This window comes from Pleuronectes platessa, chromosome 7 (assembly GCF_947347685.1).
Source record: "Pleuronectes platessa chromosome 7, fPlePla1.1, whole genome shotgun sequence".
Classification (NCBI taxonomy): Eukaryota; Metazoa; Chordata; class Actinopteri; order Pleuronectiformes; family Pleuronectidae; genus Pleuronectes; species Pleuronectes platessa.
Genome location: NC_070632.1, coordinates 8622573 through 8855069, shown reverse-complemented (window position 1 = coordinate 8855069; position 232497 = coordinate 8622573). Strand labels below are relative to the sequence as shown.

Genomic DNA, 232497 nt, shown 5'->3' with positions numbered 1-232497 from the left:
GGCTTTCTGAGCACACAACTGGTGCCAGGAGTAAAGTGCCATGACGAGGTGCAGTTTAGTAACTTAATAGTGCTGGGCGGCGTCACGCTGTACAGACCGCTCTCATTTATATACTGCACTTAAAAGAGAACAGTCCACTTAGAAAGACAACTGGTTTAAATGAAATCTTTAAGGTTAACTACTTACCTCTTCCACAGCCACTGTGTTTATGCGTAATTATCTGCCCCTATAGGAGCAGCTCCTTTTATCTCACCAGTTACTTCTCTTCATCACGCACATAAAGAACCACGAGAAGGAAAAAGGTTGGGCAAACTATTACAGTGACTTAATATTTAAGGGGGAATAATGTCAAATTTGTGTGTTCCCCAATAACTGTATTTCACAGTAATGTCACTGCCCATCAGAGTCCGTATAGTCGCACAAATGCACATTAGATAAGTTGTAAAAGATCTAAGTAGATTATATAAGGGATCTAGGCTTGGTTCTAGCTCAAATGAACCTGCTCTTTGCTTTTATGTTATATTCTGAATTGTCCCTGTCTGGCTTTGATCTAAATAAACCTAAAGTCAGGTCAAATGCATGTTGCCTCCATGAAACTCTAAATCTGTCCCACTGAGTCTCCACCCAGAGAAGCTATGCACTGCGAACCCTGGCGTGGAAATGACAAAGGGCTTGGATTTCACATCCTATTAATCCCGCGGCAGAACGGTGTCCATCTGCAGGAGACTGCAACAGCAGGGGACGACATTAAAGAGAAGAGATTATTATAGCACCCTATAGATAGGATGCTGGAGGAACGGTGCACACACACATCTGAGCATATGCACTTGCATGTGTGACCTTGTGAGGGACACACAGCATGACCTCTTTCATGAGAACCTCCGAACAAGGAACATCCTGTACAGTCCAGGCAGTTTGCAGTTTGACTGTAATATTGGGAATTGGGAGCTTTGAAGTGTAATGGGAATCAGACCATAACTTGATCCTCACCAGAACCCGCTTCAACATGAAACGACTTTAATATCAAACAAACACATGTGTGAAATATTATCAGACATCAGCTTCCCACGTACGCCTGTGATGGAAGAGAACAATATTACTCATCAAAAATCCAGTGGTTCGGACCAATGTACCAAAATGTAGTCCAACCAAAAGAGGTCTTGATCCGATTGATCTGATTCAAATAATTTTTGTGCAGTTTGGACTTTTGAACAAATAACAGGAAGTTAAGACCAGAGCAGAGACTGAATTGACAAAGTGGACCAGTTAATTTATTTTCTCAATCCAAACAAAAACTTTTTTTCTATTCACTTTATTCAACAAGGTCAGAAGTGACAGCATGTCAATGTCAGTGGCACACCCGTCTACAACAATCAATCCTAAGAGCAGGTGAATGCAGCCCATGTAGGTGATGACAACAGGATGTTCATGTCACACAAAAGTCTTAAATCCACTCCGTGATTTGCAATGTGAACCCTAAACAAACTGCAACAAAGACATGATCCTCGACCATGGTTCAGACTTTCTGGTGGGAAAATGCCCTATATCAAGTACTTGTCCAAATTAACAAGTGTTCTCCCTTGAGAATACATTGGAGAGTTCACCTTCTCTTTCAATACAGAGAGTGAGATTTGCCTCATGTCGTCATCCAGACATGATTATAACTCATGTCCAGCCCATGCTAGTTTATGGGGAACACTGTAGACTCCAGCTGAGAGGGGTCACTAATGTCGAATGAGCCTCGCCACGACACTGTTAAAGGGCTAAGTACAACTTGACCTGGCTTTAGAAGCACTGGACGCTCCTCGAGGAACTGCTGACTCAGCTCCAAGACAGAACCGCGCCGCGATGAAAACAAATGTCGCTCTTATAATGGAAACCTCAGAAGGACATGGAAGGAAACACCAGGGGGAGAGTGTGGTATGCAGAGGGAAGGAGGAAACTTTCCATCTGCTCTCGGCTCCAGCAGGGACTCAGGAGGTTTCTGACACGAGACGCACGGACCTGCCTCCGCTTTCTGTTGTGGGACAGTTGCATTTCCTTCCCTTATAATTAAGTGACCCTTGTCGTGTCAGTGCCCCTGAGGAAACAGCCACTTGGTCAATGAACCAGACAGCTGTCTCACGCAGAGACTCTGTTTTGGTGAACCATGGCAACAAGGTTTCTGTTTTGGACATCCTCTTTTTGTTATTATTATTATTCCCTTCCTGTCACCAAGAGAGGAGCACCACAGCTGCACCAGTGTGGTGGAAATAATTTGCTCAGATAGAGAAAAAAAGGAGGTGGGAGAAGTGAAGGGAAGTCAGTGAGGTCACCTTGAGAGACCAAAATTGGAACCAGCGCTTTGAAGCAAAAAAACAGCCACATTAACAGAAACCCAACGTTTTACAGCACATTACCTCCACAATCTACACCAACTCAGCGTCTGGAGAGCAGCTTCTCCTCCTCTCTGATCTCCCCACGTTTTATTTTTCCTTTCTGTCGGGCACGGCTCCTGAGGAGTCTCCAGACAGCAGCCGGTGCTTTCAACGAGATCTCGGGGACATTAGTGGCGTTTTTGAGCGAGGAATGGAACAGCTGACGGGAGGAATTCACAGATTTATACAACAGAGCCACTTAATGAGGCTTAAAGTGGAAAACCAAACAGGAGAGAAATCACGCTCATTGTGCTGGATGTCAGGACGTGCAGGGCGTAGACATGGAGTTCCACCTCGCCATTGGATCTGTCCTGTGTATTTATAGTATTATTAATTCTGAATTTAGCTTTATGAGAGGGTTTGTTGCTCCGCACCCATGATAATAACACTGGGTGTAGGGTGGTATCCTTTTCTGCCACTCCAAAGGTTAAAGCCTGACCGAGAAGCATGCCTCAGCGCAGTCACATGAGAAACGGTCCAGGAAAAAATACATAGAATATAAAGATGATGTGTAATAAATGAATAATAGCCCACACTGTTTATTGGCTTTGAAATAACATGATATGAGGATAAGGAGCTAGACTTCAAGTGCTGCTATTTCTGACAATTTGTGTTTTTTGTAACTGAGGTGTCACACATAATATTTTCCATGATAATCATGGTTATGAGAAACTCAGATATACATATCCAACCATTTTGTGATTTTACTTTCGCTACAACCTGGGTCCATGTGATCATGTTCCCATTGTCAAACTAGTTTACAGACAAAAAGATGATGAGTTTGGTGTAAGACCATGTGATGATATACACTCCTGATCAAAATCTTAAGACCAGTTAAAAAATTGCATGAATTTGCATTTTGCACTGTTGAATCTTAGGAAGGTTCTAAGTAGAGTTTCAAAATGCAAAAAGAAGAAATGGGAACAAGAGCCCAAAAGTTGTGAGCAGGCAATTTATTGAAAACAACAATTTAACTGAAGTAGGCTGTTCATCAGCTGATCAAAAGTTTAAGACCACAGCTCAAAAAAAAAAAAAAACTCCTAAAACAGAAATTAAAGTGTCAAAAACTGACTGAGTAATGAGTAACTCTACCATTATTGTTGATCACTTCAAAAATTCGTTTTGGCATGCTTGTTGCAAGTGTTTCCAAAAGGCTAGTGCGAATGTTGCGCCAAGTGGTGAAGATGGCTTGACGAAGGGCATCCACTGTCTGGAACTGAAGTCCATTTTTGTAAACTTCCCTTGCCATCCATCCCCAAATGTTCAGAATTGGATTAAGATCAGGGGAACACGCAGGATGGTCCAAAAGAGTGATGTTATTCTCCTGGAAAAAAGTCTTGGTCAGACGGGCATTGTGAATTGGAGCGTTGTCCTGCTGAAAAACCCAGTCGTTACCACACAGACGAGGCCCCTCAGTCATGAGGGATGCCCGCTGCAACATCTCCACATAGCCAGCTGCTGTTTGACGTCCCTGCACAACCTGGAGCCCCATTGTTCCATTGAAGGAAAAAGCACCCCAGATCATGATGGCGCTCCCTCCACTGTGCCGCGTAGAAAACATCTCAGGTGGCATCTCCTTGTCATGCCAGTAACGTTGGAAGCCATCAATTTTTTCTCGTCAGAGAATAAACTTTCTTCCACCTTTAAATGTCCCATGTTTGGTGCTCCCTTGCAAAGTCTAAACGGGCAATTTTGTGGCGTTGAAGGAGACGTGGCCTTTGAAGAAGTTTCTTGTTTTTGAAGCCCTTCTTTCGCAGATGCCATCTGATGGTTATTGGGCTGCAGTCAGCCCAATCCTCGTCCCAAATTAAGGCCACCAGTAATGGCCTTAATTTGGGACGAGGATCGTCCCGTGTCTTGATGGACAGCCATTCGGATCCTCCGGCTCAGCACCGGTGAGATTTTTTTGGGTCTACCACTTGATTTTTTTGTTCCATAACCCTGAGGATCTTTTAAGAAATGCAAAATGACTGTCTTACTGCGTCCAACCTCAGCAGCGATGACACGCTGTGAGAGGCCTTGTTTATGCAGTTCAACAATCCTACCACGTTCAAAGACGGTGAGCTTTTTTGCCTTTGCCATCAAGAGATCTTCACAGTGTGATTACTGGACAGGAAATGACATGGAATCCAAATTTTTGCACAGATTTTGGCTTTTAAAGGCTGTGGTCTTAAACTTTTGATCAGCTGATGAATAGCCTATTTGAGTTAAATTGTTGTTTTCAATAAATTGCCTGCTCACAACTTTTGGGCTCTTGTTCCCATTTCTTCTTTTTGCATTTTGAAGCTCTACTTAGAACCTTCCTAAGATCCAACAGTGCAAAATGCAAATTCATGCAATTTTTTAACTGGTCTAAGTGTATGTTCACCTCCCTACTTGTTATACCTATCCATTGATAAGTCAGTTTATAGACGACTCTGGGATTTGTATATCTCCGTTCTGTGGTCACTGCCCTTTTCTGTCTCTCTTTTCTTTTAGCACCTCCAGTGCACGAAACAACTTTAAATGTCCTTGAAGGCAAAGTTCTTCTAAGAAGAAATATGTGCACAGCGGCCTCTTGTGGTGAAGAGACATCGGTGATTGTTGAAGTTGGCCAACGTTTGGGCTGCACAGCAAAACAACATAACATATGTCAGAGGCGGTTTTAAGGAACCCAACAACCTCTTGGAAGTTTAGGAACAACTAGTTTGTGGTGCAGAAGGAAAGGATGTGTGCGTTCTATGTAATGTGATATACCATTTTCCTTTTTAGATATTAGAGAATAAATTTGGAATACATTTTAATAACAAAGGTTTTATGATCTTCCTGGTTTTCAAATGAAAAATTGTGTGTAAAGACTTGTTGCAGAGTATTGAGAGAAAATAACCGTTCAGAAATTATTCATGAAAGACTTTGGCCGTGTCACTTCGATTTGATAACACAACTTGCCGTAGATGCATCACAGAGTAGTCTTTGTGATGTATTGTATGGTCCCTTTTAACAAACAGCGTCATGAAGTGACTGGATCTGTTATAGAATTCACATAATGGAGGGGGAAAGACTGTGTGTCCATCAGAATAGAAGAAGATTCAAGGAACATGGTGTCTAGATTTGGGTATTGACCGAGGAGCATGTCCTCCTCAAAACCAAGGTGTCCTATACTCATATTCAATGATGTTGACATTTTAACTCCCTTCTTTGTTGTAAGATGAAGATTTTGCAGAAACTGTGAGAAACTGACACCGCAGGGATTCTATTGATTTAGAAAATGTGAAATATCCATTTAAATCAGGGAAACAAATCCTCCAGCCAAGTTTCAGGAAAGTTACATCACCGAACCAATGCTCATTCAAGTAAACCTCCTGCAGAGTCTGGTGTGTGTGTGTGTGTGTGTGTGTGTGTGTGTGTGTGTGTTTGTGTTTGTGTGTGCGTGTGTGCACGTGTGCCTATGAATGAGGACAGAGATAAAGAACAAGCGCACATGCATATTATTTTCACCATTTGACAAAACAATTTTTAAAGTAAAAGCACTAACCCCTTGCAAAACCAAAACTTTAAAACAAAAAATATCATATCTTAGATGAAAACCTGATCCTACGGCTGCTTTAACACATTTGCCAGAAATAGCTCCATGATCTCAAGTAACTGATAAATCCTCCTGATAGCTGAGCGCGTGTTTCTCTACCCTCACAGATCTGTTTCATCAGGCATTGCTCATCCTGATGCCTGAGCAGCTGGAGATAGAGCACACGTCACGGCATATGGAATCAATTTCAGTGTGACTATGGAGACATTAACCTTCAGACGGAGGATAAATGCATATTGTCACCCTTTTATCGTGTATTGCTTTGTGCCAAATGTTCTTTTGAGAGTAAATGGGCTATAACAGGAAGAATTCAGACGAGACGACAAGTCAGAGGTGGATGCGGGTGAACTTATTGGTAGAATATTCATAAGTAAGATCAGGGGACAGTTCTTTAAAATTCATTCAGAAATGAATATTCACACAGGAGAAGTCGCAGCTTGGTTCAGAAGCGAGAACAAAATGCCCAGAACCCAATTAGGAACAAGAAGCCAAGGCGGGATATCAACACCAGAAAACTGCCGACTAATGGTGATTAAAGAACAGAGGAAACACTTTATGTCCTTCATATTAAAAAAAATCTTCATATTAAATGAGTGAGAGGAAGGAGCATGTCATTGCCTATCGCCCGTTGTTGAACCCTGCTCCCTCTAGAGGGAGTCAGAGCCTACAAAGCCCTGAAATGCCTTTCAAACGGAGCCGTGAGATGACTGCAAAACAGCCTTTGAGGATTTATTAAAAAAAAGGCCTGATGTGGAAGAGAAGATGTGTCTTTTTTATCTTTAGCAGCAACCGAGTCCCCAAAAAAACGTGAAAAGATCAAGGTGAAAAAAATTCATATATATATATACGGTCACACAGCACATCTCTTTCTAGGATTTCACATGAAGCGCTTTTGCATCGTTTCCACCTCCATCTGTTATGGAGCATATCGATTAACCATTTCAGCAGTAAAGTGTAATCAAGATGTCCACAGCGAGGATCTCAGTGGGAAGGGAATATAAGGCACCGGACCGTAACATGGCACTGGGAGTATAATCGCTCTGATGTCATTTTATTATTTATATTCCCACGGTTGGGTGAGGGCTGCCCGTTTGATCAATTCTCCTCTCCCTTCTTTTTATCAGCGACAAGCCACTGCCTCAGCCCACCACTTAAATTATTCAATTGGGCCTGCTTTGTTGTTAATAGCAGTGATCATTCTTGCTTAAAGAGCATAATGTATGTACTGACAGCCAACAGTGATACAAACCTGTCCCGAGGGACACAAATCTATCAGTGGCGAGCGTCTCTCTGCCGCATTAGAGATTCCAGGCACCAGTGGAGCAGAGGAAAGTAAAATACACTCAACATCAAGGCCTATGGAAAAGAGTTCCTTCCACAAGGCTGCGGCCGTAAATGATCAGCTTTTGCTCTGTAGCCGACTGTCGGTGAAAGAAAGCCCGATATCAAATGTCCATATAGCCCTGAGCCTCCTCTCTGGGGTTTTAAATGAGGCAATGTTAGCAAAGCTGATTTTCGGCTCTTGCGGACGAGCAGGATGTTGTTATTTATGCGGCACAGTTCAGAGAAATGAGCAAAGATTAAAAAGATAAGAGTAAAGGGATTATTCCTGATTTATTCACGCTGCGCCGGGAACATGAAAAGTTTAGTTTTTTAATCAAGACCAGGCAATTTCTGTGAATCGAGCTGCACTTTCCTCACATCCAGTGAACGCCCTGCGCTGCATGCTCATTTGGAACGAGAGCCGGAGCTGAGTTCTGAGGTTTGGTTGTTATTTGCAGTGGTTGCCTCGAAGTCGTTCCCATGTGGTGCGTTTGTTTAGCCTTCCCCCACCAGGGCCCTGTCAACACAACCGGCCTCATGGGTAGAGAAAGGTCAACATGCCAAAGGGTCACCTCATTGTCCGGGATCATGGCCTTCTCTCTCCCTTAACACCACTATTACTGCAGCTGAGGAGTCGTAACACGGAAACATCACTGGATGAAGAACTCTTAGGGGAACGAGAGAAGTGTTTTCAGATGCTTCCAGGTACAAGATGTGAGGTTTTTTTCTGTTAAGTTGCTCTCTAAGGGGCAAATCACGGTTTTCTTCCAATTTAATAAAAGTGCTTTGTATAAGCCCCCATTTCAGGAACAAATGGATCTGTAATACGTGTAAATAACCATTGCCTGAGCCATCACACTGAGAGTTGCTCTGAGCTGCTGACATTTAGTATTTTCTTTTGTTAAGTAAAATCGAGATCGTATTATTTATAACATTGGAGGCTTTGAAGCATCCCAGCCAAAGAAATGTACAAGGAACACTGGTGCTTCAGCTTCTAGTCAACCAGCATGTGTTTACAATATGTCGCATATGGCAATATTGTGCAGCACAGGCCTATTGAACGGAAGTAAGCCCCTATATTTAGCCATATGAAACCGTAGCTCCCCTATCTTTATTCTTACAATGCTCTTTTGGACCTACACAGTAAACCTTCACACCACTGTACCCAACACGAGCAAGGTGCCGAAAGAGCAAAGATCTGCACATTCTGTTCAAATAAATCACTCCGACACACACACACACATCTTTCTCTGTCTTAAAGTCGACGACTGAATTCCCTCGGCTCCCAGGGAAAAGCCGGGGCCATGTGCTGAGGAGGCGAAATGTTTGTCATTAGTGGTTGCTTGATTTGGTTTGAAATCTGAGGAGGGGGGGGAGGAGCCGAGAGGGAAGATGCATGTAAACCTCAGCGCTCCTGCCGCGCACGCACACACATCATTCCAGTGTGATATGATAAGAGCAAGCACTTCACGCTGGTTGCCCATTGAACTTGAAGCTGCTAAATGTTTTGGCTTAAACGTTAGCGGAGGATGCTAAACATCCACCTCTAATCTTAACCGACCGTGTGACCCCCCACCCTTTCCACACACACACACACACACAGACACAAAGAGAAGCGCTTGGGCAGAGCCATATCACACCGAGCATTTCATCTGCAAAACACACACTAATGCTTTGAATGTCATGACTTTGCTAATATTGATCAGGTGTTCTTAAACTCTCCCTGTTGGCACTTTAAGGGCGAACCTCACCACAAAGCACTGAGCACACTTGAGTCAATAAGCCTGTTAACAGAAGGGAAAGTAAAAAGAATTCAATTCTTGACTTATTTAAAGGGGGATTTGGTGTGGCAGGTCAGCGGGTGTAATCCAGGAGATTGGACACTGATTCTTTAATCGAGTGCCGCAACGGTACATCTCTTTCCTTCCCTCCCGGTTTGGCTCTTGTAAGAGGGTCTCCCCAGTGTAGCACAGAATTCCAATGGCCCGCCCCTTGGCTGGTTCAAAACCCCCCCTATTTAATTGATGCTTCACTGAAACCAGATGGAGATGAGGGATACAGTGCAACAATAAACCAAGCTTACTGATGTAGCCGCTCCTTCTCCATGGCTGAGAGAATAATGCTGCACTCATTCACAATTACCAATTCATTAAAAAAAAAAGCAAAAAAAGGGTTGAGTCTGCGCATCAGGAAATTGGCAAAGGCAGGCTAATGAAACCGAAGTGAACGTTGGACAGAAGCAGCAGTTTGGTGGCTCTGTGCCATGTTTAGGTCCCGGCAGTGCAGCAGATCCCTCGTAGTTGCAACAGCTTCGTGTGGATTCAGCATGGGCTGCTTGTTTCTTCTCGCTGCCTCCAAGACCTCGGTTTCTATTTAGATAAAGCCGGCAAGGAGGCCGCTTCACTGCTCCTTTAAAAACTTTCAAAAAGCGTCATCATGGAAATAGTGGGGTTGGGGATTAAATCTAGAAACCCCACATTCACCACAAGCAACATCTGCCTGCTACTAAAAGCCAAGAAAGCATAGCGTGCCTGCACTCAAGTCAATTTGAGGATATTTAGACACTATTCCAAATCTTGAGATGATGCTGAGATAAGTGCTCACGAGATCTAGTCTCCACCGACAGTAGTTAAAAGAAATGCCTTATCTGTGCCTGGAGTACTGAAGCCAAGTTCTTGCATTCTGTGTGGAGAGAAGCTAGAACACTGAATGAAACCATCACGCCTTCTCGTGATCTGCTCCACTCACTTCTTTCTTTCGAAATAAACACATCCAGGCACACACATGTGCAAAGAGCACACATTCAGATAGCTTTATCACTCTCATAAAGCAGGAGACGATGAATTTGTCCCAATAGATCTCCCCCCCACCCTGTGCCTGAGTCTCTGAGCATGAGTAATTGTCGGGCCCTGTGAAATAATCGTAGCTTTCAACACTAATGGAAGCCCTGCACATTAATTATTCAGTCCAGGAAACAGAGTGCTGCAAAGTGTCAAGGGACCCATGAGTTATTGCTCAGCGTGAGTTCAGAACCTCAGAATACAGGGGGATGTGACACAAAGCCCACCGCACTTTGTCCTCCTCCTCTGTCCCCGTCACTCCATGTCTCCTCTGTCCATCTGCACGGGGGCAGACAGGCACCACGCGGACAAGCCGAGATCGTATCACAGCTGCGGTGATGGGGAGGATACTGTGTCGCTGCGGACAGCATGACAGACGGTCTGGGCTCCCTCGTGTCGCTGCAGCGTTTGACCACGGACAGCGGCGAGTGCTGGAGGAAAAGCTTCCCCCTGCGTTACAGCCCCCCTGGGACGACTGGGGAGGAATTTACGAGGGAAAGCAGGGGGGAGGAATGCGCCAGGAGGGGGGTGGAGGTGGCGTGCAGGGACTGGCTGACCTGCAGATAGCACATGGCGAGAAAACGGATAGGTTTGATATGTGAACATGCCCACACTTGTGCTCGGAGAAGGGGACACCGCTGGCCGTGCCGCTGCAGACTGAGCCCTGGTCAGCACAGTGACTCCAGCAAAAGCAACAGACATCAGGGGGAATTCCAGCAATGCACTTAAGCCTTCTTCATTTCCCATGTCTAGACCCTGCAAGTATTAAGTGCTGCTGTTCGGGGCCTTTAAAGTGAAAGTGAAGCCACCACCCCCCAAGGTGAGGACAGATATTTAAACCAGTGTGGAGATAACTCGCCATGCTGATGTAGGCTACTGTAAAGGTTGAGCTTAAGGTGCCCCCAAATTTCCAAATCATTGGCGGTGTATTAAGTGACTGCATTTCTGGGGGTTGAAATCTGCAAAGTGTTTAAAAGAGCAGATAGAAAAACCTCCACATCCACAAAGACCCACTCTAAAAAAACATGCTCAACCATGCAGCGCTACACAAAACCATTTCTTGAGATTCTTTGGGAGGACTTCCTGTCCCTGCTGTACCATCAGACACAGGCTTTGAATCGAACTAATTATTCTGCTGATGGCAAAACTAACTCAAAGATTCACCTAATGTCTATATCTGCACGTCATCTGATAAGCTAGCAGGGTTATGTGCAGTTCTCTCTTCGAGCCATAAAATAATGTGAATATCAGCAATGAGATAACAGTGTCAGAGCTGCGGGCGCTAAAAGCCTGCATTAGCCAACCTCAAGTTGAGTGGATGTAATTGAGTATTCCTGTCTTTTCAACTCAGGGAATTAAGCATGCCAGCATGTTGCTATAAAAATGACCCAATTAATTCGATTAGGAAAGTAAGGTTCAGGATACAGTGCGTTGAATGCTAAAGAGTGCGGGGGGATGCTAATGAGGAATAGTTTAATGAGGCAGATTTGTATAAAGGAGTTTTGTGTGCATGCATGTTCCGTTTGGTTGAACAAAAACCTTGGACGAGGATTAAACCAGTGGGAGTTGACTTTATTGCGCCCCAGGTAGGGAACGTGAACAGCGGAAACAATAACTGTGGTCTTCATGAATACAGAACAAGAGCGTGACGTACTAAATACTGAGAAAAGGCATTAGTGACAATGACTTTATGATATCTGCTCTTTACGATGAAATATAGTTTCAAAAATAATAAAACACAATAACTGTTATTTCTGCATACAAATGCACTCAATGTAGTTTATTTCAAATATCTCTGAAACCAATATGCAGTGCACTCTTATGGAGGGTCACATATTTATTTGGGCTCTTTTCTCTATAAAACTGTAAAGATAAGAAAAACAGCAATTATTATTTTGAAGGGTCTTAACACCCACACCAGGGTGTAAACATAATTTAAGATATTCCTAATTTGTTGGAGCAAAATGTGTTGAACAAATAAAACAAAATAATGTAGCTGCAGTGGTTTCTATCCTGTGACTGGCTGAGCCTATAACTCCTCTGCCATTAGGCCTTAATGCAGCTATTTCGCCCCTGGAGCCTTTTGCCGTCAGTCTGGTTGAACACATGACCAGTTGGATTGATGTCAGTTGACTGACTCAGCCAGGAACATCCTGAACTATTTGGGATAAATGGCTGCCTTGTGTGTATAATTTGGATCACGCAGTGTCCCAAAACCGGAGGTGTAAAAAGGGGTAATGAGTCCCATGTCCACCCTGCTGGATGTGAACTGTCCCCTAAGCTGAAAATCACGTCCCGAGGTCCAGTGTGCTGAAGTGCAGAGCCGAAACGATAAAGAGCACACACGTGCTGCTTCCTCCTATCCGGGACCCCTGGTGATCTCATGTGGGTGTTACAGTGGAGATAGAGGAGAATTGACACAAATGTTGGCAAACTGAGTTCATGCAGGTTTTTCCACCCACTCCATCCCTGCCTGGCTCCTCAAACATATTCCCCATGGTGCACGGCCACGGAAAATAATTTGTTTTAAAATGTCGGCATTATCTCCAAAGTATTTCAGCCCTGGGTATCAATTATAATAATGGCCTTCTTTGCCAATACCACCCACCCACACACACACACACACACACACACACACACACACACACACACACACACACACACACACACACACACACACACACACACACACACACACACACACACAAACACAGATGCACGTCTCTCTATATTTATGAGGGACGCTCGTTGACATAATGCATTCCCTAGCCCCTTACCCTGACATTAACCATCACAACTAAATGCCAAACCCTTAACCTAACTCTAACCCATAAACCAATAACTCTTAACTCTCAAACAGCCAATTGAATTTGTGAGGACCAGCCAAAATGTCCTCACAATGATGGTATTGAACCAAAATTGGCCATCATAACTACAGATACACACACACACACACACACACACGGTGCGGTGCACTTGCTCCACTCTTCTCTGCACCCTCCTTCCTATGATCCGCCCACCATCTCGGGACCGGAGTCACGTGTCTCACCGCCTAGTCTCTCTCTCTCTCTCTCTCTCTCTCTCTCTCTCTCTCTCTCTCTCTCTCTCTCTCTCTCTCTCTCCCTCTCTCTCTCTCTGCAAAGCGTCGCTCCACCACAACTCAAACTCACCCAGCAAGCGAGCGGTGGACAGAGGAAGGGATGCGGAGAGTTGGAGGGGTGCGCACGGTACAGACAGACCCCGCCACGCCACCCGAGCCGCAATGGATCAGTAGAGGTTGTCCGCGGCGAGAGGAGAATGCTCCCCCTGTTTCCCGCAGAGGAAGAAGCCGACGAGACGTGAACGGGACGGGGGATGAGAGTCACACTGTGCCGCAGCTCCTCTTCGTCTCGTGGTCTCAAACAGTCCGCCTGTGAACCGCAGGGCGTCGGGGGTTTACGGGACGCCCAGGTCCACTGTGGATTGAGGGGAAACTGTGTTTTACTCAGAACCTGCCGGAGTCCTGTGGGTGAAAGTGGTCCTCGCCATGAGGGTCGTTTCGGCAAACTTGTTCGCCCTGCTCCTCCTGTGCGCCCTGGCAAGTGTGTTCTACGTGTGGAGCCCACTGGAGACGCGCTTGGAGCGGCACAAGCGGAGGCTATCAGCCCCGGGTGGAGGGGCTTTCCACCAGGGTCTCGCGGAGGACCTCTCCGCTAAAACTTTCCGGGCATTGCTCGCTGTCCCGGCGGCACAAAGACCGCACTTGGGGGACAGACTCGAGTCTCACAACCTCACCCATCAAATCGTCTCCGCAGGAAGTCGAGATTACCATATGAATGGGGATAACAAGAGGTCAACGCAGAGGGAGGGCCCGGTCAAGTTAGGCTCCCCGGTGGAGGATGGGGTATTTTGGGGCGAATGGCTGGAGGATCTCCGCCATGAGGGCTTCACGGAGGAATATGCTCGGGGCTGGCGAGAGAGAGCCAGGACGCACCGGGTAGTGAAGCTGGAGCCGGGCTGCGGCAGGAGATCCAACCAGCTCGCTACTTTCGCGGACGGGACCAAAGCGTGTGTGCGCTACGGGATAAACGCGGATCAGGTGCAAGGGGAAACTTTGACTTATTATCTTGCCAGTTTGCTGGGCATCACCAACCTGCCTCCCCTGGTACTGTCCCAGCTGAGCGGGGACAGCGAGCAGTGGGCGGCGGTGAGGACGCGGGTGGACGCCCTGCAGTGGAGTGACCGGGCCGTGGTGTCTCTCACCGAGTGGGTCTCCAACCTCACCGGGGTGGTCACACCTGCGCCGCTCCGGCAGGAGAGCAGCGGGCTGCACCCCGTGCTGGAGCAGCTGGGGAACAAGACGACGCCGGAGCTGCTGGAGCTTATGCAGTGGAGCGACCTGATCCTGTTCGACTACCTGACGGCCAACTTCGACCGACTGGTGAGCAATCTGTTCAGCCTGCAGTGGGACTCGCGCGTCATGGAGCGGGACACCAACAACCTGCTGAAGACGCCGCGCGGTGACCTTGTGTTCATCGACAACGAGGCCGGACTCGTGCACGGCTTTCGGGTGTTGAACATGTGGGAGAAGTACCACAGCACGGTGCTGAGCTCCGTGTGCGTGTTCAGGAGAAGGACCACGGAGCGCGTGGAGGAGCTGCACAGGCGCAGAGACTCCAGGAAAAGGCTGCTGGAGCTCTACAGAGACAGTGAGCCTTTGTCTGTGGAATTAGGATTTCTCTCGGACGAGCACGCCGGTGTTCTCCAGGACAGGATAGACAGATTACACAAACACATTTTGCATTGCAGAGGCAAGTACAGCCAGCTGTGAGCATCCAGCGCGCACAGGCGAGGGATCCTGTTTTTTCTTTTGTTGCCTGCACAGGATAATGAGTTTTTGCAAACGCCACTGGCACACCTGTGCTAAACCGATGCGCATCACACAAACTGTCTCGAACATCCAGCTGAACTACCTCCTGTGAATAGAATGTTTTGCCTACTTTCTGAATAATTAACGTAAACACATGTTTATAAGCTCCCTGCACAGGTTTTCACTGTATGCCTCACAGAGAGGAATGATTTAGGCCATTCTCGCTCACCTAACGTCACCCCACCGAGGCTCACCTGGATAGGAAATCGATGTAAAGATATATTCGTGACTATAGGGTGTCATAACACAGCCCTTCATGTGTGTGTGTGTGTGTGTTTGGACTCTTGCCTTGTGTTTAGAAATCCTAATGGAAAAACTCCTAAGCCTTAACATAAGTTGACTCTTGAATACTGTATTGCTGTTGACGTCTGGCTCGCTTTTTTATAGGAAATCTTTTGCACAGTTCCTTGTACCTGCACTCTGGTAGTTTGGATATTGCATTTTCAGCCTTAAAGTCACATATGTCCATTGTACATGTTGTAAGTAAGTTGTAAATATCGTCTGCCAACTCTGTTTTGGATATTTGAAGCTCCACTAATTTAATCGTGCATTGTAACATTCCAAAATCTCTTGTCCTTTTTTGATAAATACACTGTAATTTAATTTAACTATTGTCTGTGTCATATGTAGTCTGTGCCGAGCGGCTTTGTGAGAGTGTATCACATATATCTAATAACTAGTGTGTGTGGAGAGGTGGGATTTTGATTCCAGCCTCCATAGTGGCCCATCACAGTGCTCTCATTGTGCTGTAGACGTGACTTGTACTGGCACGCTGTTCCCAAGGAGCCGTTCTGTCAGCCACAGGCGCACTACCACAGGAATCTCTAATCCCCTTTTATAATCTCACCCAGAATGATGAACTGAAGGAGACAAGTGACATCATTTGACATCCTCTGAAAAGGGCTTTTACTGTTCCATCGCTAAACCAAAAGACACTTTTGCAGGATATGTGTCATGCCAGAACTGTAAACAGTCAATCTACAGCCAAGGCGTGGATGGATGGCTTATTGGCTCAATCTGTTCACATGAAAAGTAAGAAAAACTCCCACAGTGCATTGGAGCCTGTGCTGCTGAGAGGCCAAACCCGCAATTAATGAGCGCTGGGCTCCCAGGGGACAGTCCTGTTTACATTTATTTCTGAGAGGTTGCATTTGTTATCAGGAAAGATTTAAAGGAATAGTACAGGTACAGTGCATAAAGGTCACATGTATGATTTTGCCTTTTAGTGTTGAACTTTAAATCCGTCTTCAATTTGACCCTTTTGGAAGCAGCTCTTCCTTATTAGTTCCACCACAGGACCAAGTCTGTGTCTCATTTCTGGTTCTTGCACATCAGAGGGAAAGTCAATGATCAAACTGAGGTTTAATTCTTTCCAGCCTTTCACTATACTGCACCTCATCTGGTTTCTTTTACAACCTTTATATATATATAGAGCGAGAGAGAGAGAGAGAGAGAGAGAGAGAGTGAACTCCAGGGCACGCCACTTCTGTTTGTACAGCTCCAGGGAGAAGGATGAGGGGATGGATCCATCTTGTCCAAATAGTGACTTGATTTGTGCTCTTGCTTCATTCAATGGATTACGACATGCAAGTCAGAGATTTGTGGTTCTCCCGCTCGGTCACTATAGTTGCAGAGGAGCAGCAGATCAGGCTTAAGCAGGTGTAACTGGAGGCTTTTACCAGACTGCTGCAGCTGTAACAGGGACTTGGGGATCAATATGTGCACTGACAGTTGTATGGGGAAAAGCAGGTCATGTTAATGCGCTGGTCGTTGGGTGTCGGGTTAACATGTGGACATGTGTGTGTGTCGTGACGGCTGCAAAGACTGCACTTGCACAGCTGGACCCGGTGCACGTCTGCTAATGCCAAACACTCTGAAGAGATTTATGACAGGCTGCAGACACCAGGGATTAAACACAACGCTAAACTGAGGAATGCATGTCTAAACCAGACCCACAACCTTTACTCCTTTCCTGCCACGCACAATCTCCCTTCCCCTGCATTCACCCGCATCGTGCTCTTCCTGTCTCACATCTGTCTTCACTGTTTACAAGACTCTGTCAACTTCATTTGTTCACTAAACGAAAAATGGAACTTTCATTTTCCTAATGAGTTATTTTTGTGGGTTTCTTAGCGCAAGAAAGCCATTTTTTAACCAGTGCAATCACACTAATGGTGAATTTCAAAGAGGTTGTTGAATCACCCTTTTTAACTGTTTGCATATGTTCCCCCCCTTACTCTTCGGGGAGGCCTGGCTTCTTTCAGATCTCCACACAAATTCCCAAGTCTGAGGCAGCCAATACACATATTATACCTTTGTGACACAGTCTAATGAAGTGGACTCGTGGCACTTTTGCAGTGGGTAATTATGCATTAAGGGATATGCTGGTTAGCTTTGCCCGCATGCATGTCAGTGCTCTGTGGTTCCTCCCAGATGTGCTTGTTATATGCGTCAATTGACAGAATCACAGGCTCAGACAGTCATACAGCCAGGGGCCCCGCAGCAGGTCCCGGCACAGACCCCAGGTTCTCGAGCCGATCTTCTTCTTCTTTGTGCACATTGCAAACATTCCAGAGGAGCTGAGGGAGGATCATCTCCATGGACACGCAAACGCACACAGACACGTCTCAGGCAGGCGGGTGTAAGGAGTCCCAGCTGTGCACATAAACTTCTGAATAAGTTGGCGAAGCTCCTACTTCGAGATATTTCAAAATTCCAATAAAGTTGGGATTAGCAGTAGGTTGTATTAAAAGAAAGCTGCTCATGCTGAGGAAAATTGAAGAACTTGAGGCTTATTATTGTAGCTTTCCTGCTGAGACTTTGATGATAAATCACAATACAGGCGAGAGTTAGTTACCCTTGCTTACAGCTTAGCTATCTGGCTCCAAAGATAATGAAATCTGCCTCCCAACAAAACTAAAGGTCACTAATCACCACAATCGCCTTGTTTTTTGCTGCAAAAGAAGCAACAGAAAGACAAACTGGTTTTTAAGGTATTTCTTGGCCACAGTAACTTTTTTAAGTCTCTGCTGGTTGCCTGGCAACCTCAAGGCGATGACAGCTACTGACCAAGAAACAGTCCAGCACACCAACCTCGTAAAACTGTCTCCTGTTAATTAGTGAGCTGCAGAGTGAGTGCTCCGAGGTGGATTTTGTGGCGTTCAAAAAAGAGCCCAGCTATCTTTACGCAAGGCTAAGCTCCAGGCTGCTGACATCCCTCTGCGGACAGGCGTGAGAGAGGAATCAATCTTCTCATATAATGAACGACAAAAGCAAATGGGCTTTTCCCCCATCTTTTTCCTCTTAATATGGAAATCCTAAATCAAACAAAATGTCTAAAATATCATCAATTAAAACTGCTTAAAATGCAGTAATGAACCTGAAAGTTGCTTAAATACACCAGGTATAAAAGACTCTTTGACCAAACATCAGGAAACTGGCTGAAACTGTTCCCTTCTCCCAGACCTGCCACGTGTGAGTGGATGGACATAAGTGCCATTCTTTCAGAGCAGGAACTTCCTGTGCACGACTGAATGATTTCATTACGAACCACAGCACATACGAGGGGGGAGAGTCACTTAGTCACAGCTGAGCGGATACGGGCCATGAAGGGTAAACTGGGGGGCTGGGGCAACGACTGGAGGGTCTCTGGTGGTGGTAAGGGCTGAGCATCCAGACTGTGGTGTGCCTGCAGAGCTGGCACAAAGCCTGGCTTTGTCCAAACTACTGCTCCAAGCATAAGGTCAGGGCCTCTTGGGAATTCTTTCCCAAGACAAAGTAGAAGGTAATGAGTAACTTGAGGGGGTCTGCCCATTCCTTTAATAATAACAAGAGGGAAAAACTGTTAAGTGTAGTGACCTCCCCTGTTTTCAGCCCAGCATGTTGTGTCCAAATGTAATCAGGCCAAATATAAAGACGCCCTGTCCCTTTCTCTGTCTTTACAAATAACGTCGATGTTGTATTTTTAGCTAGAGACCATCCATAGGCGCAAGTTTTTATTTGTGGTATGTAGCTACGTGTCATCACACGCTGCAAGTTTAACATGTCTTTGCACCTGGAAACATCACGAGGGACGTCCAGCTCGGATTATTTCTCCCAAATGGATGTGGTTGTAAAGTCGGCTGTGATTGCACACAACTGTTTGATAAATGTGAGTTAATAAAAATGTAAAGAGGGAGTAAAAAAGGTTAAAAAGAGAAGGTGAAGTGGGGGGGTATGTGTCAGTCTGTCTCTGTGTGTGAGACCATATAAAACTAAAACAGATTTCTGCTTTCTTCAACACCAGGTTGCCATAAATTCTGATGTTAAATGTCCTGAGTCAAAAAAGTTCTAACCTTGGTTGGGAATTGTTGTTTTGCTCCAGTCACATGGGAACCGACTAATACATCTGTCCAGATGTTGTCCTCTCTCTCACGGTCGCCACGCTCGCAGATTACGGAGGAGATTACATCCATCATGTCCCTTTTCATCACAAAAGGCGGTTGCTGCTGTTGTTCTAGATTATTTTTCAATCTCTAATGACATGTCAGATTTCGATGGAGGCTGTGTTGACAGAAACACACAGGATAGCAGTCATCTAATGTTATAGTGTTCCTCATTATAACACTTAATGGTAATATTAGATATGGAGCAATAATAAAGCCGAGAGTATGTATACAGGCAGACGGTGATCTGCACATAATCCATTAAACTGTTTCTGAAACAAGAACTGTGTAACCTCAGTTTGGATTCCCTCTATGTTCCCTTAATACGATTTGCGTCATGCCAGTCAACGCGTACATAAAAATAAATCCTGATTAATTTCACCACTTAATTCCATCCTATTTGTTATGCTTCGTCCCTCAAGCTCTGTCTCCAAAAAAGTCACACCATAGCCTGCAGAAATTCATAAGCCTCATTTGGTTTCATGTAAAACATTTGCATTTTATTGCATAAAGAGAATGGGTATGCATCGCCATTTACGAATGTAAACGGTATATGTGCCGTGACACTAGGAATAAATCTTCTGTGTAATGAAGGCTTTCCACACACTAACGGCACATTTAGATGAAAAAGTTTGGCCTGTACTTTAAAGTCAGACCTGCCGGAGGAAAAGTTTGAGAAAGAGCTAAAGATTCTTTTTTTTCACCGTTGCAGCACATGTCCTCAAAAGATTTTTTTTTGTGTCTTTGATCTAGGACTACCCAGGCGTGACATTACCTGCCTTGTCAGAACCTTGTTGTGTTCAAATGTTTTTTTCCCTAGCGTTGCACCTCGCGTTACATTGACCGAAAGGTTGCACAGCCTTTGATTGAAACGCTTGAAGAATTTTGATTTTGCTCTGGCTGATGCTTATTGAGTCCTCCGTACAGCCTGTGGACGTGTATCTCGTACATACTGTTTCATTACTACGCATCCGAGTTCATCCATTCTGAAATCGTATGCTTATGGAAATGATTCTTCTGCCTCAAAAAACGACTGATTGCCTTCAGAGGGAGATAATCTATTACTTCTCTGTTGAACGCCTTCTTTCTCACGGCCTCCTGCACCGAAACAAAGACTGTGGTCGTAATTAAGATGTTTCTATGCAAATGTTACGAGGGGGAAATCTGAATGTGAATCCCCGATGCCAGACAGACGGACATATGGTTATATGCGCACAGCAACGGCGAGTTTTCAAATACTGAAAAAAAGTGAGGAAATGCTGCACCACTGCAAAGCACTTATAAAACCCTCCGTCTACTCATCAGCACAAAAGTATCTGTTCATTTTCTGCTCTCTCGCTCGTCAGTGGATTTTTTTTTGTTTAGTGTGTGAGTGCGGTGACTGTGTCATACGAGCTGTGTCCTCTCCATGCTTGAAGTGCAGAGAGAATCAATACACAGAAGGGCAAGGGGACGTGTGATACTTGATGACAAAACACCCACTACCTGCTGAAACAGCACATTCCTTCCTGCCAGCTGACCACTTGTTTTTTGAATGTTGGTGCTGGCTGGAGGCTGAGCCCTGTCGGAGTCCTGCGCCGAGTTGCTCGCGGTGTAGTTGTTTTGAATTATGGCCCTCAGTGGTTGCGCCGGTGCTCGGTAATTGTGTCATTTCTATGTAAATTACACTCTTTGCCACCATAGTAAGCTGTTGTACCACACAAATGCCCCGGCTTGCCTCGTTCCGTAATGGTCCACTGCTGCACTGATATGATTAAAGCTAACTGTGAGAAAATGTCACGACAGTCAATCAGTTAAGTAGATGAGTCGACTGGAGTGCACAGAGGAGGATGTTAAGCAGCAATGAAGACAGGCATAAGAGGTAGGAAGTCATTTTGGGTTGCGTCCAGGCGCCGGCCTCTCTTTGTCGAGGGGGAAGTGCTCACTGGAGACAAACATTAGGGGGGGGCTTTACGGCTGACTCAGCAGTATCATTGTGATTTGAACAACATTGGACATGCCTTAGTGAAGGTGAGATGGTAGTGCCTATTAGAATGGGCCAATGTTTATACATTGTGCTGATATTATATACAATAATCTAATACAAGCTTGTGTAATTTCATGCCTACTCTACTTCAGGATTTCATAAACCTAGACCTTGTTGCAAATCTTGGCAGCACTGCATGCTGGGTAATCTCAGCTCCCACCAACATTACTATCTTTTTATGTGCTTGATAACAATATCACTTGATGGCATCTATTCTCGGGGGAAACTCTCGTTTTTAACAAAAGTGAAATCATTTTTTTCACAGGCTTAAGAGCATATTAATAGCGTAACATTAAAAGAGGTGTTTTTAACTACGGATCCCCCATAATGCACCTGCACAACAGCAACACGTCCCATATTCCAGGTGCCGGTTTCACAATATTCAACTGATCGACAGTTTCTCGCCGGTGATAATGAAATAAGAAGAGCAGCAGGTAGCAAAGACAGTGGACTGTATGTGCCTGGAGAGCAACTTTGATTAGAAATGAATGGGGGGGGGGGGGCATCCTGACGATTTGCAGTATTCTTTGATATAAGTCATCATCTTACATCCACACCAGGTCAACTGAATGGCTGTTAGTGGCAGGGTTGGCCTTGAATAAACTGGAAGTAAAAAATGGACAAAACAATATTCAGGGGTACTAAAAATACAAACATATATAGCGTTTCCCTTGTATTCTATAAGGTACTTTTAATTATATATTATTATGCACACTTAAAAGACATTCCTCTCCTTCCACACCTGTAGCCTGCCTCATCTCAAATAACAAGTCTAAGACATCCAGGCCTCCCACGCCAGCAGCCACAGCAATTACACTGTACTCTGACATGACTGCAGGGTGAGGCTCGGTGTCGAGCACTTCATGACACCCTCACGTTACCCGAACCAAAGGGGAAAACAATAGAGGGTGTAGCGGTTCACTTCCCACCAGATTGAGAGGCAATTCAAGAAGCAAAAGCTCTATAAGGTTCAAACCTTACACTTTATACAACACACATCCTGGAGCAATGTGACTGCGATGCTGAAAGTGGAAGGTTTCAGTATCCTCTCACCAAAAAAAAAAGAAGCTCTTGACAGACAGGGCGGGGATGCAGGAAATTCCGAGGAGCCGTATCATCTTGTGAATCAGCAAGGTTTGACTTCAACACAACAAGGCTTTGATTTAGTGATGTGACTCCTGTCCTTGTTTTAGTTTTATCTTTCCTGTGTCTTCTTTTTCTTTGCTCTGAGCCTTTTCCCTTAATTCCTCTCCTTCTTTCTCGTTCTGCTCCTTCTCATCTATTTGGCCTGTGCAAATATTGCCATTGTGAGATCCTGCGAGCACTGATTGATTGCGGGAGTGGGGGGGCCAAATCATCTGGGCCGGTTACAAAGACATCTTCCACAAAATCGATGCCACTGAAAGAGAAACTAAATCTTTTAAGGGGTTCCACTATCCTTTGTAATATAGCACTGTCTACCACAGGCGAATATCTAGTATCCCCCCCCCCCCACACCCCCACCACTCCTTCGATTTTTTTGAACCATCCCATTTGTTCTATATCATTTATCCTTTAAAAGAGAAAAGAGGGGTTTTATTGGAAGCTTGGGGTTCGTAATGTATCACTTTGATCAGCTCGTGTATATGAGTCAATTTTAATAGCAGAATTTATAGCCTCCAATCAGGTAATGGAACAGCTATAGAGATTGGCCCTGAGATGCACCAGGACAGAAAACAGACATCTCCACCAAAGGGCAAAGAGAGTGCAACAGAGTGATATATTCATCTGTGTGTGACGTTTATGTTCCTCCTGCGGTTGCTTGACATGTGGACGACACAGGGAGCGATAGAGTGCTCAGCTTCACTCACATGTAGAAGAAGACGCATTCTGAGATGATTAGTTATTATCAGCTCTGACCGTCGAATACATTTCTTCCCCTTTTGGCGTTTATCCAATCACAGCACGTTCAGGTGCTTTGCATTAGTTTTAAGTAAGGTAGAGTATTTTTTTTTATCCTTCAAAATCGTAAACAAGATGCACATTTTCAAAAACTGGCGTGGTGTGTGGATAACCAGGGGGAGCATTGAGTTGAACTCATTGGAATTCATGTGATTTATTTAGGGGAAATAAACAAACAAGAGTTTACGGCTGGTATCAAGCTGTCCTGACTCATTTCCTTAATCCCCACAAAATTAAACTTGGCTCCTCTTGTAGCTGTGGCTTTCCAAAAATATTGTTGATAAAAATTGTGTTGCGTTAGGGGGGCATGAACTTTTTTTTTTGGCTGCCTTTTAACTGATTAAGCAAAAAGAAAAACTTTGAAGATTAATCAACTTCAACATGGCTGAACGATCCAAGACTGCACCAAAATGCACACGGTCATATATATCAACCCACATGTGCGACTTTTTTAAGTAAGATCCAAGCATTATTCCCTCAAAACAAAATGATCAAAATTGCCCAATGTTGCAATGTTAAAAAAGTGAAGATAAAAAAGAAGGTGATTGATCTGGTCATGAATTGACCCAAAAAGATACGATATTTCGAGGCCCAATCCTTTCCCAATGAAAGTCATCAGTTTCATTAGACTCAAAGATATATAGTAAGTACACAACATATAGCAGGAGACTCAAAGAGAGAACCAAGGACGCACACCTGGTGCACAGCTTCAAACAAACCTCTGCTCTCACTGAGAGACCAAACAAGTGGAGTGCAGTGTAGTGACTGCACCGGGACAGGGACAAGCAGATGGGTGACTTTGAGTGTGCCGGCTCAAAGAATGCAATGCTGTTCCTTGCTGAGCAGGAACAGCGGAGTCAGGCTGGGCCACGACCCCGGCCATGTTCTGTTTTCATAACCTTCTGCCTTTTCAAAAAACACTGCTCTCCTCCCCAGCCCTGAACCCTCTGCCATTTCTCTCCGTCTGAAGCTGCCGCTGGACACGCAAGCCAGTTTAACACACTCATGTTCCTGTCTCGTAAAAAAGAAAAAACTAAAAGGTGTGTGTGGGTACACGCACGCCGTCAGTAGCCTTGTGTTTCATGCTTCTCCCGTGGTTCAAAGGCGTATTACCCACACCTAAGATAGTTGAGCACCAGAACTAATCCATCAGTCTCGTTGGCTGTCGACATATTGCCCTTCATAGGTATAAGTACGCCTGAGCACCCCCCCCCCCCCCTTTCTGCTCTGAGCCATGCCTGTGCCTCATCACCCGTCCCAGGTGTTCCCATAACTCATCGGGGGCCTCAAATCCCATGTGGACATTCCTGAACTTCAGAGGCACATCGGCAGATGAGAGCCTGGATTTATGGCTCGCTGATGGACAGCGAAGGGGGGGGCAGCGGAGAGGGGGGGGGGGCGATAGGGTCCACTTCAAAGTGGAGGAAGCGTTTGTTGTTGTTCCCTCCTGAGCTCGCGGATGCACACGTATGCACGGCTCCCTCTTCCCCTCTGTGCCTCTGACAGCTGGACTGCTCAGTCGCTGGCTTACACACAGTCACGCAAACAGTTCGTTTAGCTTTCATCTCATTTTTTGCCGCTACGTGACCAGACATCGGTGGTGTTTTTAAAAGTTGGTCTCTCACACGCCGGCTCATCGACGACATGTGGGACCATTACGGACACAATTTATTTTTTCCTTTTTCATTATATCAAAGGTGACCCTTCAATGATTGCCTCCAAGCTTTCTATTATTACACCTGCATTAAATATTCTACTTGCTCTTAAATGCCACTTCCTGCCGCACTGTTATAATTTATTTGCATGACTTTTCCTATAACTTTATAGGTCACAGGCAAGTGTGTGCGTGTGGATGTGTGGATGTGTGCATGTGTGCATGTGTGCATCTATGTGTATTTGTATGTGTGATAGTGTTTGTGTTTGGGTGAGGAAGCGCCTCCGACGTTTCCCATCCAGCTCGTGTTACGTTGCCGTGTGTGTCTGTGTGAGGTTGATGGATGTGTGTAGTGGTGGCGTTCCTTTAAGCCGGATGTGTAATGAACCCAGCTTTGGCTCTGTAACTTTGGGGGTGATTGATTACAAACACAGACCATTTAACATGCAAGGGGGCTGCCCCCTAACAATGCAACAAAGTTTTGCAGATGAGATCGCACATGAAACATGAGACACCCTGCTTTTGTCCACAGTGAGCCGCTTATTAAATTAGAGCTAGGATGTTATCAAGCTTTACCTCAGCCCTCGAGGGTAATCATCCAAAACGAGAAAAAAGCTCTGGCTGATTGATACACAATTTTCAAGAAAATGTACAACTTGTGTTACCGTTACAACACCGACTAACATTTTCCTCTTTGAGTTTCACGACTCCTTGTTGGGGCCGGAGAGCTGATGTAACCTGTCGCTCTTATTCTCAGTAACCAGGGCAATCAATGCTCCGCTCCTACGGGAACTTAATCATTCCACTGTTTGTTCACTCTGCTCTATCTTGTGGTCGGGCCCACCAACTCAAACCAGCCAGGAAATACTAAAAAGCACAATCTGCGTCTTTAATGTCAGCTGCAGAAATGCACTGGTCTACAGGGAGGTGATATGATAATGAGTCATCCTTCATCCTAAATTATATGTATACATTTTACAGATGCCCATCAGTTTACATAAAATATCAGATTTTTTTTTTTTGAATCGAAGACAACTATATGAAATCTACAACAAAAGTAGTAATTCTTTGCTCTTGCTCCAAATTGGGCTTGTGCATCCTGTTTGGTTTCATTATCATGTATATATGTCTAGAGCTTGATAGGAACTAAATTGATTTGAAAGCAAGACAGCACACAACCCCAGTAAAACCCCACAACTCACTACGCATGGTGGTGTAAAAGGATCTCATGGAGACTTCACTAAACAAAAGCCTCTTTGAATGGCTAGGTAAATGGAATTAAGAGCTCTCTTCATCCTCTCAGGTCTCCGGGAAAAGAAGGAACAAGATTATCTGGTCTGATGACACAAACATTGAACCCTTTGGGCAAAACTCCAAACAGTGCACGTGGTGAACATGAGGCTCTGCTCATCTCCTGGCTAATATCATACGGTGAAACATGGGGGTTGGCAGCATCTTGCTATTAAGGTTCATGCTCAGCAGCAGGGACAAGGTGACCGGATTGGGGGAAGGAAAGGATGAATGGAGCCGTCCTTGAAAATCTGCTCCATAGTGCACAACAATAACCCCAAAAATAGTTTAGGAGAAGCTTTGGGACATGTAAAACCCCCTGGAACATCTGTGAGCAAATCTGATGATGGCAGCACAGACACATCCCTTTCAGTCTGAGGGAGCTTCAGAGAATCTGCCAAAATCCAGCTGTGCAATGCTTCATCTCTCATTTATTATGAATTTAAGCCCTGGAAAATAATATGTTACTGGTCCTCTGCCACTGACACAGCAGATCAAAACCCAACTATATGGCATATTCATGTTTTGTGTGAGCACGAGAGAGAAAAAGTGGCAGAGAGCACTGGTTGGAATCTGTTGGTTGGTTGCGAGCTAATATACTGAGGTAAGAATTAAAGGCTGTGCCTATAAGAAGCGTTTTCGAAAAGGATGACATCAGCGCGGGCGCAGGCGAGGAGGCCTGAGGAGTCAGAGGAAGAGTTATCTCCTCTTGGTGTAGCGGGGGATGAGTCAGGATCAGAGGTCTTTAACTAGTCAGTCAGTCTTACTCAGCAGTTTTCTAACAAAAAAAGTGATTCCAAAGCACAGGAATTAGACTCATTTAAAGAAAAGACAGGTGAGCGATGGAAGACACATGAACAGTGTTGAACTTGAGAGAGCAACAACAGACCAACAAGCACTGTGCACACTTCAGTGAGTAATAAAGTGCAACAGTGCTGATTGGTGCACATCTGCTTCAGCAATGGATATTGACATGTAGCTGGTCCCTAAAAGTGTTGCTGTGCTGTGTGACTGTATGGAATCATTAGCATTGATGACTCTTTAGTCCCAATGGGATGGAAATGTGCACTAATGGCTTGATTGCATAATCCGATAGTGGTGGGTGTGTCACCTTCTGGTTATGTCTATGTATGAAATAAACACACGATTATGATATAAGACAGAGGAGAGGAAAGAAAACAGGAAGAGAGAGAAGAAGAAATGAGGGGTGTGACAGACAGAGGAGAAGAAAAGAAAACAGGAAGAAGAGGAGATGAGGAGACGAGGGGTCTGACAGACAGATGAGAAGCGAACAGAGTTACTGCAGAGGGGAGTCTCAGAAAGAAAGAGCAGAAACACAGTTAAACCAGTATGACACGGTTCAAATTTGTCACAGTTCGCACAATAGAAGCAGCAGCCATGAGACCATGTTGGTCAGTTTCCAAAATAGAACGCAGCATTAGCAGCATGTGATCTCGTATCTGACTGCTTCATCAATGTCAAGGCTCTTTTTTTGGTTTCCTTAGGGTTTGAGTCATGCTACTGAAAAGAAATGTAATAATAAAGTTGAATGAGGCCACAGTCTCACATCTAACAGCTATTCATTCTCAGCTGAAATATCAAGTGATACGTTTCAACGCCTGGTTAATGAGTGTCAAATGATGGGCTATTTTATTTCAAAATAAATTGACATGCTATAAAGTGTTTAAAAAGTGAAGGGATCTGTGTATATAATAACTTCTGAGGCGACTGTATATATCCTGCCCCCATTTTGTCTCTGCGTCTGCCCTCACATTGTTTTCCATCTCGACTCCTTGCAGGGAGCCTCTCTAACCTGCTTCTTTTCAGTCATTGCTGAGGAGCTTCTGCAAAAGCCTGATGCTCTAGATACGTGTGTGTGCGTCTGTGTGTGTGTGTGTGTGTGTGTGTGTGTGTGTGTGTGTGTGTGTGTGTGTGTGTGTTGTGCTGGCCCTGAAGTGACACACTGAGGGTATAAATAGAGCAGGCCCACAGTTCACTGTGCCAGACAGAATGTGGCATCTGCTGTGCTGGGAGTGCAAAGTGTTAGAGAGCCGCTAAACTCCTCTCCATTTTTCTCTCTCTCTCTCTCTCTCTCTCTCTCTCTCTCTCTCTCTCTCTCTCTCTCTCTCTCTCTCTCTCTCTCTCTCTCTCTCTCTCTCTCCTTCTCCTCACTGCCTCCCTCCTGCTCTTTACCTTTGTCATCATCTTCCCTTCTCCCCTCCTACTAGTCCCCTTCTCCCTCTCTGCTTCTTTCCTTCTATCTTTGTCATCATTTTCTCTTTTCCCCTCCTACTAGTCCCCTTCCCTCTCACTCTGTCTCTTTCCTTCTGTCCCTCCCTTGCTCTGTCTCAGTTTCCCTTTGCCCTGATCCCCTCCTCCTCTCACATTCTGCTACACATCTGCTGCTATGTGTTGAGTGCTGTGGAGCAGTCCCACTTTCAATTTAGGCTATAAGATCCTGTTTCTAAACACACAGAGGGAAACAGAGATGGGGGGGTGATATGAAATGAAAGAAGTGAGGAAGGAAAAGGCAGATAGCTGGCCCCGCAGTAGTTAACATCAAAGTCCCAATTTCCTATTTACAATGCTTTACAAATTCCTCCACTGCAATGCTATGCATGCTCCATGGAAAAAACTATTTAATCCCACGGGATTACATGGTGCACTTCCGAGGCAATTTCGAGCAGGAAGGGCAATTCTGTAAGCGCAGGAGATAAAAGCAAAGTCATTGTGATTCTCAGCAGGTTATTTCCCACCCACAGCCGATTATTAATCCTAGCGATTTAGAGAGTCATTCCCCTGTGGAACCATAACAAAGTGACTCCAACCCCTCTGCGCACCCCCCCCCCCCTACATCACATGCTGCAACGTACTGTAGCATATGATCCAGAAATGTACATCCAAACAATACACCTCATTCATCCTTTACACCCACGGCCCCTCTATACGTGCACGCTCCTCGAAAGCCCAATTAAGAATGAGTTCCTCATAGCGGCAGCGTACTTGCTGTATTCATTCATGTGCATTTTTTTTTGTTTTTTTATTTCCCACATGCACACCACATTAATCTCATAATCTGCTTTTCCTGTGACGAGTGTTGTATTCCCTCAAAGACGGGAGATAAACTGATTGCACAAGCGCACATATGCACGTACGCACACACAGTCCCAGTGTCAACCAATTTAACAAGCAGCTTAATTGTCATTAGATTTCCATCTTTTTTAAATGACTCATCCGCTCTCTCTCTACTCCCCCAACATGTCTTTCTCTCTTTTCATCCTATTTCCTGTTCCTCGGGTGTCTTCACACATTATGACAGGTAGTCTTCCACTTTTTGTTTGCTGACTCGGCCGGCGCTGCGTCCCCCCCCCCCCCCCCCCTCTGGCAGCTCCATAATTGTTTAAGGAGTTGATGTTGGACACAGGCAGGGAAAGACTTGCAGCGATGCATGGAGTAAACAGGAAGGAGGCTGCAATCAGGCAGATGGAGGGGGGGGGACTGTCCAACCGTCAGTCAGCGAATAGCAGCAGGTCAACTTTTCATCGTTTTGTTTGCTCGCAGGCAGCGTTCTCGCCTGAGAGGAGGAAATTCAATCTTCATCCTTTCACTCAGTTCTCCTCTCCCCTCCACGTCTCGCCTTCTGTCTTATAACCTGCTCTTCCCCTCTTTTCCCAATCTTCTTTTCTGTCTCTCTTCCTCCTCCTTTGTCACCACTCGCATCGCTCACACAGACGTGATGCACACCCACCCACACACACACACACCAGTCTTCTGGGTTTTGTCGGGCCTCAGGCGCTGCTGTTTGAGTGAACATTGTGTGATTGTTTCTTCGCCTTTAAATCTGTAATTACCTCAGCAATTGAGCCAAATGCAGTCTCACTCCATTATCTTCCCCATCCCCTAATTTTCCACTCTGACAAGGAAAGAAATGAGGCTCATGCTTCCACCTTTTGACTGGGACATCTCGAGATCAATGCCAGACACAAGTGAAATGACTTTAGAAGGTCAGCTTCCCCGTGATAATAAGAGGTTTGTGATGTAGAAGGCTTTGCTTTAAAGACCAGTTATCCTGTTACTTGGAAACCCTTAAATTCTTATCAGCACAATCCAAATTGTGAAAGCGTGGCAGCTAATTTGAATCACTGGCCGTCTCTCTCATTTCCCCCCCTATTTTCTGGTGTCGCTGTACACACTCACCTCGGAGCAGCCCCTCTCTCAGCGTTTTGTAAGCTGAGTCCGTGTCAGTAGAGCGTGAGCCACATAGGACGCCATCTGGGGATTTGGAAGGTTGGAAGGCTTTTGGCACTAAGAACTTTCCAGGGCCACATCATTGCCAGGATGCCATACGTGAGGGGGCACAGAGGAGCATTGTGACCCGGTGCCCACGTTTTAGGGGCCTGCTGAGAGGGACCACTGAGGAAAACACTGAATGTCATTGTTATATAGTGCCAATGATCTGCTCTGTTTCCTCTGCCATGATGTCATGGAAGTTACTGGTCCAGCTGTGGCCAAGCACGCATGACTGCTGAAAAAGCCTGGTGATCTTATTGCTTGTTACCGTATTCTTGCATGCAAGCTCTATTTGATGTTCATATTAACTTGCCGACATATGTACATTTACATCCAGTATATTTCAAATATTTGGATGTAGCTGCTCTAAACATACGAGTGCTGAGTTGTCTGCTCCGCGGCGTGACTCGGTGGCAAGTACACACTTGTTTGCCACTGATGAAGCACAGATGTGGCCTGTCATGAGTAAAGCCAAGACATAACAACCTCAGACAAGCCTCGCTTTGTGTTTGACTCACTTATTTTCTTCCCCCAAGAGAAAGACTAAAGAATATCTGTCTGTACTTATCAGATCTTAATCAGATTAGGAAATAGACAATCTTCTGTTAACCTGAGACAAAAACATTGAGACATTCTGATTAAGACCTTTTATTCAAGAGCATCCCCATGTGACAGTAGTTAATTTAGCAAATAACCAGAGGAAGATAAAACATGGCAGCAGAAAGGCTTTTAATTTCGAAGCTGCTGGAGGTCAGACCATCTTGCTCACAGGACACCTGGTAAACCATCAGTGCTTTTAATTAAAAACTTAGAGACATAACCCACTCGACAGTGGATTTTTTCCTCCATATCTGGACTACACAAAAGTATTTTCACATCAAATTATTAAAAACCCCTTCACTGCTACAGATGTCAGATTGAAACCAAAATAACAATATATTCAACAAAATAACCCATTTGGGACACTTCTGAAATGGATTGGTCATGTGTCATTGTCTCGGAGCTCCTGAGCATCTGTGTGAGATGCTCTGGTCAGTAAATGGTATCACTCTTGCAGCCCTCTGGCGTATCATACTCTCAGCGGACCTGGATGGTGGCTAGCACCGAGTTGGAATCTTTAGCAGAGCCATGCCGTTGCTGAGTGTAGCCGATAGAATGTGTTTAAATAGGTGTAGCTGCTGTGTTTTGGGTTCAACGACACCACAGTGAGCAGATTACAGGTGTGTCCAGTGGAGAAAATGGTAGAAAATAAGCCCCTGCACCCGGGATGTATGTCATGTTTACATCACTACCAGATATAACTGGAGCCATTCTGCTGTATAAACATGGAGAGGACCAATTGTTTTACATGGCAGAGAATCGTTTGCACTGACAAACACAAATGGAGTGTGACTTCACTCTGCTCAGCAAGACATTACTCCACTACCCACATATCTTTACATAGGAAACAGCTGTTGGGTGTATACAGATGTTTAAAGCTCATCTTGAAATATAACTTTCAGCAAATATTAACAGTGGTCCTAGAGATAACTTCTACTGTCCATGCAGAGATCACTTTCCAAGCTTGCGGATTGAAAACATTTCTTGAAAAATCAAAGGTCCCATCCAGATGTCATTTCCTGGGACATATTGTGATGCAGCCTTGGTGAAAAACAAAATGAATAACCCTGAAAAACTACAAAGACTAAAGAGGGATTGAAGGTGTTTTTCCTATGACGTGATGATGATCTATAACAGTATTCACTTTTAATTTAACAAGCTTAATTAATAAGATACATATTAAATATAAGAGCCTCGAGATTCCTCTGCACTAGGTGACATTTATCAACCTTTCAAGGAGTTGAATTTCGAGGAGCCGCAGTTTGGCATTTATCATCTTCTGCACATATACGTGACGTCAGCCGAAGTCTAATGGTTTAGTGGCTTTGGGGAAAAGGTGGACGCTGACATTACGCCACATGCAATATGCTGTGTGAAACTGAATGTGAATTAAAAAAAACACTAGAATACATGATAGAAGTGTTTGTTGGTACTGTTTTCAAGAACCAGTTTTGCAAATTACTTTATGTGTCTAAATTGAAATAAAAAGTATGATCTGAGTAACTTTAACACTTTCTTTTGTCTGGAAACATGTAGTATGTGGTTACGATTTACTTATTCATTCACAGTATTGGTTTTGAATATGACACCGTATACTATTTGAAAAATATAAAATCGAGGTAAATAAATCAGAATGAGTGAAAGAGAGTATAATAAAGTGCAGGAGTGCCTCGCTGCCTGGTTCTCTCTACCTCCCAACTGTTTTTCAAGCTGAGCTATATGTTCAACTCAAATTAAAGAAAGTAATCCCCCCCACAGGGTCTCAAATTCTGCCCCCACGTGTAACCAATAAATTAACTTGAATGGACCACTGATGTATGATACATTTCAAACTGCTACAGGAAAACAAGCCTAGTCGCTAAATTGCTTCTGCGTAGTCTGAAGTGGGCAGAGGGAATTTAAAGTTGTCATATTAGCTGAGCTGGGTGTTTGATTCTGGAAGTCATTACCGTTGGTCCCCTGACGCCCCATTTCTGCAACTCCGAGCTCAAGTGGAACATGAGGCCTGCAGGAAACCGCCGGTCGCACATCGCTGCCCTAAGAGCGGTGGTGTGAGACAGTGGCCATGCTCAGAGGGCGTCTGTAAGAGGCTAATAAGAGCAGGGCCTGGATCAAATAGGGAACGGAGCCAAGATGGTGATGGGGCTTTCCTCTGGGTTGCGTGTTCGTTACCTCTTCACGTCTATTTGTTCATTGTTCCAAATGGGTCTTTCTATATGATCGAAGTTGTTTCAAAGAAATCCAAAGAGTCATAAATCATTAGATTGGTTTAGATAACCTGCAGATTTACTCAGACTACTCATGTAGTCTGAGGTAGAACCTGCATACATTTGTAGAAATAGAGGCAGCACCCTGATAATGTCTGATTTTTACTCCTGTATGTGCAAACACACACAAAAAACATATTTCAACTGTACGCGAAACAAGAACCGGCAATTTATCTGAATCTGTTCTAGACCCAAAGGTGAACCCAACCTAGCATTTTCCAAACCTTTACTGAAATTCATACACCAATATTATATATATATATATATATATATATATATATATATATATATATATATAAAATAACATTCTTATCATCCACCACCCTCTCTCAATAACCTGAGTAATTTTCTTTTCATGAGGGAGCAAACAAAATGTGTGTTTTTCTCCCACTCGAGGAGAGAGTGCAGTTTTCCCTTTAAAAAGTAATGCGTTGGTGCTTTGTGTGATACATATGACAATGTATTCTGGGCATGTCTATAACAGAGTGATGCGGAAAAGACAAGATGAAGTAGATGCTGCCGTGTGGGAATTTAGAAATGGATGACTTTAGAAGTATGACTGACATTGTGGGTTCAAGTTAAGTTGGAAAACACTTTACTCATTAATACATTTTACTCGTCATCTGAATTGTTTTATTAGAATGTAAGAAAAAAAACTAAACATATAAGTAAACAAAGTTATAGTATGATTATTGCTAAAGTGGACGTCCTGGATGAGTCCTGCTAAAAAATAAACACAGGTGAGAAAACTTCATGGCCCTTATTCTCAGACTAATTGTGCATCGGAGATATATTGCTATTTTTGGGGACATTTTTTTATTTTATAATGCTTCTCCATAGAGAAGATTAAGAGCAGCATATTTGTTCTACTTCCATCACCTACATCTCCGTCTTTACTGCTGCTTCACTTCCTCTGATCAATCTGAAATTGCACGACAAATACACAGGGCCAATCTCACACGTTGACATACTTGATTGACAACTGCAAACCTGAGCGCGTCTCTCAATTTCGGTCCAAATTCAATGTCAGGTTTGAAGGGGTTGAGGTTTAATTCCGCAAAGGCTTCGCTGTCCTGCTTCACAAGATGGGTTCCAGGAATCCACAATCAGCCTTGTATAACAGCATATTGATTCTGTATTTTGTTGCACAGCCATGACAAGTTAGTGTGAGAGAGAGAGAGAGAGAGAGAGAGAGAGAGAGAGAGAGAGAGAGAGAGAGAGAGAGAGAGAGAGAGAGAGTGGACGAAAAGTTAGAGAATGAGCAGGAGGGCAAATAAAGAGCTGGAAGGCAGAAAAGCATTTAAACAGAAAGATATATAAACTCACTCCAGGTTCTCAGGTCAGTGCTGCACTGAAGGACATTTTGTCTCGAGACCAGCGACTGACCTCTTGCCAGTAAAATAATGTTAAAGCTGAGGCATTAGGTAAGTGTTTTCTGTCTGCTGTGCTCGACTGCCAGCGCTTCATTCTTGGCAGATCTTTCCAAGAGCTAGATGGGTTGTTTTCTTGTGTTGCCAGCTTCCATTCCGAGGCTTTTTCTGAGCTGCAGAAACACGATTTGGGTAAACAAATTTAGCTCCTACTGCTTGCAACATTTTGTTTCTCCCCGGGTAGAGAAAGAATAAATCTGAGCTCCTATCAGTAGCCATATATTGTATTCCTATTGAGTGCTTATTCTAACGAATGGCAAATCAATGAGCCTTTTAATTGTTTTCAGTTTGTTTTTGCAGAGTGCAGGATGCTGCTGCCGCCTCTTGCTGTTTAACAAAGCTGAATGCAGGGAAACATTTCAAAACGAAGTCAGTTTACCACATAACTTCACACTGGTCACAAAATGTGGTTCAATAGCACCAAAATATTATTTCTGGATTTGACTTTGCTGTGCATGTGTGTGGTGAAACCGTTCATGCCGTCAATCCCAAGGACAACTCTAATCAGAAGAATATGTCTCTTACCATTAAATACCCTCTGGTAAGTTTCACTTTGAGTCGTCACATTAGTGTGGCACAAGCAGGACTCTTGCCAGTGCAAATTTCATTTTGCAAGTCGAGTCATCATTTCTGTTTATGGTCTAAGATTAAATTATGTGTAAGTGTAATCCACTTCAAAACAACTCAACAAATATTTTTTGGCAAAGACCGCATCATCAAGTGGATGCTGGAGGCAAAACTGGGAACGAGGTTTACGGTTATTTATGGTGTGCCATTCAAATCAGTGTAACAGTCAACAATTCTTTTTGCCAAAAACTGCTTGTGTGAAGCTCGGCTCAATAGCCTCTTTAGATCTCTCGACAGAGAACAGCTTGTTTTTCCTCATCTCTGCCTTTCTCTCTCCAGACCTCTAATCCTGCTCCATTGTCTCTCAGTGCTGGTTTGCGGAGGGTAGGGATGTGAACAGAAGGGGAAAACAGACGTTATAATTATCCCCCCCCCCCCCCCCCCCCATTAACAACGGTGTTAAAAATTCACAAAGCGTGCACTCTTTCAGCTGAACCTTTTCCTGTATTCACATAATAAACACATCTGAGTTTGGTCTCGTCGCTGCCACTCACTGTAGCTGTGTCTTTTTCTTTCAATGTCATGCAGTCATTGTGCGACTGCTGAATCGCTCACCGGGAAAATATGGGCTGCATTTTGTGATACTGGCATATATTGCTTTTCGCTGACATTGTCTTATCCCCCAAGGAAGCCACAGGGGGATTCGTCTCATTCCCCAGCTCCAGAAAGCACCTTTACTGTCGATACAACTTTTTACATTGATCACTTCAATCACAGAAATGAGTCTCTGCGTATATTGCAAGTGGGGCCAATGGCGCCTGAAAGAGCCATTCGCACAAACTCTCCATGCACAGGTTGGAATCGATAAAAACAAAGTTGACAAGAGAATGTGCGCGCCTTTCGGAGACAGGGGAAATTAGCGACGCAGATGGCGAGGTGGTGAATTCGAGCCGGATTGTGGAGATTGAAAGTGAAAGGGAATCGTTATACGCATATTGATGCCTCTCATCAATTTTTTGGTTAATGTGTAGTTTGAATGTGTTGAAGAACAAGTTGAAGGAAGCTTAAGCTAATGCTAGGAGCACATTACATGAGGTGTGTAGCTCCTTTAAGGAAAAAAACAATCCCTCTCTATTGGGTCTAATGTTATTTCAGAGAAAACTTTTCTGGAAGGAGCATCAACTTGCATAACTTGCTCAAACGGTCCCATTTTTTTACTCTCACAAATTTCAAATATATCTGTGTGTCCGGCAAAGTCTTGGAATTGTCACGATGTCTTTATTTCACAGATAGGACTTATAGTTTCTGAATTATAGTTGTTTGAGTGGTGCACTCAGAGTTTAGATTTCTCTCTTCCCTGTGAGGAGAGAACAGGTGCATTCAGTTGAGTTTCCATGGCAACCAGATACACAAGTAGCAGGAGGGGAGTCTCTCTCTCTCTCTCTCTCTCTCTCTCTCTCTCTCTCTCTCTCTCTCTCTCTCTCTCTCGCTTAAACCAGCCAGTCTGTCTCTCTCCCTCTCTCTCCTTCTCTTCTCTATGCGTGTGTCTATCTGTGTCAATTGTTTTATATTGAATGTTTGATAGATCAAATTCACCTAAATCTTACACACTATTTCACCCTGTCACCTGCAGACAAAAGCCTTTTGACTTCAAGTTCCAGACAAGAACGGAAACTTCTTCTGAAAATAGTGCATCCACTGTTCCAACACTTTCATCAAAAGATAGATCTACTCTCTGCTGTAAACCATGGAGAAACCAGATATTCTGAAGATCCTCAATGACGAACTCCTCACAGCCTACAGGAAGATTAATGCTCTTAAGGATGAGGTGTGGCAGCTGGAAAACCAGCTTCAAGACAGAGATGATGTCATAAAGATGGCGGTGGAGAAGGAGAAGGAGAAAGAGAAGGAGAAGGAGAAGGAGAAGGAGACGGAGACGGAGACGGAGAAGGAGAAGGAGAAGGAGAAGGAGATCCAGGCTCTGAAGGAGAAGGTGGAGCAGCTGGAAAACCAGCTGAAAGAGAAAGATGATGTCATAACAAAGGAGGTCAAGAAACGGCGCGCTCGCCTCAGGGCCTATCTTGACTGCTTGGCTGAGCTCACTGACTGTCAGGCCAAGGTTAAGCTTATGGAAGCAAGGCTGCACCAGGAGCCACCTCAGCCTGATACAGGATGTAGCAGTGAGATGGAGGTGGAGAAGGAGAAGGAGAAGGAGAAGGAGAAGGAGAAAGAGAAAGAGAAGGAGAAGCAGAAAGAGAAAGAGAAAGAGAAGGAGAAAGAGATAGAGAAGGAGAAGTAGAAGGAGAAAGAGAAGGAGAAAGAGAAGGAGAAAGAGAAGGAGAAGGAGAAGGAGAAGGAGAAGGAAAAAGAGGAGAAAGAGAAGGAGAAAGAGAAGGAGAGGGAGAAGGAGAAGGAGAAGGATAAAGAGAAGGAGAAACAGAAGGAGATAGAGAATGAGAAAGAGAAGGAGAAAGAGAAGGAAAAAGAGAAGGAGAAGGAGGAGGACAAGAAGAAGGACAAGGAGAAGGAGAAACTTGTGACGATCTACAATGTCGAAATCCTCCGAGCCAACAGGAACATTTTGGCTCTTAAGGAGGAGGTGTGGCAGCTGGAAAACCAGCTTAAAGACAGAGATGATGTCATAAAGATGGCAGTGGAGAAGGAGAAGGAGGAAGAGAAAGAGAAGGAGAAGGAGAAGGAGAAGGAGATTAAGATTGAGATTGAGACTGAGACTGAGACCGAGAAGGAGATGGAGACGGAGAAGGAGAAGGAGAATGAGATCCAGGCTCTGAAGGAGAAGGTGGAGCAGCTGGAAAACCACCTGAAAGACAAAGATGATGTCATAACGAAGGAGGTCAAGAAACGGCGCGCTCGCCTCGGGGCCTATCTTGACTGCTTGGCTGAGCTCACTGACTGTCAGGCCAAGGCTAAAATTCTGGAAGCAAGTCTGCACCAGGAGCCTGCACCAGGAACCTGAGACAAGAAGGAGCAGTGAGGTGGAGGTCAACAAGGAGAAGGACAAGGAGAACGAGAACGAGAAGGTGCTTGCTTCAGGGCCGAAAGGAGACGAAACTGCAGCAGGAGACAACTCCAACTATGGGACTGAGCTACAGAAAGGAGGAGGCCGAGATGAGCTGGAGGAGAGAGAAGAGGTGGAGAAACCCCCGCCCTCACCCTTTTTCTACTCCTCAAAACAAACTCCTCCCCTGTCCCCCTTTGTACATATTTGAAATGATCTAATAATGTGTTGTAAATATGTTATACTTTTTTAATAAAAATAACTAGTACAGTAACATCTACCTCTGTCTTTCTGAATATAGATACAGGATTCATTGATCAATTAACACAGTTTTGGAGTGAAACAAATCAGTGTGATTCATTTAGTTTTCTACTATTCATACGAACACAGCAAAGCATAGACAAACATTGTTTCCTAACTTTTTTACATTTGGTCAAATCTATATATTAATTATGACAACAATACAATAATAATACTATCATCTCATCTGAGGGCCCACCCATCACACTGACCACGCCCATCTGACACGCACACACACTCACGCACACACACACATGCACACACACACACACACACACACACACAAATACACACCACACATACACACACACACACGCACACACACAAGTCATTATCATTTATATATTTACTGTATATATACACATTTATTTCAATTTATTTACGGTTGAGGTCAATATCAGATCAGAAGACATGTTCATGGCACTGAAGTCAATTTAAAATGATTTAATTTATATAATCAATTTGTAAATTAATTATATAAATTATATTACAGTATAGATGTGGTGGTCTAACTATAAATACATTTGATTTTCATTAAATCATATATATTTGATGTATTTAGTGATTTTATTTTCAAATTGTTGATTTAAACGATAAAGTCGTTTTTTCCAATTGCACCTAAAGCCTTTTTCGTTTTTCTGGTAAGGATACACCTGACCAGTACGTGCAAACCCTCAGCTGATTACTCTGGAATGTGCCATTGTACTGTTAGTATTGATCCTAAGCTCTGTGATAAGAATCAGACCCAAAACTGTTTAGTCTAAAATAAAACAAAGGTTGTCTCCGCCCTTCATCACGTCAAGAATTTACTTAAACTGAAACAGCTTTCTTTATGGTTGATCAGTCAAAGTCCTGAACGCACTCCAGTACATCCACAACTCATGACCACAACCCTCCCCCCTTCTCTGCACCTGAATCTGTATATTGTAGTAGTATTTAAATATGAAAGGAGTCATTCGAGGGTAAAGAATACAACAATTTGTAAAACTTAGATGATCAGACACTAGTAAAAAAAAACATCACTAGGATTATTTTATATAACCTATCTGTCAATAGATCCCTTTCACCTAAATCTTTCACACTGGACCTATAAGTCGTAATATCACGACTTCTGGTTTTAGTATTTTGACTTAAATCACGTATTATTATGACCATAATAACAGTCAAACTACGACTTTACACTTGTAAAACATATTATGACTTTATCCTCAACATGTCCTATTTCTTTCCTCCATACCAGAGGCACAGTGAGGACCGTGGACATTTGAATCATATTATTATATAACCTGTGTCTTGCAGCTTCCTCCTGTTTCTCTCTCTCTCTGCTCAAACAGGTTTTTTCTCTCTCCAGCCTCTGAGCGTCTCTGTCGATCTCACGCGCCACCCCACAACCAGGAAGTAGAACCAGAAAACAATAACATATCCCGACAGCCTCTGGTGCGAACAAGGAAGTGAAACGCGGTCGAGTCCCTGGAGTTGCTGGAGTCGTGTTGTTATTTTCTGCCGTGAAGGGAAAGTTCGTCAGTCGACAGCCCCGAGAACAGGTTCGATGCTGCGTAGGTTGTGCTAAGGAAGCTAGCCGTCAAGCTAATAGCTCCGTTAGCTCCCAACAAGCCATAGACAGGAGAGAAATAAACACACACACACACACACACACACACAGAGAGACGAGTGAGTACACACTGCAGAGGAGTTTCAAACTGTGTGTATATACTTGTATGTGTGTTTATGATGGTGTGAGTCAGAGAAGGGGGGGGGGGGGGGTTGTCTGCATTACAGCACTTTTTCTTTTCCTCTCCAGCGTTTGTTTGTGTCAGCAGTGGGAAAAGTACACAAACACAGATCAGGAGAGGAAGACTCAGTGGAGCAAGGGGGAGTGGGAGAAAATAGATTTCTCAGTGGGTGTGTGTGGGTGTGTGTGTGCGCTAGACATCCACCATGGCCTCTTGTTATTCTTCCTGCTTCACTCAGGCAGGCTGGACTGAAAAAGAAGGAGGTGGACATTGGAGAAGACAAGAAAAGGTCAAGGCCCGAGGACATGCTGAGAGAGAGAGAGAGAGAGAGAGAGAGTGCACATGTGTGTGTGTTTTTTTGTGTGTGTGTGTCGTTGGTCATGCCGAGGGTACAGCTGTACACACTCAGCACTTTCTGTATGCGAGTCAGTAAACAAAGTGGGTGTGTTTGCGCCCAAGGACAGTTCACTTCCTTCTTCTTAATGCGTCGTGGTGCAGTTATTTTTTCAGTCACTATTTTGTGTGATAATGTTCCACGGGATCTTGTCCCCTGTGAGTTGCTGGCTCCCTCCATGCATCAGCTGTACGCCTATTAGATCAGATGGGATTAGGCCTCCGGATCTTGGCCTTTCGCCTGTGCAAATATGCAGAGCGGTTCACCAAAAGTCAGGGCTATTAATAACCTGTCCTCGGACTCTGTGTGTCTCCTGTAAAGATTTACTCGTCTGATCCCCAGATTTATCATCGGCAGCCATGGACGACAAAGGGGAACCACAGTATGGAGCCACGGGGGTGAAATATGAGGAGCTGCCACAGATGGACGGGTCGTGTGACGTGTGCGAGCCCGACGAGGCCCAACCGGCCACACAAGTCTGCCATGCCTGCAGCTTTGCCTTCTGCCCAATCCACGCCGAGACACACGCCAGCAGGATGCATCACCCGCTAATGCCTTATAACCACGAGGGGACACAAGTTAACGGACTTGGCACCAAAAGAGAATGCAGAGTTGGGGGTGAAGCTGAGGATGAGGCGCTGGCACCGTCTGGAGGGGCAGTGGCGAATGGGGGTGAGAGGGGCGATGCTGAGGGAAAAGAGGGAGACCAGAATGATTTGCCGCCGGGTGTCGGAGCTGAGGGTGCAGAGGCAGGGGAGGAGGCCGTGGCGGCTGGGGACACCGGGAGGACGAGGAGGAGGAGATCTGTGACGGTAGAGAGACTGCGCTGCAAGGAGCACGGGCAGGAGGGCTCCCTTTACTGTAAAGAAGATGAGAAGATCATCTGTGTGTTGTGTGCGGTGCAGGGTGAGCACAAGGATCATACGATCCTTACCCTGCATGAGGCCTATCTGTGGCAGAAGGTGAGTCACACACTTAGAACATGACAGCTATATGTCCTTATGTGATTTACTCCATACCATCAACTGTAAGCCACCATGGCACACGTTACAACATCTGCAGCTGCGTTCTGTGTGACATAATGTATTCAGAGCATCGTCTGGTTTGCATTTCGAATTCAATATTAAGTAGAATGCCAATAGCTGTAGGCCCTGTATTCTTAAAGTCAACTCACCAGGGCTCTGTTAGAGCGCTTTGTAATATTTCCAACCTAACAATGTATCATGATCGCCCTCATGACATCAGTCATAAGTCCAGTCAATTATACGGCTGCGTAAATCATTTCTGTGAAAATTGTGAAATGGAAATGAAGCATCATGAATATGCCCCAATGTCCGTTTGGCCCGGCACCAACTGTGGCTTCACTCCTCCATTTCCCAGATGTCTCTTTGCCTAAGGCGTACAAAAGGGGTCCAGTGAGTCACCAGTCGTTCGCATTGCAGTTGTTCCAGTAAGCTGGGCTAATGTGCTGGATTTCGAGAATGACTCCGTCCTCATCACATCATCACTCTGGGCTCAGTGCCGCATTGTGTTTTTGATGAGTATAGTAGCATTTGGAGTCAGATGTTATCAGCTCGCTGAACACACTCAGACCGTGTTATTGCACAGAGAACCAATTAACAAGGCTGCGATAGTATCAGAAACCAGGACTTAGTTTTGGATTAATATTTTTGAACCATCAAGGGTTTTGTTTGTTTTCAACAAATAAATCTCAGCGAGAGCCTCGTTTGAGAATCACCACGCGAGGCCGATGCATTTAGTTACATCGATAACAACATCTAGAAAACAAAAGTAGAGCAGCACAATTCACCAGTTTATTCTTGCATCAGCACCACATATGGATTAATGAGAGACAAAAGGGGTCTCTCCCTCACTCTCTCTCTCTCACACACACACATATATACAAAGCCCAAGGGCACATTATTTACTCTAAACCTATTTTAGCTTTTATCCCGCTTCCTGTGTCCATGTGGAAATAGTGAACATCAACGTCAACATTCCCTGAAGGACGAACATCATCCCAAAAATATTATCACTCCATCAAAATTGAGATATTTGATTTAAAGTATTAATGTCTTTTTTTTATCATTAATCCAGACAAACTGGATAAAGCTTTTAGCAAAGCATAAAATAATTTGATGCAGTTAACTACACTCAGTAGAGCGCATACAAGGCCCAACAGTCCCCTGAAATTCAATGGAGCTGCACCAAACCTCACACACTCATGTCAGTCCCCTTAATATGTCAGATTTCATTCATCTGGATCCATGAATTATTCCCTGAGAAAATGTCGAGAAATGACTTTTCTCAGGGTTAAAGATAGTGAAAAAAAAAAAAATCCATATCTGGGACAAAATTGTATGTATTCTTCCTTGACTCACACCTCTTCATTCCAGCAAGTTTTGTTCGGTTGTTTTTGTGTTATCATGCTGACAAACAAACATACAAATCAATCAACACACAAAAGGACAGGGGTGTAAATATACCTTCCTTGATGGAGTTAACATTAAACAGCTAATAGCTAGCTAATTGAATAATTCTACTTTTGTCACACAGAAATAAGCTCTTGTGTTTACTGTTTGTTTCTTCTGCTCCGACTGTAGGGCAGACAGGGATATGATCTGCTGGGCTGCACACAACAGATGGCTGAGAAGATCAACACCAAGTGCATCAACCCTGTGGTCAGTGCAAACTCCCCCCCACACACACACAACTCAGAGCTAAGTCGAATCCTAGCATGACGCATATACTCCACTCCCACAAGATGCATTAGGCTGCTCTCATTTAGTAATGAGCTCCAACCAACTCGAACCGAACGAAATGAGAAGTTCTCTGCAACAATTAGAGCTGGACGGCGTAGCGTGAACACATCGCACTGTGGTTCATGATGTGGTTTTGTGACATGTGGTTTGATTATAATTGCTCATGATTTACTTTCAAAGATATCCTCTAAGTGCTGCGCCCAGATGTTCGACTTCGTCTGAAACGCACAAAGTTAATGTTATAAGTCTAGCCAACATAAAGTGTCTGGCTGTAAATGGTACATCACATGACTTCAGAAGGTTGTTCTCACTGTAGACTCATTTGTTTGCAGGATTTATTCCAAGGTTAATGCTGTCGAAAATGAACAAGCAGACGACAGTAGTAGTCATTCTAACATTGATATATCATTGCAATCTACACATATAAAGTTATAAAGACAATATACAGTTGGGTTCAAAATCTGAGTTCCACAAGGAACAGAGAAGCAATTTCATCACAGGTACAGAATTAGCTAAATAATTAATATAAGGCTCCAAACAGCAAAAGTATGGTGGTATTTTCAGAGGACGAGAAGCTGCTTCTAATCCATGGGAAACAAGTCCAAATGCTTTGGCTAAGAAATACCAGCATTTCACAGTGATGAATCCGAGTCTGATGTTTATGGCAGTAACTGGAGGGATGTATGTAAGGAGACCAACACAAGAGAAGAGGATACTGAGGTGTAACAAACCGACTGTGAAATATGCTGGAGGGAATATCCAAGCTCTGGGTGCTCTGTCCACTCTGGACTTGGACACCTGCTCTGAATCGACTACACCCTGTGCAAAAGCAATGATTCATACATCAGTAGGATACTGACCCCGAACTCCACTCAAACACCACAAGACAGAGGAGTCCTGAATGTCATGGAGTTTGGTTACCTGACCAAAGCCCTATTGGACATTTATGGGGGCATTTAATGAATAAATCCTTTTTCTATCTATAAGCTTTAGGTCGTGTGTGTAGTCCTTTAGGATGCAGACAATTTTCATTTTTCAATTTTGCCTGATGTCATTCTCTAATAAATTTTTGACTTCTTCTCATTTATGATATACAATGATGGGGGGTAATTTTCTGCTCAATTTAAGCTTTGCGATTGTCTGACTAGCCCCATTATTCAAGGAGATATCTTGGACAATTTATTTTTTGGAGCATAATTTTGTTGAACATGACGATATACCCTTCCAAGTACTAAACCGTTCTAATGGATAAGCTGCTAAAAATGTACTACCTTAGAAACTAATGGAGGAGTGATCACAGACTGTTGGGCTCCACTATAAAGAAACAATATAACAACCAGAACTAAAACCATGAATTTGTCTTTTTTATGTTAGCTTGACTCAAATAACCCGGAAAAGGATTTTTTTTTAATCGGTTATGTCTATTGCTTTACCTCATCACCTTTTGTAGGATTCGAGTAGAGTTTTAACAAAAAACTTTGACTCAACCTTGTTTTTAACTTTGAGGAGCCATAGCAGAGTAAGAAAAAAAAGGAAAGAAGACACTACTCATTTCTAATTCAGTGGGTAGAGCAGTAAGCACTGCAGCGGTATAGATGCTGCAGCGGTGGAAACACAGCAGCCTTGAATGGGATAAAGAGGGATTAGAAAGAGATTATGTCATAAAGGCGCCGGGTAGTAAACACGAGTGACAATTATTTCAATCCATATATTTAGCATGTATCGCCATTCACAGATAACACATCTTGCCTGTTGAGTTTGTGCAGATATCATTCTACTCGAAGCGTTGGAGTAATGGCATCATTGTGGGATTACTGACTCGTGTCAGTTTCAGGCTTCAGTTGACGTCACTTGTTTGACTCAGCACTTCTGTTGGAAAGTCAGAACTTGTATTTTGAAAGTGAGTGCGTCTTCAGCTTTGTCATGTATAAAATAAGAACATAGGGAATGTTGAATACTGAAATACCCTCTAGCTGTTTTCCACTTGGTAGGTGGATGAAAATCCTTGTATTCACTCAAGGTGGATCAGTGTATTACACACTATGTTAAATTGTAAAGGCTTTGTAATATTTTTTTTACTCCTCCATATAAATAGATGAGGTGTACAAAATATTAAAAGAACCTTTTAATATAATGTAGCCCAATACGGCAGTAAACCTTAGTATTTATAACAGGTTCAAACGGTTTAATTTGGTTGACTGATGTCTTTCACAGACTTATATATGTGTTTTCTTTTAATTTATAGTTATTTTAGTAAAGTTCATGGTGAAACTATCTTAAAACTATATTAAACTTTAAATATCAAGCCTCAATTATATTCCTCTGGCATAAGGGTTTGATGGTAACTGATGGAATATAGGGAGGTGACGTGGATCTGTTTGTGTCGCACAGCTTGTCTCAGTCAGTCATATGAAACAAAGTCATGAAACAAAGGTCAGAGTCTGAAATAATAAAACGAAATAACATTGTTAACCTTATCTCAACCCTTTAGTGTAAGCTCCACAAGGTCTGCGTCTGAAAACGCAGGGTGCATGGTGCATTTCACACACAGTCGCCACAGTCATCAAAGAAAACAGACGCTTCTCAAACTGAATTTTCACGGCAAGTCAACCTTGAAAGCATTGCCAGTATTTCCATTACAGATGCCTTAACGGGGGCATGTCGTGCCTCTGAAAATAAAACCTGATTACGAGCAGGATCAGGGACATGCAGGTCTCCGCTATTTACAGTCGATGGCTGCTGCACCTGCTCTCTCAGCTACACCTGCAGCACTCGGTTCCACCTTATGCTCTGCTCCTACCGCATAACTAGGTTTTAGCCCATCATCGGAGAGCAGTGGCATTCAGGAGCGTCGCCCCGCTACGTGCAGAGATGTGACCGAAGCACAGCAGGATTATGTGGAAGGTTAATTTGATTGGATATAATGTCTATAGTCATACAGAAATATCAATGCTGCCCCAAGGACTCCCTGGACATTTAGTTTCTGTGCTGCTCCTCGCTAGAGGTGCAGAGTGTTTGGTGAAAACCACTTACCTGCTCAGTCACAGGGCACTGTGTGAAAGAACATTATGGGGATTTGTCGGCGTGTCCTGTCTGCTCTCTGAAATGTCAGCGTTTCTTATTATGCATGACAGGCAACCATCAGAGTGACTGCTCCCGGTGAGGACAGGTGTGTGTGTGTGTGTTTGTGAGACAGAGAAAGAGGCTAAAAGAGAAGGAGGTTGGAGGAGTTTAAACTGCATGGTACCGACGTCCTGCAGGTCTTGTGAGTAGTGGTGTTAGCGTCCGTCTGTATAGGAGGGGAGAGGTAGATGGAGATATTTAACCCTTAGCTGCTTATCAAATCCAGCTTGTTTAATTATGTACTTTGCTGCAGGTGAGGAGGATTTTAATCTCTCAAAGCTCATATCTCCATTCTCAATAGGGAAATGGAATATAATGCAAAAACACACCCAGTGATGAGACTCCATACATATTAATGGTGGACCTGGAGGCGTAGTGTGACACGAGGGGTCTAAATGGCTGTCTGTCAGTCAAACAGCGAGCGAGCACTACTTATCATCAGAGAGGTGGAAGTGATACGTGAAGCAGGGCCGCAGGTAGTCGACATATTTACCCCCCCCCCACCCTCGCTCATGTTTTATTTACTCACTGTCTGCCGTGTGTATCATCCCGGGCACACCCTGCTCAGAGAGAATGGTCTGATATCTGGAAGCAGCATGGCAACATTAACCCAGTCACAACTGTGGGAGCGCGTGTGCGCAGTGGCTACATCCATTCTCCCCACCTCATAAAATCTACAAGAGCAGCAGACACATTTAAAGCTTTCTCATAGCCAGCCAAAGCTGAGGGACAGGCAGCTGAGGTATGAAAGGACTTGGCTACTGCTGTTTGCTTTGTTCATCCTCCCATTTTCCCATTCTACCTCATCCTTCTCTTCCTCCCCCTTCTTCTCTCTACCCCCACTCTCTCATTGCTCTTTACGGCTTTCGTTCCTTTCCTATCTCTGCTCACAGCATTTTAATTGAATTACTCGCTATCATTACCCAGAAAGTTGCTTGGCTGACATTGCTACACTGTCGCACTCAGAACTAATAATAAGGTGCTGGATATCGAAACTCGACTATTATAACACCAAAGGCCTTCTGTCTCATTTTCCTTCTTTTTCAAACCCTCTTTTTATATTACTTCATATGACTTCTGAAGACCTGGTGTTGTTAAGATCTATTTTCTATCTATTCCTGTGTTGTGTGAGAGGCCAAATTGGAGAATCTCATTTATGGGGGAGATAAAAAGAGCGTGAGAGAGAGAGAGAGAGACACAGAGTAGTGATAACTTGGAACGGGGCCACTATTGCCAAGGGCAGAGGCAGTTCAAACCCATTTACTTCTAATTTTCTATTAATGCTTTCTAACCCTTTTTGTAGAGCATCACACAAAACAGACTCTGAATGAGCAGCAGGAGCGACTGTGAGAACCTTCAAAGAAAGTTAGGAACTCTCCCCTCCAGAGTCATCGGCATCGCATAAAACATTTTTTCTTGTCCCCAAAAATTTGATATAAAACTATACATGAAGTGGTGTCATAAATCTGAGCCCACTTATGGAAAAGTGCCGGTAAAATGCTCAAATTGCAGAAAGTCAATTTTCCAGCTAAATGCATCATTGTGTCAATGGCACATTATATTCTCTTGTAATTTCAAATGATACATTTGAGAGTTGAGCAGAATGTTTCGATGCCGTTCTCCACAAAAAGCATTGTGATGATTGGCCTACTGAAGTGTGTGTTTCTCTTTAAAGGTTGAGATTAAAAACTGAGTCTACTACTGACATTATTTTCTAGCTTTATACTTTCTCTCATTTTGGTGTGTGCAGCTGTCTCACCAAAGTAATACATTAATCTTTTCTTATTCCCAAAGGCTTTTGGTTCTGCTGTTTCTTCCATCAGCACCAATGAGAAACGCAACGGCTATTTGTAGCCAGTCACAAAAGCACACAAGTGTGTGAAGTCGATTCTATTTGCGTGTCTTGATATACTCTAATCATATGAAGTGTTGGTGCAGTGCATTAGAGGTTTTCTATTTTAGTAAGCAAAAGATCCTGCAGCTTTCTGGTGAAACATTTTCAGTTTGGTCCTCTTTTCTCTCAGCCCCCCCCCCCCCCCCCCATTTCACAGCTCCAATATAATGTACATAAAGTCATGAAATCAGGTTTGAGTCGCCTGTTACTTGTTAAAACCACTATTTTGCTTGGACATTAATGAATAAATTACATGTATGAGATCTGTATTTTTTTTATACTTTATTTGCTTGTATATTAATGTAATATCCATTGAGACCGGTTGTACAGCGGTCTCTTAATATAAAACATGTTAGAAACGTGACAGAAACAGAATTTTGCTTTTGTAATTTGCTTTCTGAACAGTCCACGTTTGCTTTGAGAATAAATTAGCATTCTTGATATGCCGTCCTACCTCTGCGCGTACTTTCTCATCCCTTGTCTTTACTCGAGCTCTGCCCTGCAGTGTGTTGCTGTCTCTCCCAAGGCCTCATTCTGTGGTCTCAGCTTGCAGCAATGCAAATGAAGATTAGCACGCATGAATGCCCCTTCCTCGCTAGCGGGTCAAATTCTCAGAGAAACTCAGTGAAAGGTCCAAGGGCAGAGGGCTCCTGCTCAGCAAACACAAAGAGCACTGATCCAGGATCATGGCTCCCATCTGCCACTGAGGCCATGGGGACTCGAGATGGCAGGGGGGCTCTGCTGAGCTCCTGGATATCGGGAGATATAGTGATGATATGTGTCGGATTAAAAATGTCAAACAGATTATATATAAGATGCTTAAATTGATAAGTTATACGTTGTGATTCTCTCGTCTCTATTCATGTTTTTTCTCAGTTTGCATTGCTCTCTGGGATTTATGCTAACTGCTTTGATTATGAAGCTCAAAATCTTCTTTAAGTTATGTAAAATGATGTCATAAATACATTGATAGTGGAGACATTCACATACTTCATATATATTTAACTTTACTCAGCCAATACATGAGCACAAGCACTTAGTAGTCACGGACTCTGAGCTGAAATGAGGAGGTCTGGTCTTCGGAGGATTTTTGTTATTTGCGTTTCCAGCCTGTCCCACTTTTACCATAGCATATCTTCAGATACTTTAAGTGGCTACACATATTGCAGCTAAGCCACCTGCATTACAAGCTTGTTAGGTTCACTACCTGGTACACCGGCCCCGCCCTTTGGATCCTTCAATGCACAGAGATCAAATCAAGGACGCGTTTGAAGGAACCTTTCGAAATGGGACAAACTCTTCACACAAATGGGTTTTAGCCTACACAATTTTTTTGTTATTACCAAGCAGACACATATTGTGTTGTATGCTACAAATGATATGTTGTTTGATGTAAATGATTGGCCCCACACAACATGTGCTAACCATTGACCAATCACAATGCTACTTAAACATCTCTTCAAGTTGTGCTGCTGTGACGCATTCAGTTTATCGACGTAGCCTCTGAAGGATGTGTCGATATGTGTATATGTCTATCATTAGTTCTTACAATAAAATAGTGAATTTGGCAAAGTGATAATAGATGTACACCCAAAGTAGATCAAAGCTTTTGGAAATTATAATTTGAGAGGATTATTTAGATTTATTATATTGACTGTTGATTTTTCCTTGCATTCATGACACCTCATGACAACTCGATGCCAGATAAATCAAAACATGAGCAGCAGCTTAAGCATTCATTTCTAGTTACAGCACAAAATGAAGTAGTAAATGTCTTCTCATATTTAAATCTGTTTTGTAAGTACTTCCTGCTGAATTTAAAATTAGTCTTACAGAAGTTCTAATCAGCCTGTGTCATAATTCAGTATGGCTTTATTATATTTGAGCACTTCCTTTTATCATTCTATATGAGGAGAAGAACTTCATTCCAGAGGCTTGGAAATATGGTTTGGAAAGTGCTGCTTCATTCTTTCACTGAGATGGAACTTGATGGTAATTCATCCCAGTTGTGGCCTATTTTTTGTCATGTGTAATACATGGATTCATGATTGATTTTTGCTGAGGCAAAAAGAGAAAATGACTCTTCGCTTCCAAAGTAGATGTTAACTATCTCTGTCTGATTCAGAATTTTTAAATTTGCATGTTTTTCTCGGCTCAAAGTAAATAAAATCTGTTACTTCTTGGACTTGGTGTAACGGGCAATTTGGAGAATCTGATTGCTTGTGCAGAAATGGCAAATACACAATAAAACTTTGGGCCCCTTGGGTCCTTGGCTCTGCCAACCTCAGTGAAGACAGATGATTCCTTGCTTTGCGAGAGAGACAGAGAGGCTGAGGGGAAATTAGATAAAATATAGAAAGGAAAAGAGAGAAGTTCTGCTGAAGGGAAGAGTGCGAGTAGCTGATGTTCATAGATTGAGGTGATCATAACATTCAGGAGCTGAAATCATGGGAGTTTGTGCCGTTTTACCCCATGACAGCATGTGAGTTGGAGGTGGAGACATCTTGGTGGGGAGCATTGCAGGGAGGCATCTGTTTATTGACGTGTGTTAGCCTAATGAGTCATGTCTAAAGAGAACCTCATCGTGTATCCCAGTGAACAGTTCAGTTACCTTGAAAGCCAAACAGATGGCTTGCTGTGGTAGAAGGAGCCTCTGAGGTCTCTATCTACAGATGGGATGCATGGAGTGTACATTCAGGCAGTAGGCCTCAAGCTATCAATTAGCTTTTGCATCACAGAGGCCAGTGAGTTTCTTAAAATAAAGTTCACATGTCAGTAAAAGAGAGACGCTGCTGTCTGCCTCTTTATAAGCATCTGTTTTTCATCACAGCCAATTCTACTTGCTTGTTTTCAAGTTTCATATCTGTCATATCAGCGGACTATCTCTTTCCCTTTCTCTACATAAATTCAGCCCTTTCGTCCTTTGCTCTCCCCTCTCTGTCTCCTCTACATACTTCAGATGTCCATAGACGAGCTTGAGAATTATGTGGACGCCCAGTTCGATGAGCTACGCAAATTGGTGCGTCTTGCGGAGAAGAGGACGCTTCACCTGGTGGACCTCAAAGAGGCGTTCCTGACGGCGTCCGCTGCAGAGAAGATCGCAGAGATCAACGTCGAAACGGAGCAGCTGCAGGAGGAGATGGCCAGCATCAACCACGAGCTCTATCTGCTGGAACAAGCCGAGGCGGAGGGAGCGAGTCCTGCTGTGATAGCCGCGGCCCTCGCACCACCCCGCAGAGTGATGGTGAGAACAAGCTTCCTTTCTTCCCTCCTTATTGTGCTTCTTAAATCAGACCAACTGCACAAAGTTGAAAATGTCACAGAATGCCAGTTTTGTCTAATTCTATAAACTTCACAATGCCAATGTTGTTGAAGGTGTGCCAAGTTTGGCTTTCTGGATTTTCTTTGAGGAAGAAATCATTAGATTTTCATCTTTTTAACAATCTACTGTAAGTGTAAAGATGGCTTTTTGAAATTTCTCACAAATTATACTGGATCCACTGAGATTTGAAGGCACATCTAGCCACAGCTAGGGCCCTATCTAGTCAGGTCAAAGTAGGTGAAAAGAAAATTTCCTGGACCTTCCTGTTTATCTGGATCAGCAGCATAAGTTAATGGGTTCTTTCTTGGGTCATGCCCCACCCCTCCACAAAATGGTGGAAATCGGTTCAGTAGTTTGTAAGTAATCCTGCTGACGGACAAACAAAAGAGGAGGTAATGGATGAAAAACCAATGCCTTTGGTCCAAATGCCCGTTTCTGAGCAAAGATCACACCCTAAATGACCAGGCCTGCAAAGAGCTGACAACACTAGGAAGCAGGGTCAATAATGAATTAACGTGAACTTTGAACACAGCAGTCTGGTGCCAAAGTTGTGAATAAGGGAAGCCTTTTAAAATCAGACACTACTGTCAATAAACAATTAGAAAGAATTGTCCAGCCATCATAAAGCATTTTGTGTTGTATATCATGTGCACCTGACTTTATGGTGCATGCTGAAAACAGTTATTATTGATAATTAATTGCAGGGGATAGTCTGCAGTAGCATCTCAATCTGTCTTCATGCAGTTGTGAGGTGGCCTAGAAAAAACAAGTTCTTGCTCCAAAGGGCTTGGTTCTTTGCTTAAAGATACCTTAGCAGTGTGGATGCTGGCTCAGCCATAGATCACCCCGGGATCAGCCAGGCATGATTCCCAGGCCTTCCACTTACAGAATTATCTTCCTAATGACTGTGGCACCTGCTGCAGAGTCATTATAGCTAAATAAATATGGTAAACAGGTGCCACTGTACACAGCTTTGTTCTACATGAAAGGAGCGAGTGGCTGTATTCATCCAGTCATGAATTATTGTTATTTAGTGAAATATATATATATATATCTTTTTTTCCATTTCATACTGAGTCTTGTGTCTGTCCTCCTACCTTTCCGTTTCTTTTTATAGCCTGTTGTCAAAGTACAGTCATCTCAACAGATTTACATGACTTCAGATTCTGCAGCTTCTGCAGTCCCTCGTCTCTCATTTGAACGATGAAGAGGAAGCTTTTACTGCTCATAGACCCCAAATTAAAATATATCACTGGTCTATGTGTCACTTGCCATATATGCGTCCCCACAGTCTCAAAAGGAGGCTTGAGCGTTCCCTGGCGATGCTTTGCAGCGTGAGCGAGGCGGCAGTAATGATCGAGGCTGACGTGCTGATTGCTTTTTCGAGCTGAGAAATGAATCCATTGTGAGCCGGGTTCATTAGGGGCCCTAATTGAATGCCAATGGTTACCCCGTTTGTTTTTATCTGTTCGTTATCGCTGGATTAAATATGCAAGTGTGTTACTATATCAAGGGATATAGTGATGGGAAGGGTTATTTGGGGATGTGTGGTCGCAGGAGAAGAGTGTGTAGGTGCAGATGAGCTACTGTTATTTTGTTCTTGTCGGTATACACCATCGACTGAATATAAAGATGGACGAAATGATGGCTACCCAAACTCGAAGCCAAAGCGTATCAATCGCCCCCTGGTGGCTGGCTATACCACAGGTTTAAAACCGTGCCTCCCTCATGTTAGCAAATGGGACATGAACCAAACTGAAACGTCAAATACATTTTTGCAAACATGAATTCTGTCGTTTTAGGTATTCCATATCATACTCAATATTTTAGTATTAGTTTTTTCAGGAGTTCATTTTCTGGTACATTTGATGCTATATAAACTGGTGAAGCATCACGATTGGCAGCTGAGACTAACTCACAATTGGTCGAATGTGTGTATTGGCAGGATGTCTATAACACTGCTCCACTCCGCGATCACTGCTACGTCGATCTCAGAGACTATTGGTTAACGTAAGACGATGAATTAGCCTCTAGGGCACCAGTCGATATGTTGGTGGCTTTTCGTGGAGTCAGTGGATATCTGGATCTTCATCTCTTCACTGTTTATAGTCCAACTAGTTTCTTTTATCACACGATAAGAACAGTTTAGCTTCATTTTGTACAAAAGGGGGGAGGGAGACGTGGTCAATTTTTTTTATACATTCTATGGTATATGTAGCTCGTTGTGAATTGGTTGGAAGTGGACTTGTGAAAGGATTTGTGAAATGATGAGATCTGAAGTGATCTACCACAGCAGATGTTTAGAGGAGGAGATGCATCAAGTCGACCTCAACTCACCAACACTTGCTGCAATTTTTGTCGCACAGCGTTTTTGATGTGTGAAACCTCTTGGATCCGGAGAATAACTGACTCAGACATTCATTCTCCTACTTGTTCACTCACTCTGTCACTGTCTGCCTCGTGGTGGTAGAGCCTCAAAGTGGTTAAATTGAACCCCAGTCCTTCACCTGGCTCTTTACTGCAGGTCGTCTGAGATGTGAAGCGTTTGTCTACGTCTGAAACCTTTTACCCTTTTTCATGAATCAGTCAATAATTATTTCGGTGAATTCGTTGCTGAAAAATAAACAAAAATTGCCTCAAGGTGATATTTTGTCTCGTTAATAGTAAGGAAGTGGTTAAATTCAATATTCAGTCTATAAAAAAGAGTAAAGCACTGCTCATATTTGAAAAGATTCATTTTGTGTTCGTCCACTATTCAGTAGTTATGTTGTCTCAGCACTACAGCCCTCTTCCAGCTAAAGCTGCAGGAGTGTGAAGTAGTTATTTTCTCTGTAGAGATTTAAAATCCGTGAATGAAACGATGAGAGGCTGATGTGACATTAGAAACAAAGCCATTACCTTCAGTGCCGTTCAAATGAAAATTCACATTAAGATATATTGACCTTGTTTCCCGTTCTGCTTTTTGTTTAGTTCTCCTTACAATCTAATCCTATTGCCAGAGAGCTACCCTTACAGCCTGCAGCACATTTTGGAAGTAGTGCCTTGATTCCAAATTTCTTTATACCAGAAAAGAAAGAGTAGCAGCTTCAAGCTTCACAGCCAAGTCGGAGAAGTGATTGCAGCTTTGTAAGCACATCAAGAAAGCAATCTGCAGCCATGTAACAGCAGAACTGTGGAAACGACAGTGAGGTAAAATATTTCTCACTTGCATAAAATCCACCCTTTAAACTCCTTCCCAAGGAGTAAACCACATAATTTAGGTGAGTTTTCGTGATTAAGGTCAAACAAACTAAACAGTGCTGGTTCTGTTAATAATCTACTAGTCTTAATTTTAATACAGGCACAGGAACACACATAATGAATAGGGTTAGGAGCAGGGTGAAAAAAACCATTATAAAAATTGACCAATCAGCAGCAGCTAGAGGAAGAATAAACAAATTCTCTGTCTCGGTCCATTTATTATCAAAATGTTGTCTCTACATTTTCATTTGAAAAGCGTCAGTGGGCAGTAATTTGTACAGCTCCTCACTTTTCTATTTACAAATCAATATACGGTAATTAAAAGCCCTGATATGTCACTTGAACACAGTTACTACACACACGTATTTGAAAGAGAGAAAATGGAAATGCTCATAAATGTGCACTGAAAATTCCCTCAGAAATTGTTGAAAAAAAATAACAATCAGTAACACAAATTAATAAGATCTGTTAAAATGTAATCTCACAAGTTATAATTACACAAGTGTTGAATATTTGGGAAAAACCTTATTCAACTATGTCACCAATTGAAGAAACCTTTTTTATTACAGAATTTGTATTTATGAAATTATTAATAGATATAACTGTGCTACTGTAGGTAAATTAGAACTTGACATTTCCCTAATAAAAATTGTATATTAGATCCACTTATACATTGATAATACAATACTTATACAAGTTCAAATCTTGGTTCGAATCCAAGTGTATGTAGAGTTTACCATGTCTGCGTGTGTTTTCAACAGGTACTCTGTTTTTCACCCACAGTTCAAAGACCCTGATTGGGGTTTAGTTAATTGGAGGCTCTGGGTGTAAATGTGAGTGTGAGTGGTTGTTTGTCTCTGTATGTTGGCGCTGTGATACATTGGCATCCTATCCAGGGTGAACCCCGCCCCTCGCCCAGTGTCGGCAGGGATTGGCTCCAGCTCCCTCGCGAGCCTCAAAGGATAAGCAGGATGTATGGATGAATAGATAGATGGAAAGAAAGAAAGAAAATACGCCAGCGTTTGTGCTCATGTGCCTGCCCACGCGCCAGCCTACTTTTGTTTATATCACCTACTTTACTGTGCAATTGTGTTGGACTGCATTTTCACGTGTGCGGCTAAAGAAGTTGTCAACGGTTCTTTCATTCTCTGAATCTGTTTTAGAAACGTGGAGGCGGAGGCTGAACAATGTTGAAGCTACAAAGGCCTCCTGGCAAGAAAACAAAGCTAAGATGGCTCATTAGCCAGGCATCGGGAATCTGTGTCCCGACCCTGACTCATGACCCAGGTCACAGGGAAGAGCTCCGAGGCTGATTTGAAAACAACGCAGAACCTTTTCCATGCAGTTCATGTTGTTCACATTTAAAATAGATGCATTTGGGGGGAATGGTTTAATTTTAGATGATTGGAAAGTGATATTATTTATCAATAATTCATCATGAGCCGACTGCAAACCCCCATGTATTTAAAAAGTACACCATGTACCAATGAAGCTCACTGACTTTTGACTATTTTCACTTCTGTTTTGAGCTAAGGTAATTTCAAATCAAATATTTTCCATGGCAGAGGTATTTTCCATAGAGCAATGCAATGTATTCTGAAAACAGATGAGGTTTGACTTATCACTATTTCTGAGCTGACTTTAATTTCACTGTCAATGGCACTTTTCTTTTGAGCTGTTGAGTTTATGTTTATGTTTTAGTTTTATGAATAGAGCAGCTTCAGGTTTCCACTGTTGATGACTTGCACACAAGTCTTTGTTGTTCAGACCAGTTTTTTTGCTGCAGGTATCGATTGTAGGTCATGTGAACAACATAGGAAATGTTGAATCTCGTACTTTTGCCCCTGGAGGTATGATTTTTCTCCACACTGTGGCAAACTGGTAATTACAATCAGAGCAAACCTCTGGAGCTGCCAACTTCCTGTCAACAGCATAGTTCTTCCAGTTTTATGAGCAGCAGCTCTACAAAAAGCTTTAATTACATCAAATGAATACATAGCACTTTGGGGATTATACCAGCATAGTATTTACTGTGATGTAATATAAGAAATATCATAGAAATACAGAAAGCATATAACTAATTCAACTCATATTCATACAGAATCATTAACAGAATCAGACAGATAGATAGATAGATAGATAGATAGATAGATAGCTAAATTCAGTATTTAGCATGAAATCATTTATCTAACTAACTATGAAACACATGTTAACCACCCAACTAAGCTACAGGGAAATAGAATGTGCTTTGTGTGGAGGCAGCCTTATAGAAACCCTTCGAGAGCTCCTTTGCTGAACGTCAGTGTTGATCCCGGATGTCCACAAATTGACGTCTGACAAAGTAAACCGAGAAAACTGATTCCAGTATTTCCAACCCTAGGGTTTGTTCAGATCGTAAGCAAATCAAATGTAGAGCCTTAGTTAGTGAGTCAGGCAGCCAGTCAGAGCTCCACAGCCTCCACTCATCAGCTCCCCCCCCCCTCATCTGCCGCACTCCCTGCGAACCCCCCTGCCTCCGAGACACTGTTAGTTACACTGCATCAAAGTTCCTTTCTGGCTCAGCCATCGTAGGACTTGTAATTTTGGTCTAGTGCCACTGTACAATTAGGCAGAATTTTAAAAGTAACAAAAGAGGCTGTTTTGTGCTCAAGGTCATGACTGAAAATACACCAACTGAGATCAGGAGTGGTATAATAAGTAGTTAGGCTGTGTAGCACGTAACAGCAGTTTCAAGTGTGATCCATGCAAATGCCAGAGCCATGAAAATAGTATGCAGAGGACTGAGTAGAGCGCTGGAGCAGTCCTGTGTCTAGTGATCAGTGTGTGTTGAAGTGTCCTTGAGCAAGACACTGAACCTCTTAACTGCATTCAGTGTGTGAATATGTGTGTATGACTGTGACAAACATTTTAAAGTGCTTTGAGTGGCCGACAGATTGGAAACGAGATGTATAGAGAAACGCAGACCATTTACCACACGAGTAAATGTTGTGGGTAAGCCTTGTGAAATTATGTAATTGACAGAATTTCAAATATGATAAAATAATTTAGCATTTCACTCATGAATGAATTTAAAGCTTTCAGTGTTTGTGGATGAGTCGCACGCCGGCATTCAGCAAATCACATCCATCATTTTGACATTGAAAAATCTCACGTCATACATAAATAAAGCAATAATAATAAACAAATCCAGCGCATAAACAATGTTTGCAGCTCATTTGCTGCTTTGTTCCACTCTGCTCCTTTAAGAGCTGATGAATATACATGAGCACAACTGGTGAGATGAAACCCAAAATTAATTGGTCAGATTTAGAGCCACCAGCTGTGGAGCAAGTCGCTGTGAATGATGTTGTTTACCTTTAGTTTGTTCTCCACAACACCTGTGCAAATATTTTAAATATGTTGTGTTCTCTCTCTCCCTCCCTCTTTCTCCCTCTGTCTCTCTCTCTCTTGTTGTTTTCAGCCCGACATTGTGGCCAGACCAAGGTAAGCCTGCCCGTGTGATTGACTTTCATTTTACTCGCTCCAGCCGCACAGTTTAGCAGCGAACAAGGACCCTGCAGAGGCTCCTTGCTCAGGTCCTTGTGCCATCACCCATCTTGAGACTGACAAGTATTCATCTTGCAAAATAACACACTCTTCAAGTCTTTTTATCCCCCTTTTATACTTTCACCTTTTACCCTCAGACATTTTTACAAACTCAGATACAGACACTGGGTCATCTACGCACAGCAGCCACTCCCAGGTCTCCAAACCATTCAGGTCACATGCGAGTCACGTCGGCACCCCGGCGAGGCAATTAGCTGCTCTCATCTGTGTGTGTGTGCCCACTGGAATCAGAGGAGGTGACAATCTGCCCGGTCCAAACAGGGGGCTGTGGTAACAGGGCGTGTGCTGTGCTTACTGTATACGCATGCATGTTAAGACAAGCTGTAGCGTCATTAGTGAGGGTCACGTCGCACCCCCTGACACAGCAGAGCATTTACATCTCTGCTTTCCTCAACCCCGCCGGCGTGTGTGAGAGAGCGGCAGAACGCAGACTGGACAGATGCAGCCATGTTAGTTTCAGCTGCTGTAACAGTCTGTTTGTGTCTGTTTTTTTTTTTCGTGCTTAGACTACATCTCTCACCTTTATCTCTGTCTGTGTCAGACAGTCTGCAATGGATAGTTCTCTTCCCATTCTCACACGTTATTGATCTGTTGACACCAAACACCCTTACGCCTCCTTCAACTACAGCAGGAGCGCACCTAGCACCACCTGCTGTCTCTGCTTCTCCCCTTAGCTGTCTCTCTGGGCTTTCATCTCAACGGCACAAACAACACAAACAACACACACACACACACACACTCCTCAGACCCAGCAAATACCCGCACATCTGTCCTCGGAGGGAAAGATTCTTATTTTCCGTGAGACTTTATTTTAAATTCAGGCTCTATAGAAAAATGTTTCCATGTTCTGCAAAATACATCTTCAATGGACAACGTGTTTGTTTTCCTGAATTTTCAATTTCACTTTGTACTATTTATATTTCTGCTCTGCCTGCGTGTGAGAAATATATCCTTATCTCCTCCCTGGAGTGCCTTACTTTTATTAAGCAAAGAAACAAATGACCAGGACTCGCACACAAGATGTTGTTTATTATTGATTGGTCAACCCGCCTAATGATTTTTAAGCTCTGGAACAGATGGCAGTAAGCTTACACCCAATGGTGAGATGGAGCTAATAGTTTGTCCTTGGCTAAGGTTACTCTCTCTCTCTCTCTCTCTCTCTTTCTCTCTCTTTCTCTTTCTCTCTCCCAACCCCCCTCTCTCTTTCCCTCTATCTCTCTCTCACTCCCAAAGTCCCTCATCCTGCCATAAAACGCAGTGGGTGCAGAATCAGTGGGAAATGACACACATTTTGAAGAAAGATACAAGGACAAGTAAAGGTCGAGACAAGTAGGAAAAAATGTTACTCTAACATGAAGCACAACATACCTTTGTTGTTGTTGTTTATTGCATTAGCTTAGCGCTGGAGATTAAGGTGAAGCAGACAAAGGGATGAACAGGACAAAAGAAGGGAAATTAAGTGAAATTGGAGGAGGAAGAAAGATAGTGGAAGGAGAAGGGATTCTTTGCCGGATCAAGCGAAGAAGAGTGGGTGTTTAGGGGTCACATGCAATGGGTTCCAGACAGCAAATTGATTAAGGAGCAGAAACACTAATCTGCTGTCTGAGACCCATATCGCTGCCATAGACGGAGCGTCCCCACAGGACCAGTATCCTGCACCCGTCTGCCTCTTTCCCGGACTTCCTCATCAATACAATTCCCTGCTAATTCTCAAGCCTCTCAACAGATAGTTACTCCAAGCCTGACGAGATTTGTTCTCCTTTGAATATGAATCTTATTTGACTCCCCATAGACAAACACTCGCACCCTCCTGCCTCCAATGTGATGCTTTGTAATTTTCATCTGTATTCCTCCCCCTCAATTGCCAAAACAACCTCCGTCCCTAACTTACACCTTTTATGTTTGTGTGTTTGTGCTTGTGTGTGTGTTTGTTTGTGCTTACAGTACATCTCCATGTTTGTATCTTCATTATTATGTTTTTGTCTGTGTTTGTTTGTTTTTCTGTTAGTTAGCAGGATTTGAAAAAACTATGGATTACCACGAAACTTGCGGTTTGGGTCAGGAGAGGATCTATTAAATGTTCACTCTCTTTGACATTGTGAGATGGGGCTTTACTCAGAGAATAATTCATGGAGCTTGATGAAGAAAAACTGGCATTTTCAGGGGACTGATGAAAGTGTGAATATTGTAGTAGATAAATCCAGATCTGGTGAATTTAAATGCGGTTTCTTAAGGGGACTGTTGGGCCTGGGCAGAGGCAAGTGTATGTGTATATATATGTATTCCTCATTAGCTTATGCATCTTTATTATTCCTTGGTGCATGTGTATACATCCATATAATATTTTTGTTAATCGTTTAGCTAAGGTAGCATCTCATTGTTTATTATTTTAGGTTTCAAAGGTTGAAAGAAATAATAAAAACAACAGTTTAATTAATTATTTTCTGGAAGCTCGACACACAATTACTTCGCTTTCACATTTTGCCGTCTTTGGTGATCTCAGGGCCAAGGTGCATAAATAGTAACCATGGCAACTGATAATAACAGAGGAGCATCTCTGACTGTTTGAGCACATAAACACAAACAAAAGAGGGATGAGGAGAGAGTGATTACGGCTGCAGTCATGTTTTAATTCCAGAAACCCACTTTTATGCTCTCTCTGGAGATATGATGCATGAGAGGGAAATGGTTGCAAAGACAGTGAGAGTCAGTCAGAGGAAAAGAGTCACACTGAGGAATTCCATCCACTAGACTTAACTTTCCTCCTGTGTTGGGACCTTGGAGGATTCATTCTCAGTTGACAAGTATTAATGTTTTAATTATGACAAGTAATTATGTTTTATTAAATTGTTAAATTTTTTCTCTTGAATAATTATTTATATTAGCCTCTATAGGCGTCATTCATTTCTGTGGAATCCACAACAGCAAGCCCGCTGGACATAAGGGTTGATGGATGTTTTAGTTTCTATTTGTTTATTCTGTCATGGTAATAATTGATTGCCTTTGTTTATGGAATGTATGCCCCCTTAAAGTCTGAGGACAAGATGCAGCTCTCAAGCCGACAATGTGTCATATTCAGCTCGCGGTCAATATGTTAATTTTCTCATAAACTTTTTTAGGACGAGAATGATGCTGTGAAAACACGACCCGGCCGCCTCCTCCTGACCTTTTTACTACCCTAATCTAAAAGAGGAGTTTTTTGTAGTTTTATAATTTTCATACCAGACTTTTCCAAGCTGTTGCAGACTTCATCACTTCCAAGAAACAACATGCAGATTTATGACTTGAGATTGACAAAGAGATGGAAAGATTATCTCGCAGTATGGAAAGAAATTTACATGAGAATCATGACAAACCTTTAAGATGCCCTCAGAAGAATTACACATGTATAGAGCCCATTATGTGGTATTTTCAGGGTGTATTAGCATTATTTTTTACCTCAGTGTGTGCACTTTATTTTGCAAGTTAGCCAAAATTTCTTCCAAACGTAAATTAGCCTGTAAACTTTGTTCAGTTCAATAACTTATCTGCTTCGTCATTTCTTCTATCAAGAACAAATTCAATCCCATTACATTTGAATGAAAACAGTTTTTTCATTAAAGAGTATGAATCACCATACCTACTCATGGTCTTACAATCTCATTCACATAGCCTTGCATTCAGGCATCATTTATAAATGACCTTGATGGTCTCTCCTTTTTTGGTAGAATAATTGTTATTTAAAATCAGTATCTGATCCCTTGATGGAAATTTGTATTCCTATTTCACAACTGTTAAACACACAGAAATACAACAGAAGCTGTTTTGAGACATGAACTCTAGAAAATGTTCAGAAAATTTATAGCGGACATTTTTCCTTTCATTTATGAAGAATGCTGCAGGACATTGTCCAAGTCAGATGCATTCACAACAACAGGCAAATGTTTGGAACATTCAGGCGAGGGGAGACAAGTAGGAAGAGCAGCAGGAGGCGAGAAAAACACGTTTTTGTTCACAGCACAACACCATCGTCGGCTCTTTTCACCGAAAGCTCTCGATTCTCGACTTCCAGAGTTGACATTTTTCTCAGATGACGTTTATGTGGATTTATTTTCTTTTTTTTCATTCTGAGATATTTGTTCTTTTCTAATATTTTATCAGCTTCCAGGAGAAGTTCTTGAACCAACTGACTCGGTTATTTGAGTTCTCACCAACAGCCCCTCCGGAGAAGTGTCAGGAAAAGTTTGGGATTCATGACAGCTAGTGTTCAGGTGTGTTGATCTGTCTAAACCAATCTATTTTGAACTCTGTGAGAGCTTTATGCACCCCCTGCCCTCTGTCTTTCATTTTGCATTTAGTCAACTCCATACTTGTAAACTCCTTCCATTGGACGCTCACTGGCAGAACGGAGCAATGGGGCAATTCACTCACCATGTCTCACTGAGTGAAGGCTGTAGAGCACCCTCAATCATGGTGTACACTCCCGTGAACACACAGAGCAAGGAAAAAGGGGGGGGGGGGAGCCGGCAGTAAAGCCAAATGGGTGCTTTGGGGACAGGGCTTATCTGTCTGTCTGAGCCGCTCGCCCTTCACTGGGTCAAATAGATGAGTTGAGCGAAGCAGCGAGGTGTCAGGGGAGCGTGGTCAGGCGACACCAGACAGAGCCAAGAGACGGGGACCTGGAAAGAGGGAGTCACATTTCCTCTAATTAAAAATGTATATCGCCTGCTACAAAAGGAGCCACGACAGAGCCTCTTGCCTGTCTGTCTGTGTGTGTGTACATGCCCCCATTTAATAATTCAAAGTGTTTTACTGTGTGTAAGGCCCAGCTGCTTGTTCTGTACTGTACTAAAAGCTCTTCATTAATACACCACCAGCTTCCTCTGTCCGTCTTAACGTCAAATTCACATTTGATTAAGTTTATTGGCCTGACAGATCACAGACCTGTTCTGCCAACGCAGTACAGAAGATGCTTGTCAGATGGTTATAAATATACATTAATATGCAAGTACTGGCCATGAGAGCAAGTACAATCTTACAAAAATTATCTGTCAGTCTAGCTTTCTTCAAATTACTTCGACAACCACTCATCCGATTTACTTCAAACTTGGTGGGCCTGTTGTGAGGACCCGAAGAAATGCAGTGTCGTCTGTAAAGTTTTTTGGATGAACAGTTCTCAGAAATTAACGGGACTACTCAAATGAAATGTTCTCCTCTTTCTTTCTTTCTCTCTTCTCTCGCTTCCTCTGTCTCCTCGTCTTCTCTGTCTCTCGGCCGTCACTATTCCACAGGACTGGATCTGAGGTCCCACATCAATGCAAAGCACACACAAATCAAACTGACAAATAGAGAGACATGCATTTAGATGATAAGAGACTATAAGCCTACATAATTCATGCCACATGCACAACATTTCTCCCGTTTTTTTCAGATGTCATTCATTGGTATGTGTGTTGTGTCGTTGCGTTGTGCCTGTGTGTGGGCCTGCATGTTTTATGGATACTGTCAGCTATAGCATGACTAACATCAAACAGTTTGTGGAAGAGTAGCGACAGAAGTGTGTGTGCAGAGGTGTTAAAGGGGGGAAATATGAAAGGATAAGACTGTGTACGCTTGAGCTGAGTTTGTCTTTTGTGTTGACGAATGGCAGTTATTTGTTTCCCCAGAAACTTTTCCTGAATAAAATGGGGTAATTTACCTCCAAAAAAGGTCAATGATTTAGAGTCTAGCTTGGTTAAGAACCACCCATATATTTAACTTTTGCACCAGGGAGCCTTTGTTTCCAATATGGTGGGTCATACAGCGAGCTGGGAATTAGAAGCTGTATAATTACCTGCACATAAAGGAAAATATGTCTATTTGTTTGTTTTTGGTTAATTTGGTCGTTGGTTGGTTGGTTGTTTGGTTGTTTGTATTTTCAGCAAGATTACTCAAAAACAACTGTCTGGATTTCCATGAAACTTGGTGGAAGCAGACATCTGTTCAAATCAGTTGTGCGAGGATAATGATTAATGGATCTTGATTGAGAAATATTAGGCACATTTAAGAGACTGATGAGTTTTGAATGATAGTTGTGGCTTGAGAGAATATAAGGGGATTGTTTGGTCTTAGCAGAGGTATTCACTCTACTTTTTGTTTGAATATCCTATTAAAGCGATGAATGAATCGGGACTGTGTCGCCTGACAAAATGTTAAGAAGTAGTACCAAACAGGTAGCAATTTATTTGCGAAATAGAAATGTAGGCATGTGAAGAGGAGTTCAAACAGAAACTACATCTTTTGATATTGGATTTGACTGCAGTACGTTTTGCCAGCTTATAAGTTTAATGTGTTTGAGGTTTTGAATTTTAGCCGAGTTGAATTGGTTATGCTTCAGGAATTTTTAGGGGTTACTTTCCTACAGCACATGCCTGTGCAGGCCAGGTACAGACTGTATAGAGCTTTGAACAGAGCCTTAAGAGTGCTTCCAGTATTGATCTGCTGTGTAGAGGGATTCGAGGGCTGTGCCAAGTGCTGTGTGTGTTGTCTGTGATCCCAGGATGCAGGGAGCCGGCGTTAAGTGCCTTTGATGCATTCATGGCTATAGTGCGGCGGCAGAATCAGGTTAGGACTATGTTTGTGTTGCTGCTCAGAGCCCATAGTGCCCATGCATAATGGATTGTTAATTCATGTGTGTAAAATACAGCTCTCTCCCATATACTGTACCTTCCCTTGGCTTCATGCTGCTGTGCTAAGGTGTATTTGTACACACGCACATTTAATTCATTGTGTTCGTTTGTGTGTGTTTTCATGTATTTGTGCTGAAGGTTTATTTGTTTTGTCATATCAGCATGGGGACGTTATACCCCGAGAAACGACTCGATTGTCGAGTTTGCTCCGCTGACATTGGAAAAGAGAGATTTAACAAGGAGCACCACAGGAGTCTTTAAATATTCATATTTGTTGAACTCTGCCTCGAAGTATAAAGAAAGACTAGACCTTACAGTAATGGGTTGAGAACCTTTGCAATTCATATTCTACATATCAGGCTGCTGCTCTTATCCAGAGGGACTAAGTGCAAGATCAAAATCAATGACTTTTTTTGTGTTATCGTCATTTTAAGCTTCCTAATTATAAAGACATGCCGGGAACAAAATGGAATTGAGTAGTGGATTCTTTATGTATTTTGAAAATGTAACCAGGCTGGCTGGCACAATGTATCTAGGCTGTAGAGATGTTATCCCCCTCCAATATGGACGATGTAGGTTAACTGCTGAAGAGAAAAGAGGAAAAAAAAAAGGAAGGTTGAAAGTGTGGAAACTACAGGAAGCTCTCTGGGCAAATTGGTAATACAGATGGAAAAAGCGTGAAAACATGAAAGACAGCGTGGCAAATAATATTTCAGAAAGCTCCAGAGCACTAGACAGCAACAATAGGTTAGTCTCTGATGGGAAACTTCACTAAGCTTCCTGGAATGAGCATTTTGTCTCTTCCAGTGGTCTGTATTCTTACAGTGCCTTGCATAAGTATTCACCCCCCTTGGACTTTTTCCCATTATGTACTGTTACTAACTGGAATTCAAATAGACTTAAATAAACTTTTTCACGTTTGATCAACAAAACATGCATAGTACTTTGGAGGTGCAAAATAAATTTTATTGTGACACAAACAATAATGAGAACAAAAAAGTTGACATCTGTTAGGTGCATAAGTATTCACCCCCCTGTGTCAATACTTGGTAGAACCCCCTTTCGCTGCAATTACAGCTGCAAGTCTTTTGGGGTATGTCTCTACCAGCTTTGCACATCTAGAGATGGAAAGGTTTGTCCATTCTTCTTGGCAAAAAAGATGAAGCTCAGTCAGATTGGATGGAGACCGTCTGTGAACCGCAATCTTCAAGTCTTGCCATAGATTCTCTATTGGATTGAGGTCTGGGCTTTGACTGGGCTATTTTAAGACATTAACATTCTTTAATCCAAACCATTCCTTTGTAGCTCTAGCTGTATGTTTAGGGTCATTGTCCTGCTGGAAGATGAACCTCCGCCCCAGTCTCAAGTCTTTTGCAGACTGCATCAGATTTTCTTCAAGGATTTCCCTGTATTTGGCTCCATCCATCTTTCCCTCTATTCTGACCAGTTTCCCTGTACCTGCTGAAGAGAAGCATCCCCACAGCATGATGCTACCACAAACATGTTTCACTGTTGGGATGGTGTGCTCAGGGTGATGGGCAGTGTTGGGTTTTCGCCACACATAGCGTTTTGCATTGAGGCCAAAAAGTTCAATTTTGGTCTCATCTGACCAGAGCACCTTCTTCCACATGTTTGCTGTGTCTCCCACATGGCTTCTGGCAAACTCCAAACGGGATTTTTTATGGATCCCTTTCAACAATGGCTTTTTTCTTGCCACTCTTCCATAAAGGCCAGATTTGTGGAGTAGACGACTAATAGTTGTCCTGTGGACAGATTCTCCCACCTCAGCTGTGGATCTCTGCAACTCCTCCAGAGTAACCATGGGCCTCCTGGTTGCTTCTCTGATTAATTTTCTCCTTGTCCGACTCTTCAGTTTGGGTGGACGGCCTCCTCTTGGTAGGTTTGCGGTTGTGCCATGTTCTTTCCATTTTCTTATGATGGATTTTATGGTGCTCAGAGAGATGTTCAAAGCTCTGGATATTTTTTTATAACCTAACCCTGCTTCATATTTCTCCACAACTTTATCCCTGACCTGTTTGGTGAGCTCCTTGGTCTTCATGATGCTGTTTGTTCAGTAATGATCTCCAACAAACTCTGAGTCCGTCACAGAACAGGTGTATTTATACTGAGATTAAATTGCAGACAGGTGAACCCTATTTACTAATTATGTGACTTGCAAATGTGACTTGTGAATGCAATTGGTCGCACCAGATCTTTGTTAGGGGTTTCACAGTAAAGGGTGTGAATACATATGCACTCAACACTTTTCAGATTTTTATTTGTAAATAATTGTGAAATCCATGTAATATTTCCCCCCACTTCCAAATGATGCACTATTTTGTGTTGGTCCATTACATAAACTCACGATGAAATAAATTTTAATCTGTGGTTATACCATGACAAAATGTAGAAAAGTCCAAAGGGGGTGAATACTTATGCAAGGCACTGTATATCTGCTTCCTCCCTGATATTCCCTCCATGATAACCTTATGCTATCTAACATGTAGCTCAGTGTTCAACATCATCCTGAGTCACTGAGACGGAGAAACAATCCTCATCTTTCGTTCCTTCACTGTCTGCGGCAGTAAATTAAATAAACGGTGTTGACGTGTCATTATCTACTTCATTATCTATGAATACTGAACAGCTAGTTCCGCATTCCTTTTTTCCCCGAACGTATCTTTTAATTTTTATTTTCTTCTCTGCACCTGCTCATTAAATTACCCACACATATTTCTCCAGCTGTCCAATCTCATAATCACATTGTCAAAAAACCCTCTGTGGTTTGTGTGTTCTGTTCGGAGAAATACTGCAAGGAATTGGGGGGGGGGGGGGGAGATGAATCCAAATGTGTTGATTACAGTTCACTTCCTCCCCTCTGAGCCCAGATACTTAAAGTGGGAGTGTGTGTAGTGTCGTGCTGGTGTGTATTTCTGCAGCTATGCAATCATTTGCAAAGATCTGAGATCACAAAAAGTCAGAGGAAAGTTTAGGAGAGAAACAAAGCTATCATTCTGATGCTTTTCATGTCCACCATTTTAATTCAGCCTGTTAGCATGTCCACATTGGCTAATTACTAGCTAATTCCAGTTGAGACTGATGGGTAGGACATTTTATTTTCAACCTTTTTTCAACAATTCTTCACCAAAGATTTTTATGTCTCTGAGCAAAACCTAGCGATCCAATTAACTGTCGTCAAAACTCAAAAATGCTATTGTTTGGTAGCGCCTGCTGACAATAAGTCCAGGCATCACAAAAATGACTCAACAAAACTCACAAATACGCATAGCTTTAACTTTCTGTAACGAGCATTGCCTGCAGCAATCACAGGTTCCTGCTCGGGACACACAAAAGAGACGGCTTTCATCCAAAAGAGACATGCTAGCTGTCCATGCTATAATAAACTCAAGAAGCAAGTTCGCCGACCGACTCTTCCTGGCTCAACTTGACGTTTGATGTCAGACGGGACCTGTATTTGAATTAGCGTGGTTTGATTTGTGCTTGAATATTTGCTTACATCTTCTATTGTACACAACACAAGCAAAGCAAAGGAACAACAATGCAGTTTGCCAACGAACATGCCACCTCACTTAAAGTGAATGAGAAGCATAGAAGCTGCCTTTTAGTTTATCCTTTGGAGATCATGAATGTCTGTGCACAATAATTTCTCCAATAGCGGGTGTGATACCAGCTTTTGTGGACTAAAGTGAAGGTAGCAACAGATTAGCATTGCTATCCTTAGAACTACGCCTCTGGTACGTCTAAATTTAGTGTAAAAAAAGTGTTGTTAACTGAACTCAACACCTCAGGAAATTAGCGCCTGTCAATCAGCCAGTTGCTTGGTCTGATGTTCACTATATAGTTCACTATATTGCAAGTTTGCCATTTGTAGCGCTTGCCCAATGTTTTGGGATATTTTTATCCCCCATATAGTGCACTCATCGTTTCCCACAATGCATCATGAAAAGTAGTATACGACAAGTTTATTTCTACATTTAAAGATTATCATTTAACATGTTTTTTTAACCTTAAAGTATAAATACGAAGTTTAAAACAAACATTTAAATGTTAATGTGGGATTTTCCATCGGCCAGCATTGTTGTGGTACTGCAACAAATCTTTTGCCAATGAGCTCAATAATATGGTGAAGTAGGGATTAGTGAACCAGTGGGTGATTTCGGACTTAGCCACTCAGCTTACATGTATCTTGTCCTGGTATGATATCATTTACAGGAAAATAGGTTCTCTGGAAAATCGGCACATATTCTCTCTCACATGTTATTTTTCTCTGTCTCTCTCGCTCGCTCTGTCGCTTTCTCTCTCTCTCTCTCTCTCTCTCTCTCTCTAACACACACACACACACACACACACACACACACACACACACACACACACACACACACACACACTCACACTCACACAGTCACAGTCACACACACATCCACATCCACACATCTCCTCTCCCTGTGATATATCCACAAGGCAGATTGTCAAATTGGATCTGTACAGATTCGCCCCTGCACCCATATCACGCAAGCAATGCCGCAGCACACACAAGTAAAATGCTGAAAAAATGTCACACAGTGTGTAAACATTCATTATTCATTCTAAACCCACTGATAAACATAACAGACAGTCCCACACACACAAACTAACATGCAATTGCACGGTTCGGATAATTAAGATAAACAAACAAGCAGCCGTCTCTACTATGTCCAACATACACATACACACACACACACACACACGCATCACGGTGTGTCACCCTTGGATGGAATCACAGGTCTGATTTTGGCTCAGTGGAGATGTAGGAGGATGATAGTGGCAGGCTGAACCAAGGGGCAATGAATCAGTCTTATCAAACCTGTGGCAGTAGGTATGACCTGTCAACCCAGGAACAGCGCTAGCACGAACACAGCTTTCAGAACATCTCCCTTCCACAGCTGGATATAGCAACAGCGTCACAGCATGTGTATGACGACTCAGTTGGGCAGTTGTCAGGACACTCCCTCTTCCCCCCCGTTCGCAGTCCATCCCCCTGCTCTGTTATTCTAAAAGTGAGGGAAGGGGAGGTGAGCCCGAATGTTGGCATGTTTAATTCAGATGCTCCACGACAAGCCCTGTCACCGTGTAGATTTATAGTATCGGCTAGAGAGGAATGAGGAGATGGTCGGGATTTAACTACCCCAGGATTTTAATGGGAGACTTAGCATGCACTTTGCAAAATCACCTTAATCCAGCGTCGGTGTGTGAAGGGAGGGATGGGATGGAAAATTAATTGCTTTTTCTCAGTTTGTGTCTGAGTCCTGCCTTTGAACCAGAGATTTCCCAGCTAAACTGTTAAATATCTCTATCTTTTTATGATCTTTGTGAATTTTGTTCACATACAGAGACACATTTGCATGTTTTAATTAGACATAATGTATTCACTTGTGGTTACAGATAAAATCCATTTCCAAAGGATAGACATGCCTCTCGATTTTTCGGGCAAAAAAAAAACCCAACAATGAAATGGCTTCTACTTTCCTCATGATGAAATGTCTGATAGAGGCTTGGCAGGCTTTTATGTCTGCTGCTTTACAGGATGCATTAGTACACATAAAACTTTAGAAGTCATAAGCACCGGAGAGCTGTCAAGCCCCATGACTGTGTTTCACTGTGTTGCAATGTTACTTCTTACCATGCTGCCTCTGCAAGAACATAACAAATTTCACTTCAGACTAATACAGCCTAAAGTAGTTTCAGTTTGTCCAGCGCTGTCTGCGGAGTCTTATACTTTGCATTTAAGTGCACAATTTGCATTTGTACTTTCCCCTTGGTATAGAAATCATAAATGTTCATCTATTTTGCTGCAACAGGAAGATCTTTATTGCACCCTGAGGAAAGTCTTTCTTCCCACAGTGAGTTGAACTTTTTGCATAGGAAGAAGAAGAAGAAGAAGAAGAAGCAGCGAGCGATAGATGAGGCATATGAGATTTTTATCAGCCGAGATGAGAGTTGTGACAGTCTGGAGCCATGGTTCTCTGTGCTGCCTGTCCGGGCGTCCTTCACACTGAAGGCTTGGATGACGGGGCTTGGATTCAAAGGAGGGGGAGTTTTCATGTGACAGAAGGCTTTGCCTAATGGCCGGTCTGTTCTCCAACTCTGTCTCAGCAATACACTCTTTCCTCTCTCTTTTTCCTCTGTTCCACCTTCTCCCAACGGCCATATGTGGATCTGACATCCCTCCATCTCTGATGAGGAGAGTACAGACAGAGGGGGAGTCAATATCACTGTGCCAAGTGTGCTGTAAAAAGGCTTTTAATTTTAAAATGTCTCCAGAGCCATTCAGATCCTGAGACAGCCCGTCGGGGCACCTGGGCGGTGCACTTATTCAACATGGCGCCGGCGTTCTGCTGTTAGAGAAGGGAGTTGTTTGAAAGAGGCAACAGGGGGCAGCTCTGCCAGCCTGCCAAGTATGTGGGTTCTGCTGCGACCAGTCAGTCTTCATAATGGCTGTCTGGCCATGGGGCAGAGCCAGCTCACTGGTCACATGACAGACTGTGCAGCGAGGAAGGACTCCCTTCAGCAACCCTGAATCGATGGTGTCTGTGGAGACGACAAAAGGGCAGAGAAGGACAGACAGGAGACGTGGGCGAGCGAAGGGAGAGGGGGAAAGAAACAGTAAGCAAAGAGCAGGTTGAAGAAAGAAGATGCAGGAAAAGGGATAAGAAAAGTAGAATTTAAGAAGAATCTTAAATAAAAGGGAGACTGAGGGTCGGCGTGGCTGCTCACTATTCTTTACCTGTTTGCTGATGCTTTGTGCTTTGTGAAGGACAGATAAAGCTTTATCTCTCCAATGTGTCCTTCCTCACTCTGACCTTTAGATTAAAACTTCAAAGGAGTTTTATTTACGACAGAAATTTCAATTTAAACCAAAGACAGAGTTGGCCTCTTTAAAAGAAAAAAGTCTTTCCAAATCAGATATCCTCAGACCTGGCACCTGTGCAATGCAGCAAACTCAACCTGGCTGGAGATATACGAGTTCACTCTGCCTATTATTAGTGGCCTTAGATAACTACTCTGACAGAGCTAGTTATGGGCTTCGATCAGATAACATCTCTACAGAGGAGAGGAGTACTGTCTGTAAAGTTAATCCCTCAGTAGAAGATTCAATCAGTAGAGTTATTTTGTAAACATGGTTTAAAAAACAAACTTTTTTAAACGAATTTGACATGACATGATAAAATTCCTAAATAAAAGTAACACTCATTACTATCAATGCTATCATGATAAACCATTGAAGTGTTGAAAGGACACTTTGGCATTGTAGACTGTAGTTGCCTGCTAAAAAGCCGCTTGTTTGATGTCCGGGCATCAAACCAGCGAACTTCTGGTTCGGCCCGCTCTCCTTCCTGAATCACAGCTTTATCACTCAGTTTTTAGCTGAGCCGTAAACTAATTCTATTATCATAGCCAGGAGCAGAGATGTTGTCTTTCTCTGTTAATAGTTCCCTTTATTGTTGAGGTCGATTTCAGTTATTGAAACATCGGTATGGCTTTTAGCATATTTGTGGAACCCCGCTGACTCTTACACATTATATTCAGAGCTATTAACAGATGGCCTGTTACCTCTGCTGTGCTCTGTAAACTGATCTCAGGTTGTTAGATTTTGAGCAGCACCACTCCGGGGTTATAGGTTTCTTCCACAGTGAGACACCGTTGAACACAGCAGCATTTACAGGGAGCCGTTTATCCTCTTTCATAAACATCCCCCGGGTTCCTTTATGGATCTGAGTTTTATTCTATTTGTGAGTGTGTCAAATAAATAGCAGCAGACAAGAAGACTCCTGAAGATCAAACCTCTTGTTACTACATCCAACACGTCTATACCCCCTCACCTCTCTTTGTTATACAGTGGGGAACCATTAAGGCAATCTCATTATCTCCTCCTTGCTTTTCTATACGGAATCTTCTTAGCGTCATTCCTTGCCTTTTAATTTGTGACCAAGAGGAGTAGCTGTGGAAAATTGGAAAACACAGTGTGTCCTGTGCCTGCAGGGCAAAGCAAGCATGATGGTGGTCCACATACAGTCATATACATGAATCATGTGACAACAGGGAAGCTTATATCTTCATGTTCAGGTCAGTTTGAATTTCACACTCACATTAATGAGCTGTTATACTTTTGTGGACAGCATGCATCAAATGGGATTGCTGCAGTTCTCCTCAATTAAATCCTCAATTGCCCTCACGGCCGCAGACATTGTAGAATCACTAAATGAGCCAATGTAAGATTGAGTCTTTATACTGGTCTAATGCTCTTATCTGAATTGCTGCGCATTAATTCCTCTGTATGATTAACAGCGGGTACCTGCGTCGGGGAAATTAGTTCATCCAACTCCTCACTGCTGCCGCAGCACGAACAAACCTGTGTGATTATTCTGATTGGAGGAGCATCGGCACACTATTTGTTTCCGCATCACCGACCTTTCCGCCTCACTGTGCACAGTCTGCATGCAGGAAGAGGCATTTCCAGCATAATACTTGCAACACGCACTGAGTTGACTGCAGGGGTAAGCACCCGCACTTCCCCATGTACATTCAAAAAATAATGACATGCATGAACATGAGTTTGAATGGGGGATACTTGAGGCGATACATCTGGTGGAGGATAAGATGGATTTATCGTAGCCGCTCCCTATTTGCTCTGATGAATAAGCCACGCTGCTCACAAAGGGTCATATTAAAGCCCCCAGCTCCATGCCCCCCGTACCATGATGCATCGCCTGTTGTTGTGCCTTGTCTCTCCGCTTCCTCCATGAACTGATAAGTCTTTGGAGCAGCACGGAAAACACCACAGGGTGCGGCATTGTTTTCCACTGGGAAGACAGCGCCAGTGTACAGTATGAATAGACCAGTGAGTCTGAAGCAAACGGTCACTGTTTGTAGTCATTCTTCAGTCGGCTCAGAGTTTGTATCCTGGAGGATGATGGAAAGCTGTCTCTTAACTCAGGCAGTTTGTTTCACTCTCCTCCACTAATTCCAGTCAATAATACATTTAGTACAAATCCTACCTCTGTTAATATCTACAGAGTTTCATCCCAAAAACTAAATATAATTGCAAAAAATCTAATTTGCCTTGATCACGCTGTCATTCAGATATTAATCTGTAACTATTTACTTTCAGTGTGTGCGGTGGTCAGTTTGGATATCACGAGCACAGACGGTTAAATGTCCTTGAGAGAAAAAGCTCCACAACCCAATAAATCACTATCTGTGTAAACAAAGCCACACTCACAGAAATATTTAACCCTAACTTTTAAGATTTATGTAATTTAATTAATAACAAAGTTCCATTTGATTATTTTTTATATTTTGAACATAAACCTACCACATAAACTTTACATGATCCATATGCATCAGTGTAATAAAGCCTATTCATTTGAAATGCATATTCCTCAGGTTTATGTATTCAGTATTAATATAATTTATTGAATTTAAATGCATATTATTCAGGTTATACATTTAGAATACATTAAGTATATTTGTTTGAATTACATAGTAATTAGGTTACCTATTCAAGATGAATAAAGTGTATGTGTTTAAGATACATAACAATTAAGCTTAAATTCAATCAAAATGCATTAGATTTATGTATTTTTATGATTAATATCCATTAATATTTTTCTATTAGGTTACCTATTCAAGATGATTAATGTGTATGTTTTTGAAATACATAACAATTAAGCTTAAATTTAATCATAATGCATTATTTTTATGATTCATATTCAATGGATTTTTTCTATTAGGTTACCTATTCAAGATGATTGTGTATTTGTTTGAAATTCAACAATATCTCAATGATGCATACAATCAGACCACCTTGTTGATTCAACTAATTTATTAACGCTTCTCTTCACACAGACACTGTACTCAGCAGGTAGTGTAGCTCTTCAACCAAGTAATCTACTGCTATAGATGGAACATGAAACATGTTTTGTAATTGCAATAGAACAGAGGCAAGTTAGTATCTGCTCCAACAATGGCAGTAAAGGACCTGCTCTTTTTTCTAGATCTAGAACAAACAAACAAACTACAGGCTCAACAACATTCCTTACATCTGTATCTGCTGGAACGATCGCTGTAATGGGATATGAAAGGACAGAACAAACTCTTCAGGCTCAACAACATTAAACATATAGTAGTAGAACATAGGTCTCTTCCTGTACTTCCTCCTCCCATCACCACCCCACCCCAAAAAAAGAGTCACCTGAACAATTTGAGTTTCAGTGCTCGTACTTTGGCTGAAGGCTTGGACGATTCCAGGTCCATCAGGATCTTCTGGTAAGCTTCGAATGTATACTTCAAGTTTTTTGGATAGCTCAAATTAAGAGCATAGACCAACCCATAAAGCATTATGCATGCATGGTTGATACTTTGGAGGTTGTTGAGAACTTGGACCCCTTCCAGGACCATACCGACATCTGCAAAGAGTCCACCAGGACCATCATGATCATCACCCTCAGCTTGAACGGTGTAGATTGCCATGGTTGTCCCTGCGACATCTGCCTCGGCCTCACTGCATTCGATGTCCTGAAAGATGGAGAGAACAGAGAACAATGAGCTGTGTCACCCTCACCTTTGACCACCAAATTCTAAGCAGCTCATCATTGAGGCCAAGTGCGTGTTAATTTGAAAAAATTCTCTGAAGGCACTGTAGATATAGCGTTCATGAGAATGCGATGGAGTTCAAGGTTACAATGACCTCAAGATCTTTGACTCCCTAAAAGCCTGGAAAACAAAACAAAAAGTCAAGTTATGTATAAATGGAGTTGTACATTCAATGATCATCAACTATTTAAATATGATTAAAAAAAAAGTGGTGTTTGAGCATTGTTGATCACAATGAGGGTTGTGTCAAAGAATCTAGATGCCATTCCTTACCGTGTTTGTGGTAACTGTGCCGTAAAGAATGGCATGTCGTGTCTCATTGCTTAAAATTAATACTCTTACGGTAATCCTTTAATTTAGTGAATATTTAATGGTGCACATGAAACATAAGAGACCAACTTACATGTTCATAGGTTCGTCCTACTCTGAGGCTAAGGTTTTGTGCTTCCTTAAGACGCAAGGATTTCCGGGAAGACAGAAGAGACTGCACTTTATCCAACGAAGCATTTGACCTGCCACAATAAAAATGGAGTCAACAAAACATCCCTTAAAAATATAAAAAATCTGTGAGGTTTATGAAAATATTCAAAGTAACAATACCCAAAAGAGCCAAAGTAGGGTGAAAGGACAGTAGGAAAGAGGCAAACCTACTGCTCCCTCACTCCTACCCTCCACCATCTCTCCTAATCTCCTCTCATAGGGTAAGGTTTACTCCTCCCTCCTATCCAACCCTCTCTCATGCCGTCCTCCCTCTCTCCTAACCTCTTTCTGTTTCCTGTTAGCAAATAGAAGGAACTAATCTCTTCCTATCCTGACCTTCTCTTCCCTAACCCATCAACCCTTGCAAATGCCCCATTCTACTAAATAGAATCAGCCCCAACAGCCAAAACAAAACAAAGTATCCTTACTACTACACTGTTTTATGACTTACCTCTTCACATCCGGCTTTGGCTTTATAGTCTGCCTCAGATCCTCAGCTGCCTTTTGACAGAAAAAACAATAATTATCCCATTATTTCTCTCCACAGATATCAGCCCTAAATACAATACAAGGTATGGTAAAGGATGAAGACAGGAATTGCATTATCTTTGTAAACCTCATTGTTGAAAAAATTGAGAAGTAACAATTTCGCCCTACTTTTACACCTTTTTAAAATCCCATGCTTTATGTATGTGTGAAGTTACACTGTGATAGGAGGTAACACACAATAAAGCTATATGTGTGAAGTGTGTGGGAGACAGAGAGAGAGAGAGAGACAGACCGAGAGGGAGAAGACCTAGGGGAAGAGAGAAAAGGAAGGACGGAGAGACAGAGAGAAGAAGGAGACATAGGGAGATAGTCAGACACAGAAAGGGGGAGGGAGACAGAAAAGAGAGAGTAGGGGGAGACAGACAAAGTGTGGTAGGATAAAGAGAGGGGGGGGGGGGGGGGGGAGAGAGACAAGTCGATCAATCTTGTGTTGGTTAGAGTTCCAGTCAACATGTCCACTTACTTGCAATAACATCAAGGACGAAAAGAAGGCTTCCCTCTCCCCGATGTTCTTCAGGCGTTGGAGCTCATAAGCTGAGAGTCCACAACATGCATCCTGTTGACCCCACACACACACACACACACACACACGAGAGTTAAGATGATCAGAATCAAGAATTAAAACCGAACTAACATAATCTGAAAGGCATTTCTTACTAAATAACATTTCCAAAACGGGTGTCAATTACATAACTGCTGCTTTATGAGAACTATCAAGTTTCTGTGTACTCACCTTCGTGTTTGGGGCAGAATTGTTGCTGGCAGATGGGAGACGCTTAGGTGCCAGGACCCGTCTCTTCACCTCAGGCCCCTCCGGACCATTTGGATTTACTTCCTACAAGTGACAGCACTACCACCATTGCCTTGAGGGAATTTCTTACTCAAAACAAACAACCCATTGGACCCAATGACGAACTACTGGTGGTCAAGGTCAATGTGACCTAATGCCCATCCCATTCTCATGAACACCACATGTTATCAGGCGCACCTAGAGGGAAATTAATTACATCTGGCACAAAGGACAGAAAGATGACATACTTACCACGTATTCTTTGACCAATGTGTCCAGGTCTTCACAGAGGTAGATGCTGAGACATCTCAAAACGCAATCACGCCTCACGTTGATGTCTTGATTCTGAAACAAACATTGCATGATTCCATGCTGGTCAGTGTCAGATACACACTAACACGCATGTCAAGCCACTAACATTTCCCTCCTTGACCATCCTGAACTCAACTGGTTTCACTACACTCCATTAAAGCAAAATGTAATTTCAATAAGTTCTCAATAAACAACCAGTCCGGCCCTTGACTTGTACACATTTTTTAATTTTGGCCCATGGCGTATGAGGTTGACACCCCTGGGTTAGACCAAAAAAATACTTACATTCTCCATCTTTGCCATCATGGCTCCGATTTTTTCCCCTGCAGCTCCCCCTTTAGTGTTGAAAACCCTGATCAGGTCGCCGGTCAGGCGGTCCAGTTCCCTCAAAAATGTTAAGGTCAGTGGTACAGTTGTCAGCCGCATAAACTCCAAGTTGATCTGTAAAAGACAACAGAGACAGGACACAGACTTAAACAGGGGCAGCTGTTGCTCAGTTGGTAAAGGGGTCAATCATAGACCGAAGGTCAGAGGTTCAAATCCCGGCTCTGACTGTCCACATGTCAAAGGGTCCTGGAGCAAAGCTAGAGCACTGCACAGCAGCCTGCTACCGCCATTGAATTGTTAACTGGGTGAATGAGAGAAAGCCATTGTAAAGCACTTAGGTTTGGGTTGGGCTCGACGCTAAGCTTTTTTCCAATTACCAATTACCACATGTGTGACAATGTGTGACATTGAATACACAAGTTACTAAACTTCAGATTCACACTTGCCTCAATGACGTCAAAGAGTGCTGGCCATTTATTGAAAAACTCTGGAATCTTTGGCTCCTGGAGAACCTCCTGTCTCCTGAGGGAGAATGTACGCTGCATCTTTTCCTTGATGAGGGCCTCATCCCTTTTCTTCTTTTTTACCTGAAATGGAATGAAACGTCATTGTCATTATACAGTAAAGATACTTGTATAACGAGATATGATGAGAAACTCTCAGCAATGGTACACAATACAATTGGAAACAGAAGTATTAACAATATGAATAGGGAGTAAGAATATTTTCCAAACTGAGCGTAATAGATAAAGAAAAATGAACTGTGCAAAGTAACCACAAAACAGCTTAAGTGTCCAGTGCTGTGCAAAATGAACTGTTGGGCTGCTTGAGCTGAGCTGGACAGGAAGTATAGTGCAAAAAACATGACGGGTTAAAAGCTCTTATACTGGCCATGCCGTGAACATGGTGTAATCATGGATAGGTAAGATATGTATTGCACATTATACCTCCATCAGTAGAGCCACCCTTTCCATCTCCAAACTGTGTATTGTTTCACCACTAGGGATGTTCGGACAGAAATTTACATCTCCCTTCCTGGGCTTCTTGATGTTGGCTGCTGGAGACTGCTGGCCACTTCGCTTGTTTTTCAGAGAGTTGATGGCAACCTCGGGGTGTCCAGCTCGGCTGAGGAGAAGAACAATGATATTTTTTCAGCACCTTTCACTGACGATCAAAAATTGCTTCACAATTTAAACACAATGGGCTCTATTTTAGTTTTGTCCTTAGCGCCATGTCTTTCATACATTTATGCTGGTGCAAAGTGGCACAAGACCTTAAATGCAAGACTTCTAATCTGTCGGACTGGCATTTACTATCTTGCTCCACCCTCTGCTGGCACAAATATAAAGCATAAGCCTTGGTACTTAGGACAGCAACAAAAAAAGAACCCATTAAATAAAACACAAACCTCAGCTTGGTGCGGAAGTTCATCATTTTTATCTTCAGGTAATGCTTCCAGCCACAGTATCCAGTTCGTGTTGCTTTTTCCAGTAAACATGGATGTGACTGTATCAGAGCCTTTGCCACTTCCTCTAATTGCTCATCCCTTGGGTAAGCTGTGTGCTTTATTATTTCCTCAGCTAGGCCTTCAAGGATATCTGAGCGTACTTTCGGCGTAGGACACAGAACAGTTCCCTGTGCCTTGAACTCATCATTTCCTTTCTGGAGCATAATCTCAGCACAGGATGAGAAGGCGACAAAGGGTCTAGGCCAGGGGCAGGACCGGGTCTCAGGCGATGACAAGATGATGGTATCATTGCTGGAGTGGGAGTCTGAATCATTTGGTTCTTGTGATGAAGAGCTGGCTTTGGAAGGAGTACCTGGGATTGTGCAGCAGGCATCTTCCGTGAGTGGAGCGGACCTGGTTGTCTCACAAAGCATGTACACCACTTTCAAAGTCCCTTTATCTTCAAGTTCTGATGTTGACAAGAGATTCATGAACTGATTATCCATGTCTTTGTCTTTGTACTGAAGTCTGAACTTCTCAGTCACTTCAAAGAAAGTCTTGATTTTAAGAGCCAAGTCCTCCACAGTTCTTGGTATTCCGGATTCAATGGAGAGTTTTCTTGCATCCTCTTCACCTCCAAAGAGGACTCTGAAGGTTACTCGTGCTGCCATCCTGCTTTGCTAATCTAAGGTGGATACAGAAATACAGAGTAGACAGGTATTAGTCTTGTTATTCAAATATTCAATCACTCAGGCAGAATACATGGTCAGGACACAGTCATTGCCTAGATGTGATGAGGCTAGGACAGCGAGGAGGGTAACAAAGGAAGTTAGTAAAGAGGAGACTAGGAGAGAATAGGAGAGTGAGAAGGTCAGTAGAGAGTGGAGACTAGGAGAGTGAGAAGGTCAGTAGAGTGGAGACTAGGAGAGTGAGAAGGTCAGTAGAGAGTGGAGACTAGGAGAGTGAGAAGGTCAGTAGAGAGCAGACATGAGTACAGAGAAGTACCCACAAAGTTTATGTGGTGGACTAAAACCAAATTTGTTACTGAAGATTTTTACACGGCACTGTAAATTAACTAAATCAAACCTGTAATGACGATGTGTCTCTTCAGGGTCACCATACGTCTGGATCCGACTGTGTAGGCCACAAGTGGACAGTAATCCGTAAGCTCCTCAAGCTGAACAAGGGCAACCTCTCTTCCTGGTGACAATGTCAACTGGAACGCCCCAAAATGGTGCTGATACCAAGCAAAGTATAAACGAACTATGAAGCTCAACTCATCTCTCACTATACATATTTGTATGATCTCTGCAAATTCAGGCATTCCAGCCGTTGACCCACATGCCAAAAACATCCCATTTCTGTAATTGATCCCTTTAGTGGTGACATTCTTTGTGAGATTCACTTGACTGATGTCTGGATACTTCAGTCTGAGAGCCAATACAACCTCCTCATTCAAAACATCAACTGGGACTATGGAGACATTTGTAACTTCCACATTTGATGCACTGAGACTGGATGAATGCAAGTGATAACTGATCAATTGCTGGTGTTTGCTTGCCAGAGTAAGTGCAATATTCCTGAAATTATTTGTGTGTCGAGCTACTTGTTTAAAAAAACTGTGTTTGGCCTCAAACCTTATAGTCCATACACCCACAAGAGGCCCAAAGCACCTGATCAAGTGTGGGTAATGCTCGATATAATGGTGTTTAGGTTTCAGCGTCACACCTGGGATAAGCTCAAGCAACCTGTGTCTGTGCTCAGACACTTTGACATCAAGGTACGCAATGGTCTCGTGCGTGTGAACAGGTGCCACAACCAACTCTACGATTTCCTTCAGGTCTAGTATCACTTGCCAAGCCAGCTCACCCTCTGGTATAAGGTCCCCTATGAGAAATGGAAGGAAACGTATGAGGCACCAATTTTCATGGGAGTTGCCACCTATCGTTTTCCTACTGGAATAGGCAAGTGGTATGATGTGAGGCCGATTTTTTTTGTCACTCCACTTATAAGGAAATTTGAGTATACGCGTGTTAAGAGAATCCAAACTGAAGAACTTCTTCGAGATCAGAATGCTCAAACACAGTGCTAGTTCAAATGGGACAATGCCCTCAAACAAATCGTGTACTATATCTGGGGGGTAGCCTGTGCCGACGTGAAAATGTTGAAGATGTTCAGTTAAAGGGCAAGCTCTCTTCACTCCAAAGCAATTCTTTTGAGTATCCTGTGCAATCTTCAGATGTGCTTCATGTATTTCTTTGGTTCGTAGACAAAAAGCACCTGAATGAACATCCTTTGACTGTATTTCTACTTTCTGAGCAGTACAAAATCGGCAAATATATTGCCCAGAAAAGCTCTCTATGAAACCAGCCAAACCGTGGGCGCCCAAATTATCAGCAATTACACTATGCACTGTTCCTTTGACAAAAGATCCAAGCTTTGGAATGAACACACCATGCTCTTCTAGTGTAACAAGATCATGTAAAAGTGGCTCCAAAATTTTTTCATATCCATATGCCTTTACATCGTCACTCTTACACAAAACTGCCAAATAAATTGAGGTGAGTGCTGAGTGAGAGCCTGGTGCCAAGTTATTCAGAATCCAATATACACTACACAACTTGTGCTTCTTTCGTGACGTGCCCAAAGGATTACACAATTCAAAGTCATCAATGTATAAGGTTAAACAAAGTTTTAAATCATCACTTGAGAGGAACAGGTTTTCCTTGAAGTACACACCATCTCTTATGGAGCGATACTGCTGGTTTTCAGGCTGGTCAGTGTTACTGCTCTGTGTTCTGTGGGTATCAATAACTCTATTCAACACTTCAGTAGAATCAAGTATCTGCTGCAACGATCGCAGTAATGGGATATATTGAAAGGACCTGCAATTTTTTTGATCTAGAACAAACTCTACAGGCTCCACAACATTAAACACTTTTTTTAAGTATTCTTTTCTCTTATACGCTGTAGAAAGTGCACCACCTTTCCCCAGTGCATTAACCAAAGGATTCGATTTACATAGTAAATCAGCTAATTCATTAACAACAACACCATCAACCTCAATGTCTTTGTTTTTGAAAAAATCTGAGAGCCTGCTCCTAGTTATCGGCACAGACACTGTACTCAGCAGGTAGTGTAGCTCTTCAACCAAGTCATCTACTGCTATAGATGGAACATGAAAAATGTTCTCTAATTTCAATAGAACAGAGGCAAGTTTTTTTTCTACTACTTCAGGAAGGTCCTCTGAATAATCAATATCAGTATCTGCATCGGACTGACTATCATCTATGTTTGCAGAAGATGTGGGCCTATCATCAGGACTAGCAGACTGAACAGTGACCTTAACTACACCTGCCTTAAAATCTGATAGACTGTGGGGATTATGTTTACGATTTTTATGTGACTTAAAAGTACCATATACATGTGTCTGAAATGCACATCCCTCAAACATACAAGTTACATTTTCATACTGTCTAAGATGTTGATAAGTATGACTAAAGTAATCTTTCTCAGTTGAAAGTTCTTCACAACCACACGTCTGACATTTGAATGTAGTTGACTGAGCAACTGCTGTTTCTAGCTTTCTGTGTTCTCGATATATGTGAGTCAAAAGTTTCTTCCAGGTTGTGAATGTGCAAGGACACTCTACATAAATACAGGGATATTTGCATGTGCGGGCATGGTGGAAATGTCTTAGTCTGAAGTGTTTTATTAACTCATACCTTGAGGATAATATAGTGTCACACAATCTGCATGGCCACATAACACAGCACCTGTGAATGAATACAAAGAACAATAAGTCAGTTACAGCATGTTATTAACAACCAAAAAACAAGTTCCACATGGCTACAAAAACATCCGTTTTCAAAGTGCATGTATAATCTACAGCACTACTGAAAAACCCACAAACCCAACCTTCTACAAGATCAGAAATTTTAGGCCATTTGTATTTTCTGTTATCAATGAATTTATCCTTTTGACTCAATTTTAGCTTTGATATCTTAAACAATTTTGTGTGAAGGGGGGGAGCGAGGGAGGCGGCAGCGGCGGGGGTTTAGAGCATAGACATCTTATAGATAGACGGAGCATTGGCTGCTGGGACGCGAGAAATACGGCCAACATCTTGGAGTGGTAATGATTTAACATTACCGTACAATTGGTATAATTAGTATTGAATAATAAAACACGCCAAACCATGTGGCCTTTATCATAGCTACACGTATGACAAAAAAACACATGAAAATCAGTGGTATTCAGTGAGGTATGATTAATTAAATGCGCTGACAGTTCATTGCTCCAGCCAAACGGATTACACTGAGTGGAGCGGATGACCACTCCAAAATGGCGGCCCCGCGTCTCGTCAGCGCCAGTAGGCGGTAGCATTCGATGCTCCGTCTATCGTATACGATGTATATGGTTTAGAGCAGGGGTATTCAACTAAAATTTAAAGAGGTCCAGTTTGAGAAAATTTCTTGAAGCAAAGGTCCGGAAGATCATAATTTCTAACTATTTAGTGTGATATATATTTAAGTAGCCTAGTAGTTGTATCAGCAACTGCATGTACTCAATACCTGACTTTCAAATCAAATGAATTCAGTACGATTCAAAAACTTTTTGACAATATTTATTATCATGTAACATAGAACTGAACATATATGTATTGCAGGAGTATATCATTAACTAAATAAAAGTAGGACTGCATTTCGAAATAAATAATAAATAAATAATAAATAAAAATGTGCAAATAAAGTGCTTAACTTCAGAAAAATAAAATAAAGGAAGCAAAAGCTTGAAATTCCCTTTTTCTGTTTCACAAATTGACTTAACAGTCTCAACCAATTTCACAGATGATAACAATTGAACAGTTTTAGAATGACTGACTTCCGCTTTTAATAGGGCTACTTTCCTCAGAGCTGAGAAAGCTGTCTCTGAGACCATTTGGAGCCAGAAAGTGGAAGGGTCAGTTCTTGCAAACTGCTCTTGCAGGGCCACATCTGCTTGGAGATCAACCAATTGCATCTGGAGAAGCCCAGCGTTCACCCATTTAAAGTGCTGTGTGACTTCCTTTGAGAACCCCCTGACATCTGTGATGAGAAATGGGTTCTGAATGAACATGGTGAGCGGCTGTCCAAAGCTGAAGCTGTCAAAACGGTTGCTAAAGTTAACAATCAGCTTATCAATAAAGCCAACAAACGCAGACACATCTCTCTGTCCCTGAACCTGTTCCTGAACTGCTGGGAAGTGTGCACAGTCTCCCTGCAGGTCTTCCTTGAACACCTCAAGTTTCCTCTGAAAGGAGCGGACAGCTGTCATCAGTTCACAAATTGAATTGTCCTTGCCCTGTAGCCTCAAATTCAGTTCCTTCAGATGCGAAGTGATATCAACCAAAAATGCCACATTATCCATCTGTTTCTCATTTTCTAAAAAGAGAGAAAACTGTGTTGCCTTCTTCTTCTGCGCTCTAACACCCTGCCTTTACTGAGCCATCTCACATTATTGTGCAGCAAAAGGTCATCAGCATCGGCATCAACTTCTCTAAGGAATTCCCTTAGCATGCGATGCTGGTAGGAAGAGGATGCCCTGAGAAAATTGATCATTTTCATCATTGTGTTCATCACCTCAGCATGTTCATCTGACAGGGAGGCGCAGAGGACAGATTGGTGAATAATACAATGGTAACCTATGAGCTCAGGATTGTCCTCTTTCAGTCTTGCTACAGCTCCTTTCTCTCTCCCTATCATTGCAGGGGCTCCATCTGTGGTAATTGAAACCACTTGTTGTGGATGTATCCCTCTCTTTTTTAACATTTCCTTAACAGCCAGGTAGATGTCTTCACCTCTTGTACTGGTCTGAAGGGGAGTGAAACCTAACAGGTCTTCACAGAACGCTTTCTGGTCGGTGCTGAAAAACCTGACATACCAACAGCTGAGCACTGTCACACACGTCAATGGACTCATCCACGGCTAAGCCTACACACGGTGCCTTCTTCATGGCTTCATCTAGCTTGGTTAGAACATCCTCAGTTAATAGTTCACTTCTCTTTGTGGCAGATGAGGCTGACATGGGTATTTGCTTTATTTTATCACAAACCTGTTGTTGTTGTTTTCCGTCAAAAGTGTTTCGGCAACTGCACTCATGCATTCTTTGATAACCCCTCCATCAGTAAATGGCTTTTTGTGTTGACCCAAAATCCAAGCAACTCTGAGGGAACACTCATGAGCACGTTGTTGGGCAGTGAATGAGTGGCTCAGGATCCTGGTGGACTGGACATATTGGGCTCTGAGACCACTTATTTTCTGTGATCTCACTTCAGATTTAGGTGGGTATGTTTGTTCAAAACCTTTATGTTTTGTCTCATAATGGCGTTTCACATTGGCACTTTTAATAAGTGCCACAGTCTCTGAACATATGAGACACACTGGTTTAGTGCTCCCAGTGGGAAGAATGAACAGAAATGAGTCTGTCCATTCCGGATTGAATGCTCTATTTTCGCTGTCCACTTTTCATTTTTTGGAGAGCGACATGTGTATCTTATGTTTTCTCCGGCTCACTCCTGTTTCTCTCCTTCTTTCCGGCTCACTCCTGTTTTTTTTTCTTTTCTCCGTCTCACTTCTGCTTCTTTCCTTTTCTCCCTCTCACTCCTGCTTCTCTCCTTCTCTCCGTCTCACTCCTGCTTCTTTACTTTTCTCCGTCTCACTCCTGCTTCTTCACTTTTCTCCGTCTCACTCCTGCTTCTTTACATTTCTCCGTCTCACTCCTGTGTCTTTCCTTTTCTCCGTCTCACTCCTGTGTCTCTCCTTCTCTCCGTCTCACTCCTGCTTCTTTACTTTTCTCCGTCTCACTCCTGCTTCTTTCCTTCTCTCCGACTCACTCCTTTGTTTCTCTCTACCTGTACCGCTATCTTTCCTTTTCTTTCTACCGTATTTTGTGTCTTACTTGCCTCTAACTCTGTCATCTGTCTGCAGCGTCGCAATGTTTACCGCCGTGAATGCACAGACTTGATTGGCTGAGTAGTATCACATGGGATGGCTTTACTCGCATGCAATTGGTCAATGCGCTTCCTCATCCGCTAAACCACTACCGTAATAACTACAAAAGCTGCGCCTGTTAGAAAAAACGGAAGCTCCGCTAAACCACTACCGTAATGACTACAAAAGCTGGCTGTAGGTCCGGGTCCGTATGGGACGGCTTCTGGGTCCGGACCCGGACCGCGGTCCGCCAGTTAGTGACCCCTGGTTTAGAGGGTTCTAGACCAGACCGGATTGCTTCTGGTGTGAACGACATAATCGGTTAATATGTGCCCCGAAAGGAAAATGGCGGCGCTTCGCGGCTATTCGCTTCCACGTCCGGTGTGTCCCTGCCATTCAGATACCCGAAAAGTTTTGAATGAAATATATTTCAATTCGCCAATCATTGATCATTTTTCCTACTCCACATCGTGGATGAATAATACATCCATGCTCCGCATACAGCACGAAGTTTAGTGAATTGCTAGCTACGTTAGCTAGCGAGTGCCAGCACATGAGGTAAATTAGTAGGCCTCAAGATAAAACTGCTTACAGTCATCACGAATTCCGCAGATTTGATCATTAGTGAATTGATATTATATGTAATACGGTAAAAACTGCACGAATAATACACAGATTGATGTAAGAATACAAAGGATGACTCGGATTACTCACCATTACACCTGAGCTGGGAAGATGGCGTCCAGTGGAAAACGAGGGTGTCATTTCCTGTTCCGCTTCACTTACCGGTAGCCTTAATTGTATGCGCACCAATCCCATACATTTTAAGTAAAAGAATCGTGTTTGTTTCACAGCTTTGATTATTTAAACCATTTTATTATGTATCAAAGTAATTACATTTAATATATTTTAGAATTGACAGAATTACACAGATTATAATTAATTTCAATACATACATTTAAAAAATATTTAATTTAAATAAAATCTAATAGATGTATATGCATAAATATAAACTCTACCATGATTCATTTCTGTGAGTGCAATAATTCTGCAACTGTGGCTCAACGTGGGCTCAGTTGTGGGCTATGAGGAGCTTTTAAAGATTCATCATTAACATGCCCAGGGACGCTTTGACACCGTGTAGATTTTTCTTCCATCTCATGGAGGAGGAGCAGTGGCGTGGTGGTTTTCTTTGTCCCGAGACGTATCATTAGTATCAGGGTTTTAAATGTGAGTGGTTTGAAGAGTTTGTGTGTATGTGTATGACTGCATTAGAGAACATCAGACATGGATGCATTTTTAGCTTAAGGAGATACATTTCTGGACAGCCATCTGGACTTTTTGGTGCTGTATGTGAACCCCAGGCTATTTCTAATGGTGGATAGATATAAAACTGGGCAAACCAGTGCGTTCTCTATAGCAAACAAATACAATATCAGCTGTGTTGCTCAGATAGTGTCCTGCATATAGCCTCCTACCACGTCACCTATTTACGTCACATTTCATGACGCTGACTGTCACATCATCAAGTCGAACCGCGTCAGTTAATCAGACGTGCATTGCATTTGGATCCTTTGAGTCCGTGTTCCACCGAACAGCCCAGCACCTGCACAGCTGTCAGCACCTGTGCCCACACAGCAGCCTCTCACCACAGAATCCTAATAAAGTAAAGTCCTCGCTCCTCAACAACTGTCACACTCCCTGAGGATGACAGTTTCTGCCAGGGCAGAGCAGAAACTCTGTGGCAGGAACAACACAGTGTTTTATACAGTCGTCTGGAGATACAAATAGATTAAAGGAATAAAAATAAACAAAGACGTCCACAGGTTAAAAGAAACATCTGCTCATGAGATGAATTGTTAAAGAGGACGAATTGAGGAAAAAGGCGTCACGAAACAATTTAATCAAGCATGAAAAGGTGACTAAAGATTTGACTGAACTCTCCAACCTAATCTCCTCAAGTTCTTTATTCTGAAGCGCAGTTCACTGTTACCTTTAGTCTTCAGTTTACTTTGAAAACAACAGACAGGCTTCATCTGATGATCACGATCTGTGCAAGTCATTTGCTGTCAAAAGGTCTGTGATGTAGCATGGGGCGGACGCTTTGAAAGTAATTACTTGTGTTTTTTTTTATAATTCACTTCTATAAATAACAGGGACCCGGTGAAGCATCAGTAGAGTCACGACAGAGTCCCTTTCTCTCTTTTAGGCCGGTAAACTCTGAGCAGCTGCCTGAGCAGAACGGTTTCTTAATAAGACAAGATTACAGTATGGATGCTTAAATGCAGTTGTTAGCAGAGGACATCTCTAATCTGTGTTACATTACAAAGCTGAAATGAAAATCACTGGAAGGGCGATGCATATCCTGTGGGCACACTTTAAATAAACGCTACTTACGAGGTCATGGTGATGGAATTTATCCCATATGATGAAGAATGAATGTTAATGCATTACTACACCATGTGACATCGTTTGGTGACTTGATGATGTAACTTATGCAATATCATATCGTGGGTAATACTTCTCTGATTAATTTTAGATTATCTATTTATTTGAGGAGATATCTTAGAAAATGTGTATTATTGTCCAATCGGCTCCGAAAGTTAATCTTTCTGGAGATACCCTCCCAAGTATTGCTCCCACCATGTTTGGTGGAAATCAGGCTCATGTGTTGTTGAGTTATTCTGTTCATAAACACACAGGTGGACAAAAACAGTATTATATTCATACAGCTCTGCTAGCATGCGAGGTAATACATGATTATCCACAAGATGCAGGTCTGTAGTGTTAGCTGGTATGGTGATTCTACATCATGCAGTTAACACAGGACGTGATGGTCAATGAAGACAATGAAACCAGTACGGTCAAATACAATGGAGACTTTACACGGTGTGTCATCCAATTCAACTGTGAAAGCTGAGATAAATTCTGAACAGGCTTGTCCAGGGTAAACTTATTGCACAAACCCCTGGGCTACCTCAAAACGCTTGTACATCAAAACCCACTGTACGGACTCCAGTATGAACACCTGAAGGCCTGTCTTGAAGATTAGAGTCAACCAAGTTTGAACCTCTTCAAAGGAAAACACTCAGATTTATCAAGGTCGGACAGGACAGAATAAGCAGCGGTTTAAAAGTTTGTGCCTGGAGGAATAAAACTGACTAATTTCTTGTATCAATTGCTAAAGTAATCATCAACCCACTGAGTTTATTTTAACTCCCATTAAATCTTTCTTTTTTTCATTGTCTGTGCAAATGCGTAAAATGACAAACAAAACTGGTAAATTGTGGCATAAAATAATTTTTCAGCTTTTAAACTAGATTTTCTTTGTCTCTGTGGACTGAAACATAAAAGGCAAACCGGGAATTTAGAGGAATGACCTGCAGCAAATGGTCCCTCCTAATATGTTTGGGTTATCGGTACAACCCAAAGAGAGTGTTAACAGCAGTTTACAGACATGACCTGAGAAAAGAAACATCATATCTGATCAAGGTCCAAGCAGCCTGGTCAGGAGTCAAACCAGCAACCTGTTTTAGTAGGAACTCTCACACACCATCTTTTCCATTGTGTCTTAGCCTCCGCAACAATCCCCGATCAAGATGATGTCACTTCCTGCCCACGCTGTGACTCTCCTGCCTTTGCTCTCCTTTTTCGTCACCTTCCTCAAAATCCCATAAATCGTCTTTTCCTTTTTCGTAAGTCGTCCTCCACTTCTTTGACTCACTCGTTTGCCCCCCTTGTTTTTTCCCTTCACGTTCCTCCTCATTAGGACACATCCATATCTCAAATTGTAGCTGGCAGGATCATCACCGTGCAAAGTGCGGGGAAGATCACAGGGGTGCTCTTAATGAAAGGTGTGTGCAGGGGCTATTTCTAAATTACACATCCTTAGACGGGGCTCTCAGATGAAAAGAAAGAACATAAATCCATAGAGAGAAGGAAGGAGGTTGGCAGACGAGAAAGAGAGAGAGCGAGAGAGGGAGAGAGAAAGCGACAGATGTAAACCTTTCCAGGACAATGGCCAATTAGATTCTACAGATCATTAATTATAACCTACACTTTGACTTTTCTCTTTTTTATAATTGGATTGTATTCTACAAATCAATACCAGCTTTTTTTTCGATCACTCTACCTACCTCGCGTCATTAAGACTCTGCACTCATTTCTTTCCTCCTCTCACTCCGGTATTTGATCTATTTTTTCCATATCGCAGTCCTCTCCTGTCGTGGAGCTGTTTGCAGTGTTAAATCATCCTGCAGAGGTGACAAGTTTTACTTCATTAAGTACTGGCAGAGTGCACTGCTTCACCGGGGGAGTTAGGGTAAGAGTAAGGGTCTATCAATAACCATTAAGGATCCTCTCTCATTAGAGCAAACCTCATAGGCCCCCGGGGCTTGAGAAATGGGCTCTGCCATCTTATGTGATGGAGCACACTTACATGGCATCAGCCAAATGCAAACTGAGGAGTAATTGTCTTACCACCAATGTTGTGTACACAGCCTTATTCTCATTCAACCTGTTTGTTTAATCAATAAGAACCTCACTCCCCTATTAGTAACCTCCAGTTTGGTTTAGCTCCTTCCTTTCCCTCCTCATCTTTTGACACACACATCAAAAACCCATCCAGCATATCCGAGCCGCAGCAGTATGATTATTCATACGGGAATGAGGCTGGATCAAGCTTTGCAAGGCTGCCACAGCGTGATGCGAGTGTTTCCAGATGATGACTTAGGAGCCCTACAGCTTCCCTGCCAAGAGCAGGGAATCCAAACTTAATCAGGGCGTGGACGCCTCCCTCCTCCGTCTCCTGTAGAGCTCCGGGGGGTCGAGGCCAAAACAAGAATAGAACCAGAGAGACAAAAGTGAAAGTCGAGGCAGGCGACGTGCACGATCCCTCACTTCCTTTTCCTCGAGGGGAGCCAGAGGTTTTCTCTCATGAGTGATGGGTTCATTTTAGGGTTATTGGAGAAAGTTTTTTGTCTCGCTCAGAGAAGGGAAGTTAATAGGATTAGCTTTGTTCTACTCTGTTATCTCGCCTGCTTTCTGCCTCTCACACACACAATATTCCAAATCTCCACGCTGACTGCTGCCTATCCATCACCAGTGAGCTCTGCCGGTATGTTCTACTGACGCCCAGACAGCGACCTCTTCAGCAGGGAGCCTCCAGCCCTCAGCTCATCCCTGTCCGCAGACCGTGGTCACAGCAAGGGGCGGAGGCAATGATCAGTCCTGATCAATAATACATCGACTGCATTAAAGCTTATGAATAAGTCATGGGCAGTAGGAACCCAGTCGTGTTTCAGAACACACACACGCAGCAAAGTGATCTTTTACTTAGGCCAGGGAAGATGAACAGTCTAGAAAAGGGAACAAAGCAAGGGCTTTAACTGGGAGGGAAATTTATCACCCACCCACTGACATTTGGTTGCATGTTGAAGCTCCACTCTGTCTCTTCGCTCTGCCAGCCACTCCAGTCGCTGCCTCTCTCTCTCTATCTCTCTCTCTCTCGCTCTCGCAAGTAATGGCCTTTTTTCCTGCGGGTGGAATAAATAAGTTAATACATGTGTCCTAAGGCTTAGCAGGGACCATCTGAATATAAATAGTTCATTTGCCATTGTAGAGGCCTCGCTTTGTGCCATATGAATGTATTTGTATTATCTTCTTTTTTTTCTTCTTCTTCTTCGTCTTCTGTTTGACAAACACCAGGGTGACTGTTTTGGTTGACTGGAGATGCAAGGTGAAATTGCCTTACACAAATAAGTATTTTTTTTTACCTCTGAACCCCTCAGTCTCAGAAAGGAGGGAAGCGTGTGAACGTCGGGGCCTTTGGCTCGATGCAGACTTGTGTGTGCGTGTGTGTGTGTGTGTGTGCTGCTGTGCTGACAGCAGAGAGCGAACAGTGTGTGTGTGTGTGTGTGCCGCTCTAGACGGTTTGATTGCTTCGTAAAATGTGTGTGGCGGATGAAAGGGCAGGTGGTAACTTTGGCCAAGAACTTGAATGAGAACAACACTTCTGAATAATTAATGTCTCAGATGTTTACTTAAGGGAAATTGTATTTGTGTGTGTGTGTTAGTGTACACTCCGTCCAACATTGTCATTTCTTTGGGCAGTCAGTGAGTTGCTACTTGATGCCAAGTTGTGTTCATTTGTGTCTTTCTGTTGTCGCTGCTTTAGTAAATCCTGAAAGTGTTGTTTATAGCTTGACCTCTAAGCATTTTGGAGTCGAGAGGCTAAAAAGTCTCGGCTCCTAGGTGTACACATGTTGATGAGATGCCCCCGTTGTGTGTTTGTGTTGTGGTGATGTGCTCCTTGAGGAGGTGCAGGAGGAGGAAGCAGCTCTTTGTTTCTGCCACCAGAAGTATGTCAGACAGAAATTCTCCGGGAGAGAGAAGTATCGCTGTGTTTCAACCAGCAAGTAGAGATTGTGCTGCATGTGGCAGAAAAGCTGAGATGTTTGAGGTGGAACAGTATCAAAGCCAGTGAGCGGGAGAAGCATCAGAGAGGCAGAAATGGATGGAAATGTGTCTTTCACAGAGAGATAGGAGATGGAATCACACACACACACACACACACACACACACACACACACACACACACACACACACACACACACACACACACACACACAAATTCACAAAAATTCACACGCACGCATACAGATAATCACCATCAGATAACACACACACCATCAGCAGGCTAGAGTTAACCTCTATTATAAGCTACAAATTATTTTACCCTGGAATAATTGCCTGCATTTTCTTGCATATGGTGATCCTTATCTTAGTTAACCACATTCAACCACTTAATGTATAATACAACATGGTCTGTGCTGCTGTATGTTCGTACACTCTGTGTTTTAAAAGTCTCCAAGTTTATTCTCTATAACAGAAGTTTCATTTGAAATGGACAACCAACCTGTTAAGACTTATGATACTGGAATTTTCTGTTTATCGTCGATTTTTTAGCGATATCAGATATTTTTGTCTCAACAACTATTTGATAGATGAGATTTTATACTGTAGTGACATTCATTATCCCCATAGGATGTATCCTAATGACCGATGAGGATTTATATGTGGTGCACATGAGGTACCCACCTAAACTAAGATATGTTAGCATTCAGCCTGACGGAGTTTTGTTTTTATGAGAATTTTGTTTGAAGTTTAGAAAACCTTCTGAAGAACAGACTTTTTATTATCATTGCTAACTACTTATTTTCTCCTCTTACTGCTCATGGAAGCTCTCCATTCACATCTGTCTCTGTTTTTCAGAAGCTCTTTGTGCTTCTCCATTAAATTAGACATAAAAAGTGTCTGTTATGATCTTAAATGGTTGACATGAACCACTTTCCTGTCAAATGTATAACCAGTAAACAAAGCCTTGAACAGATGTTGCTGCTGCTCACAGGCTGAACTATTAATAACATCGAACGTAACCCTGAACTAAAAGTTTCTGTGATATCAGTTTTAAACCAGAAACCTCAGGTGATCCATAAAACAGTCAGACACCATCAATACAAATTGAATAATCTCTTATTTGTTGATTTTTGCTTAGATACATGACAATAAATTCTTATTATAAATGCTAACGAGCCGCCCAAGGTCAGAGGAAGGGAAGAGACTTGTGAATGATTAAATGATGGCACTTACTCCGGAGATGCATTGACTCTCATTGAATTAAACATCATTTCGAAACAACAAGTGTGTGTTTACAAAAAAAGTCAAATTGAAAAGGGATGTGGTTGTGTAGATTTCGGGGGGGAATCGTTATGAGAAAGATGGCGGGTAGATAGAGACGAGCCGCAGTAGAGAGTTGCTTCTCCTGGAGGAGCGGTGCTCTATCACCTTTGCGACATTGTCCAATTAGAGCATATGATTAGTGTAGACTGTCTCCAGTGAAAAGGAATCTATCAGCCCCGGCTCAGATTGCTACAGGTCCCTCCAGTTTAGCTCTCGCTTTGTCTCTGTCACCGCAGAACTGCTAATATAAAACCGACAGAATGGATGATTTCTACTTAAGACGTGGCCTGATTGAAACTGATTACATTTCACACAGGTTTATTATATTACCATGTTATGTGCTCATGCTGGAGGGCGTGTGTGTGGGCGTGTGTGTGTGGGTAGAGCGGTTGTGTTCATTTGTGAAACAAGAAGAGATTTGCAGGACGGGATGTGATCAGATACATTTGCCTCCACCAAGGAAGTTATGTTTTTTCCTTGTGTTGGTTTCTAAGATTACACAGAACAACTGTACTGATTTACGCAGTAAGAGTTTGAGAAGGTGTTGGTACAGATCCAGGAAAATGTTTTTCTTTAACATTGCAAGAATAGGCATTTATATAAGATCTTAATGAAAACAATCAGAAACATTTAGGAAACTGGTATGATGTGTGAACTGTGTTGCAGCTTGAATCAATAACCTATTGCTATTGGGCCTTGTTGGAGGTATTTGCTCTACTGTGCCATTCTAGTTACGGTTATGTTTGTTTCTCTTCTTCCAGGTTCCCAGAGCCGAGGGCAGCCCCCCTGGATCCCCGGGACTTTGAAGACGATGATTCCGGACCGTCCATGGGCCACGCCCCCTGAGAGCAGCACTCCAGACTGTTCACTGCATCCACCTGTCCTTCAGCGTCTGCCTCAGCCAGCCGTCAGCCCGGCCGAGCTGTCAGCCTTGGCCCTCGCTCTGTCAGCCGTCTCCCCATCACCGCCCCAGCCCTCCCCGCTGCCTGCTGGCAGTGGCCTGACCTTGAAGGAGGCTGCTGTGACAAATATTGATGACTCTCAAACCTTTTTTAATTCCCCACTAGCTACTAACTTTCTTTAATTGAGGCGCACAACTTATGCGCAATCAGTTACCATCAGGCTCAATTTCCACAGCCAGTCAGATCCCGGGCTTTACTGGTGAGCCTGGCTGAGCCGGAGAGGAAGCCTGGGTTGGCAGCCGAGCAGAGCGTCTGTTGAGCCCAACAGATGTCAGGAAAAAAAAGGAAATTCTGTGACATGGAACACTTCACTCTTCATTTATTCACAGTATCATTTTGATTCAGTTGCTGTGACAAACACTGCGGATGCTCTCACACGTAAAAAATGTAATATTTTATTTTTTAGAAGCCACAATGTCTTAAATCACAAAGATAATATTTTATATAGATCTATTGGGTATTGTTTTTGTTTTCTATTTTACAATGTTGTCCCTGGTGCTTTCCATCATAATGTTGCCTTCAGCTGCCTGCGGATTCTTTATGCCCGTATATTTGGGCCCATTTATTTTTGTTCTTGTCAGATCTATTATCAGAAACATAGGGGGGGGGTGCATTTTGCCACACATTGATTGGTAAATGTTGCTGAGTCTTTGTTAGGTAAAAATCGAATTGTACTCTCACAGTATCAGCTTTCAGTGCACTATAATGTAAAGGCCCATTACTCTGGGGCCAATCTGCAGCTTATGACGGATCGCCGTCCAGACCGACACACACACTTCCTACCTTGACCCGCCGGGCCCGGAGCCTTCACTCCTGATGTACCACCGCGAATCTGTCTGTATCAGCAGTTTGTTTTAATGTGATTGATTCTGTTGCCTGATATTCAAAATCTCACTTAGATTGAGACAGCGCCCACTTCAGCATCGGTTCGAGTCGAGGAGAGAAGGCTGCGGTGTGTCGTTCGAGGCGCTCGTCAAACCACTGGGTGTAGTTTCATCTAATCTGGGTTGGAAAAAAGACAGACGCGAGAGGGATTTGACAACAACATGACTTCACTACTGTAGATCTGCACTTAGTTGCACTGAGAGCTGTATAGACCTACCCAGGGGAAATGCTGGTGAATCAACAGCCTATTGAAATCATTCTTTATTCTAGTGTAACGACAGACAGGAGTCTGACTGTCTGATGTTTCTCTCTCCTGTTTCCATTTGTCTATTTTTGTCTGAGATCTAAATAAACAGCCTGTTTCTTATATTTGGTGTTTTACATGACATTCCTACGTATATATCAATTCATTCCTGCATATTTACCTTCTTGCAAAAGCAAAAGCCATCAGTCATCCTCGACACTATTATCAGAAAACCTTAAATACATTTGACAAATGTATGGAGAGGGAGTGTAAAGGGGGAACGCAGAAAGGGGAGGATTTCTTCTTCTACTTTCATCAAGATTCAAAGCAGCAAACCATCCAGATAGGACTGGGAATAGGAGGTGTGGGAGCAAAGGGGTCCAGAGCAGGAGAACTCCTCAGGGTCTCTGCTTCTTTAAAGACTCATTTAAATGCAGACCAGATTCAAGCCTGTAGCACCTGCCCAGCCAGATTCCACTTTTCATCAACTCACAGCCGCAATCAGAAAATCTTTGTCTCACCTCTGCTCATTTTTCTTTCTCCCTTTCCCTCTCTGTGGCTTCACACCTGAGAGAGATTTCTCAGCATGTCCATTCTGTACACGTTGAGATATTTATTGACTCAGAAACTCATTTAGCCTGCTGCTTATTGCCATCTGGGCGGTAACACATCTGGCTCTGCATGTGTAACTTTACAGAAATAATGGGGCTGCAAGTTCTCCCAGAAATAAAAATGCACTCATTATCTACTCACCACTGTGCTGATGGAGGTGGTGGGTGAAGTGTTTGAGTCCAGAAAAACACGTAAAAAAAAAAAAAACAACATGCCTCCATACTGCTCGTGTGGTGTCATACAAGTGTCCACAAGACATTCATGTTCACCTGTGTTGATGTGGAGAGATGTTTGACTGTGATAAAAGAAAGTCTGTAAACAGTGTACAGGTAATGGAAGGTTGAGTCGGACGATAGCGGCTAGGATCTGAGATTAGCCTACGAGTAAAATCCGGTTCGATTCTCCTCTTCTTTCTTTCCTCCATCAATGTCTTTGTAAGTTTCTTTGCTGGCTCTGCCACGATGTCCGTACTCTGAATACCAAGCTGGCTTTCTCTTTTAGTTAGCAGCTAACTCTTGCTCAGAGCGCTGGCACCGGTTGTTGGTGTGAGACTAACGCTTTGAGCAATCTCGCAAATGTTCCTGCACGGTACACCAGAGCATAATCAAGTTCCAAGCATTTCCCGTTCCTCCTATTATGCTTGTGTACCATCAGAATGATTTCAAAGCCGGTATTTGAAGTGAAGAAATAAAACGACATTGTGTAGTTGTGAAGGGGCACAGCCAGATACAAGCTGTGGCGCGGAGAGAGCGGCTGGTTTCAGCGAATAATCATTATCCTGTCATCTGTCGGCGAGCCCAAACAGATCAGAGAAAAAATAACAAACCCCGAGGTAGGGGACAGTGCGCCGGTTGTCGGGGGAGGAAATGGAGGGGAAAAGATTGTCTGATCTCATTTAGCCCGGTGCACCACGAGGTTCCCCCTGTTTTTTTCCCCCACACCCAATTACACCTGTTCTTCCAGGTTCACTTCACTGAGTCACAAGGATGCGCCAGTAAACACAAGCTCAGCTGTAAGACCTCTTCTCCGGCTGATTGGCAAAAAGAGACTATTTGTGCAGTTGGATTGACGTGAATTAATTGCTCCACGGGTTGTGAGATTGAATTAGCTACGTGACACGCCTGCTAGTGGTGATGGAGCTTTGATTGCTGCCTTTTAATAGAGCCTATTTCTCTCTGCCATCGTTTAAAAGACAGTCGGGGGCTCTGGTTCCACAGTAATGGAACGGCTCCACCACACAGCAGCCCACCATGAGACGCCTTAATGATTCTGTTTGTTTGACTTCAAGAGCTGCAAGAGAAACCAAAATTTGTGGGATGTGTATGTCTATTTGTGTTTGCTTCAAAGAATTTGTGAGGCTGTGCATTAGCCTGTGAAAAATGACATTTTATTTGCAGAGACCCACAGCTCCGTTCCAGATTGCATGTTATTGTACCATTCAAAAGAATGTATGGCTCGTCCCACAGTAAATACACTTTCTTATTCAGCTCTCCCTCTAGCTTCTTCAGACACACACACACACACACACACACACACACACACACACACACACACACACACACACACACACACACACACACTCACTCTTACACACACAGACAAAATAAAGGGATATAGCCCCGGATTTTTCTATTTTCCTCTGTTTGCGTTGGGATCAACATCTCACTGAACTGAAACCAGAGATGACTTTTACACTATCACACATTGCGTTATGAGGACTGCGAGATTGTATCGCGGTTGAATTTAACACTTTTATCCTCTGTGGTGTAGTTATGTGCCTTTGTGATGTGTTTGCAATGCATTATGGATAAAAAATGGGAAATGGCAGTGTGGTTAAAATTAGCATGAGGGCAAAGAAAAAGACTGGGACTTCAAAACACCAACCAAGGATATAAAATAGATGATTAAAAAAGCTGCATGCAACCAAATAGACGACCCAAGGACCCAAGGACCCAAGGACGTCTTCTTGGAATTTGTTGTTTGTGTTTTCAGTCACAAACTTGCAGCTCTTTTTGCCAAGCTGGCTTTTACCTTTAGCTAGATGTTAATTCTTTTTCATAGCGCTGGCTTGATAAAAAAAAAAGACACACACACCAATATTAATTACTTCTTGACTCAAGAAGGTCAGCTCTAAATTTGTTCTTTGCATTTTAACAACTCACAGCTTGTCTCCAAGCTAGATTTTTAATTAAGCTAGCCGCTAACTCATTTAATTTATCTTGTTCAACAAAGGGCTAAAGGTAAAGCATACAAGCTATGTATACACAAGTAAAAGGCACCTACTCACCTGGTATTGTAAAGTGGTTTGTGGGATCTGATCACAAGTGGACAGCTCTGAGTGTGTATATTCACACCGGCTTTTACCATGTTGTCCCACATGCTTCTCGTGATCAGATAGCACTTCCCCGCCGTACATGCAAATAAACACGTACATCATTTCTGTTTACAAAGACCAAGTTGCGTTGTTTTTACAGAGTCTTCGAAGAACACCGCAGAATGTGGTCTGGCGTGATCGGATTGATCAGAGTGTGTTCAAACCTTTATTTTGAGCAGTCAACTTCTGACCGGATCACAAAAACCACATGTTAATACCATGGTGTGTACGGGGCCATATTCTCATCCCGGCTGAGGAGGTGGTGATACAGTTTGTGGACCAGCCCAGACTGACTGACAGGAGGCTTCTGTCAGAGGAGGCAGGTACAGACTTCCTGGCAGCTCAAGCTCATGAACAACGACTCGGTGGAGACACGAGGGGCCAGAGAATCCATCTCTCCCCTCGACAGCCTCCATCACTCCTACATCCCAGAGTCAGCAAAGACATCTCAGTTCCTCTGGCTCTAACCTCTGCACAATCATTTCCTGTCGGATCATCCTACTCCGGCAAGCCAAGGAACTGCAGAGTGGCGAGGGAAGAGACTGAGGGGATGCCGGAATTTAAAGAGCAGCAGATGAGGGCATGCCAGGGTTTACAATGAGGATTAGAGTTCACATTTCAACTCACAAGGACGAGAGATAAAAATTGGTCACATGTAAGGTAATAGAGATCCTGGACCGATCCTGATGCAGCAGAGAGATTCCGTGGCGCTCTGTTTCCCTGCAGCTGACATTGGAACGTGCCTCTGAATAAAAAAAAACATCGGGCCTCGATAACACTCACTGCTGTTGCTTTTAGGAGCTTTAACACATTATACACCCTCTGTCACAACTAAGATGAATCATCCTCACAACAGGGATGAATGTAGAATGCAGAGAAGTGGGCGGCAAAGCGTTTGCTGGCTCACGCTCCCAAATCTCTGCCCAGAGTTACACTGAAGAGAAGACTGTGTCTACAATGTAATAGCAACACATGATATTAGTTTTTAATGATAGAAATATATCGTCATCTGTGTCAAAAAAAGATTGAAACAAGTTTGCTTTCACTAAAGTTTTCCATCCACCCACACTAACCGTTCACCAAAGCCCCGGCAGCCTGATTCGATCCACTCTTGTTTTCCCCTCCATCTCTTCCAGCCTCCCCGTCCCTCCTCATGCCTCTCATCATTCATGCTGTGTACACAGTCTGTCCCTCTCTGCCTGCCCAGGCTCCTCCGGAGCTTGTTAATTGCGTCTGTGACACAGGTCTGTGTGTGAAGCAGCAGTAGTAATTGCTCTGGCCTGGCCTGAGGAGAGGAAGGGTGCGGCCGTCTGGCCTCCGGGTTTGCCCCAAGGCTGTGAGATTAGATACAAGCTTCCATGTTTGATGAGATGGATGGCTTTAGTAGCTTTATCAGGGACAGAGTCTACAGTCAAACTTGTATTGCTGTCTTCATCAGGTTTGACTGTGGCGCTGTCAAATGTTTTGCTTGTGTAGCTCACCGGTGGCTGGAAAACCTTTAAATTAAAACAGCTACACTTTATAAAAATGATAACAATTATAACAATACACATTTAATATTCAATATTCAATTATATCATCCTACTCATAATTGGAAAACTGTAAATGAAAGAAAAGAAAAGATAAAACCCTCTAGGATGAAATAGAAGAGATCATGACATAGACTGTAAAAAGAGAAAAGTGAAGCCAAAGCATTTCGTTCGCCCCCTGCTGGCTTGCTGCAGTATAGGTCATAAACACCTCCTTGATAATAGTGGAAGGGATACAGACTAAACTAAAAAGTCAGTCTACACAACAAGGGTACTTTTTGTCACACTGATGTATGTTTAAGTTGAAATTCTTCTGAAAAGTTTCAGTTCAAATGCTTGTTTGATGCTATAGAAAGGGATGAATCGTCATGATTGACAGCTGAGCCTGATTTGCGATTGGTCGAGTGCATGTTTTGGCGAGACGTCGATACCACAGCTCCCTTCCTAGATCGCTACTCGTCAGACCCTGGCTCCAAATGACATCACCGGGGGGAGATGGCACCGTTCCATATCCGGGGTTCTTTGGCTTCACTTCTGAAAGTGGGCGGTTGTGATGCGTCGTTCATCTTCATGCGCAGACGAGAAGCTGCTATAAAAAATCCATGAACGTAAATTCTAAAATGAGATTTAATGGCAGAAATTGAGTCAGCTAACCTGATGGCCAGTGGAAGGGGGTTTCAGAGACAAGGAACCAGTATCACGGAGGCTCTATCACATTTTTTTGAACTGGGAACATGTAGGAAACGCCGACTCACAGGTCTGAGGATCTGTTCAGAGGAGTCGGGTGTCAGGGGCTCGGTGATATACTCCGGCGACAGCTCACTCGGGGCATAGCATGTGATTAAAAGCAATTTAAAAGAGACAGGGACCCATCCATTCAGTTTATTTGTTTCTCACGATTCTGACGCAGCGAGATCAGACGCCCTCGTTGTGCATAAGTTGTAGATCCTGCCGACCCGTCCACGAGATTTAACCGCCTGCTGTTGTACAAATAGCTTTCCAGCGGTAAGTAGCTTAGTGTCAGCGGCCCCCATTTATCAGGCTGATCCGGGAAAAGACCAGAGCTTCTACCCTGCAAATTATCCTAAATAAATCAAAAGCAGAGTTTGGGGGAAAACCAGTGAGATCCTTTGACCGTCTATATATAAAACATCCAGAATGACACAGTTTGATTTATTTAAAAGGCTGCCTTGGATCTGTTAAATACAGACAGTATATCTTGCAGAATTTTTCTCGACATGTTGAAATTCTGAGATTGGGATTCTGAGATAATATCACCCAGTAATGTAAATGAGATTTAGTCAGATGAGTGGTTAGCAATGTGTCTTCACAGTAAGACAGCCCCTGGTCTGAACCTCACATGGGCCGACTGGGATGTGTCCGTATTAAAGGACTCCTTAAATAACAAGGTATTAGGAAGAAACGTACCTAGCCTTGCCCTTGACTAATGCACTGGCCTCAGGACAGGATTTGGTTCCTTTGAGCTGCAACACAGCTGACCACTGCTGCTAAAGAGTGTTCCGGGGTCAGATCCGGAGGACAGTTTCCTCCCTGTGATTAATGAAGCGTAACAGAAAAGAAATGCTCAACTTCAGGTTTTCAGAAGCCACTGCCAGGATTACTAGGAATGTTGGAAACATTTATTTTATCAGTTAATTCAATCCCAGGATACCTGTCTTTAACATTTAAAGTGTAAAAGTATATCCTCACCATTCTCACCCCACAAAGAAAGTATGTAAAAAAAATCACATACTCTTTTGGACACTATGACAGTTAAGTACACCAAAGTAAACCAGGACAGATTTGGCAAACAACCGTCCACGGAGTAAGAGTTAGTTTGAGAGAGAGGAAGTCAGGAACATATCGGTGATTAGTTTCAGCAGAGTCTGTGTTTGCTTTGTTAGCTTGATATGACTCAGGTTCATGGCCTGTACCAGACAGTGGCTGTTTATACAGGTGGACGTTTTGTGGGAGTGCCCTGATTAGTCAGTGCTTAAAGGCAACAAGGTGAAATCACGACCCATCCTTCCTCCGAGTTTAATAGAAATCTGTGGGAAATCATTCCCTTCATTGCGGACGAAAGAAATATACTTTCATGTGGTTGTGAGAATGAGAAACTGCTCATTCTAAGATTTGTTTTGATTGTAGAGCAAAAATTATCAAGAACTAACAGCAGAGCATTTTTTGTTTCAATCTTATAACACATTTGTTTTTTGAAGACTGATGATAACTGATCATTTACAGATCAATTGTGATACCAGACATTTTTTTACAGAAGCGAGCTTTCTTTATGAGGAGCCCTGCGATTCTGAATGTCCTTAAGTTTGAGACAGAGAAACGACAGATATTTAAAAAGCTATTTCCTTCAGCCAGGACGAAAACCAATATCAGTGAGCCTTTGCACAGTAAACAGGATTTTCTCCAGTAAGTTCTTCACTGACATGTTGTATTACCGTCTGTCCTTGTTCTCCCCGCCTCCACTGAATGTTTCCTCTGCAGACTCCCCGTGGTGACTACTTAGCCGAGATGACAAGCAGCTTAAATATCAGATCCTAATTTGATGCAGTGATGATAAGACTAACTAACATGCTCTTTAATGCCTTTTCAAAAAACAAATTGAATTTCTTTCCCACATTGTTTTATTTCCCTCTCAGATGAATATAAAACCCTAAGCCCTGAAGCCCCTAACCCGAACCATAAAACGGAGACATACTATATTGTTTTATCTGAAACCGTTAAGCCTCTTCTCACCTCTCTGTTTCCTGTTGATGCGTCTCTCACTTCTTTGGTGTTGCTCCACCTCCTCTCCCAGGCACTGTCACGTACAAACAACACTTGCAGGTATTTCGGCTGATGTGCTAATGACCTCTATTCAACACGAGGGGAGACTGAACTTTCTGCCTCCACAGCAACATCAACACTTCCTCTGCCCTGGAATGAGGATAGTGTTGCTGAGAGACCACAATCATAATACGACAATGTTGTGTAGTCTTTCCGGATGGATAATGTGTAGCCCACGGTCTCCTGGTAGACATCTCCTCACTAGAGTAAAATAACAAACAGACGTATAAGCTAAAAGAGGAGAAATTCGACAGAAAGAAAGGGAAATTGTGAATTTTTTATTCCATCAAGGGAAATCACACTTTTATTCAATGGATTTCTCTTAAACTGGAGCAGGGAATTTGCCGAATGCATATTTCAATGTGTTAATGTTTTGAATTTGCTTCTGCTCTGTGAGACAGAACGATATATGTGTGTGGTCTCGAGGGCAGATTTTTTTACTGCAGAAATAAAAGGAAATACATCGGAGGCAGAGGGAAACGTAATAAAAGGCCGGTGAACTGAGGTGCAGTTTGAAAAGCTTGAGAACAGGGGAAATAAAAAGTGCAAACAAAGCATGAAGGCAGATGATTCTGCCGCTGCTTCAGAGAGGAAACGTATTATGATGTGAGGATGAAGCATAAATACAAGTACACTCGACGAGCTTCAGCATCAGGTTTATTCAATACACTGCAGCCATGGGCAGCCACGCTCCTGTAAACCACTGATGCATCTTTTTTTTTCAGTGGAGGAAATGGGATATGGGACATTACAAATGGCAGACAGAGTGGAGATGGAGCAGAATGAAAAGTAATTCTATTCCCTGAATTGATAGCAGTGAACTGATACTTCAGGGCTGCTGCGAAACAACGGTGGGAAGTAGGCTCCGGGTTTCAGGGGCTAAGAAGATGCTGTCGTTGAATTTGAATCACGTACAGCACACGCGGCAGCACAAAGGGATTAGACGTGTTTGTATTTTTCATTCATGTCCACAAACGCCACAGGAAATCCTGTCTTTCTGTCTTTTGGGCTTCATTGTCTCTCTGAAACAGGCGAGCGTCCATTAGGGCTGGCAAGCGGGGGGATTGAGATGAATGTGTTCCAATTTTAACCAACCCTCCGAGTGCCCTGCAGGGTCTCCCAGTGCACAGAAGGACCTCAAAGTGGGTGCCGGGCTATTGCAGAGTGGCCTTTCAAGCTCTACCTGTGGCTGGCATATCAAAAGCCCCTCTGTGAATGCACTTGCACGATTTTCGTATAAACACAAAGTTGCACAGGCAGCTCTCTCCCTGCTTCCGTCTCCGGCCTCCTCACACATCCACTTTGTCGCCTGCAAAGGTCGGTCTCTCTGAAAATGCACATAACCACTTAAGATGTGACCACTCTATCTGAGTTACCACGTCCCCCCGCGTGGCAGATAATGGGGGAAGAGACTCCATGTGAACGCCCTCGCTGAGAAGACCTATCTGTTTATTCACTCTGCACTCGAGTCATAATCTGGACAGACTCTCCTCCTCGTGAAAGCTTTTGTGTACAACCGAGCGGATGAAGTCTCCTCTCGGTCCTCCGCTTTCCCTTTAAGATGACGCTTTGAGCATCTGGCCGCAAATCACGCCCGTTTAACCCTGCGCCCACCTTGTCACGCGGGGGGGGGGGGGGGGGCAAAACTCGGAGAATGGGGATTGTTAACCGTGATGTATGAGTTGCCATTAAGATAATGATAATAAAACGGCGGGGCTGGTTAAACGAGCATCCATTGGTGGTAATTGTTCTTATGATGAAAGGTCAGGCCCAGCATGTGTCTGAGCCCCGGAGCCACGAGCGACGCTTCTTAATGAGACTTTTTTTTGGGGATTAAATTATCCGCAAGGGAAACAAAGACGGAGGCCGTTGCTTTCTGCCCCCCCCCCCCCCCCCCAGTCGACACCCCCGACCACACGCTGCGTCTCAGAGGCGTTTAGGACGGTAGTTTGGCAACTTCATCAAACGTTACAGAGGAGGGATTGTTCTCCGACTTCCTCTGATAGGATCACAGCAAAACTCCTGAAGCTCTACCACTGTTTCAAGTGTGCGGAGGGGAAGCTGTGTTGTACCAGCTCGGCACAACATGCAAACACGCACCGACACACCTCCTTCCCCCTAAACGCCTGGATTTGCGTTTCCCCTGCTGATGTGCAGAAGTGCCCCCCCCCCCCCCCCCCCCTCCTATGAGGATTAGAAAATGATCAAAGCTATGTTCATTCCAAACTCACATTTCCTCCACTCCTTACAACAGCCAGGAAAACTCCCATCGGCCCAAAACACACACACACACACACACCCATGCACACACGCACACCTCTGTATCAGCCAGCAGGATAAGCTCCAGGCATGCTTGGGAGGGCAGGGCGATATGCAACCAAACCCTGCTTGGAAACTTTCTATTACCACTCGTAAATCCTGGGGAGGTTTGGCTGTGCTCTGTCGCCAGGTCCCGTGCTTGTCAGGGGACTCGTTTCCAGGTGAATCATGCTGCTTCACGGCCCCCCCGTCATCCTTTGGAATTGGAATGGCTCCCTCCGTGTCACTCAGCCCGAGACGTATTCAGTCTCCGAACCACATTATCCTCGCTCTTCAAAAGATGTCTTATATTTCAACTGTGTTCCACTTTTTTTTTTACATCCTTCTAGCTATTGTTGAGACGCTCGTGACGACTGCCCTCTTTTCCCCGGCCTCACGCTTAGCCGGCCCTGGCAGATGTATAGATGTGTGCGACTGTGTCACCTGGGAGTCTCATGAGAGGTCTCCAAGGACGTGGGCAAGACAAAACAGCCATTTATTTGTGTGTGTGCGTTTTTCGGTGCGTGAGCTGTGAGTGTGTATTTCTGTCTGCGTGCATGCCACTGAATGAATCACGGATGTGTAGCGAGGAAGGGGTATGTTTTGAATATGAGCACTTCCCTTGGTGCTTTGGGGCTCGGGTCCAGCCGCTGTGGTATTGAGCCGGTAATTCTTCACCCTGTGATCAAAGGCCCGGCTCCCAGTGGGCTCCCCCAACCACCAGCCCTTCTCCACTCCCCCTTATGTCTCCCTCCCTCCCCTGTTCGAGCTCCTCCAATCAGAGCCCGGAGCAGCCAGGCGTGAGTCATAACCCCATGGCACCGTTGCTTATTAACCCTGAGTCTTGCAGATCTCTTACTGGTCCCTAGACTTTTACCCCTTCAAACCCAACTTCCTCCTAAAACCCTCACGCTGCACCCACACTTATACAATCTCTTTCAGTCCTTTCTGAAAACCTTTTCGACAGACAGCGCGGCTGCTACCTCGTGCCTTCCCCTCCTACTTAAGCCCCTTGAACAGTTTTGATCTCACACATGATGCAGTCTGTCATGCCCCAGACAAAAATCCCTCTCAACACCCAGAACTTTGAGTGTAGTTGAGATATGTCATGCTCCGTTTCCCCCTAACCCCCCTTTTCAAACAACTGTCTACATTTATGCACTTGACGATAGAATCTCAAGCATGAAGCACCAACTTTTTTTGCACCAACTTTCTCTCTCTGATTGAAACTGCTGCTTGCTGCTCCTTCTATTCTAATTCACGCTTCAATAGCTCTCATGTGCCACTCACGCAAGGGTGCTGTGCATATTCGCTCACTCTGGCATCTCATAGACACGCTGCTGCGATATTCTCAAGGTCACTCTCAATGTTACCCGCAAATCTGGGTCTTTTTATCTAACACAAATATAGCCTGGAGCACGGAGCAGTCTGATGAAAAATGCAGAATAGAGCCAGAGCATGGCGGGGAGCAGGGAACCAGTGTCCCACTTTGGCCTATAAAAAAAAACACCTGTGACAGTTTGTGGTCCGCTAAATGAAGGCAGCCCCGGGCTGTGAGCACTGGGCCAGACCAAAATGATTGCCATGAAACATGCCGAGCCAACTGGGAGCTCTGGTGCCTCTTTTCATCCTGGCCCAACTCCATCACGCGACCTTCTGGCCCCGATCCTGCTGTCCCGCTGGTTTCCTCCTCTCTCAGTCTCTCAATTACTATATATTTTATTCTGCTTTCCAATATTGTATTATCTTTGTCTCTGCAGTTGTTCATGTGCGCCCAAAATCACAGGAAGTAAATCAAAACTGAGATTTATTTTGTGCCAAACAATGAACCAGAATATTGATTTAATGTGAAGACCTTTTCACACATGGCAGAGGTGAAGAAAGAGAGATGGGACTGTAGAGGTAGAACAACAAAATAATTGAACTGTCATTTCATCGCACATTTATTGTCAAACTACTTTATTTAAAGGAATCTACGCTGACAGGGAACAAGAGGCAAACTTTGAAGACAGTCGCTCACAGTTGTGGACCCCACAGAATGAAGCAAAAAACACTTTGGTTTACTTTTTCTTTTCATTATGAAGTCACCAATTTTAGTTTTGTGTGAAATGGCTCAACAACAGGTGAATAATATGCTTGAATATAGGGCTGGGCAATAAAACAAACTAAATTATTTTATAAATTGTGTTTCCAATAATAAAGAAGATAATGTTTATTTATGATACAATTATCAGATAAAATTTGGGTAAACCCCATATTTGCATAATCCTATTAGCCTTTAACGGTATTAGGTTGCAGCTGAAGGCTTACCTGCCGTCACGTGTTGGGTGAAAACGAGGGAAAACACATTTTATATGTAAATGTAGAGCCACAGAAATTAGGTCACACGTCACCTGTGATTCAGGGATGGTTTAGGATCTTTAAGCTGGAAGAACAGCAGAAGCATATCCGTAGTAAAATGAGCAGGTTACAAACGTCAGTGAAGACAAGAAACACATCACACCACATCCCATCGAGTACAGGAAGTCATTGGTCCTAGCACAGGACAGTCTTTGGTGGTCCCCTGACTTCTCACCTGGCAGCACCAGCAAGCTGACAGCTTTAGTTGGGTGGCATTGACCTTTAGCTCAGACGTTCACTCTGCCCACACGATGATATGTAATAACTCTGGATGGATCCCCTGACTTTTCATCTGGCGTTATCCTCTGGGCAGAATTAACATTTTTGTCCAGTGCTTTGGTTTCGGACCCAATAGCAGCAAAGCTAATGACATTCCCAGCTGCCTCGGTTCACTCAGAGCACCAATGTGCCTGAGTGCAGCCTAACAGACGACAGTGTCACTCCGACATGCTGATGAGCCGCGTCTGCTCTCTGCAATCAGCCGTTGTTTAAACCCCAGTGATGATGACTTCATCACACGAAGTCACACCAAGCAACTGTTTGTATTGTGTCACAATGAGAGGGGTGAAATCCTCACAGTCCACTAACTATGTTTAGGTGAGAGAAAATGACCCGTTGCTCGGTCTGATTTGACCTCGTTTGAGGCTGTTGTTTGAAAATGCCACCAACTGTTGTTTGAAAACCAGATGTGATAACGGACTCTGGCCTTCAGAGCTTCTTCACCACACTGAGTATCATCCACACTTAAACTCCTCTGTCTCCATGTTATGAAGTACAGCATTACATTTATTCAATAAGCTAATTCCACTTCCTGTGTAGGTATTTATATTTATGATATGAGAAGTTATATATGAGCCTTCGTCAAAGCAGATATTTTGAAAAGTCACAATAAGAATAGCACAGGAGCGTCAGCAACAAGCTTTTTACTTTAGTAGCACTGGGATTGAACTTTTTTGAAAGTGATGTCCTTGTTTTGTCCATTACACTATTATTTATGCTAATTCTTATTCAGTTGTATTTACTATCAAGCTTGTAGTTTGCAATTCTGCGTGAAACTGCCTTGAAATAAGTTGTCAAGACTTTTTTGTAATTATTATTAAAAAACACCAAGTGATCGCTGTGCTAGCACATACAAAATATCTGTGACACGCTGCTCAATCATTGGATGTCAAGGAACCAAGGATCCTATTATTTAAGATCAGTGGCTAAAAACAATTCTGAAACAAAAGAGCTCTTAAGTCTGAATTTGACCAACTCTTAGAATCACTTCAACACTGGCTGACCATCGTGTATTTCATCAGGGAATAGTAGCCTACAGTCCTTCACCTGCATCAACCAATGAGAGAACCGTCTCATGTGACAGATGCAACACATCCGGTTCTCAGCAGAGCTGCAGAGAGAATCTGAAGAGCACAGATGATAAAATACGTTGAGATGATTTTTGGTTCTTAAAAAAAAAAAAAAAATCTTCTTATGGATATCAGAACTTAATCACACGACAAGTATAAAATATGCGACCTTTAAGAAAGCCATTGTTGATGCTTCAGGCATTTCTGACTCAAATTGTTATTCACCTCTGCCTCTGAAATCCCAAATCAATATCTCTTCCTCATTTGATGCTCTGCCTGGGCCTTATAGATTGACAGTCACACACTCACACACACACTCACACACACACACACACACACACACACAAGCTACCCTTTCCATCTCCCCCTGATTCAATTGTCGATGCCTATCTAATGTCCCTGCAGTGCCACCACGGCGTCAGCTGTGCTAACTAAAGTCAAAGGAACAAGGCATTGATCACGTAATCGAATGACGTTTCAATTAATGCAGTGTGCAGGAGATCCTGAAGGGACACGAGGCTGGAGAAAGTTCTGCAAGTACAGTTTATAGATGTGTTTCCATATAACTGGTCACATGAGCCTGAACGTAATTGTGCGGCATTGTCAGCGGAGCGTTGTTTGCGTGTCGTTCCGAATATTCACCAGCATGTCAACTCCTTAATGGGGCCGGCAGAGACATTAGCCGAAAACTATTGACGCATTGTCCCCGGATGTGTCCCCGCTCTGGTCTTCCTGACACACACAGGCACACAAACAAAGACGTCCTTCACATCAGAAAGCTGATTATCAAACGTAAGATGAATGTCAAGAGGCTCATGATGAACAGCCCCGGCCGGTCCTGCAGGGGCCTTGGCATTTCACAGGCTACCTCGACTGAGGGTCTGACATGACAAGGGCATGTCATCCTGGAGCTCTTATGAGGGGCACCGGTAGATTAAATGATGTACCAGCGAAGCCTTGTGTGACTCTGCCGCTCGTATTTACTTTCAGTGATACCCTTCAGCTCGCCTGTAATATGAGGGACGCATTAAAGGACTAATGTTTCTAATCTTATTCCCCATGTCTTTCTATTTCGATATCTTCCCCTGATTATTTATTCACAGACGTTTCCTCATCCAACCCTCCTGTCTTCCTTCGGCGACTCATTCTCTTTCCCGCCTCCTCTGGAAGTGTTGGTATCCGTCTCCACACACACACACACACATACACACAAACACACATCCTGTTACACATAGCTCTCGCTGCATCTCTGGCTGGATCTCACTCCCACTTTTTTCTCTCGCTACCACCAGTCGCCCACAGGCAAAGTCATCCCAGTTTGCTACACCCACCCCCTCCCCCCTCACACACACACACACAAACACACACACACCCTCCAGCTTCCTCCTCCTCGCCAATCAGATCATCTGGCTACCTCAGAGTCATTTTACAAATTTGGCCACTAATTGGCTTTCTCCTGCGATTAACTTAATAACAACCTTCATATCAGAGTAGAAATGTACCTTAATGAGCCCATTTGTTGGCCAGCGGCTAATTAGGTCTGAGCTGTTCATAGATAGCTTACATTGAATGATGGGCATCCCTGAAACACTGTGTGTCAATCGGTAATGACGCTAAGGCCTTGTTCTTTGCTGTTAAACACCTGCAGCCCTGTATAGAAAAAAACAGATTATACGGTTGTGGCTTGTGGATCCGTCTGTATAATTTGTGAGACTGCGCAGCATTAACATTAATGACGGCTCCAGGGGAGCAGAGTAAAATCCATTTCACATTGACTGACAAATCTTCTTCCTCCTCGACAAGCATTTGGTTTTGATTAGCGCTGATTGTATTCAGGGTTTGTGTTGAGGACACTCCTTTTGTCAACTCTGCAGATAATTAGAATATTTATATCTGCCAACTGTAGACGCACACGTGCAGCCGTAGACCATCCGGACCCCTCATCACCGACTGACAAACATGGGGCCCCACTGGTAGCGAGCTGGAGAGGGAGGGATTTGAGGACACATGGACCCTGGAGGAGCTATCAAGCCGAAATCATCTACGAAGTTTTAATAGATCCCACTGACATGCCGAGCCCCTCCCCTGGAGTTTGAGCCTGCATGGGGCTTGGGTTTGATAAGGCACCGGGTGGATGATTACACAGGGAGCTGGAGGAGGTTGATATTGGGCCGCGTCCCAATCGCATGCCTCCAGGTTAGCATGCTATCAAAAGAAGGGGTTTGTTTGAAACAAGGTTGTCTGACTGCACACAGCTGCAGCTCCACGATAAAGAGGGGAGGTGTGATAGGTGAGGTATTTATTCCACGACACTCTCTGTCCCCTTCTGACTCAGTTCAACTTAGATTGGCATCCCTCCATCGCTCCCTTATCCCTGTATGTTTGTGTTGTGTATCAATGCTGTATCTGAGTTGTTTAATACTAAATTCCTCACCCTGTGTCCAAGTTACCTGAGCTGTATATAGACACTGGGTGAATACTATCGGTGAATACATCTCTTTCAACCAACGACTAAAGTTATTTGACGCTTTGATTCTCTACAAGTATTTGCATCTTTTAACTCTCATCAAGACAAACCATCTGCTGAAGCATTGCTCCAAACGTTTTTTACCTTCCATCTGTTGGCTCCATACAAAGCTTTTTGTAGTTGTATCCTAACACAGAGTGGGTTTGCAACATAAGAATTTGCATTAAAAACTATACTGGCTTTGTAGTAGACCCAAACTGGCTCTTTTTATACCTGAAGGAATTGTAAATTGTTTACACTTCCCTTCTTAGCTCAGAAACTTCTCATAATAGACCACTCGTCTTTTGATACAAGACACATATATATGAACTAGTGAATAATGGAATTAATATATATTCTTACGAACAAGAATAACAGTGAGATCATATATAGGTTAATAACATTTTTGAAAAGTTTTAAAATATCAATACCGTCTTTTTCTATTTACACCTAGCATGAACTCAAATCTTGTGACAAAGGAAGATTAAAGGCTTTAATATTCATACAGTATGGAATGGTGGTGTGCAAGTGGAAATGCAGAGAGCAAAGTCAAAGTGATGAGATTTAAGGCAAACTTAATAAGATCTAGTACAAATAGAAATGCTGAGCGACATGTGAGTTGCCAGTGTTTCATTTCATTCATGAAATTTAAAGCTTTTTCTCAACGTTTGAACTTTAGACTCAACATCCGTGATGAGGAGGTTATTGGTCCCCCCCCCCTTGTATATTTGTTGGTTGGTTGGTTTCTTTGCCTCTGAGGAAGGAGGAAGGCTGTGATGTGGAACAGGGAAGAAACCATTCAATGTGTGGATCTGAATCAGGGGCAGATCCAGTCACTTTTACTCTCTCACTTTAACATTGTGAGAAAATCGGCGTCTCTCAACATTTTCTCAGATAATAATTCATGGATCCTGATGAATAAACAAGGCCCATTCAGGGATCTGCTATCTGTGAATGTGAGATTTAGTAGCGGACTGTTGGCCTTGGTGCTGTTGGGCCTCTATGCACTTTACGTGACGCCATTTTAGTTTAGTTGGACTTTCTTCTCAACATTTCAACTTTCTTCTCGAAATGCATGGATAACAGGAAAATGAAATGGAAAACAAATCTTCTCTCATTTCCTTCTCACGCCTGATCCTACTACCCTGTAACGCTTATGTCTGTTGCTTCTCTAGATGGTTATTGACGCTATTGTTAGTTCAAAACTGGATCAGTTAGTTCTGAACCTGGACAAATTAAATCATAACTGTTCTCACCCAGGACAACATCATATTTTTCAACCATAAGAAGAAGTTCGGACCCTGATTTCACAGTTTACTAAAGCAAAACAGTTGTTTAAGTCTTCTCCTCTTCTTGCTTTGAATATGAAATAACAGTGAAGACGTTTTGATAACTTTGCTGTAACGGTGGAACTGCTCGAGCCCCGTGGACGGTCCCGTGCCCGCAGTAGGAGACTCTCTGTCCCGGAGCGAGCGACCTCTGGTCTCCGGTTCTCTGCCTCCGACTCCGCCTCTCTCTCTCTCAGCTCCAGCACATGAGCGACCGTCTCCCCCGCCAGGCTGCCGCCACCCCGAAGCCCCTTCCAGCCCCAGCTCGCACAGCTTCCCCCGCAGACCTTTCCCCTGGAACCCGGACTGCACTCGGCTGCCCCGACGCGAACCCGCACCTCCCGCACGCCGAACGGACGCTACAGAGAAAGAAAGAGAAAAAAAAAGTTGTGGAAATTACAATAGGAAGGAGAAGTTTTTCCTCTTTTTCGCCCCCAGTTTTGTGGCCCCGCGGCGGGGCAGGACAGCTCGGACAGGCCGGGGGGAGGCGGACCGGAGACCGTAAGATGTGGATCTGGTACCTGCTGCTTGGTTCCGGCTCGAGAACAGTTGGTAAGTTGGACTTTTATTCGGAAAGTGGTGTTGTTGTGGCGGCGCGGACACGGGAGCACGGTGGGTTAGAGGAAGAGGAGGAAGAGGAGGAGGAAGAGGAAGAGGAAGGGGGGGCAGCGTGAAATCTGTTCCGCGGCGGTGCGAGCTTCAATCCTCGGGTTGATTCAGCCCGAGTTCGCTCAGAGTCTCCGGAACAAGTTCAATGGAGAGAAGTTTTCACCTCGCCTGACGGGGGCCGTGTATTGTCTGGAAACCGGGAGCCGGAGCAGCAGCTTCACACTTTTCCCTGCGTGTCCAGAGCACTGAAGTGGCTGCACGTCCTCTTCTCACCCAGGATATATATTTATATTTATATATATAATGTTTGTTGTTACCCACAAGCCTCCATGCTCTATCCATCCACTGCCTGTTTGACCGGATCGAGGTTGTAGCCTCCTCCAGGCTCGGTTATGACCGGGAGGTTATGTTGTTGACAGGACCGTGTTGACAAGTCAATCTGGTCTCTGGCCCCGCCGCGGCAGCTGTAGTGGCCCCGGAGGTGGAAGCGTATACACGGGTCAACCAGCTGGCTCCTCCGCTACCCTTCAGTTTACTTAGCTTGGATTCAGCATCGGTTTCTGTTACTGTCCACCAGAGTGTGAAAAGGTTCTATTGTGATTATAGTGACCAGCATTATCATGGTGATCGTTATTATCGCTGTATAAACAACAGTAATTTCACCAAGATTTATATTGACATTATATACATTAATACAAATGATGATATTATCTTCATTATTAAGTGAGCCTGTTGAGCAAATATCAGCATTTGTCAAACTCACCCAATTGGTGGATGTTAGCATGTGCCTCTGCATTTTGGAGACTTGCTGAGTTTGCGGTCAATCCTGATGTTTCACCATATATTCATAGCATTAAAGATAACTAAATAAAACCAATGTTGTCGTTAAATAAAACCTTGGACAATCATCAGTGCAATAAGAGCAGCGTAAAATGGCCTAAAATATATTTGAGAAAAAACTTTGATGTGTCTGTGCACTTTGACTATTTAGTTTGGTCCGTGTTCCATCAACTAACATTGGGGAGACAGGGTTTCATGATCTACATTGAAGCCAGCCACCAGGGGGCGATCACGCTGGTTTGGCTTCACTTTTGTGGAGCTGTCATGCCCTTTATTGACAGTCTCTGAGTGTAACAGAGGACAGATGAAGTTTCTAATGACCTGCAGTGACCTAAGCTGTACTCACATTTATTGGTGTGAATCTTGTCCATGCCAGTTACTGCAGGAAGTTAGTGTTTCTTCCACGCGGCCCAGGCTCAAACATAAAAGGCCGTTTTGTCTGTGGGAGTGAAGCATAAATATCATTATATTAGGTGTGGAGCAGAGTTCTATTGTTGGCTGCCAAACCCCCTCTTCATTCTTCTCCATTGAAAGAGCCTGTGCACATGATTGATGTCATAATATCAATGTAGGTTGCGTACTTAAGTACTGTTTATGTGTTGTCAGCCTTGAATAAAGTTGTACTTCAGTCTTGTATTAGCTCATACCCCCTGACCAGGGTAATAATCAACCAGAATGTTTGATGTATTGTGTCCACGTCTGTATATCAGTTAGAATACAGCACAGATATTAGCAGCCTAAAAGTGTCCTCTCACAGGAAGTTGCTGCTACTCTAGCCAACAATAATATTCGGCCTAAATTGAGTGTTCTGTCAGAATGATGAGAATTTAATTTGACATTAGGGTCTAACACGTTTCAAAATCTGTTTTTGGTCCTGGGTGATATGATCCAAATATTGACATATGAAGATATGCCAAGTGACACTGGCAGAATATCCACCTCACACTGAGTCAGTGCTATAAATAATACGACAAACGGAATATGCATGAACGGGGTAGAATTTCCATTGTAGGTGAGATGTTTGCACAAGCCTCTGTGTTTTCTCCAAATATGCACTATAAGAATAAATATTTTGCCAGCTACACCTACATACCTACATAATTGCAACCTTGAATGTGGCAGATGCACAGATGTTATGTCTTCCACACAATTGTCCTCATGATAAGAATTTTACACCAACTATAACAAAGGTGTCATTCAGACTCAAGGAATCATCACACTTAGGCTACATCCACATTACCAGGTATCAGTTTTCCCTTTTAAGTGCTACTTCTACTACTACTATTACTACGACTACTACTACTACTACTACTACTACTACTACTACTATTACTACTACTACTACTATAGCTTTCAAGCGCAGAGAGTAGAAACCTAGGATATGATGCTGTCATGTTGTTTTTTAACTTTAACTCTACGTTGTTAGTGGAAATGATGGATAGTGATGGATGCAAAGCATTTCAAACACTCTCTTTGAGTAAGTTCCATTTCGTCGTCAATGCAAATAGAGAAACCCCTGCTCTTACCTTTCCTCATTGACGATTCTTCTTTGTAGTAATCTCTGCAACAAAGAACCAACTGCAAACTAGATCACCAGCTCCCTGTTTATAGTTATGCCCTGTGTACATAATCAGAAGTACAGACACAGATTTGTTTCGGAGCTCAAAGTCTCTTCGTGATGGAAGTTGTTTTCACTTTAAAACGGTGTATTGAAATTAAAATGTCTTAGTATGGATATAGCCCATATTAGAGTCATAGACACACTCAGCAAAATGTTTCCAGGACTCTTTTATGCAGTTTCCCAGCAATGACTCAATAACTTGCACAGCTTCAAGTTTTCTAAGAAAATGAGCCCTGTACTTTCACATGAATTTACAGCATTTGTATTTGCTTCTGGTTAATATTTGCTTATGGTTAATAAAAACGTTGTTCCGATTCATACACCCTCTGTTCCATACTTAGGAGTGAAGTAAAACAGTGGGAGCGCTGGACCATTGGCGTACCCCTGCATTCTACTCGCCTTCAGAGCTAAATTGGTCCTATGATGTAACATGAGCTTCAGCCACACAATCCACTCACAATAGAATGTTGCACACCAGGGGAATTATTGATATGAATAAACGGAAGGAGCAAGTCAGGAAGATGAATTAGCTTTGCATCGGTTATTTCCCACTACACCCAGGGATGATTATTGCTTGTTAAGGATCAGCATCTTGATATGTGTAAATGCCAACTTTAAAGAATGTCTGATAAGATTGCTCTGTTGCCCTGTGGTGCGGGGGTCAACTGTCTGTATGCAGATCTTCTAAAGATACTGTATGTGTGTGGTGATCAAATATGATATATACATTTTCTTTGCAAGCTTTTAAATTAGGGTTCTGCTTCATTTTCTCCTTGGTCCCTCAACAGATAGATCAGTTCAGAATGGATGTCCTTGTCTGTTGCATTGAGCTTATATGTGTGTCAGTGCTTAGAGACACAGCTCGGACGTTTCCCTTTGATTCATACACACTAACGAGATGCAGGACTTCAGCTTGTCTCCATGTGTTTAAGATTCAAAACTACTCATACGTTTGTATTAATTTTATCTCCCGACTTTTCTCCCCCTTTCATGAATAAGTCAACTCACAGTCTCGCTCTAGTGAGGAATTTTGAATGAAACCTATCAAGGTTAATATCCAAGATACTTTGTTTTCCCTGTGTGGTAAAAGTGTCTCCTCGACATAAATGTGTTCTTCATTACTCTGCCTGTGTTACCAGGACATGCACACACACTAACACACACACACACACACACACACACACAAGAAACACACACACGCTGGGTGGTAAGATATTTGAATTCATAACCAAAAACCTTCCGGCTCATTTCTCCCACTGAACAAAGGGACAGGATTTCATTGTCTCCAACTTATTGTGCTTTGTAATTTCTGTGCTGTGGCTTCTTCCCAGGGTCCGGTCCAGTTGGACCAATAAACGGCTGTGTTTCTCTGCTTATCTTTGCGTGTCTTTGAAACAGGAAAGAAAAAGACAGAAGGAGAAAGAGTTGTTGACATGGTTGAAATGCTTCCAGCCATAGTTGAACAGAGAAGGCCGGGGATTAAGGGCCAGTGTGGCTTTAGTTGCCAGAGTTGTTACACGAACCCACATGACTGGAGTCACGTTTCAGTCCTCGGTTACAGTGCAGCATTAACTACTGTAAGCACGAAATTGTATAGATTCTATGTCAACATTTATCTGTCAAATGTAACTCTACATTAAACATGATCAGTAACGGATATTTAGTAGGATCTTTGACCATTATGTATAAATGATGTAGTGTTTATCTCTGTGTGGTATGTAGGTTAGCATATCTGATCTTTAAGCCACGTTTGAGAGGAAATGTTTCACGAAGTATGTTTATATAGTGACATGTGGATTGAAGGAGACATAAAGAAACAGAGAGGAATACAAAGAGCTTGAGTTGCATATTTTTTTTTAGTTGAGCCAGAAAGGATATGATAATTGTATGGTTTTATCATGATAAGAATAGCTTCATGATCATTTACACTTGCTCGACCCTAATAAACTGGATCCATGCCAATTTCACAAAAATTCTAAATGATCGCTTACTAGAAGTGTGTGCTGATTGGCCAAATTATATCACATGTCTCAATCTTAGAGTCTCTTTCATGTGTAACGTACTTCAAGCATGAACTTGCAATAGGGCAGATGAAGAGCTAGTACTAACAAAGGGCTCGACATCAGTAGTGTGGCACTGGTTCGGAATTGCAAAGTTAAATATTTCTCAAAGCAAAGTTATCTCTAAACTTTGTTTGGAACTTCCCTAGTAAGTGATATGGCAAATCTATTCAACCACCTTGAAAGGAATCATCGTCTAATGCAGGTCAGTACAACCCCATCATCTTTATCTCAAGTGGTCCAGAAACAACTTCCAACATTGACAGTGCATTAGAGCAGTTGAATGAGCAATGTTCTCGTTTCTACTCTCTTCCCCTTCTCACCCCCAGTGTCCAATTTAATGTTTACAAAAAATGTATCACTGTGGGTGTGGGCCACAATGTTATTGGCAGAAGCTTGTTCCCTGTGTCATTGAGTCAAGGTAAATCAATGCCCATCTCCCGATGTGTCTGCCCGAATTATTCATGGTCTTTTAGCTGTGATTTTCATCTTTCTCAAAACAGTGACTTTGATTTAAACCATATTTTGTGGTTACTGAACAATCAAAGTTGAAATTGTCAATTCAGACTGTCTTTGCAGCTAATTGCTCAAAGATCACAAACCTGCTCAAATGCATGAGCTGGTAGGAATAATTATTTAGTAGAAAAACATTCTGCACACGGTGAGTGCAGAAGCATTCAAATTGTCAAAGGGAAAATCACAACGCAACACCCAATTACATCTGATAGTTGTGCATTTAAAATAATTGATGTCTTTTTACCGCTGTGATGAATTCATGGTTCAGATGTAGTTTCAGATGCAGACTCTGCACAGATCTGTTTCATTTGTTGAATTGTTCGAGTTTGGTCCAATGTTTTGAAGCTTGTGAAATGGTTGACCTCGAAGTTGTTCACCTGTCATGATGATACAGTCTAGAAGTGGAGACCTTGAAGGATCCGAACCTTAAAAAGTGACTCAGCTATTAAGTTATAGATCATTTTGTTTAGAGCTTACACAGCACATTTGCTCGTTTTTGCATGGCTCAGTGACCTTGGTCCCTGTAATTTTATCTCCATCCATGGTACCTCCTAAGAGAGAGGAGGACAACCCCCTGTATGTCTCCCTCGTGTTGCTTATCCTGCTGTCAGACAGGGAAGGGACCCTGGCAGGCTGACAGCTGGCTCCCCCGCTGTCCCCTATGATCAGCAGTCATTTGCTGTGCTGCGTCTCTCAGCCGCAGTGTGGACACTGACAGGCTATTTTGGTCTGAAATTCCGACATCCCTCTGTCAAACCAAACAAACGCCACCTTAAAGGTCAACAAACACCCAGAGAGAAACAGAGATAACATCAGGTTAGCTGATCCTCTGTTTGTTGGGGGATCCATTTGAAAATATACAGGGGGATTATATATCGGCTGTTGTTTATATGTATCTTTATTTGACTTTGATTTGTGATTTGATCGACAATCAAATAATTTGTGCAATATGAGGATTTATGTTTTCATAGTTTATTCTGCAAACCACTCTTTATGTCAATATGAAATATGCAATATGTCCTTGCATGAAGGAAACTTAACCAACAAGAAAAGACTCTGACTTGCTTCGGCATAAAAGAGGAGCTACCTCTGTCTCACGGATGTGGTTTGGGAATGAAGAAAAGAGATCAGACAGCAGCAGGGCTTTGCAAATTATACTTCAGACCAGTCTGCACAAAAGACTCAAGCTCACCAAAACACTTACAGTATAACAACCTACACAAGAATCATGCCAAACAGGTTAGTAGAGAGCCACAAGAGTACAGTGGATTTCTCCAAAATCCCTGCACTCAGATGTTGTAGATTATATTTGCAGACATGACTCCAATTTACATGCTCAAGAAAACCTACTGATAAACTCTATGTATCGTTATCTGGATATGAAAACACCGCTTTAAGGAATCCAGGATATTATATTTTGGTTGCATAGCCCCACTGACTGATGGATATATGAACAAATGAGGGCAAAATAAAGTGTTATTGATTAAATATGAATGATTAGATATATGAAAACAAACAAGTAAAGTAATTTGCAGGCATTGAACAAAGCAAGATGGTTACTTTACAAAGCTCAAAAGCTCAGTTGTCCCTAATATTTTGTACATTCACAGATCATTCACTTGGAGCAAGTGTTTCATCATTTATGCATTGGGAGCTGTTTTTGTCAGCTTCCAAAAGTCTGTGGTGACAATAATGCGGCAGCCTCATGTATAATTGTTCTGTCAGAGTGATACAGCCTTGGCAGTTTCAGCATTCCAAAGAGTGGCCCAGCTCCATCTACTAGCTCAGGACCTCGTAATTAGATGCAATCATAGTAAACATTTTATTTTTACCAAACGGTATTTTGATTGCAATCACATTGACGTTTGCTTTCCATTTTCCCCTTGTTTGTGTGCCAAGTGTGATTACGCGAGCACTCAGTGTCATGCAAATTGTCTTAGCAATATAATGGAAACCTGTTTGTGGAAGTGTTGCGGCTGATGTATTTAACTGCTGAATTAGAATAATCTTTAGGATTAGGGAGAGTTTTGGTGGAACTGCTTCTTTACACAAAAACATGATTTAGTATTGTTCAACAGGTCATTGGGAGAGACTTAAGTCCAACCCTCAATGCTGGCTAATGAAACAATCCTGCAGAAGCTGAAGGGAAACTCACATTTATAATTGAGGTTACGGAGAGTGAAATTTCAACAATGTGCCAACTGCTCTGAATCCCTTATCCTGAACATGGTGTAGCCGTATGTCTTATTCTGACCATGGAGACATTTGCATGCCTTTATGTGCCTCATCTCAGTAATATAAGTCTGAGAGCAAGGGTATTTGGCAAGACTTAATAGATCCAGAGTAGAATGCAGATAAAACCTCAGTAACCTAAAGGCCTACCCCTGTCGTCAGGAAAAAGTACATGGGAGAGATGTGACCTGCCCTTCACTTTGCACCAGATTGAGATTTAGTTGACAGTGCCAATGGAATCCTCTTCCCCTATTATTGCGTGTTCACCGACACAGACACTTATTTGATTTAGCAACCTCTCAGGTGGAATTCCAATCAAAGGACGGTAAAGCTATTATGCACTTGAAGCTACTCCTCCAGGCAAGCGCCTAAATGAACAAATAAGATCAATCTCAACTCGGCTGACTTGGAATAATTGCCTATTTGTCACAATTAATTTCGGAGCTTTGACTCAAGACCCCTTGATATTTATATTGAATTTCCCATCATTACATACCTGAAAACCCGCTCATTAACTGGAGCCGAATCCAAAGAATTACTCAGTGTGTTAAATGGAAGATGAAAAGGGTCAAGACGGGCAGAGATAATTCCCCTGTCTGTTTGAGGCAGAAGAGGTGAAGTGATGCAGACGGTGGAGGTTAATGTGCGAACAGGACATGACATCTGCCTCTTGCTTCAAATGTGCACAGTCTTGATTCGCCAGTGCTTCTTCTCTTTCTTCTCCTGCAGAGATTTAGCCTTTGAGTCACAGTGAATGTTCGTGTTTGTGCACTGTATGTGTAAGGTGCAGTGTGTATGCACAATATGCAAAAAGGGTAATCCTCTCTTGGACAGGGACCAGGGGAGGCGAGGCGCTCATCTTCACAGGAACTAATCACCCGGTCCCTCCTGCTGTTTACAGAAGCAGTCTCGCCAGCCAAAATCAAATGCAAAGCCCATGTTAATTGCCTTAATGCCGCCTCCCTGTCAACCATGGCTTGGCAGCAGCCCCCGGCACTAGGCCTTGTTCAATGAATACCAAAGACGCAAAGAAATACACCTTATATTTGCATCAAATTTTTACCCACTCGTATTTGACTCAGGAAGAGCAAAAGTGCGACAACTGGTGAAAGTACGGGAACCAAAACACAGAGAATAGGACCCAAATTAAAAATTTGACAAAGCAGACAGGACCTTCAACCGGGGAACCGACAGGATGTTGGCTGGGATCATGACACTGGGTAGCCGAGGCTCGGGGGTTGCAGGGAGAGTCATGCTTCCTTCTTGGGGATTCAACCAATAGATATCTAAAAAAAAGGAGCCTGGTTTGTTTGGCTTTGCTGGAGGCTAGCAGGCAGGGATGCAGGATTAAGATGACTGATGGCTAGCAAGCTTACGGCTTGACCACTGAAAGTTTACCAACTAGGGTGCAGACAGGAGGCTAGCAGACAGGGATGTCGAGAAAGTCTTGAATCCATTCAGGTGTGGAATTTCTCACCCAAGGTTTCAAGAATGATTCTCTGCCTGCTTGCTTCAGGACAGTCTTATTACAGTACAGTCTCTCTGCGGGACTGAGGCAAAGCAGAAAGTAGGTCAGTGGTTTATTAACAAAAAGAGGAAGAAACCGCTTGGAAGGTGAGGCAGTAAGGCAGCAAAGGCAGTCCGAAAACAAATCCTTAAGGAAAAGGTGAGAATCCTAAAAAATCTACAAACACCATGCAAAAGGCAAGGCTAGGCAATTTTATTTATAAAGCACCTTTCATATACAGAGGTAGATTCAAGGTGCTGATAGGGTCACAATACAAGATAACATGAGGAACAAGGGCAAAAACAAGTACAACAAAGGTAAACAAAACAGGGAACTGAATGGGAGAAATACACGATTTAGTATACATGGGAGCTAAAAAACTAATGAGACAACAGTGAATATCTCAATATCTCTGAGAAATGGAGTAAAATCTCACTTACGTAATTTAAAATGAAATAAAGAAAAAGTAGCTTGTCCAGGCAGGATGACACAAGAAGGTACATGAATGGGTTGGCAAATGAAAGTGGAGGTTGGTTCGTTGAGGGCAAAAGGTTCCGTCTTGGCTTAGGTCATCATGGTCAGGAACTCTCCGTCTTGGTCTAGTGTGTCAGCGACGGTAATTGAGTCTGTCACTGTACAGCCTGCTCTAATGAGGAGCTGCAGGCCTAAGATTTGACTAATTTCTTATATGCCCAGGATGATACGTCAGCCTGGCCATTCTGAGCCTAATGACTCCCAATACTTAATGAAGGATTGGTGGAATGTTCAAAGACATGGACAGGGCTTTTGTGTTATTGTACTTGCAGAGTTAGTGCACTTTGGAGGCTTGTTTAATGACATTACAAGGCTTCTGATGTCCTGACAGTGCACTGCACCACTGATCAAAAATGGTGTGTTATTTCTGTTTGTATTTAGGCCAGAGCTCCTTTAAGTTGAGACTCTGTTATTGATTCGGGACAGATATATAATTGGCCATGCCACTAAGAATTATGCAACAAAATGAGAAGACAGCAGACCAGTGAGTGCTCCCTTTGTACATGTTTGCGTTAATAATGCTGAGTACTGCCAAATGCACTGACTGGTAAACTAATCTTTCAGATACAGCTTAGCATTTCCTAAGTAACAGACCAGATTGATTTCATCAAGATCCATTAATTATTCCCAGGGAAATTGGTTTTGTTTTTGTAGTTTTTGTGTAATCCTGCGGACAAGCAAATAAATCAACCAACAAACTAAGAAACGGAGAGAGGGAAAAACACAAATCATGTGGCATAGGTTGCTGGAAAAAAAATATCCTGTGCTTCCATAATATCAACACTCTATTGAGGATGTTTGTGTCGACCATGCAGCTTCTAATAGAGTTGCAAGTCTCTTGTACACAAACCAGTTGTGCTGGAAAATAATTAATTTCAACCTCATAGGAATCTCGTCTTCACCATGTCCACCATGTGTCTGGAGCTCATCTGTCCTGAAGGAGCAGCATAGCAGCTGATTATAATGGATTATGATAGTTTCCTCCTTGACTGACCTCTGCAGCCACTCACACACTCCTACACACATGCAGACACACACACAACATAAGACCATGCAGTGCAGTTGAGTGCTGCCTTTAACTCACCATCTTTTAGCTGAGCTCAGATCAGCAAACTACCAGGTTTCTCTGTTAGAGCAGCCCGCTCCACTTCTACCTGCACCCACTGCCCCTGTCTCCGTCACTATAGATGGTACTGCTGTAGCAGTGGAGAGGAGAAATAAGGTGAATGGCACCGATGGCACTAACTGCTGCTGCAGACTGATGCATTTTTAATCATCTTCCTCAGCGAGTCACTGTAGCGCTGCTTTTGCATTTTCTCCGGCTTGGAAATTTACCAAATGCCGTCAGAAACAATGAGTAGATGCTGGTATTGACCCAGGGAACGGTACATGGAGGCTTCAAGGCCCTGTAGCCCTGACAGTGATTCCGTGGCATGGACATCACAAGTACTGATCTTATGCAGTGAGATGAAAATGGCTTTCATCACAGGAGCCCGACTAGCATATGAAGCTTTTTCCTTAATGCTGTGTGAGAGTACACTTTAGCCATTACCATGACAACATAAAGGTCTGGGGCTCTGTGTGTGAGTGGGTTTAACAGAATTATGGGTGTGAGTAATGTGGCCGATCTCTCAAAGGGGGAAGTGAAGCCGGATGACGCAGGCTTACCAGCCGAAAAGAATTAAGCGGCAGCCAGGAGAAAAAATGGTGGCCGTCGAGGCTGCGAACACGTCGCGGCAGATTTAGACGAGCAAATACCGTGCACACAAAAGCTAAAACACACAGTCGAACACACAAGGCACTGAATAACACAAATTAACGTCTCCCACGCAAACCACACTCTGTCGCGCAGAGGAAAGTGAAGAGCTAAACGGAGACTAGGAGTGAGATATCCATATTGTATGAACTCATCCCCGTGGCTGTAATTACCAGTTTTAAAAAAAGGTTCGCCCAGTGCTCTCATGACCTTTCTCAGTGGCGCGCGTGTCTTTTCCTGCCACGTCACTTCTGCGTTGGCGTTTTCACAGATAGCACATGGACAAATCCTATTGGAAACGACCTTTCGTCACAACGTCAGCTGCCAACGATTCATACTCCTACATTTGAGCCAAGACACTCCGTTTGACTTATTACCATTTCGACTCAGAAAATATTATATTATACAGAGCAATACAGGGAGAGGAGATGGATGAAGAGAAAGAGACACAGAGATCGGGGCAAGGTGGCCCTCTGTTCCCTCATCTGCATTCTGCCAAAACAAACGTTTCTATTGTAATGGCCCCCGTCAGCTCCCCTTTACCCCCTTCCTCTAAGGTAGTGTCTCTATGTCACATCCCTCAGTCTCTTCTCCAATTCACCTTGTGCTCTCTCTCTTTGTGTCTCTCTATCACTCTCGTTGCCCCGCTGTTATGTTTTTGGCAGATAAAGTTAATTCCCCCTGCTTTTCAACCCCTGCAGGGAATCCATGGCCTGGCTACACAATTAGGAGCTCATTACTTGCTAATACACAGACGAGGAGACAGACAAAAGGAAGTCTGTGCTTTTTTTTTGGTCGTGCTCTCCCTGCTTCTCTCTCTCTCTCTCTCTCTCTCTCTCTCTCTCTCTCTCTCTCTCTCTCTCTCTCTCTCTCTCTCTCTCTCCTATACCCCCCCCGGCACTATTCAAAGTAAAAGGGTGCAATTTCTCTGCTTTCCCTTTCACTTTCCTCTTCCTCACACCCTCTACTGTAGTACATCCTCTGCATAATGAACCTGTGTGTGCTAACAATAATTAATAGTTCAATTTTCACTCGCCAGAGCATCGTTCCTATTAAATTAAATGTACTCTCAACACATGTGGCATTTGAGTTTCGAAATGCCATTTTCTGGCTCATTTAGTAAAAGGTTTGCTTAAGCGTTTCATGAATTCTGTTTACTTTACTATTTCCTTTTTTCCACTTTTTTCTTCGATGGTTTTATTCGCAGTTGTTTTCTTCCCATCATGTTCAGTGCTCAGGCTGTGTGACGAGAAGCAAACTGCACAAAACACGAGTCTCACAGGTGCAACATAAGGTCAGCGCTGGCAGCTTCCTTCCGTGCCACTGTCTGCTTCAATTCTCACTATCTGGCTGGCTCTGGGTCTGCGGAAATGCCAATTTTCTCGGTAAAGTGTCTCATGGCGTTGCAGTCGGATGGAACTGTGTGCGCATGCTGTTCACCGGTGTGTTGTGCAGCGGCCGACCACATGATGAAAGGGTTGCAGGGGAGTGTTGACATTTATTTTTTGTGTTGCTGATGGGAGAAAGTGCGGAATCAAAATGAATGGGATGGATGTGTTTGTTTGACAGGGGAAGCAATTCCCCCTCAGATCTGATGGAGAATTCAAGCCTCTAAGAAGATATGAGTCTCACTGGCGTTGTTTGTACTCGGGCACCCATCTCTGTGGTCACAGTCCGGCCATTCTTTCCCTTTTTGTTCCTGTTTGTGTCAAGCAATTGGGCTTTTCTGTCTGATTTTGACTTGTGAGCAGCTGGCAAACAACAAAATCTTATTTGAGTCATCTTTCTCCTCCTCATCCTTGTCCCCACCTCCTTCCGCTCCTCTTTGTGGAGGTAATCCCAAGGTGATATTAATCGGCTGGGATGCTGTTGAAAAAGCCACTGTCATCTCTTAGAGGATTAGATGGACAATTGCTTCCCTGAAACCCCAGCCAAGAAATGACAACAAAACAACTCTTGTACAGTCACTGTGCAAGTAAGGCGCTTTTTGTGCCCTACGCTGTACTGTGCTGTCTTTTATGTCCTCAATACTGGGCTTCCACTGTAATATATTTACTGTATGTTTTAATCTCCATTTTAATGAAGCACAGATGGACTCATAAACAGCCAAAATAAACTGATGCGATGGGATTATAGGCTCAATGTGATGTGTGATCCCAGATTAATGGAGGAGCAATGTATGATTAATTGGACCTTGTTTTGCCAAGCCAGGCTAATTTGAGCAGCCACCGTTCTAAAGCACCTAAGGTGGTGTAAGGGAGTCATTTCAAGGCTTATTTGATAAAGGAGAGGCTGCTAAATGAATGCATAATAATAAGGCAGAGGCTAATGAAATAACCAGTGTTGTGCTCAAGTTGCCAGAGAGCTGTGTGTGCTTATTTGTTTGCTACGTGTGCATTTTTACGTTTCCAATAACCTCTATGGATGCATACATAAGGACACAGAAATAGCTCCAGGATATAATTACTTAAACAGACAACTGTACATTGTTTTATACAAACAAACGCATATATATATATATATATATATATATATATATTAGAGCCTGAGTGATATGGATTTTAGGCGAGCCAATGTCGATATCAGGGAGTTAATATATTTATATATATATTGATATTTTACAGTGTAATCATAAACTTGATGATAAATTACTATGCATACATCTTGAATGTATATTAGTTCCACCCAGATAAAAGAAATCTCTTCTTCACTGATTCTCCAAAACAGCAGTTTGCTGCACTGCAGCGACTCGTAAAAAATGTTTTTAGAGCAACAAAGAAGTGATTTCCTGGTGTCTAGCATTAGCCAGAGGAAGCTAATACGTGGCCAATTTGACAGTTTTGTTATGGAAAGTCCCACAAATAAATCTGTTGCCAATTACAGCACTTCCATACAGTTTGGCCAACCGATAAATCTGTCAGGCTTGAATATGTGCAAAAAGGTACACAATTAAGTGTACCTTTTTGCACACTTAATTGTTCAAAAGCAAACATTAACAGTACATTACATTACATTTAGCTGACACTTTTATCGAGGCGACTTACAATAAGTGCCTTCAACCATAAAGGTTGAAACCGAGAACAACAACAATCAAGTAAGTAAAAGATTCAAGATTCAAAATAAATGATAAATCTAAACATACAGACGTTGTTTAATATTTTTTAATATAAAGGATACTTCCACTGACCCTGAATAATATATTATATATCGTATAATATATATGTATGTATGTATTATATTAACCAAATGTTTCAATTGAACCTTTGAAATCTGCACATTCAGCAACTGGTCTTTGTTCAAAATCCACAGTGTTTCTCTCATAGCCTCTTTATGGTATTTTCTTTCTCTCTCACTTTGGTGCTATTTCAGACTGCATCTGCTTTATCAATAATGCAGCTGCTTTAACAAGGCTGAGGCTTTTAAGAGGGTTTTTCAGTGCCCCTCCCGTCTAGATTCCTGCTAGACTCTGGGTGGCCACATCCTCGTGGAGAAGTCTTTCGATTTTATGCTGAAACCAGAAATAAACCCCACCGTTAGCCGGCATTTTAGAATGCATTTTTATCAAATCAAGGCGTTTTCTTTTGAACCCCAACAATGCTGGAACGCACTTCGTACTGGTCGGGCAAGAAGTCACTGTCTGGCCAGGGATGCAAAGAGCTGAGCACTGACTGCATAGCTGTAGGCGTAGATGAACTAAAGCAAGAAAGGAAACACCAGGCCGCTCCACCGCTCTATTAACTTCGTATTCTACTTGAACATATTTTGTTTGCATTTCTATGCAGATGACAGAAGACCCCAGAAAGCCTCATGCGACTGCGACACTGTCAGTGAACTATCCTTTCAGGCGAAAAACCCAAGCGGTGCAGCCTGCCTAATTCTGTGTGTGTGTGTGTGTGTGTGTACGTCTGTGTTTGTATTAGTTACGAAGGGGACGTGAGGAATAGAGGGTGTTAGTTTTCTGACTGATGCGAAGATGCCATATGAGGTTAGAAATCCTTTATACTGCCATGTTGACTAAAATGTTTGATGTGAGTCTTGGAGAAAAGATGCAGTGCAGAAACAATAAAATAGCATCTTTATAACAAGCAATGACTGGAAACTGTTCTGATATTCTCCCATATGTGCAGCTGTGGCACAGGAGGTAGTGCGGGTCATCCACTAACCAGAACGTCGGCGTTTCAATCCCAGGCTCTCCCATTCAATGTATCCCTGGGCAAGATACCGATTCCCAAATGGCCCCTCTGTGGCGACAGTGTTTGAGTGATGTGTGATGAAGGGCTGCACACAGAAGCACTGTATGAATGTGTGTGTGAATAGGTGAATGGGAAATCTAGTGCCACGAGTGGTCATCAAGATGTATTCGTTCACATATTGTGCATCACTGTTGACAAACTTAATCTGTTTCAAACCTAGGAAAAAGCATTAAATACAACCTATAGCTCCTCTGTCTTCCATTAAATATAGAACAAGAAACTATACTGAGAGTCTGGAGAAGAGTAAGAATAGTAGAGTAAAAGAGTATTCACTGTTTCTCCCAAAAGGGTAATGCTGTAAAAGTTAAACTTAAGAAAGACAAAAGAGTTGAAACTAAGTCCACAAGCCAAACAATAGCCTCATAATCTGCTGCATGGATGGTGACTAATCCTCCTTTAGCTTAATGGAGAGGACAAGCTCCATTGTTTGTTCGTCCAAATTAAAGCAACGGAACTCGGATGATGCGACAACCTGTGGGAGCCGACCGCTGCTGCGGCTGATGATGTTGAACATGAACCACTCTCTCCTTCTGAGTTTGACATTAAAGACTTTTATAGATTCGGTCTGTCAGTCGGTGGTTCATGGGCTCTAATTCCTTTTCTAGTGGTTGTGGAGCTGGCAGCGATCCGCCTGGTCGTTTTGATCTGGTCCAGACAAGCTGTTTCATTTCAGCCACACAAATTGTTACCCAAAGTTGTGGTTAGGGAATGTTTCATCAATTTTTGGTCCTTTTTAAGCTTTAAAATTTGGATTAAACACGGAGACGGCCTCAGTTATTTAATTTCGTCAAAATCTCCTTCAGGGACGTTTTAATACTCATCACTCAGTAATATTTTGGCTGAAATGTTTTCCCCCGTAAAACGTATTCAATAAAATGCTGCAAAGGATTGAAATGAAATCTACCCCCTTGTCCTGATCTAAAATTCCATTATCCATGAATATGCAAACTTAGATACGTCTCTGGGTGCTGTAGTGTGCTGCGTCACACACCCACTCCTGTAGTGCCACTGGTCTGATTAAACTCTGAGCACTGTAACTAGCTAACAAGGTCACACAGACTTCAAGTTCAATTTAAGATTATAAACGTGTTTTGCATGTAGTGTAGAGATTGCTTACCGATAAATTCAGAGGAGTGAGTGGGTGGAGATATTTTCAATAACATCAGTTTCTCCAGGATGTTGGAATATGTATGTACGGAATTGTTCATGCCATTAGAAGTGGAGACAAATGTGTGCAGCTTAGAATGCATGGTTGTGTTTTGTCGTTTGAACATTTTAAATTCCATGGGGATAGTGGTGACATCACGACTGACTAATGATGGAGGATTCTTACATTTTATTTTACTCTCTTATGCATTTTTCATGCCGTGTTTGTTTAACTTTCTAGCTTATGTACCTCCCCCGCTCTGTTTATACCTCTGTGACTCGCTGCGTATGTGTATAGTACCCTGACTAAAATAAAATGTATGAATGATGCAGAGATTGCCATTTCACAGGAAAGCTCAACTTCTATGTCAAACAGAAAGGAAACTGATATATAACTATACTATACCAATAAGTAACATCTGGTTCACCTACAGTAAAGAGAGTGTGAGTGGTTTTTGTTAGGTTTTGTGTGAGTCAAACATCATGTTGCCTTTCACAGGCTGATCTCAGAGACACACAGAAGAGCCCAACAGACATGTTCCAATACCCATATAAAAAAATAATTGGTAATGATTCCTAATATTTTATAATCAAACACTTGTCAAAATTAGGTTTAACATTTAACATTTAACTATAAACATATAAATAGCCATACATTTTAAAGAAAACACGAATAAATATATATATATGCAAATCAAATAAATATGTGTAAATATGAATGCACAACTTTGTTGTACTTTTCATTCTGTAAAATAAAAATCTCTATATAGGCAAACATAAATTCAGACACTGATGTGTTAGTGAAAGGCTCATGTTGGCCATTTTTTATCGGCCACTTGATAAATCGCTCAGGCTCCAGCATAGATTTCATTAATGTCACACTGGTATTGCATCAAGCAATCACTAATAAGCTTTGAGATGGAACCAGCCCTTCAGATGAACAACAACATTATAGATATTTTCCCTGTCACCAAAATTATCCCACTTGTCCTTTATCAAAAAGTTGTAAAAATCTACTTCAAATCTATCCTCAAGGTGTTTTACAAATTGACTTTAGCTGTCCCCAGTAAATGAACAAAGAAGATATCCAGATGGAAGATCGATGTATGTCTCCATTAGCAATCTAAAAGAGCCTCCAGAGTGAGATGTGATTTACAGTGACAAACCACGCAGCTGTTTCACAATTTAATTTTCTCAATTTTAGGATAGAACTAATTAGGATTACATCACAAACTTTGCTCGCTACAACCACTTCAAATACAACTCTTCCACAGGCAAAGATGATTTAGAGCTTGAGATTTGATGATCAGTGCTTTTATGAAGTAATGTCTTCATAGGTTTTTGCCATTATTCCCAATTTGATTACTCAGATCCTTTTGTGGTGACAGATTTAAACATTACATTACATGTCATTTGACGGACGCTTTTATCCAAAGTGACTTAAAATAAGGGGCCATTTAGGGGTTCAGTATCTTGCCCATGGGCACTGCAGCATGCACATAGTGAGGATTGAGGTTTGAACCACCGATCTTCTGGCTGGGGGACGACCCCTCAGCAACAGCCGCCCAAGTAAACAAGTCAAAGTGCAAGGCACCTAATCTGGAATTTAAAGTTAAGGTGAACATTAAATATAGTATAGTTCAGTTCAGGAGTGGTGAAGGAACTTTGGGGACATACTGAAGAATTATGAAATAATGTGTTTTTCCTTAATAAAAGGATATATGGATACTTCAATCATAAGTATTTTTATAGAATAGGAAATTTAGGCTATGTTTTTCTAAAATAATTTCTGCTTCAAACTGTTTTTATTAGTGATATCTAGATGCAATTGTTTGATTCTTCTGGGAGAACATCACCACAGACAGTGATGTGACCAGACCCACTAGAAAAAATATGTCTCACTGTGCCAAGTTTGTTGTTCACACTCAATTCACTCCTGCGAGTACAAGAGTGTTACGGAGTGGTGGGTCTTATCTCATGGATATCTTTGATATGCTCTGACATCAACATGCATAGAGCACACAAAGCAACAGCAGCCAGGCCTCTATGCCATGCAAATGACAGAAAATACTGCAGTGACACAAGGAAATTAATGATAGGCACAATTAAAAAGTACATATTTCTATTGTCACTCAATATATATCATCACTCGCACAGTCCGAGAATGCAGTTAAGTTTAATGTTCTGTGATGTCGACGTCAGAAGTGTATCAGAGGAATATGGACCAGGGAAGATATTAGCTTTTTCCTGGCCTCTCATATCCACGTTTCTCAGCTCTGGGAACAACAGAGGCTGTTTGCAATAAAGACTGACTCACATCAACACCCTTACTGTTATTCCCTTTTAGGGAGGTCTTATTTTGGGAGTGTGCAGCACAGTAAAATCTACAATGAAAAATATGGCCTACATACACACACACAATGGTATAAACATACACAGCTTTGCATTATAGAAGGGAGTCAGCCTTGTGCATACATTGGAAATTGGAACATGTGGTATTGTGCATACATGACAAATGAAACGATGGTCTTAAATGACTGAAAGAAGTTATCCAGGGAGCGTGAGCATTATTCCACTGTACAAACAATAGCGTGTGTGAGTTTAATAAAGAATAAGGGATCAAACATGTAAATGTGTAATAGGAATTTTTTCAAAAAAGATTGAAAACAGCTTAGTGATTTAAATGAGCTTATGAACACCACATGAAACTGGCCAAACATTGTCTTACACTATATCAGGATTGTTAAGCCGATTTTGTACCAAACTGTGTAAACACAACATCTCATCTCAACTCCATTAACACCAAAGTTACATATTATTAGATCTGCACAAATCTTTAATGAGTTCTTTCCATCCCTTCCACAAAGTTCAGTAAAAATCAATACTTTTTGCATATTCCGACACGGTGATTATATGATGCCCTTGGTGGAGGTTTATGTAACTCACTTTCAAGGTAATTTATAGAATAGCCAATCACATCATCAGATGGTTCTGTGCTATTTTCTACATGGATTAATATTAAGCTTTTTCCTTCAAGGTCTTAAAATCTGCACAATGATTTGAATTTTCACTTTTCTTTAAGGCTGATTGCATTATTCATTCTCATAACAGGCTTTTGTTTTTGTATCTTCCCACTCGGGTCGACTCTGATGTGGGTTATTTAATAAGTGATTGAAATGATCAAAGCATGCATGAGCATTTTAGAAATGATAACAAACCAACTTTACCTGCAGCTTTTTAGCGAATAACCATTATACACAGTGGAAGGAAGAAATAGCTTACTGGCTAACTGACTAGCAGTGTGTTTTCTTTGTCATAAGACGCTAAAGGTGATGGGTTCTTTTGGCCTTACCTGCCTAATGACCCTGATTCCTCCCAGGAAACAGTTTCTCTGTGGCCGTCAGAGGCGGAAAAAGGCGAAACAATAACTGAAAGAGGCAGAGGCCAAATTGTATCCGGTGTCACGTTCTGTTTGTTGACTGTTTCCCTGCATGACTGCTCTTTTCTTCATCTTTGCCCATTAAGGCCCTGCCTGCTCTGTTGATCTGAGCTTATGCTGTCCTGCCTCTTTGTCTGTCTGTCCGTAGGGTGTCTTTAATTAATGCAGACCAGGCTCTTTACACTTGTGCTTATTTATACTGGGCGCTTCAGTGAGCGCATTTCCTCTTTCTGGGAAGCTCTCTCTTTCTCTTTGCACCACACACACACAGACACACAATGAAAGAGACAGCCAACTCTCCCCCACTCTCCTGCTGCTCTCCTCACAGCCAGTATAGCCAGCCTATTAAGGGTACATGTATAATTGAAAAATAAGTTTCTATCCTTGAACCTGAAGAAGTTGATTTTCATTCCCAGCGAGGCTGTATCGATTCTCTCCTCCTTTATCCTCAAACGTGAGCTCACCTGCTTGCACTGACATCTTCTGTACTTTCTCTTCCTCAGCTTCAAACAGAATTTCACATTGTTCACTCGAGCATGGCCGTGTATTATTGAGGAGACAAACCTGACGTGAAGAGATTGGTTGATGAAAATTTGGGAATATCTGTAATGATTTACCTCAGGAGAGCTCTACATCATTGTAATCCTATAAACAATTTATCGCGATGCCTCATCCACAGCCTTGGTATAACTTTGACTTCTCACTTGTAAAAATCAATTTTTGGAGCTGTTTCATTCTTAGCTTCAACTTTTCACCTTGGGTTAATCAATACAGGTCAGAAACGTTACTCTGCTGGAGAAGATGGGGTTTAAGGAGCAGCTGCTCCAGAACTCATCTCAGTTACAGATTCACTGACCTTCAGAGCTCAGGGTATAGAAGTTGCTTTGGACACTTGGGAATCTGAGAGCAAAATATTTTATTATCCATGTCTCTGTTTATTTTTTAATTACCCCTGTAATTTGTTCTCCCTTAATTTCCCCATGTTCAGCTGGACCTTGATCTTCCTTCGTAATTTTTCCTCTTCATCTTCTCATCTTTTTTCCTCCCATTTTCCTTAGTGACCTTTCAGTCTTTTCTTTTTTTTTCTCCTTCCTCTCTTGGCCTTTCTTACCCGACAGCTCACCACCTTTCACCATCGCCCTAATGAGTTCTGCTGCACAACCCGAGGCCTCGATATTCCCCATAGGGCTTTAAAGGGGTTACACGATTTAGGATTTATTAAATTTTCAATACCCCCTGTCGAGAGTCATATAGATTTTATTGCCAAATTAACTGCCCAGTGTTGGCATGGTGTGCTGACATCTGGCTGACATCTGGTATGAAAATATTCATAAGACTTGGGAGACAGTGAGCTGCTGGACCATAGGCTGTTTGCTTGGCCTATCTTTGCATGTGCAGAGAATTGCTTAGGGTGCACTGAAGTCTGCACGCCTTTAAAAATCTTAGAACAAAAGTTGGAAGCTTCCCATTTGTGCACTGACTGAATTCTTGCTGCCAAAAATAGGCACATTTTTAACATTGTTTATTTTGTATGATAAAAGTTTTCATAGCGGCACATGTCGGTAGCTCAGTTCAAAAGCTTTACAAGGTACTTTTATAGTCGACCTCCACTCAAACATAAATGTGTTTTGGCTCATTCCAGCTTCACTTGGGTGTTAGACCCTTAATGTCGTATATCACAAAGGATAATGGATCTGAAGAGTTTGCTGCTGATGGTTGGAAGCTTCTCTGAGCTCGTTTAAAATGTGGGTTGTTGTGGACATGTGAGCATTATGTCCTAACATCACAGTTTGTTTGGAAGCCAGTGTGCAGCTGATGTGGGTACACATATAATCAGAGAATCAAATAAGATAAATAATGTGTGTGTATGTGTGTGTGTGTGTGTGTGTGTGTGTGTGTGTGTGCGTGCGTGAGAAGGGGTGAACGTTCTTTCCAAACCTTAAAGAAGGGAGTTGTTCATTTTTGTGGAAAATATGCGACTCTAATTATTTGTGTTTATGTCTTAAAACATGACCAGAGGGGATATTTGAACTTTGGAAAAATACAACAGATGTTTGCTTTCATTAGTGTCCTCATCTTCTGAATATATTTCACACTCCACAACAGACCAACTCATGATGCATGTCACTTATGATTCAAAGAAAATATTGCAAAGTAAACTTTTTACCTCAGTGTTATTCAGATCCACTAATTAGACCCCTGATTATGCAGGAAGTTTACTTTTTTTTTATATCAAATGATGATTCAGGTAGGAGAGGTGCTCTGGAACAACTGCTGAGCTGAAATACAGTATAGAGAGAGAGGGAATTCAACCCAAAGGACCCTGTGAAATTGTCTTGCAGTCGTGCAAACAGAAAATATAACTGCTAATTAGAAAAAGTATCCAGCCAGAGCCTGGGAAATCCTGTGAGTTCGATTTGAACAATCAAAGCCTATGTCCAAATTCAGTTTTTCCTACTTCAGCAGAGGGAAAAATACCTTTTGATGTGTCAGGCACCTTCTCCAAAAGGATTGTACTTACTGTCTTTATTAATCATGGGTGCAATTTAAGCGCAACATGCTACACACCAGTCAGAGTCGTTTTTATAGATCTGATAGAGATGAAGGGAGCAGCAATGAGAAATTAAGTGAGGTGTTATTGTCAGTAATGGAAAAAGTGCTAGTTTATCATCTGATTGGTTTATGATGCTTTAATAACAGGGTGAAACACATTGACAGCTGAGACTGACTCACTATTGGTGAAACACGCAAATCATTGGGACTTTTGCTACACCACAGGCTCCATCCCCCGGTCACCATTGTAATCAATGACTCTGGGTCCAAAAACATGATAGCATTTGAATCTGAGAAACTTTGGCTTCATTTCTGGATAGTTGCTTGAAGTGATGACTTGTTGTCCATCTTTATATGCAGTCTGTGCTGGCTACTGCCCCAGAGGCTGGGAAAAGGTGGGAAGCAGAGCATGTGTGTTCATAGGCAAGGATAGCATGGTCAACATTTACCCTAAGCAATTGGGCTACACTTCTCCCGGCAAGATACGCAAGCATCCTCCATTATCTCTGCCTTATCTCCTCCGGTTCTCTCCCTCTCCACTGCGTGACCACAGTTTGTACGCAGCAGTGTTGTGCAGCTGTGGATAACGCCCCGAGCTGTCCACAGCATAATGGTTAAAAGCCTGTAGATGAATGAGTTGAGTTACTGCTCACGGACGCTGCCACGTCCATTAAAATTCTCCAGGTCACCTTGGGAGTGCTGCAGAGTCCACCGAGAACTGTGGAGTTACTGTAGAGAGTTATTACACACCGTTAACAAGCTGAAAAAGAGCAGCCTGTAATGAGCTGTGTAGCCACACTTGCTGCGGTAATGAGAGGGGGGGGGGGGCTTGTTCGTTAACTCAATGGTAAACCACTGTAAGTATTGGGGCTTATTACCGTATCGATGGAATGACCAGGCCAGTGGAATGAGTTGTGTGGAGCTTTGCCAAGTGGGGGACTCGCAAACTGGACGTGAGAAGTGCTGCAAAGGTTTTGGCAGCGTTGGAGGCTCGTGGGGATAGATGAGCTGTCTGTCAAACACACACACACCCACCCACACACACCCACCCACACACACACACACACACACGCACTACACACGCACACATGGTCCTCTCCTCCTGTCATTTCCCTCTTTCTGTCAAAGGGTCTCAAAGCAACTCTCCAATTAACCTGATGCCTCTCAGACCGCAAGTGAACCACTGGCGCCTCGATGTCATTCCTACTCTACTCTACTCGGTCGGAATGGACCCACAATTCAGTCTGAAAGATGTAATGTTACTTATACTAGAAGGATAACAATGAATGCACCAAGTGTGAGCTTTGTAATAATATCCTACGTTTTTCCTCTATACATTAATACATACATGAATCAAATTTTCATTGAAATTAGTAGCACAACCGTATCTTTAAGCTTCTCCAGCAGCTCAGCAGTCTCTGTTTGTTTTTTGCATTGCACCTTTGTCGGTGCACTTTTCTTTTTCTCTCCAAACTGCTCGTGTGTGTGTGTGTAGGTGTCTTTGTCAAAAAGAGCTGAACAAACAAGGATGGCAGGGAAAGAGCCAGGGGAGACGATGCTGTTCTCTCAAATGGATCTTAGAAAAAAATTACATTCGGCAGTTCTCAAACACACTGTACCCGCACTGAACCCTAACCCCTCGGGTATGAATAAAGTAATCTATCTATCTATGGCTGTTTGTATTGTGTAAGATTAAGATTAAGATGCATTTATTAGTCCCAAACACATGCACAGTCATGCAAAGGCACACTCATGCAGGTAGGGAAATTTAATCTCTGCTTTTGACCCATCTTGTGCAGTACACACAGAGCAGTGAGCAACCATGTACGGCGCTCGGGGAGCAGATGTTGGGGGAGTAAGGTGCCTTGCTCAGGGGCTCTAGACAGGGTAGGGAGACTCTTGGATTTTTGGACAGATCAATCCAGGTTCGTCTTTTGTTGTCTCTCCGTGGAGTCGAACCAGAGACCTTTTCTGCCCTTAGTCCAAGTTTCTGCCACTAGACCACCGCCTCTCCGCTAGTGCAGAGGCTTACCGTTATAAGGTGCTGTGTTCATGTAAAGGTCTCTTATTATATTGTCGTGCGGATAAGAAGATGAATTAGTATTGTGAAGGTGACATCTGTTCGGATTGCATCTGTTCTTCAACTGTTGCCTCTGACAGGTCCGCAGACATGACATCTAAAGAGCTCCCGTCCTCATAAATTACAAGAGCCTTTTTGTCTTCCCCCTCTTTCTATATTTCTAGAGACAAAAGAAGGCTTTGCATCATCCCTGCAGCGGTTCAGCAGGGTTGTGCTGTGTAATTTACGAGGATCTGTTCCTGCTTCTCCTCCAACCTGCTGAGGTAAAAGGGCAGCAGGAGAAGGATGATGTAAGAACAGATGATCTCCGCATGCCAGTTTTTCGGCTGCGCTCTGGGAAGTGGCTACACTCTGCTAACTGAATATCAACGATCTGCGTCGAAAACCCTCCATCGCTGGTTAGGAATTCACAAGCGTTTTTGAGGGGGGTCAAAACTTTCTATTTGTATGTACAGTGAGATAGATTATTCAGTAATGAATACTGCCTTGTCAAGAGTGGGTCTCTGTAATGATTAAATATAGAAAACAAACCCTGCTTCTTTCCGCAAAAAGTGAATTAATTTGTCTGATTTATTTTTGAAATACTTGAAGAACAGACGCAGCTTCGGATAGGTGGAACATTCAATCCCTTTTTATGACATATTTATTTTGGATCCATCAGTGTGTGTCACTCACAGTCACTGAAGGGGCAGTGTTGGAGGAGATTCCTGTGTAGACACTGGGAAACCCGGGCCAAGACTCTGCCTTTCTTCACACAAACAGTGATACTTTGTGTAGAGGTTTTAGGTCCAGAACTTGGCTTTTCTTTGTGAACAACTATTTTCATATGAAGGCAGATTTTGCTCTCTAAATGGACGGTTTACCTGCAGGCAATCAAACTTTGCTCAAATGTGATTGGTCCAATAAGTAGCAGAAACCAGAAGCCCTCGAAATCTTGTGCTGCAGAAGAATCTGTTTTGAAACTTCACTCTTTGGGTAAACCCCACTCTCACTGAAGACTTAACGGTCCACGCCACTTGGCAGCAGGTGCAGCGCCCGCGTCCCGCTGCCCTATAGGTTTGTTTACGAGCAAAATTTCTCACTGCTTAGTGTCAAACCTCAGCTGACGGGCCCTGTTTCACATTCCAACCCATTATGCCACAGCTGCACTGCGTCAACCCCGACGTGCCCCGAGCTAGTTTCAGACACATCCTCTGTAACTGTGCGTATCCGTGCATCTGTGTCCTTGGCATAAATATCTGCTTTGTTTGTATGTCTTCTGTATTTGTATCCTTATCTACCCCTATTATGATATTGCCCAGCTTTTCAGGAACGTATGTGCCCACAGTGCTGTTAACACTGAATAACCTCCTCTGCGTTTGTATTCATGGGATCGTCCTCTTGTTTATTTGCCCACAGATTGATATGGCTTTTTTTTAATAGAGTACGGGACAGATACAATAAGGGTCTTCCATTTTGACTGTGCTGATGAATATCGCTGGAATGCAATATCCCGCTACCTGTCTGGTTTAGTTATAGAGTAAGAATGTAATAGTTTGTTCTCTTTCTTTTTCTTGTCCCCCCCCCCCCCCTCTCTCTCTCTCTCTCTCTCTCTCTCTCTCTCTCTCTCTCTCTCTCTTTCTCTCTCTCTCTTTCTCTCCCCCTCTCTCTCTCTCCTCTAACTATGTATCCACCAGAGAGCCAGCTGCTTCCAGGGAATAACTTCACCACAGAGTGCAACATCCCTGGAAACTTCATGTGCGGAGATGGGAAGTGCGTCCCCGGTGGCTGGCAGTGTGACGGATTGCCCGACTGCTTTGACAAGAGCGACGAGAGGGGCTGTCGTAAGTCCAGTTTTGATTCCGTTATCAAATCTATATATTTTTTTTTTTTTGCTGTTGGCTGTGCCTTAAAGGATCCGGATAGCCACTTCAGTCACGTCTCCTTAGCCCCTGAAGGTTTTCCTCCCCTCCCATCCATAGAGCCACAAGGGCCATTTAAACCTAATTCTCTGCCAACTTAAATGAACTTCCTTCCTCAATCCTCGTACGCTCTCTCCCACAACCTGCACCCTCCTCCTCCTCCTCCTCCTCCTCCCCTCTGCAAGACCCTCGGCCCCAGTTTAGCACCGAGGCAAAACTTAATACCATCAAAGCAAAGGCCGATTACTTCTGTGTGCAGAAATAGTTGCACATGCATAATTCTACTGTAAGGCTTAAGCAATGGTTCAGATTTGATCCTCACTTTAAGTGGGGTTTGATCTCTCCGCTCCGCTGCTCCTCCCTCTCCTCTGAACGTCTCAGCGAGAGCTCGGTACAGAGATGCGATTACTGATGAAGATTGACTTTGAGGCCCTGCCACACTGAATGGAAACCCCACATGATGTGTTCATCCCTCTAATGTCTCCCACTCCTGGTTTTTCTTTTTTGCCCACCCCTCCACACCTCCCCTCTTTATTTCATCTCATGATTTTGGGCTTTTGGCTCGTGACTTGCTCCACAGAGGCTTGTTTTCAGTCAGAATATCATATTGCCACGAATGCATACTGCAGAGATTTTGTTTGCCTCAGCAAAAAAAAAGAATATATATCTTCAATGGTTTATCCTCTATTGTGTTGCCTCTTCCTCGTGCTCCTCTCTTTATTCAGCCGTCACTTCTCTCATTATTGCCTCTGGTTCGCAGCTCAGGGAACAAGCAGACTACTTTTGACAAAAATGGTGTTTCATGGTATACCATCACACAAACACACACACACACACACACACACACAAACTCTATAGCCAAACTTTGTAGTCATCAATCTCTGTAGTTTGTACAGCCTAGGTCATCTTGGTTACACTGTCTGTACCAAGGGGAAATGTGCTGTCCTCGCCTGTCTTCTTTACTCGGTTACCACTGACGTTCCTGTAAAAGCCTTCTGCACGATCAAACCTCTTAAGTTGATGGGATGTGTGCCGCAGATTTTCATCACTCGGTGACCTTAAACTGTCGACAACTGTCAGACCTGGATAAGAGATAATGATATTCAGATGCATTTCAGACAAATTACATCAGTATTAAACACAGTAAATGTTCCCGTTTTATGTTATCACGCAGTTTAAGTGTCAGTTTGTTACGTTTTCAATCAGAAACCCCTTTGAACCTGCTTTGAACCTACTGACAGTTTTTTTTTTTTTAAATTGGTTGACACTACATGCAATACTGCTATAGATGAAAGGCAAGTTATCATAAAGCATAGACGCTCAGCCTGCCTCCCTGTTGTCAGAAGAATATATATATATTGTAGCCGACGTTATCTGCTCTGGCATAAGTGGGCCTTATTATCCTCAGCTAGACGGCTATTTGTCAGTCGATATCTCCGGCGACTGCTTCACACGGGTCCCCGGACGGACCTCTGGCTCCATTAGGGGCACTGCGGGGACAGACTGACAGATGGAGGTGGGGGGGGGGGCAAGGGATTGAGGAGGAGAAGGGAAGGCGGTAGAGAGGAGAGTCATTACGGTGGCTACCGCAGGAGCTCTGTCTTAATGTCTTAGAAAATGACTTTTATTTCATGACTACCCTGCCTCTCGCCCCCTTGTCAGCTGGGATTGGCTCCATCTCCCCCCCCCGCGACCCTAAAAAGATAAGCAGTATAGATACTGGAAGGATGGACGGACTATCAGACTGACTTTAATATAACCTAGTATGAAATCGTACTGGGTATCTGATGACGTCTGCCCACTTTCTTTTGTGATCACAGTCATTACCATGGAGGCCGACCATTGTTGACCACCACAGGATATAAAATTTCCTCCCATCTGTAATATGAGCGCTTGGCTGCTGTCTGGAGGTTTCCCAGAACATTTGTTTTAATTCACCATCACTGTGGATTTTCTTTTACAGTTTGCCTCCACCTCTTTCAATAATTAGCCAAGTTGTAATTTGCCACTAATGAGACTGTCCTGTTGATAATTAAAGTGTTATATCTCCCCTCTCTATACTTTTTTTCTGTTGCTGTTAGGAGCTGCTGGACAGTTTGTGCTTTGTAGCCAATAATATTCGTATTTATTTATGATATGTTTGTGGGAACATGAAATTCCCTGGTACAGCTTTTGCTGTGGCACCCGTGCCTATTTTTACCACACAGGTCTGCACCAGAGGACAGCTGTAGTTAGCGAGTGGAGATCCCCTGTTAAGCAGACAGTGCTGATGTATGTGTCTCTGATATGAGGAATACATCTCCTGAGCTCGAAGTAAAGGTCAAACTTTACTAACCTCTGTCTCATTAACGACAATCTTGTTTTTTGAACCCATGTAGGAAAATTTGCCAATACAAAGGAGAACAAATCAGTTTGGATGTGCAAATTACTTGGTGGGATATGTAAAAAATGTCATTTGAAACTGAATTAAATTTGAAAAAGCCTCAACACACTCACCTGCACATATGGGGGTGCAAATGTCAAAACCAGTATAAAATTGAATTGGTAGATAGATCCACCCACACAGGAACTTGTGCTGCACTCCCTGGCAGATTCTCATTTCTCACAGTTTTGTTTATTCCTGTAATTCCAGTGGTTTCATAAATGATTCATGCAAACCTGGTCTACTTTTCTTAGCCTCTGCCCCTCGTTTAGTTATTGTTGATGTGTCCTCGTCTGCTTCACATCAACATTTTTCCTCATCTAGAAAAGACAGGGTGTGTTTGAATAGTCCATTTTGCTCAGGAACCTTCCAAACCATGTGAAATGACCCTGAGGTATTTCAGCGTCCGCCATAGTAACAGCTGTTGGAATTCTATAAAGGATAAGGAAAGGAGCGTCAATGCTTCATAACGGAGACACCGGACCATCCTTTATGAAAGGAAAGAAGAAATGCTGCCTCACAATTCTTTGCCGCAGCAACATTTAAAGTGATGCAACCTTGTAGTTGCACCTGGAAACACCTACGGAGATAAACCAGAGCAGCAGCTTTGTTCTCCTGACATGATCCAGAACTGAAGTAAAGCAGAGTATTCCATAAAAGATAGACTTGATAAAAAAGATCTGAAGGGAGTCCAGGCCGCTGACTTTCCCTTCCTCCCATCCTCCTCTGCTTCCCTCTTGTTTGTTGCTTGTTTCCGGTCCCCTCTGGCACTAGGGTCAGCTTGAGTCATGTAAATATGTTTTGCTGCCTTTTAAATAACATTCTTGGCTGTAAGAAGTGAGGCAACAGCTCCAGCCTGAGTCTTATTGCATTAAAGATGCAGCTTATTGTATTACTGTCTTGCTGCAAGAGGCCAGGACCCCCTTCAGATCCTTTTTTATCAAGTCTATCTTCTATGGACTACTCTGCTCCACATGAATTAAACTAAATTTAAGATGGAAATCTATGTGTATAATTAATTTATTTCACAAATGTAATCCCCATGTGCTCTGTGCGGGTGCACTTGTGTGTGTTTACGTGTTTCCAGGTCTGAGGGGACTTCAAGCCATGATTCAGAGACAGGCTGCTGACTAATTCCCCACACAAAAAGGTCAAAAGTACCATCCTGCTCTCTGGTGTCCATAACGACAGCCTGGGAGACTGGTAGACAAAATGCATACTGACAGAGGAGAGAAGGGGCAGAGCTGACTGAGCTTACTGGGCCTCGGAGCCAGGATTAGCCTCTTTGCCCTTGTCTGGGCAGGGCACGAGCAGGCGAAGGAGCAGAGATACATAGCAGGGGTGAAAGGGTGAGTGGTCGTGATGTGTAAAGCAAGACATGAGGTATCAAAGACGGGGGTGGGAGAGAGGCAGAAATGTTGTTCAGAGAAAAAACAACAGAGGCACATTTCAATGAAATGACTATTCTTTAGTTGAAGTGCTGCAGGCTGAGGCTGTGGCCTCTATGAATTATACACTTAGAAACTCCTGAGAAAGTTAAGCTTTAACTTTTAATTGGAAGGGACTTTCAGCATGGTTAGTGGCTCCTAACGAAACAAACATCAGAATACATTAACCACACAAAGAGGCTGCTCATCTCCTCATGCAATGCTCAAACTCTCCTTTTTGTACTGCAGAACATGTTTCTGTAAAATATCCGAATTGTGGTGATAATGGACAAATCTCAAAACATCTTTCTAAGATAAAAACGAATTAATTTATTCTTTATTTCTCAATAACGAGTCTCTTTTTCTTGCGAAATATTCCTTGGTTTCGGTCCTCTAGGTGTTCAAACTAAAACTATAAGAAGAAAAATAAATAATAATCATCCACTTCAAGAGATGCTAATTTCACAAGTCCTAAAATGCAGCATTTCTCACTTGAAATCCTCTCTGAGGTTTATACTTCTTCAGCATTATTTTGTCTGCATGTCCAGGAGCTTTTTGTGGATAATGTTAGGGAGTTCTGCTTTCAGACCTGCACTGATATTTTTCCAAACTGTGAGAATGTAAATATCAAGTCAGTTGCTCTGGATAAATTCTGGAACTTTTCAAAGCGGCCCCCTAGGAAAAGGTTCAGAAAAATGTCAGAGTGAGCCCATCGAGAATAAAGCGAGTGAGTGGGAGTGTTGTTGACGTCTCTCACATTTGACTTGTGCAAAATATTTCAGGATGAAAAAGGAGAGTCATAGACGTAGAAGATGCCGACCAAGATTTCAACTCTGAAAGACGAGAATATTCGAGAGCTTTTGGCAAGAAGGGGCGATTTTTGTTCTGTCTTGCTCTACACAGGCACAACCCCTCGCCTGAACGATTGGGCCTATATCTTGTATTTGTTGTGAATGCATCTTATCTGGACAATTATCTGCTGCGTTCTTCATATGAGGAGGACAAGCTCCGTAAAATGTTTGAACCCAATTTTCCGCCGTTCATGTCTGAAACCAGCTTCACTGTGTAACAAACAATGCAAAGTTTACTGCACATTAGGAAAGTCTAGATTTAAACAAGATGATATGTCAATAAAAATACAGTTTGGTTAAAATGAAGCAAACCTTTATACTTTAACGGTTTTGCTGCAAGTTCAGATCTATTTATACATAATATGGAATTCACTGTACAGGCCTGTTTCAATCAATCACATTCAGTGTGAGTCTCGCACAAGGGCTGATGTTATTTCCGGTATTTTAGAAGTCTATTAACACTTCATCAGACTGAGAGATAAAGCCATTTAGAGTTTTCATTACCTGATGCAGTGTTTATTGATCCTGTTACCTCTTCATAACAATTAGGTGCAAAATAAATTCAGTTTATTGGATTACTCCAATATTATAGCATTATTGCTTTCTGCAGTCATAACACAGCCAAACGCCGGGAGCAACATCAATGGTGCTTTTGTTTTTTGGGGGGGTTTGTGCATGTACTGACCGCCTCAAAAAGCTCATGAGACGCTGAGTTCAGAAGAGCCGCTAAATGCTTATCAGCAGCAGAGTTCTGCTTGAGAGCTCGAGTGGAAATCGCCTAAAAGACTCGTGAGACAGATTGATTATGATTTAGATATCAAGGCTCACACACACTGCCAGTTCTTCACCAGACCAACCACGGGTGAGGGAGGCAAGTGGTTGCTGAGATAAGAAGAGTGTGCACGATAAGAGCAATGACCAATGCACTGATGCCATCACAAAGAGTCACGTACCGCTCGCAGATGTGTTGTGTTATCCTCTGTGTTTGTGTGATAGTTTGCAGGGTTACGCAAAAATCCACTTAAGTGATTTCCATGAAACTTAGTGGAAGGGTGGGGTGTGCCCCAAGGAAGAAGCAATTCGGTTTTCCAGATAACCAGGCACATCCAGGAATGTCTTTGCACTTTCTTTGAGATGGCCGGATGGGGCGTTAGCCTTGGTGAAGATATGCCCTCTCCAACCATGGACCATGTCTCAGTTTGTGTGTGTTTTTTAACCCCTGGTCAGACAAAAACTACCAAAAGAGCAAAAAGACAAGAGAAACCAATAGAGAGAAAATAAAGAGACATTGGAATAGTAAGAAGAGCAGTGAGGGGAGCAGGGGGAGGTTTAATGGGACTTAGTCTGGGGCATCACATGTGCTTAATGGTCGACTGATCAATGAGCTGGTGTAATTAATACCAGGGGAGGTGGATCAAATACTGACTAGGATCTTACACACAGTCTCTTGCTCTGATTCTGTCTCTTGCTGTCTTCTTTTCTCAGACACACTTCTCCATCAATAGTCACCAATCAGACAAAGCGATTCATTCAGAGCCTTCAAAAGAATAAGACATGCTGTCTCATCATTTTAACAATACAATACAACGCTGAGCACTACCAGATCAAACAAGGCAATTTCTGCTGTAAGTTACTTTCTGTGATGAATATTGCAGCCGGGTTATTATTTGAGAGATCACTCGCTGCTTTTCACCCCATACCCTTTCCTTCCCTCCCCCTTTTATTGAAAGTCATTAGAATATAACTGATATTTTGCACATGCGCAAGCCGCACGGCCACATTTGCTTCCTCAGCTAGTATGAAGGTTGATGGCTATGCAGAATGCCGGTGGCGTGTGAATGCTTGGCCCCTTGAGTTAACGCTATGCAGCTCTATAACTTTGCAATGCCTCTTTCTGCTCACGGACGGCTGCTGTAAATGTACGACTGCAGTGCAGGACTTAGACAGTGAAATGTATGGAATGATTGTTTTTGATCCCCTATGCCCTCTAGACTGAATCTACCCCTGCCCCTCTTGCTTATTCCTTGACTCCATTACCTATTGATTTCCTCCCTCTCTGAAATGCCCGGCAAGGTCAGAGAAACCTTTGAAGTCGTCAGCTGTCTCTGCTCTTTCTCCGCCACTGTTCTCTCCCTGCTCCCTCGCCACTGTTTTCTTTCTTGATGGTCCATTCCTCCAGTCCTTCTCCTCACTCTGCCAATCATGCATGCCCATCACGACCCGGGCTACCTGTTCCGAACAAGCTATGCTGCTCTCCGGGGAACCGAAGGAGAGGGAGAAAAGGGGGTAGAAGGGCACCAAGGTGCAAACTGGGGAAGAGCAAAGCAAGCAATCTGCAAAAGGGGCTTTGCTGTCTGGATGCAGGGTGACATGAATGCCGAAGCCACTAGGGAGATAGTGACAGGGCAGAGGAGACAGGAGTTGCTTCATGTTACACTTTACCCCAAACTAGTAGAGAAAATAAGGGGAAATATTTCAAATGGATGCTGGAAAACTGAGTAGTATTCTCAATTACAGATGTTCTTATGGCAGAATTCTTATGCAGTGTCTGTAAATGTGTAGGAGACAGTGACAAAGAGGGTTCTGGTTTTGTTCTCTAAGTTGTTTGTCCTCCAGCTGTGCAGTGCCGTGTGATCCAGCCAGGTTTTTCTGCTCGTGATAGTCTCACCTGAAGGAATCAGCTCCATTGCAAAAGTCATTCGTTTTCATTTGTGCTGCTCAGTGAACACTGGAACTAAGTTTGGAAGCCATCCAGCACCCTGCCCGCTTTACGTAAACAACTTCTACAAAGGCTCAGAGATGAGAAATAAAATTTGGCAAGAAACAAAAGCAGCTCAAACCCGGGAACAGAGGCACGACAGAGGGGAAAGAAAATAAGATGATATTCTTGGTAATCGTTTGAAGAATAAGGCAGAGGTGCTGGAATAGATATTTCAAATTTAAAGTCCTGGACATGGAATTAACAGAATTATCTACATACAAAGCCTGTGTTTCCACCTTCTCTTCCACCCTCAGCTTGCTCCCTCTAATTAATTTAGCTCCGAAAACTGCTCAGCACAGGCTATAAAGGGCCGCGCATCCCCAAAACAAAGCTTAGCACATTAGCTCCATCTTTCTCTCCCATCCACGAAGTTCCCTTCACGATCCTGCCCTTCATGTGACTTTTGAGCTCATTTGGAAAACAAACACAGGGTCAGATGAATTCTGCCAGCGGTAGAAGTGGTAATGAGGATTCGCAGGAGGGAGGCAGTGAATGAGGAATGTCAGAGCAATAACAGAGCTGTCTTTCTTGCCAAGTCTGCCAAGCAAATAAATGAATCAGTCCATGTCTGCACAGAGGAGAAAGTTGTGTATTTCCAATAAGAAACTTTATTGCCTCTATTTTAACAATCTCATCTCGTGGTGTTGGTGCAGTAAGGGCGCGTTCAAATCCACGTTTCCAAGTTTAACAGAGGTAAAATAAAGGTTGATGCATAAGGTGCGTAATCTCTTGATTAATAATGGGTGCGTTTTGGGTGTAACGATTAATAAACCAATCAGTGTGCTTCTCCCGTGAATGGAAACTCTTTTTCATCCTGAGATATTTGAATTCTTGTAGTTAGAAATGTCATTGACGTCATTATCTTGCGCCCACCTAGATATCTTTCAGGCACACTTCGAGGGAGGATGGCAGGAACATTGTTCAGAGCAACTGACTCTCACATACAGCCCCCTCGAAATATATTCAGAGAATATGCAGGGGTCAGTGCATGTCTGACAGTAGCTTATGTAAGAAGAATATTTCTGTCTTCAATGCACCCTACAAACAACAGCACAATACAACGCTTCAGACCAGGTCTTTATTGGTCACTTTTCACTACCTCAAGATAGACAATAAAGCAAACAGTGAACTTGACGACGCCACATTTAAGGAGTAACATAAAATACAATCTGCGTTGGTCTGAAACTAACAGTCACTTTGCTTTGTGCTGCTTTGCATATGTTGTAAGATGTGTACAAGGACACGTTTCCATTAATTCCCTTTATAGTCTCATAACAAAAGAATCTGGAAATAGAACAAAAAATTTAAGACTACAGAATAAAGGATGACTTTGTTCTTTGTTTTTGACCAAATGAAATTCAATGTAAGTATCCCCCCAACAGTAGTAATGTTTTTGTATCTTTTCTTTTATGTTTTTTGCTGTAGCTCGAAGCCACGTCTGTTTTTGTTTTTGTTTTTTTCCCGTTGGATTTAATGATTGTGATATACCGTGCAAAATGAGATCTGGGTGGTTCGGGCCTCTGCTGTCCAGGTAAACAAAAGCTTCCCAGACTGAAGACACAGAGATCGGGCATCATCCCAGCTCCCTCCCACGTTCAGCGGATTGCATTTCATCCTGGAGACGGGCGCTGCAAACCCTCGTGGTTTTTATGCCTCGCCCCCCCCCCTCGCTACACATAATCACCGCAGCTTGAAAGAGCTCATAAATCAGCCAACCACAATATATTGTAGGGGGAAAAAATGGGCGCCCCTGGCATTGAGACGGCACAATGCCAACCTATGAGGAGGCCAATTCCACCCTTTGTATTCAGCATAGACAAAAAAACGGGAAAAAATGACTGTTTGGTGGCGCACTTCTAGATGCCCAAACACCCCCTCAACAAACCCTTCCCTCTCTTTGTGTGTGTGTGTGTGTGTGTGTGTGTACATGTGTGGGTTGTTGTTCTTTTCAACCCTTTGTTGTTCATCTGATACAGAGTTTATAATGATATTCTCTCACTGGAATTAACTTTAAGTCTTATTTAACTTCTTTCATAAGAATGTCTAAGCTGTTGTTAGTAGCGTTTCCTTTGTCTGTCTTCAGTGAGGACTCAGCAGAAGCTCTCCCACAAAGCCACATGTACAAGTTTTGATCTTTTGTATTATAATGTAAATTACGAGAAGTGGAATAATCCGTGAGTAGTTTAACCAAGTTCAGAGTCGTGATTTAGATGCCTGAGACCTAATTCTGTATTTCACACAGATGTATCTCATTACCTCCGACTGTAAATACAGTTGCCAGTCCTCCGGTTCTTTTCTTCTTGACGTCACATTGAAAACGTCAAAGACGATATTAAGATAAAGCGAGTTCTTCCTTTTTGTTATGTCTTTGCTTGCATCTACCTGGGATCTTGTTTTTCTCCTCCTGCCGGGGAAGATCAATGTGTTTGAGTTAAAGCCAGGGGTTAGGCGCTAAGCGGAGGACGCCAGACATTGATGTTCTGCAGCATCGTCACTCAGTCCAAGGCCAGTTCTGGGAGATAAGACCCAGAGCCTGCTTAGGCTGATCAATGGCACAATCCATACGAGCACTCACCCACACAATTTGCTCTCTTTGTCTTTGCAATTCAGTTGTTTTCGTGGCCTATCAGTACTTTGTGCTGGCGATCTCACCCTGTACTTGTCATACTTAAGAGAACTTGAAGCTAAGCATTACAGAACAAAACGAGCTGAATAATTAACTGGCCTCTGCGACACAGCAGCTGTTAAGCAGTTTGAACCCTGGTTGAATGGTTCACAGTTTTAATTTTAGAACATACAGTCGTGTTATGTTGCCATAAAAAAATAATAAAGCTCATCCGGCCTTGTTGGTGGGTTCCTCTCTCCTCTTGTGCATTATAGCAAAGGCTAATTCTCTCATAAAACATGATGTATTGTTTGGAAATTAGCGGTGTCCTCCTCCCATCACGCACAGACAATAATCCATTTGTCTTCTCTTGCTCCTCCTCCCCCTCTCCTCCCATCTGTTCGCAGCTAAGGTCAAGTCGAAGTGCGCGCCGACGTTCTTCGCCTGCGCTAATGGCGTCCACTGCATCATCGGCCGCTTCCGCTGTAACGGCTTCAGCGACTGTCCTGACGGGAGTGACGAGGAGAACTGCAGTGAGTCTCGCACAGCAACCCAATCCAATAAAAGCAATCTGTCTCGTGCTGTGGTCACCGTGAGTCAGTGATGTACTGTCCCCCGGTCATAACAGTTATTACTGCAGCTACTCATCATACAGTCAGAGGACGGTCGAGTATTTATGTGTACTTCCTCATACAGAACCAATCCAGCAGTTTAACACAAATCGTCCCTTTAGTCATCATGTCAGACGGTAACTAAAACACATTAAAAACGAAATAAACACAACATAAAGACAGAGTTACAAACAAGGGGTGTGGAGATGAGTTAGGGTTAGGTAAGGTTTGGAATGAAGGTGAAGATTAGGTGGGAAATGTAAGATTAAATGCTTTTGGAGCAAAACCATAGAATCTATATAAAGATGGGAGACACATTTCCACTTCCTCACACTGCCACCAGGGGGCAAACTATCTGTTAGCTTAACACAAATAAAAGAGCATAGCTTGGCCACTGATTTGTCAATATTGACACATGTTCTTTGAATCTGTCTATTTCAAGTCATCCAATATAATTGTAAAAGAAATACGTTCTTGCTGGAGTGCTCCTTTAAGATAAATACTGGCTTCATTAATTAACTATAAAAAGAACAAATTAATTATTTTTGCTTCAGTGCAAAATAATGAGGAGAAATCATGAGTAATTAAGTTAAATGCTTTAATTCATTAGTAGCAAAATAGTCAGACAAATGCAGAAAACAATTGCTAGACATCTACAGATGTTACTCATTTCTTTGTCTCGACTCCTCTCTTCTTCTTTCACTCTCTCAAATTCTCCTTGTGTCAGTTTGTGAACAAATAAATGAAAAGGCTCAGAAAACAAAGCTCAGCTGGAGCTGGTTCACTTTGTCTTTCATCTCGTGGAGGAAAATGAACGAGAGAGTCATGTTTTTCTCTGGAGCTGGAGCTGTGGTCTGTGCTATCAGGGATATACATTGTCCTCACTTGACCCCATTGCTGTTTTTTCCCCAGTGGGGAAAGTGCATCAAGCCAATCACTCACCTTTGTCAGAGGCAGTGTTCCTAGCCTGCCGGGGCCTCACACTCACGAATCTAATCTAGCCATTTAAATGGGGCTGTGCTCCACACTCCCAGCAGATACTGCGTCACAACTGTGTAATTGTCTGGATCTTCCCACAAGATAATTCTGTCTCATTTGGCAGAAACCAGAACAAAGACACATGTGAAGGTGCAGAAAAAAAAAAGTGGTAGGCCGAGACAGGATTCTGAATGTTTAGTTTTCTGAATTGTTATTAGACTCCTCAGATCAAATTCTTGTTAGTTTTTCATTTTTATCTCTCGAATCCCTGCCAAAATGTTTTCCTTAAAATTGAATCATATCAACGTTTTATAGATGGGATACGATCAACAGGTTTCCAGAATCGACTTCTAACTAAATGCACACAATACCACAACAGAATGATAATGAAATTTTCTCCTGTTTCTCACATAAACTAAAAACCTTTTTCTTTAACCTTGTATGAACTAACACTTGAGCTTTGACCTGTGCTCTGACTCAACCACAGCAGGCAACCCACTGGTGTGCTCGGAGTCTCGCTTCAAGTGTCGGAACGGCCGCTGTCTTGACCGAAGCTTCTTGTGTAACGGCCAGGACAACTGCCAGGACAACAGTGACGAGGAGCTCTGCCTGACCACAGCAGGTACGTTACTAAATCAAACACAAAGTTTCCAGAGCCCATTTATTAAAAAAAATTCTGGAAGCGTAACATCTACCCAGGCCCTGGAGATCAGACACTGGGACACGCTGAGGCTGAGACTGAGGTTGACTTTATGACATAGATCATTGAATTGTAGCAGGTCAGAGGAAGTCTTCATCCCTCTGATTGTCCTTTAACCCTCATAGTAAACTATTTTTGTTGGGGTTTAGTTTTACTGACATACTTATACTAAAACATGTTGTAGAAAGAGCAAAAGGTGATCAAATACTTCAAAAACTCATTAAACTGCTAAAGCCCTAAAAATGATAGAGTTGGTGCAAAAATAGTACAAAATGCTGGTCTCCGATCAGAAGCCAAAAAAGATCACTCCCACCACATGGACTTGATCAGTTATTAACAAGGACACAATGAAGTCATGACTATAAAGGATCCATGTTATATGTATAATATATTGTATAATAGATAAAACAAAAAGATACAAAAACTACCCACACTGCTTTTATTTCATGAAGAAGAAATCATTTAAATAAAAGTAATGGCTATCCTAATTGGCCATCACTCGATGTGTAGAAGGTAATTAGTCATCCCTTTCGCATGGACTGTTATTACACTGTACCAAGACTGGTCATGTAGATAATTATCTTTCGGGGAATTTTTTTTGGAGCTAATTATTGGGAAAAACAGTGCACGTGAAACTCGAGAAGCTTCAACACGCTGTGGTTTGGCAGATGTAGCTGCAGAGACCAATTATACAGACTGAGTTAGATCATTTTTCTCCCACAGTTAAAAGTAAAGGTCTCGAAATAGACGTCTCTATCTTCATTCAATTAATTCAGTTGATACGTAATCTAACAGAAATGTGAACAATTTCAAAATGAGACTGAGACGTAACCACTGTCATTTTCATCCATTGTGATGAACCAGAGTTTTTTCACTTGATCAGAAAAGTGTCTGTGGGAAATATTGGCAGTGAACTTTAGAGCAGATTTCAGAACAGGTGCTGGCTTGTAGATAACAGTAGTTTGTCTTTTCTATTTGGATGAAACGATGATAAAGGGAGTTTAGAGATTATTTTTCTCACAGTGTCTCATCATCTGATATATGTGGAGGCGTCACATAGGACATGTATTTTACAGGCTGTGCTTCTTAAAGACACAGCAAAGCCACTGCAGATTTAATGTAACACTGATGGAGACCCAGGCTGCTGTCATTTAATTCTGCTGAATCAGAAGAGCAGTCCCTCAAATGTCTGTTGAACTTGAACAGAGAGACGTGTGTACATATGTCTCTGCGTTCTCTCTCTCCTCCTTATTCTCATCAAAAAGATCGGAATTAACATGCGGATAAAGACAGACAGGTTTATATTTGCAGTCATTTTCGCTGACCGGTTTGAACAGTCTTTCTCTGTCTTTTACAGTCAGTTTAATCGTTTGTTATTTTGACCGGCATGAGACAAATCTTGAGCCATTAGAAGATGTAATAAGGACAGAGCAGGACAAACTGCAGGAAACTTGATTTATTTCTACATTTAAACATGGTCATTTAAAGTGCTTTTACCAGTGTTGTGCTTGTACGTCATAATCCTGTGAGGACAGTGAATGAGTGGGTGATTTTGGACACAGCCCGTGGCATCAGGAGCATAATGGTTTGAAGTACAAGGCTGTTGATGACATTGGGGGTTTGTATTGTAACCAAAGCAGCAGTAGGATGATGCCTGACAGTGAGCGTGATGGCTTCTGTTATAAAATCGGGGAGGAAAATGTCTTATTCACTGGTACCACTTACATCTGGGAGGCCATGATAGTTCCACTGGCAGCTCCACTTCTCACAGGCAGCTCCTGCCACTGTGGCACAAGAGACGGCTTCTGTCATCACTTCAGCTGCACTTCCACCGGCTCTGCAACTTGATATCTGCCAGCAGTCCAACACTGATGTGTGTAAAACCCCAAGGCAACTCAGTGTGGACTCTTACTCTTTTTTTTCTTGCGTGTAAGTGATGCTGTAGAATTGATTCAGTCTGTAAGATAAAAAAGAACAGGCTAAGTTCGGAGTACAGAGGAAAAAAAGCCGACAATAACCCGTCAGCATCTATAGCCCACGAGACGGTAATGTTATTACCAGTAGTAAGATAGGCTAAGTCAGCAGAAACTTGATCGAAACTCAAGAGGCAGAACGTATCTGATAAACAGGGGAGTCACAATGTACACTTGAAAATATGGAAAGCAGATCCCTGTGAAAGGTTTCAACACCATTTATCTAGTTGATGCTGCTCGGCTGCAAAAAAGTTTTTATGATGAGACACAACTGACAAACTATGCAGTTTATATAATCATCAAAGCATTCTACTATTCTGATTTATAAAGATAGACGACATGACAGCTCCTTAAACGTGAAGCCCAGTCATCTTGATCCCCCCCTGGTGGCTGACTGCAGTGAAGGTGATAAACCCTGCCTCCTCCATATTAGCAAATGGGACATGGAGTAAAATAAAAACTCAAAAGTACACATTAAATAACAAAAAAAATATAAATTATGTGCTAGTCATTCTCTGCAAATTAAGTTTATAACCACAACCTTCACTCTTAAGTTACTCTTAAAATTCAAAAGAAATAATCCTGTGACTTTGAATGTGATAATTAATGTTACGGACTGATTCAAAGATCTTTTCAAGATATGATTTTTGTACACCACAGATTTTTAGGTAATATTAGTATGTAAGACGGGCAGCTGAAAAACTGGGTGTAGAGCTTTCGGAAATATACTGAGAGTGCTGGGAAGGTGTGAGCTCTGTGGGGCGGTGGTCTTCAGAACAGACAATATTTTTGTTAATTTCTTCTGTCTTTATTTCTTTTGTCATCACCCTGTGTGCTTCGGAGGAAGTGATGGCTTTTCTGCATTTACCTTTAATTCTTCCCTTATACACAGACACACACACACACACACACTTTACCTCACACTCACCTTACATTCTGCTCTGACTTCCCCTCTCTATAATAAGCACAGTCCTGCATGTGACAGATAAGACGTACAATATCCGCTCTAAGCCACCTGACTACAGCATCACCTGCCTCGCTCTCTGTCCTCTCTCTCTGCTGCTCTTCCTCTGTTCAGCTCCTCTTCCTCTTTACCCTTAATTACCTTCCTCGTGCGTCCACATTTGCCTCCCCTGAACATTCAAGACATTAGCTCAGCGGACAGATCATTATGGCTTTACCAGCAATTGGTTATTCCACCAGAGCTGTCAGACAATTAGATCTACACAAACCATCAATTTGTTTTATCCCCGGTGCTTTTATTTTTTCCATTTGAGTTATTTTAGACAATTTAGCTCAGTTAGAACAGAGGTTAGTGGTTAGAGGTTATGGTTTTATATGATACATAATGGATTTTTTTAAATAGCAGAGGGCTTGGCAAAGTGGCAAACATTGCAATGTAACAATACACAATCTCCTATAAACCCATTGCTGCAATAATGCCGTGGAAAGATATTAGCAGTGGGACGGGGAGTCTGTAACGGAGAGCAGAGATAAAGAAATAGAAAGTGCACAACATAAAAACATAACGTAGTAAACCAGAAAAAGGGAGTCGCGGGGAGCAATGAATAGCAATGGGCAGGAAGATGGAGGTAAGCATAGAGAGTTAGGTGATTTAGAAGAGAAGGGCAGGGATTTGGATCCAGTGAGGGGCAGCGATAAGCTCATGACAGGATGAGAGGAGCATTTGTTTCCAGTCGAGCCCCGAGGCCGAGCGATGTAACTGCAGAAACAGAAATGACATGAAAGCTAGTTTTGCAAAGCCGAGCTTCCCCCTGCTCTGGTCTTCCAGTCGGCTCGTGGCAGGAAATAGAAGGTTCAGTGACACAGCGCACGTCTGCCCCCGCGACGAATTGTTGTCGAAACACAGCTGCAGGGCACGCAGGAGCTGGCTAACTGCTGGCGGAGTCCTTGCTGAGAACAAGAGAACCTCTCTGAATATCCGAGGAAGCATGTGCACAAATGCATGAGCAGATACACACAATCAGACCACACACTCAGTGAATCCAGCACATCTGACAGTGATTTTCTTCATACTTAATATAACACAACACTGTAAACTCTCGGAGAAAACTTTCCGAAGGTCGAGTTTAATACGGCGCTTGAAAAAGTGGCTGACATCTTTTGTAAAAGTGTGGGAGAATTCCCTTAGTGCCATTTAGAGAAAGTAATGCGAGTGATTTAAAATGCACACATCAGCCTCATTACACATTAATTAACACAAGCAAAGAGTATCAGATGGTGCTGAGACCGTGGAAGAGCGAAAGTGATTCAATGATTCAAAACGACTCATCTCAAGCCTCTTTTCCACTGGACAAAAAAACAACAACTAGCATCTGGCTTTTGTCTTAAATGTTTTTTTTTTTACCAGCTCTGGTAAATTAAACCTGGGAGAAAAGACTAAGTTATTCATTCTTTTTTTGTACTTTTTCTGCATGATGCTATGATGCAAATTGAATTTCCCAGCACTGGTTTGCAAATAGCAATGAATCTCAATCTCTGTATACCATAGTTGTTTTTTTACATCTTGGAAAGAAAGTGCTACAACAATTTTTATTGAGACAGCTTCTCAGTCTCTGGCATTTTAGTGACATCGAACACGACTCACCAGGGGGAAATAAGAAAAGCGTCTTCTTCTTCCTCTTCATCTGAAGTGGAGTTGTTCTGAGAGGTAACAGAGGGGACGTGTACATGGTGGGGGGGAGGGAGAAACTCTCGAGGACAGATGATGGATTTAAGGCTTCAAAAGCTCTCTGCCGGCTTTGTGCATTTTTCAAGATAAGGTGTGTTTTCTGTTGACACATGAATCCCAGGCTTTTGTTTTGTGACTCAGATTGATTATTATTTGTATTTTAATGAGCCGACGCAGTTTAACATAGTGCCACTTAGAGAATTAAACTAATGTGCTGCACGGATATTTTATAGCTATTACTTATTTTCAGCACTAGCTGGGTTTTTACGTTCACATTATTCTTACAAAACATAGAAAATATGCAGCTTTCAGCTCTCATAAAAGACCCATACACTACACATATTGTAATACAATGACAGCAATATAGAACACAATTTGCTAAATGGCTACATCCCTGCTCTTCTTTCATCCCTTAACCTTTGTTGTGAAGGATTTAATATTTGTAATTCATTTGACTTCAGTTTTGGTAATGAGCTCCAGGAACGAATCAAACAAATTTAGATCCACAGCAATCAGTTTTCAATGACAGCACACAAATATTGAATGAATAAATTAAATGTTGTCCTTTTGCATCAAAGAATATGTGAAATGTCGTTATACACTTTCACTTTACAACATCACATAGGGAAGATTTATGCTCTACCTGCTTCACTTCTTCTAGACGCCATTTATTTTAATATTGGTGCAATAAGTGGACAAATAATAGGCAAATAAATCTTTAAAGTGTCGGAGACGGCACAGCCTTTGGTTCCTTATGCCTTTGAAAGCCTCACAACATCAATCAGGCTGATTAGAAGAAAAAACGACCAATATCAGTTCTCCAGACCGAAGGTCCTCGCGACACATCTTGGATTACATCTACATTTATCACTGGAAGTAACCACGTACATGTGATTTCAATTATAATGCACTGCAAACAAAAATTTGTATTTTCGGCTCAAGGGGTATATCTTGTATTCCTCACAAAGAAGGAATCGTCCAGACATAGCGAACAGAAGACGGCTGTCTCCACTTTTGTTTTTTGTAATGGTTTTGACGACCCCATCAGAATAATGATTGACCTTCAGGTCCTCAGAGAACTGTCAGTCAGAGCGAGGTGATGGCAGCAGTGTTGTTAGTCTCCAACATGATTATATCATTAAAACATTGGCAGCTGACATCACCCCTGACCCGGATTGGTTTGATGAAAATTTGCCCACCCACAGCCCCAGAGTCTGCAGATCTTAGAGGCACCAAGACTTGATGAGGACCACGTGTGTGAATACTTAAACCCTCCACTTCTGTTTTTTATTTCACATTTTAATAAACCTCCTGTTGAAAATCGCAGGCCAGGGGAATTTGTCTTTTTTTATCAGTGCCGGCTCAATAAAACAATAATATACCCTTTTGGCCAGCACCACACACACACAGGCGCTCTTGCCTCCCACAGCCAGCACAATATGCAGCTCTAACCTTCTCTGGTTTGTGTACAGAGGCTCCGTCTCTGAGAAGTCAAATCCCTCATTTCAGACTCCAGGGACGCTCCCCTCCTACAGTGAGTAATCTGCAGCTTTCTATTTGTTATATCCTCCTAAGGCTGAGTAAGAGCTACTCCATAGATCCAGTAGCGGCGCATCTGCTGTTTTGCATAATCACTATGTATTCAACAACCTGTCTTCACAGCCCGACCATTTACAAGGCCAATAGATACTAGTAATTCAGACGTGGCTGCATTTATGTATGTTTGTCCTTTGACATAACAGTAACTATTGCCTCTCTATTAGCATCACCAGTCAACTAGAAATTAATATAGTGTCAGTCAAATACACCAATAACAAAGAAGTCCCAAGTGATTAATAGTCCCTTAGTCTGCACTTACTATGCCTTTAGCTTGCTAATAGCTTTCTGCAAAGCCACATCCTCCCCCACTGATTGCTGCCAGACTTGGGCCTGAATAATAAAGCTTCTATAGATTAAAATGACAACTCAATACACGTACAATTCTTGTGTAAGTGACGAAATGTTGATCTGCTCATGCCCTTCGCCAGTAGCACTCAGAGCACTGGCAGAGAGAGAAAGTTGTGGGTGGGAGCGTGAAACGGCGTAGGGGCACATAATGGCAGTAGACTGAGGTGTGGGAGTGGAGTGTAATAGTGCCAGTTTATCAGAGCCAACGCACACTTGACAGGCACAACTAGGCAATGTTGCACATGTCACCGCCCATGGATTTGAACTCAGGTTTTTGTTTTGGTTTGCCTGAAGCATGCTCACAAAGCAGAGCTGAGGGGCCTCTTGGCTGCTGGTCTGCAGTAGACGAAGGCTGAGCAGGAGTGAGAGGTCTGTCAATAACCTTTACAAGCATCCTTCTTTGTGTGTAATCTCTGCTTTATCTGAGAATATATTCACAATTATTGAAATCTTTTACCACGTGTCCTTCCTTCCTCCTCTCTCCCTCACCAAGTGTCCGTACTTTCAGAGCCCCTGTTGTCTAAGTGCCTCGCTGCCATTGGCGCTGGCCGCCCCCGGGGGCCACGCCTGGGACCGGAGTCTGTATGATTCATCCCTGTCCTTGAATCCGGACCAGTCAGCCGTTGATGTCCCTGCTCCTGTAAATTAACAACGTCTCTCCGTTCAGTCACCATGGTGATGGTGGTCAAGTGACGACCTGCACCCACACACTAGTGGAGGAATTCAGCTCAGAACAAAAGCTGTGCTGTCTGTATTGGGTGGTTATACTTTGAGTGAGGGTCCCTTTGTGTTTGTGTGTGTTCATGTATGTGGCTGCATGAGGGAGTGGGTCTACTAGCCATTGTTTTTCAATCACTTCTTGAAACCATTCATCCCACACTTCTACTTTAACTGTTTTTTTTTGCCTTGATGAATCCAGAGAAAAGGCTGGCGTTGTGTTAATTGGGTGATATAGCACAAAGTGTCAAACTGTGGTTGAGCTGGCTTGGTCTGTGAGGCCCCATGAGGCAGCCAAAAGCATTGAATCATGTTCTGTGGTCTCATTTTGAACCACACAATTGCTTAAGTGACACTATAAAATGGAATTCCCCCAATAAGACAAAAACAAGCTTGTCAGCTCGCTGATTTGTGCTTCTATGAGCGTCACATTTGCATCAGAGTGTATTAACCCTGGCCTCTACTCCTGCGTTTCCCCTGCTCCATGGACACTTGGTTTGAAAAACGTGCCCCTCAGTGGCCCCCTCAGTGTGTGCACGCTGGTTGTCTGACAGCAGAAAGGGGGTGAGATCACCATGTAAAGTGTGCAGTTTTTAAACAAGGCACTCTCTCTCTCTTAAAGTCTTCTCCTTTTCATCTCTGCGTCTCTACCACCGCTCTCTCCACAATACACTAGTCTTTTCAGAAAAACGTGCATACCTACTCTGTATTGTGCAGACTCCAATGAGGTCTAACAAGGCCATTATTGGTCTGGAGCAATATCACATTAAAGAGAAACTAAGAGGTGTTGAGGCTGCACCAATGTAGATATCCACAGCTCATTATTCTCCCTGCTAACGTCCTCACTAGCTCTAAAGTGGTACCAGATAGTTTGACTACTCTTTTTGCAAAAGTTTTGAAAGTACTAATTAAGTCTTAAACGGCTGCAGCATGTACTAAAAGAAACTTAAAAGGAAAAATGTAATCACCACTTGTTTTAGTATTTTCTTCGAAATGTTTCCATTAGTTTGCATAAAAGACTCTTTTTTTTATCTCTTTTGGCTCGTTGTGATCTAAGAGAAGAGAAAAATGCTGTTTTTGCATTTTTTTTTAATTGCACTCAGTTGAGAATGGAGAATTGTGTGAATCCAGAGCTAAGAGGTGCTCTGAAATGGATTTCATCCTCTTGGATAGCTTTGATGAATGTTGGCAAAACTTAGCTACAGTGCTTTTAGGGGATGCCTTATATGCCCAGAGCTTGATTTAATTTCCCCCACATCATTTTTTTGACCATATTATCTCTTCTTCAGGATAATATATATCGGACCCATCAATTAAAAGCAGAAACACTTAAAAGCATGACAAACTCTTGTCGGCTTCAGTATATCACATGCAGTGCTTGCTCTGCCTGTTTGGAATGGGCTTTCTTGGCCTGTGGTAATGCTGCAGCTTTCTTTCTGAAACTTTTAAAGTGATTGAGCCCTGGCAAGTAAAGACCGACTGAGTGAAGTCCTGAATGTGCTGTTGTCGTGATCGACAATGTAACTTGCGAGTCATTGAACGTATATGACGTGTCCAAATCAAAGCAAATCCGATACGTCACTTCCTTGGGCCCTTATCAACACCACTACAAAGTGCGAAGGTGATAAGATGAGTGCTTCTCGAGGCATGCGGGCAACAGACATACAGAGATATCTGGAATTATTAGATAACTAGTGCTTTAAAGCATGTAAAAGTGGCTTAAATATGAATAAATCAACAATAAGTCAACTCAAGCATCAGGTGCTCCACTGCATCTTATAAAAAGCAGTAGGTCCCACTCCTGCAACTCCTTTAGGCTAGGAAATCCCATTGATTGCCTGTCAGGTTGCTATGAATTATACGGCACTTGGATTACATCTTTTAGTCTCACTACTGAATAGTGCAATACCTCTCCATGCATTATTTCTCAATGATGTACGTATATTTATTGGTTAGTCAGGGCTGTAACTCATGCAGTATTAATTACGAGGTGCTGCATTATACCCGTGCATCCACTAAAGTGGCATTAGATCAAACTGGGGTGCAGCTATTAGGAGTAAACAGATGTACAACCTGGAGTGATGCATTAGTTGTCAGTCGAGGTCTCACTCTAATGGGCCAGGTTATTTTTATGCAAATGTGATCTCTGCCAATACTCTAAGTGTGCCTTCACACATGTGAGGGTTGAGCCGAAGGCGTAGCTCGAGAGAGAAGAATCGACTGCCATCAAGGTGTGATTGGTCGGTGATAAAGGTTAGAGAGGGTGCTTGTACGTGTGTGTGTGTCTTTTTGAGGTTCGAGGGTCCCTGTATGAGCTTGGTGTGTGCAAGTGTCTGTGTTCTTCAGGGAAATACAAAAAGAAAGGAGGCTTAAGTGGAACACAGGAAAAAGAAGAGTGCCTCAGAGAAAGAGAAGAGGAATTGCATGTCAGAGAGTATGAGAGACAGGAATGTGAGAGGACGATTTGGGTGGGGGGTGCAACGGAGCAGAAGAGGGAAGGAAAGCACAAGGGAGAGAGTGATGGAGAGCGTGAGGGAAGCTGACGGAGATGGGGGATTAGGGAGAGTGGCAAAGCCATTGAGGAAAAAAGAAAAAAGATGAAAACCCTCTGCATTCATTGTGTAGAAAGACAGGGAATCAAGGGAGAGGATAAAGAAGCAGAAGAGATGGAAACAGTGGCTGGGGAAGGGGTCATGGCTGCTGGTAGGGAAGGAGGAAAGGAGGGTAAAGGGAGAAACAAAGCGGTGGAAGAAAAGATTAGCAAGCAGGACTTCTTCAGAGAGGAGAATAAGCAGGCAGAAAGCTGAGAGACAGGTGCAGGAAGCAAAGGTACGAGCAGAACAGAGAGGAGCGCTGGGGAGAGGGGGGACAACAAAGCGAGCGAGCGGGATCGGGACGACTGAAGTCGAGCCAGAAGGCTGAGGTGGGACTGAAACAAAGCAGGGGAGACAAAGGATGGAAGAGGGAATATGGATGAAACCAGCAAACAAAACAGTGGATGTGGATGATGACAGGGGAGCGTGGGGATGAGAGATGAACTGCAGGGTATGATATTATGATGGAGGTCATTTTTGAAGCTCACGCCGTGAACTGATTCATGATAATTAGTCTTTCTCGATTGCAGTCTCTCCTTTTTTTTCACATTGGCCTCTCTCCTCTCTCTGTTTGACTCACTCCGCTCATGTAACATTAACCTCCCATCAGCTTCTCCCAGTTTTGATGTCTGGCCCCCGTCTCCACCTTTTCCTCATCACTTCTTCTTACAGTTTCACCTCCTCATGCCCCACTGCCTTGTCTCCTCTCATCACAGGCTTTCTCTGCTCGCCTCTGTTCCCTGCTCTTGCTTGTCTGTGGTCTCTGTCTCTGCCTCACCCGTCCTCTCCCTCCGTGTTGCTCCCGTTGTTCAATATTCTCGCATGGACGCCCACATGTCAGCAGCATGTTAAAACCATGCTGGAGATTAGGAGAGGGAGGGCTGGATGTGTTTTTCACCTTTGGCCCTCTCTTATAGCCAGCTTTGTTTGGTGGGTGTATAATGCAGAAAAAACAAGGACAGGTGTGCCTGCAGGACAAGTGTGTGTGTACTAAGACAGAGATGGAAAGAGGAAAACATACAACTTTCAACTCTTAAATCTTACCTCGGACAGTGTACTTAGGTAAATGTAAATCTTTTATTAATGCATAAATCATTGGATAACAAAATAAACCCATATCAGTGTCATATTGTACTGTTCAGCACATTGTGCATATGCAGTGTTGCTATCACAGACATATCTCCTTCACAGTGTTTTTAACTTGAGGCTAAACATACATGTGCCATTTGTAGTGATATCTAATCAGTGATGAGTCTGACTCAGTTTGTTTTGGTCGGCATGGGTCACTGTTAGAATAATAATCTTTCAAACTGCTTGAGTTTCTAATCTGAAAAACACATCACAAGCTTCTCTGGCTCTGAGACGAGCACAGATCTCTGAGCCTGTAGAAATACTAGTGGGCTTAAATTCACTTTGCTGCCTTGTGTGAATCACTCTAGCCTTGAGAAGAGCTCTTACCATGAATATGTTGCACTACATTTTGAACGTGGTAACTGGATGAATTTCTAAACAACTGAACACAGCACTAAACATTTTATTGGCTCTGTCTGCATTTTGATACCCAGTCAATAACAATAGAATGTCCCTTTTATGTACAATTACATTTTTACCTTCCAAGCACCTAATTTTTATTTAGTTAATATCATTTTTTAATGTTTTTAATTTAATTGTCAGCACCAACCACCATCAAAATATGCATCATACATTTGCATTCAAGATTTTTAATGGGAATGGGAACATGTGTATGGATGTTGTGCAATCCCACTGCTAATCGATCAAAGTTACATTACTGGGAACTTTGATTGTTCATTTGAACAAGTGACGCAGTTGAGTTCGGTCAGTAAGTGTCAGTAGATGGCGCTATAGAGTTGCAGTGGAGCATTTCCCCACCACTTGCAGGATAAATACTGACTAAAGAATGACACTTAGTAGAGCGAATACCCAGGCCCAACAGTCCCCTTAAATTCATCCAAGCTTCACCAAATTGCACACACTCATACAGATTAGTTTCCTAATAAGCCATGAATTATGAATTTTTCCATTGGGAAATCTGTGAAAATGTCAAAAAATACCAACGTTAAATCAAGTGGAAAAGAAACCTGGACCCACCCCAAACATTATGGGTTCTTTTTATCCTTTCAATTTCTGTGGAAATATGTTCAGTAGTTTTTGCATAACCCTCTGCTAGGAAATACAAAACAGGGTGTAGTATTTCTGTATGTATTTCTGTCCTGTGAGAGAAATTATTATAGCACATTATAGCAATTATTAAATCACACAGATATATCCATTGTTGTATATGCACTGAGCTATAGGTGATCTCCTTGTAGATGATGCTCAATGTGCGCATGACTAACTGTGTGCATTCCTGTGGGAAGGCTTTCCAGTGATGTTTTATGGTCGCTAGCCTAGTTTCTCAAAGCAGCCTCTTCCAGTTCTCCCAGTCTACTGGGAAACATTGTATCTGCGTCGGTATTCATAGAAATATCTTCAAAACTCGAGGCTGTTATTCTCTCTAACTTGTCTTTTTTTCATTTTCTCTCCAAGATTTCGATGAAACAAAATATGTATGAGTTCATCTTTTAAGAAGTAGAATGACATTTTTAATTATTCATATCATGTTTCAACTCTTATGTTATTTCATTCTTTCCCTCATTTATTTTTTGCGTTTCCATAACAGCAATGTCTGACGGCATGTCCAGAACTGTGGTTCACAATTAAATACCTCAGATTAAATGCTGTTTAATCAAATTCCTCATGCGATGTAGCTTTATTGATTTACTGATTTACTGTAGTAATGTCCTTACATTTCATTTCGCATCACCAATAAATTACTAAATATATATAAATATAAATAACTAAAGTCTTAGCTTTTCATTAAGCCGTACATTAATTCAAACGAGGACAACTGGCAAAGATAAATAAACTTAAAGACGACAGTGTGGACACTAGTTTTCGTTTTTCTTTGAAAGAGCTGAATATTTCTGGACAACTTCGTGAAAGCATTAAGGGAGAATAAAGAAGATAAAGGAAGACAAAGATTAAGCATTATTTGAAAGAACACTTAGCTCATTGTTGGTATTTTTCCAAACTAACTAATTGACTGTTATCTTTCATTGCACTGATTCATAAAGGTGTATGTAACTTGCTTCAAAATAAATAGAAGAATAGAGATAGAGAAAACAAATTAATAATAGTCTATTATTTTAGCGTTTGTGCTTTTCCTGTTTCTTTGTGTTTTGTTGCTGCATCTGTGAAAGTTGTACAGCAACACAAACTCCCTTCCTCGGTATGCTACATGATCCCACCTCGTAACACAGCATCGCACAGCTCGCTCAGGCTAAAGATGATGCATAGCTGGAAGCTGCATTAACAATTAGATGGGCATGAAGTTGACTCACTTGCACTCTGTGCTGCAGCTTGATGTGTGGTCCGGCTCATCTGCGGTTGTGTGGGCGAGAGATTGTGTTTCGTCGTTACACAATCTGCATGCTTGCCTGAGCCTGATGGATGGGGATCATCAATAGCTGTACATATTTTCAGAAGCAATAATTATAGGGAGAAAGCAAGTGTGTGTCAAAGAGCGGGTGAATGGATGAGGATCAATTACACTGTTAAAGATGCAGCTCTGTGCGTTAACCTCCAACCATTAATGTGGATGTGTACCCCATTAAAAAAGGCTCCTGCTGAGTATGAGGCGAGGAAAGGAAACACAGATGTTTGATATGAGACGACAAAAAAAAGACATCAGGGAGGCAGAGAGCAAAACAAACCTTCATTGAAAGTTTAGTGATCAAACGATGGAAAGTATTCTGTCAATAGAGATGGACAAACAACTGGAGGCAGTGGGGTATGTGAGCACAAAGGAAGGAAGGAACAAGTACAGCAAGGGGAGAAGAGAGTAGTGTCTTTAACACAATTAAAACTTAACACACACTGAGCCATGCTGCCTAAATTCATCCAATAAGCCACGAGACAATCAAGAATAGGTGGAGCAGTCATCTCCGACCAATGGGATATGGCCCAAGGTTTCACCTAGTGAGACATGGAGGTAGCTGTACTGCCACTACTGAGTTGAAATAACATTTTGGTAATTTACAAAGCTAGCTGTTTTTATGTATATTTTCTAAAGAATCTACAACATGGAAACCTTGGGATTTTGGACTCTCTCTGTGGATCCTGCCCAATCACTTCTGCCCATTTATGTCCAGGGTTTTCCACTGTGACTGTCAAAAAATCAAAAGGCAAAGGAACAAACCGAAAGCGACTTTGAAAGCTCCCCCTGTAAGTCGGCCTGTCAGCCATCCCAGCCCGTCTCGATCTCATTACTTCCCAGCAGCAAGCCCAAATGTCTCACTGATGGTAGGCAGCTGTATTTTGGTCATTACAGCTGACAGTGACAAAACATAATATTAACAGCCCGGTTTCATTTTTCTTCTTTTGCATCATCATATTCATTATTCATATTTATTTGGGAAGGTCCCTTGGAATGTTTTTTAACAATCTGAAGTGGTCTTTAGGACAGATGAGCTTGAGAACCCCTGCTGTACAGAATATGCATAATTGATTTTAGAAGCTTTGATTGTAATTGGTCTTTCCCTTTAGCGACAAGAGCAGTTTTGTTCTATTTTCTCCCTGATAATGAGGCCGTGGTGATTTAACTAGCCTAGAGAAGAGGTTCCAAAGAATGCACCGTTCACCATATCTTCACAATTTATCGAACTCTGTCGCTGTCGAGTCGTTTTTGGTCCTCTTGAAGATGTCAGTCAGCTATTTCCAGCCGAGCGCTTCACTTGATGTGCGAGGAGATGCAAATGGAGGGAGGAGAAGAAGTTGACAGACAAGGGAAAAGATTGAGATGCAAGACCAGCTAGCAAGTGTGCAAAACACTACAAAGAGTATAGGACTTACTCAGTATACCTTCTGGCGAGGCAAACTGAGATTCCTGCTGGGACTTCGTTCTGTTGCTTCATCATTTTTCGTCAGCGCAGCTCCCTGCTATTCGTTCAGACCACACAGAATGCATGACCGCTATTCTTCACAGATCAAATCCACCCTGCCTTTTTTTTTTTTATACGCAGGGAGTCATGAGTTCACACACTTATCTCAGGGGAAGCACTGGAACCAGCCTTATCTCTGACCTCCAGGTACCAGCCTTCCTTTAGGCAAGGATCCCCAATCTTTCCGTGCTTCGTCCAACCCATGCTGTCACACTTGGAGTAAATATGAACGAGCGGCCCAGCTGACCATCATGCTCCGCTTCTTATCACTCAGACAGAGCCCAGTGATTCCACTCTAGCTGAACACGGAGATATGAGCAGGGGCCAGGGGCTTTCCACAATGGGCTGTGTTGTTCTGTTGTTTGACTGATAAAAGAAGCCGGGGCTCCTTGTGCTTCCACCAGCCTGACCAGCTGTATTGTTGAAGGAGAGGGGATTAGATGGTGCAATGGGCTTCAGAGGTCTCGCTCTGTTTCTTAACCAGGAGAAGAACAGGGCAGGAGTGAGGCCAAGGGGAGGACTGGCATTGTGAGCGGGGCACTGATATTTTGTATCTGCGTGGCTGCGAAAGACACTCATGCTCTTTGCAGACTTTTTTGTGTGTATTTTTCCAGGGTTTATCCCACTTGATCTGAAGCCAGATCCCCTCTCCTCTATCTGAGCTCAGACTTATCGTAGCGTGGTTTGCCAGAATAACGTGGGTCCTGTGGTGTGGGAGGAAGTTGATGCTCAATGTACCTTCAACAGATGAGTCTTGAGCAGGCTGTCCTTGGTTTCCTTTGGCCTTGAATGACATTCCTACTCCACTGTGCAGACCAGTGGATGCAAACGGAATCAGACATACAACATACTGTTAACACACACATTACTCAACCAGGGTTTTGCATGCACATGGTATTTATTTCCAGTTTTGGGGATATTTTCTACTACAAAGTACTAAGTCTGACAGAAAGTCTCTTATTGGCAGGTTTGACTTTTTTAGTAAATTATTTCGGGTTTTGTGTTTTGAATTTGAAAAGATAATAGAAAATAGCTGGAATTGCTCTATGCGACATGGTGATTCACGAAAAAAGTGTCTCCCCACAACGTAATTACTCCTGTCAGTGTAGCTATGATCTCTTGCTCTGAAACTCACTCAAATGCTTTCAACTGGAACCTCACTCTCTGAAACAGTCTCCTGTCACCACCGCTTCACAGTAGATAAGGTTACCAAGAGGAATTCACTGCTCGAGCATGTGTGTGTGTGTGTCTGCGTGTGTGTGTGTGTGTGTGTGGAGGTTTGAGTGTGTTCGTGTCAGAGTTGCACGTGGAAAGGAAACATCAAGTGCTGTTTTTCACACATTCTGAAATGTGGTTACATTAATAACTTAAATTAATAGGAACATCATTGGAGGTTTCGCTCCCAGTTCAAAGTATTTCAGCTTCCTCTGCAAGCGTAAAAAATATGTCACGTATTGCTCACAAAGGGATTCATTTTTCTCCCAGAATCCAACACTATATAGATAAAAAAAAAAGTATCATCATGTCAGTTGTGATACAATAAGCTGCAGCACTTCCACCCTTTTAACCAGCTTTAATCTCATCTGCAGACCTGCCAGCCCCCGGGGCACTTTGTGACCAAGTCAGCAGGTTTAACAGTGAGTGACAGCTTGAGAATGACTGATCACTTAACTGCCACTTAAGTGATCAATAGAGCTGACGTCTACACTCGAAATTCACACACTCAACTTAAAACAAGCAGCAGTACATGTGCACTAGCTTGATCGCAAGATGTCTTCAGAGAGTACTAGCAGTCTAACTCACACTACTGTGTTGTGACAACAGTAACAGCAGCTATTTGTACGTTTACTGCAAGAGTTTCAAAATAAAAGCATTGTTTTTTCAATTTGTAGGTTTTTCCAAAGTGCTTTTGTTTGCATAACAAATTTTTGATAGATTTCCTGGCAAAACAAGAGTCTTGGTCGATTATGTGTTGGAGGATGCTGTGATATTGGGGATTTGAGTCTGCCACTGAAATGCCAATGTTATAATGGAAGAAATGACAATATTCGAAATGCCCTTTTCATTTCATCACTACAGGCTTCTATCCGTACTTTAATTAAGTGATAGATTGACAATAGTTCTGTAATCTGTCATCATTCCTCTAATTATCAATGGCCATTTTAAGATATTGTCCTAATTTCCCCAGTCAACAAAAAGAAGGTGACTCAGAAGAAAATCTACATTTCATTGTGGCGCTCCAGACGTCTGAGTTTGACTTATCAAGTGAATATCTTCCATAGATACATTTTTTGTGCAAATTTTCTCCGTTTATTTCTGTTCCTCCACTGGAATGAAATAATAAAAAGACTGTAACTTGGAATTCACCCTCTTGGTTTTATTAGCTAGACAACTCATATGACGGCTGAAGCCTCATAGAAGCTTCAGATAAATGTTAAATATTTGCATAAAACAAACTTTGCATTTTATTCCCCATAACTTTCATTAAAAATCCATTAAAAGGAAACAGTTTGATAACAAGTGTGAAGAGGAGGAATTATTCAACGAAGTTAAAACTTTTTCAGTTCTCTTATGTGCACCTGAGTTTTTTGCACAAACAGACACATTTGAAAACTACTTTTGCAGTAACACCATTTAGAAATAAAAATAAATTATCATAAAAAAAAGAAACCAAATGGGCTTTCTGTCTCCAAGGGAATGACACTAAAAGAGAAGGAAATTATTATAGTGTAAGCACTTTAACGTGGCATTGAATCAAAACATTCAAAACCACTTTTATCATACTTTCAATTGCTTTTCACGTTTCTGGAAAGAGCTGCACACTTATATGTTGGTTTCGAACAGGAGCACTTTATTGATGAAACAGATCCCTGAATGCTGAAACAGCTGTGCAACAAAGACAGTAAAACTTAAAATAGTGGCGTGGAGAACAAAAAACATCTGTGTGAGTCAGTGACATTTTGTAAGTATAACAAATTTTTGATTGATTTCCTGGCAAAACGAGAGTCTACGTCAATTATGTGTTCAAGGACGCTGTGACATTGGGGATATGAGTCAGCCACTGAAATGCAAATGTTATAAAGGGAGAAATGACAATATCCCCATGGTCCTTTTCTTGTCATCACTTCAGGCTTCTTTCAGTGTTTTCCTCCCAACAACATGGCTTCTAGATGCCTCACATGTTTTGAATGTCGGCGTTTTAATGAAGGGACAGATTCATTTACTGAACGTCAGTAATTTGACTCAGTTTTTAATTGTTCTTCTCCTTTACTGTAAGCTTCTGAAATACTACTCACTGATTAGCTCAGCCTCATCCTCCTCTGCATCATGTTTTCTTGCCGTGCTGCCTCTGGCAATCTTATATCTAATAAATCCTTATATTAGAGGCTGAAGGTAAGGGATATAAAATGTGGTGCTTAACTCATGATTCGGGAGCATCATGGTGAAAGATGCTCATCTGCAGACCCTACAAAATATTTCTGTACAGCTTGTTTCGGTCCTCCAGGACAAAAAGCAGATAAATGTGAAAGCAGGGCATTTAAATTCAGCGCTGCGCTCACATAACTCTGTTCCCACAGATTTTAACAGATTATGGCGTACTTTATGGTGCTAACTCACTCTGCTGGCAGGAAGACATTTCAACAAGAAGAAGGAAATTCACAGATTTTCATGAGTTATTCACATGCTGTTTTTTTCACATTTGAGCTTAATGAACATCCTAATTCTCTATGAATGTCAGCCAGCGCTCTTCTTCAACATTCACCCTCAACGAGTGCCACCTCTGTTTTGTATGAAAGTTTCATAAATCACCAAATCCAATTTACACTCAGCAGCCAGTCGCTCTATATCATCCTCCTGTCACTCAAGCTGTCAAATGAGTCCACATCTCCTCTTTGACTCCTGCGTGTCGCTCTGCCTGCTGTGTAGCTGCAGGCTACAATTTATAATAGTCTCCTGTCCCTTCTGGGGAGGCTGGTTGTAGCCTGCAGATGTCATCCCTGCACATCATGCACACACTGTCCTGAATAAGACTCTTAATCCCACGGTCTTATCACTCATCGCCATCACATCCAGGCTTTGGGCAGTGTGTGTCTGTGTGTGTGCGTGCGTGTGTGTGTGTGTATGCTCATATTTGTTACCCTTTCCAGCATTAACACTGACCTTGACCTCATGGGAACCAACAGGGTCCAAAACATAATTTCGGAGGTCCTGGTTAAGGTTGTTAATTATGGTCAGGTTAAGGTTATATGTTACAGGCATGAACTGGTCAAGGTCTAGGTTAGGGCTGAGGTTTGGCTTTCCACAATAAATGGAAATCAATTGAAAGTTCTAATAAGGATAGCTCCACAAATCTGTGTGTGTGTGCAGTGCGAGTCAGTCTATTTGTGTCTGCTCTCAAGGTTCCTCACTCACCTTTCGTCCCCCAAAGAGTAGTTGCCATGGTGACACCCATCAGGTTTGGTGGGACGGCCTCTCAGCAGTCCTGAGCGAACCTCTCACCCTCCCCATTCGTCCTTGTCCTCCAGGAAAATAAACTGGCCTGGCCTTCAGAGCCAGACTCGACTCAAAGGTTTTCCAAAAAACAAAGAAAAGAGCCGAAACTCCCACTTGTGTGCATCCGTTGAAGTTTGCAACACGTTGCGAGTCAAGCGATGAGTGACGCGTCGTTGTTGCTGCAGCCACTTACTGAGTCTGCTTCTCAACAGTCATACTCACAGCCATCTTTTCTCCAAAGCCTTTTTAGTCATGAACATACCTTCAAGTCTTTCCCCCACTGTTTAACAGCCTCCACTCTTCTGTCCCACTTCTCTGCCATCGTCCCTCATCAGCAGCAGCTCCTCTGTACTATACATCCACTTAGCATCAATTTGTTGTATTATTTCCATTCTTTCTTTGCTCTTTTTTCTTTAATACATTTTATTTTACTCCAGAAACAAGTACAAGATATCATCAGCACGTAAAATAGAAATACATCTCTAAACGCACACATGCTGAGCTGCATAAGCACATATATCCATACATACATGAACCATTTAACATACATGAATAGCATGACACCTCGCTGTAACAGCTTCTGAATCCTTACATAATAAACAAGATAGATAACTATAAGGAGATAACTATTTATATCTCGCTTTTGTCTGTGCTGCCCTTTGTCTTCCTCATACAAATATCGATATTAGTGTAAAGCAGTAGCAGTAACAAGCATCATCACTGGTTATTAGATCAGTCTGAAGGTGCTGTCATTAGAAATACCTCTTGTAGTCGTACCTACTGCATTTATAGGCCGTGCTTCTTTCCTAACCTCAACCTTGCTCTCCTCTCTATTATTTCACAGTCAGCGTTTAACCCCCGCTCATATACAATCGTTGCTGCATAAATGCATCAAGTAACTCATCTTTCTTTCACCCGCCCTTCAACCTTACATGTCCGTGTCTCCTTTTCCCATCTTTCCCTGCTCTCCGCTCCGTGGATGCTCTTCAGATGCTGAAGACATCCATTAACTCTAACCCACCTCCCTTACACTCCTCTGGCCGCCCACAGTAAGCTGTGACTGAGTGTGATGGGGGGGTTGGGGGTCTGATAGTGGCGAGCAATGGAGCGGACAAGTTATTACAGGACAGGCAAATAGAGGCCGATGAAGCATGACAACCTCCTTTCCCCAAAGCGCCACACACACACACACACGGACACAGACAGATATTCACACGCACACACGTACACAGACGAAAACACATGCAAACACATTCAACACAACTATTCAGGCAGTTTTGTACAGCTCTCTTCCAAAACATCACAAAGACATGCAGAAGTTCTTTTGGAGATAGGCAGACTTAATAACACAAACACACACAGTGCTTGCACATTAATGCCTTCTTTCGTTGTGCATGCTAACGAGAACAGACATATAATACATGGCAGGGCACAGCAACAGGAGAGGGGGGTGACAGCATGGGACATGAATATTAACAATGGGACGCCGAGGGGACCTGGAACAGTCCCGTTGCAGAGCAGTTAACTTGCTCCGCTTCCCAGAATTGCTTGGCAGAGCAGCTTTCAATCAAGCAAATCTTTCATGTCCCACCAGGGGGAAGTTTGATGGCAGCAAGGATTCATAAAAACAATAACACACAACAGAGGACAACGAGGGTGATCACATGCTCGAGCCGAGGGTCCAGAGAGAGGGATATAGTGCAGGTTTAAAATGTAGATGAAATTGTTAAATTAGACTTCAAACAGTCCAGTCCATTTTTTATTTTGCCTCTGAAAAGAAGTGTGTTGATAGGAAACTGTCCTTCTCCCCCCCCCCCCTCTCTCTCTCTCTCTCTCTCTCTCTCTCTCTCTCTCTCTCTCTCTCTCTCTCTCTCTCTCTCTCTCTCTCTCCCTCTCTCCCCTCTCTCGGTTTAAAATGCAGGCGGTCTGAAATGATTGCACGAAGGCAATTGCTGAAAGGGCTTTTAACAGTGGGAGTAGGTCAGAGCGATAAAGTCTTTAATTCGCTGCAAATAAACTGTGTGAAGCACGTAGTCACCTAATGAAAAATCCACTGTCCTCGCCGAGAGGACGTTGGATCTGTGCAGACTTTGTTTAAAAATGCAGCGAAAAATCTCTAGAGTCTCCTGGTCTCTTCTATAGATGAATTACACTGTGGTGTTTCACAGGTTGGTGGTTATGGGGACACCTGCATCAAATGTCATTTATCAGTATTGGCTGAGTGGACCTGTCTTATCTGTAACACACAGCACATACACAAATACCATACATCTCAGGTGCAACAGTGAAAATGTGGGGTGGGATGGAGAAGAGGTGTGGACCCCATTCATGTAAAGAATTAAAGTTTGATCTAGAGCTGGGTGTCTTAAGACAAAAGGCGATTGGATGTTAATGGAAGGTGAAGGTGTGTTCAGACACCATAACAATGTGACTGGATAAGACACTGCTGGTGTTGATCAGACTGGATTGATTAGATTACAGTGTCCACTCATGGGTCAGAATTAAAATCACAGCAGCTAGTTGTGATGAGGAATCAAACAAATGACAAATCTCATCTTCAATATCAGCATGAAAACAATGAAAAACCCACGGTTGCAGCAATTGCTGTGAAATTCAGATTCTGGTTTTCAAAGGCCTCCTGCGGAGAAAGAAAAGACACGTCTGTCTGTCTCGTGTCCTCATCTCACCTGTGTTGTTGAAACACATGATGCCAAACTCCATCATTCCAACCTTTTCAAACAATTCCTTTATTTGACTTGCAAACAAAGCACATACTGACGTTAAGTCCAACCAAACCTCAGAAACTATGAAGCTTTGGGCAGAGAGTTAGTGGCGTGGAGCATTCATTAGGTGTTTTTTTGACAATGGCGTCATTGTCGTCTCCTGTACACAGCTGGTCATAGAATTTAAGGGGGCTCTCACAAAATTGTTTGGACTTTTGTAATCAACCGTTCTTGGGGGCCCCCTCTCAGCTCGGGGCCCAGTTGTCACGCCTCTCACCTGCTTGGCATTGTGTGCATAAGAAATGTGACCAAAATGCAAAGCACACAGAATTCAGATGAGAAGAATACGTGAAATAAGTAACGGACTGTGTTACATTATACAACACATGCAGACTTAAGTTTAATAGCAGATGTAAAAGAAATCACTGAGACAGTAAAAGCTGGATGTTAAAATCCTTTTATTAGCAAAACAAAATGTCCTGGCTATATCCACCACATTCACTTTTAAGAGTTTGTTTTTCATCCTCTTGGTCCCATGTGTGCTGGTAGAGACTCCTCGTCTGAAGAGAGAACCAAACAACCCACAACTGGCGGTTTGTTGTCCCCCCCCCCCCAAAAAAAAAATATTTCAGATGACATGGGTTTAGCTCGCGCTCTCTGGACCTGGATGAGAGGCTTTTTCTGGGATTCTGCTTGTAGTGGCGGGTTTTTACTTGTGTGATCCTCAGCAAGCAGAGTGTGTGTATGTGTGTGTGTGTTGTGTGTGTGTGTGCTTGTGTGTAAATGTGTTTGAACTGTACCTTTGAACTTAATGCAAGGTACGTGCCTGGCTGGCGTGCTCTCTGTATTTGGGAACTGGATGTTAATGTTTGCATCTCTTTGTCGGAATGTTAGAAGTCAGATGGCATGCCCCCCTGATACAACCCTCAACCCAACTCATGCCCTCCCCCTGCTCTGGATGCCCACCCCATGACAACAGATGGAGTGTGTGTGTGTGTGTGTGTGTGTGTGTGTGTGTGTGTGTGTGTGTGTGTTGGTGTGTGTGTGTACAGTTCATGTACATGTAAGTAAAAGTGTGAATTGTCTGCCCCCTAGTGGTCCTCTTCTCATCTCTCCTCTACGCTTGTCACTTTCCTGACGTTCTACACTTCATTTTATCACTGTGTCTTCAAGGGGCGTGATTGTGGTACACAGGGCGCCCAAGTGAGCCCGTTCCTGTAATTAACATCAGAGAAAAAGAGACAGTAAGACAAAGCTCAGCTGTGACTGACCTCCTGAAGACGGACAGATTCTCCACATGCAGCAGCAAACCCTGGAATGCTGAAGCCGAGGAATGATGACTTTTTCTCCCCCTAAACAGTCTGGATTCATTTCAAAGATGGCACTTTGTGAATGGGAGATGTGTCTCCAGTGCATAGGGAAAGTACAGCACATCTGCGCAGCCTGTATCTTCTCCCTCAGGACGGAGCCGGGGGGGGGGGGGGGGGGGGGGGTGGGTGGGTGGGGGGGCGGTATCTCCATCCCTTTTATTCTGAAGCGTTTTAAGTGTGGCAATTAAAATATGTGGAGTCTTTTATTAGCCCGATTTCTTTTAATTTGATTTTGCTCATTGAACCCAGATAAGCGTATCCTGACAGTTGTGGGTTTGCATATTCAGTGCCAGGTAGCCAATCATTATTAAAGACGGTGCTCCTCCATTTAAAAGAAAAAAAAGAGGAAATGCTTGTATCCTCAGCAACCTGACAGCGTGTCGACTGTTGATCTGCAGCGTAGTTTGATTAAAGACAAACAACCGAGTGCTTCAGAGCTCGTTTTAATCGCTGAATGCTCAATAGCCCGTTGTGAACTCACATCGGCCCTCACTCTGCTTCAGTTGCTGCGTACAGTAGCTGTGTTTGTGGTCGTGTATGTGTGCAAGTATTCCGTGTCATCTTGTTCTGCATCTCTCGATGGATTTCTGTTCTCGTTTTACTTCGACCAAGAAATGGTTTCATGTGAAAGTTTCCTCTCTTATTACTCGTGGGCTCAGCTACACTGTAATGTAAATGTAAATTTTTTAAATAATAATTCTTTATTATTGACGCGTTTGAATTTGGCATTAAATATATATATATATATCTTTGAGGCCTTTACCAGTATCATTTAAGACATGCTATTGAGGTATTGGTTTGGTAACTTTTTTGTTGGGCCTCCATAGATAGGTATGAACTCATCGAGTAAAGTCTGAACCCCCACAGGTTTGGATTTCCTTTCATTTCGCACAAAATGGAAATGTCAAAGAAGAGGAGAGCTGGTAGTCCGGGCGATAAAGGATGGCACATAAAGAGAGGAGAGTAGGGGGTGCAGGCAGAAAGCGTGACAGCCTGGTGCTGAAGGCCTATTCAGCAGGGGGTCTGTTTGAGTCAGCTCCTTGTAACTGTAATTTTGTGCTGTGTGTGTGGAGATGTGATAAAGGAGATGTGTGCACATGTAACTTCGAATGACACAAAGGATTCTTACCCCTCCCATTCAACACATCCACATCTGTCTGCAGCTCTCTCCTCTTTCAGCTCCTCTCCTCTGTCCACTTTTGTGCCGCCTTTGACCTCTCGCTGTAATTCTCTCCTCTCATGCAGGGGTAATAAAATGCGGCCGAGATAATGAAATACAAAAAAGAGTGGTAGACTATTGGAGAGAGAAAGACGGTGAAAAGGGGTACATAGTGGAATAGTGAGCAAGAGAATTTGGAGAAAGATTAAATTGAAACTATATTAGCTTTTGATAGTGTGTAATCCAGGCTGATTGCAGTTGTTGTGTATCAAAGACAAGGTACATCCTCGTGTCAGTAAATTGTCAAGGAGACGGGAGCAGATTGGGATAGAGGGTGGAGAGGGGAGGGAGATATTAGAGAACTGGGAAACAAAAGGCCCCAGCAGGGGTGGAGCAAATTGGAGGCAAGAGGGGAGAAAAGGACAGGGGAGGATGAGATTGAGAGAGCTGTGGCGAGGGAGGAGGAGGAGGAGGAGGAGGAGGCACTCTCATGTAATTAAAGTGGCCTAGTTGAAAGGCTGCACCTTGCCCCCCTACCTCCTCCCCTCTAAACCTCCACAAACATTAACAGGTTTATGAGTTCATGAATACAGTATAGAGCCACCGGGAGAATGGCACTGTAGGTTATTTGCGTGGAACCCAAGTGCATCTATGTGCTAACCGTTAAGTGAACATCCCAAACGTTTCCTGAGGGGGGCAGTGTTTTTCTCTTGGAGATGTTGTTTCAGAATTATAAACATGTAACTGCATCAATGGACTAAAATGTCAAAATGTAAGGAAATTATTATTTTGTTCAAATTCAAGGATTGGGATTGTTCCTTCTTGTTTCCACACAATTGAGTAATCAGTGTTTAGGTAAATTTGGTCACATTTGCATTATTACTACTGTGACTTGGAGTGGAAGAAGCTGAATATTGGTTACTGTTACTTTTAGCTAACTATTTCCACCTGTGTGCCGATTGCGTTTGGGTAACTCTGCGTACTGTTTATCCATTAGATACTGCAGAAATGTATGTATAGTTAAAGCTATAAGCAAACCCTAACCCTAACCCTATTACCCATAATCTTGTTTTATTAACCATTTATCCACAACGTAAGATCGTCCATCCATTCATTATGTATCTCTTATCCTTTGTGTGTCATTAGATGAGACAAGCAACCATCCAACCTTACATTCAAACCTACGGACAAGAGTCTCCAACTAGAATTGCAGCCAGTAGCCGATCAAATTCAGCTTGATAACAAACCATGCAGCAGGTCTTTACTTTCAGTTTCTGTCATGCCACACGAGACTTGGATCAAATCGAATGAGTTGTAGAAGAAAAGCTTCCGACACTTTGAGCTTTGCTCCCTCTAAGGTCAGCCGTGTCCAAGCAACGTTGCCCTTGGTCAACAGTGCGGATGGATATATTTGATCTGTTCATGGCAAGTGTGACAAGTAAGGAAAAGCCTGCAGTGGACTTTGATCTTCAACTTTGATCCTCATAGTTCAATTGAGCAAATTCAGTACAAAGTACTGTCAGAGATGTGAGTGGGACCAGGCATGGATGCATTTGGTGTAGAGCGAAACAATTTGTGTATCAGTAAAATTTGGCAGAAATGTTAACATATAGGATTTAAAATGGAAAGACGTCATCAGTGATACGAGTGTGTGGATTTTCCCTTTGATGTTCCATAAACACAACATCTGATTCTAGCTTAGCCGTACAGGACTTTGATGCATGAATCCATTCTTCACAAAGATGAAAGTTACTATAAAAAATAGAACCCTCTGATTTGCAGATAGAAACGAATGGATGTATCCCGTGTGTGTGAGTGTTTGTGTGTGTGTGGCAATAAGGTGCTGGTGTGTAATTGGGACTCTTTCCTTTTGAATCACATTTCCCATTGTTGTTGTTATTGACCTCCCTTCACCTTTTGTTGCGTGTAATGGTCACACCTTTCTTTGTCCCACATCGACAACAAGCAGCACAAAATTGGCTGTAACACAGAATGTTGTGCTCAATCACACACACTGACTGGTGATGGCTTACACACACACACACACACACACACACACACAATACCTCTCTCCTCTGACAGAGCTTGTTTCAGTCTCTTTTCTCCCCTGTCTTTTCATCTCTTGTGTGATTTGAAACAGCCTTTCAGGCCTCAATTGCTAATATACCGAGGAGGCTCCCATTGTTAGTGTTACAGCATTAGGTCCTTTTGTGTGTGCTCCCAGAAGACTGCACTGAAACCTGATAGGCAGCCTAGGGTGACAGTGGTGGGATCTCTTTATTGGCGCTTTCTTTTTCACGAGGTAATTATGGAAATAATTCCTCTTTGTTTCGGCCTTTCTCTGCTGACGGTCCAGTTCATAATTAATTGGTACCGTGAAGGACCAGCCAATTTTGAATCACAAGGGAGGGGTCGAGGGGGCCTTGTTTTATTGGCTGGTCTGGGGCAGCGGGCGGGAGCATCTGAATTAGATTAGTTTTAATTAAGGCATGGGGCCTCCTGACTACACATTGGTACATAAATAGGCCGATTGCCAGGCTGGTTGTTTTGGGGAATTCAACGGTATGTGCACACACGTTTGCGGCTGAATACTCCCATAGGCCTTCAAGGTCAGGTAGACAGGGAAAACATGTAGCATTGCGTCTGGCAGAGAACAAGCTGGAAAACAAGTCCTCTGATGATAAATCGCTGGTGTGTTCACACAAACATTCAGACACATCTGAGCTGTTATTGTCTCTTTAGTCACCAAGCATCTTTGTCCTCGAGGAAAAGTCTGACATTTTGGGAGATATACAAGACTTGTGTTTGTGAAACTACGGCAGCTGGCTAGCTTAGCTTAGCATAAAGACTGAAAGCAGAACATAGACGGGATATAAAGAAGGAATATGTGTTTCCACATCATCCCACTATCTAGAAATGAAGCCAAAACTGCCTGGATACAAAGTCTATCATCTTCTGCGAATTACTTCATCTGGAGCCAGAGTCCCAAAGATACATGCACTCGACCAATCGTGATCTCTCTGTCTGGATAATTAAAACCAATTTAAAGGTACAAATTAACACTTTTCAAGGTGAAATTACATCTTTGAGAGAAGACTTTACTTGAAGCCACTAGGGGGCGATCAAGATGCTTTGGCTTTACTTGGGGAGTAATCATTTTGTCCATCTTTATTTACATTCAGACCAAGCATCTTTTCCTTTTAGGAAAAGCTTAACATTTTACCAAATACACTTACAGAGTTAGCTATGAATGAGACCAGTCAGTCTTTAATTTCAGGAGAGAGATAGCTTCAGTAATATAATCTGTTGATTTAGTTCGCAAATTAAGACATTTGTTTAATCCAAATAAAAAATAAAGTGTTTCCTCTCTCAGTCATTCTATCTAGCAATGTTGATCACACCTGTAACTTCCTTAACCATGGTCACACAGACTTTGCACACTTGTCTTTTTCGTGCACGTCCAGCCTGACTCCGGATTGTACATATGAAGGGAATCTCATCCCTCTGCTAAATACAATATCCCCCCAAGAGCCTGTAAGTCTACATAAGCCTGAAAAACATTAGAAAGCTCAACAACAACAAAAGGGCTCACCTGCTTTTCGGTTTCAGGAGATCAAATCCTTACAGATGGAAGCATTTTCTGACTTATGAGTAATCCCCAAGATACATTATCTGGTCACTTCCAGACAAGCACTCGGCACAATATCCTCAACTGTCAGAGTGACGGCAGTGGACAGAGATGTGAGTTGTCATGAGTATTAGGCTTTAATACACACAGTGTGTGAAGCAGCCCAGAACATAGAAGAAGTCCCAATGAGTGTTATGAACCTATTTATGAGGCACGCAAAGGTTTGAGCTTTAGAGGGCCCCTGAGGCTTTTGTGTAATTTGAACTAAAACAACAACTGTAAAATACTTTTATGTAACCCATTCCTCATTAGCACAATCTCTCTGCACATCCATAATAAATAGGTTTCCCTACATCCTCTCTCCCTCCTGCTCTCCTCAGTACAACAGTACAGTCTGCCGTTAAGCAGCTGAAACACCATTTACATGAACCTCACCCCCAAGTGCCTGATTGAAATTCTCACACTGTACTATCAGTCAGCGGAAATGTTTAGGTGCTATTCCCTCATCCCACCCGGAATAATAAGCTGCACTGCTGTCTGGCATTGCAGTCGAACCTTTCCTCACTTCAGCCCGACCAGTTGGCTGCTCTGAGTTTCTTACTGCTCGCCATGGCTCCCATCGTGAACATTCATGAACATTCCCTGGACTACTAAGTAGTTTGGACTCTCCCCCTTTTCCCTGCGACAAGCCCGGTAATCAGTGAAGGCCCCTGGTGTTCCTCTGCCTTCTCTCATCACCATGCTCAACACCAAGCATATCAAGTTGCCTTTTTTTTATCTTAAGGAGCTGTAAGCTGTTTTGCCCTCACAAAGCATTTTTTTTCTCTCTCTGTTCTCCTTCTTTCTTCACAATAAAAGAGCGGGCTCCGTGACTTTAAACCGAGCCCCTGCTTTTCAAAAGTAGCCTCTGCACTCTACACGATGCTCCATTTGTTCTCCTTATCTCTGGGAGCTCTCGGGGAGAGTCTGACTGCTGTCATGCTTATTATGTTGCGCTCTCATCTCCTAGAGAGGCTGCTTCTATTGAATCATATAGAACGCATTTAAAAATGAACCAGAAAACAATTTACTGCTTGATATTCACAGCCATCCACTTCAATTCCTTTCTCTACTCCCGTGGCTCTGCAACTCCACAACTCATCCTGCCGTTTACTCAACCTCCTATTCCCTTAAATTGTTTACCACCTCTACATCCGTCTATTCCTCACTCCCCTCTGTCTCCTACACCATCAGTCACCCTCTCTTTTCCCCAACCACCTACATCATCATTCATTTACTCTTTATTTCCTTCCTCTCTCTCTTGCAGAAGCCCCTGGCCAGGACTTTGTGACACTAGACTACCGTCTGCGCTACTACCCCAGCATCACTTACGCCGTCATCGGCAGCGCCGTCATCTTCGTCCTGGTGGTGGCTTTGCTGGCCTTGGTGCTCCACCACCAGAGGAAGCGTAGCGTCCTGCTGCCCAGAGGCGTGAGAGGGAGCTCACATCACCACCACCACCACCAGCCCCTGTTGCTGTCCCGTCTGGTCATCTTGGATCGGGGCCACGTCCATCCCGGAGGTCCCGGTCTCTCTCCCGGCTCGCCAACCACAGCAGGCCAGTGCAGCTCCACTGCACAAGCCCTGCAGCTTCTCTCAGGGACTCTGTATCCCTCCGGACACTCCATGGACTCACCTCCATCATACTCACAAGCTGTTCTGGATGTCAGGTGAGAGGAATAATGATTCTAATACTTGTATGGAGATGTATAATATTTTGTCTGTAGCCATAAAGTACGATTTCCACTGTAAACCAGTATGAAAGTAAGAAACATAAACAGTGGTGTTGAAAGTTGCATGTAGCAACTCTAGCAAATATAAGCTCAGTTATTATTATATGACAGAAAAAGGTGCAACATCATTTACTTTAATCAAATTTGTCCCAAACCGTCATCTTTCATTCACTAACCAAATCTGCTGTAAATTATGCTATTGGCAATATCAGCATTATAATGAATAACAATACAATTGATCCTCTACATACTCTGTTATACAGATGTACTCATTAACATAATAAAAGCAGTTTGTTGCTGTTTAAAAGTCTAATAAAAACAACAATTAGTTGCTTTTGTCATCTTCAGAGCTGCTGAAAATATGTAGCAAAGTGAAAAAATGATAAAAATGTGAACCACAAACAATAATGGGTTAAGTTGATTAATGATGGTCTCTTAAATAATCAATCGTTTTCTAAGAAAGCTGCGTACATCCTGAATCTTCGCTTGCTGGTGGTGAAAAAAAACCCCTGAATGTGACATCACATTCTAATCATTTCCTCCTCTGCTTGTCCTAAGTCGGCCTCCATGGTTTGATCTCCCTCCTCCTCCGTACCGCCCCGATCGGGAGCTTCCGTCAGCAGACGAGCTGCCTCAGTACGAGGCCCCACAGGAGCCTTTGAGCCACCAGCCAGCGCGTCCCACTGCACCCTCCACACCCCGGACTGGGGCCTCGGGCTCACAGCCGAACTCCAGAGAAGAGTCCGAGCAGCTGTAGTCGCCCCCCCCCCCCAACCTTGTGAACTGATAATATGTGGTACTTCGAGACTGAAGGACCAGGCTGCAGGGTCATTCGAGGCCAGGACAGTCCACAACAAAGACCTGCTGAGGATTATTCAACAGGGACCGAGAGACTAAACAGCATCCTTAACTCGCCTCCCACACATCGGCTGAGTGAAGCACTGGTCTGAGATCAGCCTCTCCAGACTGATCCTGTGTGCTGGCTCACCCTGCTGGGGTCGTGGCTGAACTGCACTTCAATCGGTTACATATTCAGTGATTTGTCATCAGTTCAGTGCCGGTGACCTGTGCTCACCTTGAAGAAGAACTGTGTATAATACGTAGTCAATGGAGGAGCACATTTCCAGTCATTAACACAACATATATAATGCTAGCAAAGAGTAGCAGCACCATTGTGTAACAGTATAATCAGGTCAGAGTGGTGTTATTCTTCTCAGTGTTAGCACTTGAGAGCTGAATGAAAATCACACAGTGTTTTTTAAATACTCTTCACGCTACTTTACATTTCACATTTACGGTATTTTCCACAGTTAGGTCCATGAGAGATCTTTATCGTGTTCAAATTGTAAAATAGCTGAATACTAGATAACGAGACGAGGTCAAAACCAAATAAATGGCTGGACTGTGTGAATGTGAAAAATTGTAGACGTAGGGGACAATGTATTTGCTATTTGCGTGTACTGTCGGCCGGTTTCAGCCCTTTATCTGTTTGAACATCAGCTCAGTCGGACATTACAAGGACTTTGTAGCGTGGAGCTGGCAGCGTTAGGTCTTTTTAATGCCCAGTTCAACCGATCGGACATTGGTGTTCACCCGTACGACTTCTCCGGGTAGAAAGGTTCAAAGTCTGCCCATATTTGGTGATAAATCTCTGCTATTTTGAGTCACTTTACTTAGATGAATTACTGTGGTTGCCTCAATGTAACTGAAGTGGATTCAGTTTTCAGATTTATCCAAATAGAAGACGAAAGAATGATGACATTACGGATAGGAATGAACCTGTTGCTTCACTGATGAACCGATAAATGATGCCTGTAAAAACTGTTTCATATTATTTTAGTGGTACTTAAAATTAGAGATATTTCTTTTAGAGCAGTGGTTTTTGTGTTTATTTTTTTCCCAAATATTACTCGTTGTCATTTGGTTAAATTCCAGCAAAAAAGTAAAAAGGACCATTGAGCTTTGCTTAAATAATATTAAGCAGATATATATCAATCTATCACATTATATCATTCCTCTGCTGGCAAAGAAAATATTGTTTTATAAAATTTCCGCCTGAAAAGAAGACCAATAATGTTTGTTTATGTAAAAACGAGAAGAAATACATTCAAAGGATTTTGTTGAGGCCTTTATTCTGTGCCATAATGGCTCTTTATTCTGAAATGTTTTTGGACAGAAATTAAAATCGTATTAAAGCCAGGTCTGAGATTTACAAGGAAACATTTGAGATTATCTCATTTTAGATTAGACTGTTCATATTGAGAGATTGATCTTAGTTCATGTATATGACGTTCTGGGAAATCATCCTCCGAAGTATAAAAACAAAGACTGATCCATTCCACAACTGAAGGATCTGTGTGTTACACATGTATCATTAATCTTTACTCCTTTCAAAGTTGTTTGTATGACATTGTACGTAGGAGATTTGAAATTAAAGAAATCTATTAAAAAGTAGAAAACATCTTTAGATCTTAAAGTGAGACATGAATGTGTGACACGTGAAACATAGAAATGTTTTGCATATTTACTTTTCTTCTAGAGCCAGCGGTGAAAAAACAATCAAACCAAAGATAATCATTATTGATCCTTTCTCCTACGATGTTACCCTCCAAAGGAATAATTGTGTCAAAAATGTTTGTACCTCCATTATATTAAAACCTTTATTATATTAAAATGTGCAAAGGCTTGCTGAGTCGAACAGAAGTAGTGTTATTTGCTGGAAAAACTGGAAGACGTTTCTCAGGAGAAGATTGATATTAGTCTGTTGTTTTAAAGGAATGTTTAAGATCCAATTATATTTTCTTTTGTGATTTGTTTTCTTTAGGTTAGATATTCACATGTCTGTAATGTTGCTCGTCATGATCTCTTTATCCCCTGTAAATCCTTTTTATTTAAAGTAATATAGAATTCTGACTCAGAATTCATGTGCATGAGTTGGTCTCTCCCGTGAATGTCTGTTTCAGTCCGATATGGCAAAATAAAATGACCTGATAGGCTATATATTTCATTTCAGATGATTTTATTCAGACTGGATGGAAGTTTTTCAGATCCTCATCTACAAAAAATAAATTTGAGACACTAATCATATTTTGGACTTTTTCCCCCCATGAAATAGGGGATTCTGATCATCAGATGTGTCTCTTGAAGCTTATGTGGGGATAAGAGGATACAAATTTAGATGGGTAGTCTCTATTGTGTTTATCAGTATATATTAGCTTTTTCGTAAATTGCAGTAAAATTATAGTAATTATCATTTAGCTTGGTAGCTCTTTGAGTCCCTCAAGTATCCAGAGTTCCCCTCCACGCATGTTTTTGGCAACTGAAAAGAGCCCTGTAGTTCTACATTTCCACCAATAGATGTCACCATGTCACCATCATGGAAAAAGCTCAGCTCTAAGTTGACCAGTGTTGAACTGAAGCTCTTTGTTTGTGTCCTGCTGCATTTGTGGAATCATCAAGTGTTGGTTTTGTCATGTAGCTACTGGTGTGTTCAAGCTCACATATGCTTATATCTTGGTTCATGGCAACTATCTACATCTTTGACACCCAGTTCTGATTGTATACTATCTCACCAGTTGCCCTCCGCCCTCTGATTTTAATTGTGTTTTTCCCTCTTGGAAAAGATCAACCCCCCCGCCCCAACCCCCACAACCACTGACAACTATGGACCTCATCTTCACCCCTCCCATCCCAATATCCGTATCACATAATGATACATAAGATAAACGTGTGATAGCATCTCTGATAGCACACACCCATCCTCTCTCATGTCCGTCCCATCCCTCTACCTGCCCCCTCGCCTCCAAATTGTCCTTTTTCCCGAGCTGCTCATCTTTTATCTTCTCACCCTTGTGCATCTCTTTTATTTCCCCTCCCCTCACCCCCCTCCTCCCTTTATTCAATGCGAGGAGCCGCTTGTCTTTCATCACACTGCAGTTCTCTGTACTCATCCTAAACTCTGGATATGCTGGAGGCCCATGTTTGCTTAGCCCGGGCCCTTAACTATGCAGACTTTAATTAAAAGCCTGCACGCTTCCCTTTTTGCCGTCTGTCCCTCTCTCTCTCTCTTTCTCTCTCTCTCTCTCTCTCGCTTGCTGTGCTCGACAGCTGGGCATTTCTGCATGAGCTGTGATATGGTGTGACACTGGCCCAGAGGATGAGGATGTGAACCTTTCAGTCATGCAGAGAAAAAGAAAAGAAGAGAAAAAGGAATAATAGTAGTAACTTGAGATTGTGCCTGCCCAGATATAAGACTATGACATTCAACAGCACTATCATGTTAATGTGCTTTATACTCTTGATCACCATTCAAAGCACTTTGCTGTAAAGTTTCGCAATTTGGGGTTCAGTACATTGCCCAAGGACACTTTGACATGCAGAAGGGGTGAGACCGGGATCGAACTGCTGACTTCTGGAAAGTGGGTGTCCCGCTGTACCTCCTGAGCCACAGCCTGGGACTGGGTTCCCTTCCATAGTTTTTCATAATAATAAGTTGAGTTGAGGGTTGATGGCAGAGGACCTTCAAATTGTGATTGTTGAATCTGGGCTCTGCGAGTAAAGCCTGATTGACAGTAGTTGTGCTGGGAGCAGCTAGGGAAGCAGTGACATGTTCTTGCAGATGAGGATTGTAGTTAACGGACACCTTGGCGATATTCCAAGGTGATGGATCAGAGAACTCACAGACTTCTTTCCTTTGGACTTACCGTAGCCACTATAGCTATTGGATACAGTGCAGTTTCATATCCTACATACAGTAAAGGGTTTTAATTCTTTCAGCTAGTGCTCGGCAAATCTTGCTGTGCATTGTATTTGTTTGTATAGTTTCTCATTCTTTTCCCTTACAGGAAAAAGGAAGGAAACTAAAGCTCAAGTAGGGAAATAAATACAGATTTAGCTTCATGAGTGTTTCACTGTTCACTTCGCTTTTCCTCATGCTCTCTCTCTCTCTCTCTCTCTCTCTCTCTCTCTCTCAAGCCTACTTTCACTCACACATATACCAACGTGCACACTCACTTGGCTGTTGTGCCATAGCTCCAGTGAACTGGAGATAAGACCCAGTGTTTTCACATGTAAATGGTGTGAACGTGGAGGGGAAGGCGGGCGCATTGTTAGCGTGGAGCAGCTCTGAGGGGCTCTGAGGAGCTCCGCTGAGGGGTGGCCAGCGCGGCCCTTATCAGATGAGGAGCACGCCTCTGAGGGAAGGAGGGGTCGGCGAGGGACGAGGGCTGGGCAGGGGTGAGGGGGCCAACAGGAGAATAGAACAGCTGGCGGAGTCACGCGTGCAACCCGAAAAACACACAGGGCCCAGACACACTGAGCACGGTGGGAATCTCCTCAGCTAAGAGATCCACAAACACACGGCCTCTTGTGTTATTATCAGTCACCAGCCAGCGAGTCTGAGCACATAATCACACACACAGCAGCACGCAAAAGAGACACACAAAAACACAATCACAGAGGGGGGGATCACAAATACACATTTCCATACAGGCGTCTTTGCACATCATTAGGGCTACAAAAACTGTGGTCACCCAAACACACACATATCACAGAATCACCGTTTAGAAGTTAGTTTATTTCACTGAAGTAGAGGAGCAGTCATCCTTTTCACCTGCCTCCTGGTTCCATGTCCACATCTCATCACACAGTCGAAAGAATCCCAAAGTGGATCAGACTCTGGTTCCTGCATCTCTGCTGTTTTTCTGCTGTTTCTCAGTGATTCTGACAACAAAAACTATCTACATATACATTTTGATACAGCACTTATCTGGACCACTCAAAGCACTTAAAGGGATAGTTCACTGAAAAATGTATTGCCAAGTAGGTTTACACCTACAAGGAATTTGCTCTGGTTATTGGTGCATACAATGAACATAGAAACATAAAAACATAAAAACACAATAAATACAACACATAAGAAAAGCAATAAAAAGAAACAATATATATTTACTCACGATTTACTTCTTATTTACTCCCTTTTTCTAATATCTATACAAAGTAACGTTTATTTAGACATAAACATATCTAAATAAAATATATATAATAGATATAAAAAGTGAAGTAAAAAGTGAAATGCAAGATGCAAGACAGTGAACAATGTCAGATTGCAATATGCAATGTAATGCAGTATAATATAATATAATATAATGTGTAATGTACTCATTATCTACTCACCACTATGCTGATGGAGGGGTGGGTGAAAGTCTTTGAGTCCATGTGAGTAGTGCAGAGCCATGTTGTGTTTTATTCTGTTGTTTTGTTACTTCTGAAGAATCGGTCACCAGTTATTTTAATTGTATTGGATTCTTCTGCATCAGAGTTTACCCCTGAGACTCCTAAACTGTTTTGTGCACAGATAATTAGTGAATTTTCATATCTGGTTGAACTTTACCTTTAATAATACAGCTCACACGTTCATAAATTCCATCATCACTTCCTCTATCACACATCACTGTCAACAAAGCTGTCAAGGGCAATTTAGGGTTCAGTATCTTGCCCGAGGACACTTTGGCACGTGGAATGGAGGAACTAGGGATCAAACCGCTAACCTCCTTGTTAGAGGACGATCCACTCTTCCTCCTGAGCGAGGTGCTGCCATAAAAAACTGTAACATCCCAGTCTGATAAGGCCCAGTGCAGAAGTTCAAAACCAGCTACATTGTTTGGACAAAGTCAAAGACATGAGATACAAGTTTTAAAGTCTTGAGCCTCAATGTCTCCGATGTAATGATAATGATAAAGACATGTTCAGTTGGAGACTAAGGTCTTCATTTTATAATCTCAGTAATTTTAACTGAAACTACACATTTCACCTCACAAAGCAGAGCTGTCATGAAATCCGTCAGAAATACCGATGGTGACAAATATTCCTCTCATATATATGCATGTATGCGTATATATGCATAAGTCAGAGCAGCGTTAGCAGCTGAAACAGTAACACTTCCCTGCTTAAGAATAGACTGGGTTGCTGGCTCTTGTCCTTTCCATTCAGGCCAGTGTTAAACACACAGACTAGCATGCTAATGGGTAATCCCTGAGGACCAGCCACCTTTGTCCCAGCCCTAAGAGGATGTCTCTCTCTGGGCACTGGGTGACAGCCACCAGGCTGCCTGCTACTGGACGACCAGCATGTTGCCAGATAGTGATCTCAGTCTTCCAGAGGGATGCCAGCAGGTTGCCAGGACTTGATTGGTATCTGATGGGCGGAAGATTGGCGTCAACCCTGATTTCCTTTTTGTCTTGTCTTCTTCCTCACCAGGAGGAAGTTTGGTATCTTCTTTCCGGTGAGGGGAGAGTGAAAGTGTGGCGTTGGGGCGCTTTGTCATGCAGCAGGTGGTCTGCATGTGTCAACAAAGAGCCGCAGTTCATCTGAAAGACAACAGTGCGAGTGGTATGAGGTGTAACTGTTTGTCTTGAAGCCCCATTCAAGGACCTCGACAACAATCCGAAGCATTTCGAACAAGTTTTCTAAACAAACAAGAAAATGAAACAGCTGTTTCGGCCACTGACAATAAGAGATCTCTTGATGTGATGTTTGGTTTTGAAAGTGCTTGTCAAAAAAAAAGAGTGTGATTGGGTGAATGGGGGGTTTGGTAAAAGGTTATTCCTGTGGTTTTAAAGCACTCGCTCATGTAATTCTATGGATTTGGGCATTCCTCAATGCAAGGTGGACAGCGGGAGAGGGAAGCTGAGAAGCCGGCCGTCATTGATTTGCTTTGAGGACATTCCACAGTGTGCAGGTGCAGAGAGGGAGGAGGTCGATCCCTCGGGAAAACCACTATTTCCAATCCTCATGATGTGAAGAGGAAGATGTTACGTGGATTACAAAAGAACCCAGAGAGAGGAAGAAGAGAGTGAAGCCTCAGAATGGACGACAGCGTCTCGTACCGTGCGTGTGGTATTATATGTCGTCGGCCAAAAGACGACCATGAGATGATTATTTTAAACAACTTATCCAGCCCTGGTTCTAAACTGTCTATGATGAAATATTATGGCCTCATCCCAACTCTGTATCCTCATCTGTCTTTTCACCCCCAGAGAGTGGAGCTCCATATAGTATGTGCACACACACACACACACACACACACACACGTTATGCACCCATCTCTGGCCGCTTCCTTTATTCAAATTTTTAATTATGTGGAAAATTTGATTAGATATTTGATGTTTAATTGCATCATATAGGAAACAGCTTTTAGAACATGTTTGTGATGGTACAGTTTAGCAGCTTGAGGGCGTTTGTGCCTCTGTTGGATTTTTCCTGCAGATTCATCAGTGGAGCGGAATCCAACACAAGGCTAAAAAGTGATTCTGTTTGCTCAACATGTTCCTTCTTCCTCGGAAAGTTCCAACCTGCAGCCACATCTTTCTTCACACACCGTATATCCTGCACAGACCCTTACATCTCTCACACACTTCTTCACACCGAGGCTTCTGTCCTCCCCCTGATTTCCATCCACACTCCCTCGGAATGAAAGAGAGAAACCCGTACCCCCCCAGCCCGAATCCGCCTACCACCCAGGGCCACCCCATGCCTTGCACGTTCCTCTCAGACAGGGAGCACGACACTGAGGCCCCGTGCACCCCCCCGACCCCAGCTTGTCCACGCACCCCCCTCCAATTCCATCCATCATATCTGCCCCCCGGCCTCCATCGCGTCCCCACAAAGGCAGCTACCCCAAAGAAAAGAAAAGGCAAAAAAAGACGGGAGAAGAATACAGCCGCTACCATGCAGAACAGTGCTGGCCCGAGGACCGTCTTTTGTCCCGGGCCCTGCCTCTCCTCGCCTGGTCTCTCCGTCAAACACACCCTCTTCTCTGGGGGAACAACAGCCTGGAGGCTTGGGGGATGGAACCGGGGTGTGGTTCTATCTAAAGCAGCATAGTAAGGCCCCTTCGATGGCCCCCTGGTCACCAGCAGACCCAGTGTGTTGAGCTGTCAAACAGGGTCACCCCTGGCCCTCCCCTTGCACCCACAGGCACTCCCTCTGGGGGGCAGTAGGGACCCTGAACTCCTGACTTAGGGGCCCACAAGTCAGAGGCTCACCGTGGTCGGCTGACCTGACCACAGAAGCTCTGTGAAGTGGAACAGTGAAGCCCAGGTGAGGAGGGGGACTAAGTGCACATCTGCAGGGCGCATTCACAGAGAAGTGGATAAAGTGGAGGATTTACATAGGTTCAAAGACGCCATTGACTTTTGTGTGAGATGTTCACTCAACTGTATTGATGCCAGACCACAGGTTTGATTTCTGATGGCACAGAGAAGGAAGAAAGAAAGAAAAGAAGACCCGACCGAAAAATAAAAGGAGCTCAGAGTGAGGAGGGGAGCGTTTAAGTGAATGGGCAGCATCCATAAAGTGCAAACAAAAGCGGGTGCCTTTCTGTTGGTGCTGATGTTCTGTTGCAGGCCATCCTGCCTTTGTGGCCCAAGGAAGAGAGGGCCGTCCCCGCTTGGTCACGTTCACACCCTCTGCCGAGAGAGCACCTCTCACTGCTGGTCATGGATGTGAGAAGGCCCAGCAGCTGTATGGACACAAATGGAGGTGATGGAGGGGAAACACACACACAAAGAGAGTGATGTACAGTGTAAAAGATGGATTTAAGGCAAGGATGGAGAAAGAAAAGAACACAAGACATTCTTGATTTCCAACTGGTATTCACATGAAGGCATAAAGAAAACAGGTGGAATAAAATACAGAAATTAGAAAAAAATGTATCTATAGTAAACCTGCAAACTGTTGAGGAAAAAGGGTTTATGCAGAAAAGGTTACAAGACAAGGGAATTAATAGTGAGGATAAAGCCCTGGTCAGGGGAAACAAAGCACATGTTGGATTGTCCAAATTCAGTGTGCTATAGTTTATGAGGCCCCAGAGAATTGTGAGGCTGAGAGGAGACTGGTGGAAGTGAGAGGGGGCTGGAGGGGAGGAGAGAGGGAACGAATGGGGTTATATGTGGCACCTCCATTGTTAATTAGGGCCCAGCACCAGCACGGAGGTTAGTGGGTGTCGCTTTACATATTCCGCATATTTGTTGTTACTCAAACACTTGAATGTATTCTTTGAAGATGTGGGACACAAGGAGGATAAGGAGGGAACAAGTGCAAAACTGGAGATGACAAGCACAAAATTAGATGTAAACCATAGAATGATATTAAGACACACACACACACACACACACACACACACACACACAGAGCGCACATCAGTCCTCAAACACACAACACACCCTAATGGAACCGTGACTGACCACGTTCCAGCTCTATTCACTTAATGGACAATAGTGTGCTGAGGCTGCAAAACCCCAGTTGAATGTGTTTCTGCTTTTATGTGTGTGTGTGGGGGGGGTGAAGGAAAACACAGGCCTGGGTCCGATGCACAGATTGTGATTTTCCCAGGTGAACTACGCCATACGGAGCGCCGCATCTCCCAGCTCATTACAGACCATTCTGAGGCATTAGAAAGCATTCAGCAGGGTGTGCATTCCCCCAGACTCCGGCGTCAGGGCACCGAGCCATGCCTGAAGGCCCCGGGGTGGGGACCTATGCTAAACGGACTGAGGGAACACACCAGAAGGAACTGATCCTTTTTTCTTCGCTGAACACTGGTTGCTGTAGATGGTTTGAAACGGTGGGAGGGGGGTGTGTGTGTGTGTGTAACAGCTTGCTGAGTTCCCTTACTCGAGGAATTCAAAATGACAAGGAACTGTTGAGCAGAGTGAAGCCAGGATTTCAAAAGAATATTTATAATATCATTTTTTAAGAATTTAAACACTAGTAATATTCAGTAAAGCTTCCTCTGAATGTGGTTGTCTGGACAAATAGAAAGTGACATAACTCTGTGTTGACTGCGATGACAAAACCAGCAAAGACAAACAGTCCCCCTTGTGGACAGCGGCCAAATCCTCAAGCGTCAACCATCCATTGATTCAGCTGAATATAGAGTTGGACCACAGAGCGGTGCGATGCCTTCCAGTGCCCAGCGTTGCTAGGCAGGGTGCACCAGTCCATAGTTTGTGTGCGTTTATGTGTGTGTGTGTGTGTGTATGTCTGATGAAGAGAGTGTGAGTGTGTGTGTGTGTGTGAAGGAGAATGAGCTCAGTAGAGAGACAAGGGTGCAGCATCCACCCCTGATGGTTATAAATGAGAGTCATGTCAGCGGAGGGACCCCAGGCCATCTGTGATACTCACAGATGATCTCACAGGGCGCACACACACATACACAGACACACACACACACAGACACACACACACATGAAACTATTCTCATGGGAAGTATGTTCCAAAGACAAGCAACATATTCACAGGTTTTTCCCACACTTTTATAACACTAACTCCAACAACCTATTTTATCTAAATCTAGGTTTTAGACTAAAGATGACATTTCTTATTCTTTCTTATTCACATGATTAAGATCATTCTGATATCGATACATCTATAAATTAAATATATTGGATACTACAGATGCACACAACTCGGGTCTGAGAAGAGACTGCAAAGGAGAGTGGGAGGAAGCAGGGCAGGCTTTAGCAGCGTTTTACTGATAACACGCTCAAATTTACTGCTGAATAAGATGTTCTGTAGGATACAGAGGAGAGGCCCAAACTTTTTCTAGGTCTCCCAAAAAACATGATCTATGCTTTGCTGGAGTCAATTAATCAGACGGCGTGCCACCCTGCTCCCCCCGGTAAGGAGAGCAGGAATAGGCAGAGCCTCTCTTCTCGCGGTGAGGGCTCGAGGAAGGAGAGTCAAATATTTATAGAGCAATGCACCAGGATTCATTTCTCTCCCGTGACATTCAACAACTCCTGCTTCAGCGAGGAGCATTTTGGCAACCTTCTCCAGGTAGATGAATAGTCCAGTGCCCGATCCGATTGGAATTTATTTGGGCTTTTTCTGGATGTCAAATATAAACATATGAAACAAAAACCGGCAAAAGAGAGCGAAACGTGAATCATACCCACAGGAGAGGAATTAAAAGTCACAGTGACCTTTGGGGGGGGAGTCACTGGAGAGCCACCGGACAGAGGAGGAATGTTGCCATTTCTACCAAACTACAGTAGGGTGGTAAAAAAAAAAAAGGAAAGGCAGTTGCCGGGGAACTCGTGACGGCATGTTTTGGTGCAGGCCGAGGACAAAGCCACGCGTGACAGGCTCACCGTCCCCCTAAAGCTGTGACCTGTCTCCCACCCTGGAGGGGAAGAGGAGGACAGAAAAAAGGGAGAGGAGTTGGACTGAAAGAAGGACAGAAGCCACTTAAAGATAAATGAAAGTTTGAGTTTGGTTTTCTTTTAGTTTTGTTTGGATTTGTACAAAAGACCTGGTTCAGTCCAGATAACTCAATTTTATTTCCCTCATACAAATACCAGCTCACTTGAGGCGTGCTTTTCACAAATTATGAAACGTTCATAATGGTGCGGTTTTTCCAAACCAGTCCAAAAAAAAGGAAAGGCAGTTGCCGGGGAACTCGTGACGGCATGTTTTGGTGCAGGCCGAGGACAAAGCCACGCGTGACAGGCTCACCGTCCCCCTAAAGCTGTGACCTGTCTCCCACCCTGGAGGGGAAGAGGAGGACAGAAAAAAGGGAGAGGAGTTGGACTGAAAGAAGGACAGAAGCCACTTAAAGATAAATGAAAGTGAAGGAGAAGACAGAAATGAGACAATGGCTCCACAGAAACAAAGATGACGTCAGACAAAGCAGGAGAAGTCATTTTCAGGAAGGCATATGTCTGGAGCAATACATTTCCCCACCAGCTCAGCCCGTCCTGCCCACTGCCACTTCTACTCCTCCCAACAATGAGGAAACAAAGAGATCATAAAATAGCACAAAGTTGTAAAAAAACCAAGACATATAAAAGAGTGGCTTTACACAAAAAACTGCTGTAACAGTGAGGGGTCAAAGTGGCAGGGGCCCGAACTCTTGACCTCCCCGATGATGGAGAGAGGCCTCCCCGTTAAAACAAGACGCTCATCATCTCTCCCTCTCCCTCTCAGCGTGTCCGCTTGTCTTCTGCAGCCTTTGGAGTGAGGAGCCTCCTCAAAGGCGTCTTTTGAAAACTTCATCAATAATCATGTCTCCCATCCTCCCTCCTTCTGCTCCTTTCCCAGACCTCCTCCATCGCCGAGGCCTCTCCAGCTCCACTCGAGTGGGGTTGCCTCTCCCTCCAACAAAAGACATCGTCCCCTCGTCCTCCTGCGAGGAGACAGAGGGATGAGGAGACAGAGTATCAGCTCATCCCTTTAATCCAGGGTAGACTGAGACACTCTTCAGTGAAGAGGTGCGAAATCCACTGATCTGGGGGCTTAAAATGCAAACTCCACAAAAGACCTGTGGTCGTGTGTGGAGTCGTCGCAGCAGGCCGGGAAACCAATCCCTGCCTGTGCATTGTGGAGCACACACTCACACTCTGTGCACTTTGTAGCTGCTAACCACGTGTTGATGCTCATTAAGAAATGCACACGTACATGGTTTAGCCTTTTTATACACAGACACACACATATTGACATCAGGGATATACATTGAGATGGTCAAAATCAATATCACAATATTACACCAAACATATTTCCAATTTGGTTACATATAAGTGCAGCCAAAAGGATTTATTGGTTTATTGATTATTGGCAGGATCCTGGTTTGCCAATATGAGGAATCATTGCCACATATTTTTTAATATGTATCAATCAGTCAAATGTTATATTCCCAAATCACAAGTTGCCTCATAGGGAATAACAATCTGTAGAAAGGTGCTACATCCTCTGTGCTTGACCCCCGACAAAGTAGAAGGAAAAACCTTCAAAAACATCGGCCGATATATTCGTGTAAAATATTTACTTTTATCTAATATCAGCATCAGCAGCCAAAAGTCCATATCAGCTGGACTCTAATAACGATATGGGGAACGTGTGATGAATTACATGAGAAAACTGATCATTGCTCAGTGGAGTGAACTGCTAGTATACACCTTACATTCGACTAAACTTTTTTTAGCATCCAAATAAGTTAGTTTTTAATCACAATTTACTCAGAGTCATAAATTATGATCATGTCAATGGTTTTTCATTCAAACGAAACTTGACATATACAGAAATACTTGTAGTATCATCCAAGCCTGATTCTACCATCTCATTTTTGTCAATGTGATTATTTTTCTTTACAAAAAGCACGAATTCTTGTCATATCATCAAAACAACACCACAATTTCTCTGCATCGTGGAGTTAAGAGTTTAACTTCAGAATGTATTTGGTGTATTTGTGATCGGTAAACTTTTCTGCTTGAGTTTGCATGAATGAGAAAGATGCCTTGCTTTAAGCTTGGCTAAGTTTGAGTTTGGTTTTCTTTTAGTTTTGTTTGGATTTGTACAAAAGACCTGGTTCAGTCCAGATAACTCAATTTTATTTCCCTCATACAAATACCAGCTCACTTGAGGCGTGCCTTTCACAAATTATGAAACGTTCATAATGGTGCAGTTTTTCCAAACCAGTGAGTGCTCGCGTACGTGTGTATCAGTATGAGCATGCGTATCACTATGTGCGTGTGTGCCATTGTGTTTCCATGTGTGTGCGTCTAAGGCGGTGAGTGTGTGCCCGCATTCAACTTCTCCCTGCAGCTAATGAGTGGCGGCCCACCTCTCCAGCAGGCCTGGCAGTCCTTGGCTATGGGGCTGGAGCCGGCTGTTTTCTCATGGTAATCACACACTTTGTCCCGGGGTGGATAATCCTGCACCGGCTTTGTCTGGGCCCCAGAGGAGAGCCCCACAAGGTCGACCCCGCTTCACAGAGAGCCACAAAGACCCGAATGCGGTAGCAGCACCCCACTCCAGGCCTGCGCTCCTCAACACGCACCCGGACACACAGACACACACAAAATTGCATGCTTGCACACAAACGCACGCACACCCACTGGCACACACTCATTAGTTATTCTCAATTTCAACAGCGAGGCCTGGAGTCATTAAAAGTGGACTGTTTGTCCAAAAGCGCAGACGCATTCATTCTGATGCATTCGCTGTAAGTGCAGCACTACAATTTAATGCATTTACAACTGTTCTGAAAGGAAGGTTAATTAGGGTATTACAATAAATCTGTATAAAATCTCAGTCTCTACAGTTAGGCAGTGTTTAGGTCATATGTGCAGGGAAACCTCTCCTGTTTCCTTGAATAAGAACAATCGAAAGTATTCAAAGTATGAACAAATCTGAGCATTCACATTCAATGTTACTACGGACCCACTTTGATCAAAAACACATTTTTGCAGCCCTGAGCTCTACCCGTCATATCCACTCCTTTCCCTGATGCGTGTATAAATAGTTTTGTATTGCTGGAGGGCGAGTAATGTGCTCAGGCCTCTGGGCGTGGCGTCAGGGAGGAGCAGCTCAGGGAGAAGATCTGGAGGGGCCGAGGGAGAAAATGAAGACTGAAGTAAAAGACGTCTGAAAGACAAAGACAGGCTGCCACAGGTCTGTCTTACACTCCATCCACTCCCATGTCTTTAATGAGCGGGCCTGGGAGGAACGAGGCCAAACCAGCGCCTTGTTGATGTCCTGAAGCATTAGAGAGGCCAAATGCCCACGGAGCCCAACAGCAACTGGAGTGGTTTAGACTCAATCATATGCTTAATGACTTCAGCATCTATATTAACTGCGAGCCATTTACTTTCCAGATAAAGTTTTCAAGCTCTATGGCCCCTTAAAATCCCACAGGGTAGATCGACTCGGAAATCGTTGGTCAACAAAGCCAAGTGGCCATTTTCTGCAACTGCAACTTGAACTTCGGATCAGTAGCCTGAGGAGGTGCACGAGAATCCAAAGACCGGATATTTTAAATCTCTGCGATTTCCTGATAATCAGCCTCTGGTGTTCAAAAGTGTAATGTAGGGGAAATATCAGGGATGAGCCCAGATCTGAGGCCTGTTTGAAGGAATGAATGTGTCTCACTGGGTCATTAGCCAGGGGGAGGGGGGGGGGGAGTGGAGCACTGTGGGCCAGTGTGAAGAGGCAAAGAGAGGGTTTGTAATCCTCTATGGCCAATGGGACACAGCCAAATGTCTGTCTAAGGACACACTAGGACATTTTTGTTCCACCAACAAGTGAGACACCCACACATGCACACACACTCACACACACACGCACAGCCACACGTATATACATAAACACACACAGACACACACACACACACACACATACACAACACCAGAAATCCCACTGCCTCCAGTCCAGTAATCCTCATTGGGTATTCCGACGGAGTTTTGCTGTGGACACCAAGTTGACAGACAGAGTTAGAGAGCAAAAGAGAAACAGAGGGAGGGAGGAAAGGGAGAGGAAAACAGACAAAAAAACTCCCCACCCCCCCTCCCCTTTCCTGCTCTCCCAGCCGTCATTGGTTGATGGCACAGGGTCTTTTCTTTCCTTTTTGCTAATTGGCCACCCAGGCATTGACTCTGGCGTGAGTTCTACCCCAAAACACGTGTGTGTCTCTCGGCTCCCGGGAACACCCCCTGGCCATTCGCCACTCACCTTGCCATTTAAATGGAAGGAGTGGTGGTGGTGATGGGGGGGGGGGGGGGGGATGTTACCATGGCAAATAGAAGCGAATCCTAGAGGAGATGGTGACAACCTTTTTTTTCCACAGGATATAAAACATTCATCCTTCACATCAGCTGTAATTCTGTCTGCAGCTGTAACTGCAAATATCCAAACAGTGTTTTGACTTTGTCACTGCAGCGAGATAATGAAATTATTAGCAGCTCAAGAGATGTAGACTCGAATGGAGCAACAATGGACTTTATAATCAGCTATTGCTCATGTTGGATGAAAGTTATGTAACATGAGCATTGTCCTATGCTGAACATCCTTTTTCTAAAAACGACTGAAATTCGAAGTTTAGAATATATTACCCTAACCCTGGCCCCCACCCTGTCGCTTAGAACTAGGCTTTTTTCCCCAGAGTTCTAAAGGGAATGATGGACAACAGAAGATCTCATTATTTCATTAAGTTATTAGGAGCGGTGGAATTCGGGCCACATATTCCACTGATGCAGGGGTCGGTGGTAATTTCTTTAAGAAAACGAAAAGAAGAAAGAAGGAGGGGGTGGAAGAAGGACAGGAGAGAAACGGTAATTTGATTGTCTGGCGGCTCCATATGGTTCCGTGACTTTTCGGTTCACCCCGACTGGCTGCAAGCAGACTGAGGCCTTTCACTGTTTAAAAAAAAATGATGACAAACTTCCCTATCCTCCCTTCATCCTACTTTTCAATACCCCCCCCCCGACTCTCCTTCAAAAAAAAGAAAAAAATCCCCAAACACCCTGAATCTGGTTAGGGGGAATAATAGAAGAGGCAAACAATGAGGGGGCATGTGGTGGGGGGTGTCGGAGAAAAAAGAAGGAGGGGGGTGTCAAGTGACCCGCAGAAAACACTATCAAACAAGACTGGGACTCTAAGGGGTTGACAATGGAGCGGCCTGCTCTTTTCTGTGCGACGCCACTGGTGGGGCGAGATAAGGGAATTCCTCAATACAGCAAAAAGGGGAAGAAAGGGAGAACTGCTTTGCTTTTGAGAGATTCAGACCTCAAATCCAAACACTCCCCCCCTAGATTATCGCTTGTGTGTTTTAAAGGGTGGCTGAAATAAAGCAGCACTTTGTTGGACAAGTTAGCCTTGTTGGTGTTGATCTGCGCCGGCCATTGTGAGAGGTAGTTTTATGCAGTTCCATGCAGATGACTGGGAGATTAAGGGAAAAAGGCCCGGAACTACACAGGGCCTTTAAAGTTCTGATACCGAGATCTATCGCAGTAATTCAAAAGGTGACACAATGGCCCTAACTGCTGCAGCTGTCTGAGTTTATTGAGCCTTAAATCGCTATAGAATAAACAGTGGATTTAGCTCTTAGCCCATATTCCTTATCAGGCCCTCTTCGGTGCACTCGGTTTGACTTATGTGCTCCAAGCCAGATAGTCTCCTGTGTTTGAGAACCAATGCTAATGTTATAGATTGACTGATCTGAATGTCAAATAGTGGGCAGGGTAGTGGAGTCCGCCCTGGGCCATGTGAAGGGAAAACCTGTGAAGCTGCGGAGAAAGGCAATGTGTCAGAACGTTTAGATTTACAACGACACATCGTCAAAACACCACGCCTGAGGCCCAGGGCCACGTTAGCAGCCGGGACGCTCTACGTCAAACAAGGTGAAACGTTTCACTGAGGCCCGAGCGTGCCAGCTAACCGTCTCACACACACACAAACACGCACAGACACACACATAAACACAGCACATGACCAGTGAGGGTCTACTGTCTCATCATCCTAAACAGTAAAGGGGGGACAAGGCATATCTTGTCTAGCACAGGGGTGTTTCACTCTGCCAGCGCTGAGAGTGATGGACCTGGACCTGATCCTCACCAACAGACTAACTACTGGTTAGAACTCGACTCATTCACTGGTTTGGATGAGTCAAACCATCCGTGATTGTTGGTTTGTTTATAAGTAATATTAAAGATTATAGAACAAATTCTGGCACATTTAGGGAACGAATGAATTTAAGGGGTTGGTTGGTGAAATGTGGGATGGAATAATTAAATTCAACATAATATATTACATAGAAACTGATTAGACACTCATGGATGGATAGATGGATTTCTGATTGATTCATTTATTGATTGATTAAACAGTACAAGTCTAAACATATACAGGACATTTTGGAGACAGTTAATTAATGATGCTTTTCTGAAAGGTCGTCTGACAGTCTCTTTAAAACAAGAAGCCTGGATAGCAATGCATGTAAAAGAGAGGAGGAGAAAGGAGAAATCATCAGAAGAAGAATCTCTGAAGAGATGTTTCAGTCTCCTCATCACTCAGCAGCATCTCCTCTGTCTGCTCTGAAAGAAGAACGTCATAACTCATCCTGTCCCGTCTCTCTACAGACACAGACGCTGATAAGCAACAAGATAAGAATTCCACAATTTCTTCTGTGATTTAAGTTATTCGCAATGCCAGTTTTTTCCAATGTGATCTGACGTGTTGTGCAGCTCTGGGGAAAAACAAAATGGCATGAGACAGAGAGAGAGAGAGAGAGAGAGAGAGAGAGAGAGAGAGAGAGACTCAGAGAGAGAGAGAGGGAGACAAAAAGATTTGACCGTTAAGACAGTGCTCTCTGAATAAAAAAAAAACAAGCCCAATGCTTATCTCAACATTTTGGGGGGAAGGAGCTTTACTCTGGAGCAGAGCTGCTCAAATATGCGTTATTTGCACAGCGTACAACTTCGCAGTCACTGCGGATTAGGCAAACAATACAGCTCCCCCACACTACCCCCTCCGCCAAAAAAAAAAAAAAAAACTCCACCCAAATTAGTCTTTCTTTGGCTAGTTATAAAGACCTGAGTATGAATGAGGCTTTCTGTTGGTCCAGGGAAGATAACACACACTCACTCACAGTGAGGGGGGGAACCAGCGCTGTGTATTCCAGCCTGCCTCTGCATCTGATTGGTGAGAAAAGGTTTATCTTGACCGAGCCGCTGTGGTGATAGGCCGATCGGCATTAATGATGTGTATCTGTGTGTGCACAGAACATGTCTATTTACATGCATGTCTCCCTGTGCATGCATGTGTGCAGCCAGCAGGGAAAGCTTTTAGAGCGCAAGGATTTTAGTCATTATACCATGACAACCTGCCAGATTTGAACCAGGCTCGCAGAAGGAGTCTGAGCCAAGACACATACAAATAACACACACACACAAACACACACACACACACACACACACACACACACACACACACACACACACACACACACACACACACACACACACACACACACACACAAATTCACCAAGCCAAAATCACATAACTTGAATGGCAGCCCGCCAAAATGCCACTTTTCATAGAGCTTTGTCCATTTGAGAAAAAGCTTGTGCGAGTGTCCCATACATGAACGTAGGGTGCGTAGACAAAGCTGTTTGCATGCATGAGTGAACTGTGCAGCCCAATATCACAGGTTTGATTTATGGAGTTCAGGCTGTATCAGCCATTTGAGGTTGCAGAGACGCCTCTAGCAAATTTCTCAAAGTCAAATAAATTGTACCGTGCCCTCCTCAAATCACTAAGTAGAAGAATAACATAACCGCTTTGCAATACTTCATCTTGTCTGAACGCAGTCATAAGAGAACGTCTTGCAAACCTCTAACATGTCAGCCAGAGAGGAGTAAAATACATATTTGAGTAAGTGAGGGGAATGACTGACACATTCTGATGAACCTGATCTGCATCACTGACTGTTGCTGTTTTGAAAACCAAAAAAATATGAAATGTGTGATAGATGACTGCCCCTATCAACCGGGCAGACAGGTACGAGGCACAGCTGCTGCCAGGTTCCACAGCAAATAAAACATGCATTAATTCCACTAGTTGCATGCTGGGGAAAGACAGTACACACATGCGTGTGCATGTCTGAAAGAGAGCGAGAGCGTGAGTGCAAGGTAACACAGCGACACCAAGAATGTTTAATTAAAGTCTGGAACAGGCTGTGGGTGCTTGTACTCTAAATGGCCCTCCAGCTGAAAGGAAGGATTAACACAGAGAGCGGACAGGCCTGCAGCTACAGCACGCTCATTACTGCAGAATGGAAAGATAAGTCAGAGAAAAGAAAAGGGGGAAAAAGGGAGGGAGACAGAAGGCGAGAGAGACAGGATGAGAAGGAGAAGACGGACAGTTGAAATGTAAAACAGAGACATGGTTGTGCCTATGTACAAACTTAGAGAATGTAAGCGAAGAACGATGGATAACGATCAGAGCCTCAGGGAGAAAAGTGCTGAGATGAGTGGGAAATTCTCATATTTCACTTCTCACAGCACATTCACTCTTCCACAGAGTGTGCACAGACTTTCATCACATAATTCTATGAAAATTCGAGACTTCATTTTTTTGTTTTCCCCATATTTCCTATTTTCAGGAAGGAACTTATCCCCTCAACTTAATTGGAAGATGAAAAAGGGCAAATTGAAAAAGTTATTACATCCCCTTCCCATAGCCGGTCACTTTAGAGATTTGTTTCCTACAAAATGTTTTGCCGTCACCATCAAAACTCAACAAAAACTCATTAGTTTATCGACACACCGCCCAAGTTATTGTTTTAATGGACAGGGTCACTGCTGACTTTGATAAAAAGGAGGCCATGCATGGTACTGCCAAAGGTGGGAGGATTTGTTTGAAAACAATTGTTTTGTCTAAAATAAGCTGCTAGTAGCATCATCGTCACCACTACCACCTGACATCAGACGACTCATGAAACAGTTCTAGCAATTGTTTTGGAGGTTAGTGTGATATATATATATGATCAAGCAATTCATGTTATAGGAAAATGTCCCCCACCCTTGCATCAAGGTTACATTCATCTGGAGGCCCATAGTGAGCCTTTCCTTTCAACCAACTAAGTCTTGTGAACTGGCTCTGAAAAGGAAAATGACTTGAGATGTGAGTAGAGAGACGGTACTCCAAAAGTGTGCAGAAAAAATAATAAGGGACAGAAAAAAGACATTGACGTTCAAGAGCGTTGGCTCTGGTGTGGCTGGTGCCACAAAGGATTATGGCTCTTCAGCTCAGACATGCAGACGTGGTCTCTCCAGGGCATCTGAACGACTGGGCAGAGACTGGGATTCGACCCCTCAGCCCCGACCATGTCTGCAGTTCAGATAATCTGACTGTGTCACTGTCAACAGCTCCCACACTGGACTTGCAGGGAGCAGTTTGCTCAACCTGCAGGCTTCACCCTCAGACGTCCTGTTGACCTGACCGCTCCAGCCGGCAGGCAAACACACACGTTTACACTCTCACCCAGAGAACCCCACTTCATTAAGCTGCTTGAAACACTACGCTGAGAGCACTTTGCAACACAAACACAAACACACATGTACTTTTGGTTTGGTTAACTACGACAGGGATTTGACTAAGTCTACGCAAACACGCACAAGGAACGTACGTCCACACACAAACATCAGCCCTGTTTAAGTGACTAATTTACTAATTGGAATGTAACGACGGTAAGTATGTGAGAGTATGTTTAAGTGAGATCAACATTCCTGTGCAGAGCAAAGTGCAATGTCAACAAGGCAGCTATAATTTGATTAAGAGGGTCCTTCTCTGATTTTGCACTCAGACAAGTAAAAGACATGAAGCTCCAGAGCAAAGTTAATCTCTTCCTACAATTCTGGAAGTTATTTAAATGACATAGAACCAGTACATGTGAGATTTTATCTATCAGAGGTTCATATATGGTATCATGTCACCGACAATAAAACGAGATGAAATTAGATAGTGTAACATTACATATAAATGATGGATAGTTTGGAGACATATATCATGTACATTTTTAATAAAGTAAATGTGATTCAGATGACTTTTTTTCTCTCAGTGTATATCGACTATAAATGTTCCTCATCAATAGCTTCTCAAAAAGCTTCTCGTCTTCTGTTCAGAGATTTTAAGAAGCAGCAATGAATCAAAGTGTAGTATCAAGCATCCACAGCCATATTTTATCCATATGCACGTGTTATTTTTATGCTTAAAAATAACTTTGTATTTTAAATCTATCCTGTGATTGCCCCCATCCGCTGGGATGTGACTGAACGCTCAGGAGTGGAAACCTAAACTTTTATTCTGTACTTTAATGCTTTTTGTTGTTGTTTAGAAAGTATATTTTCAAACTAAAAAATCTGTGGAAAAGAAAAAATAAAGATCTTTGATTACTCTTGCCTGGAAGTAATATCTACCAAATTGTTCTATCATAAAGTCACAGAGAACATATTTTACTTTAACCCAAATTTCTGCGAGAGGTTATCTGTTTTTCGGGTTCTTTGTGTTTGATTTGAGAGAAGGAATCCTTCAAACAGCAGAAGCTCCTTGATGACTTAGGGGTCGATTGTCTTAATGGGTTAAAGATACAAATACAAATTGACTGTTAGTATCAATAACAGGCCGATGGGCTTCAATAAGATCTGCTCACTATAAAGCCCATTCATGACAGTGAAATAATGTTTGTGCCTCAGTGAATGATGAACGTAATCTAGTTCAAGGACAAATTAGTACACACGTATAAAAGCTACAGGAAATTAGAATCAGGGGCCGTGTTGAAGCAGCAGTTTATCTCCAGACAAGTAATATTGACCTTTTTTTCGACGGACACGTATACAGGCGGAGAGGAAAAGTCCGATCGGCACGTCTCTTCCCAATCACTCCTGCTCCGTGATAGCTGGGAAGGTGAAGACCTGCCTGGGAAGCTCCTTATCTCTATTTATCTAGCGGCACATCAGCATCTGAATCCTCCAGCAGATAGTGAGTGTGTGTGAGTGTGACAGCCCAGCGGGTCTGTGTGGAGGGAGCAGACAAATTGCCAATGAACTTGCGGCTCAAGTTCAAGAGGAAAAACCAATCGGGTGGAAAGAAAATGCGCTGTTTTGTTTTTTAACGTGAACATTTGCAAAGCAGAAGAAAATAGTACCATTCATGAAGCCTGTGCATGTGTGTGCATGTGGACATTTGCATGTACGTAAGCCTTTACATGTGTGGGAGTGTGTGTGTGTGTCTCGATCAGTGTGTGTGGGTGTGTGTGTTTGTCTTGGGGTTGACTGTGGGATTTGGATCCAAATGAGTGGAGTGTTGGTGCATTAATGAGTAACACACAACCCTCATCTCGAACAAAAACCCTCACAGACACACAGCAGCACCATCACCACCACCACCACCAGCACCAGCAGCCGACACCGCCTCCCTGTCCGCTGACATTTCAAGGCTGTGTTGCGAGCCAGAGGAGGAACTTCTTCATTTGGAGTGTGAGACAATGTGGCAGGCCGGTTGGCTTTGTGCTCCTGACATCCCGCCGAGGCACAATATGGCCCCGTCAGGGATCAGTGGGAATACACAATGCCCATTACCCACGGGGCCGTGCGGAGGGCCTCAGGGGCAGGGTTGGGATGGGCCGGTTTCCAGACTGTGGTGTGTCTCGGGCCACACTGAAAGAGAGATGGACGGTGGAGAGAAGATCAGAGAGGAGATAGAGGGACAGAAGACTAAAGATAAAAGACCAGAAGGGAAATAAAGAGGCATGCCGAAATAAAAGTTGGGAGAAAAGAGGACGAGGAAGAGCTGAGGGTTATGAGAAAAAGTACAGCGCAAAGAGCGTGGTGGCATAAGAGCAACTGCAAGGATGATACAAAAGAGGGGGTATTGAAAAGAGAATAAATGGGGAGCAGGTCCAGTGCCAGAGATGGGCTGCAATGAAAGAGAGAAGACACTGGGGGTGTATCTCCCTGGGGATACACAGAGTGTGGTGGTGGGGGTGAGGGTTTTTTATCTTGGAGCTGAACTTGGGTTGCTTGATCACTCACCGCATAATGGCAGCCTTGAACAAACAGGCCAGGGAAGCGATTGCATTTTCACCTTCGCTGCTGCCGCTTTGACCCCGGGGCTCTTTAAGGGGGACACAGTGGGTGGACAGGAGCACACTGGGGGTGGACGTCAGGGGCCAGAGGACCAGAGGTGACGGCCGGGGGGGGGGGGGCACAAAGGGGCACGGAGCAGGACACAGAGGAAGATACAGAGGCTGGACGTGGGTCAACGAGCCAGCTGAACTTAACCATCAGTCTCCCACGAGAATCTTGCCCTCTGTCACTTTCTGTCCACCTTTCAGCAAACGCTAAACCAGTTAGCAGGACAAACGATCTACCTTGAAACGAGCAGCGCGGGTGGGAAAGTGTTGAAAGAGGGGATACCATGACCTCTCTGTTGAAACTTTAGATTATCCCAAAGTCAACCAGCCCCCATTCACATGTTACCTGTAATTTTGGCCTGCCTTTAATTTCAGATGAAAGACCGCAGGGCACACGCGATCTGAGCCGCTGCCGCTGCAGCTCCGGACCAAACGTTTGCTCTCACCTCAGTTAGGGGTCAGCACCACTCTGATTAAATGGGTCAGTGCTCACCTATTTCCAGCCCTTTGCTGACAGGGAGATGCATTAGCAAACTGGGAGCCCTTCCCTGGAAAGAAGGGGGAAAAGATAAAACTGCTGTGCCGGTGGGTTTTGCATGTGCCCCAGGAAGTTTCGCTTAAAAAAAGAAATAACCTCCCAACGGAGCATCTTTCCTGTGATAGAGGTCCTCTTATCTATATACGGCCTGCTGTGGCAGAATTAAGTGAAACTCACTGTGGTTTGTATTTCTTCAGAAATACCCTACACTCGTTTGGGGCTGTGCACAGAATTCGTCTTTGCCCCCCCCCCCCCCCTTTTTTTGTCATAGCAGCCAGTCCAAATTTGCCAGATGGCATCTTTCTATCGCTGCCTCACTTTTATTGTCTCCCTGCGAATGCAAACCACTTCCCCCCCGTTTCAGTCAAACATATAAAGTGTTGTGCAAATATTCTCATCTCGTTTGGATTTATAATAGAGAGAAGGGAGAAATGGTTGAGTCAGGGTCAGGGATGGGGATGATCATGTAGATATAATAGTAATAATAATCATAATAATCATAATAATAAACAATAACAGTAGATCAAATACAAAGAGGAAGAAAAGGAAGAAAAGCCCCCAACAATAAAAAAAAATAAAATAATAACAACAAAGATAAAATATGTTGACAATCATGCATTGTGCTGTAGGTAATAAAAGACTCTTTTAAAAATATATGTTTTAAGACGTGATGTAAAGGATGTTATTGATTGTGTCTTAAATCCTTGGGCAGCGAGTTCCAGAGCCGAGGGGCCCTGACCACAAAAGCCCCATCACCTTCAGTCTTGATGTTCAGAGCTGCAGGGCCGTGCTGTTCTGAGCAACGAGGTAAAAACTAAACAAAAGATTAACATGGAGCTCAGGACAATATAAATGACAGCGCACACAGTGTCCATCCGAAACAACACACAGGCCCTTGTTATGTGGTCCCCTGTGAAATCCCTTCACTCACTTCATCCTCCAGCTCAGCCTCCTATCCGCTGCACTTGGGGCTACACAGGCTCCACCCTGGGTGCTGCCACAGGTTTATTTAGAGCTGGGGGCATGTCCACACCGCACAGCTTGTCTGAATGGAGACTCACAACATGTGGTTTCCTCCGCCTCCTCCAACTCTCACCATCTGGCCCGGTCCTCCTCACGGTGTGAGACCCGCGCACAGCAACACACGAGGGAGCACAACGAGTGCACAGATGTGCGATCGAAATATTCCCATGCTCGTGCACAAATGGAGACACAATGCCTTTTCTTTTGGCACAACATGAAAATCCAGCCCCTCTTTCCTCTTGCTGCTGTGCACATTCTGTGTTTGTTGTGTATAATCCTCACAAGCAGCAAACTTTGACACTTTTTTTTAACATTTTGCATAGATGTGTTATTTGTCCATGGCTTTATCGCAGATCCCTGCAGGTCTTTTACGACCACAGAGTCGACAGACTGTTCCCCAACACGAGCTGAATGCACGTAAGCACGCTGACCTTTTGGGGTCAGAAATCATTGTGTCCTCTCCTTCCACTGTGTGGTCTCTGGTGTATAATTGACATTTAATGAAGGCCTCCGTGAGCATGAGGCCATAATGGCGCTGGGTGAAAGAATGGAGAGGGGGGGGAGAAGGGGGTGAAACAGGGGGGACGGTAAAGAAATTAGGGGAAATATGTTGACACTAAATATCGATGCATTAAAAAAACGTAAGTGACGGGACTGAGGGAAAGGGTGTAAAGAAACGCTAGGAAAAAAGCTAGGAGAAAACAGAGAAATGCGAGGAGATAATAAGGAGAATAACGTCACTTTGGGGAAAATGGGAGCGAGAGACGAGAGGCCAGTGACAGACGCAGAGGATCAGGGCCTGTTGTCTGGCTGCCAACCCCATCTGTCTACTTTCACATCACCTCCATCAACCGCAGAGGGCGAGAGGGAGGTGGAGAGAGGAGCTGCATACGCTAATGTGCCACATGTTGACACCATGCTCTGATCTGTCATGTTAATAGCAAACCACTGCACAAGAGGAGCCCAAACGTGAACCATTGGTACACAACACAACCTCTGAATAGATGATAATTATATATTTTTTTCTTTGGCATGTCTAAGTACAAGAGCAGTAAACACACATCCTAATGTATATAATCACGGGGGCACAGTTTTCCTCTTACACATTCTGCATAAAGACTGGATCAAAGTGGTTCAGTCAATCAAACAGCCGAGTAGCATCAACAATAATGAATGATTCCAGTCGTCTCAATAGCCTTCCACAGTAAGTCAGTTTTTCCTAAGGAGTGGCTGTTATGATGTTCTTTTTATTTGCTTGAAACTAACTGAAGTTGGCACAAGTCTGCACTGGGGGAAAACCAGGCTGAATCACAATGGTCCACAAGTTGTGAAAGGTAAACAACAGTGTGGTCGGAGCTTCACCGTTGTGTGTTACTGCTGTATCATAACATCTTTGCTTATAAATTGTAAAGATAGTTTCCCATGAGCAGGTTATGTTCAGCTTCTCCATGCACCACCTTTCATTTGATGTCCTCACAAACCTGTAATACCCAGCGAAGACATAATTCATAATGTGTCACCTTGCAGAGGAGGCAGCTGAGGTTGTATAATGATTTATAACTGCAAGCTCAGTAGACTGCGTGCATTGGTTTGTACTCTCAGCTGACTTTTATATCGATAGATCATATTCACAGCTCGGGCTGTTAGAAGAGAGAAGGGTGGGCCCAGAGTTGAAAGGGGACACACCTTACAACCTGTATAACTCATAATAAAAACTAAATAACTCAAATGAACTTGATCCTAAACAACACCTGAAGAAACCAAAGAGAGACTGAGAAAATAAATAAATGTGTTGCTTTCAGTTGAACCCACCGGACCCCTGGATCAGAAAAGAACCATTAACATAGAGTTTATCCAGTCACCTTTAAGAAATATGTAAAATAATAATAACCCTTTTCATCAATCAGGACGATTATTTGTTTAAAGCACTTATTATAGCATTGCTGTATTTAAGAAACATGATTTTAGGTTACGTAATTTTTCCACATTTTTGTCAATTTCTTAGTAAATATGGATCCTGATATGAAAACATATTTAATGAGCTGTGAATTAATTTGGTCAGATTATCAGGTTCATTCCTTTGTCTTATTATGTTTTTGATTTTAAGAGCTACACGGACGTGAAGGGTTGTTTGGGGTTATGAACTTTCCAGTGTCTTCTCAAGTGCCTTGCTATTATTATTATTTTATCTAAAGCATTTTTAGGTTTCAATATCCCATCATTGTAAGAGTTCAATGTGAGGTTAGTGACAGGGTGGTGTAACATCTCTCTTTCTGGTGGCTTCTGTCTATTTTTCTTGTATGAAAATAAAAAGAGTTTTCAAAAGTCGCACTTTTCCAGTTCCCTGAGAACGCAGCCTTGCAGAGTGCGACGCAGGCAAAACACTAATAGAACCTCTGTTTCTCTGGGGTTTAAGAAGAACACAGAAATAGAGAGTGGTGCGTCAGGTTCAGTCCTCGGGGAGCCGCTCAGACATGAATCCTCCTGAACAAACTTTACTTTGCCAAGCAGCGCTCACTCTCATAGCTCTGGGATCACTTTGCAAAATTTAATTTCACTGTTGTCGGTTATACCCTTCAGGATGTCACATTTATGGCATAAAAATCCAGTTCTCGTGTGCAGGCTCCCGTGAAAATGAAACAAACACACATTAAATAAGCAGCATGTCCTTGTGTCTATGTCTGTCATGGATTCTTATATATTTATCTATGTCTGCACAAAGACATATATGACATGTGTGCATCTAACATCAAAGCATCGGCCTAATCGCAAAAAGCTCTGGGATCTCATTGCCTTTCCAAGTTGACATCAGGGCTACGACCTGTATGACCCCTCTTTTTCATTCTGAATTATCTGGATTCTTTTTGTTTTGTTGTTACATGTCCTACTGTATTCTCAGGTGAACATTGTCCTGACATTTTACTGGTGGACTGTCAGGAAATGTTCTGGAATATGTCCGGATCAACTTCCTCTGGCATTTCCCTTTGCACATATAGCCCTTCCAGAAAGTTTCAAGAAAATGTCCGAACTTTCCTGCGTGTCTAAAAAACAGCTGTGGAGGTTTTTCACCTGACCCACTCCAGTCGTGTTCACTTTGCCAGAGTTGAGACTGGTCAGACAGTGAGGAACTGGTTTTCTGAGTCAGGTCTGATGTTTGTCTCGTCGGTGTCACCTCAGCTCGGGCGGAGTCGTGCAGGATTTTCCGTTCCGTTATACATTTGCATCAGAGCTGATGTCATCTATCTCATTCACATACACTCAATCACACACAAGCACATTGAGGAAGACTTTAATTTCCTTTATACTCATCATCCTTTTGCTCTTTTTTCCTTGACTTTCATCCGTCTTCCATTCCTTCAGTCTACCTGTAACCACACGACTGAAGCAGTTAACGGTCAAAGCCGTGCGTGTGGGTATTTGTGAGCATATGTGTCTAATACAAACAGACTTAGAGGCATCAATCTGTCAACACAAATATCCAGTCAACACAGAGGCAAATTATATACACACACATGATTCTTGCTCAAACGCTCTCAGATTGTGTATGTGTGTGTGTGTGTGTGTGTGTGTGTGTGTGTGTGCGTGTGTGTGTGTGTGTGTGTGTGTGTGTGTGTGTGTGTGTGTGTGTGTACTTCTTCACGCTGTCTTGGAGATTGGCATGTGAAAGTAAATGGCTTGTAACTGGGTGTCAGGATTACCAGGCCCACAGCTATTTTCAGCCATTATGAGAAATCATTAGCTAAACCGCACTGAAGACACTTCCAACAGTTCGCCGTGTTCCTCCATACGGGAGATTACCAAAAAAAAGAGTATAATGAGATGGTTGTTTTGTGCTCATTGTTGTTTGTGTGAGGCATCTTCGCCGTGCTTCTAACACAAACACACAACACAATAACTGAGAACAAAGTTGTGTGGTTGCCTGTCACTAGCGATCAGGTGTTCACACATGTGGAGAAGCAGGGAAGAGCTGGTCCGTTCCCCCCCGCAGGTTACCTGTCAGTCACAGCATGTCACGGCTCAAAGAGGCTGCCCTCCGCTCTGCCGAGGAGGGAGAAGTGCTCACACGGCTCCAATAATCCAAACCAGCACTTACCAGCAAACAGCAAACAGCAAACAGCATGGGTGGGGAAAACCTTTGATTGAGAAACCATAATCTTTACCAGGTCAGATGAACAGGAATTCCATAATAGAAGCTGCTAGACTTGTGCACCAGCCAATACCGGGGGCTGATACTGGTACCAGTGCATTTAAAAATAATGATGGTTTGGTTTGTGGGACTTTCAAGCATGAAATATGTCTAAACTATAAACATATGGTTTGGCTAACTCTGCAAGAAATCACTTCTTGTTCCCTGCTCTAAAACCAGACCTAAAGGGATAAAAGAAGTAAGACAGGATCAGTACCCAGATCAGCGGTATCAGTATTAGAACATCTATACGTTAAGAGCCACATATTATAATCTTGCAGTTTTATCAGTAATGCATAGAGGTGAGTTTGCTTCTAGCCACCGTTACTCTCTCTGATACTCTGAGGTTGTCTCTTCCAATTTGCATTTTCAGTTAGAGTTCAAACTCGGCCTGAAGCGAAGCAGGAGAGAAGGTGAAAAGGTCATGGCATGCAAAGAAGACGACACTGTTATCCGTCATCTTTCCACACCGAGGCAACGCTTCACCTCAAGATACGCCTGGTGGGAAAATAGGGGATCAACTGCCCGCGGGGGTCACTTCATTTCCCCCTTACTGCTGTTTCATTTTTCATTCTTCCGTCTCTCTTCTATCTCTCATCTTCCTCAGCCAGACTTCTCTCAAAGCTGTTTCCTTAAAAGTAATAGTCATAAAGTCAGATTGTTTGATAGAATCTGAAAGTTTCCTACTATCTAAAACCATCTCTACATTTCACATGCACAGGTTTTACTTGATAATTTAGCAAACAAATCTATACTTTCATTCTGAGTGTGTTGAAACTCAAAGATGAGCTTGCACTCACATACAGTATGTGCATGAGTGTGAGAGCGAGTGTGAGAGCATGAGAGTGAGAGCAGGGTCGGGGTACCCAGCAGCACCAGGGACAGCCAGCAGCCCTTCCTCGTGCTTGACGGAGCTGTCAGAATGCATCGGCTCGTCCCCTCTCTTTCAGGAGCGCAGGGCATTTATTCTTCCATCGGAGAATGAGAGGACGAGACCTGGGAGATGTCTTCATCCATAAGAACGGACAGAATCAAACCAAAAACAGAGGTACGCTGGAGCTGTAAACATACAGAACCTGACAGTGCGAGTCATTGGAGTGGGGACGTGGTCTGATGGCCGGTGAACCAGTCACGCTAATCCACCTCGGCTTCAGACGGCTGAACAAAACCCGCTGTACAACCTGCAATATTTGACTTTACGCAGCAAATGTAACAAGACAAGACCAAAGGACAGTGACTGACTGACATGCTTAAAGAGTCAAATCCACCATTGCTCCGGGCGTCTTTCCTTCTCTCCCATGTGCTGAGACATGAACAGACCTGCCTCACAAGTCCCACACAACACACCGTCCTTAACTGCCAATGGATTTCTGAAGCATGTTCAGTGTATAGTACCGCATATGTATATGTTAAAGACATACACAATGTTTGTGAAAGAGTGTTTGTGTGTGTCATGTGTGAGTGCACGTGTGTGTGTACTGTTTTTTCTAATTTCTTTAGGAGCTTTTCCAACAGACACACTTTAGTTAGTACTGTCCTGATCAGGCAAAAAGTAATTACTGAGGTCCGGGTTGGACATGGATTGCGTGTGTGTGTGTGTGTGTGTGTACGTGTGTGTGTGTGTGCTTAACACGTCCATATATATTCAATTTACTTTAAGTCCTTTATCTGACCTAATGCATCGTGTAACTGCAAATGAACATATTGCCAAAAGGGCACGTTCATAAATCACGCCTTGCTACTATCATAAAACATTCCTTGAAGCTCAACCGTTTTCCATAACTGTGTCTATATAATACTCATAACTCACGCTGCTGACGGTGAATACTTTTGATTAAATGCCAGCTTCAGAATTTAAAGAAAACACACTGATCCTAAAGCATTTACTGGCAAAATGATGAAGGAAACTGATAGGAATTCCCCCCAGCCCTCCTCGGTGTGAACGTTACAAAACAATAAACTGGAATTGCAGAAGACGTTGCCGAAATTAAGTCGGATTCGCCCTCAGTTACATGTTCCAGCAACAATACACCAGTATCTGATTCCTTCATGCTTGTTGATGTAAATATAAACACTGGCAGACGCTGCAGTGTGTGTGTGTGTGTGTGTGTGTGTGTGTGTGTGTGTTTGGAAGCTTCACCCACACAGGCACACAGAGGGACGGAGCGGTTGGCCTACACTTTGATTGTCTGCTGCCAACACCTTGTCTGGGTGTTTACTGTAGAGTGAGATAAGCAAGACCCAAAACATGGTGAATGCTCAACATGCTCCAACGCTCAGCCTTTTGTCTGAAATGTCAGCCGGCTTCTCCGGAGGCGCTCGGTCTTCACCGGAGGAGGAGCGACTCATTTAAATGGAGCACGTGTTGAACCATCTGTGTTGTGATCCGTCAAGATGATGTCAGTGAAATCCTTGGGGTTGATTTTGGGGGGAACTGCTGGATATCAAAGGTCCAATTACAGATGTGGTGTGCATTTACACAATATAGTTCTCAGACATTTAAAATCTAAATCAAGTTTTACCAATGCAGGTGTTCTGTCCATTAGAAAGTGTATAATGTAGCCTTTTATACCATCTTAAAAAAGTTTTACACCAAGGTCAAATCATTTCAATGGAACTGCTGCATGTAGATTCACTTGTGACTTTTGCTGAACTTGAACTATAGCGAACCAGCACACGTTAACAATGCTCATTTAGCTTTGAGGGACTTTCTTTAAAGGCGCTGGTAGTTGAACTTTGTTTCCTTGGAGCAGAGCCAGGTTAAGTGTTTCCAGTCTTTAGCTACAGGCTACAGACATTAGCTTTATGATTTAATGGACAGACATGGGAGTGTATATCTTCTCATGAGGCGTTCGATCTGCCAGCAGTGTTGTGCAAGTTCACACCACTCATGAACTAGTTCTAAGTTCAGTTCACACAAGTAAATATGAATAGTTCACGTTCATAGTTCACCATTTCAATTCTGAACTAGTTCATAGTTCAGTTCATTTCATAGTTTAAGGTGGAAAGTGAGCCATTTTTGTAAGAGGCCAGAGCTGTTGTGTTGCAGTTATGGCCTGCCCCTTTGAGGAAAGTTTGTAGTGTGTGACGTAGTGCACCTGGTATTGTGGGAAGAGACATTAAAAGTGTGTTTATAAGGAGAAGTGACGGAGCACCTAGAGGTGATGCGAGTGTTGCTCCTGCTGTATATCCGAGAGATAAAGTGGCCGCATTCCAAGTATAGAAACATTTCCTCCTCCTTCTTCACGGAGCGGTCCAGACGGCTGGTTACCGGCCAGACAGCGAGCCAAGATAACCAGTGAGCCGAGCTCCAGACTACGGCTCGGAGCCGAGACACTGGCCAAAGAAGAAAACACTTGGAATACGTTGCTTGTTTGGTGTGCATGTGTGTGTGCGATGAATCATGGGTAACGTAGTGCGAAGTCGAGTTACTCGGTTCAGATTAGGCTACATCGCGGACATTTCACGGGCACTGAGCAACGACATGGTGCAAGCATTCGATTTAGACAGCGTCTCTCCTCAGGAGAAGGAAGACATTCCGTAACGTTTTAGGTAGACCTCAGATAATATTGTAATGGACTGGTAGTTAGGTTTATGTTCTGTTTGACTGCTATGTGTTTGTTATGACTTATGTTCAGCTAACTACACCATGTCAATAAGTATTGGGATTTCCAGAGGGTCAGTGAACCAGTCGGGGTGGGGCAAGTGACAGTTCTAGACCAATGCCTGGAGAGTTACCTGGCATGACAGCTCCTCCACGTACAAATGTACGTTGTAGTATATTTCAAATTACATTAAAGTTACAGTTTTAATTGGCTGTTGCTCGGTGATTCAGAACTATGCTATACGAGGAGTAGGGAAGCCGATCAAAGCCCAATCCCGTGTCCATTTCTTTTATTCACTGATCATCCTTTTCAATTTCGCGTTGCTGCATCTCGCCCGGTGTATTTACAGAAAAGGCCTTTGGAACCAATTATACAAAGAACTGTCTTCAAACTTATCGCCCGTGCAGAGGAATCACAGAAATATTTATCCTGTTTAAAAGTTTAGGAAGGAGAGAATGGGCCTTGGCACTAAACCCTTTAGTGAGGCAAGGGGAATGAAAACCTCCAGTGTAAAAAGACCTATTAGTCTCAGGACATGGGCATTAGCATGATAGTAGACTTATCCTCGGGGCTGAAGGAGAGGGACGCTGTCTCTGCGCTTTCAGCTCGCCGGAGAAGGGGGGGGGGGGTTGCCTATACATACACACACACACACAAACGCACTCACACACACAAGCGCTCTGATAGGTAGGGAAATGCAAAGTGGGGCCCTATACAGAGCGTGAGGCACACCAGCAACCCAGTAAATAAGGAGGAGGAGGAGGCAGGGAGGAGCGAGGGCGGGTCGGTGACTGAAGGAGGGCGATGAAGAGAGAGGAGAATTAAACTCGCTAACAACAGACCAAGAAGAGGAGAACCATTAAAAGATGTAAGGAGCAATTTGTAAAACTGCAAGTGACAACAAAGCTGTGTGAGCATAAAAAAGGGAGTTTATACCTTCTTTTCCTCCCTATTCTGTTTTACTCCCTCATTCTGTTGAAGCCTGAGTCCGCAGCAATGAGGAAACAGTGGAATGGTCCTGAGCATTTCCACTTTCTCATGCACAGTAAAGACCAGAAAAGAGAAGATGCAGGAGAAGTTGAATACAGAGACAAAAGAACAGAGGGGGGGTTCTGCCTGTGTAGAAAACAAGCTGACAAACACTTTACTCCAAGTTCGGAGAGAAGAAGTCCACAAAGTCACACATCTCGTTCCATAACACAAATACAAGGCCAATCGGGTGTGTGTGTGTGTGTGAGTGAGTGAGTGAGTGTGTGTGTTGATGTGGTGGTGTTGTTAGGGAGGGGGGGTAGATGAAGGAAGTTTCCTCAGTCTGGGGTCACAGAGGGCAGTTATGTACAAAGCGTGTGTTGATATAGTGTAAAGATGGAGGACGCGCAAGCATCTCATGCAGGGAGAGGGCAACAAGTGGAGAGAAAGAACCCCATTGTATGTCCATTAGGGAGATGCTGAGCGTGATGGGGTGCTGGTGGTGGTGGTGGTGGTGGCGGTGAGAGGGGGGGGTGGTCGTCTAAAACTAAACAAAGTACATACGAGCATTGAGCTGTGCACCGACGGAACAATCAGTGGGCGAAGGACGGAGGGAGGGAAGGTTACAGCGCCGACACCTCCAGCAGGTCCCTGGAAATATGATAAATGGGCTGTTTAATGTCAGCATTCAGAGTTTTGAGACAAGGCAAGACATTGAGGGATTAGTCCGCGGGAGTCAATATTAGTGTTGGTGCCGTGAGGGAAAGCCCTGTCTGCTTAAACAGAGCCGGGGAAATAAAGCATTTCCAGCTGATGTCAATGTTTGAACAATGATTCTAATCATTTGCACGGAGATGAGGTTCGCCACGGTTTATCTAATGGATCAGGTGCTGGTGTGGGGCTGACTGAAAAGAGCTGGAGGCTGAATGGACCACTGGGGGTAGGAAGTGTCCAAACAGAAATCTGGAGCTCTGTCACGCAGCTGCTATTCGGATTAGAGGTGCAATATTTATTGTCCCTTTTTACAAAATAATAATAAATATCATCAGTGCATTAGTTATTTAATTATACCGATTAAAACACTCTGATATTTGGCAGATTTAACGATTATTAAAAAGGTAGAACTTTGTTGATTGAAGCCTCCCCCCCCCCCCCCCTGTGATTACACTCCCATAACACCAAATGTGTTTATACCTACCGTGGTCATCATATTGTCTTATTCAGGACGTTTTGAATATTGGCTTGGTTTCATAAGCTGTTCAAATTATCAAACAAGCACTGTACTGGTTAACTTTAGCTCCATATTTCAAGTAGCAGGACTGTCACTTGCTCCAGCGTGTAAAATGATCACAGTCATCACAAATCTATCTATCTAACTAAATCATATCATACCTTTGACTTTGACTTCTATCCGAAGCCACAGCCCAATTTAAAAAGAAACTGCGATGAGATGGAGATTCTGAAGGTGACCTGCAGTAACCTGTAGTATTTTTAGAAAAGGGTACGGGGGTGACCCAAATGTAGTGAACAGCCACAGAGTCAGTTTCACCCCCTGTAGCGTACACATCTAGAACAGAGACCATGCTTAGCGGCAGCATCACTATTGAAGATTTAATACTATTTAACACTGTTATGATATGACGGCCGTTATTGTTCCATGCAACGGTTGACAGTTCACACAATGAACATTAGGTTGTTTGTGATCACATGTCAACTAACCCTAGTCGGACGTTTTGACTGACTGATAACGTTCCCAGAGATGAGGTTCATAGTTCAACCCAATTTCTAAATGGTCGTAGACTCTGGGTCTCAAAAGTGAAGCCAATGCAGAAGTCCCTGAAACCTGTATTCTCTTGAATGACCAGCAGGGGGTCGCTCCACTTGTTTTTATGAGAAAATCCCCTGACTCCTTATTTGATTAGTTACATCAGTAATACAGAGTTAACGTTCTTAATCACTAGTTGCACGTCTTCTTCGGTACAGCATGTTGTCCCATTTAGATTGGGGTATGGATACTGTATGATTGACAGCTAGTGCCATCCAATGGGTGCAGGTCAAAGGTGTAGGCGGGCGTGTCCTCCAGCTCTCACTTCTAGTTTCGAAACAGCAGTTCACAAACCAATGGGTGAAGTCAGGGTGGGTTACCACTTGTCAGTAAGGGCACACCAGTCCTGTGGAATGTGATGAGGCAACAGAATTCAAACCACTTGTTGTCAATCTGAGATGTACAACGTGCTGGATGGAGATTTCTGGAGCTAAATACATAAAGACGTGAGCTTTGTTACTTCCATATGGTTTTCAATGTTTCATGCAAGTTACAGTAAGATTGGTCACAATGGGGGCAACCAATCTGTGGGTTGGATGAAACTTAATGATCATATTTTACCGAAAACTTGTGCATATATAAAATATCTCTGTAAAGTCATTGAGGTTTTGCGGCATTTATCTTTTCCAAGCTGTCAGTTCAACACTGTGAAATGCCAAAGGCAAATCCAATATTACAGGCATGACTGAAACCTTGTAGTTCAGTCGGAGCCCAAGGTTGTAACTGTGATTTCCAAACGACTCCACACTAACTGGGAATACAGTTTCCACCACAGCCGTCAGGTAGAAGAGGTCTGAAGGTTGATCAGACACCAGAGATAACATGCAAATGAACACAGGCAGGATTTCCCCAAAAAGGTGCAAGTGAGTCACTGAGAGTTAATGACTCGCATTTGTGTCTGAGAGAGTAACTGCTCTACAAGTGTTTGCATACATGCACCACCAACTTAACTGTATGAGACCATACAGTTTAGTTGCAGGGTGTGTGTGTCTGTGTGTGTGTGTGGATGTGTGTGTGTAGAGGTATCCCTATAAGACAGGGGGAATATGCTTGGCCCGCCTACAGCAGTGATGAATGGATCTGAGGCTTTGTACCACAATGCCCCTCACTGCATTACTGTCACATGGAACAGATGGTGCCTTTCACCGTAGCATCACACGTACGACACACACACACACAGGGATGCCGTTGTTCAGCACACACACACGCACGCACACACACACACACACACACACACACACACACACACACACACACACACACACACACACAAACACACACACACACGCACACACCGGGGACGAGCAGGCTTAATGAATTCTACACCACATGCAGCTCCTGCGCTCAGCTGAAGAATTAATTTACAGATCTGAAGAGTAACCAAACAAAACGTTAGATCATGAGTATGAAATGTTAAACAAACCGAAGAGGGGGTAATTGAATGAAGCGGGGAATAAACACAGACCTGTGTTCCAGCTTCCAAACGGAAAATTGTTTTGGTTACTTGGGACTTTTGAGGAGCCAGCACAGCAACACAAAATCCCAACATGTTTGTGGGGAAACCACAGTGTGTTTGTGTGTGTGCATAAAGTGAGTGTGTGCACTGATGCCTGAGGGAGGCAGCAGGTTAAACACTCTTTTTTTCACTGTGTACCTCAACCTGTGACAAACACGCAATGTGCAGAGTTGAGCCAAGTGGATTTCTTTCTTGTGCATGCAAACAAATGCACTAAACCAAACATCACGGAGAAAATTACACTTTAAAAAGAGCATCAAATGCACCGAGATCTGCAGAGAATGAAAATGTCACCTCCTTTCTCTGCACTTGTCTTTTTATTCTTCTTCTCCATTCAGGCCCAAAACTCCTGAGCCTGGAGATCTGTGTCATATTTGTGAAGGTCCACTGCTTGAGCAACTCTCTGTTACTTCTGGCCTCGAAGCAAATGTCCCCATCACACCCACCGCATGATGTCCCTCTCTCTTCCACACAGGTCTCAAATTAACAAGTCCGTGTGCACTCAGCCGGACAGAATTCACATCCCCGGAGCGCACACATGTGGAGAAAGGGAGCACAAGCCGAGAGGGTTGACCTGTGGGCTGAGGAGGTGTCAGAGGGAAGGGCTGAAAGGAGGTGGAGATGACTTCTGGTCTGACTGAGTAATGATGGAAGTGAGCACAGCCCTCCCAGGCATTTTAGCTATATTTTTATTGTAGGCTAAGTATTTCATTTACATTTGGGGTTGGGATAGACATGAATTCTGTAAGATTGTAAACAAGGCATCGTAGTGCACCTGTATTTAATCAGCGGTGAAAGTTAATCTAGTTTATACTGGGATGATAACCAGTTAACCAGTTTGTTGTTGTCGTGGCTGCACTTTGGATATTCTTAATTTAATTACAAATTTTGTTATAGACTATTTTTACTGAACGATTATTACAATTTCACAGTTGCATTGTTATGCATATGGCATAAATGCACTATTGTTCTTTTGGATGTGTGTGAATTGTGGCTGAATGGGCGCTGTCCGGTGCTGAATGATGTTTTGTTAATTTCCTTGAGGTCACTAATAGTTTATTGAACAAATTGTATTAAAAAAAATTGAAGTAATTCTGAAAATGACAATTTTCTTAACCCCTCCACGTCTTGAGCCAGGATTGATATGTTACATCCTGCCTCTGCCTACTGCAGACCCCCCGCCCCCCCCCCCCCCCCCCCCCCCCGCCACATGAATCCTGTGGAGAATTTGTTGCTCTCGGAAATCTATCTGAGCTGTGTTGTGCATGTGTGACACAGGAAACCATATGTTTTCAGATCAGGGGGCGGACCCAGGATTTGTTTTCGTCTTTGTTCAAAGCTAGGGTTGGTAATCCTGGAAACGCTAACAAGGGCCGGCTACTTTGACAAAATGCAACCGATATACGTCACACCCCCCTCCCATTGTCCCACACCTTCAAAACACATGAACATGCAACGCCTGACAAATGCTCGAAGCCGTCTTTTCAGTCACTCGCTCGCTCAGAGAGAATATGGGCAGATGACATGAATGCAAAAGGTTGGTTAATTGGCCAATGGTGGAGGTATGCGTCTTCAGATCTTTGCAGTATTTACTTTCTCTTTTCTCACATTTGGGGACTCTCAGCATCTTCTCTATTATCATTGTTGCCGTCTTCAACTTCTGCATCAAATTCCACTCTTCACCGCTCCTCCTCTATCTCCCTTTTGTGTCTCACCTGTCCCAAGAAAGCGAAAAGTGGACAAACACTCTCAAACAGTCTGAGGAGCAAAGTTCACAGGACTGCACGCTGCTTTAAAGTGACACCTGCCTATGAGAGGGTGCTGTAAACACTATCTTTGACGTAACAGACACACACACACACACATCATGGCCTCGCTATCTAACTGAAAATCAGAGCCACTGATACAGGGATTAAGACCACACGCCACACAGTGTCCAGCCTGGGCTCTATCTCTGAATGCAGCGATCCCAGACAACATGGCCCCTGCATTATCTTATTGGTTTAACATTAAGCAAACTGTGGCAGCACACCAGACCACCAGCTATTGGTTCCTCCTTGGCTTTTATTATATTTCTATTTACTCTGCTTTACTTCTGCTATCTTGAAGGGAGCCATTAAAGATGAATCTCTCTTGTTTTACGAGAGAACCAGAACAGAACGTATATGAGTGTGTGTGTGTGTGTGTGTGTGTGTGTGTGTGTGTGTGTGTGTGTGTGTGTGTGTGTGTGTGTGTGTGTGTGAGTGAGTTCAGGAGGAATGGAGTGAGTTGAATAATAAGGACATTTGTCTTAAGTGATGGAAACAGTGGTTTAAAAAATTACTCCCTCCATGCACATATACTGGAATTGCTGTCTTAAATTCTAGTTAACAGGGTAAGTATGAAATAATATATGAATTACATCATAAGTGGAGTACAGAAACCTCCTCTTCATTACAGCAAACTGCACATACACATCACTGTAACACAATATAACCAACACTGCCAGACTGAATGGATGTTTTTTTGGGACCATTAGTGGAGTAACTGGTCCCAGCAGGCAGCAGATGCACGACAACCTCCCCACCGTGTGACAATAGCTCCCAGTGCACGCTGTCCATCCATCTGTATTTGTCCAATACAGTAAAGAATCCCTGCAGGAGAAGCAACTGGCGAATCCTTTGTTGTCCATTGTGATGAAACTATAACAGGAATGGATCACCAGGAAGACAACTCAACCTAATTCTCTGATTCCAAACACCAGAAAAAGAGAAAGGCCAGGACCGGACTTTGATTGATCGGGGAACAAATGAACCAGAGTGTCCCTTCCTGCTTTTCTGCGACTAACATCTGAATGGCTAACTTCGTTAATAAGCGCGGCCTGCGGCTTCATTCCTGTCACAGCCTGATGGAGTGGCTGTTTTCAGCAGTTGACTCTCGTAGTGACCCGGAGGTTCTTACATGCTACTGCTGCTGTAGGTCTTTGCTGTCGTCTCAGATGTGAGTGAATATAGACTCTCAGTCCCCAAAAAGACGGTGATGTTAAATCAGAAAGGAGTGATGTAACCTTTCAACATTTAGTAGAATAGACCAGTGTCATGTCACTGGAGCTGAGTGATGTAGAGTTTCTGAAGTTTCTGGGGTAATCGAGGGCATCAAACTCTTACGTTTTCTCTCCAGACCAGTATAAAAATAGTCTGGACTGATGCACATTCCTCTTTTGAAATGGAGCGATACATGGTTTCATAATTTATGAAATGATCTACATAACAATGATATGCATACTGTGTGGGAACAAGGGAATAATTTCAGGGAATTAGGAGTAACATTCTATGGAGGAAGGACGCTTCATGATGTTGTGAAGCAGCGTGGGATCAAGGGAGTTGTTGTCACCACCACTGCCGATGAAAATCTACCTGACACGACTCCGGCACAAATCATGTTCACGGATGAGATAATATATTTATATACATTTAGACATATATATATTTATATATGTGTCTAAATGCTGGATCATGAAGAGTCACAGACAATACTGTGAAAATACAACAATTATTTACAACAGCACAATTATTATAGGCTGAAAAGAACCACAGCCACAGGTTGATGTTCTCGCTGTTTGCCTGCAGCATGTTAAAGCCCCCGGCTGGACTCTGCCCAGAGGAGAGGACTGGGAGGGGATGGAAGGCAGAAGAGGGGGAAAAAGGATTTCATCTTTTATTGCCCATAAAGTCTCCGGAGTGGAGTCACTGGTGTGCAGTAAAAAACGCTCGACACCTGCTGGGATGTTGACTTAAAATCTTTATCACCAATATCTAATCGGTTGCCTTCTCCCGCCTGATAAATGGTTTCATGTCGGAATTTTCTCCCTCTCACTAAAAGATACGCTGAACGCAGGTGTGTGTGTGTGTGTGTGTGTCAGTGTCTGTGTGTGTGTGTGTGTGTGTGTGTGTGTGTGTGTGTGTGTTTATGTGTGTGTGTGTGTGTGTGTGGAGCAGATAGACAGCATATGTGAGGACCAGTGCATTTATCCACCTATGGGTGACATGGTTAATGCTTAATCAAGTGTGTGTGTGTTTGTGCGTGTGTGTGTGTGTGTGTGTGTGTGTGTGTGTGTGTGTGTGTGTGTGTGTGTGTGTGTGTGTGTGTGTGAATGACATCACATTTGCAAATCCCAGCACACATTTGCGGATTATTTTACACATTTACAAATCTGCCTATGCACAAACAGACTGAGATACAGTTACACATCTCCACACACACACAAATAATATCGCTACAATATTGGCACCTTGGAATAAAGTTGTTATCTCATAAACTGTGAACGCAGCACACCTGCAGCCATATGCAACGGAAATTAAAGTGCGTGAAAAGAGATTTGCCGTCATGGTTATTATAAGGCACATTATTAAATTGAATGAATGTGATGAGTCACTTTCTTCTTTGTGTTTCTTTCTTTGTGAAAGTTTGCCTCTGACCTGACAAGAGTAAACGGCAGATTTCACTCAAAAAGCCAAAGTGGTTGAAAGCTGAAATGCGGCTGACAGTTTCTTTAGATAAACAACAATGATGTGATCTGTTCAGGTGCTCGCTGTGACGTGAGATTCAAAGATCTCACACACTTCAAAGTGTTGGGATTACACCCTTTGCCTCGTGTTTATCCCGGGAGTCAAATGACGAACGCCGAAAAAACTTTTACCGCCAGCATCAAAAGCCAGACGGGGTGGGGGGGGGAGGCAGATTCCCTCTCTGCTTGACTCTAAATATTGACTCTGACGTCTTAGCTGTATCCAGTTTTGCCTGACTGCTGTTCACACACGAGAAACAAGATGATTCAGGATGAAAGCTCTGCACTTCAAGGTGAGCATTACACAAAAGCACAAACAAGACACTGTGGAATCCGTCAACGCTGTTCACTGAGACTAAACCTCTTTTTTCACTCACTCCTGAATACAGCACCACGGAAAAAATACATCAACTATTCTTCAAGGTTATCGTCCGTGTGGAGGTACACACAATAAAGTGCTCAGGTCTGAGGAGATGTGTTGTGTCAGTACCACGGCAACACTGTGTGGTTCAAGGACTCCAGGATACCCTGAAGGTTCAGTGTGTGTGCGTGTGTGTGTGTGTGTGTGTGTGTGTGTGTGTGTGTGTGTGTGTGTGTGTGTGTGTGTGTGTGTAACAGGTCTGACCACGTAAACAACAACACTGTCAGTAGAACTAGCCACACGCAGAGGTCAATGTTGCAGTGGCCCAAATACAATGTGAACATACTCGAACACACACACACACACAGTGACTGTCTGAAAAGGTAAACTGCAGAAGTACTAGTGATGGAATGAATCAGTAAATTTACTTTATTACAGTTTTAAGGAGATGGGTGGTTTTCACTGGACGCTGCTTTTACGCATTGTTACAACTGATCAAGTACAAATTAAACTTAATATCCACTTACCTCAATAAAATGATACACATTGTTGATCCCGTCTGTTTGTTGTCTGGTTTGTATGTTTGTTTGTGAACAAAATTATGCAAAAAACACAATAAGGATTATTTTACCTTATTAACCTTTGGTGCAGATCAAGGACTTTTATCACTTTCTTTAACTTTGCAGACATATTTTTGCAATGTGCTGTCTCTTGGTTGAATCAGAGTGGAGCGTTGGGCCTTGGCGGAGGTATATGAATGAATGCATCAGTTATAATAATCCAAAAGTAATGAATTTTAATATTACATATCAATCTTACTCTCACAGAGGCTAGTTTTCTATAAGTACGCTGCTTTTACTTTTGTACACTTTTACAAATACTGATTATACTTAAGTTAGATTGAATCCACAGTCTGTGCTCATAATATATAAAGAGAATTACCCCTATAAGCAGTTTATGTTTTGCCTGTGTTTGTTATTCCATATTCTGATAACACAGTTCTTCTTGTTACTTATCTTTAAATGCTGATTATGACTGTTCTCCCACTCAGTCATCAAGTCTATTAAAGGCCCTAAAAAATAAATCACTCTCCCTTTCACTAGTCTGGCACAAATGACAGATTTACAATGTTTGAATAAAATCTCTCTTCATTGGCTTTATTTTAAAATTGAACCAATGCAGCTCAGTAACTCTCCCTGCACCCCCCAACGTGAGCCCTCGGAATGTACCCGCCGCACAAGAATGTGTGTAACTCCGTTATCTGCCACTAACGGGATTCTCCAAAAGAAAGTGAGGCAAAATGTATAAATTATAACGCAGCCCCGCAACAGAGCAGGTGAGTACACACACACACACACACACACACACACACACACACACACACACGTCTCAAAATGGTCAGCAGATAGGAGCTTTCACCCGAACAATGGAAGCTGATCTGAGGCCCGAGCCAGCGCTGCTACTGCATGGATTCCCACAGGGGACAGCGGAGGGGGCGCAGACACATACAGATAGTGGATGACCTGATAAAAACACAGAGAGGAAGACCACCTACTAACAAGGCCACACAGGATCAGCCACTTTCTTTCTACTAATTCATCTGACCCCTAGTCGGCTCTGTGTTTGTGTTGGTTTATTTGTTTGTTTGTTGGGGGTGCAGGGAAGGGGGGGGGGCTTGGGGTTACACATTTAAATGCCAGTAATAGCAGTGAACTCTGTTGGAAGTTGGTCTGGATGTGTTTATTTGGAAAACTGGGCACGGAGATTGTCTCGTCCCCTGGCATCAATGAATACGGCTGCAATAGGATTACACAGTGACTTGTCTTCATCTCGGTCCTCCAACCTTTCCCTTTTTGTGTTTGTGTGTGTGTGTGTGTGTGTCTTTTTAGAGTCCTGCTCTGGACCTGGCCTTTCTCTCAGGTCTACAAAGCCGCACTGATGAGCCTGACTGGCCTGAGCTCTTAGGGCCAGTAATAATCTCTCTTTAGGAGGCTGAGAGGGTGAAGTGAGCCCTAAGAACCCTCTCTGTCAGCTTTAACCGGCCAGGAGAAAGAAAAAGTCATAATTATAGTGCTCTCTCTGGCTGGATTTAAATAAAGCTTCCTGGATGGGCCCCTATAGACACACACTCTCTCTTGCTCCTGCACACACACACACACACATGCACTTCAATAGAGAGGCACTAATCAATCAGGGGTTACCCTGCCACGGCTTCATTGGAGCCCCAGTCTGAAAGAAGGACTGACAGCCCTCAGCCTCCCAGTATTGTCAGATGAGACTGATTAGGCTTCTGACTGACTACCTCAGCCACCAGCTAGAAAAGCGCCGGGGTTAAAGGGTCTCCATTTGAAATCGACGAGCGCTGAAAAGTTCTGGACACCTGCTTTCTAAAGTGATGCTTGTCTCCGGGGCTCTATCCTCTCTTTTTGTTATTTGCAATTTGAGGGCAGCGCAGGGGAGAGGGAGAGAGTTGTTTAAGAGAGGAAAAGGGGAGTGGGGTACTGTGTGCGTGTGTTTGTGTGTGTGTGTGTGTGTGTGTTTGTATGTGTGTGTGTGTGTGTGAGTGTGTGTGTCTGAGTGTGTATGTGGCTTAAGTTTTGAAGGGGGGAGCTTGGCTGTGGGCCCAAGGCTGGAACAAAGAGGGGACACTCTTTACATGCATAGCCAGACAGAGCAAACTGGCCAGCAGCACAAAATACAAGGCACAAAAACACACTGAGAAGAGGAGAAACTTGAATATTAGACAAACCCGACCCTCAGCTCGCTCCAACTACACAACTTTACCACCGTCATGTTCGGTTGAGATAAGAAATGCAGCGGGGGCTCTGGTTATTAGGCGTTTAGTCGGTGGCACAAGCTGCTCGGACTTTATTGTGTTTGCATGCAATATGGAACTGTGTGGCCGCGGGTAAACGGAAGCTGTCCCTTCTCAAACACCCAGAGGATGAACAAATACAGGCAATTAGTGCAGTGCAGCAACACAGAGACAGGTGGACAGGAGAGGGGGAGGAGAGGAGAGGACAGGAGAGGAAACAAGGGGAAGAGTGGATGAGGGCAGAGGAGACTAGCTAAGAAAAGGAAAGAAAAGAGGGCTGCAGGAGACGAGAGGAGAGAAGATGAGAGCTGAGGAAAGGAAAGGGGACGAGAGGACATGAAAGGAAAGAAAACTACAGGAGAGGAGAGGAGAGGAGGGGAAGGGAGAGAAAAGGAGAGGAGAGGGCAGTACAGTGGAGGAGAGGGGAGAAGGAAAGGAGAGGAGACAAGAGAAGAGCTATTTGGTCGATAAAACAAGCTAAATACAAATTATCAGTTGATGTGTGGATCTTTGAAGTTGTCATTATACAGTTGGAGGTAAATTCACCATTCATTCATTTTGTCCTATCAAGCTTGTTATCTATTACCTGCTATAGGAACCACAACACTCCACATGTCACCAAACTGTATCTGTCACCTGTGATCTTCTAACCCGACACATCCTCAGTTGGCCTCTAAAGGCCAAATTTTTTTTCTTCCCTCACTGTTATTTTTAAGGAGCTGCATTGGATTCCCGGTTCTTTTATTCCTTCCTTCTCCCCCCCCCCCTTCTGAAATCAGCTTAAATCTCTGCAACGATTTCACCCTCTCTAAAGGAGAGCTACTCCATCAGTGAGGGACAATGGTATATTCTGACAAAAAGTCTGAGGGCGTAACGCCACCCTGCCATCACCGGGTTCCCTTCCATACAGCCTCCGCTGGTGACTGGTAAATGCCACTTTCAATCTTTCTCTTTTCTCTCCTCTTCCCTTTTCACTCCTTCTATTCCTTGCCCCTCAATGGGCGTGTTAAGTATTGTGCATTCTGGTGGGGTGGGGGGGGGAGTCAGTCAGGATCATTAAAAGCAGGCCAAGCCTTTGGCCAGATCAAAATAATTAACTGGAGAGGTCACAAGCTAATGAAATGAAATGGGGGTCTGAAAGGAGCCCCTAAATGGTGCTCGCTAATCCTCCCTTTACCTTGTTTTAGGGAGGGGGGCAGGACTCTATACACCGGGGGCATCTCTGCTGATAATAGGTTGTGGGGTGCAGGGGGAACCTGGAACTATGGATCTGTGTGTGTGTGTGTGTGCGTGTGTGTGTGTGTGTGTGTGTGTGTGTGTGTGTGTGTGTGTGTGTGTGTGTGTGTGTGTGTGTGTGTGTGTGTGTGTGTGAAAGGATAGAGATGAACACAAGTAAAACACCTTCCAGGAGGATGTGATCTTCTCTGGCATCACTTAGGTGTCGTTCAGGAGCGGAGTGCAACCAAGTGATCAACTCGGTTCAAGACTTTTGCCGTTTCTTCAAAGTTACACTTAAATAAGTTGGTTATGTGTTTTTAGCTGCTCAGAGTGGAGAGACTGGGTTTTATCTAAACTTCTCTATGTGTAGGTGGAAATTTTCTTTCATCAGAAAACACACAATAGTTGTTGATAAGCAGTTATTAAGAGGTAGCTGTCAAATCTATGTAATTACTATTGCCCAGAAGTTTATGTTTGTAATCTCATCAACGTCCGTGTGTTTTTGTTATGTATTGTTTGTGTTTGTATGTAAACAAGATGACAGTGTCTTTGATGAAAAATGTCAAGGGGATTATTATTTTGTGTCTGCAATTTGGTGCAGATCAAAAGAAAACTCTAGATCTGGTGAATTTAAATGTGCTTTCATAAGGGGACTGTTGAGGAAGTATACACTCTTTTGATTGTAGCAGTGTATTATACTATATATTTTACTATTTGGTGTTATTTCTGATGCTTTAGCTGTTGTTGCTGTTCAGGATGGAGCCCATTTGAATTACTGGTGCATGTTTTTTCTTCTGTTATCCATAAGACAGTTGTTTATAATTTGAAACTTAGGGAATTCTATCTCTCAACTCAGTTTTATATGGACTGTTGAAGACTATAATAGTGAAAAATGAAATGACCTCAAGTCAAAATGGTCAGAATTGTTTGTAGTCACAGTTTTTATGAGTGTAGGGAAATCAAGAAGATAAATATTATGAGCAAATACAGTACACAGATGTGTTTGTGTAGCTCTGTGATGAAACTGTGGCAACAACCAGACAAATCTGAAAAAAAAACAACTCAACTGTGGTTTGAAATTACTACACCACCTTCGTTTAGTCAAAATGCTTTTTTCTTTTTAATTCGAATTCTGCGTGTGCTTTCATGTTTCCATTCACAGTCCTTGCACACACACACACACAAACACACAAACCCCTTTCATGACCAGAAGCATGTTTATACACTGCTTCCACAGAGGGCACCTCCATTGTGTCGTGCAGAGATGTTTACAAGATGTATAAAAGAAAACAGTTCACTGTCTGTCTGAATCGAACAACGGGAGAATGAAGCGTGTGATTTTTTGAAGCTGAGGGCGAAATGCGTGTCAGAGGCAGATGAAGCTGTGTCACCGTGAACAGGTTCTCCAGGGGCAGGCTCCAACCTGCTGAAGACCCTGGGACATGTTTGTGCGTGTGTGTCTACGTGTGTTTGTATGAGTGTGTGTGTAGTTGTGTTTGTGCGTCACTCCGAGTTAAAAAGACAACAAAGAAGAAGTGGTTTTCAGGGTTAAAGGTCAGACCCAGAGAATGATTTGATTTGCACACCAACCCACGCACACACAAACTTTAAGACATTCAACGTATTGTTGAGTGAAGGAATGCACCTGATCTCAACAGAAGAATGGATGAAAGCTATTTAAACACACACTTGCACAAAGACGACAGCAACAGGCACACACGCACCCACCCACACACACACACACACACACATGCACAGAGCAAGCCCACACATAACATGTT

General features: G+C 43.1%; 5 protein-coding genes across 13 annotated transcripts; 3 read left to right on the top strand and 2 right to left on the bottom strand.

Moving 5' to 3' along the window:
* The first annotated feature begins 13305 nt into the window (after positions 1-13305).
* fjx1 (four-jointed box kinase 1) lies at positions 13306-15662 on the top strand. The gene has a single exon (XM_053427081.1). The coding sequence runs from the start codon at positions 13672-13674 to the stop codon at positions 14953-14955; it is 1284 nt and encodes a 427-aa protein (XP_053283056.1). The 5' UTR covers positions 13306-13671; the 3' UTR covers positions 14956-15662.
* A 24520-nt stretch (positions 15663-40182) lies between these two features.
* On the top strand, positions 40183-97066 carry trim44 (tripartite motif containing 44). 3 transcript variants are annotated; one of them, XM_053426077.1, is made up of 6 exons: positions 40183-40406; positions 41332-41951; positions 43593-43670; positions 51728-52012; positions 58791-58813; positions 95614-97066. In XM_053426077.1, the coding sequence occupies exons 2-6, from the start codon at positions 41349-41351 to the stop codon at positions 95696-95698; spliced, it is 1074 nt and encodes a 357-aa protein (XP_053282052.1). In that variant the 5' UTR covers positions 40183-40406; positions 41332-41348; the 3' UTR covers positions 95699-97066. The 3 variants fall into 3 exon arrangements, with proteins under 3 accessions (XP_053282052.1, XP_053282051.1, XP_053282053.1); XM_053426076.1 differs by having other exon boundaries at positions 40185-40533; XM_053426078.1 differs by lacking the exon at positions 40183-40406 and adding an exon at positions 40616-40884.
* On the bottom strand, positions 75449-88110 carry LOC128443878 (uncharacterized). 6 transcript variants are annotated; one of them, XM_053426073.1, is made up of 10 exons: positions 87085-87119; positions 83867-83917; positions 79141-79281; positions 78653-78808; positions 78308-78400; positions 77999-78100; positions 77729-77821; positions 77168-77217; positions 76640-76748; positions 75449-76158 (listed from the first exon to the last, which is right to left on the bottom strand). In XM_053426073.1, exons 3-10 carry the CDS (start codon positions 79237-79239, stop codon positions 75832-75834), a joined length of 1029 nt encoding a protein of 342 aa, XP_053282048.1. In that variant the 5' UTR covers positions 79240-79281; positions 83867-83917; positions 87085-87119; the 3' UTR covers positions 75449-75831. The 6 variants fall into 6 exon arrangements, with proteins under 6 accessions (XP_053282048.1, XP_053282049.1, XP_053282045.1 ...); XM_053426074.1 differs by lacking the exon at positions 87085-87119 and adding an exon at positions 86696-86965; XM_053426070.1 differs by lacking the exons at positions 83867-83917; positions 87085-87119 and adding exons at positions 79642-79819; positions 80103-80352.
* On the bottom strand, positions 80395-83860 carry LOC128443877 (uncharacterized). Of its 2 annotated transcripts, XM_053426069.1 has the most exons (3): positions 81870-83860; positions 81228-81378; positions 80395-80826 (listed from the first exon to the last, which is right to left on the bottom strand). In XM_053426069.1, exons 1-2 carry the CDS (start codon positions 83593-83595, stop codon positions 81314-81316), a joined length of 1791 nt encoding a protein of 596 aa, XP_053282044.1. In that variant the 5' UTR covers positions 83596-83860; the 3' UTR covers positions 80395-80826; positions 81228-81313. The 2 variants fall into 2 exon arrangements, with proteins under 2 accessions (XP_053282044.1, XP_053282043.1); XM_053426068.1 differs by having other exon boundaries at positions 81228-83859.
* Positions 97067-114422: 17356 nt separating the features above from the next.
* Positions 114423-186653, top strand: ldlrad3 (low density lipoprotein receptor class A domain containing 3). Its single transcript, XM_053427699.1, has 6 exons — positions 114423-114732; positions 141003-141149; positions 151701-151826; positions 153370-153504; positions 183186-183588; positions 184210-186653. Exons 1-6 carry the CDS (start codon positions 114687-114689, stop codon positions 184406-184408), a joined length of 1056 nt encoding a protein of 351 aa, XP_053283674.1. The 5' UTR covers positions 114423-114686; the 3' UTR covers positions 184409-186653.
* The last annotated feature ends 45844 nt before the right edge of the window (positions 186654-232497 follow it).

What these genes read in the sequence shown, in the direction of transcription:
- LOC128443877 (XM_053426068.1), bottom strand. Translation starts at nt 83,595, where the DNA reads ATGTTTGAGGGATGTGCATTTCAGACACATGTATATGGTACTTTTAAG.
- fjx1 (XM_053427081.1), top strand. Translation starts at nt 13,672, where the DNA reads ATGAGGGTCGTTTCGGCAAACTTGTTCGCCCTGCTCCTCCTGTGCGCC.
- trim44 (XM_053426077.1), top strand. Translation starts at nt 41,349, where the DNA reads ATGGACGACAAAGGGGAACCACAGTATGGAGCCACGGGGGTGAAATAT. An exon ending in CCAAGTGCATCAACCCTGTG is followed by an intron (nt 43,671 to 51,727) that starts GTCAGTGCAAAC and finishes TACATACTTCAG; the next exon opens with ATGTCCATAGACGAGCTTGA. An exon ending in GACATTGTGGCCAGACCAAG is followed by an intron (nt 58,814 to 95,613) that starts GTAAGCCTGCCC and finishes CTCTTCTTCCAG; the next exon opens with GTTCCCAGAGCCGAGGGCAG.
- ldlrad3 (XM_053427699.1), top strand. Translation starts at nt 114,687, where the DNA reads ATGTGGATCTGGTACCTGCTGCTTGGTTCCGGCTCGAGAACAGTTG. An exon ending in GAGCGACGAGAGGGGCTGTC is followed by an intron (nt 141,150 to 151,700) that starts GTAAGTCCAGTT and finishes ATCTGTTCGCAG; the next exon opens with CTAAGGTCAAGTCGAAGTGC. An exon ending in GCTCTGCCTGACCACAGCAG is followed by an intron (nt 153,505 to 183,185) that starts GTACGTTACTAA and finishes TCTCTCTTGCAG; the next exon opens with AAGCCCCTGGCCAGGACTTT.
- LOC128443878 (XM_053426070.1), bottom strand. Translation starts at nt 80,128, where the DNA reads ATGATGAACTTCCGCACCAAGCTGAG. An exon ending in GGGTGGCTCTACTGATGGAG is followed by an intron (nt 79,282 to 79,641) that starts GTATAATGTGCA and finishes ATTCCATTTCAG; the next exon opens with GTAAAAAAGAAGAAAAGGGA. An exon ending in TGATGGCAAAGATGGAGAAT is followed by an intron (nt 78,401 to 78,652) that starts GTAAGTATTTTT and finishes TGTTTGTTTCAG; the next exon opens with AATCAAGACATCAACGTGAG.